The sequence below is a fragment of the Haemaphysalis longicornis genome, unplaced genomic scaffold, assembly GCF_048455015.1.
Source record: "Haemaphysalis longicornis isolate Haplotype H1 unplaced genomic scaffold, Haemaphysalis longicornis Haplotype H1 scaffold_9, whole genome shotgun sequence".
Taxonomy (NCBI): domain Eukaryota; kingdom Metazoa; phylum Arthropoda; class Arachnida; order Ixodida; family Ixodidae; genus Haemaphysalis; species Haemaphysalis longicornis.
The window spans coordinates 134,449,893-134,738,250 of record NW_027526460.1 but is presented as its reverse complement, the minus strand read 5'-3'; the positions used below and the strand labels follow the sequence as shown (position 1 = coordinate 134,738,250).

The 288,358-nt window shown below is 47.5% G+C and overlaps 4 protein-coding genes and 2 long non-coding RNA genes across 9 annotated transcripts; 2 read left to right on the top strand and 4 right to left on the bottom strand.

Moving 5' to 3' along the window:
• Positions 1 to 2,025: 2,025 nt before the first annotated feature.
• Positions 2,026 to 19,516, top strand: Rpn7 (regulatory particle non-ATPase 7). The gene is made up of 8 exons (XM_077685416.1): positions 2,026 to 2,232; positions 4,619 to 4,824; positions 7,688 to 7,833; positions 8,709 to 8,928; positions 9,846 to 9,954; positions 12,250 to 12,418; positions 15,894 to 15,999; positions 19,320 to 19,516. Exons 1-8 carry the CDS (start codon positions 2,091 to 2,093, stop codon positions 19,386 to 19,388), a joined length of 1,167 nt encoding a protein of 388 aa, XP_077541542.1. The 5' UTR covers positions 2,026 to 2,090; the 3' UTR covers positions 19,389 to 19,516.
• Positions 19,517 to 23,137: 3,621 nt separating this feature from the next.
• On the bottom strand, positions 23,138 to 23,643 carry LOC144152356 (uncharacterized). Its single transcript, XR_013319149.1, has 3 exons — positions 23,605 to 23,643; positions 23,463 to 23,549; positions 23,138 to 23,392 (listed from the first exon to the last, which is right to left on the bottom strand). It is a non-coding gene; the product is annotated as an uncharacterized LOC144152356 (long non-coding RNA).
• Positions 23,644 to 110,374: 86,731 nt separating this feature from the next.
• Positions 110,375 to 118,535, bottom strand: LOC144151608 (uncharacterized). 2 transcript variants are annotated; one of them, XM_077682719.1, is made up of 4 exons: positions 118,364 to 118,535; positions 117,526 to 117,645; positions 111,266 to 111,362; positions 110,394 to 110,479 (listed from the first exon to the last, which is right to left on the bottom strand). In XM_077682719.1, exons 1-4 carry the CDS (start codon positions 118,466 to 118,468, stop codon positions 110,442 to 110,444), a joined length of 360 nt encoding a protein of 119 aa, XP_077538845.1. In that variant the 5' UTR covers positions 118,469 to 118,535; the 3' UTR covers positions 110,394 to 110,441. The 2 variants fall into 2 exon arrangements, with proteins under 2 accessions (XP_077538847.1, XP_077538845.1); XM_077682721.1 differs by lacking the exon at positions 111,266 to 111,362 and having other exon boundaries at positions 110,375 to 110,479.
• A 423-nt stretch (positions 118,536 to 118,958) lies between these two features.
• LOC144152930 (uncharacterized) lies at positions 118,959 to 119,189 on the bottom strand. The gene is made up of 2 exons (XR_013319251.1): positions 119,101 to 119,189; positions 118,959 to 119,043 (listed from the first exon to the last, which is right to left on the bottom strand). It is a non-coding gene; the product is annotated as an uncharacterized LOC144152930 (long non-coding RNA).
• A 7,159-nt stretch (positions 119,190 to 126,348) lies between these two features.
• LOC144151610 (uncharacterized) lies at positions 126,349 to 127,851 on the top strand. The gene is made up of 2 exons (XM_077682723.1): positions 126,349 to 126,438; positions 127,323 to 127,851. Exon 2 carries the CDS (start codon positions 127,349 to 127,351, stop codon positions 127,841 to 127,843), a length of 495 nt encoding a protein of 164 aa, XP_077538849.1. The 5' UTR covers positions 126,349 to 126,438; positions 127,323 to 127,348; the 3' UTR covers positions 127,844 to 127,851.
• Positions 127,852 to 153,002: 25,151 nt separating this feature from the next.
• Positions 153,003 to 268,500, bottom strand: LOC144152882 (sulfotransferase 1C2-like). Of its 3 annotated transcripts, none has more exons than XM_077684409.1 (4): positions 268,324 to 268,500; positions 170,443 to 170,803; positions 163,780 to 164,028; positions 153,003 to 156,335 (listed from the first exon to the last, which is right to left on the bottom strand). In XM_077684409.1, the coding sequence occupies exons 2-4, from the start codon at positions 170,734 to 170,736 to the stop codon at positions 155,781 to 155,783; spliced, it is 1,098 nt and encodes a 365-aa protein (XP_077540535.1). In that variant the 5' UTR covers positions 170,737 to 170,803; positions 268,324 to 268,500; the 3' UTR covers positions 153,003 to 155,780. The 3 variants fall into 3 exon arrangements, with proteins under 3 accessions (XP_077540535.1, XP_077540534.1, XP_077540537.1); XM_077684408.1 differs by lacking the exon at positions 268,324 to 268,500 and adding an exon at positions 215,833 to 216,184; XM_077684411.1 differs by lacking the exon at positions 268,324 to 268,500 and adding an exon at positions 215,622 to 215,644.
• Positions 268,501 to 288,358: the final 19,858 nt, after the last annotated feature.

Sequence of the window (288,358 nt, the reverse complement as noted above, 5' to 3'; positions counted from 1 at the left end):
TACTTGCCGTTCCAAGTGAAAAGGCTTTTGTGCGCTTGCAAAAATGACTAAGAGCAAAATGAATTACTGACGCGCCCACACAAGCACTGGGTGTCACAAGCATGAATGCTGCTCTTGGGAAATGCCCTGAGGAATTGCCACCAAGTGCGGACAGACTCCCAAGAGTGGCACCCTGACGTTTTCTGTGGGGCATTTTTGCTGTTGTAATAGAGACAGCCTAATGAAAGTAAGGAACCTGACTGACGTGGACAGACTGCGCCAGCCATATTCATCATCATTATCATCCCCCTACTCAGGTCCACTGCAGGACGAAGGTTTCTCCGATTGACCTCCAACGTACCACGATCCTGTCCAGCGGTGCTCAAAAAACTGGGGTTTATGTTGGAGTCGAACAGTGGAGAAGAGAGGGGACAAATTTCAAGCTGGTTGCACCGCCACTCTTGGATTTGACTTGTACGATTGCAAACAATTGATTGGTCCTAAGTGATGTCATGAAACAACTTAGCGGTAACTGCGCGTTTTGCACCGCTTGAAAAACTTTGGGGCATTTTGTGTGCCGTTATTAACTGAAATAAACTGGTAAAAACAGGCACGTATTTGTGGCACTTTATGAATACATGTCCTGTGTGTGTCCAGTGCATGTACATGCACCGCAGGTGTAGGGAAGGCAAGATAAAATGGTTGATTAGCCCCCCCGCCCCCCCTTTTTGTAACATCAGAGCTGTTGAATGTCGAGCCTTTTTGTTTGTCTGCTGTATAGGTCGTGCGTCATGCAGGGGTGAGAGTAGGTTACCAGACCAACCAGCAGCCTCATTTGGTGGGTGGTGGTGGTAACAAGCATTTATTTTATGTACAAGGGATACAAAGACGCCATGTTACGCTTTAGCAAATTTTGGTGTCTAGGGGATCGATTAGGTATATAATGGGTTGGGGAAAAAGTATGATGCATCTAATGGTACATCCAATTGAGTATGAACTTAAAGGGAATGGTACGTGAAGGCCAGAGGTCTTGACGAAGTTTCGTAGAGCGGCGAGCAGCCGCCGTTCTTCGCTCTGATTGGAACGGCTTGGATAAAGCCAATCATTAAGGCTCGGTGGGATTGCCAATCCTACGGTTTTGAAGGCTTTTGTTGTCGACAGTTGGTAAAGCAAGGGCATCCCACAGGATGTGTGCAATGTCATTATTGGCTGAGCACTGCAGCGAACACTCGGGATCATCTAGGCTACCGTATCTTGTGGCACAAAAGTGTGGGGTTCTTGCAGATCTAGTTCTAATCCTGTGAACGACCGTGTGCCATTTTCTGGGCCAATGCTGAGGTATGACTGGACGCTTCACTCCTAGAGCTGCTCGTAGTTGCAACTTTTTTGGGAATCGCCGGCGGGGTGGCTTCAAGATCCACCGACAGAGGGTACAGTGGTCTCGCAGGGGTGGGATAGGGGAGGACGGAGCCTCGCGCGCCTGCTGACGTTTATCTGCCGATTCTTCTGCGCAAACCATAGAATTTGCGCGGCGGCGGCGCTGCAGTTCTCGGGCGAGCACCCGTTTGCGCTGGAGCAGATTTCTAGTGGGTGGAACTGGGTTTAAATTTTTTATGCCTTTTTTTATTTCTCACCGAGAGAGTTGGCGGCCTCACCATCGTTCATGGCTTTATAGCTACAACCTTTTCCTCCTCAATCAACCTTCACTTAGGGCGTTCATAGGCGTTCACAAGTTGTGGTATTCAGGAACTTTGCGATTGCATGTTATTGAAGTCCCAGCGCCGATCAAGGGACTTTAGGGCTACAGTTGCTATGAAGAAATTAACAGCATTCGAAACGGCCGCCTCGCAAGTGTCGTCACGCGTTTGCAGTGTCGTCACGCAGTTCTCCTCCATGGTGATGACTACAAATTCTAAATATTTTGTCTAACTTTTAGTAGCAAAGTGTTTTATTACAAAAACAACTATTTTTTTGTAGGTTGCACTATTTACTACACCTAAAGAAGTGGCGAGGACGCATTTTACGAGATGCATCATCAACATCATCATCATCATCATTTTCAGTGTTTCGAGGTGTTGTGTGCCGTCGTGCGGGTTCGATTTTGATTCATCATGCCGCTTGAAAATTTGGAAGAGGAAAGCCTGGAGAAGAATCCCAACCTCGAGCTGGCGCAGATAAAGTTCGTGCTGGCACACCATGAGCCCAACAACGACAAACTCAAGCAGGACCTCATGAGTGCCATCACCGAGCACAGTAAGCCGGAGACGGTGTTTGGCAGGGGCCACCACTGCCCGTCTCATTCCGTCTCTTACCATTTCTTTTCTAAAATGTTTGTGAGAAGCGCGGACTGAGTGTTCACCTGCTTGTCTGCTTTTCAGCGCGAGTAGCACGGGACGCGTTTACTTCGGAAGTACTACGAAATCTCGCAGTTAGAGCAGCTAATGTTCTTTTATTATGAGCGCCTTGCATTATCAGAAACAAAGAACCAACAACCTAGAAATTGGCAGACTTGAGCATAGCGTATCACGCAACTGCGAGTTGAAAATGACGTATTTACGTCTCCCGATTTTCAGCTGATTGCAGCTGAGCGGCAGTGACTCAGCAAGAAACCCCTCCACCGCTGTCTACAACTGTTTTTTTTTTTTTTTTTTCTCTGTTTTGTTTTCACGCTCATCTAGCTTCCGAAACTGATTCAAATATTCCAGCCTAGGTAGACCTCCAGGCCGTGTCGTTCGACTGTTAGCAGAGTGCGTTGCCTTCGTGGGAAGCGAACAGCGCATCCCTTGGTTTACTTGAGAGTTCGAGCGAAGCGATTGTGGTTTGGCGGTAGTCTCGTTGCGCTGTTTTATGCGTCGTATTTCCACTGGAGCCTCGTGCAATACTCAATTACCCTTCGGCCAAGGTTCGTACAGGTCCTTGAAAACCCTTGAAATTGAAAATTCATTTTTCGTGAGCGTTGAAAGCCTTGAATTTTTCCTTCTGCTTTAAAAGCCTTAAATTATTTGGGCAATGAAGAAGAGGCCCGAATATGTGACCTGCTTTTCATGACTTATCGGTGTGGCCCTGCATTAAACACGTTTTTGCCATTTAAAGCCAGCGTGGGAGTACAGGCATGCTGTGTCATGTGGAATAAAATACCGGCATCAGACGGTGCAGAAATTAGTATTTGGCCCCTTCCATATCTCGTACTGCTTTCTGCATTGCCGCTTCCTGTTAGTCATTTTGCATATCTCTCTGTTGTTGTGGCCCACAATAGCTATGCCGCTCTACATATTGAAAACAAATGGTGCTGACACTCCAGGATTGCATAAAAATAAGCACAGAAAAGCAAGACTCCGAATGTGAGAACACGGTGCATCTAGCTCATACGCTTTATAGGAATATTTTATTTTGAAGGCTGTGATGGTAGGCAGAGTCAGAAGAACGGTCAATACCCTTTCCCATTGATGAACACTGAAATTTAGGGCAGGAGAGTGGCGGGAGGTATTAATTTGTGTTCCTCGCTATGCGAAGCTGTGTAATAAGAGCATTTGCAGAGCTCGAAAAAGTTCAACATGGCATGGCTTTTGAAAAGTTCCTCGGTATTATTGTGGTTGGCATTAAGCTTGACCACTTCCAAGTGGTGGAGTTGCTCTAAGGAGATATTTATCAGACACTTTTTCGTAAAGTTCCTCAGTACTATTGTGGGTGGCACTAAACTTAACCACTTTAAAATAGTGGAGTTCCTCCAAGGAGGTTTTTCTCAGTCATTTTAGAGGCGAAGCATCTGGTCACGGTACTAAAACACCAGGACATTTGTTTTCCAACACCTTGGGGTAGAATGTAACGCGTACCAAACGAACACACCGGAAAACTCATTTTCCAACGCTTTGCACTAGAACTTTCTATCTCCATAGGCAAAAACGCACACGAAAAGAACGCACTGGGACACTCATTTTCCAGCGCCTCGCGCTATACTCTGTTACAACTCAAGAACGGCACCACCTCATGTAGTGTATCACTCCGCCAAAGCGCCGGACCCGTGACGTCAGTGTGCGCGTGTTTTGAAAGGAGTTTGCTATGAATGCGTGATATCGTCTGCCTTGTCTCACACAGTTTGTTTGTTGTCACTGGAGTCGTTTATAAGCATATTAAGTCCAAAAATCACGGTAACGGCTCACACCATGTTCAAAATATTCCCAGTAACGCCCTACTTGCGCCGCGCGGAGAAACATCTGGCTACGGTGATAAGGCACAGCGGCCACTTCTGGTGCCGTTCTTAAGTTGTCACCGAGTATAGAACGCATCGTGCTTCAAAGAGACAGCACTGTTACAGCAAAGATGTATACCTGTACCCCCAACGGCTTCATCATTTTGGGAAAAAACGCCAAAATCTAAGAAGCGGAGTGCTCAGCTTTGAAACCGCATTATACACTTAAGCATAACTTCGAAACCACATCATACACTTCCCTCCCCAGGTTTCACGGGTGTGCAGATGGCTTGTTTCTTTTTTTGAAACTTAAAGAAGCAAATGTTTATCGTGTGGGCAGTAACATCAGGGAAAAGCTGGTGCACGTTCTCCTCTGCACCATTGAAAATGCTTTGAAAGGGCCTGGAATATCCTCGAATTCTTGTCTCTGAATCCTGTACGAACGTGCAGACATGGCGCCGTTCTACGAGGAGACGTGTGCGGAGCTGCGGTGGCCCGTGGACCAGCGGCTGCTGGCCAACATGAAGAAGGCCAACGAGGAGGAGGTGGCCAGGCTGGACTCGGCCATCGAGGACGCCGAGAAGAACCTGAGCGAGATGGAGGTGCGCGAGGCACACCTCGCCAAGGCCGAGTACCTCAGCCGCATCGGAAACAAGGTGCCGCTCTCACTCTGCTCCTCTTCTTTCCCGGTTCAGACGGGGGGGTGGGAGAAAACACAAAAGAACTTATCCTTGAAGAAAATCTGGCTTGCAGGAACCCTCTTAAAAAAAAGGCCATGCAGACAGAATACAAGTTTGGTTTATTCGAAAGGTTTCGTGTTTCCTCCAGCACTTTTCTGGCGGCAGAAATTCATCACCTTTGGTTAAAATTTCTATTTTCCCACCCAATCGTGTGTTTTGGTGACGTCTGCATGAAGTATCAAGGGTAGGTATCCAAACGAATTTCCAGTGCGTCATTAGGCTCTGCAGCCTTGCTTGACGTCAGTCCTCCCAGATGGCGCTACCATAGTCAGCTACGGACCGTTGTCTGCCGTTGCATGGCTTTTGACTGTATTTGCACATGGCCTGCTTTTGTTACGGTAGAAAGCAATCGTTTCCTGAAACATGGGGTATGCTCGACAAACAGGGTCCCGTAAGACTTCAATCTGCCAGATTGTGTGAAAAAACTCCAAAGCAGTGGACTGCTGTGCAGCTAAAACAAGCGTAGTGTGCCCAGTAACAACAGCAGTGGGCATTGTTACTTTTATGTTTACGTGTACTTTTGTAACTTTCATTATTTGCCCCACCATTCTTACTGCTGTAAAATGAATATGCATAACTTTTAGGTGCAAATAGCTCGTTCAGCAAGCTTATAAGCCCGGCCTGATTTGCATTTGCTTTTGCCGGGTCAGCCAGTCGCATAGCTGGCACATATGCCATCATAGGTTCTGTTGCGGGAAATGAGCTAGTGGGTCGCATGGCTATTCCCTTTTTTCCTAATTATATAGCTTATTTGGGCGGAGTGTGCGTTAAAAGTAGTGTCAGTACGATTCTAATGAGGCGATCTTTCGAATGAACCAAACTTGTATTTTGTCTGCATGGCCCCTTTAAAGGGGTTTGATTTATTATAGAGATAGGTTTGTCCCGATAACTGCAATACCATTATTATCACAAACTTCTAACAAGTGATGCAGATGTTGAGGAAAACGGATGAAGCGGTCGCAACTCCCCAGCCAGTTTCTAGTGAGGTCTCTTTGAGCTCACCGAACTTGTTGCTGCAGACCTAACCCATCACCTAGAGACACGACAGGGGGATTGTAATGGGGCGTCTAGCTCCATTCGGTCGTATCTCTCAAATGCCCTCATGCAGTGAACACACTGGAAAAGACGTTTGTAGTGCTGGCCTGCAGTAAATCACTTCCAGCCGGATTGCGTCACTGTGGCGGGAAATTCGAAATTTCCTTAATATTTCCTGCTCTTTCTCGGTGAAAGAAAATCCTCTTTTAGTGGCTGTAGTGGAGCTGAGGGAGTTACCCATTAGGGCTGGTTATTTTAAATCGAACAGGTTTGTATCGTTTCTTCGTGGCCCCTTCAACAAAACTTTGTAGGGCGAAATAGAGCTAGTCAGGCCTTGTGATGGTGGGGAGCACAGACGGGGCAGATGCACGGGGCCGCTGACTAAGTGAATATCGGGGAGTGGGAAAGATGAGGCGGGGTTTGCTTGACGCTTGATGGTTGTTGGATCACAGTGGACAGTGAGAAAGAACTGGCCGCAAAATCTGCCTTGGAGAGCTCGTGTCATTGCAGGGCATGCTCGTTACTGCAGGCGTGGAACGACTGTGCCAAGCAGTGCCGGGGCAGAAATGCTGCTGCATGTTGCTCTAAGTGAGCATTAAAACAACACCGAAATGGAGCTTGGGCAGGTTAGGAAGAAAAGTGAAAAAAGATGAACATCTTTTAAGATGACCATAAGACGTTACAAGACTTGGCACGTCCCCCTCCATCCCCCTTGCTTTTGCTAGCTTTCACTGTTCAAAGGTGGCCTGCACCTGTCAGCAGGGAGCTTGAAAGTCAGCATGAAGTAAACGCAGTCATTGCAGGGTAGAGGGAATGCTGCTTTTTTAACTGTCGCCTTGCCTCCTCCTGCATTGGAGCCGAATGTGAGTGCGTACTTACTTGCCAGGAGCAAAGGACACCGTTGATCTTTGTCCTGGTTGTAGGTCATAAAGAATTTTTCAGATCACAAATTTCTTCCCTTTTGAAGCAGAAAGGAGCTACTTCAGTGGTTACATTTGTCAGCTTACTTCGGTTTGTGCCGGAACAATACTGCCATTCCACATGACGAAGAGTGGTTAGAAGTGTGGCTACCGTTTTGCTTGTTCTTATCAGAAATTCTTTTGCGTCGCAGGCGTTCACTTCAAATGTTGTTAGTGAAATGCATTGCATAGTACTTGCTAGAAGCTTCTCTGGATTGCTTCTCCTCCTGAGGTCATACTGACCTGCTCGGGTGTGGGCTCTATGAACCCTTGTAGCTGCCCTAAACTAGATTTTTTTGCGGTGGGCTTCAAAAGGCTAATGCGCTTGAAACAGAGAAAAGGGTGAGTTGTACACTCAAATGCTTGTTGTTTGACTTGCAGTGCACAGGTTGTCACTTTCACTGAGAGTTCACCAGGCTTTGCGCATTGACAGAACATGGTGCCAAGACAGGGACAACTAGAGGAAACATTTTCTTGCACGAGGCAGTGAAAACTAAAGACAAGCAATGATGTCAGTGGAATAAAGAAACTAAGGGAACACAAAAACAGAAGCCAATGGGGCGAAGTGGTGGGGTATGGTAACAGTGCCATTTTATCGCGGGATATGAGTTGGTGCGTGTGTTTATCAGTCTTTCATCGTCCCCGTCTCCGTGCTGTTTTTCACAAGTGTTGCAAGCAAACCAGCCAGCCTTACTTGAGACATTTGGATTCGCTCGTCTCGTTCCCCGTGAAAGCTCTGTGCACATGTGGCTGGTCTCACCTGCTTTTCCTCTTCACCTTTGCAGGAGGCAGCGCTGACCCAGCTGCGCAAGACGTACGACAAGACGGTGTCCCTGGGCCACCGCCTGGACCTGCTGTTCCACCTGATCCGGCTGGGTCTCTTCTACCTTGACCACGACCTCATCACCCGAAACATCGACAAGGCCAAGAGGCAAGGCTCCATTGCGCTGATGGCCGTGAAGAAGAGAGAGAGAGAAACGTTCATTAGGAGGAAAAAAAGGAGGTGTCACGATTGTCCTAGGGGTGGTGCCCTCCTTCCAGGACTGCAGACTCTTCTGCTCCTCTCCAGGGTTGAAGAATTAAGTCCTTCTGATTCCCATAGTCGGAGCTGGCCAGAGCTGCCTCCCATAGTGCGACCGTATTTGTGGTGGTGTTTCCTGAAGGCCAGATGATAGGGCAGGCCCAGGTTGCATGAAATATGTTTAAGGGTTCCCGCATTTATTGCATGTGTCTGTGTGTGTTTGAGGGAACATTTTGGATAGCCAGGATTTGTTAGGGTGAGTGTTTGTCTGGATTTGCCTGGGTGTTTGAGCTTCCGCGCCAGAAAGGGACTTGTCCAGGTTGGGGAAAAGGGCTCATTGACCTCTATGTACGGTGAGGCATTCGCCAAAGCCGCTTGGTAGGGGCTGCGGAAGGCTACAACTGTTAGCCGCGCAATTTGTGAGATCTTGAAGGGTCGTAGGCGCGACATGCTCTGCCACACATACGCGAATAGTCGGGGGAATGGCGTGTGGTGGCAAATCCGCAGCTGTGTTTTCATTACTGCATGCCAGTGTACCAGTCAATAGAAAAGCATATTTGTGCCTAAAAAAATAATGAGCCTAAATTTTTTATTTTTCTGTACAGCTGGAGTGGGAGGTTAAAAAAGTTGTTTGCTTTCCCGCGTATTAGTTCTAGGCATTTTCTGGCATGTGCAGCGCATACCAATGTTTGCAGACACTGCACGCTTTTTAGCCAAAAGCGCAGTGGAGCTGTTATTATGCACGCTGTGCCATCATTGCGTCCTTCCCATGCCCGGTATTGCAGCCTGATCGAGGAGGGGGGCGACTGGGACCGGCGGAACCGGCTGAAGGTGTACCAGGGGCTGTACAGCCTGGCGGTGCGAGACTTCAAGGGGGCCGCCTCGTCCTTCCTGGACACGGTGTCCACCTTCACCTGCTACGAGCTCATGGACTACCAGCGCTTCGTCACCTACACCGTGCTCGCCTCCATCATCGCCCTGCCCCGAGTCGAGCTGCGCGAGAAGGTAGCATCTCTCTCTCTCTCTCTCTCTCTCTCTCTCTCTGTCTGTTGTGAGAGCAGTCGGGCGTTTTCTAAAAGCACAGTGTGCGCGGCTCGTGTCCATCCTTTGCCAATCCCCCCTTGCACACATTGCGCACCCAAGTGGTGTCATCAGACTACTTAATGCAGAAGCATGTCAGCGTTCAAATTCCGGCAAACCTCTTTCCTTTCTTCTCTAGTGAAGAGCTCTCTCTCTCTCCCACACACACAGTGTTTGCAGATGACACATGGCTTTCCTCTCCTCTGGTACACATTACCGATGAACCGTGGCTCTAGGCTCCCACAAAGTGTCATATAATGGATTCCACGGTTTAAAACCACACCATGCAACCCCACATCAGATGCGGACTACTACGCTTCGCTGTCCGTCTAACATGCGAACCTCCATTCGAAACGAAGGGGCTTTTTGCTACGTTGCCGCTCTCAGTGCATGGCGGCAGATGCCCGCTTCCGCGTGTGGCAGGTGCTCGCAGCCCTTAGTGGGCTCCACCAAGTAGTGATGTGTGCTTAGAGGGCAGTGTGCGGTGCTTTTTGGTGGTGTCAGTGAGATCTTGTTCAGGCCATCCTACAGAACACCATTTCATGACTTTCCTCGCGTTAGCTCTGTCCCAGCTCTGTCCCTGTGGTGGAAAGCTTTGTCCCTAATAGCTTTTTCCCCCATAGAGTGGTGCTGTACATTACAAATGATCACTGAGTCAGACTGCTGCTCTGGAGTGCATCCAGCCCCAGAATTCTTCAAATGAATACTGCGAGAATAGGCAAAATCAGGCCAGTTGCAAGGCAGGTCGTGCACACCTCACTTGTAAAGTTTTTAAGCTGCACAGGGACTGCTCGCCCTGCGCCCGTAGTGGCCTCTCCTCTCTCAACGCCCCTTCCCTGCAGGTGGTCAAGGGCTCCGAGATCCTGGAGGTCCTCCACCGGGTGCCCGACATCAGCGAGTACCTGTTCTCCCTGTACAAGTGCCAGTATGCCACCTTCTTCCGAAAGCTGGGTACGGGTCGCTCTCTCTGTCAGATGTGTGCTGGTCGCATTGCTTGGTTGGCGGTTGCGATGAAGGTACAGAGGGCAACACACTTGTCTATATACTTATAGCCTTATCTTGCCTCGGCCAAAAAGCATTTGAAGAAAACTATTGTGTCACTCTGAAGTCTTAACCATATATTTTCACCTCAAGGTTTTCGTGAAAAGTTTAAGTCCGCAGTTTTGAGAGGTAACTAGTTGAAGTTTAAGTGAGTGTATAGACAAGGGTGTTGCGCAGCGTACTCGGTGGACGTACGGCATCAGGGAAGGCGAATTTATTGCTTTTGGGGATGGACCACCAGGTCGGGATGTGGGGACAGCTTTATCTTGCTCGGAGCCTTCCTTACTTGTTTTTTTCTTGTACACAAATACAAGTGCTGACTTGGAGATAGCACATTTTATGCAAATGACAAAATTGAGAGCCCTGGGTGCTTCCTACATCAGGATTTTTTCCCTGCTGCAGCAAATGGGGCCCTGTTTTTTGGTTGCGTTTGTTGAGCTCAGTGCAGGTGTCTCCCTACTGGGGCATGGATTTTTCTGAATGAATCTATCGATTGTTAATGTTGCAGTTGCTTGGTGTTGCTTGGTGTTGTTGAATTTGTTCTGACGCAGTCATTGATTCATACCAACCCGCCCGATATTTCACTTTCCCTAGAGCATTGCAGCAAACACAATTTGCACATGGGTGTGCATTCTACTTTCCAATATACTTGGAACCACTGAAGTGTTATAATCATTTGAAGGTTGAAATTTTTCTGTAAAGGTGGGCCCTTGCGGTTAAAGCTGCTGTTGTGTATATCACTTCTGGAAAGATCACTAAAACATAATGACTGCAGTAAAATCTATCACGCTTAAAATGTGTTGCGAATTGTGGCACATGGCATAAACAAACAGAGATCAAAAGAGCAAACGACAAATCTCTGAAACTTTTAGGGCGCTAAATTTACCGAGCTGAGGTCAAGGCCACATAAGAAATTAGCTCTTACAAGGGCCAAAATGTGGAGCCAGGTTAAAACAAGGCGCACTTTGTCTCGGTCAGAACCGTGCAGCATAAATGGCAGGGAAATTTAAACCCTCGGTTGGCAGGGTAATGTTACGGCAGCTACCAGGCCATCGGCATTCCAGTCGTGCTTTGTGTCTGTCAGCCGTACTGAACTGATTCATCTCGAAAACAGGCGCGGAAAGACGTAGACTAAGAAAAGTAATACACAGGACGACGCGCTTACTAGCAACTGGCAACGTTTATTAGAAAACAGAAATATATAGGGAGACCAACCGACATAATTCACTGATTAAGGCTTATACATAATTCACTGATTAAGACCTATACATAAATTATCAAACAAAAGTTTCCCCCGACATAAAAGTGCAACCCATGATATGCTATTACCGTACGTGTCGTTCCAGAAACGCCAATTCTGCTTCCTGCAGACTGACTGAAGATTTACTCACGCACATTGACCCCTCCCGGCTGATATTCCATGCTTCCATTATTTCCCTTTCTGTCTTGCCCCTGTGCCTAAACAACACGGTTGTTTTTTCGAACATGGGTTTGCACCCCCCCTGTGCCTTGCACTCTTTACAGTGCGAAGCCAGGTGTGTGTAGGGCCTGCCCACCAGCGAACTGTGGTGCTCCCGCAGTCTTATGTTCAGGCATCTGCCTGTTTGCACCCAATCAGTGGTGTATCGACTGCCGCTACCTTGTGGCAAGGCCTACATCGGGCAAACAGGCAGATAAGACTGCCTGAACATAAGACTGCGGGAGCACCACAGTTCGCTGGTGGGCAGGCCCTACACACACCTGGCTTCGCACTGTAAAGAGTGCAAGGCACAGGGGCAAGACAGAAAGGGAAATAATGGAAGCATGGAATATCAGCCGGGAGGGGTCAATGTGCGTGAGTAAATCTTCAGTCAGTCTGCAGGAAGCAGAATTGGCGTTTCTGGAACGACACGTGCGGTAATAGCATATCATGGGTTGCACTTTTATGTCGGGGGAAACTTTTGTTTGATAATTTATGTATAGGTCTTAATCAGTGAATTATGTACAAGCCTTAATCAGTGAATTATGTCGGTTGGTCTCCCTATATATTTCTGTTTTCTAATAAACGTTGCCAGTTGCTAGTAAGCGCGTCGTCCTGTGTATTACTTTTCTTAGTCTACGTCTTTCCGCGCCTGTTTTCGAGATGAATCAGCACCAACTCGCCCAACTTGCCATCCTGTTGTACTGAACTGAACTGGTCCGATCCTGTTGCGTCTATTGGTGCAGCGTACGTGGAGCAGCAGCTTCAGCGGGACCGGCTGTGGGCGCCGCACGCGCGCTTCTACGTGCGGGAGATGCGCATCCTGGCCTACAGCCAGCTGCTGGAGTCCTACCGCAGCCTCACCCTGCAGTACATGGCCGACGCCTTCGGGGTCACCGTGGCCTTCATCGACCAGTGCGTAGCGCTGCTCTGGGGCTGCACTGCTCTCTCTCGCTCTGTCTCCTCCCTTTCTTGTCCGGAGTGTCCTCATTCTGTGGTGTAAACAACAAAAGAGAAAAGAAGTGGCATTGGTAGGAGTTGGATGTGAAGGCGCCAGAAGGTGTGCCACCGTGCCTAGAAGCTTGTACAGTGATAACCAGTACAACGTGTAAATCGGCACCAAATGCTTCTTTTAGTTTATGTAAGGCCATACACCGAATGGAATGCATCGCAGGGCGGCCAATTGGGCGAGTTGGTGTGCTTGCACATTGTAGAACAGTACGAAACAACGGGGAGTACAGGGTGTTGCAACGATAATTGGAACACTTTAAAAATTTTTCCTGAGCGAACCGCTGCTCTGTTCGCGCTCAAACTTGCCACGAAGGTCACAATTTGTGGTTTATTTTGTTTGATACCGGGAACAACGACAGTACTTACCTGTTTATCCTGAAAATAAATAAAAGTGATCTTCGCCTTTGGGAAAATGGCAGCGATTTGGACGTGCGAGCCAGCGCAAGTTGATGTTGAAACGACGGAACCACCTGCAGAGTGAAACGCATGTTTGGGATTCACCTACGGAGCCAAATGGTGCAGCAGACAATCAGAAAACCCGGTTTTTGGGCTTGCACATCCAAATCGCCGCCATTTTCCCATAGGCGAAAATCGTTTTTATTTATTTTCAGGATAAACAGGTAAGTACCGTCGTTGTTCCCGGTATCAAACAAAATAGACCACAAATTGCGACCTTTGTGGCAAGTTTGAGCGCGAACAGAGCAGCGGTTCGCTCAGGAAAAATTTTTAAGTGTTCCAACTACCGTTGCAACACACTGTAGAGAATGCATACAAAAGCAAACAGGACAAGCACTTGTCCCTTTTTTTCGTTCCATTGTTTTGCTCAGGATCCCACCCGTGGAACCCCGTGGGTAGTATTTCAAAGCCATTACTCAGCCTCCACTCCAGGGAGGCTCTGGTCCCTGGACGCACGGCACAAGCTAGATTGCCCATGTGTTGAAGGGTGGGGCCACATATCTCCTACAAAAATATTCTGGGTTTTTCGCTTATTTTTTCTTGCAACCCCTGCTATTTTTCAGCCATAACATTAGCTTTAGTAACCAAAAAGCTTCTTAACAAAGTTTGGTTAATTAAATTTGTTGTAATTGCTGACCTCTTTTTATGTAATGTCCACCTGGCCGTTGTATAAATCATAGGCAAAATTAAAATTGCTCTAGTTCCTTTAAAAATGCAGCATATCTTCTCCATCTCTTTTCCCTGCTGGAAACTTCCTTTACAGAGATTGAACTGGCAATGTTTAAGAGCAGTTGTTGCTGGTCGTGTTGGTTGTGGTCTGCCAACATGGTTATTAGCACAGAGTGAACAGAACATAAGAAAGGGGACGCGAATGGGTGCTACCTCTATTTATTCGAAATCACCAGTGGCACACATTTATACCGATGTCCAGACTTGCGCAATGAAACATCTTCTTTCACGTGGCAACATCAGGGGTGAGACAGCCCAAACAGATTTGGGAGCAGTTTTCGGAGCAGCAAAATTTCGGTTTTGGAGCAGAAGAATCTTGATTTGGAGCAGTTAGGGACATTTATTACATCCTCTTGTGAGCTTAAAAAAATCATTATTTCAGCAATTTGCAGGGTCAAGTGCACATTTCAATCAGTTTTGAATACACAGAACACTGAAACAGCCTTACCTGAAGGAGTTTTTAAGAGTATCACAAAGTACTAACTGCACTACCTTTTTCCTAACTGTTGACATTGTGTTGCGGCTGCATGCAACACTGACAACAAAACTGCCGTTAACATTAGAGAGTTTTAGCAGTCCGTCTGTTATGTTGGTTACTTTGTTACCGGGTTTACCGGGACCGGCCTGCGCCTGCACGCGCGGAAGGGCTAGGAGGCGTGGACAAGGCGAAGGCAGGCCCGCGGAACTAATCCCCCTACCGCTACGAATGCCCAAGGGCCCAGACGAGTCCCGGTCAGCACGGTAACTAACACGACGGAACAGACGGACTGCTAAAACTCTTATCAAATTTAAGGGCTCCGCAATCGTGGCGTTTTTTTGCCGTTTTAATGCTAAAATTATTATTTTTGTAATCCCAGGCTGCGTTGTACGAATGACTGTAGTCACGGCAACAGTTGAGCAACTTCGAGCTAACGGTCGCATAGCCCAACCAGCCTACCCGTTTCAGTCCCCGGGGCGCCGGTTCACCCTATGGTCATTTGAGTAGCGTTACTGCTTAGCCACCTAGATTTTGGCATTAAATTTACTTTGCATACATCAAGTGTTACAGTCGCGTTCTATGGCAACAGTGTAGTCCTGTAGCTATTGGGCGCTGCCTGAACAGGTCGCGGCGCCGCAGCACAGCCCGCAACTTTCGTGTCGACCGTTCCATCCCCGAGGCTCGTGATCGCGCTTCGAAGCACAGCAACACCTCAGCATTTTAGAACACCACAACGAGCCAAACAATTCACTTCACGAACCCGATTATAGACGCGCGCACCGCGTTTCGCAACTCAAGGACAAACCACGCCGAAGTCGTAGGCCCCACATTTCAATTAACTTTTTTTCGAGCTGCGCAACTTCCCGTAATCTGGCACCAATCTCAAACCATATCCCCGCGTTAACGTCACTGTTCCGAGCCACAACAGATAGAATGAATAGACTGGAACCCAGCTGATAGCGTAACACAAACCAGGGAAAATATCGGCGATGCGCACTGAGCGCGTTGGAAGCAGCCAGATAAGGCGGCGGCCATGTTTGTTGCCACAGCGATGCATAATCGAAAGCCGTTTCAGCGAACTCGGACGGAAAGCGAATCGAGTTTTAGAAGCTATCGCTGCTTCGTTTCAGTCTTTCTATTTGTGCCATTTCTGTGTTTGCGATTGACCGACGATACCGGGATGCGGGAGGCTTTCATTCCCGCCGAAACTGACATGAGCATCAAAATCCGTGTCGTTGAGGCTCTTCTGGAGCAGTTTGGCGCAATTTTCGCCATTTTCGTGCTTTTGTAGCAGCTTGGCGCAGGGAAATGGAATTGTATCAAAAAGGCGCAATATGCGCAGCTGTCTCACCCCTGCAACATGCTTCATCGAAGGAATTTATCTAAGAACTGCAGCTCAGCGTTGAATAATACTTACACAGCCACTCCCCTTCAGTCTTATGCGATCTGCTTCTGTTTTTTTGCGCTCATAAGAATGTTTTTTGACAGTGCACCGTTGCGGTTTTTCAAACAAGCCTACAGTGAGGATGCAAAGGAGCAGTGATGTTTTCGTGAGCCTGTGTTGTCTCTTGTAACAGTGCCTCATCTATTGGGGAACTTGCGTTAGGCCACGTGACTCTTCTGCTGGGGCTGTTGCATTCACAACGACTGGGGTGTACACAGTGCAACAGTGCAGGGAAATGAGCTGTTGCTCTTCTCTCTGCTCGCCTTGTGTAGGGAGCTGGCGCGGTTCATAGCGGCCGGCCGCCTCCACTGCAAGATCGACAAAGTGGGGGACGTGGTGGAGACCAACCGCCCGGACAGCAAGAACTACCAGTACCAGGTCAGTAGGAGGACGGGGGAAGGCTCGGTCGGTTCTCACTGCTGGGCTGCCGTGGACAGAAGTGCCTGTTTTGCACGTGCGCAGCTGGTGCAAATACCCACATTGCAACAGACGAGCATGTGCCGACACTTTGGGGGACCAGTGTTGGGTTGCTCATTAGTCGCACAGTGTTACTGCAGGCGTCAATGCTACCTGTTTTGGAGAGACATGCTGCGAAGCCCTTAGTTGCTTGCCCAACCATTTTGGGGTCAACTGCGTTGCGTGATTGCAGGCATCAACAGCAGTGTACCAGGGAATGAGAGGAGTTCAGATATGTGGTGTGGATTGGTGATGCATACTGGTCAAAATGGGCAAAGATTAAACACAATTAACAAAAGTTGGCGCTGCTTTGTTATCCTGCTTATGTACTTTCGTGTTTTGCGCTGTAAGCATTTTGAACTGCTAACTATGTGTTGTCCTTTTAGTTTGTAGGTCTAGGTGCTAGATCGTAGTTGCTGCTAGGAAGTGGCAGTAATATTTTCAGGAGGGTGTACGTAGGGTGCCTGCTTTTACATGACCACAGCACGATGCTCCCTCTCGCTTGAGTTTACAGTTTTGTGAAGATAGGCATTGACGCCTATTCCTTGCCAGGTACTATCAGCAAGCAGGGTTATGTTTTGTTATGTTTTTGCCACAATTGTACGGGGCACACTGCAGGAAAGCCTCGACCCCTGCATCAGAGGGGTTGAGTAAACGCCATCGGAGTTTAGCATGTCTGAGTTGATAAGAGTGCAGTGAATTAAAAGGCAATGTAGATGGCTGAAGCAGAGGGACATGTTGTAAGTGCGTTATAAGAAATGGGCTGTAAAAATGATCTTAGTTAGAAACTGGGCCAGCTTGACCGGCAGCACCATGAAGTGGGTGTTGTAACAAAAACAAGCTGAAATTTTGTGTGTGCTCGTGGCATTCAGAGCAAGCGTAAAACTCTCTTGCTGAACTTTTGTTTTAGTCTCGGGAGCATTGTGATCAGGGGTGTGGCTGCCACCAATACTTGTGAAAAGCAGCCCGACCAGTTTCACTAGTCAGGGTTCGCACAGGTCCTTGAAAACCTTGAAAACCCTTGAATTTAGAAGTGTCAATTTCAAGGCCTGGAAAGTCCTGGAATTTTTAAATGGTCCTTGAAAACCCTTGATTTTTCTGGAGAGAACCAATGACCCTGTCTTTTCACAAGAATTTAAAGTGTTTGTCATGGATTTTAGGCATTAAAAATGTAAAGAAACATTCTAACAATCACGTTTCAGTGTATTGCATGAAATTACGAGTTTGGTGGATTGTCATTCTTACGAGGCAACATTAGGAGCAGCATTCCTCAATAGAATCCATGTCACGATACAATCCAGTGAAAGCCGGCTTCTCTTCTCTATCTTGCATATTCCATTTAGTCTGCGGACGGTCGCTCATTGCATGTTTGCTGTGCCTCATACGCTCCATCTGCGTTTGCTTTTATGTGCAAATGGTAGATGTGTACATAGTTCATCCTGCCTTGCAGCAGCACTTGATTTATTTTAAGCTCATACTCCTGCTGACAAAGTAGAAGATGCAGGCAAAATTATGAAGTTTTGAAATCAAACAGCCTCAGCAAAACACCAAGAAAAAAAAGACCTCTAAATGCCTACTGTGAAATAAAAAATAAAGCTGGGGGAGCATTCATGAACCAGTTAGCGCCTATCTAAATGTGCACTAATGTGCTTAGGAATTGGGCAATAACGAAATTTTGCATTGTGTTGAAAAAGTTATAAATAATCCCATATAAAACATTAGATGGGGGCCTTGAAAACGTGTTTTCTGGTCCTTGAAAGTCCTTGAAAACCCTTGAATTTTTGCTTTTGAAGCCTGTACGAACCCTGCTAGTGGTCTGCTGTGAATCTGGCCAAAGGAGAAGCAAGGGCTCCCTCCCTCACCACCCAAGTGCGGGCCTCTTTGTTTTGTGCCCTGCTTCTCCACCTCAGTCGTAGCACACTGGTACTATAGTTGCTATTCGTTGAAAAGTTTAGCGGTCAATTTCTTCGCGTGGCAACACTGGAAACGGCCACAGACATGGCCGATGCGCCAAGGACACGGTGCGGCTTGGGCCACTGCGCCCGCATACTGAAGAAACACTGGCGTGCGTCATCTGCTCCGTTCCAATCCGATTCTAAACGGTGGCGTCGACAGATATGTTATTAATCGCATTCACATTGAACTCGAGGCAATACTTTGCGTTCGGTGAGGTAGAGTTTGTAACGTGAAACAGTCATGTGTTTCACAGTCGTGCTTAGCATGAGCAAGTACCGCCATCCCGCGGAGCCCGGCGTAACGAGTGACTGCGGTGTAACGAGTGACAAAAGTTTGTAGCCCACAAACTTTTGAGAGACCTACGGAAACCACAAGAACAGGAGCTCCACCAAGAGAGAAAAGGAAGGTAGCCGTAATACCCTACATCCATGGTGTGAGCCACAAGCTCAAGAAAATAGTAGGGCGGTCGGGTGTAGACCTTGTTTTCTCTGCTCCCGACAAATTGAGCAGCCTTTGTCGGAAAGTAAACAGCGATTGCCCAGCGGTCAACAGGTGAACGAAGAAACATGCAAAGCCCTTCGTTCAGTGCCGGCAAGAAGTTATCTATGAGATACCATTGTCATGTAAAAGGTCGTACATGGGTCAAACGGGGCGCTGCCTAAATGATCGGCTTCGAGAGCACGCGTGTGATGTAAAAAATGCAAAAAAAGCAAAAGATGCAACAGGGAGCACGCTCGCTGCGCACATTGTAAAATTGCTCAGGTTGCTCGCCTTCGTTTGAGCAGTGCCACGTGGTGGCCGGGTATCAGGACAGGCTACGGCGGGAGATCAGAGAAGCATGGGAAATATACAACCGTAAGAAGGATTGCATCAGCACACCCTCCGTCGCCCTTACTGGGAAAGAAATCGAATTTCTTGGTAGCGAGGCGAGATTGTGTGGAAGCTGCGATATAAATTTTGCTGGTTGCTGCAAGTATAGCAGTAGTACAGATCACTGCACCACAGCAGATATTGTCGTCTTTGTATATTGTTTGCATCTCTTGTATTTGTAATTCCTAGATTTGTATATCACGTGTTTTCTGTCTTTTCCTATTTATTGCCTGTACGCGACAATAAACCTCAGTTGTTAGTCAGCGCCCTGTTTGTGTGATCTTCCTTTCGTCTCCTTCCTGCGCTGTTTGTGACTCAGTTATGTACCAACTGGCCCGCCTACAATCTGTGTTGCAGTCAATTTGCACAAACAAGTTTACAAGAGCTGCGTGCCTTCCTTCTTTCTCTCGGTGCAGGCCTGTATCAAGCAGGGCGACATCTTGCTGAACAGAATACAGAAGCTGAGTCGAGTGATCAACATCTGAGCCAGCCTGCTGCTGCTGCACGCACCGACGACGCCAGCAAGCTCTCGCCACTTGCAGTGAGGCTTAGCACGACAACCTGCGGCCTTGCTGTTCTTATTTGGAATAAAGTGGACTGTTCTTCATACGAAGAGAGTGATGCTTGGCGGTCTTGTTGGGTTCTTGCTGAAGTCTGGGGTGCTGCTAATTTGTGCAGTGCTTACAGGTCTATGGCAAAGGCAAATCTTCACAAACGAGTAAAGGGGGCGTCACTCCAGGCCGACAGTGCACCGGCGATCTGTTGGCAGGCATGTCACATCGCGCCAACAGCAGCTGTTGGCCGGCCATTGGCAAGAAGTTTGCAGTGGAGCAATGTCTGCATGGAGTTGATGGAGTGGGAACAACCAATGCCGCCGAAATGTGCTGAGGAAACACCTGCACCGAAAGTGTGCCAGCTTCATCATCTGCATACCGAAGTGGTAAATGTAAAACAGCCCTTTCGGGAAAAAAAACTACAGTTTGCATTTTTATTTTACGAAGCAACACTTTTTTTGTTCTGGTAATTGCTTGGAGTAACAATCTGCGTGCTTCTTGGTGGAAGGCCTAGAAGGTACAGCAGCCTTGCAGTCTGGGTGGTGGCAAAATGTGCCACCAGCCTCGAGTAAAGCAGTCTCTTATCAGTTAACCTTATGGACTAGAAGGTGGCTAAGTGTTGACCAAATGGTGCACAGCTCAGCTGCTATAAAAAAAAAAGTTCCTGCACTTTTGCAGCCGCCCCTTTCCATAGGGGTGATTTCCTGTGCAAGCCGGGTGAACTTCCCAAGCGTTGTAGTCCCACACAAGGGCCAAGCGCCAGGCCAGGGAATCGCTTGTACCTATTTTACCGGTTGGGGCCCGGTGCCACCAATGCACACTAATGCACATGGTGCCTTCCACAGCCACGGTGGACACTCAACTCGCAACTGCCTGTGGCAGGACATGCCGCCAGACTCACCCCGGCAATGGCGCAACGCGGCATGATGGCCGGGGCCCCCCCCCCCAGATGGACAAGGGTCAGGGGCCCCTCGCAAGGGTAAAGGTAGCTTTCCAGGCGTGGATTCCCCTTTCAAGGGTCTGCGCTCAACCAGGGACGCTTGTACCCATTAAAGAAACCAGTGGGTGCCCGGCAGGACGCGGATTCAAACCCAGTACCTCCCGCATACGAGGCAAGTGCTGTATCTCTGAGCCATCGCTGCCGTCCATGCTGAAATCGAGTGGTTAGGTTCTGTGATGAAAGTTTCCTTTCTTCATTCTTTTTTCTGATACTGGTGCAAGGGTCGTCGTCCACTGCTTTGTCGTCATTGGTGACCCCTGTATGCTACACTTCCCTTGCTGTAAAAGCAAAGTAGTGCCCTAATCTCACTTAAAATGTTTTGTTAGCTGTAATTGCGTTGTACTCTCCCTGGTGGCTGGCCGTGAAGTGGTTGCATGAAGTTAGGCTGCATCTTCGTCAGAGCAGGAGGCAATGGTCGGAAAAAGAATCGGGCTGAGGTTACTAGTCGTATTTCTGGTAAGCTTACTGTGGGAGTTCGCCAGAGGTGAAGAAGGTGTCCAGTGCAGTGTTAGGGGGACCCGAATATAGGACAGAAGTGGGCTTTGAGGTGGCAGGGCCGTACCCAGAGGGGGGGTTTGGGGGTTCGAACCCCTCCCGAAATCTTTTCAGGCAGCACGTAAACAATACTTACTGTTGCTTTCAGCAAAACTACCCCCTTCCCAAAATTCATAACCCCCCCCGAAAAAAATTTCTGGGTACGGCCCTGTGAGGTGGGTTGTAGGGCCGGTGCCCAAAGAGATGGTCGTGGGGAAAGTGGAGGAATTTTTGGGGCGGTAGATCGCTGTTTCGGGTGAGGCGATTGATTTGGCAGGTGGTGGTGCGTGTAGGCTTGTCTTATCGATAAGCTTGCGAAAGCTTTGTTAGGTCCGCTTCGAGGGTGCCTTTTGATTGATCGCAGAAGGAGTTCCAATTTATGTGTGCATACTGCCTGAGTAATGTTGGCGATACGTTTTTTGAGCGTTCTGTTGTGTCTTTGTTTCTGGCATTTTCAGGCATTTATCAGGCATTTATCAATGACTTGCACCGCTGTGTGTTGTGTTTCTGGACGAGGACTTCCAGGGCTGCAGCCCAATCTTCAAGATTATCTGTGACGGAGGGAAGTGTGGTTATGGGTCCTTACTGCGGAGTTTGGGCCAATTTGTTCCAGGGCTGTAGTCCAATCTTCAAGGTTATCTGTGACGGAGGGAAGTGTGGTTGTGACCTTGCGGAGTTTGTTTTCGTGATCCTGGCGTTCCCCAATGAACGTGTCATTGTAGTGATCACTGCCCAGGGTTTCTTGGGTTTATTGCCATTTCGAGTGGGTAACGTTTGCAAAGGCGAAGTCCAGGGAGGTATCACGGGAGGTGCTCGTACCAGGGCCGTACCCAGAGGGGGGGTTTGGGGGTTCAAACCCCTCCCGAAATTTTTTTCAGGCAGCACGTAAACAATACTTACTGTTGCTTTCAGCAAAACTACCCCATTCCCAAAATTGATAACCCCCCCCGAAAAAAATTTCTGGGTACGGCCCTGGCTCGTACCCAGCCGAGTGAAGCACCTAGAATTAGTTACTTGAAAAAATCAAAAGGTCCTCTGTATAACCACTACAATGGTTGAAACACGAAACTTCCTTGCATGCAAATGAAATGGCGAAGTGCCAAAGTCCAAGCGTCAACGATCACAGTGCAAACGGCAGTGACGTCTGAGTCAGAACTCAGACGACAGCAAACGAATCCCTCACGAGAAACCCACCCTAGTAGCACAGAATGTTGCCCGAACATTTCCACAACGTTTCCCCTTAACGTTGCCGAAACGTGGCTAATGTCCGCTTTTTTTAACGTTAGTGCAATGTTTCCCAGAAACATTGCTTCAACATGATTTTAGCATTGCTCCAACATGGGGGCAACGTTTTAAGGGTGTTGTTTTAATGTTTGGATAACGTTGTTTCTGACGTTCGTCAACGTTGCTACACTCTTGGAGCAACCTTCCAGCCACGTGCGGGACACATTTGAACAACGTTATGAGACGTTTTCTGATGACATTGCAGCAACTTTTCAGCTACATTTTCGCAACGTGCATACCACATTTAAGCATATCCCTGTACCATTCGGATGTTGTGATAACATTGCTACAATCTTGCAGCAACTTTAGATCCACACTTTTAACATGAAGTTAGCATACAAAGAACGTTGCTGCAACGTTCAAGCAATGTTTTTATGAAGTTGCAATAACATTCCTACAATTTTGCGGTAACTTGCCAGCTATATTTTTCCAACGTGCGGGTAACATTTAGAAAACGTCGCTATCATGTTCAAGCGATGCTTCCTACAACGTTACCGCGACTTTACAGATACGTTTTTTCCCCACGAGGGCCGCATCCGCGCACTGTTGATATGACGTTCAAGCAATGTTTCTCTTACGAAGCGATGATATTGCAGCAATGTACAGGTAACTTACAGTTACATGTATCTAATATACATGCAACAATAACTAGATGAAAATATTATAAGTTAACTTTTTCCTAGACAGACGATTGTTGACTGCATGATAAGCGAGCACTTCAAACGTCGTCCTCATAAACTCCTGAAAGGTATAAACTGGCATTTTAGACTGCATGTTTATACATTTGATCCCTACACTGACCAACACACACAATTAAGGCAGTCCGGCAAAATAACAAACTAAGAAATAGCGGAATTTTAAAGCAAGGAACATGCCAGCTAGCGTAAATAACAACACTGACACTCTTTAAGATGAAAGAACATGTGCGTTTTATTTTACCATTAACAATCGATCCGAATACGTATTGTGTTAAAGCAATTGAATTTCGCAAGTACGCTGTTTCAGCCGTTGTCTTCGTTTTTCTACTCCTGGGCTTGCTTGTTCTTCTGCCTTCACAGTTTGATGACATACTTGACGGCCATGAACCCAGTAACATGGGGTTGTTACTGCCACGCTTCTGCGAAATGAAAAAAAAACTGTAGTTTAGGAGAAGTTGCAAAGTTGTTACAGCATAGACAATGTCTCACCTCTCAGAACACCAGGACTTTTGGCATACAATATGGCCTCATCAATTTTCTTGTACTGGCACTTCAAATGAGGTTTGACTGCCATTCCTGGAAAACAAACAAAATGGCATTGCTCTAGCACACAGGGTGCTCAGAAGCTCACCTGCAGTTTGGATGACGCTTGCTGCGGTGCTGGTAAATCATAAGGTATTTCTGAAACAAAACAGAGTGTATAGAAGTGGTTCAGAAAACTGAAGTGAAGCAAATTTTAGCTAATAGAGAAAACCTTACCTTCAGGAAGGAATATTATAGCAAAACAGGCCTCTTCACTTTTCACTTTGTCTTGCTTGTTTAACTTTTTCTAATGCCCGTGCCAACTTTATGACGCACATCGCTTGAGTTGGTTTCTCAAGCATCCCTGGAAAACAGAAAAGGACAATTTTATATACTGAATTATATAAAATACCTTACAGCTTTCTTTCCAGGCCATTGAGTAATTAAGTGAAAAGACTTCGATCAGACAGCTTGCCAGAGAATTTTCAATTAACAAGAGAAGCCGACCAACTGATGACGACGTGGTACGTCGGCAATCATTGAAAGAGGACGATAATTACCTCAATGGCCATAAACATAAAAACGCAACGAACAAAAATTAGTAAACAGGCAAATGTAAAGAAGGGAAACATTACATGTACAACTAGATGAAATTACAACCGTGTATTTTCTTGGTTGCCTAATTTTACCTTTTGCTCTCGAAAAATGTGCTAAAAACTGGCTTGAGCTGTTTTATTTTCTTATTTTTATTTATTTTTGATCATTTTATTTATTTATTTTTATTTGTCATTTATTTTCTTTATAGTTATAAGCATCCGACGTAGACCAGCCTTTCACATGGAAAATATGTGAATACTACAAAGACGTCAGGCGTTGTTTTACATCGTAAGATGGTTCGCATAAGCAGCTGATAACATATGACTGAACTGCAACGCTAAATTGTGTTCCGTTACAGCATGCCGCCGAAACTCGTGTGAAATTAAACATAACAAAGTTATATTTATTAGTTGTATTTTTCGCGTTCGTGAGCAGCTGCGGCGAGAAGTAAATTAAAAGCCAATCGTACATATCAAGGTTCTTGCAGAACATATATACACTCGATTTCAGCATCATAACAAAAAATCTACTACTGAGCGCCCACCTGATTTCTCATTATACTCTTTCCATAAAATTTAAGTGAATACGTGTTCCCCTTTTACAACCGTACGCATTCACAAAAGCAAGGATATGCTTAGAAGTTAGAAACGGGAGGGCAATCCTGTTCCCGCTCTTTTACGAAGTAAACTGCATTCGAAAGAACGAGGCGAGCTCAGAAAATCGAGCGCTTACCTTCACTGGTCGGTTGCTATGAACTTTCCGGCCCGCAAATATTCGCCGTAACATGCGGCCACACAACAATATTTCGTATGACATGGTTCCTTCTCCATTCCGTTTGATTGTCACTATGGCTGCTCCTTTCTGAAAAAAGCGCGCGCATTTCGTCTACTCTTCCCAACCCACCGCCGGCTGCCAGTCGCAAAGGAGCATGAGGGGAGGACCCCTCTGCGAGGGGCGCGCACGTGTGCGCGTGTGAGAGGAGGGTAGGACGCTGGCCAAGGACGAAAGCGTTTTCTTTCTGTCTTTTTTTTTTTTTTTTTCGGCCATCCCCAACTCGCGCTCGGCTGCTGAAACTTCCTTCGCGACACACAGAAGGGACGGGACGGGACGGAGCGTCGACGAAAACAAAAAATAAGGCATGCAGGAAGAAAGGAATGCGCGAGACAGCGTGCCTGATTCCCAGCTGAAGCCTCGGAAAAAGGCGGGGTTCCGAGAATGCCTGGCGCCCTGCTGTATTTCGTTTCGCGCCAAGCAGAACGCGACAAGTGTTCGATGCATTGGAACCTCTTACGAATAAAAATTACACCAGGAAAAATCTGAAGATAGTGTGTGCAATGCTATTGGAAGGGAACAAGAGCAAAAATTTTCAGGTTACTTGGAAGGTTCGTTTGTATAATGAGAAAAGATCCTTGAAATAGGCCAATGAGCTTTCGTACAGGCAGTATCTCCTGGAAAATGGGTGTCACACCAGGGTTAGGTCTTTGTTTTGTTTTATTGTTTCATATATGTTACAATATCATGGTGCTCTGACTTTGGCGCTCGAGGTAGGTGAAATGTCTATGGGGAAGTTGAAATATAAAACAGCCCACTTCATGTTGTCTATTACAAACAAAGGTGCAAGGTGTGGACTAGTTGGAACGTTCGCTGATCAGAGGGGCTATAGCAGTGACTAAATGTCACAAGAAGGGGGCAATTTAAAGTACATGAACTTTGGGCTTGAATCTATTTCATAAATCAACCGTAATTACTGCGGCAATGTATATATGAAGGGAAAACACACGATTGTAATTAGCTGGCGACATGTATACGGCTCGCACACCCATATGATGCACAGAAATTTATATAGCTTGCATATAAAATTTCTCCAGTAAATTAATTTTTTCGAGCAATTATGAGGATCCAGCAACAAGGCAATGTTTGAGCCTTCTATCTAGATTATTTTTGTTTAAGGATATACAGGCGGCAACATAAAACAACCCGGCCATGCATGCTTTAAAGGGGCCATAAATAGGCTTCTTAAGGTCGCCATTGTAATCGCGCAATCGCTAGAATACCCATTCACGGCAACATTTACCAAATATTACACCTATTACACCTAACGAATAAAAGCATGAAGCAAAAATTTGGTGTCAGTACTCCTTTAAGAGAGAAAATTAACAGTGCGAGTCGCTTGTGAAAACTTAGCAAAATGGAACTGGAAATTTTCCTTGTCGATGCACGATTACCTTTTTATAATGCAACCGTTTACTGCCAAAGGAAGGCGCGCAATGTTTTAACAATAGGAAAGGAAAGTTGGGAAGTCATTTCTGGATGCTGTTTTCAGGCAGTTATGAAAGAAATGTGCGCGAACTTCTTAAAGATACGGCCAACACGTCGAATGAAAAACACGGCGTATACCCGATCACTTTGTCTTTCCATATGGTGCACGTTTCCCAAAAGAACACATCTCCATTGTAAAGAGGCCGCGTTAAGTTTCGGTATGATGTCATGGTGAAGTGAGCGGCTATGGAACGTAAATGAAGCCAAGTCGGAGTAGATACCATTTGACGATGGCATAAAAAGCTATTTTCTTGTTGAAATTCCAGTTTGTTTATTTATTCATCAAATAATGATTGCAAGATAACACACGGCAATGAAACCCAAGTTCTCATTCGTGCCTCACGACGTCGAAATGCTGCGCCGTCCGTTTCACGCGCGCGTTGGGTTAATTAGCAGGCGCTGTGCATTTGGTCAGTTTCCTGGATATATGCGGCATGCACATGGACAAAAACGCACCCGAGTGGCATTTGTAAAAGACTCACGAAAACAGCCCGATAGTTGGCCATACGTGACAACGCACAGTTGAGGGTGAAAGCTGCGCGGCTTTATCGGTGCTCAGCAGCTGTGTTTTGCTCTTTAAGTTTAATGATGTGTTAAAATCGCCCTAAAATATCTGATTTGACTGATTATGAGGTTTCATGCGCCGACGCTACACAGGCGATGAGGCGCACCGTAGTAGAGAGCTCCGGATTAATTTTGACTACCTGGGGATCTAATTAACGTGCACCGAAATCCCGAACACACGGGCATTTCCGCTTCTCGCCTCCACACACACACACACACACAAAAAGCGGCTGCCGCGGCCTGCAATCGAGCCCGCGTCCTCGGGCTCAATCCTTGGACTCAGCGCTAGCACAACAGCCACTGTGGTGGGTTTCTAGAATAACTAAATCACACTATAAGATGAGACAATCGGTATACCAATTGCATGAGCGACACGGCCTGCAGGGGCTGGTGCGAACCGTTGAGCGCACGGATGTTCCAATAAGAGCGCATTCGCAAAATGGAAAAGTTGGTTTCGTACATCAGTGAAATTCTGCTTAAAACACGTCATTATTTGGGTGTCATTTACACGGATCTAAGTTGATTTACACTGCAGGTATTGATTTTTCAGAGCGTGACTGTCGTGCCTAATTGATTGGCTTTTTACTAGGTGTGGCACAGCGACGCTTCATTGCACACGTTCACAAATTTCGCGGGGACTGGACTTCACGGAAACGCGTCCATAGCCAACAAAAGCGGCCGCTTAGAGTTATTGTAAGTCCAATCTGTCCTCAAGAAACTCATGTGTCAGATGCACGCCGCCAAGAAATTTTTGCGTGTATACGTCGTATGCGTATATACCTTTAGGAAAAGTGAATGAAAAAAAAAACGGGTATAGAAATAAGGTGCTTCGTTGTTGAGTCATATCTTCAAATTATTGTGGGCACCTCACCGTAAAAAAGTAAAAATTTGTTCATCAACTCCCTAAGAAAAGTGCGACTAGCACGACGAGTATAGAAAAGTCATGATTGCTTTTGAAAGTGACGGTTTTTGAGCGATATTACGAAGGCTGAAGTTCAAATGGGACATATAAATGGAGCAGGGATAAGCAACAAGTAGGGGGCGAGGGGGAACACAAACTTCTTGTTATTGCATGTTTACTGATGAAAACAAATAACGCGCTGCAAAGATTGGCTTAAACTGAGCTTGCTATTCCGTAAAACTAAGAGGAAACATGTAGAATACAGATACAGTAATCCCTCGTTATAGCGAAGTCAGCAAGACGGCGAAAAATTTCGTTATAAGCGGTATATTGATATAAGCAACCACTCGAGAAAAGCTAAACCAGTTTAGCTTATTATACGCCACAGCTGCGAGGAATCAAACCATAATGTATTCACTGAAGCAAAACGTTATTCAGAATAAGCTGTGGTGGCTGTTTCATGTTCTTGCCGGGCGAGAGCAACCCCTGCTACAATTTGACCATTTGACCAAGCAATGCAGGAGGCTATGGTCGCCGCCCACAAAAATTGGCAGCGGCAGTGCCCCTTTTATAGGGGGGCGTGCGGGCGTCACGAAAAGCTATACGAGAGTTTTGCGCTGAAAAGCGCCGCAGATGCCGTGGCTCGAGACGGAGGTTGTTTGTTGAGCTCAAAAAATAAATAAATAGTAATAATAAAAAGATTAACCGCTAATTGGGCGTACAAAGCACAATCATGAAAACTGATCGGTTTCGCATTAGGGGCATTGCATGATCACTGGGAATTGTTTTCCCGAGTTGTGCAGCCGTGAAGTTTGCAACACAAGAGTTCTTCGGCGCCTCGTTGTCGGCGACACTGCCAATTCTACGGTTCGATTGCCAGTGTTCGCGCACCGTCGTGTCCACGCCCTTGACCAATGTGTTGCGACGAAGTTCAATGACCCTACCACGCATTTGGACCGTTTGCCCAAAATGGGGATCACCCGAATCGAGCATGACCGGCTCGAGAAAACCGCCGGCGAAGTACCAGCTTGTGTTGACCTGCCATGTTGACAGCCTGACTCGCCACTGGGTCACCGCGGCACGGCAACGCCTCCGCTCGCCACTTAACCCACACCCGCCATGTTGGAATTAGCTCTTCTGGCGCTTCGAGTAATGCGGCCTAAAATGCATCCGTTTGGGTTGGGACCAGAATAAATTTCGAATGAAGCGATATTTCGAATAAAGCGATTTCGTTATAACGAGTGACTACTGTATTTATATTTATTGGACGTAGTTTTTCGATGATTATAATAATTACGCCTGCGTGACTAATAATAGAAGTTCGATTTCTTACACGTGGAGGAAATCGCCGCGGGCCCATGTGCAACACAAAGAAATGCCACTGCCAACACGATCATTGCGGGGGAATTTGCGGATGACGCGAGCTCACGCACGACACTGATAACTTACTGAGGCTAGAAAGTATTGGCTATGATCGGGAATCTGCCTGCCTGACCTGTTAAAATTCTGTTCTCCAACGTAAACGAAGCCTGTTAGTGTATTTTTTTAGCTTTACAAAATGATACAGCAATAAATGAGTGTTTTTGTAAGTTTTTCCTGAACAAAAAAATATTTTGTTCGCGCTCAACCTTCAATCGAAGGTGCCATATTTGTGGTATATTTTCATTAACACCAAGAACGGCGATGAGATTTACCCGCTTACTAAAAAAATGAAATAAAAACGAATTTCATTCATGGAACAGCCGGCGGCCATCTTGAAAAAAATGACCGTCTTAGAACGGTGCACCACCTGGCTTGTAACACACGACGCGCGGAATGGCGGTATTATTTTATTCGAGGCTGCATCCACTCTAAGATAATATTGTGTGATCATCCAACAAATGAGGGACTAAAATAAACGGATCTGCCGCCGAGTTTGGCTACGCCATCCGTCGGACCGGCACCACGCGTTTCTTTCGTTTTGAGAAACGTTCAAACGTTCACGGTTCCTTTAAGATTTCATGGGGGAATCTACACGCTCAGCGTGACACTTCTCCACATGCATTTTTGCAGTTTTTCGAGAGCTGTGTTTCTAAATGATCACACATCGATGTAGGGTTTTTGCGGTCTGCCTCTGAACCCAGCAAACCACGAAAGTCCATAGGATATCCACAAATGGTCACAATATCCAATGTCATTTCAGGACATTCATGTGATGTCCATTGTTTGGTTCTTGCGCGATGGAGTGGCGGGCCTCGTCCAGTCTTGTAACGTCGGGGGAGATGAGGGTGACGGCCGAGTAATTTTGCAGCGTTTTACTGCATCGTGAATAGCCTCGTGGCGTAAGCGGTCGAAGGCTTTGCGAATGTTCAAAAGGACGACAAAGGCCACGGTTTTTGGTAGCCTTCGCGTTTTCTAGTGCAGAGACAAGGTCGGCAATTGAATCCAATGGCACTGCGCTGGCGAGGAAAACCCGTCTGCGGCCCAGGGTTCAAGTTGCAGATTCGAGATTCGATGCACGAATCTGCAACTTGAACCCTGGGCCGCAGACGGGTTTTCCTCGCCAGCGCAGTGCCATTGGATTCAATTGCCGACGTAATTCGAGGCGTGCGAGCGCCATGGATTCGAGAATTTTGGAGGCAACGCTCGTGAATGAAATAGGACAAAAAGAGGAGAAAAGTTTGGGAGATTTGTTCTTTTTTTAGGATGGGAGGGACAAGTTGGAGGCCAAATTGAGCAGGGAGGGTGCCGGAAGACAAGTGGAAGTTGCAAAGTCAAGAAGGCGTGAGTGCTGCCTCTCGGCTACGGGCGCACTTTTCCTTTTTGCATTTTGAATGACCCGCACCAGCTCGGCCGCCATGAAAGGAGCTTCAAAAGCCGTGCTCAGGGCGAAGGAGGGAGCCGGCGCGGGGGCGTCAGATTCTTCGTTTTGGGCTGCGGCAGGGTTTGCGCGAGAAGAGAAAGCTCGGCCACGTTTTTTCCCCTTGCGATGGAGCGGGCGAGGAGGGAGGGGGGAGGTTGTATGTCGGGGCAGGTCGGGGTCGCGGAGATGGCGCGAAGCAAGTGCCGTGCAAGGAGGAAAGAATACTTTTCTTTCCTGCATGGGTGAGGCCCTCGTCCTGCAGTAGACAGGCTGACGATGGGGATTTCATTTATGTGCGTGCGTGTGCGTGTAAGTGCCGTATTATATGCAGCTAAAGTACAGTAATTAAAGTACACGAGGCGATGGTACAGTGAACCAACATTTTCTAAACCAACCTAATCTAAAAACGTTGCAGTGAACTGTGGCTAAGACGTCCATTGGGCATTACCATTTGAACTTTTATAGGCGACGTAATTTCTCCAAAACATGGGTTAGTGTAGTGTTTCACATAATAAATAAATGGAAAGCTGCTATACGCCTCGAGATTCGCGATCGCTGCGCCGCCTGCCGCCGCTTCTCCGCGGCGTTTGCGGGATTAGCGCTGCGTGGCTGATAGGTGGTCATGCAGTGTTCTGGTTCTCTTTCGCTTCTCTTTGCCTTTCCGCGCTCTAAACAACTTGTTATGGTGACGTCTGTAAGCTAACTGCACGTTTAGGGCACCTAAAAAAAACAGCTGCGTCTTGGTAGAGCGCTCTAACGCCAACAAGAGCTACCCGGGGAGGCGGTTCTGCGCGCTTCTTGGCCGCTCTTGCGGGCGTCGGCGATGGCAGCAGCATATCACCGCTGTCACCTTCGAACACGTCAGCACAAGTGAATTATATTTATTGTCGCCTCGCTTAGACCTGATATTGGCACTGTAAGTGGTTGGTTCGTTTTGCAGCGCAGACAACAAATGCGTCTTTGCTTCGAATATGTACGTCGTAGAAAAATATGTTTCGGGGACGTGATAACCCAATAGCTGACAAAAACTTGTGCCTTTTATGGGAATATAAGCCACGCGAAAATGTTAAGTAGACTCAAAGGCTGTGCATTGTCAGATATGTGCCCACTCATGCCTTATAGTAAGAACCAAGGTATATGTTAATGAAACCACGGGAAAATGAATGGTCTGCAAGTAAGGAATAAATAGAATAGTCGTACGGGAATGAAAAAAAAAAAAACGAGTGCAGCTTCTGAAATGCTAAAGACGTTTGTTCGAGCAAGGTAGTATTCACCAGACCAACTAGATGCGAAATGCACTGATATTTCGCTAGACATGGGGGGGGGGGGGGGGGTGAGGAGGAGGACGCTTAACTATCGTTGTTTACAAATGCGGAGCGGAATCAACGAATGAACGTTTTAGTAATCGCACACACAAGATGCGTGTTCACTTTTCATTTGTTTTTAGCCTTGAAAAACGGCTGGTCACTCGGCGGACTCATTTTTTGAAGAATACAGGATAGGCAGTTCACAAGCGATACGAGGTGTCGTTGGAAGAGTTGATTGATTGATTGATTGATTGCAGGGTTTAACGCGCCGACGCAACGGAGACGATGAGGCACGCCGTAGTGGAGGGCTCCGGATTAATTTTGACCACCTGGAGAGCCTTAACGTGCGCCAAAATCTCGTATACACGGGCTCGTTGGAAGAGTGTCGTATCTGATAAGGGCCTCTGATTTCGGTTTATGCTAGATTCTGCAGTCTCCCTGTGTCATGACTCTTACGACGATGTTTCGAATAAGAGTTTGGTCACGGACGCGGATTACTCTATAAGCCCATCTTCGCGCTTCTCGTGGAGGATAAATGTAACAGATGAATCTTTGGGAGCGCTCACCTCGGGACAAGACGACCCAGCATTAAATTTGTCGTCGTGTGCTAACTCCGGAGTGTAATTTTGCATTATCCGTCGTACTTCTTTGGTACAATGTTTGTGAAATTTATGCCGCATTGGCTTGTTCATGGTACTGATCAATATCTGATATGTGATATTGGCAGGCGTAACTTGCGTGCTGTCAGGTATGAGTGCTCCGCTAGATTTTGTAAGTGCACAAAGTCGATTTACATCATAGTGTGTATGGCCGCAACATGACCATCGGAGGAAACACTGCTTACGGAGACACTGTCACTAAATTTCAGGGCAGCGGAATTGCAATCAGCTGCATGCAAATGCTGGCTTCGGGACGCCGGACTGTGACACACGCCCGGCGCTCATATAGATCTCACTAAGATCGCGTCATAAACGTTTATACTCTCGTGAACATGCCACGCTTGCAAACAGAGTGCCTGCCCCACGTTATTCGGTATTTCGAACGCGGACAAACGATAAATCGCTGTCTTGAACGAGCCCCAAAAGCAACGGCGACAGGGGGGAGCGGGCCGGGGACTCCCGTGCCTGCTTTCGAAACGGGCCGCTAGGGGGATTTCAGTGGCGCCCCTACAGGCCGCGCTCGAGGCGTATACATTCAACATTCCTCAATATTGCGGCAACCTAGATAAACATGTACACAGACAATGTTAATTTGAAGGTTTTTCGTGAGCATTGCTAAATATGTAGAAACTGTACGTACGCGTTGATCACTTTTGACCACACTCCCGAAGTATCCTGTAACTATATCGCAAACATTCAAGTGTGCTGTACGGGATCATTTGAATTTTTAGGCAGCTTATGTAACTCCACGTGAAATCGTTTATCATCATAAATATGACATTTGCCAACATTCGGCAACATTGCTGCAACGCGAAAAAAGCGTGTAAATGGCAGTTTATGCGTTGTTTTTAAACGTTACATGAATGTATCCAACGTTGGCCCACATTTGGCAACATTGCTGCAACGCAAGAAAATGTGCATGTGGGCAACATTGCCTATGCGTTAAACGTTGCGTGAATGTTGTTGGATGCGTCCTATTCTAGTTCACTCTAGTCCAACACTGATTTTACGTTGGCCCACATTTGGCAACATTGCTGGAACGTGAAAACACGTGCATACGGGCAACGTTGCCCATCTGTTGTTTGTAAACGTTGCATGAATGTTTTTGAATGGGTCCAACGTTGGCCCACATTTGGCAACATTGCTGTAACGTGAAAAAAATGTGCATACGGGCAACATTGCCTATACGTTGTTTGTAAACGTTGCGTGCATGTTGTTGAATGTCTCCAACGTTGGCCCACATGCATTTGGCAACATTGCTGCAACGTGAAAAATGTGCATACGGGCAACGTTGCCTATACGTTGTTTGTAAACGTTGCGGGAATGTTGCTGAATGTGTCCAATGTTGGCCCACATTCGGCAACATTGTCACCACGTTGTGTAACGTTGCCTAACGTTACACAACATTGGCAACACGGCAGAAACGTTGCGGCAACAATTTGTGCTACTAGGGCAAGTGCCCCCTCCTTTGCTTTTATCATCATCACCATCCAAAAAATCCAATGCCTGACATGAGTTCAACTAAGCCAAAGTTTGAACCAGTGCCACGAAACCAAAGAAAATGAGCATGCTCATTTTCTTTGGTTTCGTGGCACAAGTTTTGCTCATGCACAGAGCATGCTCATTTCTTTGGTTTCGTGGCCGGTGCACCGGCCATCATCGCATTCGGCCGGTGCACCGGCCGAATGCGATGATGGTTGAATCGGGCAGACGTAGGCTTCAAAACGGGAGAGACCCAGGGTTGATTCCAACCATGGGAAGCGTTTTCTTGTTTCGTCCCACCTGACCTCCCTATGTAAAGTTGGCTATCCTGCACTGAGTCTGGGTTACGACACCGCTAGCAGCGAGACGAAGAAAGCTTCGCTTTAAAAATCGGCCATTAATTGCACCCTGGAAAGAGGCAAGTCCAGCGAAGCTGGAGGTCTGGCTCGATTTCGGTATGTTGGGGTTTAGCTGTACGTATTGGGGATTTGCTATGTCGAATTATATGAACAGTGACCTGATCTCTACGTCACAGGCTAAATTAAGACATGCGCACCATAATTGGGCACAGACAACGTCGTTTCAATATATCGCAGCTACGCCAATCACAGCGCAGGCAAGAGTGCGCCGCACAGGTCGCCGCCGTGGAGCTCGCGCATTGCGCAATATGGCAGGAGAAAGGCGGACGCCGCGCCGCCCGCGCGCTAGGGCAAATGCTGTGAGAAAGACTACAGGGGCGCTGCTCTGTCGAGCGACGCAAGGAGTGACTTTTTTTAGATGCGACGCATCTCTATGATCGGGTATGTCCCTCCGTTGTCGCGGCGTCCGCACGCTCACTGCACATGTGCAACTCTCCTCCGTTCTTCTCTCCGACAGCTGTGCGCAGCGCTCTCTCTCCGTCTCATTATCATAACAACAGCAGGTGTGCGCGCGCTTCGCCTACGTTCGCGTCTGCTCCCGCGCGCAAGCGTGCGCATGCACGCGACTCTCCCCCGGCTCCTCTCCTTTCAAAAGCGGGAATATAAGCGGGGGAGCGCACGGCGCCGGATCAGTCAATCGCTCGCTCTCGCCCTTGACTTGTCTTTGCTTGACGATACCTTGAAGAAGATCTTCCGATGAAGACGTGATGGAGGCGACAGTCCCTTCAGCGAGTGGACTGACGCAATCCAATACCAGCGTCAGTCCAAACGCTCAAGGCAACGTTACTTCTCCAACTGAACCAGCAGTGTACTCTCTCATGTCGCGTATGCATGTGCATGAAAAGTAAAATTACGCCCATCTTCCCGCGTATGAGAACACCCGCATGTGATGGAAATGCATCATATACGCGTTCACAACACGTTTCACGCGATTTAGAGAATCAACCCAATGGAAACGCCAAATGAACCCCCCCGATGCGTCGCATCACATCAGGGTTCCCTCGCGGGAAGATGGGCGTAATTTTTTTCCTTTTTCCTTTTCCCTTTTTATTAGGTTTTCCTTTTTTTTGGGGGGGGGGGGGTCTTGGTTGAGCGTTGAGCAGCGACAGCCCGTTTCAAAGGGCGCAGCCACCATCACCACCACCACCGCTTATTGGCGAGTCGTCTACACGACTCGGGAAAGAGGCGGCGGGGGTGGCGAGGAGCATAAAGTGGGGCTGTAACCATATCCCCTCCGCAAATCGCCCTGCTTCACTGCGCAACCCGAAATGTGGGAAAGCCATGCTTAGCTAATGTTCTTCAAGTCGGCTTCCCCTCTAAACACAAATGCCTTGCCGGGAGGACATCTCTTTAAGGGCACTATAAGACATCAAAACATTAAGCCCTAAAGCCTGTTATTATTCATGCGTTTTAATTTCTATACGCCGAACTCGCGCCGCTTAGTGAAGTACACAACACCGCGAGAACCTGGGGTATTAGACAAATATTCTACATTTGCCTGCAGTGGAGGCAGCAAACTGCAGTGCACTTGGCCCTTCAGTGTCTCCTGTAGCCGTGCAAGAATGTTACCTGGGAGTACAAGAACAGCCCTCCGTCATGTCGAGGTAGTGTGGTAGGTGAGCGGCTTGTAAGGCCCCGAGCGGCTTGCAGGGGAGTCGCCTCCGTTTCGACGATGAAGAGCCAAAGGCCAAGCTGTTTAATGTATGCATGGTGAGTAGAGAACAGCGAAGATACAGGTAGCAACCACACCCGCGTCCTTACAACGTAACTACAATAACGGTCAGACTCAGATAAACGTTATTCGCAACGTCCCAGGACGCACGGGTCTTTGCTAGCGAAGGGCGAGAATATAATCCCCAGAATTCCAAACCGCAAACAGGCGTTTGGCCTGTTGCGCACGGCACCAAAAAGTGCATGTACACACTTACACCTTCCATAGGTCATTAAAGCATCCTGACGGGCTAGTTGGTCTGACATAATGGAAATAAACTTCGCGCTACAAGGACGGGGCGATAGAAGAGGACACAGCGCAGACTAACAAACTGTGTTGATTCCACGTGCATATGTACTACTATCACGTAGACATGCGGAAACTAAAAAAGTTTAAAATACAAAAAAATAACAAACAAAAATAAAAAAACCCACACCTTTACCATGACACATGCCGTCTCAACCAGATTATACACCATCAAGAAACGCGATTTCCTTGCCCAACAGCGATATTGAAGCAACACCAATGCAACTATCCCCCGCGCGCACAATTTCCCGCGCCTCCATTATCTCCCGCGTGAGCGCGTCATGGCTCCTTGCAAGCACCTTTGTTTTTTCAAAAAAATGGAACACACCTGCAGTCAGGGCAATGAGTGCCAATTAAGATGCCCGCTTATCGCGTTACTAACATGTACTCACGGAGCCTACTCACGGAGCCGTCGGGACCTGATGCGGATCACGCAACAGTTCAAACTCAGTAACTCATATCAGAAGCAATTAATGAATGACCATTGGAATGAACTTGTGCTCGTCACTTCGCAAGGAACGTGGCCTCTCCAAGCTGTGGCGAATTTAAAGAGGCTTCACCGGAAAATAGTAAAAAAAACACCAACCCACTGTCGTCCACCGTTGCACTGACGGACGATCCGGCCGCCGAGCACCAACTTATCACCACCTTGTTCAACACGGCGTCACTCACCCAGGCCCCCGCACTACCGGTAATCCATGTCCCTGATTCACGCGAGAACCTAGACTCTACGTTCACACTGGCAGAGGTCCGGGCGGTCATAATGCAGGGAAAACGACGTTCTGCACCTGGCCATGACGGCATTACCTGGCAACATACTCGAAACGTGGACGATTTTGCCCTGACTGGACTACTAGCCCACGTGAACAAGCTATGGCAGATGAGCGAGGCCCCTGATTACCTGAAACTCACCCTCGTCCATCCCATTCCCAACCAAATAAAGATTCAAATGTTATCACAACTTCAAGCTTCAGCTTGAACGAAAGAACTCATGACGTAGGAAGAAAACACGGACACGTATGCTGGCGATAGAGGCCTACGTCCTGTTTTTTTCGTCCAAGCTGAAGTTTTAAGTTGATATGAACCAACTCGCCCAAACCCACGCAAAGTTATCACAAACTTGCGGCCAGTGGCGGTACACACGACTGCGTATTGCTTCTTCGACGTGTTATCCTCGGTAAGGAGTCGTGGCTTGCCAGACTACGTTTGAGCCGTCGATATCCGCGAGGAATTCGACCGAGTCAGCCAATCAGCCATTCTAAAGGAATTAGCCCAAGCGTATCCCAGCCAAAAACTCAAGACTGGGTGCGCCACTTTATCCGGGCTGGTTGCTCAGTACGTACTTTCTAGGCAGAGGGGTGCCTCAAGGGTATATTCTCGACCAGTCCTTTTTGATCTGGTGATGGCCCGTGTGGCTCGTCAACTCAAGTAAGACACATCAGCCCTTTTCGCCATGTACACAGATCATATTACGATATGGGCAGAAAGCTATGACTTTGACAATACGGACAGTATGATTACTGAACCTCAGGCGGCTGTCGCCTCAACCGTCTGCCTCAACTAGGGCTTGAGATGGCGCCTGAAAAAACCGAGCTCCTTCTCGTCAACAGTACCATGTCTTCGCCTTCAACAGAACCGGCCACCCGTCACAACGCAAATAGCCCTATCCTTTCCACTTGTGGATCTTTAAGGCTTCTTGGCATCCCGCTGGGCAGTCACAACAGCCCAAAGATCTGGATAACCGAGTAAAAAAAGCAATTCAAACCGATGCTACACCTCATTAAACGCCTCCCTAACAAGTACGGCGGTGCACAGCAAACTTCAGGCGTTGCTATATGGCTCGTGCTGGGTCCATAGGAGCCCTCGCATACGGCGTATGACTTCAGCAAGACTAACCCCAGGCTCCTCCACACCTTTCAAAGAGCCACACTCCGAACCATCCCCGGCCTACCTCGGCATACAAGAATTACGGCACTGGAACAAGCCGCTCCACTTCCCCCATCGATTTGATAATGAAAGAGACTCGAGCGCGAGCGCACTTCCAGCGGACTCCTACCCTACAAGGGCTGGCCCACTCAGATTGGGACAACCAACGGCCCATCCGGGGGCCCAATTTGCTACGCCCAATAGCTCCGTATGCTCTCCCGGACGTCGCCCCGCGCAGAGAAAAAAAAAAAAAAAACATGGCCCCATATCAGCTCACTTCGTTGCAAATGTCGACGAAAGACGATAGTCTGGCGCCCCTGCCGAGTAAATTCCCTTTCCCGCTCACCTCTCACAATGTTCCTCTCCCGGCTCGCTTTTACCAAGATAAACACGCAGAGGTCCCCGCGTAAGGCTGCGATGCAGACGTCGCAGCCTTATTCATTTTTGATGTATTTATCATTGAAATACCTACATTAACACAACGGCATCTAAAAGCGAAGATATAGTATCTTCGCTGAGGCCGTTAATTGTGCGCCAATACGCCCTGCAGGAAAGCCAACTTTCTCTCACAATGATGATCCGCCGCGGTGGCTCAGTGGCTAAGGCGTTGTGCTGCTAAGCACGAGGGCGCGGGTTCGATTCCAGGCCGCGGCGGCAGCTTTTATCATGGAGGCGAAAAGCAAAAACGCCCGTGTGTACGAGATTTCGGCGCACGTTAAAGGTCCCCAGGTGGTCAAAATTAATCCGGAGCCCTCCGCTACGGTACGCCTCATCGCCTGCGTTGCGTCGGTGCATTAAACCCTACAATCTATCAATCAATCTTACAATGATGATGAATGATCATGGGTGAAATGAAAGAAAAAAAAAAACTCTATCCGTGGCCGGAATTGAACCCCAGTGCTTCGCGTAATGAAGCCGGCCTCTATCCGATTGCTTCATTTCGGCAGGGTAGAAGCGAGCGCCAGCAGCAGGTGCTGCCGTACACGCGAAACCCAAGCGTTAGGCCTACGAAGTGCACGCCGAGAGTTGCTGTGGGTTTTTTAGAAAAGTGGTGCGTGACTCCAGAGTAGCACATACTTGCAATGTAGGATTAGCCAACCAAAAAATCCATCACGAGAAAGCATCTCGTTCAACCATTGTCGTCGTTAGACGGAGATGTGCATGATTTTTTTCGGAGGGGGGGTGAGGGGGTTTGTGTTATACGCGAATATTCTGAAACACGACATAAGAATAAAGAAGTAAAAAATACAATGCTTGGCGTGACCACCAGCGTACACGACTAGCAGCGAAAGCAGCATGTTACAGCCGCACACGCAATGGAAGCAGATACACAAGTCGTGTTGCACACGGTACGCAAGTGCTGCCAGAGCGCAGCGGAAAACATTTCATAAGGGGCGGGAACAGCAATCGCGTAGGGCATTCCTATCTCTAACAGGTTTTAGAAAAAGACGTTCGGAATGCGGATGCGCTCCAAGATTCTCCACAAATTTTTATGCCGTTATTCCTTCGTCTGGCTGCATACGGGGGTGGTGGGACGGCTTTGCTAAATCCTTCCATGCAACCTTTTTTTAAAATAAACGGAGCTTCAGAGTGCTCCATGAGACAGAGCGTCTTAAACTTGTAACGATAATATCACACCTACAAGATTTACTGACAAGGCGCACAGATGAATTTAGAATTGCCTCGAATTTATTCATTTGTTCGTGTCCCAGATAAAGGCGGCATACTCAAGAATTGAGCGTACGCGCGCAGCACACTGGTTTTCTGGAAGCAGGGAGTGTTCGCACCTAACTATGGTATAGTTCACCGCAATGGGGCACCCCAAAACAAGCAGGATTATTCGTCTACGACAGCGTCTCCATCAAACCTGGGTGCCAATTTGAGAACTGCCGGCATGCAGTTTCTGGGGACCACGGGGGAAACGAGTGTCATTGGCAGCTGCGCCATCAAAAGGAATAGACGGCAAGGAGGGCGTCGGTGTTCTCAGATATTTCCGTGTGCAGTTAGGCCATCGAAGGACACTTTTAAAAAATAATAAAAATCCCCGCACCTCCCCGAGGGGGATTGTGAGGATGCAGAAATGCATTGGGTGCACCGATGAGTGTGATGCGATTAATGGTGAAGAGAGAGGTGAGAGTGTGAGCGTAATCATTTATTTTTTTCTTTTCCCACACCCGTCATTTCCGCTTCGTTATAGAGAAGCGTCTTCGAGACCGCGTTGAGCGCAACCGCCAACTGCAGAGGATCGTTCACGTCAAAGTCGTCGGGAATCGTTTCGAACTCACCGTCAGCATCATCGACGTCGTCTTCCTGCGGTTCCTCTCGTTCGCCGCCGCCGTCATCGAAGTGATCGATCTGACTCCAATCGACCCGAGCGTTGATGGCGCGATACAGCGGGGTGTGTTCCAGGTGCTTGAGCCAAGCCAGGATGTTGCCGCGCTTCACCAACCCGCGCTTGTACGTTGCCGGACTCATCAGCCTCCGCTTGATGTGAACATCGAACGCAACGTCCTCGGGTACCATGCGAGGAAGGCACCGCACAACCTTCGATACGTCGATGGGCACGTTCACCGGTCCCTTGATTCCAAACTGCCCGTCGCCTCGAGTCAGCCGCCTGATGCTCATGAAGGGGAGTCGAGGCGCGATGAGCCGCTCTTCGACCGGGTTCACAGATCGGGAAGATGCGCCGGCCGAGGAGGATAACGGTAGCCAAAACTCACGCAGCCCTCCTCTTAGCAGCTTTGTCTTCTTCTCCTTCTTCTTCTTCAGCGGTTCCCCTACGGAAAGGGGACGATGGTGGTTGAACGCGAAGCTATTTCGTGATGGATTGTTTGGTTGGCCAATCCCTAGGAGCATCATGCCACAATCATCATCAGACGCGCTGCGCACGCCGGCCAAGGGACGCACTTTCGAAAACCCCCGACTATAATGCATTTCTGCATAAAAACCATTAAATCTTTTCTGAAATAATTTCACATTATCACGGCTGCTAACACTTACTTCGTTGCATACGTCTCACTTATTCTTGCGCGCAAACGACGCACTTCATGATGAAGCAATAGTTTCTTCCTGACCGGTTACGGAGCTGAACCCGAACGGAACTTCTCCCTCACTGGTATATTCCTCTTCCAACTACCACCGGCCACGAATCCCTCAACGGTGAAATTCTCCCCAGTGCTTGTCTACCGTAACTTCTGTCTCCTTACACGCAGTCGTTGTCACAACCTTATTTTGGATTTATTAGGGTGGGGGACGGCCAATCCCCCATTCCAAAAATTCCGCCCCACAACCGCAGCGGCGGCTGCCGCTGCGGTTTCATGCGGGGTTTTAGCGGACCACGGTACCAGGTCCGGAGGGAGCCGAGCAGCGATCCCACACGGGCAGCGCTGCGCAAGGCAGACCGCCTCGGTGGAATTTCACCACAAGGTCACTCCGAGGTCATGGTAACAGCTGCTCAGCTACACATTCCTAACCTGTTGGCTACACCCGAGGTTTGCTTTGTTGTACGTTTGGGGCGTGCAGGGTGTGTTGAGGCCCCCCCAACCCGACCGAAGCCGGACTGGAAGCGCCCCGGGAATAATTCAACACGGCAGCCGCAAACACCCCATTCATTTAGTCTTTTCTTTATGACCCGGTGAATCCGCAACAAAAGACCATAACTCATAACTAAATTTTCCGAAACAATTACACTGGCTTTTTGATAAAATTTGCAGCAAGTATTTCCATTGATATATTAACCAGAAACAATATTTCAAAGCGTTTAAACTGCAAAGAAACGAAATAAAAGAGAAAATTACTTCGTCTGGCGCATCGCGTCGTGAGTTTTGTGCGGCGCTCTCCAGAGAGGGCGTCACATGTGGTGACATTGACGGACGTGTGTTCCCAGCGCAGCGACGACGGCCCAGACGGCGAATGCGATAAAGCGGGGGATACATCGGCGGAGAGGGACGCGTCTGTGCACGCGATTCCCCGCTCCGGCTACCGGAACGGCCCCCGCCTGGCACCCAAAACCGGCTCTCCGCGTGCGTCAAACGCTACCGGAACGGCCCCCGCCTGGCACCCAAAACCGGCTCTCCGTATGCGTCAAGGGCCAGACACATGTCCGTCTTTGCAGCCGGTTTTCGGCGCCGGTAAACGTTCTGGAAACCGCTCCCCACCGCCGTTTGGTGGAATTGGAGACACATGGTGCGCGGACGCCGTCGACGTGTCGGGCCGCTTAGCTCCGCCCCGTTCCGTCGTGCGTGCACGCAGCCTTTGGCAGCCCGCGCAAGGGTCGCATTGACGCTTGACGGAGTTCTCCTGATTGCCCCGCGATGCTCGTGATTTCCTCTCCTAGGAGATTGTTGCTTTAAGTATTTGGGGCCAATTATATCTATTAATAGCGTAAATGGATATAATTGGCCAAGCGGAGTTTTGAAAACCTAAAATGCACTACAAAAATAGAAAAAAAAATAATCACAACAGTGAACATACTGAAAATATGTCTTACATGTGCCCGAAAACGAAGACGTAACTTAAAAAGCCAACAAAAGAATATTGGAATTACAAAAAAAAAAAGAAAAAAATTGAGGAGACGAGCCAGTTGTGAACGCCCTGCGCAGTTCCACAAAAATGCGTAACTGGCGGAAGTAACACAGTTAATCGTTGTAATAGCGTAATGAAGGTAAATGGTCAAGCAGAATATCCCTTCCCCCAAATACACAGCATAACCATTTCGCAAAAATGGGGACGAACTTTAAAAAATGCATCTTTACATATATTCCGGAAACCGAAGACTCAACTAAACCGGAAAACAACGACGGAAACACGAATAAATAATCGCGCAAACGGACGAAACCAGCCCTACGCCTGTCATCAAGTGAATGCGCTTAATCAGTATAATGGTGCAATTTAGATCATTGGCGAAAAGTGTTAGTTGTGTAATAAACGGCCACCGGATGGTGCCACGTGTACTGCAGCGCGCATGCTTGCTCAAGCGACCCCGTGACTCACCGCAGAGTGCGCGCACCATCCTGCGCTTTTGTGGCTTTTGTTTTTCCGTTTGTACGGGCGTATTGTCTTACTCCCGCGCGCCGCGCGCTCGCGCGTATTACGTTTCAATAAAGAAGATGGCAGCTTGACGGCCGCTCGTCGTTTCTTTCGGCTCCTCGCGAAGCTGCCGCATTCTGTACTCTTCGCATTGTGGTCATGCTGCACACACCACAAAAACTAACAAAAAGAAACAAAATAAAAAATCAAAATAAAATAACCCAATGTATTAGGCTACTCATAGCCAAATCTCGCTCAAAAAAACTCAATGAATACTAGTTGCGTAAGAATGCTAGGCATTATTGATAATTATCTGGATTTCTACAAATGCTTTTCTCATTCAGCGTGGCAACAATATAGTTTCGGTGGTTGTTCTTTTCACATGAACTTTAATAAAGCCACCGCATCAATCACGATAAAGGAAGCCTTCACTGACTACACGGAGAAAAAAAAAACACTGCAATGCCGACACTTCTCAGAGGTGTTGCTCTTACTTTTACAGTATGCAGCGTGGTCTTTTGCAGTTACAAGGCAAGCGGAAGCGATACGCAGTTGTTTTTTGATCCCATATATTTGCTTCTGCTCGTACCAGAGACATCAGCAGATCGTTTTCGGCGATGCGGTCCTCCCTGAGCTGCTCATGGCTGCGGCGCAGGAGAAAGCCACCTCGCGAAATCCAGAAGCGGAGGACACACCGAATACAGCCTCCACTTTGAAACCCGCGAGAAACGCCATGAATGCCGCTTCCGCGCCTCGTGCTGTTATTGGCTGACGCCCCCTGCCAGTTAATTGCCCACACGTTTGACGCGTGGCAGCGGCGGAAAATATCTAGCAGGTTTGACGCATGCGGACAGCCGGTTTTGGGTGCCGGGCGGGGGCCGTTCCGGCTACCGGAACGGAGAATCGCGTGCACAGACGCGTCCCTCTCCGTCTATGTGTCCCCCGCTTCAAACCTGCTAGATATTTTCCGCCGCTGCCGCGCGTCAAACGTGTGGGCAATTAAAGGCCAACTGCACTCAAAATTTCGACCTCTTGAAAACCCTATTTTCGTATAGTCTGCTTGAAAAGAAGGCGACACGCAAAATACAACAGCTGAAATACGCGCGTGGACGCCGCAAGCGGCCTGCAAAAATCAGCGATTTTGAAACCGAAACCGAGGAGAGCGCGGCCATTGTAGTGACGTTGCAGCCGTCCAGCGAGCGGCCGGACGGTCACCAGCTCGGGGGAATGTCTGCGCGCAAGCTCTACGCGCGCACGGGCAGCACATGGGTGAAGCGCGCGCAGCAGAGCTCGACCGGTTCTTGAGCTGCGTGGCTGGCCAGAGGAAGAAGCCCCCGTCGGCTGGAACGTCACAGGCGCGTCATGGCTGTTTACGCGATCCGCCGGTAGGTGCAGCGTGGTCTGCGGCGGAGGTTTTTTAAACGCTTCTCACTGATTAACAAGGCGTGTTACGGGGCTACCACTTGTGTCCCAGCTGATTTGAGGGTACTTACTACGCATTAAACATAAATTTGGTCCACGTAAAATTTGAGTGCAGTTGGCCTTTAACTGGCAGAGGGTGGCAGCCAATAACAGCACGAGGCGCGGAAGCGTCATTCATGACGTTTCGCCCGGGTGGAGCCTCTGTTCGGTGTGTCCTCCGCTCCTTGATTTCGCGAGGTGGCTTTCTCCTGCGCCGCAGCCATGAGCAGCTCAAGGGTGGCCTGCTTTGCCGAAAACGATCTGCTGGTATCTCTGGTACTACGAGCAGACCCAAATATATGGGATCAAAAAACATCTTTACTCATTTGTTCTTTCCCCACAGTTGGAAGAGATTTGCCTTATAACTGCAAAAGACCACGCTGCATACAGTGAAATTAAGGGCAACATCTCTGAGAAGTTTTGGCATTGCAGTGTTTTTTTTCTCCGTGTAGACAGTGAGGGCTTCCTTTATCGTGGTTGATTCGGTGGTTTTATTAAAGTTCATGTGAAAAGAACAACCACCGAAACCATATTCTTGCCACACTGAATGAGAAAAGCATTTGCAGAATGCCAGATACAGTCTAATTCACTTATAACAATATCCAAGTGCCAAGGAAATCCCATCGTTATAACCGGGTTGCGAAATAAAACGACGGAACAGAGCTCAAAACATTTTATTGGCATGCCAGCAAGGTCGTACTACTACTAATTTGCGGAAAAGAAGCCACAATCAGTCACCTTTGTTTGCTGCGTGTGAAGCTAGCGCAAATCTTTTCCGAGAGCATCTATAGGTGCTTCACCTAGCTGAGGTAAATGTCCTTGGCGGAAACAAAGTCCCCGAAGAACTGTGTCACGCATAGGGCCTCCTACGAAGAAACTACCGGAGTAGGCTGCGGAACCGCGTCGTTAGATTCATCACTGTTGCACTTTTGGTGCACAGTATAACCAGATTCAATCGTTATATCCGATATCGTGGCACCTTAGCATTGTAATAAGCAGTTTATTTTACCATGAAAAGAATACAAAAGTTGCCGGTGCCATAGCTGTTCATCGTTATATCCGATATATTGTTATAAACGGTATCATTATAAGTGGACTCGAATGTAATTGTCAATAATGCCTAGCATTCTTACGCCGCTAGTGTTCGTTCAGTTTTTTAGAGCCCGATTTGGCTGAGTAACCTAATACGTTGGGGCATTTTATGTTGATTTTGTATTTTGTTTCTTTTCGCCAATGATCTAAATTACACCATTACACTGATTAAGCGCGTTTACGTGGCCAATAGTGTGTTTTTCCTCAGATGACAGGCGTAGGGCTGGTTTTGTCCGTTTGCGGGATTATTTATTCGTGTTGTCTTCGTTCTTCTCCGGGCTTTCGCTTTTGAGTGCGCAAAAGCGCAGCTTTCTTCTTCAAAAGCAACAACCTTTTACGAGAGGAAATCACGAGCATCGCGGGGCACCCAGGGGAACTCCGTCAAGCGTCAATGCGACCCTTGTGCGGGCTGCCAAAGGCTGCATGCACGCACGATGGAACGGGGCGGAGCAAGCGGCCCGACGCGTCGACGGCGCCCGCGCACCATGTGTCTCCAATTCCACCAAGCGGCGGCGGGGAGCGGTTTCCGGAACGTTTTCCGGCGCCGAAAACCGGCTGCAAAGACGGACATGTGTCTGGCCCTTCTTTGTTTTGTTTTTCTCTTTGGGAGGCAATGCTGTAGAGCAAATAGAAGTAACGTTTAGTTAGTGTTAGTAGTGAGTGTTTCGTTGTGGGTTCTTGTATAGAACACCGGACTTCGGTTATATGGGGTTAACTGGGTTTATTATAAAGCAGGAAGAGAAAGCGTATACAAGTGACTACATTGCTGCAGCGCAGAAGAGAAAAGTGGAAGTGGCGGACAGGGCGCGGGCGTAACTCGATGCCGTCGTCTGCTCAAGGTTCACCGCGCTCCGCCGCTGGGAGGTAGAGAGGAGTCAAACTCGTGGGGCCTCGTGTTGGGGGCTGTTCCCGCCGGCGGCTTTCATACACCGTGGGTTGGGTCCCGTGGCGCCATCTGTTAGTTCCTCACGTAACAGTGAGTTTAAGCACCTTTTTAACAGTGCACCAACAAAAGAAGATGGTGTAGGCAAGCATCGCACAGTGTTTGTCCTTTCTTTTCGAGCGTAGCACATACGGGAGAAAGCGGCAGTACTAACTTTGTGGACGGCAGTTAGGTAGCTCCGAAACATGCCGGCGAAGAAGCCGGGCGTTGCGTGCATGAGGGGCAAGCGGGAGTATCCACTTGAGGATACAAGGTTCGAGACAGCTGAGGATGCGGAAGGGCAGGACTTCATGTGTAGAATGTGTGCAATGGAGTCGCACCTGGACCGACTAGAACAGGAGAAGGAGCAACTGAAGGTACAGGTTGACGGATTAGTGGAGGAGCTGAAAGCCGAAAGGCAACAGCGGGAGGTGCTGGAAGGGAAGCTAGCCCAGGTAGAAAACGCGTGTGCGCCGAGGGATGCCATTCCGGAAAGCAATGGCGTACGCCACGGGGCAAGCGCACCGAGTGTGCCTGGCTCCGAGGCGGGAAGACGAGGGGAGGCCAGGGCCGCCGAGCATGAGGCAGCGGGCGGACATAACAGCGGTGGTCACGAAGAGGGGCCTAACGCTGTCGTGGAAGAAGGGAAGGGGTCGCCGCCGGGCAAGAGCTACTCGGAGGCAATCAGCGTGAAAGCCTCGGCGGCAAAAACACCTGCGCAGCCAAAAGAACCAAGGGAGCGGCGAGTCACCATTGTGGGCGACTCGAACATCCGTAGGGCAGAGCAGGTGATCACAAAGAGGGTAGGGGAGGACAAGAGAGTTAAGGCTAGCACGCTCCCGGGAAAGATGGTTAGCGTGGTGATGGAGAAGGCCAAAGAGCAGGTGTGGGACACAATGACAGACAAGTACTTGGTGGTGATATTGGGGGATTAAACGACGTGCTTCAGGGAAGTGGACGAGGCATAGCGAAGCAGGTGGCGAAGGGGGGTCAGTGAACTCCGGGCGATTTCGGACGACGTCTAGATCGCGGTCTGCACGGTGCCGGAAGTTGAGGGCAGAGGAGGCCACGTAGCAAAAGCTGGGTACAAGCCAACAGGGAAGTTTGGACGCTCGCTAAAGCAATGAATTTTGAAGTGGTTGACCTCAACCGGGAAGTGCACCGTGCGGGCCGGGGCGGGGCGTTTGTTAGGGACGGAGTACATTTTACTGAGGGCGTAGCGGAGCCGGTGGGGAGGCGACTGGCTGCGCGGGCGGTAGCTTTTTTAGGGGGGCCAAGATCATCCCGGAAGCTGGAGTAAATAACAGGCACAGTGAAAATGCGGCAGGGACAAGCGATTGCGATCGAGGTCGAATGTACAGCGCAAAGGAAAGTACCAAAGTTAGCACACAGGGCGCACAAAAGCTTAGAATGGGGCATGAGGTAGCAATGCAGGCGAGCGAGGAGGCAAGCGACGTCCCCCCGGTGACCGACGCTTATCCCAAACATCGGAAAAGAATTAACCGAAAGAAAAAGTGGGGGCTGACTAAGATTAACTACATAGACATGCACGGTGGCAGATCACGGGAAAAATGGTTAGAGGTTCGCGGTCAACTAGAAAGAGAAAAAAACTGAAGTATGTGCCTTTACAGAAACTTTTCTTCGAGATTTAGAAGAGCCCCCAGCAATGAATGAATATATATGGCAAGGCTGTAACAGAATCGTAGGTACTAGAAAAGGGGGAGGGGTCGGCATGCTTATTCAACAGGGAGCCAATTGGCACATAGTAAACGAAAACTGCGAAGAACACATGTGGGTTAAGGGCACGATAGCGGGAAGAGAAACGCTGTTGGGAGTCGCCTATTTGTGGTCAGGTGATGACAGGGAGGTTACAGAAAAGAATGAAAAACTGGTAGGCTGCATTAAGTGGGACCTCGATCAGTTAAGACAATCGGGAGAAGTGATTCTAGTGGGAGACATGAATGCCCACATTGAGGACCTGGACGGATACACAGACCTCAACGGCAAACTAGTACTAGATATGTGTGAAGAACATAATCTCATTGTAGTAAACCGAGAGAATAAATGTGAGGGGCAAATTACTTGGGAACGAGGGGAAAAGCAGTCCAGTATAGACTACAGCCTCCTTTCAGGAGTGTATGAAAGGTTGACTCTAATGGAAATAGATGAAATAAATGCCCACAGCTTAGGAAGTGACCATAAACGGATAACTTTGACTTTTGGAAAAATGGAAGGTCAAAACCGGAAAACGGTGGTACACGACTTGAAATTAAACGATCAGCAAATGGCTAATATTGCCAAAAGCCTGGAGACGGAAATCGAGAGACAACCTATGAAAGATTGGGAATACAGCGAACTGATTGGTTTCATTCAAGGAAGGATAAGGAACGCGAAAGAGCGCAACTATTGGAAAGGAAAAAGAAAACCTAGAAGCTAGCTGGTGGAACAAGGAAATCAAGGAAGCTATATCACAAAGGCAGCAGGCATCGAGAGAGCACAGGGAGGCCAAGCGAGTGGGAATGCAAACAGAGGAAATAACTTTGAAGTGGAATTGGTACCGTCTTAAGAAGCTGGAAGTACGAAAACTTGTACAGCAAAAACTTAAACGAGAAAGTGAGCGATGGGTCTCGAATATACGGGCAAAGTATAAAGGCGCGCCGAGAAAGTTTTGTAATCATGTAAAGGAGCTAAGGAAAAAGACCGAGGAAGTACATCGCCATGTCATAAACGCTGAAAGCCAGGTACTAAAAGGGGAAGAAGCGGTATTTCCCATACGCTCAATGATACAAGAGAAGTTCAGAAGAACGGAGAGAGGACTACAGCATTTAGAGAGTGGGGCAACTGAGAGCTAAAGTTGGAGAATCTCAACTGGAAAAAAGCCGAAGAAAATGTTCCAGCTAATACGGCAACAGGGACGGATGAAATTCCTATACGGCTGGTCAACCTACTGGGTCCAAAAAGCAACGCACAACTGATTCGAGCAATCGAAAAAGTGATAAAAACTAAGCAAGTATCGAACAATTGGCGTAAAAGCAGGATGAAGATTATATGTAAAAGGTAAAGGAGACAGGGCTGATGCCAATTCGTACAGGCCTATTACAGTTACCTCAGCATACAGTCTGGCAATGCAAGCCATAAAATCAGAACTACAGGCGTGGATAGAGGGGAACAGCATACTGGGAGAACTACAAAATGGTTTCAGACGAGACAGACGCTTAGAGGACAATTTATTTGTTCTAACGCAATGCATAGATGAGTCAATGGCTCAGGAGGGACCACTATGGATAGCATTTCTCGATATAAAGGGAGCCTACGACAACGTAGATAGAGAACTTCAATGGAGCATACTTGAGCGGGAGGGATTAGGCCAGGACTTTATACAGCTGTTACAGGGAATTTACAATGAGAGCGAGGTGCAAATTACCTGGGAGGACCAAAAGTGCACGGAACCGGTAGTCACAAATACAGGTATAAAGCAGGGTTGTCCTCTGTCGCAATTGCTGTTCATGCTGTACATGGCTAGACTAGAAATAAAGCTTGAAGGCAGTAAAATGGGTTTCATTCTATACCCGAAAGGACAGGAAGTGGAACAACATATCCCGGGACTGATATATGCAGATTGCATATTACTACTAGCAGATAGCAAACAGTGTCTGCAACAGCTCACAGATATCTGCGGGGAAGAAGCCACTGAACTTGGGTTATAGTTAAGCACAGCAAAGTCGGGTGTTCTAGTTTTTGATGACAACGCCCTTAACGAATCGGTATTCGTTCAGAAAGCAGCAATACCGTGGGTAACGGAATACAAATATCTGGGCATATGGTTAAACGAGGGTCAGGCGTATCTAAAAACTCATGAGGAGCATTTAAGAATGAAAGGCAGAAGAAACGCCTCTATCATGAAGCACAGATCACTGTGGGGATATAACAGATATGAAGTAGTGAGAGGAATCTGGAAGGAAGTAATGGTACCAGCACTTACCTTTTCAAACGCAGTAGTGTGTGTCAAATCAGAGATTTAATCAGGGCCAGAAGTAAATCAGAGGGCCGTAGGTCGATTGGAATTAGAAGCACCCAGTAAAACAACAAATGAGGCAGTGCAGGGAGACATGGGATGGGCATCCTTATAAGTGACAGAAGCACAGAGCAAAATAGGTTTTGAAGAACGACTTAGAAATATGGATGATCAGAGGTGGGCGGCCAAAGTGTTACGGTATCTTTACATGAAAAGCGTGAACACACAGTGGAGGAAAAGAACTAGAAGGCTCAAGACAAAGTATATGAAACCTGGAAGTGCAGGGGAAACGGCCAAGGCAATAAAAAATGAAGTGAAAGAAACAGAGACAACGACCTGGAAAAAGAGGATGGATGCGAAGAAGCCCTTAGATATCACAGGATCGGGAAGCAGGAGATCACAAGGAAAAATGATTCGATAATACCAAAGGGAGTGCATTGCTTTTTGAAGCCCGAGCGGGTTGCTTGCGGACAAAAACGCTTATTCGCGAGCCGGTACAGGAAGAACTATGCGCAGGCTGCGGAAATGAGCCAGAAACCATGCGACATATTGTAACGGAGTGCAAAAGTATCCGTCCAGTCCTCAGTGATGGAGCAATCCAGCTTCCGGAAGCCCTTGGCTTTAAGGTTAGCGGAAAAGTGAATTGGACAGCAGTACAGATTAGTAAAAGTAGGTTAGAATATTGGTGGGAAAAGAGCAGAGAACAATCTGGGAAGACATGTGAACAAAGAAGTCAGAATGGCACAAAAATTTCGTAAAAGTATTTCCTTTTTATTTTGATATTATTATTATTTATTTCTTTTGTTTGTAATTTTTGGCGAGGTGATTGTACAGCGGCGCTGCGACTAAGGCCGCTGTGCAACGCCACCCCGTTGCAAAGGGGAAGCCACTAAGCATCATCATCATCATAATCATCATCATCATTGACATAGGCGTTGCACAGCGGCCTTAGTCGCAACGCCGCTGTGCAACGCCACCCCGTTACAAAGGGAAAGCCACTAAGCATCATCATCATCATCATCATCATTGACATAGAGTTATAACTATTGTATGAAACTCTATGTACGTTGAACGGAAGCATAGAGGGTTGGTAGCGATATCAGCGATTCCCCACATACTCTGCAATCATTGGCGTAAAACCTTTGCCAAGCGAGATTTATGAAATGGACGTGTTTGTAGTTCTCGCAGCATTGGGGCTTCAGTTGCCGTAAGTTCATGATGTAGGGTTTCATATGTAGCCCGCTGTTTTCTGGCGTTGCGGGTATCGTAGAGCATCGGTTGCAGAGGGGCGGTGCAAAAAGTAGCCCGCTTGCTTGTTCGCCGCCTCCAACGTTGGTCGCCTCGTTACCCGCCATTCCCTCGTGTCCGGGGTCTAAGTAGTAGTATTAACTCTATGGTCCAAGTAATGCTGCGGGCTTTCTCCACGAAATCCGGAAGTACGCTTCGTAAAGCTTCCTGCCGCGAGAATTCGCACTTCCACTAGGGGAATCGGTGATGTTGAGGCCGCGGCCGTTTCATTCTGAGGAGGGCTCCGGTCTCCGCGTGCTTTGTGGTGGTGTCCTCTTCACGGGTGGTCACTGTTACGTGTGAACTAACAGATGGCGCCATGCAGTCAAGCCCAGAGCTCTTCGATGTAGGCAGTTGCGAAACTCCGCCTCGAAAAACGACGACCAAGCCCCGCTTGAGTGAAATGAAAATGCCCGGACGCTCGTTCACGAAAGGGAGAAAATGAGGAGTGCGAGTGGAAAAGGCGAAGGGCGCTTGGCTTTTCCGCCGTTGTACACACTCCCCGCGCTCTGGGACTCGCCGGATAAGTGTGCTTTCTGCGCTAGCTTCTGCTCATGTTACGTGAAGTATTTCAATCGGCATGTTGTATTTCGCTTTCTGCGACGGCCGCGCTGTGCATCGAACGCTTAATCCTTCATATTCTAGCGAAGTTACGAGTGCTTCAACCGTGCCTGTGTTGGATATTTCGCGTTTTCAGGAGTTGCCCGCCCATGTGCCCGCCGCTTATGCACTTACGTGAAGCGGCAAGTGTTTGGATATGCAGTGTGCGCTCCACCGTTTCCTCTCCTCGTGCTCTTACGTGAATTGCTTCAACCGTTCCTGTGTGGGATTTCGCGTTCTCAGGCGAAGTGCCTCAACCGTTCGCCAATCGCCGCGCATATGAACCGGCTGTTTCTCGAGCGTGTACCTACACCATTCACCGTGTGATCGACCGCCGCTATAAAGTTATAAAGTCAACCTTTATTGTCAGGTGTTCCCACCGCTGTGGATTTCGAAGTGCCTCAACCGTTCGCTAATCGCCGCGTGGTTGGAACGGCTGTTTGTCAAACGTGGATCTGCACCGTTTACCCTACATGGAATCGGCTTACCCTTTAGCCCAAAAATTGCATTTGTGCCCTGATTGTTTCTGCGACAGTGCAGACAACCGTGTTGCTTCAGAAGTATTTTTTTCCAGCGTTCCGTGCTGACAAGACGGCAGTTGGAACTCCCTAAAGTTTCGTCAGGCGGAATGATAACTGGCCAGAGTCCTTCAGTGATTAACTATTGCACGGATGCGTCGCATTGCCTGCATCAGGCGGGATGACCTTTAATTGTGTTGTTGGGCTAGTTGGTATGAAGAGACGAGGAAACGTAGAGCGCTGAAGTTTACAAGACGACCACAGAATAAAGGAACAAACGAAGTGCACCAACCCTTTTGTTTGTCCCTTTATTCTGTGGTCGCCTTGTAAACTTCAGCGCTCTACGCTTTCTGATGCCTTCATTGTGGCCTTTGGTATGCGCTTCCGTTTCTAAATGTGTAGTCTGGTGAAATCAAATTTGGTCCCCCGTTTTTTTTAAAATGCGGAGCATTTCTTAGGCTCGCCTGGTCCTCCGTCGTTGATGGCGGCGCCGTCCACACGCCCACTGCGCATGCGCAACTCTCCTCCTTACACCCACAGCTCCGCGATACTACACTATAAAAAAAGAAATAGTTAGCGGCGCCAGGTTTCGATCCCACGACTCTCTGGCCGCAACGGGAGGTACGCGGTGCTCTTCCCACTACGCTACAAATCCGGGACAGGAGCAAGTGCTACGAACGCGCCTTATGTCCTTGACTCATTCAAACTACGTCAAGAAGCTACTGATACAACGAAGGCACGCGAAGCTGGACGTCAACGGAAATGACGAACTGAAAACTTTAGAGGGGGATGCTGAATTTCCCCTGGGAAAGCTGTGGCGGGAAGCGCCACGTCCCTTGCAGCTCAACCAGCCCCGTCCGCAGCGCCTCTGATGCTGATTGTGGCACGATGCCCCTAGGGATTGGCCAACCAAAGAATCCATCACGAGATAGGTTCGCGTTCAACCACCGTCGTCATCTTCCCGTAGGGGAGCCGCCGAAGCGTTGAAAATAATAAAAAATTCAAATTCAATTCAATTCAAACTTTACTGCGATAATTTCGTTTCTGGTAAGTATATTTCCAGCTCCGCATGTGCATGCGCTGTTTTCGTGCGTGCCGAGCGAGCGCGCTGGCACTGTGTCGAGCGTCTCACTTTGCTTCTTGGGTGCGATCTCGCTGGACCTGAAAACAACACAAAAATGAAATGAACGATGCCGTCTGGTCTTAATGTTGCGTGTGCGCGCTAATAGGTTTGAGTTGCGTGATAGAAGGGTAGGAAGTTCGCATAATCGTTACTGCGCACGACGCGCACAAACAATGCGCAGCGACAATCGTCGAGCTTAGGTGCTCGCAGTCGTGCAATCAACAGCAAATTCATCTGACAGTACGTGTCCCCCTGACCGTAATCACCTGCCTTATCACCCGGGTTTTTTTCCACGGGGAAAGTGCGAGGCGATAGCAGCTTGAATGTTCTATGAAAAAGCTCGAAACGTACGGTGTTATGTTCCCACATATGCACCGTACGGCTCGGCGCTGATTACATAAAACCCCTCGATGTTCCCATTGTTTCCTCTTATCGCCGCCAACAATTCTGCATCTGCTTGCATTTTGCAGGGAAACTAGGCTGCCTGATAGATGACACCAACTCAACGCTGGGCTCTAAGACTTAACCTAAGTTACGTCAAAGCTGCTTCGATTGAGGTATTGGCTCACTCTTTGCAACACAAGTTGGACACATGGTGTCCTGATTGTCATGCCTAGTGGTTATGAGACACGTGCAGTACATAGTGAGGTGCATCTTCTACCTTGTGTTTTATTACATCCACCAGTTTATTTGCAACGGCAGTACTGACAGCAGAAAGCCGACGTTGTGCCCTAATTACACTGTGGGGCATTGTTCTGAATGCTGCACTGTTATGTTTACGTGCATGAAAATGTGTGCTGTTGTGCCATGGATATTTTCATTGCCATCGCATAATATGCAAGGCGAGGAATTCTCGTACAATTGTTGCAAGCATAAATGACGGTCCATGAGAGCCGACAAAAAGAAGCACGATGAAGTTGCAGGCCCTAGCTCAGTACTGCAACCTTCCAGCACAAATTGTCCAAATAATGACAGTGTGAATGGATGTGTTGACATCGGTGACACAGCTAGAGGTCGTAATTTATTACACTCAAGTTTTCATGTTTCTTTTTTTTTTACTGGCTGCCCTTTTGTTTACAGGGCCCCGAGTCAGAACTACAATGCTTGTGAAAGATGTACACACATAACAGGACGTTCAAAACAAAATGGTGTAGCTTGTAGTTGCATTTGAAGACAAGACGTGCAACTATGCCACTATTTACACAACCCCTTTCCTTCTCTGCAGATCAGTCAAGCGACTCGGAGAAGGATTGAGGAACGCCGGGGGCTCAGTGTTGTGTATGTGCACCTGTTTACATTGCAAAGGGGCCAGAACAAGGATACCTATGGCACACCGTGCCCACGTGCTTCAAACAGGCATTTGGAACTTTGGTAGCAGTTGTAGCATGGGTTTCGAAGTGTTACAGGCCACCTTTCATGCAAAGACGTCGTCTAGCTACAAGAATCGCAATACTGCCACGTTTCTATTTGGGATTGCCTGAGAGCGAGTCATGACTTTTATTTGTGAAGGCTGGAGAGGCAGCAACAGGAAGGTGACAGAGTGACAGCTTGCCACCAGGTAATAGTGTATTATTGGCAATTGTGGGTGGTTCAAATGTAACATGAGCTCGACTGCTTTAGGAATCAGAGACTGACAATCTCGTCTCTCTGAGACGTGTGCATACATTTGCTCTTCTGTACATAGAAATTCACGTATGTAATAAACGTCTCCCCTCTCATAGGCCATTCTGTGGCTAAGTGGTTCTCATAAATATTCAAACAATCAAATTTTACACAAGTAAATAGACACAAAACAAGAGGGCAATTGAGATTAAAAACGAAATGCACACTTGCATACCCACATTTGCAAACATTAAGCGATGATAGCGAACAAAGAACGACGAGACACATTTGGAGTACAACTTTCATTTCAACCTCGCCAGCGGCAGGAGGAATAAACTTTTTATTGCGCACACCACGATGTGCTCAGCCTCCCAAGTCCAGGATGCCGCGAGTCCGAGCTGCGTGCAGAGCTCGTTGCACCAGGGCTTGCTGTCGCTCTGGTGCTGAGCTGGTCAGCTCGGCCTCCCACTGCTCAGGGTTGGGGATGGGATGGGGTTAGGGTGGTGAGGACAAGAGAAAACAAGGTGGTAAGTGGTATGTGACAGTGCGGGCAGTTGTAGGAGAAAAGGGACGTCGAGATGTGGTGTTGGATGGGGTGACTATAGAAGGTTGAAGTTTGCCGGCGGAGGGCAACTCCGGGAGAAATGCTGCGACTGCCTCCATACAAGAAAAGATCCTAAGCAATGTGCTCTCAACATGGTGCTTACACTAAGCAACTACTAATTGATACATCGTTACACACAGACGTCGACAAAGAATAAGCATTGAAGTGAGTCGGACACATTGAGCCTCTACATCCATTCAGCAGCAGCCATGGCCCCAGTGGCTCTGTTGACTGGGCCTAGGAGTTGTTCACCTGCGAATGTAAACAGCGTGGTGAAAGGGTGATGAAGTATGTATTGGGCACAGTGCAAACAAATGCCAACACTCCTTGTAGCCATCAATAACAAAGCTTGTGTAAAAGTTACTGCAGTCAATCGTTATGACATGGACTAATGAACTGAAACAGCGGGGCATAAGCATCCGTGAGCAAATGAGGAAAAGTTAAAGGGACCCAGAAAAGCTTTGTGAAGGTGGCAATCAAATGCATTCAGGTGGTAGAATACATAACGGGGGATTTTTGAGCCAAGTGTGAGCCCCATACGTTGTACGGGTAATTTGCAAACAATTTTTGAAGATCGCCTTTCTCAGCCGATGAGCGCGCCGCCGCAGCGAGCCGACCGCGGCTGACGCAACGGCGAGGCGCCCCCCCCTGGTTCGGCCGATCGTCGGTCGCCGGCAACGTCACTGCCATTGGCTTCCGGTTGCTCTTCCTCCTTACTGCGCGATCCCGAGGCAAAGGTGGGCCTGCAGCGATTGACGCGTGCCTAGTCGCAGGAATGTAGCTAGCGGAGAACGGAAGTCGAGCGTCGCGATGTCACATGGCTATTCCCAGTGTTTCCAGTTGCTTTGAAAGAAGTAGAGAGGGAGGAGGAATCGATCGGCAAGGGGGGAGAGGTGCACATAATTGCTTCTGGCGCAGCTAATACTGAATGCAGATCAATAATTCCAACGGCATTGGATCGCTATATTGGTACTACGCTACAATAAAGGTCTTTTGTAACTTTTACTAAAGGCTTTTCTGGGTCCCTTTAAGTATGAGCAAAATAATGCTTACGAGGTGCTCAACAAAAACTAGGCCAGGGCAAACAACTGATTTACCTGGCTGCCCTCTCCGTGCAGTTTTTTTTCGCAACGCGGTTGTAATTGTCCACGAAAAGCATTGCCCTGTCGGGGACCGGGTTGTGAGCGTTCCCGTTTCATTGCTGCGCTCGAGCGCTGCCGAGATCTGCCGAGCACGAAATACGCTGTACGAACACCGGCTTTTGCTCATTCGAGTATTTTTAGCCGCTAGCTGGAGAGCGCCCGAGTGTGAGCTTATCATTATGAAACAGAGCTAATAACGTATGAAACAGAGCGAAAACGTAGCGAAACAAACGAGACAAGACTAGCGCGCCGTTGTATCTCGCTTCCTCGCCTCGCCCCGTCCTTGCGCATTCTAGCAAGTTGCTGCAAGTGCGATCGCTAGCTTCCAGCACCGGTGTTTCTGTCGTACGAAATTATAAACACGGTCACTGCCGCTAATCCAAAGTGATACGGGCAAGGTCTGCTTAAAACGTTGCGAAAAGTGCTTACCTTTCCGCGCACAGTCACGCCGCCGCCAACTTGCTTCAGTTGTGGCCGCTGAACGATCAGCCACTAGCCGAACGGTTGTGGTCACCTAGTGACTTAAAGGGAAGGTGAAGCGGTTTTAGAAATAAAAGAGAAGTTGACTAGCAGCAAGTACACATTGAATAGTTCCCGTGTACGAAATATTTTCGCAATACATCGAATAGAAGCGGCGCAATGCGCAAACAAAAGTGGCCCGATGCCCCGCCCCCATATCGCCGCGCGATGCCGGAAGACCGAAGAGCACGGGCGAAAGCCGGCTGAAAAAAAAATTCCCCCGCATTTCCCCGAGGGGGAGAATGTGAAAGTCCGAATGCACGGTTGTCGGCCCGCTTGCGGCGCTTGCGCTCGTCCCCCGCAGCCCACCGCCTCGCCGCCTTCTCTTCCATCTCTTCCATCGGGTTTGTAGTATCACGTGTACACCACGCAGTTATCAAGCCGCTATAACGCCGCTGAGTCGCCAACGCACGCCGCTGACGACGTAGTTTGAATGCGTTAAAGATATAAGGCGCGTTACTCACACTGATATCATCGTGGCGTCCGTGGCTTAGTCGGTAGAGCGTCGCGCTGCGGCCGCAAAGTCCTCGGATCGAAACCTGGCGCCGGATGCTGTTTCTTTTTTAAATATAGAGGAGCACTGCGGACGCCGCCGCCGCCGGCGGTGGATGGTTTGGGGTCGCTTATAAAGTGCATTCGCACTTAAAACGTCATACCTGAACTTCTGGCCGGATCAGCCGCCTCTGCCATGCTCGTTTCGCCGTGTTTCCTTGTGAATAATACTTGTCGTGGTTGGGGTTGATAGCACTTATATATACAATTTTCGTGTTCAAAAAGTATGCACGAACGCCAAACGAGGCATACGTTACCATGCCGTATTCCTAAGCAGGATAATGCACGCCGGGATGTTTGTTAACATACGGAAGCGATAACCGAGATGGCTGTGTTTGATGACAGAGAATATACTACAGTACGTTAGATACTTTGTAAAACGATCCAATGCGTTCTTCTTTTTCCTCTTTTTTTTTGGTGCGACGGACGTGAATGTTCACATTAGATTCTAGATTTAGGAAGGATGGGGAATACTGCTGTACTTTGACCGGGGGTGTTTCGTACCGTTCCAGAAACAAAGTCACATTTGTTCAGGAAATACTTGTTTCGTTAAACGCGTCGGTTTTCTTTCCGTGTGGGCTTGCAACAGTGTTCAAAAACCCAATTTCTGGCGAAACTAAAACAAGGGGCCAATCCTGATAAACGTTCTCTCCAGGTTAAGAGGTAAAATGTATTCCTACAAATTAACAGAACCACACATTACTTATTTTGCAAGTACACATGCCACGATAAGGAAATATTTGTCTGGAGTGAAAAAACACCGCTCTGAACCACCACCGTGGGATAATTTGTGTTGACTGCGGGGGCCTAATGCTTTTCCCAAGATTCCGTGTACCTGCATATTATAACCTGGCAAGCACCTGGTCTTTCAAATCTTTCAGTGCGCCGCCGCATCACCAGCCTTTGTTTGCTACACAAGTTTTTCTACAGCCCTCTTAATCAAGCACCCTACATCGTACCACCGACGCGCATATCTCACCGCACTGCCCACCCGTATCAAATTGCGCGTCCACATGCTCGCACTACTACTTTTTCTGCCTCTTTTTTCCCCCGTGTAGCAGTGGACTGGAATGGCCTTCCCTGTGACGTTCCGGCCATCACGTGTTCATCAACATTTAAAGAGAAGGTCACCACGCACATTTCCATTTGACGACCTGTGAACATTTATCTGTAACCCACCCCTTATGTAATACCCCCTACAGGGGGTCTTTAAGGTATTAAAGTGATGTGATGTGATGTGACTTGTTGCCGCTGAACCTCAAATGTGCGCCAATAATAGTCGTTGATATATATTACGACGAGACTAAAAAAAATAGGAGCGAAGAGTAAATATATACGTCCATTGTCCGACTAGCGCGGTAAATGCTTAAATCTAGAAATGCTGAAGCAGGCCAACGATTCATTATCACAAACGTTTGGTGATTGTTACCTAAAGTAACGTAACTACAACGTAACTGCCTTGTCCGATTCGTCTATTAATTATAACGAGGGGGGCGCAATATTGTAGCAGAATGCGCAACGCACACGCAAAAATCAAGCCCTACTAGAGCCGATAATGCTACGGAGGCACCAGTATGCTACAGTGCTTTCAGAATAAATGCATGTCAAGCGGTAAGACGCCAATCATCGAAGTGCAGCTAGCGATTGCGGAGGCGCCTTAGCGCCGCTGCCCAAATGACGCGCGCGCGCGCGCGCGCGTGTGGGTTTCTGTATGGGGATGAGTAACGGGGCTGGGGTGGGCGACAACGAACAAAGGAAATTCGGAAGCAGAGTCCGCTTGTTGGTTTATGCGTGTACCGGCAACATATGTCTCGCATATACACATATATCTCGCATATACACATATACATATGTCTCGCAGTGTACACGTACGTGCTTTTCGCTGGTAGATTGTTTATAAAACGCCGCTTAATCTTAAGCATAAATGGTTTCGTATATAGGAGCAAACAGTTCAGGCAGTACCTAATATTAACATAAGAAATAGAAATCCCCTATGATGGTTGCCTAATTCATAAATATTTTTACGGAACCCTCTAGCCGACGCCACAGTCACTGCTTTGGGATTCTCAGTCGTGTAAAGCAAATTTAAGCTCCAAGATAATTGAACCAACAGCACGGGAAGTTATAAAATAAACTTGCAGTCATGTGCGAACATGAAACTGCAATCTAAATTGCCGAAAAGGGAAGCGCCGTTGCCGTGCGATCGTTCCCAATGCTTCCGACAAGCCGCGCAGCCGAAGGGTGTCCTCCTTTGACGTCATGATGGGCGCAACCAATCAGGGGCGTCAAAAGACGAAAAGCGCGCGTCTTTCAGACGGGACCGCGCGTTTTGCATGATAAATGCCGGTTGGACTCATGCACGCTAAAATTCAATGTGATATTCGGAGTCAGCGCGCAAGATACTATATAAACGTGCCTCTAACTCATTTTTTTTTGGAAAGCGCTTCAGCTTCCATTTAATGGCTTCAAAGGGTTGATGCGTTACGGAACTAATCGTGTGAAGAAGGTAATATTCAATGTCCGAGCCTTCCACTGTAAGCAGAAGCACAGAGTAGGTTTTCGAGGTTCCCGAGCAGCGACGGATCGACCCACTACCACCGCTTCTTTTTCTTCATTTAACTTTTAAGCGCCTGCACCCAAATTGCAGCATAAGTGTTCAAACACAACCAAACAACCACCACTGGTAGGATCACTGTCAACGCCGTGCACGATAACAACATTAACGTAACGACACCGCCTCCCAGTTCGCCCAAGCAAGTTTGATCGCCGCCACCGTTATGGCCGCCGCCTGCACGGCCCAGGTTGCCAGAATACTTTTGCGTTGCGGTGACGTCACTCCTTATAGTAAGTTTCTTTTAGCATATTCTTTCGACGTAGGCGCATTCTCGCCGATCGCTTAACCGCGGTATTTTGACATTCACTTCGCCAAGGGAACTCTATATAGTATAGCGATTTTCTCTTTTCCTTCAACAGTACTGACGATTGCACGCAAACAAACCACCCAGAACTATTTTTTAACAAAACAACAGAGCACGTACGCCTTCAGGGTAAAATGGGTTACAATCATAACTTTCGCACTGCTTGGGAAAAACAAAAAAAAAAAGACATTTCCCGCACGTAAGCTGTTGCTGACTGGAAGAACGAAATGATGAGTTAAACAGGACAGACGCACAAATAAGCCCACACACACGTAAGCATAGGTGCGACACGTTACCGCCTAACTTCCACAGAAAATAAAGAGCTTGTAAAGTATTGCACCAGCGCATCACCGGCATCACCTGCGCCACGCTTCCTTCGTGCGCACACTGCGCACACGTGATGAAACAAATGGACGCGCAACACAAACACGTAATGGAACACAAACGCTGCTCGCCGAGCATGCGCCGAAATCCCAGCCACAACACCAACTTACGCTGCTTTCCGTAAAAAAAAAAGCAAAATTTTATGGCGTTTACCCGTTTTTTTTGTTTATGACGTCACGAGCTTTCGTGGCTCCGCCCATTAAAAGCGGATTTTATTTTTTATTTATGACGCCACGGGTCTTCGTGTCTCCGCCCATTCACTAAGCAGCAGGATCAAGTGCTTCCCGCCATGGAGGAAAGAAAAGGTTAGGAGAGGCCCTGACGTCACATTTGTGAAGCCGAGTCCCGCCAAAGCACGGGCTCAAGCGCTAAACACCACCCTCGGTGGGGATCATGCAGTTATCTACACAGACGCCTCCAAATGAGGGCAGCAATACGCCATCATCGTGGCTACCTCCAGAACCAACCTCATTGCGTGTACCTCGCTTAGCACCCAAGAAATGACGGCACCAGAAGAGGCAGCCATCACCTTGGCTCTCGCACAACCAGGGGCTCGGAGGGTAGTCATCGATTCCCAGCAAGCCTACTGGAATTACCAGTAGGGTTGGGTGTCCTGACCTGCACTGCGCGTGCTAAAAAACCACTCCCCAAACGGTTCCATTCAGCTCATCTGGACACCCCTTCACGCTTCAATGGAGGGCAACAAATACACCCACCCAACAACCCTGCGCTTTTACCTCCCGTGCTATGGAGCTGCACGAGGACAGTCACCCGCTTGTCACGTTCACGGAGATAACCCAGCATTATCGCCTTCTGAGACAGACCGTACCTTCGTCTTACCATGACATTTCCAGAGAACATCAAACTACCCTACGGCTCATACAATCCGGGCTCCTTCCCACAGCCTACGCGTCTTCACTTAATGTATCCGAATCGCTACGACGCTGAATGTAAATTTTGCTCAGAAGTAGGAACACTGCGCCCCGTAATTGGGGTGTGCGACTTTAGCCCTGAGCACCCTCCTGTCTTTCCGCCAACTACCTAACAAAACAAGAGCAATGGGAGATGCTGCTGTCCAGGCCCTCTCTACCTACCCCGCTTCAGCGGGTGGACAGAACACAGGTCGCGCGGACTACATATCGGCCCCACAGAAGAAGGAATCACTCCCCAGGGCTGCACTCTGGGCCGATCAGAAATCTGAACAGAAGTATTTCTTCCTCCTCCTCCTTCTCTGTCTCAAATCTCGTCGCCTCCGTCCGCCGCGCAGAGACGGAGAAGACCGATCCTCTAACACCGGGTTGGAGCTTACTTTAATGTTATAAAAAAGTTTCCACTCTTGTGCTACACGAATACAACACAACCAAACACCGTTCATGCTTCATGCATTGATTTAACCTTAACAAGAATATCTCTCTGAAGTAATAAATGGTGTGGTTAGGTGCATTTCAGTTCTCTGTGGTTTTGCTATTTGTAGAGCGATGTGAGTGAATTTAAGTGACGTCGCATGGGTATTCGTTATGGGTGCCGTTTACAGCTTTGCTTTCCAACCACATTCACGGGGTGGATTGGCGCGATTTTTTTCTAAGCAAAGGGAGCATCTTTAGTTTTGGTCGCCAGGAGTCTGGGAGTATGTCAAGCGGAGTGACATTCTGGGCTGCCCAGCCAATCTGGTGAAGCGTGCGGCTACCCATCGCAGTTCTCAGTCGGACCTTCTGGTTAGAAAGATGTCCTTCTATCAGCTCTTCCACCGTGCTGTGGAGCCCCGTGCTAAGCAGCCTCTGTGTGGACGCACTCATGAGAATACCAATGGCCTGCTCGACCACCTTTCTAAACATTATATAAAGCATCTCTATGTCTTCCTTGTCGAGAAGAAGACAGGGGGTTGACGTAAGTAACTCTCGAGAGGACAAAAGCTTCAATTAATCGAAAGGTACCGGATTCCTTTAGGCCTCGCTTCTTGGTGGAAACTCGCCTGATCATGTGTATGATTTGATTAATGCTGTTTTTGAGGCGCTGCAAGGAGACGTAACTCTTGGTGTTAGCCTCGAGACGTAGGCCTAGGATCTTGATGTTGGAGCTTGGAGTGATGGCCTGGCCATCAAGGAGTATTTGAATGTATTCCTTGGTTTGGCGTGAGGGCGGACGACAAGGAGCTATGATTGTTTACGTGAACACTGGAGGCCACAGGCTTTAGCACATTGGCGTACTAGAAGTGAGATGCCATGCGTTGGTGTGAGCTTACTTTAATTTTTGTAACTCTTAGCACATGAGCAAGGTGCGCACAGGGCCGCTAGACGGGCGTGAGTGGTCGCGTGACGCTTTCACGTGACATTCAGCGAGAACGCAGGGGGTAAACCCGTATATGTGCTTGGTGAATACACCACCTGTCTTCCCAGTCTTCGCGTGGGCTCGTAGCTAAATCGGTAAGACAACGGGCTCTCGCTTTGTTAGTCTATTAGTTACAGGTTCGATTCCCGGCGGTGCTGGTAAATTCTTTTATTTGTTCGCTGGAGTTTTCTGGTGACACCAACGGTAGCGAAAGAACCCTTGGGGGGTAGAGGTAAAAAGCTTTGCTTTAAAATACGTTCCAAGATTCAGTATCACGTCATCGGCGCAAAGCGCGTGGTTTACGACCGGCGGTAAACGCTGCATCAATAAGAAAAAAATTCCCCGCATTTCCCCGAGGGGAAGAATGTGAAAGTGCGAATGCAGGAGTTGAATTTGCGCGGTTCGGTAATGTTCGCGAAAGAGAGATCACACACACACACACAACTACAAAGAAAGAAAGACGCATTTATTCACAGACACCTATTTGTGTTGTCGTTGTACTTGATTGCTAGAGCGGATCTCAGCTTTGAAATTTCGTGTCAGTACTCCTTTAAGCGGGTGCATTAGCCCTTCTCACGCCCGATTCCTGGCCAATCCCCCACGTGGGTATGTGCCATGTCAGCGGCCAGGCAGCGCGCGCCCATCTCCCCCCGTTGCCAAGGAAGACAGACACCTATTTGTGTTGTCGTTGTACTTGATTGCTAGAGCGGATCTCAGCTTTGAAATTTCGTGTCAGTACTCCTTTAAGCGGGTGCATTAGCCCTTCTCACGCCCGATTCCTGGCCAATCCCCCACGTGGGTATGTGCCATGTCAGCGGCCAGGCAGCGCGCGCCCATCTCCCCCCGTTGCCAAGGAAGACGAGGAGATTCCTGGCCAATCCCCCACGTGGGTATGTGCCATGTCAGCGGCCAGGCAGCGCGCGCCCATCTCCCCCCGTTGCCAAGGAAGACGAGGAGCGCGCGCACCCGCAGCTGTTGCTCTGTGGACGGACGGCGGTCACCGGAAATCAGGGTCGCTTATAAAGTGCATTCGCACTTAAAAGCGACTTTATTCCAAGGCCAGACGATCTCATTCAGCCGATGACTGGAAGCGCTACAAAGAACACAGTAAACTGTGCAAAGCAGAAATCGAGGCAGCCAAGGAAAAATTTTTCAACAACGATATAAGAAACCTACTGCAGACCAACACGAGAAAATTTTGGAAAGTGATAAACCCAAAGTACTCATCATCATCGTCCATATCATTGTCTAAAAACGGTACAGACCTTTCCTCATCAGAGGCTGCACAGGAATTCAATTCTGTTTTTTGCTCTGTGTTTACGAATGAAAGCCCATTACCAGCCACTCTTAATATACAGTCGTTAGATTCAACAATGGATGACTTGCTTTTTAATCAACATGGTTTTTTGAGAGGCCGTTCTTGTGAAACTCAGTTATTCGAATTAATTACTGATCTCCATAATGCAGTACATTCGTCCTCACAAATAGATGTATATTCATAGATTTCGCCAAGGCCTTCGACAAGGTCCCTCACATCCGCCTAATGGAAAAACTTACTGCTCTTAATATCAACACTAAGGTTAACAGGTGGAATAAAAACTTCCTAACCCATTGGTTTCAGTCAGTAACCATTAATGACCATTCCTCCCCTTTAGCTCAAGTAACTTCCGGTGTCCCACAGGGCTCAGTCTTGGGTCCTATCTTATTTTTATAAAATATCAACGACATTAACACTAATATCTGTTCTACTATCCGATTATTTGCGGATGACTGCGTCATTAATAAGCAAATTAAAACCCCCCAAGATTTCTTATCCTTCCAAGCAGACCTTCATCAACTGACGAAATGGTGTAGGGATTGGCAGATGGAAGTAAATGTGCTCAAAATTAACGCCATAACATTTACCAAAACTAGCGTGTCTGAGCCCCGTCACTATTTTCTCAATAGTATGCCTGTACAAACCGTAACCATGGTAAAATACTTGGGGGTCCACATCACGTCTGATCAATACTGGAATCATCATATCGATACAATAACCAGCAAAGCTTCTAAATCACTCGGATTCATTAGGCGCAATCTGCATTCAGCTAACACATCCACAAAGCTTCTGGCCTACCAAACACTTGTTCGATCAAAGATTGAATATGCAGCGCTAATCTGGAACCCCCATCAGTCGTATCTCGTATCAGTCGTATCCCATCAGTCGTATCTCTACTATCCGATTATTTGCGGATGACTGCGTCATTAATAAGCAAATTAAAAAACCCCAAGATTTCTTATCCTTCCAAGCAGACCTTCATCAACTGACGAAATGGTGTAGGGATTGGCAGATGGAAGTAAATGTGCTCAAAATTAACGCCATAACATTTACCAAATCTAGCGTGTCTGAGCCTCGTCACTATTTTCTCAATAGTATGCCTGTACAAACCGTAACCATGGTAAAATACTTGGGGGTCCACATAACGTCTGATCAAAACTGGAATCATCATATCGATACAATGACCAGCAAAGCTTCTAAATCACTCGGATTCATTAGGCGCAATCTGCATTCAGCTAACACATCCACAAAGCTTCTGGCCTACCAAACACTTGTTCGATCAAAGATTGAATATGCAGCGCTAATCTGTAACCCCCATCAGTCGTATCTCGTAAATAAACTTGAAGCACTCCAAAATAAAGCTGCCCGATTCAATCTCAGGAACTACTCACGAACATCAAGCATAACAGAAATGAAACAATCCCTGAACTTACCACCTCTACAACAACGCCGGCTTCATAGTCTTTAATTGGTTTTTCAAAGGATATACCACAGCCAGTCTTCCTTCGCTGCCTCGCACATAAGACCCACTGGTCGCGTTTTTTCCCGTTTAGAGAGAGATATAGAATAGCTTTGATGAACACCAGCGATGTTAGCCGAGCCGTCGGGCTGGCTTGCTACGCTCGATGAGAGAAGAAAAACAAAAAGAAAAAAAAGAGAAAACTGAAAACGAAAAGATGTCATTTGATACGGCCAAAATTTTCAGTCACAAAACTCTGTCCAGTTCTGTGCTCCGACGAAACTCCAAAAGAGCTTTCATTGCACGTGCAGCATGACTGGGACCCGAGCATGACTGGGATTGCATTTAGCTGAAGCTAAATGAAATCTTCGTAAAGACAGCCCACAGCTCCTTTGTTTCAGCAGATTTCACAATGGCTTGGACTTGGTTTAATTTTTTAGATGCAAAGCATCTCTCGCTCGGGGCTATGTCCGGCGTCCGTCCGTTGTCCGCGACCTCTTCCCCTACACTATAAAAAAAGAAATAGCGGCGCCTGGTTTCGATCCCACGACTCTCTGGCCCCAACGGGAGGTACGCGGCGCTCTCCCCACTGCGCTACAAAACCGAGACAGCAGCAAGTGCTACGAACGCGCCTTATGTCCTTGACTCATTCAAACTACGTCAAGAAGCTACTGATACAACGAAGACACGCGAAGCTGAACGTCAATAGAAACGAAGAACTGAAAACTTTAGAGGAGGATGTTAGCGTCTCTTGCTCGGAAGGATGTCCCGCGTCCGTGCCCCGTCCGCAGCGCCTCTGATGATGATTGTGGCAGGATGCCCCTAGAGACTGGCCAACCAAAGAATCCATCGCGAGATAGCTTCGCGTTCAACCACCGTCGTCATCTTCCCGTAGGGGAACCGTTGAAGACGAAGAAGGAGAAGAAGACAAAGATGCGAAGAGGAGGGTAGAGTGAACTAGAATATTGTTCTAGTTCACTGTAAGGAGGGCGTGTACGTTGCTCTCGCCCCGTCCGCAGCGCTTCTGATGATGATTTTGGCAGGTTGCCCCTAGGGATTGGCCAACCAAAGAATCCATCACGAGATAGCTTCACTTTCAACCCCCGTCGTCATCTTCCCGTAGGGGAACCGCTGAAGAAGAAGAAGGAGAAGAAGAAGAAGACCCCTGAGATGATCAAGGAAGCTGACGTGTCTGTCAGCGTGGTCGCTTGCTTCTAAGCTGCTTGGTTTTTCGCTCTCCTGGTTCAGGAGATCAGCCAACCTTCAGGCGGATTAGCGGCTGTTTCCCGTCATTCTTTTGGTCTTTTATTTTCTTCCAGGTTGCTGGTTTTCGCGCCTGGATGTCTTTTGAGTCTCCTGGCCGGGGGAGTTCCCCCTGGGCGGCCTCTATTCGTCCGTAGGACGTGCAATTGGAAGCCCTAAAGCGCAGTGGGGTGGGCAGCATCCCCATGGCCCTGGTGCCAGTAAGTGGCGGATTCATCCGGCTGAAAACCCGCGGGCTGTACAGGCGGCACTTCGAGCGGCTACTGAGAAGTTCGAGCACATTACGGTGGTTCGCCCGTTTGGCAAAGGTGGCGTCTTGTGCCGATCGTCAGACGAGACCTGTGCCGCTGACCTCTTGAAATGTACAATGTTTACCTCTGTTCAGGTGAGTGCATTTATCCCCCTCACCTTGCTTGCGTGAAGGGCATCGTTCGAGGTGTTGATGTTCAGATGACAGCTCAGGAGGTACTAGAGCAGTTTTCGGTAGCGGGAGTAACCTCAGTTTACCGTTGCAGCCGAGTTGTAGAGAAAAACATGGTGCCAACAGAATCTGTCATTGCTAGATGTGTTGGGACGCAATGTCCACCGGAGATTAAAGTATGGCCACTCATTTACCGTGTGGAACCTCTCTCTCCCAGGCCTCTTCAGTGCCACAGCTGTTGGCGTTTCGGCCACACATCCAAGGCATGTAAATCGTCTCCCCGGTGTCGCGCATGCGGTGAGAGCCATTCTGTCGAGCTATGCACTGCCCAAGATGCCAAATGTTGTTTGTGTGGAGCGGCACACCCAACTGACTATTCTAATTGCCCTGTGAGAGCTCAAGAAGTCCAAGTTGTCGAGGTCATGGGTAAGCGTCGCTGCTCGCGCGGGGATGCTGTTACTATTGTCAAAGAAATGACACATGGTTACGCTGGAGTTACGGCCAAACACTCTCCATCACTCGCTGATGCAGCCGTAGTGAGTACCATTGTTGCAGCGGTTGAACAAGCCGTTGCCAAGCTCCAACAGCCTTCCCTCGCTGACCCAGCTTTTGCTTCCGTTGTAGCAGCGGCTGTTGAGAAGGGTGTCTCTTCAGAAATCACCCAGTTAACTTCCACCATAATCGAGTGCGTGTCTCGCACAGTGTTGACTCAGCTGCCGCGATATGTGCAGCCCGCTCCCCTTTTGTGTACCTCCTCTCCCCAAGTGATCCAGCATGTTTCATTCGCCCCTGAAGGTCCGCTGCTCTCAGCAGCTAATCTTGCCTCGGATTCTGTTAAAATCTCGTCTACTCTCGCTACTTCGGTGCGTGGATCGGAACATCCTACTTACGCTGGGCTGGTACTTCGTCTGTTCGTGGTCCTACGGCCGACACAGAGTATTTGCCTCCCCTTTCGCCTTCTTCATACTCGGACATGGAGCTTCAGGCTTGGCCTATGGAGACTGTTCTTCAGTCTAGTAAACGTTCCGGATCACCTAGTACCGAAAGTGCAGCCAAAAGCAAAATCCAAGAAAGGTAAATCTGTTTCAAAGCCCAAGGATCAGATATTACAGGCTGCAGTTTCTGCAGCCGGTCTCTCAGAATCATAGGGGTTCTAAAAGTAATTCAGTGGAATTGTAGCTCTTTTTCGGCAGGCTTTGCGGATTTACTTTGTTTGTGCTCCCAATTTTCCCCAGACGTAATTTTGCTACAGGAAACCTGGCTTAGTAGCAACCAAAAATTTGGTCTTTATACTTACCACACCTTTCGACTAGACAGGCCAACCCGAGGTGGCGGTCTGTTAAGTTTGATATCAACAAAGTTTGCCCACACCACGAAGGTGTCCTTCCAACCTGAACGCCCAGACTGTGAAATTTTAGTGCTGGAATTAAAGCTACCTGGTTGCCTCCCCTTCTCATTGGTCAACGTGTACTTTCCTAGTGGCGTCATTGATTCCGAACCACTTGATTTGGCTACTGCTTCGGCTGTACCTCCCGTTATCTTTGCAGGAGACTTTAATTCCCACCACGTTACTTGGGGCTTCCGGGCGGATTCTTGCGGTAATCGCTTGTTGGATTGGATTACAGATAACAACTTAACATGCATAAATTCGGATTCTCCAACCTACCATAAGGGACAAACGCAATCTGTTTTGGATTTAACTATATCTTCTCGAGGTGTTTCAGTGCCTTCTTGGTCGACCGTTGACGGCGGGTCGAGTAGTGACCACATCCCGATAGTTTTTGACATCGGGTATCCCATCCATTTAGTTAACCGCCAGAGCCGTTCTTTTGTTAACTATAAAAGGTTTCAAACCTCTCTGAAGGAGTCCCTGTCCTCTCTGGTCCCACAAAATGAAGCTGAATGTGCGACAGGCCTTTGTTCCGCCCTTTCCACTTCAGCTCAGTCGTCATTATTTGAAGTGATGTCGAAGAAGTCAGTATTGCCTAGTCCCTGGTGGGACGAAAAATGTTCGCGCAGCTTTAGACGTAGAAAGGCGGCCTGGAAGAAACTTTGCCAGAACCTATCCCCGCTTAACTGGTTCAACTACAAATATTTTTCAGCGGTATTCAAACGCGCTGTTTCTAATGCTAAGCAGACTCATGACACAGATCGACCTTTGTGTTTCTTCAAGCCTAACAATAAGCGTGCGCTTTGTCGCTTTCTTCGATCGCGGAAAGCTGTACCCTCTCCAGATAATACGGACTCTGTGGTGCTATCTTCACGTGAACTCTCAGATCCTTAGAGTCGATAGCTGATGGGCTTCAAGCTCGTTTTTCATCCTTCTTAGCGATGTCATTTACTCCGCCAGACGTGGTAGACGACTTCATAGAGGTAACGCTCGCCGAGCTCGCTGACGTCATGACTAAATTGACTGCTGCAGCTCCTGGCCCAGATGGCATTACAACTGAAATGCTGAAATTACTATTTGACGAAGCTCCCAATCATTGACTTCACATGATCAATTATTATATTAGACATGCATGGATTCCCGATGTCTGGCGTCTCGCCAAAATACTTCCGGTACTTAAGAATGCTGGTCAGGGCCTCTTGATTGAAAACGTCGGGCCTATTGCGTTGACATCTAACGTGGTTAAATTAATCGAGCGGATTTTGCAGCAGCGCATATTGCAATTGGTGTCCAGTTCTAGAATCTTTAGCCCAAGACAAATTGGTTTCCGCCCTGGGTGTTCGATTTGGAGTGCGCATATGGACCTTGAAAGCCGGATTAAACTAGCCTGTCGCACTAACCAGTTTTCGGCCCTAGTAACCCTAGATGCAGCAAAAGCTTTTGATAGCGTCGAATACCCTGTGTTGTTGTCCCGGTTACAAGTTTTAAACTTCCCAAGGTACATCATAGCTTGGATTTGTGAATTTCTGAGAGACAGGCAGTTCAGTTGTGTAAAATTTAATGTTGCCTCCTCACAGCGGCCACAGTCTAGGGGCGTACCGCAAGGGGCGGTCCTTTCCCCTGTTCTTTTTAACATCCTTGTAAGCGCTATTCTGGTGGTTTCTGGTGTCTCTACATATGTATATGCCAACGATATTGCGTTTTTTGCATCAGCACCTGACATTCATTCTCTTTACGAATTAATGCAGTCTTATCTGAACATTATTGGCTCCTGGTTGGACAGTATTTCTCTCTATGAATGTGAACAAATGTTCCTTATTAGTTTTTCCGATCTCAGGTCCTGTTAACATAACTCTCAGTTACCGACAGTGCATAATTCCTCAGGTTCCTTCTTTAAAGTACCTCGTGATTATTTACACCAGTGAACTTGACTGGACCCCGCATATAGCCCTCATTGAGGCCAAAGGTGCACGTGCTGTTGGGATGTTGAAAAGTCTCAGTCATAGAAAGAAGGGCATGCGCAGAGAGACCCTTCTTATGATATACAGAATGTACGTTCGCCCCATTTTAGAATTTGGGTGCGTGCTATTCTCTGGGTGCGCCGCGTATAAGCTTCATCGTCTGGTTATTCTGGAGTGCCAGGCTCTTCGCTGCTGCTTAGGGTTGCCTAAGAATGCAGCAAATGCAGTAGTTTACTTGGAAGCGCGCGTTCCTCCTCTGCTTAATAGGTTCCGGATGCTGACTGTTGAAACTTTTCTGAGAGCTTATAGCTCTGAGGTGAACAGGGAGCAGTTTATCTTTATTGCAGAACCAAGTGCGTTTATGGTGCACCAATGGCCCAGGTCCTTATGTCCACAAAGCACTTTGCTACAGAGCTTCCTTTCTCCATTGGGTGTAGCAATAAATCAGATTATTCCATGTACTGAGAGGAGTTCACCTCTTTCTATCAATTTTCGGAACATTTTCCCCAAAAATGCTAAACATTTACCAGCCCGGCTGCTCAATCGTATTCTCGAAGATTATTTGGCCTCCATGCAGCCAGGTGCTATAATATATACAGATGCCTTTCAACGAGAAGAAAAATCCGGTATCGGAATATTTTCCCTTTTCTTTAACTGGACCTTTTTGGTTCGTCTGGGTGATTTTATCCCCATATTCTTCGCAGAATTCCTGGCAATTGTCCTGGCGCTACGTAAGCTGGATGTATCAATTACATCTCCAATGATAATTTCCGATTATTTTTCTGTATGCTTAGCCCTTTCTTCCTCTAAAGACACTCCCCTTCTGCGGACGTTTCGGTCACTCGTGCCACTCCACTTCACTGAAATTTACCTTCTTTGGGTTCTTGGTAATGCAGGGATCACATTCAAAGAGACTGCCGACTCTCTAGCAAGGATAGCACTTTCTGGGCCTGTAGTAGACGTCGTAGAGCCGACACCTTTAATAACAGCAGCTAGGTACCGTAGGATGCTGAAACTCCAAGTACAGCAAGAATCGGTTTTATTATCATTAAGAGATTTTAATCATCTTAAATTCTCATGGAAACCTGCATGGTGCCCTTCACGCAACTTAGAGGTGGCTATTACAGCCTTAAAGGGACACTGAAGTGAATTTGTCAAGCTCCCGTTTTTGCTTGCACTGCGTAGACTGGCTCAAATTAGCACACTTTTCATCGTTTATACGGTTGACAAATCGGTAATTATTTTACAAAGCGCGAAAGAAGAAAAACTACCATGCGCGGTTTGCGGCGGCCGCACCAACTAAGGCTGTGACGTTGAGAGGAGGGGCGCCGTGATTGGACGATGCCCAAGGTTAGCAATCACACAAGATTCGGTTTCGGTTTCGGTTCTGTAAAACATAACCAATGGCTTTGTTGGATGGGCATTCTCAATATCTCAGTAATCATCGTACCGCGCTTCTGCCATGTTGTCGGCTGTAAAATGCACAAGATAAGCCTCCCAGGACGGCTTGTAGTCGTAGCATTCACTAGCCGAGACCTACGCAGTGCATGAACGCCCTCCGCGTACCCGTAGACGCCCAAATGTCATGCGCTTTTCCCCCATATTTGGAGCTTGCCTCCCTCATGCCTGTATCGTAAAAAGCGTGTTCGCACCAGGCCAAGGGTCTGTTCATTCTGGCCTGTGCCCACTGCCTGCAAGCAGTCGGTGCTTATGGCAACAGCACGCCAACGAGAACTCGCTAGCGCGCCAGTGCCAGCCTGCGCGCGTTTTGTGAACTAGTTCGTGTAGCCATGAACGTTGCGGCCCCAAAAAAGGTGAACTCAATATAGAAAACATCGGTGGAAAACAAAAAAGTTAACCTAAAAAAAAAAAAGCACGTACCCGCGGGGATTCGAACTCGTCACTCGCAAAACATTCGCCGTGTATTCCTAGCGCCTCAGACTGCTAGGCCACGGAGCGGCACGCAAATGCCTTGCTAATATAGGGTATATATTGTACAACCGGTTTACACTTTTATTTAGTTTTGGCATTTCTAGCCGCTTAGGTGACTATTTGTTGTACTGCAATCGTGCAGTAAGCGTCGCCCGAGTTTCCACAGTAGCTCACGTCTAGCAATTGCATTTCGTAGACGGAAAAGCGTTCGCAGATGCGTAGTCGTGCTGCTGACCGCTGTGCTTGTTCGCCCAGCGCAAAAACGTGCTTCCCGCGCCCTAGTTTTACGCTGTACGGTAAAAATATCAGTTGATTTTATTTGCTTAGCACCTATATTGACTTCGCTGACTCTTGTCCCGCCTTCAAGAGGCCTTATATTTTCCTACTGGCGTACCAGTCAGCGAAGCGTCGCATGTGCAGCGCTTGTGTGAAGCGACCTTGACTTGGAGCTATTAGATACAGTGTACAAACAAACCAAGTAAAGAAAGGCACATTCTTCCATTCACAAACGTGTCCTGGCTTCGTTTCAACTAAGCGAACGAATTGCGACCAAGCAATTTTTTTTAACCTCCTTGATTGCGACGACCCGCCGGCGGCCGGCGGACGAAGCGCTGGGCCGACTGTCGGCCGGGGAGCCGTGCAGTAGCGCAGCCGTGGCGCAGCCAATTGCCAGCTCATCCCCTCCTGACGTCACACGAAAACGCCACAGAAAATGGGCGAGCGTAAAGAGAGGAGGACAGCGTTTTCGAATTAGTTTTTCTACTAAATAAAATCGCGTAAACGCGCCTAGAGTGGTCGAAACATGGCCTGGGGACTCCGGACTACAATTTGCGCAAGTAATCCCGCAATGTTTACATATCACTTCAGTGTCCCTTTAAGTTGTCGAGTACCCAAGTTAAATAGGTATTTACACAAGTCTCGTCTGGCGCCAACAGCTCTGTGCAGCTATTGCAACGAAGACGAGTCTGTCGATCACTACCTTTTGACATGCCGACGTTTTTCCCGACTGAGACGTCAGTCCCTGCAGTTTGGGGATATCCCTAACATTGCCGGCTATTCTATCGTTCGGGGCATCCGAAACGGGGTTCTGCCGCCGGGATGTATGCTCTGCTCTCCTGCGCTACATTGAAAATTCAAAACGATTCTTTATGATTGCGATTGGTCACCCTCGCTTTGATTTTTCAGGATTTTTATTTTTATTCTTTTTCCCCTTTTTTCTCAAAACTTTTTCCAACCAGTCTAAATTATCTTTCCTAAACGTCTCGTGATTAGATAAGAATTCCATTCTTTTTAATCATCCTCTGTTGATTGGCCGATCCCCTGATTGGGTATGTGCCATACCTAAAGGCGCAACAACAACAACAACAACAAAGCTGCGAAGACGAGGGCGTGTATGTTGCTCTCAGCCGGTGCACCAACGTCAACAACCTTTACCTCACCAACGCTGACGGAGACTACCGATTATACCACAGAGACGACAGCATCGTCAAGAACATGATAGACGAGTTTCGGCGCCTCGAGCACCACCTCCTACTCACCGTAACACAACAGTACTTGCGTGCCTTTGCCACCGGTGTGGACCCGGACATGGAATTCCCTCTGGCGCGACTAAACACCACATCACTCAACATAACGGCAACACGGCAGCTGCGCAATAAGCGCGCATGCGCGTCTCCTCTTTCATCTCCTCCTCTCCACTCCATCTGCTCTATATAATAAACCCGGTCCGCGCACCGCTTCCTCAGTTGCTGCTTCGGTTCAGACACGCTGCACCGTCCAATGAGCTGAATGGACGCCAACAATTCTGCTTTGCATCACCACATAGTTCCCTTAGGGGAGATGGTGTAATTTTTTTTTCTTCGTACCTGAGGACTGTTCTCTCGTTTTTAACGCGAGAGCGTTAAACGTTTAACGCGATAGCGTTAACGCGACAGCTCATTTTTAGATTTTCCTGTGGATACTATAGCCATCTGGTATCTTCCGTGGTCATCAACCGTCCGCGGAAATGCGTCATCGCTGCCATTCGGAAGCTACGACGAGGCAGCCCGATGCGAGGGCTCGGATGAATCTGGAATATGACGCAGTGGCAACTGAACTGTTGAAAGGAGGGCAATTATACTTAGGCGGAGGCGAAAGAAAGGATACCCATTTTCAAGTGGTGTAGCGCCTGTGCAGTGAAGTTCTTTCTACGCCCAGTCGGTGGTAGTATATATGCTCTGCAGACACGGTCACTAGCCGTGCCTGCAACTGACGCCAATACACAAAAGCGCTTCCCTGCCGGAAGTAAAAACAATTACATGTTCGGTAATTTGCGTGCAAAACCACGCTCGGGCTTTGAGGCGCGCTGTGGTGGAGGGCTCCGGATTGATCACGACTGCCTGGCCATGTGCAGAAATCTTAACACACGGAAGCTTTTGTTTCCTGCTTCCACCAGGAAAACGGGCGCCGCGGCCGGGATTCGAAACTTCATTGGGCACAGCAGCGTAACGCCTTACTTACGGAGCCACTGTGTCGTGTTTTCCGCGGGAACTGACGCCGGCCTTAACGTTGGGTCACCTAACTAAAGCGGGGGCAGGTAGTTAACGCCAGTAAGTATCTCAAAAATTAAGGAAGGCATATATTATGAGCAGAAACAAACTGAAATAAAACAATATTTTCCGTGTAATTACAAGAATTTTAAAACTACTTTTCGATATTCCTGCTTTACTGTCTCCGCCACGAGCTCTGGCAAACGACGGATAGCGCCACGCGCCGAAGTTAAAAATAACCGTAAAAAAGCACGGATGTCATCGCAGAGAATATTCGGCATGGCTCTAGAGTCAGTGGCAGAGCCGATGTCACAATCGCGAAATAAGAGAAATATTTAAACCTTTTTCCCGCATTATCAGACGCCTAACCAAGAGAACATACGGGCCTCCGCGGTACGCGGTTCCCAAGAACCAATGCGCGCGCCTTGCTCTAGCGGTGGCAAATCGGGCAGTTGTCTCCGCGCTCTCGGAATCTGCTCAGGGAAAAACAAATGTCCTCTCAACCGGTCGCAGCAAGAGAACGGGCGCATCTAAGGTGCGATTCAAAAAGGAGAAAACTCGAGTCGCAGCTCTCAGCGCGAGAAGTGGCCTCTAGACGCCTGACTTTCTCAATCGCCTTGTTTTTCCCGAAGCAGGTCTCGCCCGTTAGTATTTAATTTCTTTTTGTGTTGGACATTTCCATTGACGCGAAAGGTCACCCTTTCAGATTTGTGCGTGTGGCTAAGACATTGCTGGGTTAAAATGTAACTTACTGTAGTTAGTTGCTTGGTTTTGTCGCAACTAAAAGCGTGGTAAAGCTACAGTGTAGGATTGTCTACGCGCTTGCCGGTGATGCGGTTGTGTTTTCGGTGGTGTTCTGTCGCTTGCGGGACCAAGCCAGATACGTTTCCGGGGAACAACATTTCGTCCAGTGACCAACCCGGTATGCTCCAGCGCGGTGTCTTAAGCGGAACCACCGGTGACTGGAACAGCGTTGTTCGGCCCAAGCCTGGTGCCGAGCCCCTGCCGAGAACTTCCCTTCAAGCGCATCCCTCCCGACAGCGGTTGTAAACTTATCCATCGGTATCGCCAACCTCCTGCTCAGAAACACCGCTACCCATAGCGAGCATGGTACAAGTTTGGTGTAGTGCGGTGAAGTTGTCGTGTGTTTGGCGGCAAGGCCCGCTCTCCTCAAACATGTTTCGACAAGCCGGAGTGCGTCCGCCGCGCGGGCTCACGCTGGTCATGAATCGCCCACGCGGCAATTGCAAAACAAACTGTTCTACCGGGGATCCTGCTGCGACTTGACTCTACGAACAGACTCCGCCCGCCGAGATCTTTCCGTCCCTCTCTCACTCTCAATGTGCGCCGGCTGCTACCAGATCTGGAAGGAGTGTTCGCGTGTCTGTACTTTGTCCGGGTCATGGGAAAAGCACTGCGAAGGTGGTTGAGCCGTTGGCGCTTCTGTGTATAAATTCAGCAGTTTCAGTGACCGATCACAGACTGCTGCGGGCTTCCGTAAGGAGCGCTAATTTGTTCGAGCCATGCTGTATCATCGCTGTCCATCACTCACCATGAGGTAAACTAGTTAAGCTTGCTCTCGGCTATCTGTCGTCAACGTCAAGGCAGCTGTTGTGCTCGCCGCTTGTTCACCACGCTACCATTACATGACGGAGGCGACGGAGCTCGGTACGGGGGCGCATTCGCCAATGTAACACTGCATGACCCTCCTACATACAGGAACGAAGAAGCGGGAGTTGGAGCCATCCTGTTGAAAATCCAAGTATGGAATTGACGCGTAAACTTCATTACAGACTCTGAACGGGCATTAGACTGTCGGCTGCCGGCAGGATACCTAAACGCTTCGGTAAGATACTCCTATCCACAGTGAAGAAAGTTAACCTCACGTTGACACCCGGACACTGGGGTGCGGAAAGGGACGAGGCACCGACCAAGAGGCGCCTGCACTCTCTGCTCTTTGCGACCACGACTAAAGTCCTCAGCTCTCCGAAAAACGTGAGGAAGTTCTCATCCTACTCCTAGGAACACGATCCTTCCCCGTGCCACAAGGGGATCTCAGTGATGTACAATCACAAACTTTGTGGAGGATAAACGAAAACAAGTACCTAGAAATCTATGTGGACGAAGATGTTCGGTGAGAGCACCAGACGGTAACTACATATTTGGGAAACCACAGAGGGGACGAGGGACGGAGATGCTGCGTCCGGCGCCCTAGACTTCAGGTTCCACCCTTGAGCTCCCTACCATCTCTTTACACCCGTTTCCCAAAGCCAAATTCATCACCAGCCTGTCTACGCCCACTGCAGGGCAAAGGCCTCTCCCATTATTCTCCAATTACCTCGGTCCTGTGCCAACTGTGGCCAATTTGTCCCCGCAAATTTCTTGATCTCATCTGCCCATCTAACTTTCTGCCGCCCCCTGCAGCGCTTGCCTTCTCTAGGGATCCACTCTGTTACGCTTAATGACCAGCGGTTATCTTGCCTTCGCATTATATGCCCTGCCCAATTCCATTTCTTCTTCTTAATTTCTACTAATATGTCTTTAACACCAGTTTGCTCCCTGACCCACTCCGCTCTCTTCTTGTCCCTTAATGTTACACCTATCATTTTCCGCTCCATTGCCCGCTGAGTCGTTCTCAATTTAAGTTGAACCCTCTTAGTGAGCCTCCAAGTTTCTGCCCCGTAGGTGAGTACCGGTAAGATGCAGCTGTCATACACTTTCTTCTTCAACGACAATGGTAGGCTGCTATTCATTATCTGATAATGTCTGCCATATGCACCCCACCCCATTATGATCCTTCTAATTATCTCTGCCTCATGGTTGGGATCTGGGGTCACAACTTGGCCTTGAAAGCCAAATTACTTCTTCCTTAACAAAACTCCCCACCCTATATATCTCTCTATGCATAAACGCAAGAAGGTTCAGTTCGGCCAAGACATTAGAAAAAAATGGCAGCATCTCCACTCCGTGGATGATGGCGAGGGTACGGAGCACGGGGACTTGAAATAACATCCAAGTTGCGCCCCGAGTGACATCCGATTTACGCCCCAACCGTCATTCGATTTGAGCCGTGAGTTGCACCTTGATTATTCAAGGTGCAATTGCAGTTTCAAGGTTCAATTGCAGTGAGTTGCAGTTTCAAATGAAACTGCAACTCACAGCTCAAATCGAATTTCGCTTGATTTTCGTTTGATGGTGGTGTGCGTACGGATAGACGCGGACGGACATTTCAAAGCTGAGATAACTATGTAAAATGCTTCCTTTTTATCAGGAGATACCTCCCAGCAAGTTTCAACGGCAACCGTTGGGCGTAACGAGGGGCGTAGCCAGGAATTTTTTTCGGTGGGGGCCCGCGGTCGACCAAAAGGTGGGAGGGGGAAATATGTAGCCAAAGCTTCTTGCGCGTTTTTTTTCAAACGAAGCTTGAAATAAGTGCCTTCAACATGCGATTTGTGTATGCTGAACGCTACCAGTAAAGCACACCTTAAGGAGGTTTGATGATGATGATGATGATGACCCAAATTCCCGTTCGCCGGTCTATGGGTAGGCAGCGGGTGAGGCGTTCGTCCGTTATGCGGGCACGCGCTCGTGAGCGTGATCATGAGTGTGCTCGTGATGGCAGGCGGTCCCCGAAGTTCGTCAGGCGGAAGTGGAGGCCAACACTGGCTGTTTACTATCAAGATTCGCGTGTTTTAGATTTTCCTTTAGGAAAGGGAATAATAAGTTTTCTTATCAGCTATGAAGCACAGTCGAGCAGATTTGAAGGCTATCGCGCCAGCATCGAGCGGCCAAGCGTGGCAAGATTGCGAAATGTTGATTTTCATGGTTCTGAAACGAAACCGTATATGGCTACCTACGGTATCGTTTCGGAACCATGAAAATCAAGATTTCGCACTTTTCTCTCCCTTGTTGGCTGTTCCATGCTGCAACAATGGCCCGCAAGACTGACTTGCCTTTCTTTGGGTTTGAAGCTTTGAAGCTTTACATTCGCTGTTATTAAGCACAGACTTGGTTACCTTTTATCTACGCCGACGATAATGAAACTGGCACGTAAGCTTTGCCAAAGCTGGCATTCGGTCAGCTTCATTTGAAAGAGTAGCTTTCCCGCGATAACCTTTGAATCGCACTTGACTGTACGTGCGGCGCATTCGTATATTATGGCGGTGAAGCTAGCAAACGTGCGTCATCGTCTTAAGTAATCGCCTTTTAAATGCAGAGCATTTCAGTAACTTACGATGTCACCCACGTTGACGTCCGTAGTCGTAGTCCGCACCCCTCCCCCTGCACTGTATAAAAGAAAATACTATCCGGCGCCAGGTTTCGATCCCTCGACCCTGCGGGCGGAACGCAATGTACATGGTGCTCTACCCACTGCGCCCCAAAGCCGACACAGAATGGGACGCTACGAACGCACCTTATATCGTTGACTCATTCAAATTACTGCTGACGAGCGCTCTGTCGTCAGCAGTTGCCACAAGTGCAACAACATTAACGTAACGCAAACTACTTAACGTCGTGCGCCCCCGGGAATGCTCTGCATTTGATCGTGCCCCTCGCGAGGGGGATGTTTCGCACTTGATCGTACTTCCACTGCTCTCTGCGCATGCGCCCCGTCGCTATAGCAACGGAGGCGCGTCGTCTGCTTCCAGGACGCTGCGGCGCCAAATTGAAACGGGTGGTGAGCGGTGGTGCCGCACGCCGCTCGTCGAAACGCGCCGTCGGAAGAAGCGAGAAGCGAGAAACGTCGTCGCCACATCTACGATCGAGATAAATAAATGCAAACGTAAAGCGCCAGACATTCGGCGCATTTACCTCATCCTAGCCACGAACAGCTGATCCGACAATTCGTGTCTCAATATGCGCTGGCTTTGGCTAGGCTAATCGGCGCTAGCATATGAGTTTTTTATGTGTGTGGCCAATTTTGGCCAATTTTTCTAAGTGGGTATGTTTGGCTTGACGAACGTGTGCTCGAGGGAGGCGTACACAAGCGCAACGCTTTTTCCTGTACTGCTGCGGTTTTTCTTTCATTCGGAAACGGTATCTAGCCGCACCAATTCAACGTTCGAGCACAACGAACGTGTGCTCGAGGTAGGAGTGCACAATCGCAACGCTTTTTCCTTTATTCTGCGGGTTTTCTTTCATTCGGAAACGGTATCTAGCCGCACCAATTCAACGTTCGAGCACAACGAACGTGTGCTCGAGGTAGGAGTGCACAATCGCAACGCTTTTTCCTTTATTCTGCGGGTTTTCTTTCATTCGGAAACGGTATCTAGCCGCACCAATTCAACGTTCGAGCACAACGAACGTGTGTTCGAGGTAGGAGTGCACAATCGCAACGCTTATTCCTTTATTCTGCGGTTTTTCTTTCATTCGGAAACGGTATCTAGCCGCACCAATTCAACGTTCGAGTACAACGAACGCGTGCTCGAGGTAGGAGTGCACAATCGCAACGCTTTTTCCTTTATTCTGCGGTTTTTCTTTCATTCGGAAACGGTATCTAGCCGCACCAATTCAACGTTCGAGCACAACGAACGTGTGCTCGAGGTGGGAGTGCACAATCGCAACGCTTTTTCCTTTATTCTGCGGGTTTTCTTTCATTCGGAAACGGTATCTAGCCGCACCAATTCAACGTTCGAGCACAACGAACGTGTGCTCGAGGCAGGAGTGCACAATCGCAACGCTTTTTGTTATTTTTTGTGCTATTAACGCAAAATTTAAACTTACGATTGGCGGAACACCTTATTGCACTGCTGTTGTATGTTGAGCTTGTTGCAAGTTTCTTAAATTTCATTCTATTTGTAGTCATTAAATCGAACAGACATGGCTTCAGTAAAATTCCGGTTAAGCAAATCCAGAATGCTGATTCTAACCAAGAGGGAAGTCAATGAAAGAATGGAATACTGCCAAAAAGACAAAGCTCCGCAATAAAGAAAATTGCACAGTTTTGATGATGTGGAGGAAATACATGGGCAGAGCAATGCTTTTCATATAGCAGAAATTATGGAACTGCAATAGTGAATGAAATACAATGTCGGTAGGAAAATAAACATATCAAGGATTTATAGTTGACTGAACAAAATACAGTGACATGCTCTGTCTTGTTATTACACTTTATACCAGTGAAAGACAAAGAATGACATTAAAGTCCAGACCACATGTATGCCTATATGAAGCTTTTCCTGCTGTTCCGCCATTTCCTGGCCGTGCTGTTCCACCGGCGAAACAGCGGGACTGCCTTGATCGGTTCGCGGCAGGTTCCCGGTGCAGCTCAGGGTATCCAGCGCGAAATTCAGCGGGGCTGTTTATGTTGACATGTACAGCATCTAGAGCGGGCACAGGAATGAGACGTTGACGAAGCCCTTGTTTTCAGCTTTATACGAACAACAATGTCCTTAACACTGGAGGTTCCGCGCCTGCAGGCACGAAACATTTAATTGGGGGCACGGGCCCGGTGTGCCCCCCCCCTCCCCCGGCTACGCCCCTGGGCGTAACATATTTTAAATTCATTTTAATCTTCACCCGCAAGAGAAAGCCCAGAGCGGGCCGACATGACATCATCTGCTACTTGCCCCAAACTTCCGACGTCGGGGCTCCCGTGACGAAGCCGACGCGCTGGCTGTGGTTGGCGCGCGCTGTTCCTGCGTGTGTATACGTCATGCTTTTGGGACTTACGTCATGCTGCCCGGGCGCGTGGGGACGGGGAAGTCTTCCGTCTCCAAAACGCTGTAGTGCGAAAACTTCCGGTGACGTCACACAAAAATAAAAAAAAAACAAAAAGAAACAAATGCGCAGAAGCCGTTTATGCATTAAGTAGTAATAAAGATAATCATAAAAAGTAAAAATATTGCTGCGCGTGTATGCATTTGCATCGAAACGTTTCACGCAATAACGAAAGTGGGGCGGATGCGCCACGAGCGCCTACTAGTGGTAGCAGCAGTTATCAAAAAAATAATAATAATAAACAGCGGGCGAGCGCGGTCATCGTACAGGAGGCGATGGCGCGCTGCTTGTGTTTACATTCTCGAGTGACAATGGTTGTGATGGTTGTGATCGCATTGTTTTTCAGCAGTATGCCAAGCTTTTCACATGGACCATTTCAGTGCGGTTGCTTGCCCCGAGGCCCGTCGCCGAAGCTGTAATTATCGATGTAATTATTAAGGGTATTTACTAATTAACAGTCAGCGGTAGCGGCATGGTAAAAAATGCCTTCACTGCGAGTTGTGAGCCGGGAACGCTGTTTGGCATTCCGTCCGCTGGACGGAACGATATAAACAAGGGCTTTCTCGAAATCCCCGTCACCTTATCTACGCTTGATAATAAGAGCGCATCCTGCACCTGTAGTAACTATTTTTAGTCAAGTTCACGAACAAACACACAGCCTCCGAAAAAGTCGTAGTTCTGTGTGTTGTATTTCTGAAATTCAAGGGCGGAAAGTACATTGCACGATTTCTTTCTCAGCCAGATAACAAACGGTGATATAATCGCAGGAATAATATTGGAATAATACTGCAGCATCTGAGTTGGGACCATTTTTGCAGGGGCCGTGCTCACATTTCTCGAAATTTCTATTTCTCCAGAACGCGTATGTGTCGAAATTGGAAGGTTAGCAGCAAAAGTAGATAAAGAGAGCGTTAAAATTAAGCTGCACCTGTTGACTGTCATTGGCGAATGGTTTTGTTTATTGTCCATACCATCTAACAGTGGTTCAGAGACCAGAGTCACGTCACTGTGTTGGTACAGTGTAGTGTAGCACCATTCCCTAGTAGGCTGCATTGCAGGTGCTTAAAATATAAATTATAGCCTACATGTGAGAATGTAATTCCCAAAACCTGTGTCACCGACAGCATGCAGGTGCCATTGACAAAACGTTTTTCACTTATTCTCTACAACTCCAATGCCGATATCTACCACCAGCTCAGCTCCAATTTCTAAAATTTATTTAATTAGCGACAGTGCCAGTGTTTCAGTAAAATGTACTTTATTGCCGCTTGCCAGTTTTCGCTACAATTTGCGTAGACTTTTTGTCCCATTAATTGCAATTTTTGAGGTGAAGATGTGTGCTAGCAGTCCCTTTTTCTTATATTGATTTGATCAATCGTATGGGGGCACAAACCAAAAAAAATTGCACTTTCCAGCCACCTCATTGCATAGAGGTGATTTCCTGTACAAGCTGGGTCAACTTTTGAAGTGTAGTCACACGCCAGGAGCATCTTCTTGTGGTAACAAGGGCCGAGCACCAGGCTTGTACCTATTTTCTCATTAGGTGCCCGGCACCACCAAGGCACACGAATGCACATGGTGACTTCCACAGCTACGCTGCACACTCTACTCAGTAACCGCCTGTGGTAGGACATGCCGCCAGACTCTTCCTCCCTTCGGCAATGCGGTGTTGTAGAAGGCCGGGGCCCCACCCGATTGACAAAGGTCGGAAGCCCCTCGCAAGGGTAAAGGCAGCTTTCCAGGCGTGAGTTATCCTTTCAAAGGTCCGCACTCGACCAGGGGCACCTGGTGCTCGGTGGTGCGCAGATTCGAACCCAGTACTTCCCCCATATGAGGCGAGTGCAGTACCTCTGAGCCATCGCTGATGAGGCATAGCCACATTACGTTTCTGCACTGCACTGCAGAAAAGTTGTGTCCACGTAATCCAGGAATACACTGACCGCCAGACTCATAGGGTTTTGTGCAGATGGTTTTCTGACACCAGTACTTAAGGCGGTTGCAGACTGCCTCCGTATCAAGTTTAAAAGGCAAAACGAAAGTGCAGAGGCCCGATGAAAAGAAGGTGAAAGTGATGCCGTATCTTCATAAGCCGTCGCACAACATAAAGAAAATATTTCATGGTGCAGTGTTCGAGTAGCGTTTTCCACACCATGAGAGCTGTCCAGGCTGTGCACGCACATTGAAAACGCCAATACTGGGAGAGCTGGCAAAGGTGATGGCGGAGGTGTGGGTGCTATACAAAAATTACACTGTTGTGTTCATGAGAAGCACCAACCTCACAGGCTGAAGGCCTGGCATGTTCTCTCACCACGGCTTCATGGCTGTAAACAAGAGGTGTGCTTGAGAAGCAGCGGCTTTACAGCCCGAGGGCCTCACATGAATCCATTCCAGCGTACTACATAAGTCTGCAATTCTTGCCGTAGCCTTCTAGTCAGAAGCAACAGCCCACCTCTGCAAAGGAGCAACATTAGCACCTCGAAGGACTGACATCAAGCCATTGCAACCTGCTGGGCAACTGGTTCCTATTCTTACTGCAGCTGTACAGCCAGAATATTCTTGAAATGCAGCAACATGAAGCGCTAAGGTCCTGAACTATTCTGATATGCCACATCATTTTCTATTCTTACCGCAGCTGCATAATCAGATGCAACTGTGCATGCTTGAAAATCAGTGACACAGCACTCTGAAGCCACTCCAACTTGTCATAGTTGCTAGAACAATAATAACTTCCAAGTGTATGGAAGAGGTGTTGAATCTAAACAAACTAAAGATTTATGGGAAGTCTGAAAAAATTGTCCCACTCTATCGTTGTAAGGGGACGCTGGAGACCTGACTGTTTGCCAATACACTTTGTAAACTCCTTTGGAAAAAATTTATACTCTACTGTTAAACTGCACAAGCACCAAAACGTAATCATGAAACTCCAGCCATCACTATGAAGCACAATTTCAAAAGCACATTTTTATTGCTCACGAAGGTCATTCTACAAACTCTGAAGAAAAATAAAGGAAAGATAAATTGCTGGGTTCATTCCTCAGAAATGCACTGCACAATTCCAAAATAACTTTAATAGCTGACGACACTTCAGACAGAATCCAACACTGCCAACAAAATAACGGCAATTTAGATCAGTACACCCTTGGTCGGCCCCTTTGATGCCACCTTCATTAGCAACGGGAACAATGAACCAGCAGCGTAGAGACATAATAAAACACTCCGTGTAAGTAGATTTTTAAAATCAATTTATCAAAAACACGTGAAGTAATGCCGCGGGGCCACATACTTTCAGCTTTCTTCAATGACGGGGTCCAAATTCAGCAATGTCTTTGGTTCATTTTTCATAACTTGTAAAGAATACTACTGTAGTGTCCTATGTAGTGGCGCTGTCATCCCGTACTCCAGAAACACAGCCGCGTGTGGAAATTGCTGCGCACAAAACTGACAACTGTCTACCTCCGTAGCCCGCGGTTGAACCTGCTTCACGTGTGGCCGCCTCGAGGTCACTTTCAACACTACTGTCGAAGTTTGCGTCGTGGGCGTGGAAGGCGCCCGGCCCGAGTCACCGAAATTGTTCCAGAGGAAGACGCTGAGAGTGTCATGAACATTCTTACTGTTCACACTGATAATTAAGCGTACGGGTGTCTACTTTGATGTCGGGGTTGAACCTGTTTCTTTGGCATCACCCCGGCGCATCATAAAATTTTTAGTGGACACTGGCTCAGCTGTATCGATAATGGGAGAACAAAGCTTTCAAAACGTATTCAGAGACCAAGTTGAGCTGAAAAAATCGCAGCCAACATTACCGGATTTTTCACGTCGAACAATTCCTGTGCGTGGACAGTTCCCTTCCCTCACTGTGCACAAATGGGAAACAGCTGTAGTGACCTTCCACATTACCCAAGGTGGAACATCACTTCTGGGTATTGATGCCGTACAAGCTTTTGGTTTCCAGATAGTGGACACAGAACTACACTGCCTTACTATGGTCAGACATTGACACAAACCAAGTAAAACGTTGACACAAGGTCCCAAAATGCTACGCCCCGAAATGCATCCACAGCACTCAAACAAGTTGTCACCGCCAACCACGAAACCACGCGAGTCTGAAGAAATAGTGTCTCTGGTGACGTCTGTACATCAAGATGAACTGAGACAAGCGACAGTGGAGGATAACACTGTCCGAGAAGTTTCCCGTTACTTGCAGACATCGTGGCCGCGCCGCAAGAATCGGGCACCTAAGCCGACTTCATACTATGAAGTCGGAAAGGAGTTGACAGCAGTTGATAAACGACTTCATATAGCCAACGACTTCAGATAGCCAAAGTTATCGTTCTTCATAAGGGCGGTGATAAAAACAGTCTAAAAAATTATAGGCCAATTTCAATACTACCAGTTTTTTCAAAGGGTTTAGAAAAAATACTGCATAACCGCATGTCCTCCTTTTTACACAGACATCAATTAATTACAAGTTCTCAGTTTGGGTTTACTAGGGGCTTAGCAACTGAATCCGCTCTCTTAGCACAGAAGGAAATTATTCTAGACTCCTTTGAACAGCAGCAGTTAACCCTAGGCATATTTATAGATTATACGAAGGCCTTTGACCTAATTAACCACTCAACACTTTTAAAAAAATTGTGCCACTATGGCTTCCGAGGCCCCTTTCTAAATTTACTTGAATCATACCTTCAGCACCGGAGGCAGTCAGTCCATATAAATCAACACAACTCAGATCTGAAAACAGTTAGTGTCGGGGTGCCTCAGGGAAGCATTCTTGGGCCTTTGCTTTTCTGCATTTACATAAATGACGTACTAAACATTGACATCACAGCCAAATTCGTTATATATGCTGATGATACGACGATCCTTCTGAGCGGATCATGTTCAAGTCGCTTATTTTCTCACGCAAACAACATTCTGAGGAGTCTGTCATCATGGAGTAGTGCTAATTCGCTTAAAATAAATGCAAATAAAACTAAAGCTGTCCTTTTTAGGGCAAAAAATAAGAGAGTTGAAATACCTTTTGCCCTACGGGTAGACAATAGAGACATCGAGCTCGTACCTGTTTTTAAATGCCTGGGTGTACATTTTGAAGAACATATGTCATGGAATTTTCAGGTAGATTCAGTTATTACTAAGCTCTCTAGAGTTACCGGTATTCTGTCTAGACTGAGATTTTGTTTACCCAAAAGTGTTAAACTTCTTATTTATGACTCGTTATTTTTATCTTACGTCAACTATTGTCATCTGGTATGGGGCACAACTACGCAATCTAATATCACTAAACTTCATGTATTGCAAAAAAAGGCAGCCCGAATAATTGTAAACGCAGCATATGATAGCCACAGCTACCCTATTTTTAAAGATATGAATTTAGTTCCAATGCCTGAGTATTACAGAACCACACTAATCAAACGATATAAAAATGGACTAAGAAAAAGTAACAATTTTCTGCCGCATACTTCAAAACTAACTGCAAAGCAGTACCAGCGTAACTTCCGTACTTTTATACGCTGGGAAATGCCGCGGGGCCGCACGAACTACGGCACACAAATGCTACGTCACCTTCTTCCCTTTTATCTAAACAAGCTTTGACACTGAATAGTCTTTGAAAAATCAATGCTTTTTTTTTTACAGTGCTGTTCAATTGACACCCACTTCTTGTCTAGTGATTGTATACCTATATGCGTCATGTAATCTTTTTTCTTCTCCTTCCTCTTCTTTTATCTTAGACAATTTCGGTTACGTTTAGCTTCGTCGTGTTGTGATAGTTTGTTGCTATGCATACGCATATCTTGCGATGGCATTTTGTGTTTTTAATATCCATGCATTGTAACTTTGTATGTGTTAAAGTATGTGCATGCTTATATTAGCAGCAAGTCGCTGCTGCCGTTTCGCCTTGTACACGGGGCCGTGGACCCTGTCAAGCCCGTTTGGTGGCTTTTTGTTCACGGTCCCCAACACACATGCTGTTGAAATAAAAAGATTGATTGATTGATTGATGGCATGCTCTTCCGTACTAAGCGCATCGTAGTTCCTGTCAAGCTCACAGCGACTTTTGTCCAGCTGGCTCACAAATCCCACCCTCGTATCGTGAAAACCAAACAATGCCTACGAGAGAAGTATGATGGCCAGGGTTAGGCAAACATGATGAAACAGCTATCCGCAGTTCCATTTGTCAGCACGCGTACAAAAGTGCCAAGATCTCACCCACACCACTTCAGCCACTTCCTCTGCCTGACAAACCTTGGGACAAGATAGCTATTGACGTTGTTGCTCCTTTTCAGCGCGCACCTGGAGACTACCGATTTGCCATTTGAGTAGTTGATTATTTTTCAAAATGGCCAGATGTGGCTTTTTGCACTGACGTTACCACTCACACAGTGACGAAGTTGCTTCTAGCACTCTTCGTACGTGAGGGTTACCCTACCGAAATAGTGTCTGTTCACGGTCGACTTCACATCAAGGAAATTTGAGTACTTTCTTGAAGACCGTGGAATCAACCACATCTTTTCTGCCGTGTACAACCCACAGGCAAGTGGTCTCGTTGAGATTTGGTCGTGTACTGAAGTCATACATTCAACTGGCTCTGCTGGAGCAGCGTCCAGTGAAGAAAACTGTGACTGAGTACTTGGGAGTATACAGAGCCACCCCTCGCAGCACCACCGGTCTCTCCCCGGCCGTTCTTCTACATGGCCTACACATGAGAACTTCTTTGGATGTCATTGGTCAGCCAACAGCTGACTTCAGCACAAATCCTTCACGGGAGATGAGTCCGGTCGGAAAAAGAGTCGCAGAGTGTGAACGAAAAAGTAAGGCATACGCTGAGCAACAGCGAGCTGCAAGAGTCCCCAAGTTCCAAGTTGGCACCTACATACGAGTGAAGAAACCAGTTCCTGTCTCCAAGTTATGGACCACTATTAAAAATCCTCAAAAAATTGGACGCTGGTCCTTCTATCTGGAAGACGGTCGAACTTGGAACGCTTCACAGCTATTAGCGCTTCACGCGCTGTACCACCACATGTGCCACCGAGCCCACCACAGCCGCAAGGTTCGCAGCCACAAAGTCTGGCTCCAGGCTCTGGCACTGAGGAGTGCAGTGTACTGGTACAGGGTAATGGGCTCAATGCCAGGGCCACCACCTGACTGGCCCAGAAGACATCTCCGACCTCCAGTGCACTTCCAAGATTACGTGCAGTGATTTGACAGCTGTCAGGGCTCATACAGACAGTGACTGTATTGGTGATTTCTGCACACAGACAGTGACCGTATTGGTGATTTGTGCAGACAGGACTGTTTAGTCTAATGATTGTGTGTTCCCCGGGAGGGAAAGATGTAGTGGCCCGCAGAACACACACACACACACACACACACACACACACACACACACACACACACACGCGCGCGCGCGCGCGCACACACACACACGCACACGCAAGCACGCACGCACACACGCACACACACACGATGTGTGCAGTGCAGTGCATCTGTACGGCCGACATAACTACTTATGCTTACGAACAACCATAGTCCATAGCAGTCATGAAACACTTTATATAATGCCAGCGCATTTGATTACCTGAGCAATATTCGCGCTCGTTCATACTGCTTTGTTTGTAAGATACGCAGTCTCAGACGATTGTGTACAGGATAAAAACACGTCGTTGCTCCGATTGTACTACCTCCCAGAGCAACCTGCGAAACCACTCCGTAAAGGATACCTTCCGTTGTCAGTAGAGTGAACTAGAATGTGAGTTGTAACACCAGCTACGTAGGCCTCACGTTTAACGTCGGATGAGCCCGTGTTCACAGCCAGAAAAAGATTCCTTGTAGCTTGTCACCACTGCTGTCGTAGAACAAAGCCACTCAAATTCCATCAGGGAGATTTTACACAGACACACATCACACCAGCAACAAATAAAGCCAGGACGTTCTCGGCAGGAGGTGGGTGACGACGCTGCGAGTAAAAACAGCCCACCACGACTTCCTCACGTACAAATGACGACTTGGCAACACACACACGGCGCAGACGACTTTAGAGCCTTATGATGCACTACATTCGTAACAGTTCCTACAAACTTCGTGGACAAATCGCACACATCAGAAGACGCCATTGTTTCTTTTTTAAGTGCGATGCACTTTATAAGCGACCCCAAACCATCCACCGCCGGCGGCGGCGGCGTCCGCAGCCCTGCTCTCCCTAGCAACGGCGCAGAGCGGAGAGGAGCGTCGGTAGCAACGGCGCAGTGACGTCACTCACCACGTGACGCCACGCCCTCACCGCTCCCTCGCGGCGCGGCGGTGTGCGCCGCGCGCATCCCTCTCCTCACCCGCGCCGTGACGTCACGCACCACCTCCTCTCCCGGCAGCTGCCGTGCGCCGCTGCGCGCGTCCCCCTCCCCCTTCGCTCGCTCCTCCTCTCTCCTCGCTGGCTGCAGCTGCGCGCGCACCCCTCTCTCTCGCGCGCCCGCCTTCTCTCTCAGCCAGACCTCCGTGGCTGAGAGAGAACCGCCAGACCTCCGTGGGTCGGCTCGCGCGCGCTCTCTCGCTAGTCTCCTGCTCGCTCTGCTCCAGTTTAGACCGTTCGCTGGCTGGGCGCCTCTCAAGGCGATGTCAGAATTACTACGCCGTGTACTCTCGGCGCAAGAAATGCATTCGCACTTCCTCACGATTCCCTTCGGGGAGGTGGGGGCATTTTTTTACGGGTGCTTTCTACCACTAGTAGGCGCTCGTGGCGCATCCGCCTCACTTTCGTTAATGCGTAAAACGTTTTGATGCAATGCTTACACGCGCAGCAATATTTTTACTTTTTATGGTGATCCTTATTACTACCTAATGCATAAACGGCTTCTGCGTATTTGTTCTTTGTTTTTTATTTTTGTGTGACGTCACCGGAAGTTTTCGCAATACAGCATTTTGGAGACAGAAACACGCGAAGACTTCAGCCGGTGTGGGCGCGCGCGTGCGCTGGCTCGCGCGCGTATCCGGAGCGGCAGCGGTACAGCAAGAATGATGACGGCACGTGGTACCTCCTGTCATGGCGACCACTCGGCGTTCGTTTTGTCGAAACCGAAACTGACACAAACAAACGACGCCGTAAATGAATGTTTACGCTGCGTTCGACCGTTTAATGTGCCATTCTATGATTAGTGAGCTGGTAGGCACGCATAGCAGCGAAAAAAACGTAACACGAAAATTTTGTGTCAGTACTCCTTTAAGGCACTCCGCACCGTTACAGGCGAGCTAGTAAGCCGTTTGACTCTCGGGTACTAACTCGCGGTCGTAGTCCAATGGGTAAGACGACTGACACTAACTATGTCTGGTCTACCAGACCCAGGCTCCTGCCGGTGCCTGTGGGATTTTTTGCGATTGTAAATGCTATGCGCACGGACGCGGACGGACATTGTGCGGTCCTAAGGTACTCCGCACCTAATAAACATTTTAATACACTGACACTGCCGCCTTGTCGTTCAAACTCACAACACCCGGTAGCCGCCGCCTGTCACGCCAAGATTTTAAGCCACAGAAGCGCAAAGGGCCTCAACCGGGCCACAGCGATAAAAAACCCTTGCTGCTTGTCTTTCTCTCTTCTTTGACCTTCAGTTCTCGTGACGCGTAGTTCGTGAATACAACTCCGTTCCAAAACGCTCCCAAGGGCTTTCCAAGTAATGCTATCGCGTCGTACATCTAAGACCCAAACATAGATGTCATCTGCCACTTTTTTTCCATGATGTATTTTGGTTCTGGCATGGAAATAACGTGTGCGCCGAATTCTGTCGGAGAGGGGACCTCTAGTGCAAAGAAAGCGGGGCGTATTCACTGCTTCGCTGCTGGCTGTTATACACCAGGCTATGCGTCGTCAATGACATGGGGGCAATCAGCGCGTGTCTCTTCTCTGTGCAAAAAATTCACGCATCTCCACGAAGTGAATCATGACGAGTGGGTGAAGCTCTAGGGATCGTTCTTACTGTAAATCACCCGTGAGAGTGCTTGCTGCTCCTAAGACGATTTCCAATCCAATCCAATCCAATTCATTTTAATCTAATCCAATACAATCGAATACATTTCAATCCAGTCTAATCCAAATCCAATTCAATCCCATCCAGTCCAATGCTCCTCGCGTATGCACAGCACGGCTATAGTGCCTAGAATATACTACATAGCACGGTTCCCCAGGAGCACTCTCTCTCGCTCTCTCTCTCTAACCTTTTGCGAACCTTTTGTTCACAGACGTTTCGATTTAAACGGTGCTACGCCGAACTCCGGACAAGCCTCAGCCTTAAGGTGCTTCCCCCCTAAAATACCCTACACCACGAAGGAAAGCAGAGGTCGTATTAATTGGCATGAGGCGCGTGCCGGCAATCATGTGTGTCGCCATAGCAACCGGGACGCGCACACAATCATGGCGGTACACGCATCAGGCCGTCCCACTGAGTTGAAAAGCATTACGTTGTGGAGTAACATGGGTGTATTCCTTTCATACTAACCGACATACAACTGCTCCTCTCCGTGTCGGAATGCGGCCTCAGCTCTCATGGAAGCAGATACACAAGTCGTGTTGCACTCGTACGCAAGTGCTGCCAGAGCGCAGCTGAAAACATTTCATATGGGGCGGGAACAGCAATCGTGCAGGGCATTCCTATCTCTAACAGATTTCAGAGAAAGACGTTTGGAATGCGGATGCGCTCGAAGATTCTTCACAAATTTTTATGCTGTTGTTCCTTCGTTTGTCTGGCTGGATACGGGGATGGTGGGACGGCTGAAGGCACTGATGTTGGTCCTTTGCCACTTCCTTCAATGCAATCTGTTCGAAAAATAAACGGAGCTTCAGAGTGCTCCATGAGACAGAGCGTCTTAAACTTGTAACGATAATATCACATCTACAAAATTTAGTAGCAAGGCGCACAGACGAATTCTGAATTACCTCAAATTTTTTCATTGGAATTGTTCGGGTCCCAGACAAAGGCGGCATACTCAAAAACTGAGCTCGCGCGCGCGCAGCACACCGGTTTTCTCGAAGCTTGGAGTGATCGCACCTAACAATTGTTATAGTTCACCCCAATGGGACGCTCCAAAACAAACAGCGCTTGAGGATTATTCGTCTACGACTTTGTCTAAGCCAAACCTGGGTTGGAATCAGTGTTGTACGGAACGGCGTTCCTGCAACTAGTTCCTTTTTGGAGGAACGGAGGAACGCCACCGTTCCATTAAGGGTCGGTGGAACTGTAACGGTAACTCGTTATGTCTTTGAAGGAACGGCAGGAACGGCGTTTCTGCCGTTACATCGCTAGGATTTGGCTGTTTTGATGCCAAGGCTCGAGTACAAAAATCCCCAAAGCGCTTCTGCGTTTCTCTTCGTATAAGATGGTCAGTCTGTTGCCCTTCAGCCGTACGTGCATCCTCGAAAGTCAAAGGCAGAAGAATAACCACGCAGCAGGCCGCAGCTTCTGCTTGCTTTCATGCTGGTTGCTTACGCGGCGCTCAACGAGGGAATAGCGTAGCCGCGAGAATGCTTTTCACCCTTCAACGTTTGTCTGGGGAGGCCAGAAAGTGCGTCTGGCCGATAGAATTGTTCCCTGGCGGGGAAAGAACAGAGAGTTTTAGCAGTCCGTCCGTTCTGTCGTATGCGTTGTTACTGGGTTGACCGGGACCCGGCTGGGCACTTGGACATTCATCAAGGTAGGGGGATTAGTTCCGCGGGCCTGCCTTCTCCATGTCCGTTCCTCCACATCCTTTCTAGTCGCCCTTCCACGCGCTCAGGAGCAGACCGGTTCCGGTAAACCCGGTAACAACGTAGCCAACGAAACGGACGGACTGCTAAACGCGATCCGGACTTTTCGGTGTCGGACATTTCGGTCCAGGACGTTTCGGTGTGGAAATTTCTGTGCACGGACATTTTGGGGCACGACGTCTTGGGCCAGACATTTTGAGTGAGGGGATGTCCCAGGCATTCTTTGAACATTTTAGCTTTAATATTGTAATTTCGTGGCTTAATATGATTTTACGTTCGAGACTTGTCCTTGCGCCGCCGTTCGTGGAAACGAACGGCGGAGCATTGCCACCCTGGCGGAGCATTGCCACGTGAAACCCAATTTCTGTAGCAGATAGTAAAAATTAACGTTGTTAATTTGAATCCGTTCAACATTGTTTATTATTTTAACATTCATGTGAACAACCCTAATACTTTAAGTGTTACCAAAGCGCTTTCCTTTCACTTCACCCAACGGTGCAAGACGCTGCTTCTTTTAGTCTATTCCTCCCCCCCCCCCCCAGCAAAACTTCCGCGAAAAAACAACAGAAAAACGAGGTCGATTAGGCGCGTGGGCATTTCGTTTTAATTATTCTCTCAATCAATCTCGCCTTCGTTGCATTCTGTGTCAGTTCTACTTAAAACTAATAAAGCAACGATCTCACTTACGGTGGCGTTACTTAGGGTAGGGGAAAGCTGAGCCCCGCCGGCAATCATCCCCCTAAGTAGAGAGAGAGGGGTGTCACTTCTGCTTTACCATTGCGTCGACTGGACTTCGAAAATCTAAAGACGACTGTTGCCGCTCTCGTCAAACTAACCTATTATTTTTTTTTGCTCCTTATAATGGGAGGAAGCGATGTATACCTGGGGTGTCCATGATATGCGCGACTTGATGAGTTAATTCCCAAGGGGGCGACTGAAGGCGCAGAAAGAGCGATTCCTGGAGGGGCCAGCAAACGATAGTGGCCATTGTGTTCTCAGCGGCTTTTTGGGTGTCTTTTTGTGTCACATTATAGCGGTTTCGTGCGCCCATGGTGAATGTAAAGCTTTTTCTCTGTTTCAAACGCGAAGTGTGCTATGTCATTGTTCTGAATGTATCACCCAATTCCTGCAAAAGCCTCCACTAAGAGGCTAGCAGTATGCTTTAAATAAAAAATAAAAAATCACTGTGGTGACGCTTCGGAGACCGTGAACTCCACAACGCCAGTGGGATTTTCAGGGGAAACCGAAAATAATATGGCTGAAAAAGAAATCTGGTCGAGTTTCGAGCGTACAGGCGGGATGTGGGAGGGGGTGGGGGCGCTAGAACAAAGAATTAAAATGTGGTACCTCACGATAAGCGGAAATAACCCACGATAAGCGGAAATAAAAATATAACGGGCAAGCACCGGATTATTTGGTCGCCGAAATGTCCGTACACCGAAACGCCCGTACACCGATATGTCCGTACACCGATATGTCCGCACCGAGATATCCTGCACCGAAATGTACTCGAGCCGTCTGGAGTTTGTCCGGTGCTCCCTGAAAAAATTCGCCTAGGAGCGTTTCTTTTTATTATCTTTATCTCCAGATGATCTGCTGCCGGTGGTGTTAATATTCGTATAATATACGTAGTTCGATGTGATTTTTAAATGCCTCACTTAATTTCGACCCAAGATTATCCGACACTATATTTTAATTTAAAAACCTAATTGTAACGTTAATGTAACGACACGTTCCAATTTTCGAAGTGGAACTGGAACGCGTTCTTTTCGCAATAAAGGAACTTGTAACGGGAACTCGTTTCAAAATTGGCAAGGAACGAGGAACGGGCTTTCGTTCCTATTTTGGAGGAACGTGTACAACACTGGTGGAAATTTGGAAACTGCTGGCGTGCAGTTTCTAGGGACAAGTGCCATTGGCAGCTGCGTCATCAAAAGGAATACGGCAGGGAGGGCGTAGGTGTTCTCAGATATTTTTATGTGCAGTTCAGCATCAACACTTTAAAAAATTCAGAGCCCTTCCACCCCGTGAAGAGGGATGGCCAGCAAAGCTGCGGTGCCGAGCCTCAACGTGAGGTTTGACTGGGTCGTAGTCCAAGGGGTGCACGAAGCAAAACACGTTTGTTTGTAATTTGCGATTGAGCATTGTTCGTGGTTATTAACTGAAAGTCCAGTCCTGTCCAGTCACTGCTCCTCGAGCATGTTCAGCACGGCTCCTCACGAGCCACGTGAAACGGCTTTTAAGCGGCTCCGACGCAGCGTCACACTTGGCTACTGCGACATTGAGGCGCACACCTGGGCACGCGCCGGCGCCAGTGCGTCTGCCGCGGCTATGACGCAACACAATCCACTTTAATCCAAATCCAATCCAAATCCAAATCCAATCCAAGCCAAGCCAAGCCAAGCCAAGCCAAGCCAAGTCAATCGCATCGAATCTAATGCCCCTCGCTCTTGCGCAGAACGGCCCTTCACGGCACACGCTAAACTGCTCGACTTCGGCCAGTGTAACTTACGCTACAAAACACACAGGAATCGTGGGAGAAATTTATTATAGCGCGGGTATGGTAATCACGGCGCATGCTCTATGAAGGCCCTAGGACCTTTTTATTTTGTATGATTTTTTCCATGCCCCTGGGGTGTGGCGCGCAGTTTTACGATTCCGGGGGTTTGAGTGGGCTCGGCAACGTGGCGCTACGCTCGCTAGCGATTCCTGTCTATACATCGCTCTGGGACCGGAGACGATCTGCTGGATCCTAGCCATTTGCAGCTTTGCTGTAAAAAAATAATGAGTCCCATTTCTTCTTCCCAATTAACAAGGTTTCTAAAACTTGATTTCATACGTCTCCTTTGTGCTTGCGCGCTAACACGAACCACAATTACGAGCCATTATTTTTTGGTAGTGGCTGAACCATAACGGAACTCTCAATGACAGAACGAAACCACAGAACAGGGAGGATTTTAGAGAAGCAAAGGTCTAGCTTTGCCTGTAGTGCCAGAAAAAGCGTAGTGGCGGCGTCGTGAACTACCGAGAAAGCCCGCTTGATGGCGCTGTAATCAAGGCTTTGTAAACATGGCGGATGCTTTTTGCACAGGCCGCTTGAGCTCCTTAATAACATGGCTGCCCTCGCACGGCGGGCGCCGGCTCGCTGCTATAGCGCCGCGCTAGTGAAGTGATGTTACGCCAGGTGACCAGATGGCCTCGACTGGCACAGACCACAGTGAGCAGCAAGTGAGAACAAATCGTTTATTGACATCCGCAAGTTTACAGAGGCCAGGACATCATTTCATTTCGATCGCTGCAATTGTACGTCGCTTTCGTGACATTTTTTTTTTGCCATAACAACTCGTTTACTTGCGCTAAGGTTTCGAAGGAAGGGCACACATTGCTTCCAATATTCTGCGGCCCGTATGTTTTTTTTTTCTTTTTGGACGTCGCAACAAGTTACGAAGGACACAGACGCTTGGAAATTCTCTCGGATTAAAGCGATAGTTATTGCGAACTCCATCGCTTACTGCGAACCGTCTACATTTGAACGTAGCAATGGAACTAAAATCCGTGAGCGAGTGTTTGAGGCACGGCGTTTTTTTCTCTATCTCTTTTGGGGGGTGCGACAGGCCCCAAGCACGCACTAAGCAGTATCACAAGTCTAAAGAAAAAGAAAAAAAAACACCTATACGGCGTTAAAAATATTTATCTGACTTTCTTTACCAACACTGAAATTTTTAAAAGTACCCCGATATACCCTGTTGCGGGAAAATTTCTAAGTAGTTAATTGCTAACTAGTTTAATTAGAGTAATGCTTTTTGCATGCCCCATTATTATACTTGATGCTGGCATAAACAGTAGCTTTACCGTTCAACAAAAGGATGTACATAACGGTGGTAACAGCTGTTTATTACGCTCTTTGGTGGTTACGAATCATGTGCGGTAATTAATACTCATGAATGAGATATTTCACTTGCTGATGACATATAGAATGTAATTAAATATGCTCGGTCTAAATAATTTTATCTTCATATTTACACAGTAAAAATGCGACATGAAATTTAATTTCCATAAGCAAGAGAGGATAAATATTATTTCAGAACCCAGCTGCACAATAACATATTACGCACCCTGTGTTGACTCGCACTTGCACGTCGAAGAGCCACATTGTTAGTTACATTACCCTGATTAACACCGTTTGCTGCAAGTTGAATTTCACCTCGTTAATCTTGTATTCTTTTTGTTCTCATCGTCTTATTTTTTAGTATGCGTTGCAACGCTGACTATACTTCGGCCAAGAGCCCCCCCCCCCCCTCTCCCCTTATGTAATGCCCTTTCAGGTGTAAATAAATGAACTGAAATGTTGAATTTTGCCAGTAGTAATGTGGATGGCCTGATACTGTATTTATGCTTCACTTTTTATGCTTCCGTGATTGATAAATGTGAAAAAACCATGCACATCAGTAAGCAAGACTTACAAATACGATTTGACGCTGCAATGCATGGACTGCACTGCACAGTTCGGTACACGACTTAAAGTTCTTAGTCTCCTTGTAGGTTCAACCAATAGTATCTACTATCTCCCATTCCTTACAATTTAGAACAAGACCTGCCTGCGTGCACTATTTTTGGGAGTGACATCATGGTGCATTGATTGAATAGTTTTCACCCACTTACAATTTGCAGTCGGTGGCTACATGTAAAATTGCGCCCTGGAGCGAACTGGAATTTTCACACGCTTACTAACTGAGTGTAGCAGTGGCCTCCCTTGTTATATTCGATACAAAAATCCCTTGCGAGGTATTCGCAGGCAACCCATCCAACTCGCTAAAGCAATCTGCACTTGAGGTACAAAGCACCACACCTCCTCATTCTTCACTTTTGCCACAAGCTTATCCCTGTTTCTAGATGACCCGGGCTACTACATCTCCAGACATCCATGACAAACTCTGACCCCTCACATTTCTTTGTGTACAAAGGTTTAAAGGCCACCTGCAAGGTCCACACAGCGCTATTAACAAAGGAGACACCTACTCGATCACCAGAGCATAGAATCATAGTGTCTATCAGAAATGAGCTGCTCGAATAAAGCTTACTTCCTCTCAGCTTCTTGCACGAACTTGCTTTAGGCTAACAGGAGCTGTACAGTTGGTCTTACAGCAATTTTTATGTGCGAAGTGTTGTAAATGTACATAGAAAGTAAAGTACTCTTGAGCAGCAGTAAAAGGGAATGGAAGAAAGTAAACTAGAACCCGCATTTGCTTCCTTACGTTTGCCAATGTGTACACATTGTGATTTATTAATATACGTTGAATTTCGGGGCTAAAGTGAGCTTAGTGGCTAGCTATGTAACAAAATCACATCGCACATTTTGATGCGTCTCAATATTTGCAGTATACCGAATACTCGCCCGAAGTTAAATATTTTTAGACACCGAATATCGTGTTCTTGAATTGAACAACTATTCCATTCATACTCAGAAATATGCACATCACATGTATGAACGCATTGATATATGCTGACCTTCTTTTTAACATTTGGTGAAAATACCTGGCACTTTGTAACATTTATCTACAGGCAACTTAATACATTTGCTCGAGCTGAGAACTTGATCTGGTCGCCTTCCGGTGTGTGCTTCCTTGTTCTTTCGTTGTATCTGCAAAAAAAAAACAAGGAATAAATGAAAAATGTAAATTAAATTGGAAGAACGAATAGTTAAGAGAATCATGTCACACAAATTCAGAGAAACAAATATACGTGGAAGTTAAATATACATAAACACACCAGTCGGGCGCATGGCTGTCATATCAGGCAAGCACGAAGAGTTGAAATGGGCTGCCAGTCCTTGGTGCAGTTGTTGCGTGCGCCGACAATGTTGAAGGTTCAGCCAGAATGTCTAAATGAACACCGACCTCTGAAAAAAAAAATAACGCAGTATTTTTGAGTTCACGCGTATTAACCATGACGCAAGCATCATCTGTCACAAGGCATGCTATGAAGGCAAACTTTAGTTGTAGCAGCAAAGCGCTGTTGACTACATGCTCACTAACGCGTCAAAGCAGAAAGGCAACAGTTACGTAAAGCTCGGGGGAATTACTGTCTTTTGGTAGCCTCAAAAGTTCCATCCGAAATAATGCCACACCTGTTGAGGCAAATGCGCCCACAACTTTTCGGGTTCTAGATAGTCAGAAATGTTCGAGAGGGGCCAGGACAGTTGAGAGTAATAAGACAATATTCCAGCGGAAGTCATGCACAAATGAGGTATTGACGACGACAACGGTTTTGTTTGCACCGTCTTTCTAGCGGAGTGCATAACACTCACCTTCTGTTGGAAGAATCGAATATTCTGGCCTCGACAGCTGTCTTCCGATGCAGAATTTCCCACAGTTGTCACTCCACAAGCACTCAATTCCCGTGTTTTGCCAGTCCTCTCAACAACTGATGGACGCAAAAGCACATAACAGCAATAACAGTCACGAAACCAGTGCTCCGCGCACATAGAAACGGTGGGCCGTTGCAGCGGTTTCAATTTGAATTGTCGGCTATGTGGTTGCGAATTCAGAAGCGAGGTGGTGCACCAGTCGGCTGTTCGGAAAAAGTTGCGTACATTTTTGCTCAACGGATGTTTGATGCGGAACTTGTTAATATTTTTAAACAACACATTGTAAGCGAACTGTGTTGGCTCTTTGAGTCACGGAATGAATGTTTTGTATTCTATACCAAAAGTAACCTTTCGCTTGCGCCGTCTGGTGCACTTGATGGTCGAAAAGTGCCACCTGCCCTTCAGGGGCGGTATTCTCGTAACTGTCCCTTTTGAAAACGTCCCTTTTGCGCCCCTTTCATCGTGACGTACTTCCGGTTAAGAATTGGACGTTGGCAGCATGGAGGAAGATTGGCAATAGGTTTGCCTCGCTTGCGTTACGTCACTTCCGGTTGTTTGCTTTTAGCCAATCAGGGCTTGCCAAAAGGGACACTTTTGAAAGGGACGCAAAAGGGACAAAACTCGAGAATACCGCCCCAGGAGAGGAATTTACCAACCTTCTGGGCGGGTGAGGAGCATCGCTAGGCGGATGTGACGTCACGTTTGCTCGCAGCGTTCCCGCGCGGCATGTTTACATTTTTCCGAGTGCTGCCTACACGGCGTACGTGCCGTAGCGATTCAAGTAGTCGCGTTCGACAACGCAAGAATTCATAAACTGGCGATGGTTGTCGCCCTGTCAGTCGTCGTTCAACAGCTCCAGCATCTTCTGGCACAACAGCTTTGCAGTTATCTGTTACCATCGGCCAGTTACCATCGGCCAACCAGGTGAGTGCTTTTTGGCGGGTTTGCAATCAGTTCGCATATCTCCTACTGCAAAGCGTGCTTTCTGTTTGCGGCAGTTATATTAGCGACGTTTACGAAATTGTTAACGGCGCGTTCTCACCGTCTTGCATTATTGTTGCTGTTTATGCTGCTCTGTTCGCGTCTGTCGGCGATCGCAAGCTGTTGGCGGTTTGTTGCACGGCGCGGAAACCCGTCTCGCCCGTGGCGCTTCTTTGTCTCTTCTTCAATGTGGCGTCATTAACATCGCTTGTTATCCTATACGATTTTTCTAAGCAACGTGCCTTGTGCTAACCTCTCTTAATGTTGTAACGAAAATGAACTTGCTGTGCGATCTATACGTGAAGTTAGAGCGTGACAGAACGCTGTTGGCAAGGTTTTCGTGTGCGCGTGTGGTTCGTGAGGGCGTTGTAACACGCTGCTTTAGCCTCTTGCACCTCTTTCCTGCATCTAGTACTCTTGCTTGCCAGGAGTGCCTGCCAAGGGATGGTTACTTCGTTATGTGTTTTCATATTTAATAGTGAACCACTCAGCGTTCTATAACTGATGCAAATGCAGGCGGAACGACCCCGATAACTACGCAGGGCAGGGGCAGTGCTTGTGTGGTCTTCTCTGTCGTTTGCCCTTCTTTTCAGTCGTCGTAGATTATTTAGTGTTGCGTGAACGTTGTTTGATTCTTCACGTTTCATTTTTCTCTTGCAGCATCTCCTGACTGCAGTCACGGTGCCCCTAGCCTGCGTGCAGCACTCATCCTGCCATTCTAGTGGGAACTGTTGTTCGCAGGCCACTTGTCACGACCTAACGGGTTCCCGCCCTTGCCTGGCTTATAATTGATGGTATACTTCAGATACACTGCTGCGTTTTCTCTCTGCATACATTTAAAGCGAGTGTTTACACTAACACAGCATTGGATAGCCATGAAGACAGCAGCGTGTGTACTGGTAATGCCAGTGAAAACAAAACCAAACGATCTACAGATCTATGCCAGCTTGACCATTACAAATCTTTCAGCGAGTGTCAAAGCAATGGACAGCTGGGGATATCTCGTGCGCTAAATTGTGTTCTTCTTTCTGTTTGTTTTCTATTTGCTGGTATAAATTTACGAATTGATAATATGAGTAAAGTAGACAGAGAACAAAGTGATTGCGTTGCTCTTAGAAATGCCTTACACGAAATAAAACTGCTTCCTGCGAGTTCGCACTGCTCAGTGCGGGGAAAAAAGGTTCCGTATAACAAATAATTTGGTGCACCCAAACCCATGTGTGGTGAACATATGTCATGCATGGATTATTTAAGGGCATTTTATTAGCTTTGGAAAAACAAGAAAGTGACCTCTTTCTTGTGCAGAAAACTAGTTTAGTTGTGATTTTGGCTCTTATCTGTCCAGTGTCAACAGGAATAGTAGCCTTGATGCGCGACTTTGCGGACACTTTCCTGTCACCTTCCTTCAATGTCAACACAGTGGTGGTGAAGACTCCTGGGCAGTCGAAATCGCATGATGACAGGCAGTTATATTCTACCACGAGAAGCACCCTCCATAAGCCGTGAGGCCTTGCTCTGTTTTCAGTTGGGGCTCCTTTTGTTGCCAAGTGCCTTGGTCTTTTTGGGTAAAGCTCCCAAAACAAGGTGGTCTTGTCCCTGTTGGAATTGTCATGTTGATCATACCTTTCACCCACAGCTTTCCAGTTCATTTCACTTTTCTAACCCAATTCTAATGTTATTAGTGTAGGGAAATCTGGTGTCCAGCAGCTTGCGTTTCAAAGGGAATAGATGTAGCAACTACATCAAGCACTAGCTGATTCTGATGCTTAGTGGACTTTGCTGTGAGCCGTCCAAAGCACCACAAGGGGAAGCAGTGCTGGTCTTATGTAGTTTAGTACTTTGGAGCTGCAAAATTACAATGCACCTTTTATTACAATGCACCTTTTTTACCTCAATTTTTTTATGCTGCAGTGGAAATCATGCGAATGCATGTTTGTAAATGTCCATTCCACCAACAAATTCACGGCATGCCTTGACAGTAGGTGCAGTTTTATGCATCTAGATAATCACCTGTACCCATTTATCACAGGCCTGCAATTTGCACATGGTCGGATTTAAGCACCCTAAATGTGGCAAGTGTAACCGACCGTAACACACAATCTTGAAAACTGTACCTTATCAACGCGAAAGCAATAAGTGGCCCATTGACTAAGAAGCCACTATCCGCTGTCTGTACTAGCACAACAGCTCCTAAATCGGCCGGCAGTGCAAAGAGAGCAAAGAGTGGATTGAGTTCAAAACTTTGGGAAGAGTTCAAACCACATGGGAATCAAACCCAGGACATCCCTAGTGCAAGTCCAGCACCACATCCTTGACACCACTATAGCTCAGTGGGTCTAGCTGACTAAAGGTGGACCCAGGGAGCGCATTATGCCCTTAAACTGAAAAAATTCCACAGGTACAAGCAACCCGACATACAGTGAGTTTTAAATTTCTTGGCAATTCATTCCGTGGATATGGCGTGATTTTTTTTCCACCAGAATAACTGCCGGAGTGGCGATTCTTGGCATTGCGAGTAAAAAAGTGGACCCTGATTTACAAAGCTACCTGCTTCTACGATATCGAAAAGTAGCTTTCGTTAGCCGGCGCCTCGGAAATCACATCGCTCAGTTTGAAGAGAACAAACTGCAAGCAGGCGGAGATCAATCACTATTTCTACAATACATTAGGTACAAACAGCTTCGTGAATATCGGCCCAGTATTTTTCACCTTGCTGCACATCGAGAATCGAATTTAAGAAGTGGTCTGAAACTATAAGCCAGCTTCCACATCTAAATGATGTACTAAAACACAAAAAAGTTTCCTATATGTGGCACTGTTTTCTACTTTCACCAGAGGCATGTGCTGCTGAAAACACTTTACTTTCAAGTGAACTATATATAACGCTCTACCACTAGTAAATACTTCCCTTGAGAACTGAACAAAAAATCTAGTTTATTGTTTAGGAGAAAAGCAGTTTCGTTAGCTTTCGCACTCCACGAGGAGGACGGCCGATATTTGTGCGGATGTATTTGTTACTATGAGAAAGGCTGATTTTGGTTCACTTAGCGAGTGAGGCAAAAGACGCCAAAATGTTTATACCTGCGTGTACAGCAACTCTAGTTAGGTCGTGAAACTTTTGGAAAGGTCTAAAAGGTGGCGTTGGGGCAGCCCAAATATGGCCGATATTGGACGGGGAAGTGCAAATGGTCAAGAATTTATAATATCTCTTTCTGTGGTAGGTGCAAAAGAAGTGACAAATGTAGGGCAACTGCTCGTTTTGCGCTTTGTTTTCCCTTGAGTAAAAATATTATTTTCAAGTAAAAATAGTTTGTAGGCTTCTAACCTCTTTCATTTCAGTGAAAAAAAAAGGCGGATATTGCTACCTATGCGGTTAGTTTTAAACATGTGATGATGACGGCAGTACAGCGTGCTGGTGTAGCAGAGAAATCCCGGCCGAACGCATCCCTGCAGCCGGCGCAGCGCCATGCAAGTCGCCAGAGAAGCGCGAGCTTCACGGACAGGTTCCCCAACCTCCGTCACAAGGCCGCTCGGAACTGGTTTCGGCGACTCTCCGCCAGGTGCATACGTCGTCTGCTCGGGGGTGCTTTGAACGAAGGTACCTGGCGTGCTCTGTAATACCGGAGCTAAGGATTTCGCCATGGTGACTTCAAGAGCATAGACTACTTATCTGGATTAAATTTGGACAAACAAAAATTTGAGTGCAGTTGGCCTTTAAGCTACAGCACATAGCCGTAACATCCCCACTCAGGTGAATTGGCCAGTCACGATGATAGCTGCTGTCAGAAGCTTATGGCTATTTCACCAATTTCCGTTTGTCTTAAAACAATGCTGCTTAAATTACACACTGGCCAACTGCACCTCATCGAGTATATTTTACGCTCCTAGCATTCTGCAGTAGCCTTGTTTAGTGTTAAAGAACTACGTATTTGATCACATGTGAAGACTGCGATTTCTGTTAAAGCATTTTGTGCTTTCAACCTGAATTGGTTGACGCTCGTCAATTCAACACTGGCTGCAAACTGATTGTGGTGTAATAAACATAAAACCTGGATAGAGTAAAAATACTGAAGAATAAATTATGCTAGGCTTATACATTGCACAGCGTAGCTGTAAGCATCAAAATTCAACTTTTTAGGTTTCACGAGGAAAAGCTCAGCATAACTTGGGCCAGCTATGAAGGTTAACTGCAGTGGAGGGCTATAGGTTAAGTCAGGCCACCTATAAATCTTTGACATGCTTCGAAATCTTGGCGCACAGGCATTTTTTTTTCTGTTCTACCTAAACCAATGCTTCGGACTTTGGCCAAATGTTTTGTACGGGTTAAACTGCACAATGCAATTCCAAATAAGAATTGAACAAACGTACTGTTGTGTCCATTCGAGAATCCAGTGCTTGCCCAATATCGAAAATTGCCTCCAGCAATCGATTCAAGAAATGTACTTGTATGTCCAAGAGACAAGCTCAAATAAAAAGTTACCCTACTTCAACTGCATTCCTTGCATATTTATTTATTTGAAAATATTTAGCACGAAAACAACAGAATGGTACAAACAGGCAGTGCTGTCGCTTTTTGTGCTCTCTCTCTCGTGCTGTGTTGTTTTTCCACCGTTTATTAATTTTAAAAATATGCCACATTTGCAATTTTAGTTGTTTTTATTTGTTTTGATGTTATGCTGTGTTGCCAACGAAACTTTGTAAATGTCTTCCCAAGAAAAAATATGAATACCTAGCATTTGTAAGTGTATGCTTCTTGATGGATAGCAACTCTCACTATATGAAAGTGAAGCCAAGAAAACACCAAAGTCATCACAAACACTGAAGAATGTTTATTGACATGGCATCACATCACTTGCTGGACAAGCAACAAGGCACCATAATGCTGCTCACACAAGAGTGCGAAGCATGCTCCGCGGCTAAAACCACTTGATAAAAATACAAGCAGGCGCTTATCTGCCCCAAGGTGACCCTGAATGAAAATGTGACATGCGCAACACTGGAAATCAACAAAAGTTATTGGGTCAGACATAAGTGAAAAGTGCGGGCAAAAGTCGAGGGCACTTTCATGTGTTGGATGACGAGACTGCTGGCACAAGACGGGAAGGATCGAAGGGTGGTAACTCAGTATTGTATGGTTACAAATACATGCAGATTGCTACTCACTGGACCAAAAGTGCTTGAAGACCCTGATTTTAAAGCAAAACTTTCTATGACTCACCAGTGGAATATGCCATGCCAAAAAGGCATTGCAGAAAAGCCAACTTTTTCTGACAATGATAATGATCGTGGGTAAAGAAGTGCTGAAAGAAAAAAACGCTTCCTGCAGTCAGAAACAAATCAGGACCCTCGCGGTGTGAAACCAACATCTATTCCGTGACACCATTGCAACATGGTCAAAGTAGCTTGAATCTGGATAGCGGTGCATCGAGATGCAAAATTAGACAAAAATGGTGCACCTCACATTCTAATGACGACGACAGTTGAACACGAAGCTTTCGTCAAGCAAAATCAAGCGGCGAAGTTTCAAAGCCACTGCGATCAAAAGTCCAAACAGCATGCAAGTAAAAGTGATAGCTCAAACAGGCAACGTCCAAGCTCAGCTGACAATCAAGCAAGGAATCCCTTACGAGAAAACTGAGTTAAACTGAAAGGCAGGTTCTCCTAGACACCCTTCCCACTAACTTATAACCAAATTCCTTAAATGATCTCTTGCGTCCCTCGTACCCACCTAATTTAGCGGAGGCAGTGTGGGACACACTCCTGCATTTCATATACCGACCCACTATTTTTCCCTTGCTATTTCCCACCCATACCCGTCGTGAACTTTAACTAATCGCTACTTCTAAGGGGGTCTGATGCACTAGCAAGAGGCCCCCGGGTGTTTTTTTTTACATTTCAATAAACGTTAATAAAAAAAAGCCATTATTGTCGTAAGACAAAAGCGTGCACGTTTTTTTTTCCTTGCAATTACAGCAACTAATGAACACATGACAGAACAAGTAACAGAGAGCAATGATGAAAGTGACAACCACAGATTTGCACATAACTGTGGAGAGGAACTCTCTGGATAGAAGACTGAGCAATAGAAGAGCACAGCAGCTGCGGCTGAACCTTCCCACGCAGCTGAACAGAGACGAAGAATACGGCAAATGGACAAAATTAAGGGTTGGGAGTCTTAGTAGCCACTGTGCTTTCTTATCAACCAGGCGTATGGCTGGATGGTATAGATGAACAGCAACGTGGGAGCTAGAGGACTGCTTGCTGGCGACACTACTACCACCCAGTTGTCTGTACTCCACAGTACACAGTAGGAGGAAACAAACTGGAAGTGGGACTGCGAATTGCCATGATGTTACAAATGAAAAAAGTGCTGCATGGCTGTCACAAGTCAAGGTCAATCACCCTTAAGGGGAGGTGCCAAAACCCCTTAGAGAGGGGATGAAGACTTAGAGAGAGGATGAAGACATGACATTTGAATCTAGTGGCTAAAAATGAACCATTCATGTAGCACCCCACCGCAAAAGGGGATTGATCTTCACTCATTTCCTGAAATAAAGTTTAAAAGCAATTCATCCAGGGCAGTTGCCACCAGCACCCTAGAGTAGTATGGTGGAAACACACCACAATCTTTGCTTTTGGGGTCTTTTACCGGGCTGTCTACCAAAAAACTCAAATTCTTTTTTTCTAAGGGGGCACCCTGGTCTTAAACAAAAAAAACATGGTTTTTACAGTTAGGACGATAAAAATTGGGTGATGCATGTGGTTTTTCATTGAAATTGTAGATATGAAGTTGTAGATATGTAGATATGAAAAACTGCTTGAGGGATGCAGCTGAACAAGGTACCGGTGAACTGTGCACAAATCAAGGACTGACTGCCATAAGACTAACATTATCATTATATATGGTCTGTAGCAGAAATGACAGCTGTTTGAAGTTTGGGCCTGGATGGCAACACCAGTTTTCCTGGTTCCCATTTTCTAGGCCCAAACTTCACATGGCTGTAACTTCTGCTACAGACCAGATAGAATGATAATGCTAGTATTATTGCACTCCTTGATTTGTGCACAGTTAACTGGTACTTTATTCAGCAGCGCCCCTCCAGCAGTTTTTTTATAAAGGCTGTCTTAACATCAAACATACAAATCCAAATAAATGTGAATAGAGTCGTATTACACAGAAACAAATTTCATATCTACAGTTTCAATGAAAAACCACATGCATCCCCCGATTCTTATCATCATAACTGTAAAAATAAAGTTTTTGATCAAAAACTGATGTTCCTTTTTAACTCGAAGCTTTCTGGCCAGCTCCGGCCTCAAAGGTCAGCTGCGCCTGATCAAAAGGACTGTCAACGCGGCTTGAGCTCAAGGCATCCTGGAATGAGGACACCTCTCTGAAGCATTTTGCGCATTTAATTAAAGTTTATTCTCTCTCTCTCTCTTGCGACTTGAGCCAAAGTCCAAAATCTAAACTGCTTCGACCGTATCAGAAGGGTGCAGTCTGACAGACAATGGTTTCATAATGCAAGGGACACTGGTTCCATTATGACCATGGAAAGCGTTTTTTCTTGAGGTGCTTGATGTGCTTTTGCTTATCCTCATCGCTTTGTGAAACTCACTGTGTAAAGTTAGCTTTCCTGCAGTGCATTATGTAGCCACATTGAATGTAATCAGTGAGGTCCGGAAAGCTTCACTTTAACAACAGGAGTTACGTGCTTGTCAAGACCCTCGTCTCACAGCAAACTTCTCTTCACCAGCAGGCACAGGCTAGAGCCCAGTCAGCAGGTGCTGCAAAGACATGATGAGAGTATTTAAGCACGAACCTCAAGATGGAAAGGAGGTGGAGCAAAGAGCAAGAAAAATGCATCAGGAGGAGACTGCAAGCTCTGGGATGAGCAAGCTAGGTGTGGTGCTGTCAGGACACTGATGTCATAACCCAAGCCTGGGAACAAGCGGAGCAATAGCGCAGTTGTTCCAGCCTCCTCTGGAACAGCGATTCAGCTTCTCATGACTACCATCTTAGCGACCATGACTGCTCTAAAAAATTTGACACAATAGCAGAGAACCTTTCAGAAATACTGGACTGCAACCCAATAGATGGTATTCACTGAAAATTTCAGAGGGAGATTTCTTCACCCGACAACACTGGAAACCACCACGTCTGTGCCTGCGCATTGTGCCCACACCTCGCAGAAAAAAGAAAACCTCGGTGCATATCGTCTGCACCACTTCAACCTGATTGTCGGCCTTAGTATTAAGAGAAGACCTATTAATTGCACTCAAATTACGTGGTGGTGCTCTCCTTGCCCTCAAGAACTTTGCATCACTGTAGAGTGAAACTGCGGCTATGAACGAAAGCGACACGGCATGCCAGAGGCAACGCTGCAGTTGCCTGCGACTACCGATGTTGACACAAGTGCCATTTAATGAACAGTTGAAAACAAAAACCAAATATTGCTTTCGAAGAAATGCTTTATGCACACGCCGGTTTATATTTATGTTCTATATTTATATTAAATGAAGCCAGTGCACGTGATGCCATCTCCCGAGTTGTGCCATGCTTGCACCGCTCACCCCCTTGCTGGTAGCCATGTGCTCGTACCGTGGTCAACCTCAAGTCTTCACCCCTTTCCTTTGAAATCCTTTGTGTACACGCACAACTCACCACATGCTATCGAAAAAGAAGAAATAAAAACGTGCATCACTAGAAAGCATAGCTGCTACCCCAGCAACAAGTGGAGGGGGCACCCTTTTGTTTGTTTTGCCCGAGACGACTGCCTAGAATGGCGGATTACCAGCCCGCGCATGTGCAGATTGGTAATAGAAAAAAGTCCATTAGTGCAATCTCATGGAGTCTGACGTATCACAGACGCTGCGGCACATACATGGCGGCGCACACACAGGGTCGCCCACTTGTGGGCCACACCAGTGAATACAACCTATGAAGTGCTATACCCACCACCGATATAGCATTATCTAGGTGCAGTCAGAAACACTTTTTTATATGTTTACACGTACTTTCAAGCGTTCGGAGGGTCAACATGGCTGCTTGTCACTGCTTCTGACCGATCATCCATGGGTCGATCCCACCAATCTGGCTGCCACAAATCACGGTAATAACGCGGAAGTCTTCAATTGTGGGCCGGACTGACACACACGATTCGCGCCAGGGCTGTCAAGCTGGTGTGGCAACTTTCTGATCGCGGCGTTAACACGCCACAGTGGTTCGAACACTTTCCCAGTATGAAGGTAGCTATTTCTGTCGTCGTTGGTTTGTCGCATAATGCATGCTTTATTGATGTTTAAGTTCAAGACCTGGCAAGCTTCTCTAGCTCGCCCAGAATTTCTCGATACGCAACTCTGAACTGACGTGTGAGCACGTCTGTTTGTCGTGTGGTTCCTTGTTAATGAGCCAGACCATGCAACTGAACGGTGCGAATGCAGATTTGATGCTTTCAGCACGTTTCACTTTTTTCTTCGATCAACAAGAGAGAAACTGTCAGTAATGCTCGTAGAAAGACGGGGCGAGTCAGAAATGCTGCTTGGACACTTCCTAGTACCATATAAATAGTGTACTTAATCTTCCCGAGAGCCAAAGCATCATTTTAGGTTGTAGTGAAACAGACCAGAAAACACCCCTGCCCTTTTTCTTGTCCGTTCTCTTTGAAGCACTCCTTTGTTTATGTATTGAAAACCAATTTGTGCAGCAGCACACTTCATTAGTTATTTGTGTATATGGCTAATTTTTCACATTTTAACATTTATATGTTCTCATTGTAGTATGATACTAATCTTGATCAGTGCATTTTTGAAGCAGAGGTGTTTTCTTCAGGTGGCAGTTCCTTTTCTCTACAAAAAAGTGCTTGCTGTAAACAGCATCAAACAACAAAAAAGGAAATCTGTTTTAAGTAAGGAGGAAAAAGGTTTCACGTCAATTTATAAGGCTGAGACAAAGATTATGGCACTCACTACACGTTTTGCGGTTCCCGTAGGGCTAACAAGCAATTTGCAAAAAACTGGACAACACTTCCCATGGTGCGGAAACCGAAGATGTACTCCTGCAATTAAAACACGGAATTATCGCTGCCCCTTCAAAGGTAGATAATTGAACCATTTTGGCACTTGATCTTTAGAAAGCTTTGATCGCGTATCACACCAGGCTATTTTGTGTAACGTTGCCACTTTCACTCCGGGTCGTTGCACATACAACTATATCCGTAACTTCCTTTCGGACCACACGGCTGTTATTCAGCTCGGTGACCTACAATCCGACACTATCCATTTCCCAACCATTGGCACGCCTCAAGGCGCAGTATTATCCCCACTCCTATTTAACATTGCCCTAATCCACCTTCCCAGTAAGCTCGCCGCGATCCCTCGCTTACTCCACAGCATATACGCCGATAATATTACGCTGTGGACCACCAGAGGCAGCGACTTTCAAATCGAGGAGGTTCTCTAACAGGGAGCTGACTTAGTTACCGCCGCCGCGCAAGTTGGGCTTGGATGCTCACCTGAAAAATCTGAGCTTTTAATCCTCCCTGCCAAATCAACCGGCAACCCAGCCCAGACACCCACCATTGAGGTCCGGATTGATGGTAGAGATGTTCCCCAAGTGGTAGTCCTGAAAATACTTGGGCTCTGCATACAGCGCAATTGTGCAAACATTAAGTACCTAGCACAGCTGACGTCTCAGGTGAATCAGACGATCGCCCTCATCCGCAGGATTGCTGCCCGCTACAAGGGGTTCAAAGAAACGGAGCGTATCCGGCTGATACAGGCATTTGGGCTCAGCCTTCTCACTTACTCTCTCCCGTATCTCTTGCCCTCGCGTACCGAACTCTCTAAAGTCAACTGCCTCATTCGAAAGACCTAAAAAACGGCGCTACAAATCCCTCAGAGCACTACCACTGCCAGACTCGAGAAACTCGGCATTTACAATACTGCGGAAGAACTCATTGAAGCCCACCTTATCGGTCAGCTAAATAGGCTCTCATCCACCCCCACCGGTCACACTCTCCTTGTTACTCTTAACCTTAAAGCCCCTATCCTCTGCGATGACAGGCTCCCGGTACCAGCCGACATTCATGGCTCCCTCACTATTTACCCTTTACCGCGCAATATCACCCTGTTTTCAACAAGCAGCGTAGGGAACTACGAGCACAAGCACTTACAGAGAAATACCCCGTCCACCCCACTACAGTTTACGTGGACGCAGCTTGCTATCGATGGCAGGATGCATACGCTGTCGCAGTAGTAATCAACTATCCCAACACTCCTCCTCTTAAATCCCAAACAGACCGCACCAACTGACCCGCTGAGGCGGAAGAGGCGGCAATAGGTGACCGGTAAAAAGCGCAAATGCTCATGGGTGCATTGTCTGCTCCCGCGGAGTTCTGTTACTTCCGGTTCGAGAGCTCTCCTGGCCTCCCATACGCCGACGGCTTTCACGCGTGCTTGTGCTTGTTGTTTATCTGTTTCCACTGAAAAAAAAAAAAAAACCGCTCATGCTTCGCACATTCAAGGTGTAACAACAATGAATTCTACTAGGGGCTTCTCTGAAAGGTTAGCACTCTGTGATAAATAAACAACACGCACACACGCACGTGAAAGCCGCCGGCGTACGGGAGACCAGGCGAGATCTCGAACCGGAAGTGGCTGGAGCAGACAACGTACCCATGAGCCTTTGCGCTTTTTATCGGTCACCTATTGCGCTAGCCCTTACACATAGGCCGCCCCCTATCACTATCGTCTCGGATTCGAAAACGGCCATTCGAAATTACGCCAGAGGCATGATCTCGCCCCTGGCGCTCGGAATTCTCAAAAATCCTCCTACCATACAAATAAAGCTGATCTGGACTCCGGCCCACATGGGTGTGGGGGGAAATGAGGCAGCACATAGGGCCGCTCGAGAGCTCACCGTCCGAGCAGGCCCTAGCCTCGAACCCTTTCACGGAGCCCTATCAGCTCGGGACAGTCTCTTGACCTTCCAAGACATTACGGCACATTACCGCCTCTCACGCCGCCAGCTCCCCCCCCACACACCCGGATTTATCCAACAGGGAAGAACGGCTATGGCGACTGGTGCAAACCCATACCCTCCCATGTCGCTACCACCTGCACCATATTTATCCTTCCGTCTACCCCTCCACCAACTGCACGGCCTGTGGAGCAGTGGAAACACTGGATCATCATCTTTGGAACTGTCCCCACAACCCCTATCCTCTCTTAGCAGACGGTGGGCACTGGGCTGAGGCACTGGGCAGCTCCGACCTGTCTACCCAACGGGTGGTCACGGCGAGGGCTGCTGCGGACACCGGTACGCCGGTCACCACGTCCCCTAAGGGGCCTTTAAAAGCTCAATAAAATGTTTGTCCTCCTCCTCCCATGGTGCGGTCACATGCGGTTCTGCACAGATGGCATCTGGCCCCATTTTGTCTGACTGGCAATGAAAACTGCCTGCTTCAAAATAACAAAGACATTTTTAAGCCACATTTATATTCAGGCAAAAAGTGTTGTGCAGCCATTGCATGTAATGTTGACTAGTATGAAAAATTGTGCTCAATAGGTTTCTGAGGAAAGCTGGTTTCGAGAATTGCATTGTGACATAGGACAAAACAAAATTAACTATAAATGAAAAACAACACAACAAAAGTCCTGAGTTTTACCATGCATATTTTTGTGCTCCTTTTCTATCATGTTTACAACCAACATAGCCATACTGTTAATTACATTGCACCTTTGGTCTCATAGGTCACCCAGAAAGGAAATCAACTGAAGTCGAGGAAGTAGTGTAAGGAAAATTCACTTTATATTGTAAAACAACAACAGTATTAATGTATTCTTGAAAGCGTAAGAAACAACAGCCTCGCCTGGACCTTTTTCAAATGTAAAATAGTTTCTTCTTGTCTTCTTTTTATTTTATGGTGAAGGAATGGGGCTGCTTCTTTTCCTGCAGCTTGTTAAGTTGGCCATTTTTTATGTGATCAGGTATTTAAGCATTCAGGAGTAGACGTGTCCTGATCAGGTATATCTTGAGTCCAACTGAGTAAAGCGTATTCTGATTTTTATCATGCTAAGGGTCATATTCCGAATGCTCCCCATGAGCACAAACGAGTTGCAGTGAATGAATGAAGATAGCACGGAATTCTTTTATCAACACGTAAATGCCTAAGACTAGTTCACATACTTGAACAAATCACAAGCACACCATAAACTTAATGCGGTTGCCCAGCAGTTGGGCAACACGCCACTATTTAAACTAAATGCATATGTTACTCGATAGTTTCCCTCCAGCTTAGAGACTGCCTTTTCCATGTATTTTCTAGTTCATAAATATACCATAGAATGCTTGGCTGCAGCAGCTCTCATAAATTACAAAATGACAAGAATAAGATGGGCATTGCTTCCACAGATGATCCCTTTGTATCATTCCTGACATGAAATAGCCAAGTGAATCTTTTGACCTTGGTAACAAATTGTTTCAAAGCACAGTGCAAACCGTGATGAACAAACAGCATTGCGTCAGGTGCATAGCCTGCGACACTGTCCAGCTGAAAAAAATATCTAATGTCTTTCTGCTTCATTTTCCCGTGTCTACATATGCAAAGTGCCTTTATTAACAATAAAAGCAGGGCGGTAGGAGGGGTGTAAAACGTTTAAAGAGCGCACTGCAAAATAATGTGACACGGTTTTTTTAAACATTATGTATGAGCTGCCTCACGTAAGAGGCATTTCTTACAACATTCTTAGCCCTGTATGGCTTTCTCACACAGCTTAGATGTCGTGCGAAAAAGGCAACTTAGTCTAACAGCTCAAGGCGAGGTAGGTGCACGTTCTCCCGTTTGCACTCAAGAGTTTACATGAAAAGGCATTAAGTAATTGCATCATAATCGAGTAAACTGAGGTCACTTCACACTATGAGGCACAGGGCAGTGTGGTAGAACTCTCACTCAAGGATCTTTAGCGTAAACCAAGACATCGTGTACAGAAGGTTAATTTTTTTGGCTTTATAAATTCAATGCAGCCCCGGCAGCCAAGAATCGAACCCAAGACATTGTACATCCCTGCAGCCATAGGAAACAATGTGAGATCTGAGCAATCTGGCACCTGAGAAATCTCATTAAGACGAATAAAGCTACCGTGCGATATTACTTAGTGTTTACAAAAACCAAGGATAGACAGCATAGGGGCACTAGATACATCCTTGCTTACACAAAACTCAAGAGTAAAATTAAAAAATATATATATGACGCGGGCATCCGAGGCACGGTATATCTATGGTGTTGACTAACACCATGTACTGTGCCCTGGCCGACCACATAATTTATGTTCCTGCCTCCACTGGAAGCTGGAAAGCACTGTAAACGGCCGTGTGGTCAGCCATAACCCATTACACGCCCAAAACTACAGTGCAAACTGTTGTGACGGAAACCACGTACGGTGCTGTTTGCACGAAGGTCACGCCAGCCCACCTCATAGATTGTGCTATATCGGTAGTGCATATAACAATTTCTGGTGGGACTTCACTACGTGGTACATATAGCATCATCCATAAATTTTCAACAGTAAAAAAATGAAGGTAGTAATTAAGCAGTGCATGAGCTATCCCTACCTCTTCATTGTTTCACTAGTTACTGAAAGACTTGTATTTGAAAATGTCAGGCTGGAATGGATGCATAGACCAGGTTGGTTTTTTGACATTGGCATAAATAACTAAACTTGATTTTTAGTACACACGCTGCTGTCTTCATGGCTATCAACTACCGTGTTACTGTAAACCCTCGCTTGAAATGTACACGGAGTGAGAACGCACTGGTGGATCTAAAGTATACCATCAAATAGAAGCCAGGAAAAGTCGGGAACCCGTTTGGTTGTGACAAGTGGCCTGCACTAGAATGGCAGGATGAGTGCTGCAGGCAGGCTAGGGGCACCGTGACTGCAGTCAGGAGATGCTGCAAGAGAAATAAATGGAACATGAGGAATGAAGCACCGTTGAGGCAGCAGTAAGTAAACAATCTAGGATGACTAAAAAAAGGGCAAACGAAAGCGAAGACCACACAAGCAGTGCTCTTGCCCGCCCTGCGTTATCCAGGTCGTTCCCGCTGAATTTCCATCGGTTATTGAACGCCGATTGGCCCCACTATTAAAGATGAAAACACATAACGACGTAAGCATCCCTTGGCAGGCACTCCGGGCAGCAAAAGTGCTGGATGCAGCAACGAGTGCAACAGGCTAAAGTAGCGTGTTACAACGCCCTCACGAACAACACGCACACACGAAAACCTTGCCAACAGGGACCTGTCACGCTCCTAACTTCACCAACAGATCGTACTGCAAGTTCATTTTTGTTACAATATTAAGATCGGTTAGCACAAGGCACGTTGTCTAGAAAAAGCTTCGAGGAAAACAAGTGATGTTAATGACGCCACATTAAAGAGACAAGGAAACGTCATGGGCGAGACGGGTTTGCAATGCGGGCGAGTTCCCGCGCCGTGCAACAAACCGTCAACAGCTCGCGATCGCCGACAGACGCGAACAGAGAATGCAAGACGGTGAGAACGCGCCGTTAAGAATTTCGTAAACGACGCTAATATAACTGCCGCGAGCAGAAAGCAAGCTTCGCAGTAGGAGATATGCGAACTGATTGCAAACCCGCCAAAAAACACTCACCTGGTCGGCCGATGGTGGACAGTTGAACGCCCACAGATAACTGCAAAGCTGTAGTGCCAGAAGACGCTGGAGCTGTTGAACGACGACTGACAGGGCGACAACCATCGCCAGTTTATGAATTCTTGCGTTGTGAACGCGACTACTTGAATCGCTACGGCACGTACGCCGTGTAGGCAGCACTCAGAAATATGTAAACATACCGCGCGGGAACGCTGCGAGCAAACGTGACGTCACATCCGCCTAGCAATGCTCCTCACCCGCCCAAAAGGTCGGTTAATTCCTCTCCTGAAGGGCAGGTAAAAGTGCCCTAGGTTGGTCACGTGTGGCGTCGATTTTTACGCCGCCTATAGGGAAGACAGGGAACGTCCGAGCTTGAGAGGCCTACGAAACAGAAACCGCACCGAATGTCATTTCACTCCGGCAACGACATTCCCTTCGAATAACTTCGGAAATAATTCGCCTACGGTATATCTAATTAGCAAGGCCTCTCGTGCTGGATGCTATCTGTTATCATCTTATTTTGGGTTTGATAGGTGGGGGATGGCCAGTCCCCCTCTCCAAAAATTCTGCCCCTCAACCTCGGCAGCCGCTGAGGTTCAAGGGGGTCCGAGCGTCGCTACGGCACCCAGAGGCCGTTAAAGCCGGGCAAGGTTCTGCAGCGCCAGCATCAGACTATGAGCCTTCCGGCTTAGGGTTTTTGTCGCTACGGCACCCAGAGGCAGCATCAGACTATGAGCCTTCCGGCTTAGGGTTTTTGTTTGTTTGTTTGTTTTTGAGGACATATCAGAGCCCCTCCGTCCCTGTTCAAGGACGGGACAGAGGAGCTCCAAGAGTAAATGTTCAATTGTTGCCGCAAACACCTCATTCATTTAGTCTTTTCTTTATGACCCGGTGATTCCGCAACAAAAGAGCATATTTCGGAACTAAAATTCAGGGAACAATTGCATTGACTTTCCGAAACAATTTTCAGCAAGTGTCTCCATCGGTATATTAACCAGAAACAGCTTTTTACAGCGTTTAAGCTGCAAAGGAACGAAATAAAAGAGAAAATTAATTTGTCTGGCGCGCCGTGTTGCGGGTATTGTACGGCGCTCTCCAGAGAGGGCGCCACATGTGGTGACGTTGACATCGAGTTTCAAATCCTCACTGTTCTGTGGTTTCATACAGTTATTGTATGAAACTCTATGGACGTTGAACGGGAGTCGATTCCCCACCCACTCTGCAGTCTATAGCGTAAAACCTTCGCCAAGAGAGATTTATGAAATGGAGGTGTTTGTAGTTTTCGTAGCATTGGGGCTTCATTTGCCGTAAGTTCACGGTGTAGGGTTTCATATGTAGCCCGCTGTTTTCTGGCGTTGCGGGGGTATTCACCGTACGTGGTGGTTTACGGTATCGTAGAGCATCGGTTAAGTACGCTTCGTAAAGCAAGCGGTATTCTTCTGCCACGAGAATTCGCACTTCCTCTTGCGAATCGTGGTGTTGAGGTCGCGGCCGTTTCGTTCTGAGGAGGGCTTCGGTCTCCGCGTGCTTTGTCGTGGTGTGTCGCATGGTGTTGCACTCGAGGATGCCCTCTTCACGGGTGGTCACTGTTTCCTGTGGAACTAAAAGATGGCGCCACGCAGTCAAGCCCACTGCGTAGACGGTGGGACCCACCCACGGTGTATGAAATCCGCCGGCGAGGCCCCACGAGTTTGATTATTCTCTACCGCCTTTTGGCGGAGCGCGGTGAACCTTGAGCAGACGACGGCATCGAGTTACGTCTGCGGCCTGTCGGCCACTTCACTTTCTCTTCTGTGCTGCAGCCATGTGATCGCTTGTATTCGCTATCTCTTCTTAAGTTCCTACGTTATAATAAACCCAGTTAACCCAGTATTATAAACGAAGTCCAGTGTCCAAAACAGAACTCAGAAGGAAACAGTCACCACTAATGCCGCCGTTTCTTCATCATACTTGGCTGCATCGACGTACACCGCATTGTCGTGGTGTTCGAATTTCCTCTGCAGGAAAGTCACTCTGGCTTTCCTTCTTTTTGTGTGGAAGGAAGGGTGCATGTTTTTGGGAAGCGGCAGCCGGTTGCGCAGGGTTCAAATCTGTTTCCTGCTCCTGGGGACCGCTAGGGCCCGCTCGGATTGTAAGCCCTTGAGCGACGACGTGGGCTGCCTGATTTCCCGCGAGGCCGGCATGGGCCGGCGTCCAAATTATAAGTTCTACCGGGAAGGTTGGGGAATTCCGAGCTAGACTGTTGAGTGCGAGTGGCGAAATAAGGCGACGGGCGAAATTTCGCACGGCCGTTTTAGAATCTCAGTTTATAATCGCGGGGGTAGGTGAAAGAAAGATACCCATTTTCAAGGGGTGTAACGCCTGTGCAATGAAGTTTGTTCTACGCCCAGTCGGTGGTAGTATGCAGAGACGGTTCCCAGCCGTGCCCGAAACTGACGCAAATACACTAGAGCGGTTCTCTAGGGGAAGTTAAAATAATGACATGTTCGGTAATTTACGCGCAAAACTACACTGGGGCTTTGATGCACGGTGTGGTGGAGGGCTCCGGATTAATCACGACTACCTGAGCATGTTCAGAAATCTCTACACAGGGACGCTTTTGTTTCCTGCTTCCACCAGGAAAACGGCCGCCGCGGCCGGGATTGGAAACAACTTCATTGGGCTCAGCAGCGCAACGCCTTACTTACGGAACCACTGTGTCGTGTTTTCCGCGGGAACTGATGCCGGCCTTAACATTGGGTTAGCTAACTAAATCGTGGCAGATAGTTCACGCCAGTATCTCAAGAATTACTTAAGGCATAGATTAAGCAGAAACAAACTGAAATGAAACTTGATATATACCGTCTAATTACACGAATTTTAAAACTACTTTTAGATATTCCCGCTTCACCGTCTCCGCCGCGAGCTCTGGGAAGCATGGTCATCGAGATGTTCGGAACAGCTGGAGGCAAAGGAGAGGTCAACGAACATCGCGACAGGGCATCTGCGTCGAGATGTTTCTTCTCCTGATTTGTAAGTTACTGTAAAGTTATACTGTTCGAGGCGCAGAATACACCGGCCCAGTCACGTTTTTGATACAGGACAGCCAGGAAAGGGCATGGTGGTAAGTTACCACGGTAAAGTGACGACCGTGCAGGTACGGGCGAAACTTCTGCACAGCCCAAACAACGGCAAGGCACTCCTGTTCAGTGATCGTGTAATATCTCTCGGCCGGTGTCATTGAACCGCTTGAATAAGCAACAGCCCTATTCTTCTACGCTGAATCTCTCTGAAGTAGAACGGCGCCAATGCCATGCCCACTTGCGTCGATGTATACAATGATGGGCTTTGTCTCGTCAAAATGGGTGAGCACTGGGCCAGATTTGAGGGCAAGTTTCAGCGCTTCGAAAGCATGCTGACACTCACCGGACCAGACGTAAGGCGTGCCAGACTGCAGGAGCCGGTTGAGAGGAGACGCAATCGCAGCAAAATTCCGCACAAAACGGCGAAAGTACGACGCGACACCAAGGAAACTGCGTAGCTCTTTTACTTAAAGTGGCCGAGGAAAGTTGGCTACCACCGATATCTTCTCGCGGTCGGGCCGTTTGCCTTCTTTGTTAACAACGTGGCCTAGTACTTTGATGGTTTTGCTGGCAAAATGGAATTTTTTCTAGTTGAGCTGGAGACACGTTTGTTAGACACGTGAGGACTTCATCCAGACGCTTGAGGTGTTCATGAAACGTCGACGAGAAAACAACAACGTCGTCCAGATAACAGAAACAAGTCTTCCATTTGAGTCCCCGGAGCACAGTTTCCATCATCCGCTCGAAAGTTGCGGGAGCGTTGGAGAGCCCAAACGGCATAACGTTGAATTCATATAGCCCGTCGGGAGTCGCAAACACTGTCTTCTCCTTGTCCGACTCATGCATAGGGATTTGCCAGTAGCCGTAACGGAGGTCAAGACTGGAGAAGTATTCGGCTCCTTGTAGGCAGTCGAGCGCGTCATCGAACCGTGGCATTGGACATACATCCATGCGGGTAATTTTGTTAAGTTACCGATAATCAACGCAAAAGCGCAAAGAGCGATCCTTTTTTTCAACCACTACCACTGGCGAGGACCATGGACATGACGACGGACGAACGACATTCCTTTTTAACATATCGGCCACATTTTCCTCGATGATTTTCCTTTCTGAAGAAGAGACGCGATAAGGGTGGCAACGAACAATGGTATCACCATAAGTTCGAACATGGTGCATGGCAGCGGTCGTTTGAGAGAAAATTATGGAATGGGTATCAAATGAAACACGCGGTTTTTGTTTAACACTTCCAGTACCAATAGTCTCTGCTCAGACGTAAGATCAGAGCTGATGGTGAGTTCGAAAGAATACTGAGGTGCGGTTGTGTTTGGGGAGTTGCAGGTGGGAGTTGAAGCGTAGCTGGCGGGGAGGAGTGTGATGTCTGTGCCCGACACAGAAGCAAGAGTAGAGCATCGCGGGAGGAGGACACGTTCAGTTGTGGTGTTGTGTACAGGGATTAGGGCACGTCCTTGAGAAAACCGGATAGGGCACGAAGGACCGGCGATTCTTCACGAAAGGAGATGGCCGAAGGGGCGACTAGCATGTCTCCGTCAAGAACTGGTCCTGCCGAAACAGAAAGAATGGGCTCGTGAAGAGGCAGTACAACATAGTCTTCAGTTAATACCAGGGGCAGGGACTCGGAGAAGTACTGAATGTTCAGTGTCCATGAGGCTGATTGCGGGTCTGCGGCAACAAATAACAGCAGACGCCGAAGAGAGAAAATCCCAGCCGAGGATAAGCATGTAAGGGCACGGAGACAATTGAATGTAGTGACATAGTCCATCGATTGGAACATGAACTGTACAGTGTGCCATTATCCGAGTGGAAGTCTTGTCAGCGCCATGCAAAGAAGGACCATCCTACGGAGTTTTCACTTTGCGAAGTCGAGTGCACAAATCTTCATGAATAATCGCAATACTTGCCTCGGTGTCCACCAATGATTTAACAAAAATGCCCTCAACTGATACTGAAAACACGTTAGATGCATGCTTTGGAGGAATTGTTCTCGTCCCAATCGATGCAGTTTCCCCCCAAAAAACTGCATGGCCTAGTTTTCCGAGGGCTGGTTGGTATCGTGAACCACAGGGCGGTGAGGTAAAACAGTACGGTGGAACGGGGACGGAGAACGGCGTCGGTATTCGCAGGAGTTGAGGGGAACATCAGCGGAATCCGCCGCAGGTTGAGGTCTACGCGTTGGGGACTGGTAGGCTCGTTGGCGGCAGCTGTAACGGAGTTGCAGGTCGTCACGCTTGTCAGGGGTATAGCCGCGTCGTTCATCCTGCTGGCGCCTCCCACAAAAGCGGGCGATGTGGCCACGGATCCCACGATAATAACACACAGGTCGATAGGTCGGAGGCTTAGTACGAGGTGATTGCCACCCTGTGTGGTAATTGGCCGCGGCACCGGAGGAGGAGGGCACGCGGCGACATAACCGGGTTGGGGTAGACAAGTTATCGGTGCCAGCGGGATGGATGCTCGTCCAGCAACTTCAGAGTACGGCGGCGCAGACAAAGGAGCAGCGTGATCAGAGATGCCTGGATCGGCCATCGACGCCAGCTAATGATGTCCCGTAGGCCTGGTGTGTAGGCGGGTTGGGAACAGGTCGGTGCGCATTCAGCGGAGTGGTAGTTGAGCTCTTCACGAATTATCGTTCGTATAAGCGTGCGAAGATTTTCGTCACCAAGATTCCAAGCGGGTGTCGCCGGCTGAAGACGCATAGACTGAAGGTCGTCCAAGCGTTGACAGGTAGCCCTCACTTCAGAAACGGTTGTCGGAATTTGGACGGCGAAGGCGTTGAACGCGAACTGCACTATCCCTTTCAAGATGTGACGCACACGATCCGCCTCCGACATATCCTTGTTCACCCGCCGGCACCAAGTTTTTTCTTTGCAGCGTTAGAACGAGCTGTCGAAGACCTGAAAATCAGGTGCAGCCGAAGGGTGAAGTGCGCCCAGTCAGTGATCGAAGCCGCGTTGTTTAAAAACCACCTCTCTGCCACTTTCGTCAGGTAAAAAGAGACATTCCAGAGCTTTTGAGTGTAGTCCCAATGGTTGAACGCACTCACCCTGGCATAGCTATCCAGCCAGTCCTCGCCATCCTCTCTAAAAAGGCCGGCGAACTTCGGGGGATCGCGCTGCCTGGTGGTGACGATGCAGTGTGCCGGTGCGCCTCATGTTGCGCGGCGCTAGACGACGACCTGAACGAAGCTCTAGGGGTGGGACCGGAGAGCTACACAGCGGTATCAAGACGCACCATCCACCACTTGACAGACCGGGGTCCGACGTGACGTTTATTGCAGGAGCTCAGACGCTAGAATGTCTCGCACACCATGATGATGATTATGTACAGGAGTGAAGATGAGGAAGAGCAGGCATAAGAAGTAGTGCTGATAATTATGATTATGAGGGAGAAATTGGGGGAAGAGGACATGTATGAGAGAGATAGACGGCCGGCAAGGGAAATGGAACGAGTGCGAAGGAGAATGCCAGAAGGGAGGAGAGAATAGAAGGGGGCAGGGAAAAGGAGCAGTTGAGGGCGTGCAAAGGGGAGAAGTGTCGTTACAGTGAACGAGAAGAATGGTTTGTCGTTGAAGGATCGCAGCAAGAAGAAGGAAAGAGGACGGGGCAGGTAAGATTGAGTCGCGGATGTTCAGCTAAGGAGAGTGGTAGGACAGAGAGAAGGGGAACTGGAGGAGTGAAGGGGGAATAGAGTGAAAGAGGTCGGAGGAAGGATGGGGCATTTGATTACAGGGGTGGTTAAAGGCCTATCGCCTTTCGGCGATAGCTCTCTTAGATAGCTCTCTGGACGTAATCAGCAGCCAAACAGGCAGACACGGGACCATTTTCTACAACAACAGTGTCTGAAGTGCCTGTCGCACTGTGGGCCTCCTGAGAAGCATGACTTGAGCGCCGCCCGGCAGCAGTTGGGCTGATGAAGGCTGAACTGGCCTGGTACTGGGCTCAAGGATTTCACTAACGCTCTTTCGGCCAATGGTGGTGGTGGTGGCAGCAAAGATATGGTCCACACCAAGTGAGGGTGATTGTCCACGAAGAAGTCGCTCGGCGAGAGGAATGGTACTGGGCACAAAAAGAGACAAAAACTGGAAATTAGGAAAACATCTAAACGAAAAATCAGACATCAAATTTACTGCAAGAACTAAGGCTCAATCAGAGCTGTTGGTCGCAACGCACAAATAAATATCACCATCGTTGTCACCAGAACCTTCCAGGTGAGTGGCTCAGGAAACGGCTGACTGTTAGCCAGCGTACTGGCAACCCTCGTGCTCGTCGTGCCATGGACATTCAACAGACAAAACAACCAGCACCATTGCCGTAGCTGCCTACGAAAACCAATGGGAATATGAAAACTATCATCAGTGTAGTCGTTGTGGTCGTCGAGAAAGGAGATCGCCGAGAAACATTATGTGAACCAAAATAATTGTCGCCGTAATCTTTGTCGACGCCTGGACAGTCAGTTACGTTGCCTAGATTCCGCTCGGTTCCTTAATTAAGCGTGCTTTCGACGGTTCCAGGCAATTCAGTTTATGCCATTCTCTTAAAAGTAACCATTGTGTTTGGACGCCTTGTGGGTATGCGTCATGCTTTTTTGTGGGAACCGTTTCATCCTTCTTTACCTTCTCCGTTTCACTCAGCTCATTAAAACCTTGAAACTTAGCCCTGCAACTTTTATTACCACCTGGCCAAAACAACATGCTGTTTTCTCGGGGGTGGTAATAATAGGTGAATCAATTTACGCCTATTTTCTATTAGTCCGGCCGACACGTATTTGGAGAACTGAAATAGTCTACGAAGAAGAAGAAACCGGTGGTTGCCGCTGGTGCGGTGCGGTCGGTCGATCCAATCAAGCAGGCGTCAGCTATGACGGCAGGAAAGCTACCATCTGGTTTCGCCGTACGTACACGTACTCGCGCATTGACTCCAACTTCGAAGTCCCGCCGGAGGATCCTTGCAGCAACCATTGGCGTAGCCATCGGCACCAGCTGCTTGCTTTTAATAGGTAGGCCTTACGCATTCATCGCACTATGCAGGAAGAAAAAGGGCATGTTTTGCTCAATGCGTCATGGAAACGCCAGAAGTCAAGTAGACCAGAATGAAAACCCACGTGGGACATTGATAGCGACTTATCGATATTTGTGGTTGATGAACTAGTACTGTATTGACTGTTGCATCTATTCCTGGTTACGAAGTATGATGCCATTTGCGGACCGGATTATACGACGTGTAAACAGTTAAAAAATGCGCCTCAGAAGGCTAAGCGTCTTAGAAATATAGAGGTTGCTGCTTACACGGCTCGATATGCCTCATATACCTTGATTGATTGCAATGATTAACGCGTCGACGCAACGCAGACGGTGAGGCGCGCCGTAGTGGAGGGCTCCAGATTAATTTGTACCACCGGGGGTCTTCAACGTGCACCGAAATCTCGTACACACGGGCTTTTTGGCTTTTAGCCTCCACCGTAAAAGCGGCCGCCGCGGCCGGGAATCGAACCCGCGACCTTGCGATCAGCAGCGCAACGCCTTAGCCACTGACCCACCGTGGCGAATGCCCCATATGCCCCAATGCGTAGATAACTATATATGGGCAGGGTTATGCGCCAGCATGTGGGGCATACGCCCTTGCTTCTGCTGCCACGACATTCTCATTGCGCTCCAGCGGACCTCGTAGCGTGTACGCGACACTGGCATAATGCTCGAAAGCAACTCTTACGCCTCCTTCACCAAACGGTTGCTGGACGCCAAATAACAAGGAATATAATACAGAATAAGGATGATAAATACAATAAGGCATACGGCACTTTGTTGCAGAAAACTAGCAAGAGGATACATCACGTGATAACGTTTAAAGTAGGCACAGGCTTGACGTGACGTTTCTTTGCAGGCATCCTTGCAAGCCTGGACGTCTTCATGCCCAGCAGCAGCATCAACCGCAAATTGAACCACACGATGATTGGCGTGCTCAAGACCTTGATTGTAGCCGTCCTCAAAAGAGCCCATTCGGGCTACTTCATGGACAGGAAGCCCGTCATAGGTGCCACGGGAGGTGTAGGCCTCGCAGACAGCGCCACCCTCGACGGACACCACGAATTTCTCAACGACACGACGCACTCGGACCCTCATGCAGCCAAGAACTTGTCTTCGCCCTTTAGCGCCCGCAAGGGTAACCACCGGCAGTACCCCGTTCCCAATGATGACGGTCGGCCCGTTCCCAAAGATGGGAACGGCCCATCTTTCAAAATTGGAGCTAGAAGCGATGCGGGCCTGGCTTTCGGTGGCGAAGTTTTTCGTAGGGATAATTCTGGGGTGAATGAGATGGGACAGTCCTCCCCTGTGCCTAACAACGTATCTCAGTCCATAAACGAATCGTACGATGACCGAGCGGCGTTGTTCGCGCGAACGTGAGAAATATACCTCAGCTGATTATTCGGTCAAATGTCTTGCTGTCTTCGTCATTCCTTTATGTGTGGCCCTGGCAGGCGTTTCCCTATTGTTGTAGTGAAAAAATTGTAGGGGCGCCCATGTGCATGTATTTATTACTCCGTGACCAACCTATTTGCCATTTTTAATAGGCGGTGTAACGATGGGGCTTCTAAAGACGGAGCAAGGAGTACGCGTCGGTCGAGCCGCGGGTTTTCCAAGCAGAGGAATGATATGATAATGCATTCTTAAAAGTCCACGAATGGATCTTTTAGTACTTTTTGTTGGTTTCCCGAGTTAGGTAGTCCGAGGTGAGAATGCAGGACTCGTGGACGCACTGATACAACACAAAGGAAAGTAATTTATTAAGAACTAGCCGGAAGGTGACCGGCGTCGTCCATGCTTGGGCGTGAACTGCGGGTCAGGCCCGCGCAATCTAAGTCACGTGAGTAACTATTGTAGTGGGCCCCACCAGGTGGCGGTACTTGTCCGCTGTACAGCACATCGTAATTACCCAAGGAAATGGCGAGCTCGCGCACGTCAGCGCGTGCCTCGCGGCGACCTTTCGGCAGTGAACAAAATCAAGAAAATGCCCAGTGCTCATGTGTGCGTGCCTCGCGACGACCGCCCAGCGTCCTCGGCGCGTATTTGTCAAGCGAAGCATACCCACTTACGGAGACTACCAAAGATGGGCGAAAAACGACTTTAGCGTTCCCTGTTACCGTGGCAACATTTGCGCGGAACAAGAAAGACGTGATAGCGTACGTCCCTCTGAGTGAGGTTGATGTCCAATGATTATCCCTTCAAGAAAAATGAAGGAAACTCACACTTATAGCAACAATTATGGAGTATAGGTCGTTGCGGCAGCGAAGAAGAGGCAAATCGGCTGCAATCGTGGACTTTTTTTAGCGTTTATTTTGCCACAAAGTATAGATAAGGGGTATGGGTTGATGATGAGGAAAGTTTGTCAGATCAACATGAGAATGTTCGCTTCGCTTATAAAGTCTAGGAGGGAACGATGATGGGGCCCATATATCCATGTGTTGTATGCGGATGCGTCGTCTACGCGGAGGCCCGTCGCCGCGAGATGTCGCAGTCTCGTAGGACGCAAAGCGAGGTAAGACCACAGCAAGTGGTGTATGTCGGGTATTGCATCGCTGCGGTGGCAAACTGGGCAATCAGGGTCTGTAAAACAATCTTTTAAGTGAGGCCATTGGCGGGTCACGGCATGAGTTAAGGCAACCCCCACCCGGATCCTCCTAAGCCCAACCTCCTCGGCATGGGTAAGACCCGGGGGAGGGTGGCAGCACACGGTGGAATTAAAGCACGTGTGCGGCGCCGGAGGTGTTCTTTTCTAGTCAGCAGGAGAGTCGCATCATCCAGCTCTAACGGGGAAAACCACCGAGATGGTCGTGATCAGTTGCGTACTGCTTCGCTACCTTCAAGTACGTCTTACGCGTTAGTGTCAGCTTCCTTCATTCTTTTCTGAAGCTTTTTTGCCGTAGTCATTAATACAAACCTGAAGATATTTTTGATAGGTCTGTGTAAGACATCAAAAGTATTTTTCCATATTTAGCTCAGTTTTAAGATAACCGGCAAGAATGTGCCCGTCAACAGGCGTCCTACAACATTTTGATTTACTGAGTTTATGTTGGTGTATATAAACCATCTGATGCCGTAGGTGCCGCGTAACACTTTAGTTCTCGTTCAACTTGTTTTGAGATGATACCATTGAGGATGGAACGCTGATTATGTCGCCTTCTGAAGTGTTTAGGTGAAGCGTTACGCTGCTCCGGCGAATGGTCTGCACAGGGATTGACTCTCATGTACACCACTGAGATATAGCGAGGTTATGGGAGTGAAAGTGGAAGTTAGGCAACTGTTGCTTTTCTCATATGTAACAGCAAAACGCATGCCAGCAGAGTACGTGCTGTCCAGAGCTAAACAACTTTTTTAGACTAACACTGCAAGAACCTTTATTAGTATTCTATTGGGGTAGGTCTGATGGAAGAGAAATTAGTCATGTGCAGCTCTACAGTAAACGAAGGGTCGATCAGAAAGTCAGCATAAGTACACGGAAAAACGCGGCATCTTTTGTTGGCAAACAGTTCTTATAACCCGCTTCGAAACTAAAGCATCTCACTGAGTTTACGCTTATCATCCCACGGCTATAATCTGATATAAATTCGAATCGCTGTGAGTGTCCCTCGCACATCTCGACCTAATAGTAGGGTAAATGAACGGAAGTCGAGCGAAGACAGGGACGTTATCATGCAGAGTATCGCCAAAACAAAGGTAACATATTCCTTCAATGTAGTTGTGACCATGAGGGTAAAAATATCAGACCGCTAAATACGTAGCAATTGTTTGTAAGCTGCTACTGAAAAGGTAAGTCACAATTGTAGTTATTCAAAACATCGCAAAAAGCGTTCGAGGGTGTCTTCACGAGAAGTGGGACAGGCGTGTCTGGTTGTCATCTTTAATTCTGACGAAATTTTAAATTCTGATTTTATTTTTTGTAATCAAAATATAGAAATCCTATTAAAAAATCAAAATTTTATATTTTATACTTTGACGAAATTTAATATTATATATTCTCCGAAGCTAAACAAGCAAAGTAGCTCAAATTTCTTTTTCTTATTTGTCTATCTTTTAATAAAAATTCTCAAATTCGGAATATTTTTGAAAATTGCCAAAATGTGGGACTTTCTTTTCTCTGAATATAAAAAAAATTGAGTAGCTCAAATTTTTTAGTGTTTTTTTTCTATCCTTGTTCAATCTTCGTGCCATTTCTAGTTTATGTGGTCAAGACGGTACAAATTGAAAAAAAGCACTGTACGCATTTTGAAAAACCCATTTTGGTATATTTTGAAAGCAAATTAAAAAAAGTAAATCTTCGACTTTTTTCAAACTTTCACACAATTAAAATCCAGGTTGCTCTCTGTCACCTACATGATGATGATGATGATTGCTATTGGTTTATCCTTTGTAGCGGGGTGATGACATGTCATCTTACCAAAAATGACTAATATACCCATGTTTTATACTCCTGGTTTAGCGCTGCTTAGGGCAGGCACAAAAGCTTATTAGGCGCAAAATACCTTTTTTCTGTTACAGGGGGTAACTGCCCTATACAATATTCCCCTCTCTGTTTTTCGTCCACGAGCATTCTAATCTTCTTTTCGTCCCCTGGACAGCCGTTAAGTTAACTTCCTCTGTGATAACCTTAAATCCTAGGGCTTCTGGAAGCCGAATATTCTCTTCATGTAAATTTGGATGGATACCCTCACATTCTAACACTATGTGCCGCATAGTTTCTGTTTCTTTTCCGCAGACCACACATACCCCATCATGGCAACCTGCTCTAGCCTCAAAAAGCAAAGCACTGCCCTGGGAATTATCGTAGAAATTTTCCTTCCTGATGTTCATTTTGTCAGCCCTGTACATCTCTAACGACGTTTTAGCTTCCATTTTTTCCCTCCATTTATTCCTTTCAATCTGCCTTGCCTCTTTTTTGGTTACCTTGGCTCTTTTGGATTCTCCCCTGTTCTTTCCGTATTTCATCGTTAGCCTTCTAGTCTTTCTTAACCACTGCATGTCTACGCTTTTCAAGTATAGGTACCTATAAACCTTAGCTGCCCACCTTCGTTTATCCATTCCTCTCAACCTCATCTCAAAACATATTTTACTCTGTGCTTTTCTAACTTCAAACGACGCCCAGCCAATATCTCTCTGTACTGCTTCGGTAGTTGTTTCTACATGCGCGCCTAAGACAAAACGTCTTACCGTTCTCTTGTTTACTTCAAGGCCTGATAGAACGTCTGATTTTAAGCAGAGTAGAGCATTCGCAAATGTCAGACCCGGAACCATTACTCCTTTCTACATTCCTCTCACTACTTCATATTTGTTATACCCCCACAGAGCTCTATGCTTCATTATAGCTGCATTTCGCTTACCCTTAACCTTAAGTTGCTCCTCGTGAGTTCTTAAGTAGATATCCCCTTCGTTTATCCACACTCCCAAATTATTATATTCCTTCACTCTGGGTAATTCGCATTGCTGGATAGACACTGCGTCAGTGGTAGCGTCATTGAAAACCATTATTCCCGATTTTTCTGCCCTAAAATTTAACCCGAGGTGGGTGGCTTCCTGCCGCTAATATTTATTAGCCGTTGCATATCGGTCTGGTTATCAGCTAAAAGAACAATGTCGTCTGCGTATAACATTCCCGGAATACGCTGTTGTACCACTTTGCCTTGCAGCATATGGGTTAGGCTAAACCCTACTTGACTTTCTTCCAGTTTCTTTTCTAACGCTGCCATGTATAGCATGAACAGTATTTGGCTCAAATGGCATCCCTGTTTTAGTCCCCGATGGATGTTGACCTGATGGGTGCATTTCTGTCCTTCCCATGTAAGGTGCACTCTATTGTCTTTATAGATTGCTATAAGGAACTGTATTAACTCGTCATCTAATACCTGGAGTTTCAGCATTCTCCACAGCCGTTCTCTGTTTAAGTTGTCATATGCCCCTTTAATGTCCAAGAACGTAATCCGTAATGGTCTTTTCTGTGCTTTCGCAATTTCAATGCATTGCGTTATCACGAGCAAATTGTCATCCAATCGCCTGTTTTGTCTAAATCCATTCTGAAGTTCCCCAAGTATTTCATTTTCTGTCGTGCTTGCTTGAATTTCTGATTTTATCGCCTGCATTACGAATCTATACACCACTGACGTTACTGTGAGTGGTCTGTATGAATCAATACTGGCTTTGTCTCCTCTGCCTTTATATATTAAATTCATCCTACTTTCTAGCCAGTCCTCTGGTATTTGTTTGGTTTCTATCACCTTATCTATTGCCGTCATAAACGATTCTTTACTTCTAGGTCCAAGCAGGTTTATCAGTTGCATTGGTACTCCGTCCGGGGCCACTGCTGTCGGGGGAAAACCTCTTTCTCTGCTTTTTTCCAATCAAGGTTGCTCAAACTTATTTCCTTTTCCGCACTCTTCTGTGGCACTGATGTTATCGGTGCAGGCTTCCCTACATCTATTGCCCTAAACCTCTAAATAATCACTCGATGAATATTCGCCAACACGTGCTCTCCTTCTAAATGTTTCCCCTCCTCATCAATCAAGAATTTTTGATGCATATCGTTTTTTGAGCTTAGTAATGTTACATGGTTCCAAAACCTCTTGGATGCTCTTTTGTCCTTCTTCCGTATTTCTGCCATCCATTGTTCGTTTTTCTGCTTGATCTTCGCTTGCACAATTTTCTGCACTTCTAGTTTTTGCGCCGGTAGATATCCCATTTCTCCTTCACTACTTCCGGCACCATGCCACTTCTTTTTGCTTCTCTATGTTCTCTCGACGTCTTTCTTCGCTGGTCAATAGCCTCTTTTATGTCCTTTTTCCACGGGCTTCTCAGCTTTTTCTTCCCTTTCCATCGGTTTCGTTGCTTTGCTTCATTCATCTTACCCTTTATGAACGCAATCATTTCGTCGTAATCCCAATTTTCGTTTGGGTATTTATTGATGTCTTCTTCCATTCTATCAGCGATGATCTTTAGCTGCTCATTGTTCAAATTAGTTCCTCCTATTCTACCTATTTCTAAATTTGTCCGGGTTGCCTAGGTAAGCCCCTTGTGGCGCTTCCTAAGCTATCTGTTCCATTTTCATCCATCCTCATTTCCCGCAACCTTTCGTATACTTTCTCGGATACTAAACTGTAGTCTATGCTGGACTGACTGCTACCGCTTTCCTTCGTTATTTGTCCGTCACACACGGTTTCCGTGCTATCACTAGAGCACCGTTGTGGTCTGTGTATCCATCCAAACCTTCTATATGGGCATTCATATATCTAACTAAGATTATTTCACCCGAATCTTTGAACTCGTTTATATCTCTTCTCAAACATTTTGCCATTTCCTCACTTTCCTCTCTCGCACTACTTCCGGTCCACAGATACACCACTCCTAACCATGTATTTTTCCCCTCTTTACAGCTTTCATGCACTCTCTGCCAGTCGGTCCCTTGTTTAATGAGCACGCCAATACCTCCGCCTCCCTTCATTCTTGTGGTCCTGTTGCAACCTTCCCAGACATAGTTGTCTATGACAGGTGGGGCTTCTAGGTCTCGGAGGTGAGTCTCGGCTAAAGCGTACACGTTTATTTCTTCCCGTTAAAGTTAGTTTTGAATGTCCACCCACTTATCAGGCTTTCTACCTCCCTGCACGTTAATGTAGCTGATTAAATATTTATTGCGATTGTTTTCCTCTTTCCGCTTACAGGGTATATTTTTGTGTTTTATAAAATTGTTTGCTCCATTGTTTCCACTTAAATAGCTTCTGTCAACATTCTCAGTTACGTCTGTAGGTCTTCCGTTTAACTCTAGGCCTGGCTGTCTCCCAGAGGTGAGTGTGCATGTGTCCCTCGCTTCCCCAAATTTCATCCACGCGTCTCTGTCACCTACATCAAAAACATGTTGCACTATTTTTTTTAGCTAGAAAGCGCCAAGTATGACCTTGTTAGCAATATTGCAGTGACATACTAAAAGGGTTTGTAACACGCTTCAGACGGCAATTTAGGGCGAGAAATGGCTGTTAGAAAGAGAAAATTATTTTAAAAAATTGCTTTGTTGAAATTGGATGTGGTTACAGTACATTACACCCAAATATCATGTTGGAGTTCTGGCTTCCGAGCCCATGTTTGGCCGTATGTATAAAAATCGACTGGTCGCGTTTCAACCGCGCTATTCGAGACTGTGGGGACCCTTGTTTCCCTACGCCTCGTATGGTGGTGGTGGAGAAACATTTATTCAAGCGAAAGAGGTTCGCGCTTGAAAGCGGGAGAAGCCGTCAGTCCAGGGCCCCTGCGGCGGCGGCGGTTCTGCGTGCCCGGTCCACCAACTGTCGCTGGTCCTCAGGGTCCGAACTGCACAGCGCGGCCTCCCACTGCTCGAAGGTGGGTGTGCGAATAATGGGGGCTGCTGGTGTGTTTTGGCAAGCCAACGTGGTGTGGTACAGTGTGGGATGTTCACTGCAGTGTGGGCATGTTGGTGGATACATTGTGGGGTGTATGATGTGCAGGAAGCTAAGGTGGGGGTATGTGTTTGTCTGTAGTTGCCGCCAGGCTACAGCCTCCTCTCGGGTGAGCTTCTGGTGCGGTGGTGGGTAGGCACATCTGGCAAGGCGGTGGTGTCGCAGAAGTGTACGGTACTGCTGCTGGACAGGCTCTGGGTCACGGAGGGACTGGTGCGGTGCCCGGAGGGTGCATGCTCAGGCTGTAGCGTGTGCTCGCTCATTTCCGTCAAGCCCTGCGTGACCTGGCGTCCATATTAGTACAGTTGGGTTTAGGGTGTCCTTGTGCTTTTTTAGAAGTCGCACATGTATTGGCGGGCTGGTAGCCGCCTTTTTGGGTAGCCGGCGCGTCACGTAGGTCGTGTCCTCTTCATGACCCCGCGCGACGGGCCGAACTGGCTCGCCGCGAACGTGTGCGCGAGGGCGCGAGGCAAGGCGTGTTTCCGTCTCCAAAACGCTGTAGTGGCAAAACTTCCGGTGACGTCACACAAAAATAAAAAACAAAGAACAAATACGCGAAGCCGTTTATGCTATAAGTAGTAATAAGGGTAATCATAAACAGTAAAATATTGCTGCGCGTGTAAGCATTTGCATCGTAACGTTTCACGCATTAACGAAAGTGGGGCGGATGCGCCACGAGCGGGGCATCAAATTGAAGGTTCCGATGAGGGAAATCACGTGGGACAAAAATGCGATATGGCTATATCATGAGATATTCTTGGTTAGTCATTGATTGGTTTAACATTCAAATTGATTCCACTAGGATGTGATGGGTATCAAATTAATGGCCTTGATGAGCGGAATCACGTGGGAGAAATACAAAAATACTTCCTGGTTATAACAATGAGATAGTCATGGCGAGTCTTATATTGGGTTAAAATTCGAAGTGACCCCGCTAGCGCGTGTAGGGTATCAAATTTACGGTCTTGACGAGGGGAATCCTGTGGTACAAATAAAAAAGGCTTCGTGGTTCTAATCATGAGATAGTCATTATGAGTCATAGATCGGGTTGAATTCAAGGTGAGGCCGCTAAAGCATGTAGGGTGTCAAATTGAATGTTTCAGTTAGGGGAATCACGTCGGACATTTAAATAATGCGTCCTGGTTACAGTCATGAGAGTCATGGTTAGTTTGACTGGTATGAATTCCATATGATCCTGCTAGGGTGTGTCGGGTATCAAATTAAAGGTCTCGTCGAGGGGGATCACGTGGGACAAATATAAAAATGCTTTCTGATTATAGTTATGAGGATATATCAAATGGTATCTTTCTTTATTTGCTGGGTGGGGTTTAACCAAAATTATCTGCCAACCCGTAAGGAAGTTGTGCTGTATACATGCGAGGGCTTGTCCAGAGATGTCCATCAATGCAGTATATAGTAGTAAAAATATGGGCGTCTAATTGCTGAATCATTGAGGCAGGATGGCATGGGGTAAGAACAAAAGTCATGCCAAGCTCTCGAACTTAAATCACCAGACTGAAAAACTCTCTGCTAATAGCTGCCATTCAAACGTTACTTCCTCCATTTCCCTGTGTCCCAACAAACAAATCCTTCGACACATATGGTGTTGTGGAAATTGTGGACGACCATAGGTAAGAGGGGGCATCAGAGCTCATCAGAAAGGCGAATTTCACATTTGTTTATGAATAAGCCTTGCGGCCACGTTTCGCGTCCGTAATTTCCTTCCCACAGTGTACTACGTGCACTCGAATCCAGAATTGGCCAATTGCATGTGAGACATTAACTCCTTGCTAGAGTGTAGGAGATAGAGAGGCAACAGAGCCACCAAGACATAAACAGACTTTGCGACAGGAGGAAAACACTTAAGAAAAATAAGCAAGCGCAGTTTGAGTTTGCGTTCTAACTAATTTTATTACAATGAGAAATCAGCGCAAGATATCAAAACGAGCACATGATGACAATGCAAAGGAAAATAATTAACTCGGGCTCTGCAGTTCTCCAACAACTACATCTGAAACACAATAAAAGAACAGATGACTGACGCAACACACACACACACACACGCAGCGCACACACACAGATACACACGCACACGCACACACGCACGGACGCACGCACACGCGCACGCACGCACACGCACGCACACGCGCACGCACACGCGCACGCACACGCACACGCGCACGCACACGCGCACGCACACGCACACGCGCACACGCACGCACACGCACACACCCACACACACGTGCGCGCACGCACACACACACGCACACGCGCACGCGCATACGCACACGCACACACGCACGCACACGCACACACGCGCGCGCACACGCACGCGCATACACACACGCACGAACGCACGCACACGCACGCACGCACACACGCACGCACGCACACGCACACACACGCACGCGCACGCACGCGCACATTCGCGCACACACGAAAACGCACGCGCACACGCACACGCACACACACACGCACACGCACACGCACGCACGCACGCACACACACCCACCCACATGCGCACGCACGCACGTGCACGCACACGCACGCACGCACACAAACGCACACGCACGAACACGCACGCACGCACACGCACGCGCACGCGCACACACACGCACACTGACGCACGCACACGCACACGCACGCACACGCACGCACGCACGCACACACACACGCGCGCACACGCACACAGGCGCACGCGCACGCGCATACACGCGCACACTCGCAAACGCACGCGCACTCGCACTCGCACACGCGTGCATGCTGGAAATTAACAGCTGGGTACGGTGGCTGTAATTGCTTCCAACGATAGCGTGGTGCTGAGCCGAGCTACGAGAGCTCATCCCACCTAGCAAATGCTAATAAAAACTAATACAAGTGCCTCAGCAAACAACGCGGCACTTTTCTGTTTGTCCCACGTGATTTCCCTCCTCGAGACCCTCAATTTGATACCCCACATTCTTTAGCGCCACATATCTCTGAATTTTAACCGAATCTGAGACTATCCATGACTCCTGTGTTACACGGTTCGCCATTTTGGATATTTTTTCTTACTATTTGTTTTTTTTTTAATTTTTAACATTTAATTTGATCAATTGTCCACACTTACGCTTTTTTAATTATTACAGGTTGAACTTCCGTGATATCTGCATTTTTGTGTAAATGCGGGGCGTTACACGATCCTGGTGGGGGTAGGGAGAGGGGGGTACTCGGCAAAGAATGCTACCCATTAAAAAGCAAAGGCATATCCATGAACGCCTCGCGCTTCAGAGATTCGCGGGGACAGTTCGCTTTAACGCAAGGGGTTTTTTCAGGATGCAGAGCAAGAATGCACGAAACCGTAACCCTAAACAGCTTCGACATAAATGAACGGAGCAGTGAGCGGACATCCCCTCGCCCAGTCTTGCTTGTTTCGACCCAGGGACCCAGCACACCATCGAGTCTGGACCGCCCCTGTCATAAACACGAACACGGAGCCTACATCAAGAGTTTGGTATCCAATATATCCGTACAATTGCTTGCAACCAGCGCTAGTCATCATGGTCAGCAGGTATAGCTGTATTAAATCTGCAACGAAAATTGTTTCCGACCTCACAGGAGCTACGGTGTCATGTCGTGCCGAATGCAAGAGTTTTAGCTCACGAATTTGCACCCGTAATATTTTCACCACGCGTGAATTTGACAACACTGAATGCTAATAAAATCGGAGTCCATCTGATCCACAGTAAATTCCTAGCACGAGAGAGTTGTGAGGCCATTTGAGTTCTGAATTCATTTTGAGTTCTCAGCCCATTTCGAGTACTGAGTTCATTTTGAGTTTTGAGTACATTTTGAGTTTTGAGTCCATTTTGAGTTTGAGTACATTTTGAGTTTGAGTACATTTTGAGTTTGAGTCCATTTTGAGTTCTGAGTACATTTTGAGTTTGAGTCCATTTTGAGTTCTGAGTACATTTTGAGTTTGAGTCCATTTTGAGTTCTGAGTACATTTTGAGTTTTGAGTCCGAGTGAGTTCTGAGTTTTGAGCTCAATGTGAGTTTGAGTTTGAGTGAGCGCAGATGTGCTGCTCAGCATTGAGTCTGAGTTTGAGTGAGTGGTGATTCGAAAAAAAAATTGTGAGTGAGTTTGAGTGAGCCGCGCCAACTATGCCGAGGTGTATGCCCTTCAGTATATGTTTGATGGTGTCTTGCTCAGGCATGGAAGGATCCACGCGCCTGCAAAGGTCGACCACATCCTCGATGTAGCTGGTAAAGTTCTCGCCAGCCGCTTGAGCTCGCTCTCTCAAACACTGCTCCGCGCGAAGCTTGAGAACCGCTGGCCGGTCAAATACCGCCTAAAGTTCGTTTTGAATGCGGTCCAGGTTGCGTGATCCTCTGGGTGGTTGTGATACCATTTTTCGGCAAGTCCCCTCAAAGAGAAGCTCACGTTATTTAGCTTCATAGCATCGTCCCACTTATTGTGCGCGCTTACCCTCTCGTAAGCCGAAAGCCAATTTTCAACGTCCTGGTCGTCTGCGCCAGTGAACATCGCCGGGTCACGCTCGCGGATCACCCCGGAGCAGATGACAACCGATGGTGAAGGCGATGTCGTGTTTCGGGCGTCGCTAGGCATGGCTGACTCAGCGGTAGAAGGCAAGGTGCGACTCCGGAGTTCCAGGCTTGCGGGTACACGGGGTGAAGCTACCGAGCAGGGCGAGGATGGAATCCGCACACTCCACCAAAATTATGGCGAGGTTTATTGGCAGGACGGCAGCAAGGCGTTGGAACGCAAAGAGGCTCAGCTGAGTCCGAAGGGGTTCTGCCGTGCGCGATCAGCTCTCGTGACAACAGTCTTGCCATGATGGTGATGCAGGTCGCATGAGGTAATACGCTCCGCTGGCTGTTCTTCCAACTTCACCACTGTGTAGCTGCGCTGGTTGCGTTACGTCGATGGTGGCAAATCTTCCTCGTTACAATATATATATATATATATATATATATATATATATATATATATATATATATATATATATATATATATATATATATATATATATATATATATATATATAAGAGAAGAAAAACTTCGAACAAGGTAAAAGCACGATTGTGGCCTACGTTTCAGCAAAGAGAACTTGCTTTCCTCAGGGCAATCTCTCGCCTGGCAGGCAGGGTTTATATAGGGGTAGGACCCCAGGTGAAAGGAGAGGGAAAGATGGAAGGGAAATTGAGCAAGCTGATTGGTTTCGGAGTGTGTCGGGGGAGAGATTGAGGGGCCAAGAAGGTTGTCTAGTTTAAGCCGCGAAGTAGGTCACACGGAAGTCAGCTGGTGGCTGATATTCGTGGAATTTTTGGACAGAAAGGATGAGAGGGTGCTTATTGACCCGCCGCGGGGTATAGGGAAAGGATCTCAGAACCGCCGGAAGCAGACCAGGCGGTGAGGGTGGGGTCCTTATCAGAAACTATCTGGAAGCCTCAGGTCAAAAGAAAAGAATGAGACGGGGGAAAACTAACTAGGTCAAGAAAAAAGAAAAAAAAGGAGAAAAAAAAACAGGGAGGGAAACCACATAAACCCACACACAAAAGAAAAAGCAATGACCGGGCAACTGAAATGGCACGTGTCACCCACGGCAACATTCCAGGAACAGGCCTGTCCTGAAACTCAAAAACAAAAAGATAAAGTTAGAGTGACGTACGGGGCACAAGTCCACGCGGAGTAAAAAAAAAATAAAAAAAGGAGAAATTAAATAAATAAAATTGAATTCCAAAAGCAAGGTTGGAGGCATGAGGGCGAGTATTAGGCTAGACGCTAAGGAATGAAAAAAAAGAAAAAGAAATTAGGTGACCAGGTACAGAGCAGAGTGAACGGTCATAGTCTTTGGATGAGGTATATGTACGAAAATGCCTAATGCTGTATTCCCGGTGAATATCGCAAGGATTCCAAGTTTCCCTTAGACGCATTAATTCCAGCAGGTTCCATGGAGTTGAATTTGTGAATTAAGTAGGATTCTCGGTATTTCCTGTCCCTAAGAGACTTAAAATTTGACTGAAGTATATATAACTTAAGGTCGTCAAAATTGTGGCCTGGTTGGTTGAAATGCTGCGCTACAGCTATGGAGGATTTGCTAAGAGTATCTGCCCGGTGACCATTAAGCCGTAGGCTCATAGGTTGGCTCGTTTCGCCTATATACTGTTTGTGGCACATTGAGCATTCCAACATATACACAATGTTCGATGAAGTGCACGTAAAACTTGAATTAATCTTGTGGACATAATTACTGGCTGTACTTTTTACAACGCAGTCTGTTTGCAGGTGCCTACAAGTCTTGCATCTGGGGCGGGAGCAGCTGGCTATGACTGGTTGCTTTGAAGGCCCTGTTTTAGCATGCACTAAAATATCTTTTAGATTCCTGTTTCTCCGGTAGTTAACCCTTGGTTCTTCCGGGAAAGTCTTTTTAAGTCGGTCGTTACTGGCTAAAATGGGGTAGTACTTCCGCAGTATATTGTTTACGTTGGGGAGGGCGTTTGAAAATTTAGTTATTAGGGCAGGTGGCCTGACGCTTTCGTTTTGCCGCTGTTTCTTGAGAACGTCATCCCTTTTGAGATTAGACACACGTTGGTACGCCTGATCGAGCGAGCTTTTGGGGTGGTTCCTGTTCATAAGGGTGGCCTTGAGTTCGTCTAGGTGCTCTACGTAGTTACTGTCATCACTGCATACTCTTCTAAGCCTGGTGGCTTGTCCTACAAAGATCCCTTTTTTGCAGTGTCTGGGGTGATGGCTTTTATAATCTAGGTACTGCTGCCTGTCTGTTGGCTTTCTAAAAAGCGTGGTTTTAAGTTTACCGTTGTCTAGAATGACGGTAGTATCTAGGAAGTTCACTTCTTTTTCAGAATGCTGGCAGGAGAATTTAATGGTCGGATGCGAAGAATTGAGATGGGATATAAACGTTTCTAGAGTCGCGCGACCGTGTTCCCAAATCATAAAGATGTCGACCTGGTGCTTCTAGGGGCCACTACATCTTTCCCTCCCTGGGAACCTGTCTGCACAAAACAATCACCAATGCAGTCACTGTCTGTACGCAGAAATCACCAGTAAACACACTGTTTGTTTGAGCCCTGACAGCTGTCAAATCACTGCACGTAATCTTGAAAGCGCACTGGAGGTCTGCGATTTCTCCTGGGCCGGTCAGGGGGTGGCCCCGGCATCCAGTCCATTTCCCTCTACCGGTACACTGCACTCCTCAGTGCCAGAGCTTGGGGCCAGACTTTGTGGCTGCGAACCTTGCGGCTGTGGTGGGATCGGTGGCACATGTGGTGGTACAGCGCGGGAAGGCTCATGTTGATCTGCGGATGAACTCCCAGATTGCGTTTGTGGCGTACCCCCAGGTGCAGTGATCCAAGTCTTCGATGGTGCAGCTTTACTTTGGTAGTCCGTCGACGGGAGCATGTTGTGTGTGCAAGAGTTGTCCTTGTTAGTTTTTTGCCCTGGTGATGCCTCTTTTGGTACCGCTGATAGCTGTGAAGCGTTCCAAGTTCGACCGTTTTCCAGATAGAAGGGCCGGCGGCCAATTTTTTTGGGGGGGTGTAATAGTGGTCTATAACTTGTAGTGCCATATGGTTCAGGAACTGGTTTCTTCACTTGTATGTAGGTGCCAACTTGGAACTTGGGACCCTTGCAGCTCGCTGTTGCTCAGCGTATGCCTTACTTTTACGTTAACACTCTGCGACTTTTTCCGAGCGGACTCAACTCCCGTGAAGGGTTTGTGCTGAAGTCAGCTGTCGGCTGATCAATGACTTCTAAAGAAGTTCTCATGTGTCGGCCATGTAGAAGAACGGCTGGAGAGAGACCGGTGGTGTTGTGAAGGGTGGCTCTGTATACTCCCAAGTACTCAGTCACAGTTTGCTTCACTGGACGCTGCTCCAGCAGAGCCAGTTGAATGTATGACTTCAGTACACGGGTAAATCTCTCATGAGACAATTTGCCTGTGAGTGGTACATGGCAGAAAATATGTGGTTGATTCCATGGTCTTCAAGGAAGGACTCAAATTTCCTTGATGTGAAGTCGACCGTGGTCAGACACTATTTCGGTAGGGTAACCCTCACGTGCGAAGAATGCTAGAAGCAACTTCGTCACCGTGTGAGTGGTAAAGTCAGTGCAAAAAGCCACTTCTGGCCATTTTGACAAATCAACTACTGAAATGGCAAATCGATAGTGATGAGGTCAGGGGCCAAAAGCCCGGGCAGCGCGTTAGAACCCGCCACTCTGTCTGGTGGCTCAGCACGGTGGACTCTACGCTGCAGCCGTCACCAATTCGTCACGGCGCGCACGGGAGACGGATTGCCTGGCCCACCGCATACCACAGGGATAATCCCCCATTGAGAAAGCAGACGCCGCCGCCGGATTGTGGTAACCGTGGATGAGACGCGCGGAGGTGGCGGGATTACCGGTGTCGAAGCGCGCTCCGCGCGAGACACCATTGTTAACGCGTCCCGGCCGGCACAGTGCACCGTCGCCGCCTTTCGCTCTCACCCCGCGGGGTCGCGCGCACCTGCTCGTCTGCGAGCGTGCCGTTGACCCAAAGATGGCGGCGCCTCATTGAATATTCCGTAGTGTGCTCAGTGATAGCTGTCTACGTGAATTTGGGCACTCCCTTAAGCGCGTACGAAAACTACAGGGTCATTCCCGAGAGAGCGTGAGCTCGAGGTGTTATAAGGCCGAACTTGGCCGTTAGAAATCGTTCTTGTCTGAGCGCTGAGCTGGGCAGTTCCCGGCGGAACAAGTAGTCTCGACCTTTAAAGCTAGGTTGGGATTTGTGAGCCCCCTAGGTTAGAGGTTAAGATCGCGTCGGACGTTTAGGGTACAGCGTCGTACCGGGCAACTTGACGGATCTTGCGGCGAGACAGAGTCTCGGCCGTCGTTTCTCGAGCGGTTTGTGTACGCTCCGAGGATAGGAGAGTTAGACGAAGTTAAGGAGCTCGAGTGATTTATGCGCACTTGGAGCTAGCGTCTAGCTGAAGTTTGAAGTTTTTCTTTTCATTACTCATATACCCAGTTTTCCTACTGTAAATAGCTCTATATTGCCGCGAACCATGTACGGGTTTGTTTATTTATTGTTTGTTTTTAATGCCCGGCCGCGCCCGGCTCTGTTATATGTGTCCCATGCGAAGCGCGTGTTCCATTTTTTATTTTTATGCCGCACGGGCTATCTCATTCAGATAAGCAGAGTGTTTCGCCCTAACGCCGCCAGCCCAGAATAATCTTCTGTGATCTACAATGTTCTGGATGTGAATCGACGGTTCCAGAAACTCTGCGCCGAAAGATAAAAGCCTGCACAGCAGACGCCGTGGCATTCGATAGTGCGACGCTCGCCGACGCAAGTCACTTTGTTGACCGCTGCTTCGCCGCCTCTGTATTCTGTTGAGTTGTTAGGGGAGCACAAGTTCGCTCCAACAAACTTGTTTCTCCTTCAAGACAACTGCGTCGTCCTTGTCTTCGTGACATCTGGTAGAGGTGCGAGGTATTAACCCTTTATGCTCCCTACGACATCTGGAAGCCGCCAAGCCAGTCCAACCAGAGAAAGCCGCCGACTGCAAGGATTGCTACCCGAGTTCGGTCTTATGCCAGAAGGGCCCAAGAGAAGAAAAACTCCCCCCACCTCCCCGAAGGGGATCGTGCGGAAATGCGAATGCATTGGGTGCACCGACGAGTGCGCTGCGGCAAGCAGTAACGAAGAGAGGCGTGCGCTCCACTGCATTTATATACATTTTCCGAGCGCAGCGAGCGGAGAGAGGGTACGCGGAGAGGAGAGAGAGACCCGCGCAACACGCCCGCCCCGCGCGCGAGCTCTCTCTCCCGCCGAGCTCCGCGATGCGAGCGCCCTCACACGCCCGAGCGCGCTCCTCCTCTCCACTCACTCTCCGCTACTACGCCCGAGCTCCGCGATGCGAGCGCCCTCACACGCCCGAACACGCTCCTCCTCTCCCCTTGCCCTCCGCTACTCCCGCCCGAACTACCACCTGCTCCGGTTCTTCTGTGATCTGCAATGTTCTGGATGTGAATCGACGGTTCCATAAACTCTCGCGCCGAAAGATAAAAGCTTGCACAGCAGACGCCGTGGCATTCGATTCTGCGACGCTCGCCGACGCAAGTCACTTTGTTGACCGCTGCTTCACCGCCTCTGTATTCTGTTGAGTTGTTAGGGGAGCACAAGTTCGCTCCAATAAACTTGTTTCTCCTTCAAGATAACTGCGTCGTCCTTGTCTTCGTGACAATATAAACTCTTCGTTTCACTTAATCAACCCCAACGCCTCGAGTTCGTCAATTCAAGCGCCGTCTCCAAGAACTTCAACACCATTGCCCTGCGAGCCCCCTGTCAAATCAACCGGAGCCCGGGTGATTGGGTTCCTGGTCGACACCGGACTTCGGGGAAACGAACCACAACCATCTTTACTGGTAGTCTGCAGGTGCACGCCCAAAAGGAGCAACAACGTCAATAGCTATCTTGTCCCAAGGTTTGTCAGGAAGAGGAATTTGCTTAAGTAGTGTGGGTGAGATCTGGGCACTTTGTCCGCGTGCTGACAAATGGAAGTGCGGATAGCTGTTTCATCATGTTTGCCTAACCCTGGCCATCATACTTCTCTCGTAGGCATTGTTTGGTTTTCAAGATACGAGGGTGGGATTTGTGAGCCAGCGGGACAAAAGTCGCTGTGAGGTTGGCAGGAACTACGATGGGCTTAATACGGAAGAGCATGCCATCAACAACTGTCAGCTCCTTTCGGACTTCATCTCATGGATTCAGCTTATAGGTTCCAATTCTCGCGGGGCGGCCACGATGTCTGTACGTAGCGGGAAACTTCTCGGGGAGTGTTATCCTCCACTGTCGCCCGTCTCAGTTCATGTTGATGTACAGACATCACCAAAGACACTATTTCTTCCGACTTGGGTGCTTTAGTGGTGGGTGGTGACAATTTGTTTGAGTGCTGTGGATGCATTTCGGGGCATAGCATTTTGGGGCCTTGTGCCAACGTTTTACTTGGTTTGTGTGAATGTTTGGCCATAGTAAGGAAGCGTAATTTTGTGCCCACAATCTTGAGACCAAAAGCTTGTTTGGCATCAATACCCAGAAGTGATGTTCCACCTTGGGTAATGTGGAAGGTGACTACTGCTGTTTCCGATTTGTGCACAGTGTGGGCAGGGAACTGTCCATGCACAGAAAGTTTTCGACGTGAAAAATCCAGCAATGTGTTTTGCGATTTTTTCAGCTCAACTTGACCTCTGAACAGGTTTTGAAAGCTTTGTTCTCCCATTATCGATACAGCTGAGCCAGTGTCCACTAAAAATGTTATGATGCGCCGGGGTGATGCCAGAGAAACAGGTTGAACCACGACATCAAAATAGACACCCGTACGCTTAAGTGTCAGTCTGAACACTAAGAATGTTCATGACACTCTCAGCGTCTTCCTCTGGAACAATTTCGGCGACTCGGGCCAGGCGTCTTCCATGCCCGTGACGCAAACTTCGACAGTACTGTTGAAAGTGCACCTCGAGGCGGCCACACGTGAAGCAGGTTCAATCGCGGGGTATAGAGACAGACAGTTGGCAGTTTTGTGCGCCACAATTTCCACACGCGGCTGTGTTTCCGGAGCACGGGACAACAGCGCTACTACACAGGACGCTACAGTAGTATTCTTTACAAGTTATGAGAAAGGTACCAAAGACATTGCTGGATTTGGACCCCGTCATTGCAGAAAGCTGAAAGTATGTGGCCCTGCGGCATTACTTCACGTGTTTTTGATAAATTGGTTTTAAAAATCTACATACACGCCGTCTTTTATTATGCCTGCTACGCTGCTGGTTCGTTGTTCCCGTCGCTAATGAAGGTGGCATCAAAGGGGCCGACTAATGGTGTACTGATCTCAAATTGCCGTTCTTTTGTTGGCAGTGTTGGGTTCTGTCTGAAGTGTTGTCAGCTATTAAAGTCATTTTGGAATTGTGCAGTGCATTTCTGAGCAATGAACAAAGCAAGTTATCTTTCCTTTATTTTTCTTCAGAGTTTGTAGAATGGTCTTCGTGAGCACTAAAAATGTGTTTTTTGAAATTGTGCTTTACAGTGATGGCTGAAGTTTCATGATTACATTTTGGTGCTTGTGCAGTTTAACAGTAGAGTATAAATTTTTCCAAAGGAGTTTACAAAGTGTATTGGCAAACAGGTGTCCAGCGTCCCCTTGCAATGATAGAGCCGTTATTCTACCAAGTGGGACAATTGTTTCAGAGACTTCCCATAAGTCTTTAGTTTGTTTAGATTCAACACCTCTTCCACACACTTGGAAGTTATTATTGTTCTAGCAACTATGACAAGTTGGAGTGGCTTCACAGTGCTGTGTCACTGATTTTCAAGCATGCACAGTTGCATCTTATTATGCAGCTGCGGTGAGAATAGAAAATGATGCGGCATATCAGAATAGTTCAGGACCTTAGCGCTTTATGTCGCTGCTTTTCAAGAATATTCTGGCTGTACAGCTGCAGTAAGAATAGGAACCAGTTGCCCAGCAGGTTGCAATGGCTTGATGTCAATCCTTCGACTTGCTAATGTTGCTTCTTTGCAGAGGTGGGCTGTTGCTTCTGACTAGAAGGCTACGGCAAGAATTGCAGACTTATGCAGTACGCTGGAATGGATTCATGTGAGGCCCTCGGGCTGTAAAGCCGCTGCTTCTCAAGCACACCTCTTGTTTACAGCCATCAAGCCGTGGTGAGAGTTGAAGATGATTATGTAATGCAGTACAATGTATTCATGCCAGGCCTTCAGACTCTGAAGTTGGTGCTTCTCATGAACACACCAGTGTTATTTTTGTACAGGACCCACACCTCGGCCATCACCTTTGCCAGCTCTTCCAGTATTGGCATTTTCAATGTGCGTGCACAGCCTGGACAGCTTTCATGGCGCGGGAAACACTACTCGAACACCGTGCCATGAAACAATTTTCTTTATGTTGTGCGACGGCTTATGAAGATACGGCATCACTTTAATTTTGTTTTCATTGAGCCTCTGCACTTTGGTTTTGCCTTTTAAACTTGATACGGAGGCAGTCTGCCACCGCCTTAAGCACTCGTGTCAAAATACCCTCTGCAGTTAACCTATGAGCCTGGCGGTCAGTGTGTTCCTAGATTACGTGGACACAACTTTTCTGCAGCACACTGCAGAAACGTAATGTGGCTATGCCTCATCAGCGATGGCTCAGAGGTACTGCACTTGCCTTGTATGGGGGAAGTACTGGATTCGAATCTGTGCACCTCCAGGCACCCACTAGTTTCTTTATTGGGTACAGGTGTCCCTGGTCAAGTGCGGACCTTTGAAAGAATAACTCACGCCTGGAAAGCTGCCTTTACCCTTGCGAGGGGCTTCCGACCTTGGTCAATCGGTTACTGAGTAGAGTGTGCAGCGTAGCTGTGGAAGTCACCATGTGCATTCGTGTGCCTTGGTGGTACCGGGCACCTAATGAGAAAATAGGTACAAGACGGTGATCGGCCCTTGTTACCACTAGAAGATGCTCCTGGCGTGTGACTACACTTGAAAAGTTGACCCAGCTTGTACAGGAAATCACCTCTATGCAATGAGGTGGCTGGAAAGTGCAATTTTTTTTGTTTGTGTCCCCACACGATTGACCAAATCAATATAAGAAAAAGGGACTGCTATCACACATCTTTCCTCCAAAAATGCAATTAATGGGACGAAAAGTCGACGCAATTAGTAGCGAAATCTGGAAAGCGGCAATAAAGCACATAAGTAGTTTATTGCCGCTTCCTGCAGCACCACTGCAGGAAGCGAGAAAATTAGCGTGCCTGCGAGCAAAAAAGGACGCGCATGCGCGCCGCGCCGGTCTCGACAACAGGCGCCAGGCCTCCAGAGGGCGCATCGGTGGCTTTTGCCACGCGCTCGCGTGGTCCCGATTATTAAGTCCCCGCCTGTACATGCTGGTTGGTCGGCTGAACAGGATCTTTTGTTCCCGTGTCGAGATCTTTCCCGCTATGGAAGTTCCTTCTTTAAAAACTTCTTATCTTATCCCCCTAAATGATCAGCACAAAGCACGCGCTCTTCCCTACTCTTGGGCCATTGAGCCTCCTTGGGCTCGGCGATGTGCGTGAATCACCCGATGGCAGAAAGTGTTGCTAGCTGGGGCTGTTCATTTCAAGCCGCCTCCGGTTATCGCTCAAGTCGGCTAAAGTCATGGTCATATGGTTCGTTTGATACTTTTAGTTTTGCTTGAAAGCAATAGGTCATATCTTACTGAAACTAGGCAGGAAAGTTAGCCGCCATCGATCCTTCAGCACTTATTTCGCCGGAACGCTTCCCCCGACGCTACAAGTTAGGCTCAGCTCGAGCATAGCCTGTGCTCCTCGGTCGTTCCCGAAAGGTCCGGACCTGGTCTTAGCAACTCTATATATGCTAGTGGGCCTAACAGCACGCACATAACATAGCAGCATATATGAAGAGATACATCCGGAGGAGCGTATGCGCTAGCTTTAAAGATCCATCTGGGGAGATTTTCTACAAAGTGTTAAAATACTGGGTACTTTATTCACACTTAATTTCAACAAAGCATGCTCCCTGCTATGTTTCTTCAATAATTCCCTCTTTGTAACGGCCATTTCTCGCCTGACATTGCGGTCATAAGCTTCTTACAAACCACTTGAGTATGTCACCGCAATTTCGCTAACAAGGTCATATTCGCGCTTTGTAGCTTCGAAACAACAGAAATAGTGCTAGTTATTTTATGTAATTGATAGATATCAACGTCGGTTTTAATTTGGGAAAGCTTGGAAAAAAATCGAAAATGGACTTTCAAATTATAACAAACTGCGTTACCTAGCTGCCGTACTGTGCTTTTTTTAAAATTAAACCGCCTTGACCATGTAACATATTATAGGCACGAACATTGAACAAGGATAAAAGAATAACATTAAAAAATTTGAACTACCTAGCTCGTTTAGATAGAGAAAAAAGGCCCCACATTTGGGCAATTTTCAAAAATTGTCCAAACTTGGGAATTCTTATTAAAAGATTCTCTGCAAGCCAAACAAGAATATGTTAAATCATTTGATGGTATGCGAAGTTTTTGCACAGAAAGAACTAGGGGGAGAGGTGCTGTAGTTTATGGTTTACCGCGGTAGAAATTTCAAATTTTCCTCGACCTGCACAACGCGCCATTGACCCGAGCCGGCTTTTGTAATTTTTTTGAGAAAGGAAAAAAATGTTTGTCCACAAAATAAATTCACATGTTTTCCCACGCATGTGCACAAAGAGCTAAACATGAGATTATCGTCAAAATTAAGGGCGTCGACCGGACACGCCTGTTCCATCTCTCGTGAAAACAACCCCTCGAGATCCCTTGTTGCACGTGCATACCCGGATATTTGATGCTCTCCTGAAACTTTTACGACACAACGATGGTTCCTAGGGATGGAAGGACTTGTTCATGTCCAACCAATCTTCATGATTTCGAGAATGCGTGCGTGCGTGCGGGTGCGAATGCAGGGGTACTAAAAGCGTTGAATCTCGACTCGTTAGCCATACTGGTATGTCCTAAACGCCAGAGGTTTGTTTGCTGTGGGTTAGCCCAAAAGGAGCCTCTTTGAAGCATCGACTTGACCGAAATTTCTTGCTTTGTTTTCTGAACGATTCCTTCTTTTTCACCTGCTTCAGAAGGTCGTCTTTGACGGTTTGCCTAGGAAGCGAGAGAGCTGAGGATTAGTCGTGATAGTGAGGGGTAAATTAAGCGTAGGGCTAAATTTGACCTTGCCTGACCGGGTATTTCAGCTCAGTTCAGTTGTTCTATTTTTCACCCAAAGTACACAGGTTCAACAAAACGGCTACCGGAAAAAAAGCTGCGTTGTCTGCGCTCTGGCCACCTCCGGCCGTAGCCTGCGGCGCCTACTGTAGCAGGTCGCAATCTATAAAGCAGGTGTTAAACAATACACTGAAATTCCTCAGTAGAAAGGGTGCATATTTTTTCCATGCAGCTGGCATTAAATTCTGGATGGGGTGATCTAAATGCAAGCTTCGCCTTACGTCGACTCCCAACTATGCGTGGGATTTCCCAACTTTTCGTTTTGCCGATGAGAGCAATATCATGAATGCTTGCTTTGCAGGGGCAGCTACGAAAGTGTGTGTAGAGAGAGAGAGAGATATATAATGTCTCTAATAAAAAGCCTTGACTGAGTACAATTGGTTCCATCCTACAAGGGCATGCAGTTTCCTGTGCCCCCCATTCTGGCCCTAAGGACATGCTTCCGAACCCCACGGTCGCAGCTCGCCAGAGCTGCCTCCCATAGGTCTATACGTCGATGGTGTTGTTTACCGAGGGCCATATAATCGGACAACCCCGGGATGCATGAAACGGTGAAACGGGGCGGATGTTTCACTGCACTTGACGCCTACGTTTCAGAGTTTCTCGGGAAACATCTTGGATAATGTTAGTACGTTGGGAGAGGCATCCGTCTGTATTTGTCTGAGAGATCGAATCTCTCCAGGTGATAAGCTTTAATAGATAGGAGAGCTCCGGCGTTCCTTTGAATGTTGAGGCGCTCGCCGAAGTTATTGGGGAGAGAGGGGAAGAAGGCAGGGCTACTGGTCGGGTGGTTAGCATGTTCTCGCGCAGCTTGTTCTGCTCTCTCGATGCTCTCGCGTCGTGATACTGAGTGGTAAAACATTTCTGGGATTCTTTGGAAGATGGCCATTTTTTATGTTCTGTAGAGCTTTCTTGGAGTCCATAATTGCTTGACGGCTTTTTCCTTGACATTCTCGATATGTTAGGGCCAATAGAAGGGCGCCCGTTTCGGTATCCTCTATGCTGGGATTTGTTAAGGTAAAGCGGCCTGAAAGGTGGCCAGACACAGTTGCTGGAAGACAGGCTGGGCCCTCTCGTTTCGTGTCGCGAAAGTACTCACCAGTTTGGCCGATGTTAACACACTCGCATGCCAAAGGGATCCGGTGAACCACATCAAGGAGGCATTCAATGCATCTACTGGAGTGATTCTTGTTGCGAACGGGCAGCCCTGCTTTATTGTTTCCGTGCCAGCACATGGCGTAGGCCTTTTTGGGCGCTGAAAACACAACCGTGGCGCCGTGTTTGTCCACCGAAAACAGATGGTGAAGACGATAAAACGACGTTAAACGCCAGCCCATTGCTTGGGAACAAGAGAAGGACTCGAACAGCAACGACGAACGACCATTACTCGCGATTGTCTTATTATCGTCATGACATCGGCCCATTGCTCCTGGTTGGTACCCGGGGCTCCAGTTCTCTCGGACAAAGTTGCTCATCCTCACCGCCGCCACAGCCGCCATCATCGTCATCATCATCATCAAACAAAGCCACTCCAGCTATTCCCATGTGGTCGTCCTCCAAGGCCAACAAGCGCAACAAACGTGCATTTGTAATACGGAATAGCAAATCACCTATTTTGGGGGCTCGGGCTGTCGGAGTCTCCTGTTGTCGTCGTCATACCTCGTCTCATGTAGTCACGGTACTAAAACACCGGGACACTCGTTTTCCAACACCGCGCGGTAGAACATAACGCGTACTAAAGGAGCACACCAGGACACTCGTTTTCCAATGCCTCGCGCTAAAACGTTTCGTGCTTCAAAGACACCAGACTTACAGCCTCTACCCTCGAATAGTTGCACCTCCGTGGGCAAAAACGCCAAGGCGCCAAGAATACACTGATGCACTCCATGCTTTGTTCATCCGCAGGTTTCACATTAGTGTAGATAGGGCGCCAAGAATACACTGCATGCTTCGCTCCTCCGCAGGTTTCAGGTTAGTTGAGATGGCCCGGGATTTTTATAATCGTGAGATCGGCCGCTTGCTCCTGGTATCCGGGGCTCGAGTTCTCTGAGTCAAAGTTGCTCATCATCATCATCGTCATCGTCATCAATTTCATCATCATCGCACCGTGCCACTCCAACTATTCCCATGTAGTTGTCATTCAACACCAACAAGCGCAACAAACGTGTATTTCTACAACGGGATAGTAAATCACCTTTTTTCTTTCTGCAAAAAAGTAGCGTATATTGGTCCTGTGCTTTTTTTTAATGGCACTGCATTCGAAACGGCGTTGAAACAAAGCGGGTCAACTCGGCTTTTATGCGCTTTATTGAACAGTAACAACGTGTGAATGATGCAAGCTGGCTTTGATCAACACTGATGAGAAATGAATGCACATGCATGTAAGAGACAAAGGCGAGGGACAAAGCGCCGAGTAACGTTCGCGGCATAGTGTAAGTCACACTTTGTTGACGGAGCAGGCACATCGGGAGCTACGGACATGAGGAAGAGCGCTTCCCGCAATTTGATTGGCCAAGGCGTCAGGTGACGTCACTGTTCAGGAATATGACTATAGCGACAACAGTGCGCACGTGACGTTACTCGTCGCTTTGTCCGTCGTTTTTGTGCGAAGTTGTATTGATAATGCACCCACAGCCAACTCACCCAAACGTGTACATTTAAAAGAAGGAAACGAATTGGAACGCAGAAGCAACACAAGACAATAGTTTTCTACAAAAAATGTGCCGTACAGGTGTGTCAAACCAAAGTACTGGCAAGGGCAGGAAGCCATAATCGAATGCCCGAGGGAATATCGTTTTTCGCTTCTTCTTTCATGAGTAACTCGTCTCTATGGCACAACGGGTAATCATCGCAAGCCCATAGCCAACCCACTCGATTTGTTTCTCTGTGTCGAAACGTGACGGGAGGGACAAGGGCTGTTCGGGTGTAATCATAATCGTCTGACTTTAGCGTCTTAAACTAATTTTCCCCTTGGTTGTCGACAACGAAGGCCTCAAAAAAGAAAAAAAAGAACGGTTCCTTCTTGAGTCTTCAAAGGATTGGCGCAAATGTGCTTTGTATTTCGGTGATTTTAACCTGGCACAAAGCTATTCGGTCAGGTTGGGCATGCTCTGTGTGAATGTTCGTCTCATGACAAAATTTGACTGACTATCCTAAATTAGTTTGCGTATTTGTAGCTTGTTCTGCGTTCTGCGCACCCATTTTTGAAAAGTGCGCTTATAGCGAAATTAGAAAGGAAAGCTGCGTTTTGTGGAAACGCTGGGCCTCTTCGATTATCAGTCCCGGATCGTCCGCCGACTACCCGAGACGCGATACGGCGCTCGATTTTCCCATGTATTCCTATGGGTCTTCCGGTCGGAAGGCAGTCCTCGTTCTGCCCGCGGACCATCCAGGACTGGTAAATCGAGGATCCCCACTGTAGTCAGAAGATAGCAAAACCGCTGATGTCACGGAAACAAAGCTGTCCGCGCTTCAAGCCAATGCTTGGTCTGAAGTTGTACTAATATTGATTGAACGTCTAATTCCCCAAAACACAGTGCACTTCCGTCATGCCGCAGGTAACGCAGCAATCAAAGGGGCTACAAATAGAGACACGGGTGGCGTCCTACTCGGCCTTTTCAAACGAGGATTCTGCACCGTTACGTCAATAGGCTTTCCTAACAAAACGTTTTCGCCACAAAGAATCTACCCACGTCCTTTGGACACGCAGAAACAAAAGGGTCTCATCCGCACTGGCTTGGCCCAAAAAGCACTCGTTACCAGTCGGAAAATATATCTCATGTACAGTTTTATTGCATGAGCCATGTCGTCGTGCCCTTTATGTTGTGCGTACGAGGCATGACTAAGCGCCGTGAATATGTAAGTTCTGTTTAGTTTCTCGCTTTACGACTTTGAAATGCAGCTTCACAGTGAGTGAATTTATGAGTGTAGCCTTAATTTATTATTTTTATGTTTTTTGTCGCTAATGAATTCACAGTAATTAGTTTAACTAAGTTCATGCTCTTCGTTGTCGCTACACCTTCGCCCCGCTTGCCGGGGTTGCATGATGGAACAAGTATTCAAGCTAGGCACCACTCGCACGACTTGTTTTATTTTACGTTGTAGAAATTTGCGGGAAAGTGTTCCGAGTGGCGAAATATCTATATTGAGCGAATACGTTTCTCTTCAGCTCAAGCCTCAGTAGTAAAGGCTTGTTAGTCGACAGCACCGTGTCTACTTCAACCATCTCAGTTTCTGTAACGCACTCCAAGTACTGGTATGCAAATAGCCCTGTTTTACTTAGCCCCCATATGGGCACCAAACGTCCGAATGGGGACCTTAGCTGCAGGCCGAGCAAGAGAAATACTCCGACACTGGGAAACCTCAGCGGGTCTAGCCTTCACTACAAAACTAAAGTACGGCTCTTTCTATGGTGTCTCACTTGTGAAGAGAGCGTGAGCGAATGCAAGGCGCCCGATATTTTCTTTAGGAGCTAGTCGTATAATCGTGGATGCTACCGCAGCTGCAGTACTTCTCTTGCATGCTCGATATTGTTTGTCTACAGACATTGCGCATTGCTTGCACCTGTGATGCCACAGACAAGCTCTGCACGACCTTTTTTTGAGATCGCGATTGTGGCTGGAAGAAAGAATGGAATTAAAACATGCAGTAATGCCTGGGGCTGACGTTTTCTCTTCCTCACAATCACTCCTGACCCCGGATTTTTAACGCGTACGAGCATACTGTTCCCACTGAACAACACCTCACCAGATGACATTGTTGCACTTCGCTTGCCAGCGAATCCTCTGCCTATATCCGCTACAATGACTAATGCCCTATTCACGAATAAGTCGTGTAAGGTCGCACAACAACTGTGAAGACTGGCAAGTTTGCTACAAAAAAGCCGCAAGTTTTCGCACTCGTGTTGTGTCTTCAAAGTTCCTAAGAATACTCTGTACGACTAGGCAAATAAAAAACTTTCTCGCGGCCGTATTCCCGTGGTCGCGTTCCGGCAGGCTCGCAGTTGAGCCTCTACAACCACCCCAGCAAGGCAGCGCTAGAAACGGCCCTTCGATGGCGTTCGTCTCGTCAGAAGTCACTGTCGTCCTCTTCGTCGAGGTCCAGCCACAGCTTCCAGAGGCCCGTGTCCTTGGAGCGGTCTCTGAGCAGCCGTTCCAACTGACGCTCCTGCGCTGCGTTCAGCGTGGATCTCCAGTCGCCCACGGTTCCGCGCCGTGCAAACGTCCTCGCGCGCATGGCGGGGGCCTCGACGAAGAGCGGCGGCGGGGCTTCCTGTTCCTCCTCGTCGTTGTCGTCATCGTCGTTGTCCTTGCCGCCTCCCTCGTCGTTGCCCTCGTCCTCTTCTTCCTCTTCCTCGAAGCGGCGCACCGTGCGCGTGGCGTGCTCCTTCATGAAGTCGAAGGAGCTGTGGTGGACGATCTTGTCCAGCGTGCTCTCGTCCAGCGCCACGGACTCCAGCCACTCGTCGCCCAGGAAGGCGGCCAGCTTTTCGATCACCTCGTGCGGCGCACGCTTGATGTCCTCGTACAGCACAAACAGCACGTTCGGCTCATCCCGGCGCGCGTACCAGCCGCACACGTGGGCGAAGTAGTCGCCCCAAATCATGTCGCCGCTCACGAACTCCTGCGCAACGAAAGGAGAAGGGCGAGGGAACTAAATAAAGATGCTCACTAACAACTATAATCACAAAAGATTGCTGTGCTGTGGCATAGCGGCTGGAAGTTGCGCGTGTAGTTCTGCATGTTTCAGTTACCTTAGCCTTTGTAAGTACAGCCTTAATGTTGTTTCGTTCAAAAATTGTGCAGGTGATCACGTAACAATTGTGTCCGCAGATACACAGATGTCTAGGATTTGTATTCCGATTCCACCCACCGGTTCTTTAGGGCTGCTTTGTGCATTATACTCCTTTGGTTCAGTAAATTAAGAGAAATTTCCTTTAAAAGGGACATGCAGACAAAACACAACCTTGGTTCATTCGAAAGATTGCCTCGTTAGAATCATACTCACATCACTTTTAATGTAAACTTCGTTCAAATAAGCTTCATATTTGAGAAAAAAACGCAGTGGTCATGCAACTCACTGGCTCATTTCCTGCAACAGAACCTATGATGTCATAACGCCCAGCTGTACGAATGGCTGAGGCCGGCAAAAGCAAATGGAAGTTATGCAGCGCTTATAATCTCCCAGCACGAGATATTTTCTCTTAAATGTAATGCATATAATAATTTATAGAAGTAAGAATGGTGGGATAAGCATGCAAGTTACGAAAGCACACGTAAACATTGAAGTACTAGAGCGTACACTTCGCTTTCGGGTTGTCTGACACGACACAGGCCGATTGGCGTAAGCGACATTGTCTTACGTGACCCTGCATGTCGAGTATACCCCATGTTGCACAAGACGAGTACTTTCTACCGTAATAAAAACAAGCCAGGCGCAAACACGGTCAAAAACAAAGCAAAGGCGGGTAAAGGTCCGCCACGGTATGGTGGCGCCATCTGGGAGGACTGACGGTAAACAAGGCTCTGTAGTTCATTCAATGCCTAGTGCCGCGTTCGCATTCACTCCAAGGCCTGCTTTTATGACGTCATAGCAGACGACCTCACGAAACACAGGATTTGGCAGGAGAACCAAACTTTTACTTATATTGATAAAGTTTTTAGTGAATAAAGCATCGTTTGCTTCTGGACAAGCGCTGGGGGTGCTATAAAACACCAAACCTTACGAATAAAACAAACATGCACTTTGTCTGCATGGCCCCTTTAAACTGGGCGTGTTACACGTCTATAGGTACACGTGGGTCGCGACACACGTCCTAGCATGTTCGGATTTATTTTGACCATTCTGGGACTCTTAACACGCGCCGAAATCTCGACACTTAAGAGTTTTCGTTTTTCGCGTCCAACAGAGAAATGGCGGCAGGGCTCTAACCCGCGTCCTTGGACTGACCAGCACGACGCCTTAGCCACTGAGCCGCAGCGGCGGCTAGTAGGTTGACAGGTAGCGAAAGTAAGCGTACGAGTGAAAGTGTGCAGGCTGCTTTTTTCGCAGAGTAATTTACTAGAGAAAATAGAAAATAAGAACTACAATAGCACAAGAGCAAGGCTTGGAGGTGGGCTAGTTGGTGTTTTAACATCTTGAAGTGCAGAGGTGCGCTGCCTGACACGGAAACGTAGAACAGGGTGCCTCACCTTGTCTGTTTTTGTGTTATTCACCCTGTTCTACGTTTTCGTGTCAGGCAGCGCGCCTCTGCACTTCAAGATGTTAGCACAAGAGCACCCTTAACTCACAATTCCGGGAAATTTATGGTGGGTGTGCGCTATAAGGAAATGCAGCCTCAAGGAATGGCGATGGCTGCTAAAGTTGCCCATGCGTTAACAGAACTTTTTGAGTTCACGAACAAAATGTAAATGCAGGGAACACCTTAAGTACTTCCGCTTGCACATCCGCAAACTTGTTGCTTCACGTAACAGTACTGGTCGCACGCGCGATACAACAAGCAATAAATTGTGCAAAAAACAATGCGTGGACAAATGCGTGGACGTACGCATAGAAGTAGTTCAGTAACTGCGGCATATTTAGGTTGCAACTGACGTCGCAACACAACGTTAACTGACGCTTCTACTCTTTTTCCGCTATACGAAATGGAACGTTTTGACTACCTGCATGGTATATACGTTTCTGCTCTAGTTTAATGTAGTAGTATAACAATTTTATGTGAAGGAAAGTTTGACATCCACCTAAATGCAGCCAACTTTCCTTCACAGAAACTTACTCCACCTTGGGGATCTCCCCTAAACCTGGTCGATAACAATTTTATACAGACGCGAATTCCGTAGTTAAGCACTGCGACGGGACTCTTATTTATTTTTCTGAATAGGACACGAATTGTCTAGCAGCGGGTGACACGCCTGTTCCGCACTGCCCTGACAGCCTGGAGTTCGCCTCCGTTATGGCATTGCCTAATCTCAATGTAAGTTCCGCCGTTAAAAAAATACCTTGCCTAAGAACGGGAAAACATGGAGCCCTTTTTACACGGACAGTTTTGCAAAGTACAATTTTCTCGGAGAAGTCTCCAAGAAAATTTATTAATCGCCGATACAAAGACCCGCTGTGCTAAATACTACACGGGTCGCCTAAACCATACACACTGCATGTATCACTTCACTTACTACACCACTCACTACACACACAGTTCACTCCACAGTTCTCCATAGTTCACTAGTACACACACTATTAGAAGCACAATTACTCTGAAAGATCACTGTAGATCACATCCTCGAAAGTTCACGACAATACGCCAAGATCAATACAACAGTCAATAGGGTAGAATAGACACTTCTATTAGTTTGTTTACCACACGGGTAAACCGAGTGGACCACCACTGAAGGAACTGCTCTTCCCCCAGCGCGGCGAGCTCAGCCTCCAGGTGATCGAATAGACGCGAGCGCATTTTCCGAAGCATTGGAAACATGTACTTTTGCGGCCGCGCTCTGAGAGCCGCAAAGCCGCGCCTTTTCCAGATGATCTGGGCACCAACGCACAGTAAAAACAGAACAAATGCGTCGCGCGACTTTGTGCGTGCGTCGAGTTTGTGTCCAAACATCCGAGCTAACAATTTCCAGTAGGTCTTTGCAACCTTGCAATCGAAAATCGCGTGCTGCAGGGTTTCACGCTGCCCGCACTGTGGGCACCTGTTGGAGGGTGCCACACCCCATTTTGCGATGCGGTCTGCCGTGGGCAGGACCCCCCAGCCGCGTTGCCAGCTGAAATCTCTGACGTCGGCCGGTAAAAATGAGGCCGTCAGCTGCTTCCACCTTACCGCCCTGCTCTTTCGGAGCTGGTCCTGAGTGAGCTGCGTCACTGCGAGGGTTTCGCAAATTTTACTCGGCGGTGTGTTGAATACGTCAATGTCAGGGAGTTGCGTTCTCAAATTTCTGAACGACTTTATGACGTGCTTATAAAACGGGGGTGGCTGCTCGGCTGAGGGTCCTACCCGCACACCATCGAAAACCAATGCTCGGTCAGTGCCAAGGAAGAACTCACAGAGCTTTCGCCCCGGGTATTCCTCATCACTAGCTAGGTTGAGCAAGTTCCTTATTGCGAGGAGACTACTCATTGTTTCTAAACAGGGGATACTGAAACCGCCCATGCTGCTTGGAAGTCGCAAGCAAGTGCGGGCCACTTTTTCAGTTTTCCCACCTCAGAATAAGGAGCCGAGCATAGTTCCCAGTTTCCTGAGTACATGCCGTGGTGGCCGCGCCACCCTCGCTACGTAGTAGTAGGCTGCCGACACACAGGCTTTTATCACATAGCTGCGCTCCTGCAAACAAAGGTCGAAGGATGCAGCTACTGCTAGCCGCGCCTCCGCCTTTCCTTTCAACTGCCTCCATGTCTCATTCGCCACTTCGCCCGACGCGCGAAAGACAACCCCCAACACTTTCACTCGGGCAACCCATTCAATGCCGCCAGGCAGGTCCGACGCGAACGCGCCAAAGCGGAGCGCCTTGCTTTTCCCCCTGTTCAGCTGAGCACCAGACAACTCGCTGTACTCCGTGAAAAGCCGTAAAAACGCTGCGTAACTGTCTTCGTCTCGTAATAACAGGGAAACGTCGTCCGCGTACGCCGAGACCTTGACCTGGCCCTGGCCAGGCAACGGGAAGCCGCGTATCGAAGGGGAGTCAATTATTCGACGCAAAAGCGGATCAAGGCATAGGGCGAAGAGGAGGGGCGACAGCGGGCAACCCTGTCTTATTCCACGAGTCACGGGGAAGGGTTCAGTGAGCTGCCCGTTCACAAAAAGCTGCGATGTCACGTCCGTGTACAGTGCCCCCAACCTTGCCTCGCAGTCCCGAGGAAAGCCGAAGTTTTCCAGGACGGCGAGCAAGTACTGGTGCTCGACCCGATCGAAGGCTTTCGCCTGATCGACCGAGACAAAACAGCCGGAGATGCCCGTCCGCGTGGCGAAGGTGAAAAGGTCTCTAGTTAGTGTCAGTGCCGAGAATATAGTGCGGCCGGGGACGCTGCACGTCTGCGCTAAGCTAACTATTTCCGGGAGCGCCATGCCGATGCGTTTAACCAGCACAGACGCTACCAACTTGTAGTCCGCATTCAGCAGAGTTATCGTCCGGTAGGCATGCGGTTCTGAAGGATCACCGCCGGGCTTAGCTATTAGAACTACCCTCCCCGCGCGAAACGAGTCGGGTTTCCTTCCTTCGGCCAAGAATGCGTTCACCATTCCTAGCATCTGCTCTTTGAGGACCGGGAAAAACACTTTGTAAAACCCCGCCGGGATTCCGTCAGGACCAGGAGCGGAGGAGTCACGCATATCTTTCAGTACTTTCCATAGCTCCTCCGCCGTGACAGGGGCACAGAGACGCTCGTGCCAGTGGCTAGGGACGCTGGGCAGTGCCCCGCAAAAGTTCCGTACGGGATTTTTGAAGCTGTTTTCATCAAGGTAAGCCTTCTCTGAACTGAAAAATTCTTGGAAGTACTGGGCAAACGTCCTGCAGATATGCTCATTATTCGTACTCCGTTCACCATTCGGTGATTGTACGTATGGTACTTGAACACGCGATGCCTGATCTATTGAGCCTGCTTTAACGTGCCTTAAGACAGACGGATCTGAAACTGGGCGCCCCAAAACGAATGCTTTGCTTGCTGCACGTGACGATTGCCGCAAAAGGCGCTCGTATCGCGCTTTTAGCAGATCCATGTAGTCTCGCATAGCAAACGTTACAGTATCCGCGCTCTTAACTATTCGTAACCTCCTGAGGGTTTCGTTTAGATCACGCGTGATGCGAACCTTGCGCTCACGCCCTGCTTGGGTAAGAAGTGTACGCCATCCAGCTTTCAAGCAGTCCCACCCGGCTTCCCCTTGATGCGTGTCCCTTTCCTCCACTAGAGAAGCCCTAATTCCTGCCACGCTAACGGCATCAGTAAGCAAGCATTGATCCATTCGCCACAAATTGGGGTTAGGATCACCTGTGTGGGTTTTAGTTTCACCGAAACTGGCACGTGATCTGAAATTCTGGGCACCTACTCGGGGAAGGACAACACTTCGCAACTCTCTACCAAGCCACTTAACTCGGGCGGAAAAAGAAATTTGTCTAAACGACTGGCCGATCGACCCCCAGACCATGTTGCAACAAACACGTCTCCGTGTAGATGAACCCACGCATCGCAGAGGCGAAACTTATCCATCAGGTCGCGCAACGCGCTCGCACCTCTATACGGCCTTCCTCGGCCTGGCCCTCTAACATCTCGCTCGGGGTCAACAACACAGTTAAAATCGCCCACTAGAAAAGTTGGGTAGGCATCCAACAAAAACATGTCTAGCGAACGAAAGAAACTGGCGGAAAGATGGCGCGGTGCAGGCGCATACAAATTAACTGCCCTCACCCGGCGTGAGAACAGGTAAAAATCAATGGCAATTACCCGGCCGTCAAAGCCAAAAGTTACATGTGCTTTGTCGCGAAGGTAAGCACTCAAAAAGATAACACCAACGCCTGAGGCCATAGAGTCGTTTAGCGAAAAAAAGGCGTGAACTGAAAAACGCTGTTTGAATAATTTAACATCATGCGGGGTGCGAAAATTGCACTCTTGCAAAAAAAGAATATCAACTTTCATTGCTCGCGCAAAATGCATGATCTCTCTCTGCTTGTCAAGGCTGCGGAAGCCTTGAGCATTTAAAGAAAGTAAATGCACTTGCATTAAATGATTTAGTAAAATTGGGGCCTTTTTCGTTGTCAATCCCTTACTCCTCCTCAGAAATCAGCGACGCGGTTCACGAGCTCAGCTGGCCTCGTTATACCTTTAAAGGAAGGCGAAGCATACGGCATCGTGAGGCGCAGCCTTCCTGCGTCTCGCGTGCCCAACGCTAAACAAGCTCCTGGCGTGGGGCGAGCCCACGACATGCACGTGATGCCGGAACGGAGCAACCGAGGGAGCTGGCAGAGGCTGTGTGCAAAAAAGAACGCTGTCACATGATGTGCGTACTGAGGAGGAAAGGCGACCAAAATGGCCGTCGAACCCAAAACAAAATCGAACATCAAAATGTAATTTAGCGGTGAATTTCTGGTCATTGCGGTTCCTTCAGGCACCACATATGCGTTTGTACAGACGGCAGATGGCTCTTATTCTTAGGTGATCGTTGGAGTTACAGTTACAAATGTTCACGTCACCTACGATGCTGCGTACAATGGATAACCAAAATGACAGGTCGTACCATTGGTGCACCGGAACCTAACGAAGTATTGATGGAAAGCTAGCTCAGTGGCGCAGATTACTTAAAGTCCACGCTCTGGGATCACTTCTGGTTTTAGAGTCCCAACTGTCGCCGAAGGGGATTGACGTTGTTTTGTCGGCATGTTTAAAGGCCGAAGCCCCTTAGGGGCTGGGGCTGTTGGTATCTCCTGTCGTCGTCGTCGTAACCATTGTCTCATGTAGTCATGGTACTAAAACACCGGGAAACTCATTCACGCATCAAGCTGGAACGTAACGCGTACTAAAAAAAAACACCGGGACACTCGCTTACGCCTCGCGCTAGAGAGCGTCGTGCTTCAAAGACAAGAGACTTTTACAGCGAAGTTGTATACCTCTACCCCCCAACAGTTTCATCTCCGTTGGCTAAAACACCAAGACGCCAAGAATACACTTTTACACTGCATGCTTCGCCACCCCTCCCTCCCTCCCCCGGTTTCACGTTAGTGGAGACGGCCTGTGATTTTTTTGACAAAGCTGAAACATTGTTTCAATCGCCTGCCCACTGGCTGGTTCACATCGCTCAGTACGAGAACTAAACGAGAGTGCTTACTACAGGCACGGCTGCCTTGCCAAAGTTATGTTGTATGTTAGCATCATGATGTTACACCGTAATTCTTGCGGTTCGTAAGTCTAGCGGTCGCGCAACCATGACCAGGCTAGTGCCCTATCGGGGCGCTAGAAATTATCGCGAAGACTCAAAAATAATTCCTTTTTTTATTAGTATCGCATCAAACTCGCAGGAAAACTCAATTTCTATAATCGTATTAACGATTGAGAGACAGAAAAAAAGAAATCCCCTAACTTGGAAGGCAGCGTCCATGGACTTCTGCTTGAGGAAGAGCTGCCGGTTGAGGAATATGGAGACGAAGCAGTCCTTTGGGTTCCGCGCCACGTAAATGTACTTTGCGTTGGGCGACCACGGCATCAGCTCGACGGGCAGGTGAGACTTGATGGCGTTGGGGCGGGGCATGCGGCGCACTGCTTCAGCGCCTACCAGCTCCAGGTACGGGGTGGCTAGGGACCACTTGACGTAGTCTCCGCTGGGCTGCCCCTGCGCGCGTACACCACGCACAAGCTTGGCGACCTTTCAAAGCAGTGCAAACGTCCATGGCGTCATGGCGCTCGCTATGTTTTCGTAAGCTCATTTGACGGTTGCAACAAAGTCGCGAAATAAAGGCCGTTCTCTATCTGCCACGAGAGAGAAAACGTTTTCTATTACACCCATGCTCATTAGCAAGAGCGTATTAGAAAACTTTTGCTGTTCCCGGAATGGTGCACAGTGTTTGCAGATAGAGTCCCCTCGAGTAGTTATCAGTAATAAGGACATCTTTATAGCGCACCTAAAACGCTTGCCAACCGGTTAACAAGAACCGGCATTGGCTTCAAGCTAGTTTAAAAGATAGCCAGTAGATCTGAGCAACAGTTTTGTGTCATTTTTTTGTCATTAATTAGCCAGCTCTCGCTTCTTATAACATGGCGACGGTAACCCCGAATACGGAGAACGCCACTGGTGTGCTAAAACGCATTCGTGCCGCTAAACCACGATGATGACGCAAAGGCGTAAAGTGTTAACACGATAAGGGTATGCTGAAACTGTCTATTGAATGCTTTTGCACGCACCGTTTCTGTTGGGCCCATAGCTTCATCTCGTACGCACTCTGCATGCTCCCTGAAGCGAGCCGCAGCGTCTAACTACGCCAAAGAACACAGCTCCCTTTTTATTAATACGAAAATTTGCTTGGTACCTGACTAATTTCAAACGTACACAATGAAGGAATAACCAGTGCTTAGTTAAGCAGAAACGCTCACATTATTTCGATATCTTGCTTTCTCACGAAATCCAAATGTTCAGACAACTGACAAGTCAGCAAGAACATGGTAGCTTGGTTCAAGATCTCGAATTTGGAAAGCGTGCTATTTACAACGTACCATACTGCAACAAGGGCTCCTTGTAAGAGTAGGTTGCAACTGATTAGCGTAACTGCCTGTAATATACAAGCATGTCTACTCCTCTCTACAAATCTAACATCTACCAAAAACCTCCCATTCGGTATTTTAAAAGCTCATCCCGAGCTGATGATTACCGCTTGACATGGAAACGGCATTTGCTGATTTCGAAGAAGGCGCAGTAAACACGTGTGCTCTGGGATAAACTTCTTCCACGTGCGGTTGCTGCACGAAAAAATTCAAACAAACGCACTAAAATGTACAAGAATACAATCTATTGCATGTAAGATATATATTTGAAGAGAAAGACGTAACGGCTTGAAAAGTGCATCGCGCAGCGCAGTGTTATTCAAGAAGCAGCAAGGAAACCAACCCTGCACAAGCGATGCAACTCTCAAAACTTCTGCTTAAAACGGTAATTCCCAATTTTAAAATGAATTACCTCTGAATACTGTGAAATTCTCTTAGCAATAGCGAGAAAACAACTTTAAGATATAATTTATAGGTAGCGTGTTTGCGATTGTAGCAATATTGCAAATGATCTTTCCGCGTGTTTATTGCTTATTATTTTATTTCAATTACGGGCAGTTCATTTATTTTCTTATTCTGGTTTCGTTTGCATGGGTGTATACGTAAAAGCGAAAAAATCCTGCGGTCCTGACTATATTTTCAATGCGTTTTTCCCAAGTTATGAAAAATTAGTCGGCAAATTCCTTTTTAATAATTTTTATGCTTCCTTGTTACAGAAACTTTGCGGGGTGGTTGGAAGATAGCTCGAACAATTTCCATGTTCAAAAAAGGGGACAGCGTGTTGTCGTCTAATTAGAGGCCGATATTTTTAATGTTAGCGTGCTGAGAATTAATAAAATCTGTTATAGCTCATCGGATCACAGAAGCTTTTGACAAACACTTCATACTAATTAGTTTTCAGCACGGTTTTATGAAGAACTGTTCTACCGTGACGCAGCTCGTCCCCGTTCCCGAAGTTAAAAAACAGTGCAAGAAAAACAGAACAACAGGAGGAAAAACGCCGCAGAGCGCTAAACTCGCGACTGTTACTCATGACTTTGTTAACGCTATTAGTTGCAAGCGCAAAAAAAAGATATACATAATTTTCATTCTTTAGCAATGCGTTTTACAAAATTTATCGTAAAAAAATATGCTCAAATTTCTAAAAATGCAGTCTCCCGAAAGAGTAGATCACACCAGTAGCTTCAGCAAAAGCACTGTACGACGCGCAGCAAAGGATATTCATTGGCTGTGCTTTGCGTATTTATCTGGCGTATTTGTTGAATGTTGGCGTTAAAATAGGCATCATTGTTCATATGACAAAGGCGTGTTGTGGATAAACCAAAATATTGTTTTCTTTTTATGATCCCTTTGAACTGCAGAGCTTAATACTTTTCGCTCTTATTATTTCAACTTATCGAAGCGGTCCGGTGGGTCATTTTTCTGAACTCATCCGGAACAAAATTACCGCCTCTTTTAACGCTCGTTCCACTGGCGGCTGCACTGAAACTTAAGTTGCCAAGTGATCAATACGCACTTCCTGAGCCTAGACCTGCCCAGGCTGTCTTCTCCTCAAATGTTTTTAAAGACGATAGTCTTTCTTGGGCTACTTAAACGCAGAAATTTCGGTCTGTCTGTCTGTCTGTCTGTCTGTCTGTCTGTCTGTTTGTCTGTCTGTCTGTATGTAACTAGTGCTCAAATAAAGTTTTCTCTCTCTCTGTAACACTGTCTGTCTGTCTGTCTGTCTGTCTGTCTGTCTGTCTGTCTGTCTGTCTGTCTGTCTGTCTGTCTGTCTGTCTAACTGTCTGTCTGCAACTAGAGCTCAAATAAAGTTTTCTCTCTCTGTGTAACTCGATTCGGCCACACGGCCAAAGCGAAGCGGAATCTGCTCAATAGACTTATATACTCACAGCCAAATCTAATGTTCATACTTGTCAACATTTTTGAACAAGAACAAAACGTTGCGAGGCAGAAAATCAATACATGAGTGGTAGTATTTGCAGTATTTCGTTATTAAAAAATTCATGGATGCTTGATTTATGCGCAAATGAAATACTAAATCCGCTGCAGAAAAAAAAGTACTTTGTCGCCTGATGTTGTCCACACCGCTATAGCTCGTGGTGGCATTTGAAGAAATCAAACGGCAACAGTAACGAAAAGTTCCACTAGATAGGTTCCGCGATCCGCTTGGAACGCACGTGGAGTAGGGAAAGGTAGTTCTATAAACGTTGGAGTAGGGTGCTTCGATTCACGGGCTTCTCCGCCGCACCGCAGCGCTGGTGTCGAGGCACCTGGCCTGGAGCAGTTGAACGCGATAAATTTAAACTGACTTCAGCAAGCCTCTAGCGTGTTTATCTTGGGAGGAGCGAAACGGGAGAGGAACAGCACGACAGATGAGCGGAAAACACACGGGAGGCATTTACTTGGCAAGGGCGCCCTACGACTATCATTTTTTGTTGATATTTGCAATGAAGTGAAGCCGATAGGCGACCATTTTTTTCTCTATGATTTCGAGGTGTTTTTAACACAGGTTGGCTTTATTTACTTTGCAGCTCACAAATGCGCGTCAAACTGTTTTTCGAAACAGTATCTCTTCGCTACTTCCGTTCTCAAAAGAAGAAAAAAACCTGTTATCTGTGCCTGGCGTCACTAAAAAACAAAAAAAGAAGGGTCAGTTAGCATATTTTTTGAATATTGGAACAGCAGGCTGGGTGTTTCGATATGTGCATGTTTCACATCGAGCCACGGCTAACAGAGATAGAGAGAGAGACTTCATTTGATACCCAGCTTGGTTCTGAAAGTCTTGGACCGTCTCCCTCTCTCAGCCGTCAGCGAGGATTCCTTGAATCCTAGCGGGGGCTTCGGCTATCCGGACTGCTGAGTTTTGGCTTCGCTGCGGCGCTGAGAAGAACAGTCTCCGAATGTTTTATTGCCGTTATATCGCAATTTCTGAACGCCTTTACATCTCTATTGCTATCGTTGGCGGTTGCTCCTTTTTTTCAGCTCACGGCAAGAGCACAGCATGCGAAGCAGTTCCGCTTTGCTGTTGCACATAATGCAAAGGTTTCAAGGAAGATCCCGATAGTAACAGGTGGTGGAAACAGGACTCGGAAATCTGTTTGTCTGCAATCGTGGTCACGTCACTGCCGCTTGTCTGGTAGGGGTATGGTGGGCCGGAGATATTTACATCTGACTAACTTGTAGTGTTTTGTATCTCTGTATGTAACTAGCATGTGTTTGTGCGATCTAGTAATGTGTGATTGCAATTTTTTTCGCCGCTGTGGTCTTACTATTGGGAAGAAGAGTGCCTAGAGGGCGAAAAAAATTGGTGTTATAGACGCGATAAACTAAACACAAGATTTAAGCAACGAAAGTACAGAGAGGATACAAAAACCATGAGAAATTATAGGGATACACAGTCGTTTCAGAGACGTGAAAGTCAGAAATGGTTTTGGTGAATGAAGCCGCAGCAAATGGAGAACGCCTTATTTCGGTCCCCACATGAGAAAAGCAAAAAACCTCAAATGTAGCAATAGTAGTGCAGTCAAACCCGGCTATAACGAACCCGGATAGAGCGAATTATGCTATATATCGAACAAAAAAAAATTCTCCTGCACCTCCCCGAAGGGAATCGTGCAGAAATGCGAATGCATTGGGTGCACCGATGAGTGTGTTGCGAGTAATGGCGTAATTAATGACGAGAGTGTGAACGTAATCATTTATTCATCAGCACCTGTTTGTGTTATCGTTGTACCTGACGGCCAAAATCACTGCCTTGTGATCGCTAAAGTGTACGGTCAAAGGGTCTTTGAGAAGCATACGCACGTCACAGTTTCGCGTAAAGACCAGATCAATGAACTCCCGTGAATGGTAGTGGGGCACGTGTCGAAGCCGGCAGAGAGACAATGCATAGAGTGCCTCTGCATGTACTCGACCAGCCACTCGCCACTCTTCTTGCGCACGTCAACGTTGAAGTCGCCAACCAAGACTATGGAGTCAGAGGGTTTGGAGCGCACGCGCACACTTTCCATAGCCGCGTCCAGCTGCGCGGCAACGGCGTCTCGGGCGAGGTTGGGCGCGAGGTACACGGTCACCACAAAGACTCCGTCTCCGGTGTAGGCAAGGGTGTGCAAGTCCTTGTACGGAGACGTGTCTCGAACGGGAGACGTGGCAACGGCGTGCGATATCAAGTTCCCATACACGTTAGACACGAGACTAACACCGCAGTACTCGCCGTCCTTGCCGCTTCGAGCAAACTAGTACAGCTCGCTTCAAGCGCATGCGTTCGGCATTGAGCGCGGAGAGATAACACCTGCGGGCGCACGCCGACGGAGCACGACAACCCCCGACTAAGAAATGCATTCGCATTTACGACGACGACGACGACGACGAAGGCAGAACTACGAGGCGCGCGCTCACGTGCGCTCGCGCTGGAGGAATACAGGCGCACGCCGCTCGATGGACGCAAGACAACCCCCGACTAATAAATGCATTCGCATTTAAAATACTTCAGTTACGGAAATACATGGGAAACATATTCCTTATAACGAAGTTCACATCCGATATATCGAACTCTGCACGCCTAGAATGGCCGCCGAAATGCCTGGTATCGGAGCGGCCATTGAGATGTGGATTTGCCGTGATCACGGAGCAAGAGTTGCGACTTAGACACTGCGCCTCGCACGGAGCGACATGACCCCCGACACTTTCCATAACTGTTTCCGACGCGCGCGACTCACGACGGAACCCGCGCCGTCAGCGAGTCCGGACCAAGACAGCAGCATCGGTGAACTTTGGGAGGAGCTCCCCCACATTCCCGATGATGTCGCGAGTGAAAGCAGTCCGACGCTTATAATAAAGCGCTCAATGTGTTCCGCCAGTGCTTCTTAGATTTTGGAGGATGCGGACTCGAAGTGGTGCAAATAATGTTTCGTGTAGAGAATGCTATGCTAGTTGAAGCCGCCAAAACGAAAGTGAAAGCAAAAATCACCGCTTTTTTCTTTGCAAAGTAGGCAGTTCAGTCGGAAAGTAGCTTTAATACTTGCAATAAATGGATTATTTTGGGTATGGTAACGGCTACTTTACTGCGTTCGTTTTTGCATGCGGGGATAGTGGAGTTGAGGAGGCGGAGGGGGGCTCCCGCGGATTGCGAACTTGTAACGATAAGTTCGTTATAGGCGGGTTCGGCTATATCGAACCTTTGGATATATCGAACTAATCGCGGTGCATATTGCAATTCGCTATAAACGGGTTTGACTGTAGTAGCACCTTGAATATAAAGCAGGAGGACCCGTGGTCCAAGTAGGGGGATGGGTGATTAGAAACGGGGTCGAAGATCAACTCGGCCACAAGAATATTAGCTGCCACCTGTCTTGGAAGTCGTAGTGATGGATGCAATACGGACATACCATTCCCAGAACCGGTTTTAGGCCTCTTTTAAGTGAATAAATGGGTATTTTATGAAGTGTGGAGATCTATGTAGGAATAGGCGGAGTAAATATGGGGTTACCTTGTTAAATATGAGGTGCACTATATGCTGGACGAATGCAGCCCCGCACTTTGAGTAGGAGACGACGAAGACGTCGTCGTCGCGAGGCTCGTAGTCCAGCGCCGACTCGACCAGCTCGCGCGTGAACTCGGGGGGCAGCTTGAGTCCACGCACCCAGATGTTCTCGTCGTCCCCTTCGCCGCCGCTCCGGGGCGAGTCGTCGCCCGCCGTGGCGGCCGTCCTCATGTTGCGGACGACAGCGGACGCCGTCATCTGCGGCGTCAGCGACAGGGATCGGCGGTCCGGGTGCGGCATCTCCGGAAGGCGTGCTGGGCCCCGGTGGTCAGCCCGGCCGGCTCCCACGAGGAAGGCGGCCCTTCACCTGCGCGGCAAACGTCACGAAGGATGCTCTGCGTGAACATGGCGGTCATGTAGCTCACACGTTGATTTGCTCTATGTTGTTCAAGCGGGCATGAAGGCAAGATTCCACTTGGTTAGATTTTAGAGATCGAAATTTTGGTAACTCACTCAGATCTAATACAGAAACGAAAAAGCTCTTTACCCCCCCCCCCCCCCGCCCCCCCCCAAAAAAACGCGAGACATTGAAAAACTTTCAAATTTACCATAATCTGCTTTGCCGAGTTTGTATCAAAACAAATCAATGTCATTGGACTGCCCAAACATCTGTGGGAAGTTTTATATCAGCAGGTATCATGAATAACTGTCAGTCGCGGTTTGAAAAAAAAGTAACATCGAGCCACTGATCCCAAGCACAAAGCCGCCTTGAAACGGGCATCAATATGTTTGTCTGCCCGGTAAACCGGTAGTTTTTCCAAGCTACTGAATTACGATAGTTCAGATAAATGCTAATCTGCAAATTAGAGACATTCGTGTTATGTTCCGTGCACTGGTTGGGCGTGTGCCCCGGTTAGTACGCTCGTAAATAAAGCATTATTTAAATTAAGATTAAAAGCGCACCTGTAAGATTATTTGCAATACCATTTTTATTGGTATTTCAACAGCTTCGCTGTCCAATCATGTGAGTAGGGCTGAGTGTCAACCATGTTTATGTAGAAGCCAAGGTATCTCTAGGAGCGATGGCAGAACGGCGTCGGCGGAAAGAGTAATCCCATTTTGCTGCGAACGCGGGTATGTACCCGCCTGACGTCGCTGTTGGCTGGGACGCGTCATGTGGTTTCAAAGAAACGGAGCTATTGGCTGCGAATGCGGGCATGTGCCAGCCTTTCTTGCAAGACTTCCTTGCAAAGATATTAGACCTCCAACAACCTGTTTTCGATCCATGATGATACGTTATCCCCCTCCTTTTTTCTGATACCATATACTTCCCAGCTGAAGCACATCAATACTGGTGTTTTTTAATCACCTTCTCCGCCCAGTAATTCATTTATGTCTGTTGTGAATTTTCGATGACCGTAGATGCCCTTGGTTCTTAACTGTTGTCTACAAACTTTAGCATTTCATAATATTGCTCCTTCTAACCATTGGCCGCCTGCGAGTGGGGACGAGATATGTAAGGCCAGATTCTTTGAACGCGCACTACAGAAAAGACTAGGAGGAACTATAGTTACCGTTGCTTGCTTGCTATAAGTACTAGCAAACGCGACAGGTAATCACCGAGGCTGTTTGCGCAGAATCGGTGTAACATAACATCCCTAATTTTCTGAGTTTGAGGCCCAGAGTGCCTAAACCCAGGTTTCCTACAATCTGCCGCAATCGGCGGTAGGCAGAGGGCAAGGGTATCCGTTTCGATCAAGCTGATCAACAGCATGAAGGTTTCAGGGAATAGTTTTCGACACTTGTGAGCCGAGTGTACCTTCAAACCAGGAAAACGGAAATCTGAATAGAATACATTCACTGAATAAAGCTTTCCCGCTGAAGTTTGTATTGGCATCTTCTGCACCACTTATAATAGAGGATGGGCAGGCTCTGTTAAAATAATCCTCATACTTTATTGTCAGCACCGATAAAGAAAACGCAGGCTTTCCGGCTTGCGCTTAATGAGGCAAAGGATCCAGCTTATATTGCAGAGCAATTCCTCACAACGTCCATGGGGATTTTATTCCAACTCTGCTACCATGAATCTACTTCGCTAAGAGCTGCCTTGCACGTGGGCTCTGAACGTGATGGGAAAGGGAGGGGGGTGTGTAGTAGAATGTGCTCCCTGTGACATCAGACCACTTTCTATCTGAGGCCCTTAGCGTGACTTATCTGTACCATCCAACATTCTACAACCATGATCTGCTGATCACCCTTTCTTCACCCTTGTGCATACACTTGAAAACCGCTCCGCCATCACGTCTTAAGTCCACCTCCTCAATAAAAAATTGCACCTCCGTGAACACTACGTTCAAATGATTTTTGCACATTTCTGAACACTAGCATAATGCTTTTACTTGATGCATTTTTTATGTTGTGCAGAAGTTTGGTCGGGTGAATTAGGTCTAGCATTCAACGCATATATAAATAATATAAAACCCAGCCGCAATGCGCCATATGCCCCATAAAAACGCCCGTCGCTTTCGGAAACGGAACTTTGGCACCGCAAAAACACTGATTTAGAAGGGAGACAACAAACACAGGGAAGACGGAACCACACCTACAGCGACCATTTAGGGTCCTCAGTTTTTATTTCTCACAATTTGGAGTGTCTTTTATAAGACTCCACGCATTGTTAGAAAAACTTAACCTGGCAAGGAAAAATACTGACAATAGAAGGTGACAGGACACACGCGGTCCCATCTGCTTCCTGTCGCTTCTATTGTCGGGGTTGTTTGTCTTCGCAGGTTCAATATTCATTATAAAATGTACACTACCAGCCATCCCCGCATATGCCTCACGCCGAAGTTTCGGACAAAATGTGCTCATAACAGGAACCAGGCGAAACTATTTAGGTAACTCGAGGTTCGATACCACTACTTCGAAATAAAACTGCCGGATATTTCTGAACATCGATGAATTGTCAAACGCTCTGTTCATAAGCAGGAATCGCGTCGTTCAGTTCGAAATATGTGTTTCCTGTGGTGTTCCTTAGGGGCCCCTGCTGGGCCCCTTTTATGTTTTTTTTTTCGAATTTATATACATTATATGCAGTTATTTATATTTCCTCATTAACTGGCCTATTCGCCTGCGATTGCGTAATTTACAGAGAAATGGTTACAGGTGACGTTACCGCACTCAAGCTCAATTTCTCAGCGTTAACTGAATGGTGAAAACGATGGCAAATGGAATTAAAAGCAGAACAAAACTGAAACCCCTGCGATTTTCTTCGGCATCAAGGTCAAAAACGTCTGTAGATAAATCAAAAATAATTCCAAAATTCGCACAGTTTCCTCCTTTAAATATCTTCGATTCAATTTCACCTCTGACTTAAACTGGGCTCCTCATACAGAGCAAAAACACATCGAAAACGTTTAAAAAACTTGGTTTGTTTTAGGCGTCCCCTTCATCTTACTAATTCTGAAACGGAGCTTCCCGCGTACGATACTCTCATTCGTCCTGCTTTAGATTATGTGCAAAGAATATGGGCCTCCTCATCAAATTGGTCTTATCAACGCAGTTGAAGCAGTACTAAGCAAGGCCGCTCGATTTATACTGTCCTAATTCACCCGAAACCAAAGCGTATCTGCCCCTACAGGATCATTGAACTGAGATTTAATTATGCTCCAACCAATGCGTAGACAAAAACCCGACGTTTCGAAGCCCGCTCGGCTTCTTCTTCAGGGGTGAAAACGTCGGGTTTCGAAACGTCGCGGGTTTTTGTCTATGTATTGGTTGGAGCATAATTAAATCCTCAGTTCAGTAACTTCCCAACCAGACAGAGGTCTGTCAGAATGTTCACCTTCAGGATCATTGAATCTTCTTACTCTCACTCAGCGCAGGCAATTTTCAAGGTTATCTTTTTTTTTATGCCGCTCTGCATATTCCATCGGCCTTCCCTCGCAAATTTATCTTTCCGGCACCGTATACGTCTGCATAAAGTTAATTCAATTTTTGCTGGATCAAACAAATATCGGTATTGTCCTCTTGTACTAGATATAAACAAATGGAATTCTTTACCTTCACACTTTGTGACGTTAACAGGTGCTTCGGCTTCGCAAAGAGGGCTTCATGTCTTGCCAAACTAGAACATTTTTAGTTTGTTTTGCACGTGTTTCTTTCTCGTTTTTTCAGATTGTAACAATTGCGGTTCTCGTCGGTGCCAACCACCGCCTGGTATTGGTAATTTCATACAGTTTTGTATTTCTCAGCTGTGTGCTGTACTTTGCGATTGCAAGTGTAATTCCTGTTCAGTTATTAAATTTTCATTCTGTTCTGTTCCTTGGGTGTATTTGTGAAATTGTGTTTTTAGTAGGTTTTACCTATGACCCCCCCCCCCCCCCCCCCCAGCCCCCGTCGACCCCCCTATGCAATGCCCGCTCGGAACCTTAGGGCACTTTAATAAATCATATAAAATATGTCTGTGCGTCTGAGGATGCTACGCTAATTTAAGCGTACCAGAAGATGGGCAGGCCCCGCAGAGTCCTGTTTCCACTGTTTTTTGTGGTTGGCGGGAGAGGAAAAGGAAAGGAAAGGCACTGGGGACATTTTGAGCTCGGCAGGGAGCTCACCTGCATACAACCCAGTGCAGGCGAAGGGAAGTAGAGGGGGAGTGATAGGATAAAGTGGAGAGAGAGAGAGAGAGAGAGAGAGAGAGAGAGAGAGAGAGAGAGAGAGAGAGAGAGAGAGAGAGAGAGAGAGAGAGAGAGAGAGAGAGAGAGAGAGAGAGAGAGACGGGGGGGGGGTACATATAGTCCTAGAGTCGGTCAGTCAGCCCTAGAAAGAGACTGTCCTAGAAAGCTCTCAGTCCGGGAACATCAGTTGGGGCACTGCACTCCGTGCTACAGCCGCTGCGTGAGGCCGGTCATCTCCTGGTAATGGAGCAGATGGGCGAAGACTTCCCGTTGGGTTCCTGTTTCCACTCAAGCCACGACGGTAGGAGGCCGCAGCTAACGACGCAGTGATGCGCCAGGTGCGCGCAAGCTAAGAAAATAGGCGATGTCAGCTAGCATATGTGCGTGATGCAGGTGTTTGGCGCACGGCTGTCACAGCAGCGCTCCAATGAGAGGTCGAAGCTTTCGGCGGTAAAAATATGCGCGTGGAAGCGGAGTAGATCAAATATTTGTGTTGGACTGAGAATAGGCGTTCATTGTTTCTGCCATAGAGCTCGCGTAGTGAATAATTATACATTACGCGTTCTATTGGAAGAGACCATTTTGAATATCGCATAATTCTTTATGCGGTACCGGCGGATGGCTTGTAAAATGCAGTGGCATACCCGCTGCGCTGGCGCGCCCGCCATTCGGAAAGTGTGGAGCCGAACCGAGCGCTACGTTATCCCCATGAGAGCTGTATTCGAAACCATCTTGATGTGCGCTACTGGAGCAGAGTGTAGAGCCGTAGGTTTACTTTTTGGGGACCCAGATCCGAACAGTGGTGTGTGTAGATGCTTTAAAATTTGGTTAAGAAATTAACTCTACCAATATTACGAAAAGGATTGCTATTGCAATATTTTTAGAGTTGAAAGATGTTTGGTACCACGTGGGTACTGTTGAACACGAAATATAATGTAAATATGTGTGAAGTCTCACCAAATCCAGAGGGAAGCTATGGAAGCGCGCTATTACTCTAAGAAGGAGGAGGTGAAGGCAAAGGGGCAGTGGCCGCATTCGAAGGTTTTGGGCTCTGTAAATCTGGGGGGATGTGGGCGAGGCCAGTGAACCTTCTTAATTTCCAATAACGACTAGCAATCAGTATTTTCCTGTTCCAAGCGATGAACCAAGCTTCTACAGCCTCGGCACCTGCACTCACCACGATGAAGAGCCATTTCGCAATGTCCTTGAAGAAACGCAGAAATTAATAAAGAACATGAAGGTTACGTGCAGTACGCCCTCTGCGTCCGAAAGTTTATTCTTTAAATTTCGTGATTGATTCCATCCAATTTTTCGATTCATGTTTATTTCATATCGTAATGTTTTTTTCGTGCTTCCACCCTCCACCCCTTCTTGAAATGAAATTATGCCTGCGTCACTGGTCGTAAGCGCTGCAGTTTATCAATTTTCCTTTTGGCCCATACCTAAGGACTGTTATTTCTGTTGTGAAGGCTTGGGTCTACCTGGCCCATTTATTCGTTTCCTACCTTCGTGCCCACTCTCACGAACTCACCTAGAGTGAGCGATTGACGTCAGAGGCTGCTTCCGAACTCTGCAGGGAGAACTGGATGAAGCTCGGCGTCGACTTCCAACTCCTCAAAAAAGATATCGACCAACTCGATGGTATAATCAGAAAAGCTACCAAACTGGGCCTGTGCATCCCCGCCCATTCCTCCAACGAAAACACGCTGGGCATGGCCAAGCACAACACCGTCCGCGAACTACCAGAGGCCCATCTCTCCAACCAACGAATCTGACTCAGCCAGACCCCAGCGAGACGAGCCGTCCTAGCCAAAATCGGATGGCAGGTAGCCTTCCTCCAAGACAAAGGACCCATACCCACTATATGGGCCCCCCTCATCGAAAGTAAACCAGTCCCCGAAAATATAAATCCCGATCGCAACAAAGGTCGCCGAAAGGCCAGGGCCAAGCTCCTCGACAGAAGCGGCGGAATCCTCTACACAGACAACAGGGGCAGCGCGTGAGAGGTGGGCGAAAAGAGAAGAGAGGCGTTTACGTGGTAGCGGCGGCAGAAGACGACGATATCTGCAGCGAAGTGAGCGGATACGCGGTCAATTTTCTTGTACGAACACATAAACGCTCAAGCTGTAAATCAAGAGGTTGTTTTATTGACAGTATTTTTATTTTTCATTTTTATTTTTATTGACCGTATTTTTATTTTTGTTTTTCTATTTACTGGCGGTATTTTTAGTTTCTTATTGGCAGTATTTGAGTATTTAAACAAACAGTACCCAGAAGCTGTGAAATGCTCGTTTAGATACATCCCTAGGGCTAGTGGCAGGCCCAGTAAATTAAATGCACTTACTATTATGCAGCATGTAATCAAGTCAGACACAGTCAGACATACTTTTATACAAACCGTGACAAAAGAATGGCAAAGCAATTTGAATTCACCTATTAGTAATACTGCTGCTTTAATTAAACACCGATAAAAGTTTTTAGAGACACCTCGAATGTAAATATTCGTCATATAAATATATGCTTAGAAGTCCTGGTTACAGCGCCGCGTGCAGCGTCTTCCGCCCATGTACGATTGGACATGCACATAAATTGGGCAACTGATTTGTTGCTGCTCTCATATTTGCAGCTAGAAGTGTGAACATCCATAATGGAAGTGGACTATTATATTTACGTCTGCTGTAATCATTCAAGCAAAATGGCAGGACACACACTGACTGAAACAAGTGGTTAACAGCTGTAGGTTATATTTGAGGAGTTGGTTACAAGTGATGGCCGTTTGTTTAACAGGCTAATACACTCTGAATACGTTTTTTATGTGCTAGCCCCCCGGGTTCTACACAAAAATTGAAGTGGTTGTACCCAAACGCAAGATAAGGTATCGGAAAAATTGACGAATCGAATATTGACGCACTTTCTTAAAGTGTGGCAACGGTTAAAGGAGCCATGAAGACAAAATACAAGTTGGGTTTATTAGAAAGACTGCTTAGTCCCGACAACAATGATACCAATATCATCGCAATCTTCGAACAAATAACGGAGATATTATAGAAAACGTGTGAAGCAGTCGCGACCCCCTAGCCAATTTCCCGCAACTTTTCTATGACGTCACGGAACCTTGTTTGTGCGATTGGCGGCCGCCTAACTGACCTGTCGCGACGAAACATGACTGGACGTCTGTAATACGGCCTCTAGTTCCATTTGACCGCATCACTTGAATGCTAACGTGCAGTTAACGCACTGAAAATTATGTTTTATTGTTGGCCCGTATGACGTCATTCTTGCTCATAAGACGTCACTGTGGCGCAAAATTTGAAAGTTTTTAAATACTTCTTGCTTTTTTTCGTTAAAAAAAACATCTTTTGTGGCTCTAATGGAGCTGAGTGAGATACTGAATCCTAGTTCTTTCAAATTAAACGAAGTTGTATTTTCTCTTCATGGCTCCTTTAAGTTCTTTCCGGGATATGGCTTACCCAACTCATATCGGAATAGGGAGTGGCACCTAAGTACGTGTAGGGTAAGAGAGACGTGTTGGAGGCGTACGTTATAGAAACTTAGGACTTAAGCTTCTCAGTTTACATTTTCATCGTCTGGAGTGAGATATGCAACGTTAATCGCTACCCGGCAAGTCATGAACCATCAATTAAACTGTGTTAATGTCTCATGGATATTTTCCAATAGTGCATGCGCTTAATGTTTACCTGTATAGTCCGCATCCATTACTAACCCAGAACGCGTAACTACATGTGCAAGATCACTGATATAATCAACAAAGATGGTGGTCTCTAGGAAGAATGATTCGCGAACCGCTGTTGTCACGGCTCGGAACAAGGTAGGAATGTTAGTCATTACCACCCGTTGCTGTCTGTATGATAGACTGCTTGTCAGAAAATAGAAAAGGGTATGTTTAAGCGTCAAAATTTTCTATTGATTAACGTACGGTAATAGAAATTAAATGCATCCATTCACTCTTCGTTGCCAGGATTTCAACTTCACCATCATGTTTGTAAACTAATATGCTCGGGATTTTTGCAAACGGCGTTGCGGTGGCGTGTGCTCGGCCGCCTCAATTTGACATTCTTTCTCCGACGGGAAAAGCGAAACCAATACATTCCCCGGCCAAAGTTTTTCAGGTTCTAAAAAGTCTTAGTTGACTCTCAACCAACTTTCTTCTACTAATTGGAAACTTGTTACATAGAAGCTGTTAATGCAATGGTGGTTCGGTCGGCAGTATTCACGGGAATATTATTTGTTGGCTACTTTTACACATAGCATGGAGTCGTGATTACGAATTCCAGGCGAAGAAATCTCATAGTCTTTCATAAAAGACCAGTGAACAGCTTTATCTTTTTAATGGCCGAATATAAAAAGGAATAAATATAGGGCAAAAATCAAAGCTTTTGCACTCAACTTCAAAGCTGTTGGAAGCGCAGAGTAGTGATTCGGCACACGGGCTCTGCCGCCGTCCTTCGATGTTTTCTACCACCCTTCACGCTCTTCCCCTCTCTCTGTCTCACTCAGCTCTTGATTAAGTGAACACAGGTTAGTCCAATGCAATTCCATTTTCCCGCCTTCGCTGAGCTCTCCCGCCTTCTCCTCGAGCAGCTCCCATCCTTTTCTTGTATTTCTTGTTCTGCCTGCAACGGCCCAAGAGGGAGTTCTGGTCTATTTGTGCTCGCTTTCATCTCGCACGTGCCTTTATGCGCCCTTTTGAAAGCGGCGCTGTTTTTTCCTCGGAGGCCACATTTTTTCGCTTAAAAAAAACAACCCAATGAGCGTTCGTAACTAAATGGACGCGGAGACTGGCAGTTAAGTACATATATTTAGCCTGAATGTATGTGAAATTTTCTTTGCGATAAATAATTGGGGCATGCATCATAAGTTCCAGCGGTTCCAGGAGTTTCGAACGGTTATGCGTATACAGTCAAAACTCGATGTAACGAAACCCGATCTTACGAATTTCCCAATCCAAAGAACAAATTCGCATTCCCCCGCAGGTGCCTATACGACTCAGTGCTTTTATGAACTCGAACTATCGAAATATATTCAGCTGCATGCCCGAGTTAGAGAAGTATTTTGAGAAACAGCCAAATTAAAAAAGGAGGAATTTCGAATGTATTTTTTATTAGGGCTGGGCGTTGGTTAAAAATTTTAATCGCGTTAATCGGTTAATTATTCGACAACTCGGCTGGGTTTATTTAAAAAGAAAAATGATAAAATATTTCAAATAATCATACAAATATATTAATAAATATTATCAATATTTATTTAATGCGCTTTTAATCACTAGTCCTGTTCATAACTTTTTGTAGTGGTTTGAGGGGAAAGAAAAGGAAAGAAAGTGCACAGTGGATAATACTGAGTTGGGTAGGGAGCTCACCTGCATACTACTACCCAGTGCGGGGAGGGGGAATAGAGGGGGAATGAAAGGATAGCGCAGAGAGAAGTATAAAAAAGAGGGCTAAGTCAGGCTAACAACAGACATCCAAGATGAGCTGTGCAAATTATCATCATGGCCCTGATGCGGGCGGGACTCTTATGAATCACCGCGTTCGTCACTCGCACTATTTCTAGGATCAAGAACATTGGCACGCGCCTTAACTGCCAGGGACGTCGATTAATCGGGGTTTACTTATGCCGTGGTTGGCTTATATAACGGCACAACGGTGGGAGGGCCTGCACGCCGCCTTTTGTACTCTGTATCGTAGTATTTAGAGTAGCTATTTCCCGCCTGTCTTGGATATCAGCTTACGGTTTTAATCAGTATACCCTCTCTGAGCATACTTGTATCGTATTATTTCTTTTTTTGCGGCAAAGCGGGTTATTTGAACAGGAATATAATCCTCCACATGCTTGCGCACAATTTAACCATGACACCCTCGTTTAATTTCGCTAACGCTACTTGAACCGATTAACAGATTACAAAATAATCCCGACTGAATCATTAATCGATTAATCAGAAAGTTAATCGATCAATTGCCCACCAGAAAAACACACGAGGCATCTAGATTCGTTTTTGCGGTGCTCTAGCCGATAAACTCAGCAGTCGAGAAATCGTTTCCGATTTCTCGGACTGCTGAGAAACGAAAGTTTCCTGCCACAAGAGGTATCAGAGGATGCTGGCAACGCAGAAATTGCTGAAGCTCCTGAGACGTTCCAGGCTAGGTTGATTGACTTGCCCGGGCGCTTCGATGGGGCCTACGAAGGAACCGAGAGCACCAAACCGAGAGCACCCAATACTAACGAAGCGCACGCAGGCGGAAATCAGACGCTCTTTTTTTTTTGCCATGAAATATGTTCGTTTCCCGCAGAAGTCCTAGCATTTTATTGGTATTGTTTTCACCGCGGCCTTTATTTCGCGCATTGCTCAAATATCGGCAGGCGAGCGCCACGGCCGCGTCATGGTATATCTGCTGGAATGCGCCTACCTTTTGACATCAAATTTATGGAATCAAGTGCTTGTAAAATGACATTCCCGATTTTACGAAGTTCTCGATTTAGCGAAATAATTTGCGGCTCCCGATGGCTTGGTTAGATCGGGTTTTAACTGTGTAAACCTTTTGTTCAAATACCCTCTCAACTCTTGGTGGGAAGGCTGAACCGAGGTGAAAGAGGGTATCTTTTCGAAGCCTCTGTTTGGGTGCGTGATGCCGCGTGACTGCGGCGGATGGATGGCGTGACCGCGGACGAACTGCGACGACAAGCGGGGCCCCTAAAGTGCTCTGCACTTAAGAGGTAGAAGTGGCCAGTGCAAACGTAATATCATAATTATAACCATCATCATAATCGTCATTATAATCATCAGCTTACTTTGTTTCACTGCTGATGAAGGCCTGTCCCATCGACTTCGACTGCTCCTATCCGGCCCTTTCCGAAACCATCTTTTGCCACCAAATATACAGGACTGTTAGCAGCGACCAACCATACGAAGATTCACGCGCATTCAACCGTAGCGAACAGCCATTTATTTCCTGAATGGGAAAGGAAACCATACAGAGTACCTTCGCCAGTCGGACCACACCAATCAACTGCGTCGCACATATCGACATAGACGGGACCAAGCCTGCCATTCCGCCCATCAGCCGGCACTCCGACCTTCCATTACAGAAGAACGGGCCGAAAGTTACTGTTCTGATAAAAGCTTTACACTGCCTCCTTCGAGTAGGCTTGCTCCGCCGACGTGGAGACAAAACAGCAAAATCTTCGGACGTAGCAGGACGAACTTGTGTCTCAAACTTGAGACGGTAGAGCAAATTCTCTTGTAGCGCATCCTCGTCTCGGTAGACCTCCACTTCTTCGTCAGCTGGTCCGATGGCCGTTCCGCATGTGGATTCTGAAGGGGTGGCTTGGGAGATTTGTCTTCATCGTCTTTGGCACGGCGGACCTGTGGCGCACCGGTCGCTACACAACGACGACGACGAAGGCGGGAGCTCATCACGTGGCGGCAGCCCACGCGCAAGCCTGGACGACGCCGGGCGGTCGCCGCGAGGCACGCGCTCATGTGCGCTCGGGGTTTTCTGTCTTCTGAGGGATTTGTGTTTGCCTAAATATCCAGGTATTAACATTCTAAAATTTCACACTTCGGCTAGCAACTACCCGCTTTTTTGGTGTGCCTGTTCTCTAGCTAATATGAAAACAAGTGTTTTTTATAGTTGGGTAACAACAATATATTGCCAGATTTAATTGATGGAAATCATTTTATAATGTTAGTAAACTTTCTGAAATCTGAAAGGTGGCGACATGCGGTGTCTAACCGTGACACTACCGTTTGCATACAAACAGCTCCGTCGGGTTCAATGCGTGATTCAAAAAATTGGCTGGCGATTGCGATACTCCCCAATGGGATATTTGGGCGCAGCAGCAGTGCGCTGAGGCAGCACTGATCACTCGTGGGTTCTCTCGACGGCAGCGATGATGAGCGTCTGCGTGGGCGGCGCGAAGTGCGTCTCAGGAAGGGACCGCGAAGTGCGTCTTAAAGGGACACTGAAGTGAATTTGTCAAGCTCCCGTTTTTGCTTGCACTGTGTAGACTGGCTCAAATTAACACACTATTCTTTGTTTATCCGGTTGACAAATAGGTAATTATTTTACAAAGCGCGAAAGAAGAAAAACTACTATGCGCGGTTTGCGGCGGCCGCACCAACTAAAGGCTGTGACGTCAGGAGGGGGGGGGGGCACCGTGATTGGACGACGCCCAAGGTTAGCAATCAAACAAATTTTGGTTTCGGTTTCGGTTCTGTAAAACAACATGCTTGACATCTGATGGCGTTGTTGGATGGGCATTCTCGACATCTCAGTTATCGCCGTAGCGCGCTTCTGCCATGTTGTCGGCTGTCAAATGTCTAAGATAATCCTCCCAGGGCGGCTTGGAATCGTAGAAATCACTAGACGAGGCCTACGCAGTGGATGAATGCCCTCCGCGTCACCGCAGACTCTCAAATGCCATGCGCTTTTCCCGCATATTCGGAGCTTGCCTCACTCATGACTGTTCGTAAAAAGCTAGTTCGCACCAGGCCAAGGGTGTGCTGATTCAGGCCTGGGCCCACTGCCCGCAAGCAGTCGGTGCTTGTGGCAACTTCCACAATATCTCACGTCTAGCAATTGCATTTCTTTAACAGAAAAGCGTTCGCAGATGTGCGGTACCGCTGTGCTTGTTTACCCAGCGCAAAAAGTGCTTCCTGCTCCCTAGTTTTGCGCTGTACGGTAAAAGTTTCAGTTGATTTTATTTTCTTAGTACCTATATTGACTTCGCTAACTCTTCTCCCGCCTTCAATTGGCCTTAGATTTTCCTACTAGCGTAAAGTCAGCGAAGCGTCGCATGTGCACTTGTGCAGCGCTTGTGTGGAGCGACCCGGACTCTGAGTTTGACACAGTGTACAAACTAACAAAGTAAGGAAAGGCACATTCTTTCATTCACAAAGGTGTTGTGGCTTAGTTTAAATTGAGCGAGCGAATAGCGACGACCCGTCGGCGGCCGGCGGACGGAACGCTGGGCCGACCGACTCGATCGGTACGTCGGCTGGTCGGCGAACCGTGCAGTAGCGCAGCCATTTTCCAGCTCATCTCCTGCTGACGTCACACGAAAACGCCACAGAAAATGGGCGAGCGTAAAGAGAGGAGGACAGAATTTTCGAATTGATTTTTCTACTATATAAGTTCGCGTAAACGCGGCCAGAGTGGTCGAAACAATGCCTACGGACTCCGAACTACAATTTGCGCTAGTAATCCCGCAATGTTTACAAATCACTTCAGTGTCCCTTTGCGCGAACGCACATCTTTGTCACGCGCACGCCCCCCTCCCGTTTTCGCCAAGGGTCGCGCCGTCGAGCGCCTCATGCGGGGACAGCATACTGCCCCCTGGCTCACGGCGAGCCCTATTGAGCCCTGGTTCGCCGTGGCTCACGCCGCCACGGTGAACCGCCCTCCCCTCCCAATTTCGCGACACTCTCCTCTTTCACTTTCTTTCACTCGTCGGTCTTCCCATCGTTCGCTCAGTCACGGCAACGGCGAGGCGGCTCAGACGGGCAACAAAGGGCTGCGCCCTCAAACACCATAAAGGAATAAGAACGATTGCATTTTAACAGCGGGGCCATTAGGGGCTCGCGACGTCCGTTGATGCTCGTCACGCCAGGCGAAGGTACCCCGCTGGGGCAACAGATGGCGCCACCTCCTAGACGGCCGGTCTCTGCTGCCGTCCCATATGTATGCACCGATAAACTACCAGACTTTCATGGGTGAGCTTCGAATACGTACACAACGCAGCGAGTGGCGTTGTGAGCGACCCCACCTCTGCGGGAGGCGGTCGCCAGCCTGACGAAGTCAGCTCCGCTGTTTCAGAAGATTTCACAGGCACCCGCCGCGGTGGCTCAGTGGCTAGGCGTCGCGCTGCTGAGCACGATGTCGCGGGTTCGATTCCCGGCCGCGGCGGCCGCTTTTCTGATGGAGGCGAAAAGCAAAAACGCCCGTGTGTACGAGATTTCGGCGCACGATAAAGATCCCCAGGTGGTCAAAATTAATCCGGAGCCCTCCACTACGGCGCGCCTCATCGCCTGCGTTGCGTCGGCGCGTTAAACCCCACAATCATCAGCATCATCAGATTTCACAGGCGCGGAACTTGCTTTATTTCTATTATTGTTTTATGTGCAGAGACAATTCGTACTCAACCAGCTCCGTTTATTTTAATGCTGGAGTAGGAAAGGCTGCATTTGGTGATTGTTTTAGCTTTTAGCTGAGAACAAGTTTTTAAATGCATTTTTCGTCTAAAAGCAGTTAAACGTAATTGCCGCGCGGATTTCTTTCATGGTTGCCAGCATTCGTTCTGGCAGCATACGTAAGGCTTTTAGATCTGGAAATTCCGCTTTCAAGCATTCCAGGGCACTATCAGGAAAACCGTTCGGTTCAAGCGATGTCCTTTCGTATGAGATAGAGAGCATTTACTCCACAAAAATCATTTGGCTGTCTTATTAAGAGTTCACACGAGTGTCCTCGACATTTTTAGACTCTCATCTCGGTTAAGGTAGATGTACGCTACCCTACTTGTTTCTTCGGCTCGGTCCTCGCTTCGAAAGCGGCAGACAGCGGTTCCGTCAAGCTCGAGGCGGTGCGCGCTCCCACACTTCTGCCTGGTGGTCGTCTTCCTTGAGGGCTTCGCAACGCTCGGTTGCGTAGATACGTCGGGGCGTAATGCAGCGCGTGCGTGTGGTTAACGCTTAATGAACCCCGTTTACCCGTTGGTATTGTTCTCGACCAGTGCAGTTAGACACGTCCGCTGAAGCCTTGGGGTAAACGAAGGACTCGCACATTCCACCATGTTTTTTCTTGCGGCCATTGTTTAGTGTTGGCGTTTTCCGCAAGGCCAAGCCTCTGTTCCTGCCTGACATTGAGCCACTGGAAGTATAGTAATATGCTTTTGCGGCTTACTTTTACGTTGCGCTTAAGGCCTTCTGGGCCCTTCATTGGCACACAGTGGCTTAATATTCTTTCTAAGATAAGATGTATGAACAGGAACCTAAGAGTTTTGCTAGTGAAGGAATCAATATGATTTAGTTTCCAGAGAACACGCAACAACACGACCTTTTAAGAGGCTTCGCCTTCTAGCGCTTTGTCCCGTGGAGTCTCGCATTTCAGGCCGGTATTTGTTCGGTATAATATACTGCGAAACCAGTTGCCAAATCTCGGTAATTCGCTTCTATATTATTTTTCCCAGTATCATAACTTGTCTCATCTCTTGCACCGCTTTCTGCGAATGCTTGACAGCTTTTAGAGCAGCAGAGAGTTTAAGTGCGGGTGCAATGCGGACGTTTATTAGAAGAGAAGGAACGTTTTGAAGAGCTTCGGTATCTAGTGGTATGTAGTAAACTGTACAGGTTCAGAATCCTGAAGAGGCTCTGCTATAAAGTAATACCAGGTAAGGGATAGTTACGAGTTATGCGAGATATATATGCTCATGAAACAATAAAATTGTCTCTCCCATTTCTTTGTTTTGCGTATGCGAATGCAGTGGGACGATAAAATGTTTTAATTTCGTTTTGTTGTAAAGGTTTCTTGATGTGTCTTAGGATTTGTTGAAACAGGTAAAACACGCATTCCGTTCACATTAGTATTTCCAGCTTTATTTGCCTGCTAGAACATCGCATTCGAATGGTGTCGTTGAAATCTGTGCAGGTACACACAGGCACGGGCTCGCACAAGAACCAAGGGTGGTTGGGTGCCTCGGTAAGGTCTTTTGTGCCTTATAGGAAAACTGAGCTATTAATAGTGCCTTGGCCGTAAGATTCGCTGTTCCTCTTTGACGTGAACAGAAAGAAAAATGGAGGCTCACGCCCCTTGGAGCCGGTGCGGTGTACCTTGTCGTTATTTTTGGGACTGAAGCGAAAATGAAGCAAATTGGAAATGAACGACTTGTTTCATAAGGTTCCAGAGAACCCTATAGTTAGTAGTTCTGGTTGATATTTGGTAGCCCAAACTACCCGATGTTTGTTGAACACCACCGACCTTGTGAAAACACTTTGCTCAGAATGACAGCTAATTCACTAAGAAGGGCATCACTCCCAATTAGCGTTGAGTAGGTGTCAACCGTTTGAGACTCCATTTTAGAAGCAAGTGCTACACAGCCGTTAGACAATCGTCTTTTGCTTCGCTTGTATATTTGTTAGCAAGGTGCATTTCTTTGTCATTTGAATTGGAGATGTATCGCTTCTAATGCACGCCTTGTTCTGCCAAAAATAAAATGAATGAATAAACGAGTCCCATAAAGATAGATATCTGAAACACCGAAAAATATACCTGGCACCAGAAATAACAGCACAAATGGAAACATTCCGAAATACTCAGACAGGTGCGTCATTCGGCACTTTGCAACAGCCCAATTTGGCCATTTGGTTCAGAGGTTTGGTGCAATAAATTGATGATCGTGAGTTCCCGGATGAAGCCATTTGCCGCACGAACACGCTCCCTCCCGCATTCGCATAACGAACATTTGCCCATAATGGCCCAATTCGGCTCTCTAAAGCTAAAACGAGATGGTGTCTCAACGCGGTTTGATTGCAGTATACCTGCAGTTTTTTGCACACATATGTTGTCCACACGTTGGTGGTGTACAACGTTTATTGGTTTATTGCAAAAAGCTACCGTCTACTGCACTAAAAATGACGGCGTCCGCGAAGGTGGTACGAACATTGTAATTGTTGAAAAGACGCCTGGATTTCTACCAGAATTATCTTGAGAATTTAGAGTGCTAGTGGAATGTTGTGTTACTTGAACGTGCAAACGACATATGGTGCAGTTATCTCTGTACGTGATTTCCTAAGCTATTCAGCAATTCACCAAACACTGTCTCTATAACAGACATGCATGTTAGTAGGCTGCGAACTCAGTAGTTTGCGTTTGGAATCGCTACCCGGTAGCCTTTTTCGCGCAGACATTTTGTTACGACTTTCGGTGTTTGCTAAAATGGTATATTCTACTGTTTCTCGCCATCTAGTAATTTTAAAGACGATAATCTTTCTTGGTCTACTTAAATCCAGAAATTTTGGTGTCTGTCTGTCTGTCTGTCTGTCTGTCTGTCTGTCTGTCTGTCTGTCTGTCTGTCTGTCTGTCTGTCTGTCTGTCTGTCTGTCTGTCTGTCTGTCTGTCTGTCTGTCTGTCTGTCTGTCTGTCTGTCTGTCTGTCTGTCTGTCTGTCTGTCTGTCCGCAACTCTATTCAGCCACCCCGCCAAAGTGAAACGAAATCTGCGAAATAGTCTTATATAGTCACAGCCAAGTCTAAACGTCCAAGTCTTGTATTAACGCTCATACTTCTCAACACTGTGGAACAAGAACAAGACATTACGCAAATACATCTGCAGTGTTCCTATACGAAAAAATTCATGAATGCTTGGTTTTTGATATGGCAAATGAAATACTACCTCAATTTCAGAAAACCGTCGCCTGCTGTTGCCAGCGCTCCTATAGCTCCTGGCGGTATTTAAGAAATCAAACGGCAACAGCAATGAAACGTTCTACTAGGTAGGTTCCACGTTCCGCGTGGAACGCACGTGGAGAAGGGCAAAATGGTTCTATAAACGTTGTATTAACGCGACTCAATTCCGGCGTGTCTCGGCCGTACGGCAGCGCTGGCCTCGAGGCACCCGGCCTGGAGCAGTAGAACGCGGTAAATTTAAATTGACTTGAGCAAACGTTTTGTGCGTTTACCTTTGGAGGAGCACCACGGAAGAGGAACGACATGAGAGGTGAGCGGGAGAGCAAAGGGAGGAATTCGCTTGACAACTGTCGACAAAGACTATCGTCCTTTGTCGACATTTGCAGCAAAAGGAGCAGCTACGCGGCCAATATTTTTTTTTTCGTTGAGCTTCGCCAGGAATAAATTTTCTTGTGGCCAAGGACAACCAAGTAAAGCTCTTCTGAATATTCTTCATTCGTCACTTCCTGCCCACATTGTTTTCGCCTGTCTCAAGTTTTTCGCAGCCAAAGCGATGCTGAACTCATCCAGCGCACGTTCTCAACTTTCATTCAGACCAATTTTAACGTGGGCTGTAAGAGATTGAGCAGAAAGTGCCATCTTGGTCGCTAAAGTTTTTTCGCCTCCGGCCTCACGTGACTAATACCTGTGCTACACGGCCGGGTCAAAGGCCTTGCGAAGGCTTTGGAACCAATTGTCTATCGAGTGCTCCGTTGTAAATACATAGGGCGCACTTTTAAGTGAGCGTTCAACTGTCAATCGAAATTTGCCGTATAGCACAGGTACAAGTGTGTTTCAATAGCAAGCAGAAATAAGCGAATAAGCAAACCGGCAAGCGTACTTAATCTAATGAAAAAAAAAACGTATTAGGGGAGGCAAAGGACCTGCAAAATAGTTAGCAACGCACGAGAATTTCTTCTAGGTGTCTGTGTCTGTCAAATTCGGGTAAAAAAATTAAGCGCCTATGACTGTTTCGAATTCCCGAAACTTGCGCTTTTCAGCGTGCATGTGGTTCTTTGAACCTCAAGGCCTAACAAAAGGTCGACATGTATTTATGCTAAAGGGAAGGCGCTCTGTAGCGCTCACGAGATCCTAATACAGTACTCCCGCGTTATAACGAAATCGCTTTACTCGAAATATCGCTTTATTCGAAATTTCTTCTGGTCCCAACCCAAACGCATGCATTTTAGGCCGCATTACTCGAAGCGCATGAAGAGCTAGGCCTGCTTAGAGCGAAGTGGCTAGCGGAGGCGTCTCCGAGCGGCGGCGACCCAGCGGCGAGTAAGGCGGTCAACATGGCGAGTTAACAAGCTGGTGTTTCCCTGGCGATTTTCTCGAGCCGGTCATGCTCGATTCGCGCCATCCGACTTTACACAAATGGCCCAAAATCGTGGTAGAGTGATTAAATTTTGTTCTTAGACATTGGTCCGCGAACGCTGACAGTCGAAGCATAGAATTAGCAGTGTCATCGACACCGGGGCGCCGAAAAGCTCTAGTGTATCGAACTTCGCGGTTGCACACCTAGGGGGAAAATTACCCAGTGATCATGCAAAACCCTAGTGAAAAATCGGCCAGTTTTCATGATTGCGCCGTGTACGCAGAATAGCGGTTAATCGTTGTTTTTTGAGCCTAACATAAATAACCTCGGACCCAAGCCATGGAATTAACGACTGTTTCCAGCGCGAAGCTCTCGTAGTGTTCCGTGGCGCTTGAGCCAACCCCCCACCCTATAAAAGTGGCCAGTGCCTTTTCCTCCTCATTCGCTGTGCAGTCTGCGAGGCGTTCGGACGCCAGTCACTGCTTGGTCAAATTGGAGAAGGGGCTGCTCGCGCCCTCCAAGAACATGAAACAGCCAGATCTCACTGCCTGTTTTGCACCTGGATAAAGTTTTGCTTCACTTAATACACTGTGTTTTTATTCCTCGTAGTTGTGGCGCAATTAAAGTTTAACAACTTTAGCTTTTCTCGAGTGGTTCCTTATATCAAAATACCGCTTATAACGAAATTTTTCGCCGTCCCGCTGACTTCGTTATAACGAGGGATTACTGTATTTACAGTAGCGGCAAGAAAAGCGTCGGCGGCTGTACGCTTCAAATCACAGGCATTCGATAGCAGAACAGGCAGAAAGTCTTCGGCTACTTAAGCCTGCTTGCGTGGTTTGAAGGCGAAAGCTTATAGCGATTATCAGAGTACTTTACTGTTACATCGTGTTTGCGTCTCTTCCCTATTTAAAAGACGATAGTCTTTCTTGGGCCACTTAAATACAGAAATTTTGATCTGTCTCTGTGTCGGTCTATCTGTCACTCGATTCAGCCCCCTGGCCCAAGTGAAACAGAAGCTGCGCAATAGGTTCATATACCCATAGCCAAATCTAAACGTCCAAGTCCGGTAAATGTTCATACTTGTCAACATTGTTGAACAAGAAAAAGAAGTTACGCAAAAATAAGGCAGAAAATCAATAAATAAGTGATATTTGCAGTGTTCCTTCATTACAAAAATTCACGAATGCTTGGTTTTTTCAAAGCAAATGAAATACTACATCATCTACAAAAAACCGTCGCCTGCTGTTACCCGCGCTACCTGGCGGCATTTAAGAAATAAATCAAACGGCAACAGTAACAAAAGGTTTCACTAGACAGGCTCCACGTTCCGCTTGGAACACTTGTGGAGTAGGGCAAAGTGGTTCTCTAAACGTTGCAGTAAGATGCCTCCATTAACGCGCGTCTACGCCGTACGGCAGCGCTCGCATCGAGGCGCCCGACTTAGAGCAGTGGAACGCGGTAAATTTAAATTGACTCGAGCAAACCCCTAGCGTGTTATCTTGGGAGGAACGAGACGAGAGAGGAATAGCATGAGAGGTGAGCACGAAAGCGAAGGGAGGCATTTACTTGCAAGGTGCACCGGTCTACTATCGTCTTTCAACGACATTTGCAACGAAAGGAGCAGGTACGCGGCCATTTTTTTTCATCTTTCGACGTGAATTATTCCCACATGTAGATCGACCGCACATCCACGCTGTAGCTTTTTAACAGTCAGAACTCTTATCCGCTTGCACCCGTTATACTAACGCGCCGCCATGGGCACCTGTCGCTGCGTAAGCATTGGGCTTACTCTTGTTCTTTATTCTGACAGTTTGCCGGGTGGGCGCTGCTGCTTGGGAACTTGGCTAGTGCTCTAGCGACCCGGTTTCGAATTTCACACGAATACAATTTTATTTTCTTTGCAGCGGTGGCCATTTTGGTACCTTTGGCGTAGACGCCGACGATAACTGCGGTGGGTGTTTGTGTTTGGTGGTACCCCTGAAACTTTAGGCTTGACAGCAAGAGAAAAAAAAAATCCCGGGTCATCTCCAGTTACGTGAAACCTGGGGAGAGGCGAAGCATGCAGTGTACAAGGGTATTTTTGGCGCCTTGGCATTCTCGCCCATGGAGATGAAACCATTGGGAGGTAGAGGTATACGTAAAAATCTCTTGTCTTTGCAGCACCAAGCTCTCTAGCGCGAGGAGTAAACGACTTTCCAGTGCTTTAGTACCGTGACTACATGAGACGAACGACAATTACGACGACGACGACGACAGGATACGCCAACAGCCCCAGCCCCTAGGGGACTTCACCCCTAAAAGTGTGACTTAGGGACTAGCGATCAATTTGACCAGGTTGCAGACCGTGCGTCCGGTCTCTTCTACTTTCTTGCAGTGCGTGTAGCACGGGACTGTTCGAGTCTGGCGGCCTTGATTGCTGTGGCGGAAGCGGAAATCGTCGAGCGCCGTCGCTGCATTCTATCGCTGCGCGGAAGGCCCTTCTTCCGCCCTGATAGCGAATGTGTGCTTCACGTCTGGGTGCATCCCTAAGGCCGCTTCGTCTATTCTCACTCGTGACACGTGCAGAAGCACTTGCCAGGAAGCGCGAAATCCTGAAAGTTTTTTTTCCTTTCTCGCTATGAAACTTGCTGTCGTACTTAATGTCCAAGAAGCCTTTATTGACAGCGACAGAGCCTCACTGACTGACTGGGGTCACTCACCGGCAACGTATGAACGGGTTCAACGGGACGGAGCCAATAGTACATCTCGCTTCTTGTTAACGCGTCAAGAGCTCTATAGGAAAAGGGGGTAACGTAACAAGGTTGGGCTGAAGTCTTGTGCTCGTCCTTAAACACAATGCTTGGATGGTTGCAGGCTGTGTTTGTTACGGCGCCCTTCTCGAACGGGAAACATGGGCTGCCTTCCTGAACCCGCTTGAACATGCTAGCTGTTCCCGGGGTGTCGCCCTTCGCTTCGCGGAAACGCCTTCCGCGCTGTGTTCAATTTTCTTAAAGGGCACGGGACTTCAGGAACGGTTATGGTGCTGCCACGGGTGCAATCGCTGAGTGGGATATATTCCATCGTATTACAGCGTAGCTGTGAGCCCCTCGTTTGTCGGAAAATTTCGGGTCGTAAACGAAGAACCCAGGCAGAACCCAGGATTTCTCGCCCAAGAAGCCGAGCGCATGCGTCAGGCTAATCAGATGTGCAGCATAGAGCTCAGTATACGTGTATAGAAAAAAGCACAAAACAGTCATCGAAACCGCATGACGGATGATAAGGCGGCGGTGAAAAATAGAAACACCCCCATGTGCACTGGTTAAGATTAGTTTTGCAGCTGCTCTCGAAAGGGGAGGGCAGTTGACGTAATTGCGCGTGCGGCAGGCTAGGCAGGACCCAGCACTTCTCGCCCAAGACGCCGAGTGCAAGCGACAAGCCCGCCGAGTGAACGAGGAACAGTTCATACCCTAGCCCGTCAGCATGTGTAGGGGTTGACAACAGCTGCGCTGGACATCCACTTTCGCAGGGCGGCATGGTGTCCATTTTTCTTCTTGGGTGTACTGGGCCCGCTCAAGATGCTCACACGCTCGGGGGAGGTGGTAGCTAATAAAATTTACGCTAACACGGCCCTAACCCCTCATGTACTACACAAATGGACCCACGGAGCCAGCTTGCACATCCAACGCTGACCGTATTGCGACGAGAAGTGCATCCCTAACCTGTATCATTTGATATGCGAGCCACTATTGGACCTCCGTTCTCCACCCGGAGATGAAGAAGCAAGTTATTGAATACGCACTAACCAGTGGTCTCTACAAGTTGGTGTAATAACCTGGACCGATACCTATAAAAGTCGTCGCACCTATCTCTTCACTATTTTTACGAACTATATGTTCACGGACTTTAAAATGCTATCCACCATTTCAGGTGATTGATCCTTGAACAGTGTTCTTTTTTCGATTATTCCCTCCCTTCCTTCGTGCCCCTGTCCTTTCACAAAAGGGCATTCATGCCCCCTCTGATAATAAAGGCATTCCTCCTTCTCTTCTTCCTTTATATTATTTCTACCTCCCTCCTCCTTGACTCAGCCTTGATTGAGGTGCCCTCAACACGAAGAGAGATAGAGAGGATAAACATCTTTAATTTGGAGCTTAATGGTGCAGGATGGTGAGAGCATCACCGGTGGGGGGCGTCCGCTAGTCCGGGATGCCCTGGTCCTTGCTGGCTGCTCATGCCCTCTCTATCAGCATGCGCTGGGTCGAGAGGTCCGAGCTGGACAGCCGGTCCACCCACTACTCGTACGTGGGACGGGGATTGGGTGTGAGGGATGGGGATTGTTGGCAGTCCCAGACCAGATGGTACAGGGTGCCTGGTTGGGGGCAAAAGTTGCAGGTACTATAATACTGGGTGGGGTAGATATGGTGGAGGAGGGTGCAGTGCGGGTAGGAGTTGGGTGGAGGGAACTGCTGGCGCTCGTGTCTGAAGTGAGCGAGAATGTCCGCGTAGCCATTCAGTGTGTGGGGGGCCTTCTCCGTGTCTTGGCTCTCTTCGGAAATGGCCCGGAGGGTGTGTACGCGGGCAGCGGCGTGTGCCGCCTCATTTCCGTCGAGAGACTCGTGTCCAGGGGCCCAAACGATATGAATGTCGGGTAGCTGCGGGATGGCATTCAGGATCTTGAGGGCGAAGGGTGATATGCGGCCGAGCTGGTAGTTGCGGCATGCTACTTGCGAGTCCGTAATGACTGTAACGTATTCGCTATGTGTTGTCGGAACAGTTGTCGGAAAGGTGTTGTTCTTCTATCTTTCAGTAACGCGACACACAAACACACGCACCGAACTAAATTAGTAGTGCTGGACTGCTCGTTTTTGTGGTGCACAGGCAAGTCCTGACGGAGGTATCGATTTGCATTGCGTGTACAGACGAGGTTGAAAAGAACAATTGCACATGTTGAGGAAGCTCTTGTTTCCCACGCCTCACCTGTCCGCCTACACTCTGCATTCAAGGCGGATGAATATTGGTGTCTGCGAAAAAACGTACCCGTACAGAGCATATGCTGGCAAGAAGAAACTGACAGACGAGTGGTAAAACAGCAAGAAAAACAAATAATTCAACGAATATATTAGAGACCAAACTGTAACATTCAACCAGCAATAAAATGCAATCAATCAATCAATCAATCAATCAATCAATCTTAGTGAAGCGATGGTTTAGTCAGTAATGACCTCAGCTGGTACTGAAATCATAATTACTCGTGTATGGTCACCCCCAATTTTTTTATTGCGAGGTACAGCAGCCGGTAAAAACGGGTGTGGGCGTATTAGAATGAAGTAGGACCACTGGGTGCCTTGAGCGCAAGTCTGAGAAAGTCGTTCTACATTCATATAGGTACTACGACGTTGCCGCAATCCTAGCGTTCCGTATGGGAACAACAACTTCGATGTCAATCAGCTCGAATAAAAGCGATCACAAAGGAAGAGGGAGATATACGACACAATGCTCTTCCTTTGTGTTTGTTTTTATTCAAGCTGATTCCCATCGAAGATGTACCAACTAGCACAGACCAGGGTAATTCCGGGAACGACAAATACTTTTGTAAATACTGAATGATTTAGAGTTTTATTTGAGCTATTAGCACCACAAGGTTATAAATGCATTACAAAAGGAAGTTATAAATACACTGAGCCTGCTCAGCGTATGAGCATACTAATGACATGAAGGGAATTGAACGTAACAAGCGAAATAATAGTAAACCGCTAGGAGGCGGAAGAACTTCTGTATGTAAGTATTCACAAATTTTTTTGGAACCACGCAAGATCAGCGATTTAGGTGTGCTTTGAGCACAAAATCTCAAGTTTGCCAGTGCCTTTTAGTCGGCTTCAAAGACCGGAGAGAAAGGTCCAAATTGTATGGACGCCGGCACACTCATCTCTTCCCTGTAACGAGAACGCTCACGACGCGGCTCGAGGTTTAGCTGACCGAGCCGATCCCGTCGAGGAAACATCTGAGCACTTCTCGCGCGCGGGGATGGGGAGGGACCGCATGGCTTCGTACAGATATAATTAATCATTACAGATTGGAACGGGTTAAGTATCTTCCCCCTCACTGTACTCTCAACAAATGGCGCCTCTTACAGACAAATACATTCCCCATTGCGGTCATGTACAGTCACTGTTACCCGGGGGTCTACACGAGTGAATGTAAGCTAAGTATGGGCAGGGCAGACCTACGTCATATTATTGGGGAATGTCCCCAGAAGAAGAATTCATTAGCTGCTTCTATATTAATTAAGACTGAGGAGCAGTGGGAGACCGTTCTGCGCAGCTCCGACCCGGACGTACAGATCCGGGCTGTCCAAATGGCCGAAGAAGCCGCCGGAGCCAAAGGACTTCTGGCCGCCGTCTGAGGGGGTGAAGAAGCTCCGCATCCTTTGCTTCAAAACCATGTTGGACAAATAAATTTTGTCTCTCTCTCTCTCTCTCTCTCTCTCTCTCTCTCTCTCTCTCTCTCTCTCTCTCTCTCTCTCTCTCTCAAGTGTTCCAACTATGAAATAAATGGAAGGGAAAAAGAGGAAAACAAACTAGCCATAAAGCTGGAAGACTCCCGTCTTTCTGCAATGTATGCTTTGGGGTACTACGAATGAATACGTAGGTAAAGATGTAAACCATTCCCGATCTATGAATACAGGTAAAAGCAACCCGGTCTTCGGTTCTTCACCACCATACCCGCCGCGGTGGCTCAGTGGCTAAGGCGTTACGCTGCTGAGCACGAGGTCGCGGGTTCGATTCCCGGCCGCGGCGGCCGCTTTTCTGATGGAGGCGAAAAGCAAAAACGCCCGTGTGTACGAGATTCCGGCGCACGATAAAGATCCCCAGGTGGTCAAAATTAATCCGGAGCCCTCCACTACGGCGCGCCTCATTGCCTGCGTTGCGTCGGCGCGTTAAACCCCACAATCAATCAATCAATCTTCACCACCATGTACACTCCAGCCCTGAAGATGACAGAACATGTCCGGGTGACTTTTAAACACGTGTTCACAATGTAGTGTACCACCTCAGATAGCAATCTAACGTTAAACGTTTAATCGTTTCAACCGGCCTGGGCGTATATCATTGCGCCGTCGACAGGAAAGGATTGTTCGAGCGACGAAGCATGCGCTACTGGACCCGACGTCATGATTTCAACACATAGCCGAACGTGTATTCTTAATTAAGTGAACGCTCCTACCATCGGTTACGTCGTGACATATTGCCACAAAATATTCCGGAGGTTTCCTTTTTGCAGTGAATAATGGGGACGTGTATGAGCCTTGCCAGAACCTGTGGTAGTCTGGAGCGGTGTACACTTCGTCTTCAAGCAGACTTTCACTTCAGACAGACAGACAGACAGACAGACAGACAGACAAAAACAAGCCTCTAAAGGAAACAATGCGAATCTATTCATACCGTGCAAAAAATAATGAAATTTCCTTATCTGTGAAACTTCCATAAATTCAACCATTTATATGCAAATATTTACCTTCGCACGGAGGTGGTTCCCTGCATTTCGAAGGCGCGAATGTTGCCAATGCTATAGATTCTGTAAATTGCCACACGCTTCCAGTATTTGTGTTAAAAATTACACGCGTATAGCGTTGCCACCCTATATCTGATATGCGTTCAATAATATCACGTATCAGAGAACGACGCCAGGTTCGTGCAGTAATCCAATCCTATTGAAGAAGCGCACTTGCGCGCCGCAATTAATTATGAGAAAGCTGAAGCTGTCAAAAAGCAGTAAAACGGAGCGCCCTTGCAGAGTTGCGAGTCATCAAATCGAATGCCGGAGCGTTGGGCCTGCGTGGGTTTATCTTGAAACACAATCCTTCCCAAAAGGTTGAAGCATTTCCACTCAGCGTGAAAGCTGTAAAGTGTGGAGCAGTGATTCGCCAGAGGGGATTTGGCTCCGTTCCCCGCTCTTTGCTTCCACGTGCCTCGCACGCTCTTCCCCTCTTTGTCTCATTCCTCCCTTGATGAATTGAACAGAGGACTGTTCAATGCATTTAAATTTTCCCGCCTTCACAGTGCTCGCGCACCTTCTCCTGGGACAGCTCACATCCTTTTCTTGATCAGTTGTTTCGTGTTCTGCCTGGAACAGCACGAGCCAGAGTTCTGTTCTTTTAAAAACGATAGTCTTTCTTGGGCTACTTAAACCCAGAAATTTTCGTCTGTCTGTATGTCTGTCCGTCTGTCTGTCTGTGACTCGATTCAGCCACCCGGCCAAAGTAAAACAATGCCTGCGCAATAGTTTTATATAGTCACAGCTAAATCTACCCATCTAAGCCCGGTTTAATGTTCATACTTGTCAACATTGTTGAAGAAGAACAAGACATTACACAAATATAAGACAACAGATTAATACAGAAGTGATATTTGCAGTGTTCCTGTATAAAAAAATCGTACATGCTTGACTTTTGCGAAATTAAATACTTCGTCCACTGCAGAAAAAAATTCACTCCGCCGTCGCCTGCTGTCGCCCGCGCCACTATAGCCTCTGGCGCCATTTTAAAAAATCAACCGGCAACATTTACGAAAGGTTCCACTAGATAGGTTCCACGTTATTCTTGCAACGCACGTGGAGTAGGGAAACGTGGTTCTATGAACTTTGAAGTAGGGCACCTCGATTCACGCGAGTGCCGTACGGCAGCGTTGGCATCGAGACACCCGGCCTGGAGCAATGGAACGCGGTAAATTTAAAATGATTTAAGCAAACCTTTGGCGTCTTTACCTTGGGAGGAGCGCGACGCAAGAGGAACAAAATGACAGGTGAGCGGCAAGGCGAAAGGAGGCATTTACTCGGCAAAAGTCGATAAAGACTATCGTCTTTTGTCGACATTTGCAACGAAAAAAGCAGATACGCGGCCAATTTTTTGTGCTTTCTTTCATCTCGCATGAGCTGGAGCCTTTCTGCGCCATTTTGAACGAATCGTTTTTTTTTCTTCCGCGGCCACTTTGATTCGCTTACAATGGTAAAAACTAACCCAACGAGCATTCCTAACTAAATGAACGCGCGGACTGCTAGTTAAGTACAATAGACTCTCGATAAACGGAACGGAACGGAACAGGAGTTCCGTTAACTGCGAGAGATGTGCTATAGTGCAAATGTATGTGCGTAGACACTCTTAATACCATTTCACAGAACTCTAAGCACTAGAAGGTAAATGTAGCAGATAGTTTTTCAGAGAACAAGAAATCTACGATAGATTTAGGCACAACATTCCCAAAGTTTATTGGGCAACAATTAGTCACTATGCACTAAAAAATGCATCAATTTTTTTTTTGTTTGAGTCCTTGCAACTGCATATTCAGGATCAGGATCATTAGCAGCCTATGGCCATTGCAATGTGCCTGACAAGAACTTCCATTTTCGCTTCCATTTACACGGTGACGCGGAAATTTCAGTTCCGATTACCGAAAGCTTTTTAGATTGTCTGAATACAAAATCAATCAACTTATAGGCTAGTGTTTCGTTTAACCGGCAATTCCGTTTAAGCGATTTACGTTTATCGAGATTCTACTGTACATACATTTTGCCTCAAATGTACCTACAGTTTTTTTTCGCTAAATAATGGGGACATGTAGGACAAGTGCCAGCGGTTCCAAGGGTTTTGAACGGTTCTGCCTATATAAACCATTGTTCAAGGATCCTCTAATTAACTTTTGGCCGGAAGGCTGAATAGAGGGACAAGCGTATATCTCTTCGAATCCTCTGTTTGGGTGCGTGGCGCCACGTGACTGCGGTAGCGCCGCGGACGAGCTACTACGACAAGCCGGGCCCCTAAAGTGCTCAGCACTTAAAACAACCTACCCTCCTAGAGTGACGAACGTGTACCTACGGGTTACCGAATGAGATGGCCGAGGGCGGCATGACAAGGTCTTATCCACTTGTGCACAGTCTTATCTAGTGGATAAGTGGATAAGACCTTATCCCCTTGAAACATAGGATAAGATTTACGGGCGAGACAACGCGGTAGCTACAACACATAAACAAATGAGCCACAAGGCGTACCTCGCGGCTATACACAACTAAAGCGGTCTTCTTAGCCGTTTGGGCATTATTAGAAACCAATCAAAGGGCCTAGTAACGCATAGCTTAATGCAGGAAAATGGCTAATTTGGTCAAGGATCCCGGGCCGTACTCCGCGGTTGGATCAGCCAGATCATGTATCATTTTAATGTGCAGTGATAAGGGCTCCATTGAAAGTTTACTGAATATTATTGATGAAATATTATTGATTCTGACAAATGGTTGCCAAAAGAGGAAGTATGAGTGTTCCAAAGTCTAAATTGCACCGGGACCCTTGGCGCAGAATAGCCGGCGCGGTCGGTGGTGTTGACCGTGAGCGAAAAATCTCGAGCGCCACCTTGCGGCACCCACTGAAACTCCTCAGATTGTGAAGCGCTGCCGTAACAGATAGCGTGCGAGCCGGGGCAAAAAGTTATGACCGCTCGTGGGCGCCGCTAGGGGTTCAATGACGTCGGCACTAGGGTGTAAAAAACAGTACCCGCGCGGAGCCCGAAGACGACGGGCCGAGCTCTCCTGCGCCCGGACCGCGTCTCTTTGTCTTCATTTTCCATTCCTCTCGCCGCTGAGGGCCGCGGAAGAAGGAACAACCTTGGACGACCAAATGCGAGAAATGAACATCCCCCTCGCGAGGGGCACGATCAAATGCAGAGCATTTCCGGGGGCACACGACGTTAAGTAGTTTGCGTTACGTTAATGATGTTGCACTTGTGGCAACTGCTGACGAGAGAGCGCTCGTCAGCAGTAATTTGATTGAGTCAACGATATAAGGCGCGTTCGTAGCGTCCCATTCTGTGTCGGCTTTGTGGCGCAGTGGGTAGAGAACCATGTACATTGCGTTCCGCCCGCAGGGTCGAGGGATCGAAACCGGGCGCCGGATAGTATTTTCTTTTATATAGTGTAGGGGGAGGGGTGCGGACAACGACGGTGCGGACTACGACGGGACAACGCGGGTGACATCGTGAGTTACTGAAATGCTCTGCATTTAAAAGGCCTTAAGTAGTCTAACGTAACGCCGCAACGTTGCGTCAGCGAAAGTGCTGCACCATAGAATCCGGCGCCTCGGCGTGTTTGACGTCCGGCGGCACGCCCCGGCGGCAGACGGCGCGAGATGCGGCATGCTGCATTTCGCACCGGCGACGCTAGCCTCGACACCCAGAGAGAGCTGCGTCCGCACCTCCACACTGTTCTTCTCCCGCTGCAGGCGGCGGCTAGCTCACATTTTCGTGTCATGCAAAGAAAAAAAAAACTATTTTGTGCATGCGTCAAGGCAATGCGATACGGCGCGTTGCGTCGAATGCGCTAATCACCAATGGATCGTCAGTTTTTGTGCCAACGGGATGTAGACCCGCCGCGGTGGTTCAGTAGCTAAGGCGTTGTGCTGCTGAGCCCAAAAACACGGGTAACCTGGCCGTGCTAGCTGCTTTTCTGATAGAGTCGAAAAGCGAAAACGCAAGTGTGTCGAGATTTCGGCGCACGTTATAGATCCCCAGGTGATCGAGAGTAATCCGGAGCCCTCCACTACGGCGCACTTTATGGCCCAAATGTAACGTCGGCGCGAAGCACCACAATTAATCAACGTGATGCGACAACGTGTTACTTTTCTGTCTGATAGCGCTACTTTACACGATAACTTAATTTTCCATAACACGGGAACACTGGCAAATAAAATCTGCTCGCACAAATATTTCGGTCTCCACACTGTATCGTACACGTTGCCCTTAGCGCTAAACAAATAAGATTTCGACGATTTATCTATTCGCTCTACGTCTTACAGTACCCTCCGGAATGGGTTTTTACAATACGGCATAAGCGCACCGATTTGATGTAATTGGTTTAAAGGAGTATTTTATTGCGCTTCCGTTCTGCATTTCATTTTGTTGTTGTTGGTTTGCTTTTTGTTGGCTTGCATTTTGTATTTTGTATTTTTTTCCTGCCTCGTCCCCGCTGATTGTGTCGTGAGGAGGGAGCTCCGCCAAGACGCGAGTACAGCGGCTTTTTTTTTCGCTCCTCAGCCATTGTACTTGACTGAAACAAACAACTTCAACTTCAACTTCAATTTCAACTTCAAACTTGACGTCGCCGACCTCGACCGCCACTGCCCGGCGCGCGCTGAATGGGACTTCCAAGCAGGCTTAACACCGTAGCGTGCCCTCGGTTGTGACGCACTTGTGATGGATGCGCTGCCGTGAATCTTTGCCAGGCCCACTACAGTGTTCCTCATCACCGAGTACGATAACGCTGTCGCATTCCACGCTTAAAGGCGAAGGTTAAGCGTCCCCCAAATTTTTCTAATACTCTTGATGAAACAACTTGTGCGCGCACTGCATGGAATACTGTACTTGAGGTATCACCGCAATCACAGCCGTACGTCAAGAGCTGTCGCGGTAGGTTAGTGTCCGCGGTTAGTGTCCGTCCGCATAGTTTAGTTTCCGCCGCGATAATCCGCGGATGTTTTAGGGGTGAAACTCCTCTTGCTCGGGCCCTCTCTCGTCCCTCGTTGCTGCTGTATACGTCACGGCACATTAATGATGATTGTGGCAGGATCCCCCTAGGGATTGGCCAACCAAAGATTGGGCGAAGAGGTCAAAACGTTCAACGCGTTCGTTGCTACCCAACAAGGAGGAGAGGAAGAAGAAGAGGTTGTCGTTCGTCGCCTGCGAGCTCAAGACACGTACCGGGGGTACACGACACAAGACGCTCTGCAGAAGGCGACGGCCAAGGTGGCTAAAATGTCGCACACCGAATTCGCCAACTTACCCATGGAGATTCTCATCGTCCAAAACAACCCCTACATAACCACCACAAACATCGACGTCGTCGACGGGCTTGTCAACGGAGCGGTGGAAAGCTTGACGTGTCGAGTCTTTATATGATGTGCGAGCGAATGTTTCACGGTTTTACCGATAAGCATTTTTGCTTCGCCCCTCTCATCATCATTTACTTCGTGGAGATGGCGGAATTATTTTAAAGTGAAGCTTTCAATTCCTCACTTGCGCAGTATATCGTACCACCAAAATGCACTGCACAAAAGCCAACTTCCCACAATGGGTTTCCACAAAGATCACACGATGATGATGGTGATGATGATGATGATGAAGAAGATGATGAAACGCTATGAGCCTAAAGGAAAAGAAACTTTCCCCGTGGTCGGAATCGAACGTGAGTCCTCCGATTATAAAGCCGACGACGTCTATCAGATTGCGCCATTCCCACACGGCCGAAGCAGCTTGGATTTGACTTCGGATTTGACTTTGATTTCACTACGGTTGAATAGGAGACAGCTTCGCGTTTTAACCATCTTTCTTTTAAGAGGGGGTCTTTAATTTTGACTTAGGGGCACTTGCTCGCGAAATTTACAGCGGCTGTCACGTAACCCGCACAGAGCAGCAAACACAAGAACCTAACTGATGCTTAACGAATGCCTAACCGAGATGAAAAACATGAAAACAACAAAAGCACCTAATGCTTTGGTCAGCCGTCAGCTCAAGCTTTCACTGTTGGGTGCTTGTTGGGTTCTCTCGCGCTTATTTGAGTGGCGCCGTCACCGTTGCGTTACTAACTTTCGGAAAGAAACGAGAAAAAACTTTCGCAAATAGTTTCGTGTAACAGATAAAAGGTAAGTGTGTCAGGACATTCTAAAGTTTGGTTGTGACGATTTGCAGTTTTTGATGGGATATTTCTACTTGTTGATTATTCGTACTTGATTGTACTCCTGGTCGAGAAGGCTATCCCAATTGTGCAAGGTGGGGTTCAAATAAAGGTCCCTCAAGTATGATCTTAGCCTTTGGAAGCAACTCCGTATAACTTGGAAATCTTTATTTGTATTGTTTCATTATAGACATAAAGAAAGTTTCTGACAATTAGTGGTTCGCTACAAATATTTCGAACCATGCAGGTGAAGCCCTGCAAACTTCTGTTCATTTTGGGCGGTCTCGCTTTCAACTGTCAGGCGTGCAGTTCATATTGGCTCCTTTAACGATAGGAAAAGCATCCTGCAATAACCAAGGCACAAGAATGGCTCTTCTGATGTGAGGAAGGGACTAATGCAGCCTTTTTCACGATTCCGGTTTCCATGTTTTGAAGATTGTTAGAGGGAACCCAGTAGTTTCATCAACACCAAGCAAGTGCAATTCAATTGAAGAGGCGTCACGGAAGTTACCTTCCTGCGATGCACAGTCCATTGCAATTCTCGGTGATTACGCGACACATGTCGAGAGCTTGTTTCACTCGAATAGCCTGGCGAAAATCCCTGCCCGCGCTCTTTGTGCTTCACGAGGCGTCTTCCTAACGACCGGCTTAATTGTGAAAATTGCCAGTGGCTTCCGCACTATGCAGAAAAACATGGCAATAAATCTTCTCATTCCCAGTCGAAAAACACAACAGGAATTTCTGTCGCACAACAGAAATTTCTGTCGCACGACAGAAAGTTCTGTCGCACGACAGGGATTTTTGTTGGAACTACAGGATGGTCTGTCGTGCGACAGGAAGTTCTGTAGTACAACTACAGAAAATCTGTCGTACGACAGGCATTTCTGTCGCACAACAGGAATTTCTGTTCGGACTACAGGGTGGCCTGTCGTGCGATAGAAATTTCTGTAGTACAACTACAGAAAATCTGTCGTACGACAGGCATTTCTGTCGCACAACAGGAATTTCTGTTGGGAATGCAGGATGGTCTGTTGTGAGACAGGAATCTCTGCAGAATGATGACAGAATGTCTGTCGTACGACAGAAATTTATGTAGTACAACAGACATATCTATATAGCGACCGACATTCTGCAGTCCCCACTACAAAAACCTTTGTAATAGAACTGCAAAATTTCTGTCGCATGAGACCTTTCTGTTGTACTACAGTTATTGTGCAACACCCTGTAGGCACCACACAAACTTCTGTTGGCCCACAGACTGTCCTTCAGCCACAACATTCAGCATTCGGTAATTACCATTATTATCTGCCATGCGCATAGGCGTGCGCACAGGGGGGGCAGGGGGGGCGGCCGCCCCCCCTAATCATCGGAAGGGGGCGCCAAATTTGCCCCATGCCTTGCCGATGTAACACATGAAAGTAAAATTTCTGCTCAGAAATATTTTGTGTGTGTTGCAATTCCATCACATTGAAATAAAAATTTTATAACCATCCCTCTTTGCACTGCGTTCGCACCGCAAGGCCTTCAGTGAGAAGAGGTCGGGAGTTGCTCTGGGGGGGGGGGGGGCGCAGCGGTAAGACTTTGCCCCCCCAAATTGAGAACTCTGCGCACGCCTATGGCCATGCGACAGATCATTTTGTAGTCCCTGCAGATTTTTATAGAGTGAAAGACAAGTTTAGATCCATTGCGAAAGCGTCACATGACAGACCGTTCAGTATTGCTACAAAATCTCTTGCTTACCCTGTCGGAAAACCCCGCGTTTTCCGGCATTAGGAGAGCGATGGAATAGCCCGGAAAGAACGGAATACACAGGAAAACGCTGCGCTGAACGACAGCAACGCGGGGAGGTTGCTGGAGAGCATCGAATAACATGGGGACATTGCCTTTGGGGACAGGGCTTCAGCCAATGCGAAGGGGATATCACGAACGGGATAGTCCGGGACGGTATGGTGCCGCTGCTTGGCTGGACACGGGAATGCCGCGCGCCGCGATCGACGCAGATGCTCCGAAACTTGGTGTTTGCGGCCCGTGCGGTGCCGCAAAATCCCACTTTTTTAGCGTGCGCTGCACGGAAACAATGCTGCGTGCGAGTGACGGTCATCTCGTTCAATTGCATTGCAAGCGTCTGTTGTAATGAACGTTTGTTGCATTGCGGCCATTAGCATTCCGGCCGTGTTGGAAAAAACCTTCGCTACAAATTTGCAATTAACAACACAACTTAGCACAAATCAGACTAATGTTGGAGCATCTAAGCGTAGCCCCATAATAAAAAAAAATGGATACATAGAGAACTTCGAAAATTCCTTGGGTTCTTTGAGTGAATTAAAATTGCGTATATTGTACTGTGGACAATGTTTGATAAAAGAATCAGACAACAAGCGTAGCCCCTCGGCAAAACGGACGCATAAAAAACAAGCAAGATGTGCTTTGTGAAGACGTGGTGTAATAATTGCAGTGCACATTCTGTCATGTATTTCTGGGTGTCTTTGAGAGCCCCATTGTTTCAATCTGCGTGCTGTTGTTTTATTTCTTTAGCGAGCATTTTTTTTATTTTAACGCGAAACATGTGTCCAATCAAGCCGAAATAGTTAAAATAAGATTTTAAAAACAGTGAACCAGTTGCCGCTACCTGTGTGAAAAAAAAAAGAAACGGCGCCAGTGAACTCGCTGCATTACCGAGATGTGTTAAAGAAATAAATGTAGAAAGAAACAAAACGCGCGCCTTCCCTCTAGCCCGGCCCTTCCGAAGAAGTTCGGGGAAGCATCGTCACCACTGAAGGCATGTCGCGGCGCGGCAGAACTCGCGGGACGGGGAGACCAGAATACGAAGAATCGAGAGGGGTGTGGAGGGGTCGCGAAACAACTTCTCGTGATCGGCCGGTTCCCTCCTTACCCTTCCTTTGTTCCCTCCTGCTTTTCGTCTCCCGGTCAAAATTTGCGGTGGCTGCGTGGCCCAGTGGCTCGTTCACATTTCACATCGGCGCTTTGCCTAGTTTAAGGTAGGCTTAACTTTTTTGTAAAAACGTGCATCTTATGTCCCCGCGGAGTGTCAGCAGCAACATTTGAAGCTTCGGAAGCTGTGGTAAAAGCAAGATCAGTGGTCCGGATTTCAAGCATCTCGATGTGAGGACTCCTCCAGCGACGACTAACCGGGGTGCTTGGGATAATTGGCACTTTAATGTGAGTGAATGCGACGAATCTCGCAGGCAGCGTGATTTGGAATACGTGCGATGTGCTTCGACAATCGACTGAACTTGCCACGATCCCTGCGTGACTTCGGCAGGTATCGTGCGTGCATACTCTTCAAGGTAGTGCAGCACCACAGAGACGTGCGCTTTTCGCCACAGGATATCCTTCCACCCCTTGCTGTGCGAATGCAACGGAACAAGGTTCACAAAGGCAAGCATTCCAGCTAAAGATTGACTTTCCATTTTAATTTTCTCACGTTCTCTCACGTTTTGCAGTGTAAAAAATATTTGTTCACTTGTGTTTTAATGCCCTAACTAATATAAGGAACGAATTTTCGAATGGTTATTGTCGATGCTCGTTTAATAAAAATTATTTGTTTGGTGTAACAGCAACATAAGAGGGCAGTAAAAGCCTCTCCATGACAAAAAGTGAAGCCGCGGTAGTGCCCAGGAACAGTGTTGTAAAAAGAGGAAAATAAAATGAATAAGCACCGCAAACTGCTTTTTTTTTTCGGACTGTGATCAGGCATGTGCAGTCTGCGTAACATCAAACTTTTGTATTGCATGCATGAATGTACCGCTAGTTGCATTGCTTAAATGCCTTTTGGTTCAGCTTTCTGAAATCAGTTATTCACTGAAAACAATTTCAAGCTTGTACCAGAAAGGCAAGAATGACCCCAAATGCTTATGTTTGTTGGTCATATTTTTATGGAAATTGTTATTAAAATTTTGAAATTGAAATTGAATGAAATTTTATCGAAATCCTGCATACTTCAGGTACTTAATAGAAAAAACATCACGGGAAGTAAATTTCTTATGCCAAACAAGTTGAAATTGGAGACATGACAGGATTTACTACGAAAACAGACATGACAGGATTTACTACAGACTACAGAACAGCATTTACTACAGACTACAGGGCAGGATTTACTACAGACTACAGGACAGGATTTACGACAGACTACAGGACAGGATTAACTACAGACTACAGGACAGGATTTACTACAGAATACAGGACAGGATTTACTACAGACTACAGGACAGGATTTACTACAGACTACAGGATAGGGTTTACTACAGACTACAGGATGTCCCATTCCCTCACAGGATCATTCTGTCGTATTTTTCTGTTGTGTTTTTCGACTGGGTTACTCGGAATGGAGTTTCCTGCAACGTGCTTGGAGCTTTGGCGCTTTGGCGCCCACCCTGTACACCCGTTGGGACTAAATGTCTAAAAAGAGCGGCCGCTTGCTGGTTTCGTCGATTTAGGAAGCGGTTATCTAACCACGGCTTGGCTCTTTTAAAGAAGGTCTTGCCTCACCGAAACTATTCCCCTCGTGTGGTGTTTTCTTTACGTTGTGTATACGTACACTCACGGACAAATGAAATGAGAACACGAAAACACGAGCCAGAACACGCAAAATCAAAGAATCTAGATAGTGGAGATAAAATAATGGCTCGCTAGGGGTATATTGGAAAGTCACATTTTCAATCTTGGTTACCGTTGTAAAACCATGCGACATATTCACTTGCACGGGAAGAAATAGCGCTATTTGTGTGTTCTGGCTCATATGTTCGTGTTTTCGTTACATTTGTTCATGATTATACATAAAAAAAATGTTGGTACCAGGGGCTCCACAAGGGGGGGGGGGGGGGGTTAGAGGGGTTTAGCCTCCTCTTTCCTTTTTTACAAGATGGAAGGGCTCATCCTCCCTGGTCTTGGCACGAGTGAACAAACCATGGCTCGAAAACAAACAGGAAAAACTGACCATTTATCCAGAGCGTACGATCCGTGTGCCAATGCTATTCGTTGCCTAATTCCTAATTCACCTTGCCTCTCTCCTTCTTATAATTTGTTACTGGCACATTACTACCATTAGAGCTTTGCTGTTTCTGCAAAGACGTGTAAATTGATTGATTGAAAAAACTTTTATTCACGATGTTAACTACGGCTTTTATTCATGACATCGGTTCTACCACGCATGATGTCGCTTGCAAGAGCAATTTGAGTGCCACGCAGAGGGTACGATTGTTCTTTTCTAACCAAAAAAATAATATCCTTAATTGTTATATCTGTAGGATGTTTGAAGGGGTCGAAGTGTTGCTACCCAGAATAATTGGGGTTTGAGTCAATATTCAGCTGGAAAATCAAGTGCCGACCTCCCTGAAAAAGCTATCCATTTTAGAAGCTGGAAACAACGCACTTTTCTAGAACACCAAAAATAAAAACCCCGATCCATCATCGTCGTCGTCATCGTTGTCATCATCGTCATCATAACCGTCATCGATGGGCTTGCCCTCCCCCAAACTTGAAAACACTTCCGAAGTCTTAGGTGGGTGTATCTTGGAGACACCGAATAGCCTCTCGATGGAGCAAAAGAAATATTTTCACGACAAGAAAAAGAAGAGAGCTGTGGGAGCAACTTCGGTGAAGAAGAAGCTGTGAGCGGCGTGCCACATTCGCGGACTCTCTCATGGCCGAGATCGCGTAAATAGTGTAAAATACATCGCACACCGCGTCCATGCTTCGCCGCGATATTCCAGGCTGCGACGTAATATGTTAGGTGTTTGTCTTTTTTGATTGCTTGTTCGCGCTATTTGTATCTGTTAGAAATTTATACGCTGTTACTATGAATTGCACTTTCATAGCTATTTGAATTTGCTGGTATCCCCTCTTACACCCCCCAGTGGGCCTATAAGGGTATATGTAAGGGTAAGGGTATGTAACGGAAAAAGGTAAGCGTAAGATGATTGCCTTAGAGTATAGGCGCGATCACAGTTAGAGCCACGCGGCCACGACGGGCGCCATATTCCAGAGGCGTCCGTCGTGGCGCTCCGCTGTTACCTTAAACAGTGGCCCTGCCTGTACATGTTCCATAAAAATAGGCCACAGTAAACTGTTACACCAGTGTCGAAGATAGTCATTTGGGAAAGCGGATTTTCGAAACGGTAGTTCAAGGAAGGAGCTCTGAAAGAAACCAGGTCAGATATTCTCGGTCAGATATTCTCGGCAGGCGGGAACCCGCATTGCATAAGAGGTCGTGCATTGACCTTTTACTAAGACGGAACCAGAAATGAATTTTCAAGGTAAATTCAAGCACTGAAAAGAGACAGGGCACCTAAGCTTTCAATAGTGACGCGAGAATGCGTGAACTTAACTCCTCACGCAGTTGTGAAAGCGATTGTGTGCAGTGTATACTGACGTAACTGCCAATAAAAAGGAAGGAAGGAACTAACATTAGACAGGAATATGTCCTGGCTGTTGTCTAGCTTGCTGTCCTTCACGTGGGGGTGGAAAACATGGGTATCAATGAGTAAGCAAAAAAGAAGGTGAACGTATGCCCAGCGTAAGTGCACTGAACGTTCAAGTACAGTGATTGTCACTGCAGGCCTTCGTTCCACAGTCCTTTGTTCAAGTTCGTTGCTCCTAAGGCAGGTCTAAGCGCCCCAGTCGCTTTGTGGGCCGATGACAATGAAGGCTGATGGCGTAAGATCTCCTCACAAAACGGCCGCCGAGGGCTCAAGTTACGCAGAGTTGTCAAAAGCTTCCTTCCTTTAGGTGAATAACGATTGGCACTCAGATAAAACGTGACGTGCTTTCTCTAGCGTTCCGCAGATTTCATAGTTCTTATTTCCTACGAAATAGGAATTATTATTCTTGGATTGTAACCCCAGTGCGAGACAGCAAAGAAAGGCAGCGTCAGATGCTGGGAGGCTAAGTGGAGGGGAACGTTCAAGGTGCAGGTCGAGCGCTCCAATACGTGGAGTAGTGAATTCTTCGGCAGGCCATTCAAACAATGGTGTTTCTGAAGCAAGTATACGAGAGCCCAATCATTCTTTTTAGATAATGTAATGTGCACGGTCGCCGTCCACTGATGAGCCGAATGGGTGGCACAGTCACAACTTTTGTTGTCGACAATGCCGCAATGCAGAGGAGCCACTGAAACCGAATGTCATGATCCACTTTGACAGCACGGTGGTACGATATTCTTGTTTCGGTCAGTGGCTGAAGTTCACGTCACAGGGTTGACTAGAGTGACTGAAGTGTAGGCCTTGAATCGCAGAAGAATGCCCTTTTCTCGATGGTGCGAAGTTACCTCGCCAAGGATGGCCCTACTTTCTTAGCAGTGAAAGTGGTTAGGTAGGCAGAGATATTCGGCGTATAAAAACAGCGCCGGCTGAGCAAAAGCGTTGTTACCGAGCCATCGCTGTAAATCGGTCGTTTTATGCCTCGCGAAGACATAAAAGTTAGGTGCTGCAGTACCGGTGTTGGGAGGTTGCGTTTCGGTGCTTAAGGAATATAAAAGCACATTATAGGCTGCATCGTACGTCAAAGCGGGAATAGCAGCCTCGTCGCTGGCAGGCATGCCATCCGCCTAGGATGGCATGCCTGGAATGTGGGCAGCAGCTACCCGTGTGAACGACGCAGGGGCTAGAGTACCCGCAAGGTCGGGCAGCTGTGAGGAGCATACTATGCGCACTGAATGTGAAAATTGTCATGTAAGTCGACAAAGGGTGATCTCGAGCCACAGCAGCGATCCCAGCTGTTGACGTGCGCCGTGCAAGCACGGCAGGTTCGTAGGACCTGTACTTGTGTGCCTTGAAGTGCTTAAATAATTGTGCAACACGTACCTGAAAGGATAGCCAAGCTGTACAGCAGAAAGCCCAAAAGAAGTGCGTCGTAGAGTGGCAATATCGACTTCATGGGCATTTCCTACTTCTTGTCGTCGACGAAACTGGGAGCATGGGCTACCGCAGAGAGCTTCTTCAAAAAAAAACTTACGTGGGCGTCCCGAGAATGATCTCTGTCAACAACATTGTCGACAAACTTCTGACTTCCACATAGGAAACTTTTTTTCGAATAAAGGACGAAGAGTTCGCCTACTTAGATATTCGTGCAAACAAACCGGAGCATATGCACTGCGCATACGCTGCTGGAAATGTGCAGCCCCTCCCTATGCAGACGAGTTGGTCAAGTCTGAGGACATTGGAAGCCGTGCGTTCCTGCGCAGGCAAGTCACGCCACCTGTCCGAGCGTATATATCGTCGGCGCGTATATCGGCAGGTGGGTCGTTCTTGGAAAGCAGTTTTCCAGGCCGATTAGTGTGCGTTTCAACAGCGTGGGGCTTAAGACGTCTCCTTGTGGGACACCACGGTTTATATAGCGTACGAATATTGAGATATTTTAGGCCATTACAAGGAATGATTTCCTTGAAAAGTAGTTTGGTGTTCACTTGTAGAAGCGGCCTTAAAATCGCACAACCTGTAGTATGTTAGGAATGGAGCCATACCTCGCGTTGTCATAAGATCTTTTTACACCCAGGTGCAATGCAGCAGGTACGCGCTTGACACTTTTTCGCCGCTGCTCAAAAGTCGCCGGGCAATGGCGCCATGAGCAGACGACATCAACGACGACACAACAGAAACGAGCCATAACATCAAGGCAGCGTTTGTAGTTCTCTAGAGATCACTCTAGACGCGCAAGGGTAACTCGTTCCATGAGCTTTTGAATGCAACTGGAAAGTGTCATGAGTCGCTATGCCGTCAAGGTCCAGTATAGGTTTTCCGGGCTTCAGGAGCTAAGCAAGGCGGCTTGGTTTCATTCTTTGACGACTCGTATAGTCTCCGCTCCATAATTCATTGAAATATCTCAAAAAGGCTGGCCGGACACCCTCTCCCAGGTGGACTGGCGGTAGGTGCAGGTACCTTCAAAAGTAATTACCATGGTTCCTGAATAAATAGCTATTCCAGCAGCAGTTCCTTAAATAACAAAACTGTTAAGCTTTCATACGCTTACAAGTACACGGACTGTAACCTGTACTCCGACCTGACATGGAATCACAGTATCAACGTAATTCTTTCGAGCGGTAACTCCTCGTTGGGTTTTTTAAAGCACAGACTTAAACATATCCATCACACCTTCGCAAGCTTGCCTACACAACAGTTACCAGGCTTATAAGTGAATATGCATCTGCCATTTGGTACCCTGACAAAGCGTGTATAGTTGACGAAATGGAATCCTTTCAAAGCCATGCCGGTCGTTTAATTTTTCAGGGTTATATTACGTCATACCAGGCATCACGGCTCTCAAACGTCGCGGATGCTTACCAGTCTTATCACTTCGGCGTAAGCTTTCACGTTTATCATTTTTTCATAAACTTACCATTAGTCTTCACTTGATGCAGGTTTCTTTTCTTCGTTACCTGTCATCTCCCCTCAAAATGACCTTGCTGCAAAGTTAACGCGTCTAAAGGGCCACAATTTGTCACTAATCCCGATCATTCATATCTCGCTGACTATTTTTCCCTGCCACATCATATCGCATCTGTCACATACACTATCAAATTTCGATAACTAATGCGCATTGACTTTGCATTTCACTTGAATAATAAGTGGTTGAGGTGTGTATGGGTGTCTTTCTCAGCTTTCAGTTGTACTTGCTGTGCGTTATTTTTATTTCTGTCGTGCACCAACTTGTATTTACATTTTTGCCTAAAACCCGGTGGCTCCTCTCTTTGGCATTGTCCTTTCGTTCAGTGCCTTTCCAGTGAAAGCCTTTAGGTTGTATTCTGAATAAAAAAAAACAAAATACTGGAAGCTCCATACTTCAAATGCACGCACACATTGGGAGAGAAGGCACCACGTGATTTTAAATTTCGATTAATTTTGTGAGCTCCTGTTTACATTACTTCCCAGAAAACTTGTACTTTTTCTGCCGAAAAACCAATTAAGATCGAAAGCATTACGTTTTCTGCCTCTTCTCCTCAGAATTTTTTGTGAGTGAGTGACACGATTTAATAAAACGAGAGGTCATAAGGCCCTAGGGTAATGTAAGGATTTGAGAGGGGGGAGAGAGTCACAATACACACAATAGGACAACTTCATAAGCCTATTATCTGTTTTGTAACCAGCTCATACGCGATGCAATTAGAAGCTCGAGGTTGTATGATTACCCGAGGCTGTCCTTTTAATTAGGTCAACCGATGTGCTTTCACGATTTGTGACGTTATAAACCTAGGAAAATGACCGGTGGGGGCGGCACCAGTTATTGCGGATTTTCATCCCTTATCGAAACCCCGTTTTCGCCGAGTGCGGTAAATCCACAAACGAGGCATTGGCAAATAATATAGCGGAACTCATTTCTAAATTAAAGTGCTCTACATTAAAGTGCTGAGTGAACTTCCCGTTTGATCCCACGTCGTAGAGCGCAAAATGGCGTGCGGATGTACGCAATGTCGCGATGTTTCGGATGCTCTTCGCGTCTTCGTAATGCTTATCGCCCGAAGGTGGACATGTCGGATAGAAGCATTGCCTTCAGTGCGCTACACCACCATTTTGAGTTTAAAAACACACCGATGTGCACAGATGTGTTTTTTTTTTGGAAGTGGGGGGGGGGGGGAGAGAGAGAGAGAGAGTCTGAATATTGGTTTAAGCTATTTTTTTATGCTCTGACGATACGGCTAAGTGGGACCCTCATTTGGGGCATTACTGCCAAACGCAGCGTGGCCCGCATTTGCATTTTGCATAACAGTCGCCTTCGATTCCGGCAGATCCTAAGTGGGGTGGCCATACACTTTCAAATTTTTGTGAAATTATCATGCCTAAAATAGAAAATATTTACCGCCAACGCTTAGCTCGTACCGTGTCGTCTGTCTCGATAACTTTAGGTGAGAAAAATGTCTTACAAATTCCAAAAATATTAAATGACTATCCTGAAATGACTAGAGTTTCTTAACGTTCCTTTTTGGTCGGCTCATTGAGTAGGAAAATGCACAAAGACATTTTGTTGAAACATAGCAACTGAATGTAGAGGCTCATGAGTGAATACGTTGTATATCTTTTGCCGTCACAAAGGGTAGTGCTATGGCGTTTTTATGTATTGTGGTTCCCCTTACAAAAACCTGCGCAGCCGCTACAATTAGCACTCCCCCTCTCCAGCACCCCCCCCCCCTCTAAAAAAGAAAACGAGCTGTAAGTTTGGTTTGGTTTAAAATACTTGGCGTCTGCCTGAATGATTTCTTCCTTACCTATAGCATGTGGTTTTTAACGCATTCACAATTAGGTTATCATTCTAGGTGCCTTAATTTTGTACAACATTGCTATATTTATGTTAATTACTTCACCTATGCTGCCGCTTATGTCACAAACATGTCAAAATCCCATTCACTGACGTTGAATGCCCATTGTTCAATTGGTGATGCCGCCGTTTTACAATTTGAGAAACGGGGCCTCTGCAGGCATCTCAAACGCCTTTTGACCCGTTTACTTTGGCGGGAGGGTCAACTATGAAATTCTGCGTATGATGCACGTTGCAGAGACAAATAAAGCAAGCAAACAAGCCACACGCGCCCACATTTCTGCAGAATAAAGAGTTCCTTTCATTCGTCTACATGGTTATGTTCGCATGGGAGTTAGGTACATCTAGATAGTGCTGTTTAGATACCACTGTTTGAGGCAAACACGAAAAAAACTAAGTGAAGAAACAGCACAAACAAAACATTTCTCTGACCTTAATTAGTGTTGTGTAAGAGGCCAACCTTCGCGCACAAATAAAACGAAACTAGAGCGTCACTGCTTGCAGCAAAATTAGGGTCACAGTGCTTTAAGTTCAGCCTGTGGTTGTGCAGAATTTTTTTGTCGAGATCCCTTGGCGCCTTCGGTTATGGTGGGTAATGTGACCTTGCGCACAAGAAGTGGCTACACCTGTGCGTGTATATTTTTCGCCTCCTAAATTGCGCTGTTTTCACACGATGAAAAACAACAAGGGAAAGGCAAGTTGGCATCGGACGCCTAAGGCGTGCTGTAAGCAGGAGTAACTCTAAGTATGCACAAAATCATGCAAAATCAGATGCACACTTAGCCAGCGCATAGCAGGCCGCCCATGAGTTGTGACGCACGGTGCAGAACCAACATCTGTTGCGTCGTTGGGAGTAGAACTCACAAACCCCACAGGTGCGCACTTAGCGCTCGATCCGCTTTCGTTTGGCGAAATGCGGAAAATAATATCGCGCCGCTGGCCGCTGCCACAAAACCGCTCGCTAAAAATAATTGCTGAAAAAACACGTACGCGCGCAGTTGGACCTCAAGGGCACCGCCGCCGTCAAGGGGAGGTCAGCTGACTCTACGTAGCCGACGTGGACAGTGGACTCGCGGTGGTGGCCTCGCACCCTTTGGCGCCCTCTCAACGAACCAGCGGATCACAAATGGACACGGAACACGCAGCACGGGGGAGCAAACGCGACCGCCGGAGTCACAGCCGCTCTGGCAAGGCCCGCCGCTTCGCCACGGACGCCGGCGGCGGGCGCGACAGGCGCGACGCTCAACGCGCGCCACGGTAACAACGGCGGAGTCGCCAGCCATTGTCTTCTTCCGCGGATCTGACAGAGCCGTTCGTCGGCCGATGCCGACGGACGGACGCGCACTTGCCCGCTTGTTGCTCGCGCGCGTGGTCGCGACGCGGGAGTCGGCCGTGGTGATTAATGCGTCACCTTGGCTGCTGTTCTTGGCGCATCTTTTTTTTTTTTTGCTCTTTTTCCTCCTCCGTCTAGGAGAGTGGTTTGCCGAAGCCCGTGCCAGGCTTAGCTCATTAGCCGCCGTTGAGCAGAGAGGGAAAAGCTGGAGACGTTTGTCGAAGTTCCTGATTGACGGCACCTTCTTGTAGTGCGTACGGCCAAGTCGTGGAGCCGCCGCCGCGAGCAGGGCTTGAGGGAGGCAAAGAATACGCGAGCAGGAGAGTCATGTGGTTTGTTCAGGGAAATAAGTGATTGCCTCGAACGCGTTACGGCAATGTGGCAGAGGGAACTTGTTCGCGGGTGTTTGGCTGGAACGTAAATAAATTTCCACAGCCGTGCGGCAACATGCGGCTGGCTTCAACAGATGGCAGGCGTGACTGTTGCAGCCGCGCTGGTGAACATGTGTTTGTAAGGGCAGGTACAGATGAATGCTGCAATCCACATTATGTTCCACGGTGAATGTGCCTCGGAAGCACAAAAGGAGAATAACGAAGGAAAATTTTGTTTTACAAATCTGCAGTATTCAGAACCCTGTTCATGATTGCTCGCACTTCACTGGCAAAATTAATTCAAAGAAGACGTTGCAAGAGGAAAATTTGACATCCACGTGAAATACAGCCACACGGGCAAAAACACTTCCCAGAAAGTTCGCAGTTGAACACGAATTCGCCCAGGTGAGAGAAAGTGCATAAACACCACCTATTTTAATTTTTTCCTAGAGGGGTGACTATGGCATCATGCTGTTTATAACAGCAAGCGCAAGCCATAGTATTTGTAAGAAAAGCAGCAGCTTGTGAAAAAGCACTACAAAGTGGCTCGTTTTAACGGCGCTATGGGATAACATATAGTGAATGCGATGTGATGTGAAGCGACAGTGCTTGTAGTATCAGTATTCCCAGAATATAAATTAAGAGGGACTCGTTAAAGAACCTTGCACAGAATTTGCGAGCATCTGAGACGTTTGCCAACTTTTTAGGTAAGCGAGTGAATGCATTATATTAGCTGTGTCACCCCCCTGCTACCCCCCTCCCCTCAATGCCCGCCACGCAGAAAAAAATTGACCGCGTAGCTACTCACTTCCTTGAAAATGTCGTCGAAAGGCCTTCTGTCAGCTGTGCTATACGTAAACGCATTTCTTATCTCCCCCTCCAACCTGTCATGCTCTTCTCCTGCCGTCTAGCTCCTCCCACAATAAGCACGGGGGAGCTTCGCTAAAGCGAATTTAATTTTCCCGCGTTTCATTTCTCGTGCCATCCAGTGGAACCTTTTGTTACTGTTGAATTGTAAATATTAAGCACGTTCGTTGCATGTGACACAAAGGGTGGAACACAATATTTTATTGAAAGCTTTGAGAAATTTGAAAGCTACACAAGATATAACTGTACGAGCGTACAAAAACTTAAGAAAACACGTTCAGAACATGACAGCATTTATGTAACAGCGAAATGCAGCTACACAACCAACAAGAATTTCACACCGGGATTGTTACCAAATTTCAACCGTAAAACTGAAAATGAAGAGTACCGCCAGAAAGGGAGAAAACAAAATTTTACTCTCGGGAAATTGTTTTACTTCTGCTTCGATTAGACGTCTACTTCTTGTACATTAATGCTGTTCAGGAAACGGGGCAATGTTCTGGAAATTCTCTGTAGCAGTGATTGATTTGGAGTGTACGAACGTTTCAGGCTTCAGTATTCCAGCTTTCATTTGTAGGGATTTATAATATGCGAAAGGCTAGGGACGTTCTACATGTGCTGTTGGTACTATTTTCTCATTCTTTTTTCATGACTGGCATTTAACCAGGCACCGTAAAGGTAAAATGTTTTAATGAAATAGCTTTTGCGCAACAATTTACTCACAAGAGATATGTGGGGATAATGGCAAATCGTCCAAACGAACATTTTTACTAGAGCTTAATTGTTATTTGTATTGGCAACAGCGGTTGTTTAACGAATAAAATGAGCGGAACTCAAATGCGACATAAAATAAGAGGCATAAAGCCGTAGCTATTTTTGGTTAAGATGAACTATCGGTGCTTGCGTTTAGTCCTATACTATATCAGGCAGCTTGCTAGTTAGTGCGTTTACATGACTTATCCAGCGTAAGGTGGACTTTTAACCCTCTTGTGTTATCGACTCGATCTCTCTTATCAAAACCAACCAGAACATTGAAAGGAAGCACTACTTTTTTGGTGCTTAGACTAAATAAAAGTGGCTTGGACTAACTGGCATTGAAAATTAACGCAGAAACCACCCTCGGCCGGTAAAATGCAGGGCAGCTTGGTGTATGATTTCTTGAGAGTAAATCAAAAAGGAACAACAATGCTTCGTTATCGGCATATGAAATCATTTTCCCTATTCACATAAAGTCACAGTATTACTGGCGAATAGGTCACAAAGCGTTGGGCGCAGAATTCCGCGCTCAGGAATGCCAGCTGCTATCTGTCTCACTGAAGATTGATGATTTTGTTTGCTAGCGTACTGCGCACAACGAGTAAAATACAAAGCAAGCAAAATTCCCCCAAGGGCAGTTATTTTTAAGTTTTCTCAAAATTCACCTATGATTATACGGATCGAAAGCCAGCGCAAACTTAATAAATATCATTAAAACGAAGTGCCCTACTGCTGACTGACTGACTCAATGACTTATTCATGAACGCTCAGGCGAAACTGCCGTACAGAGAGACTCAAAATTGTACATTTATTTCATTCCCGCCGCGCTGGCTCAGTGGGTATACATAAGGCGTTATGCTGCTGAGCACGAGGACGCGGGTTCGATTCCCGGCCGCAGCGGCCGCTTTTCTGATGGAGGCAGAAAGCAAAAACGCCCGTCTGTTCGAGATTTCGGCGCACGTTAAAGATACCCAGGTGGTCAAAATTAATCCGGAGCTCTCCACTACGGCGCGCCTCATCACCTGCGCGTCGGCGCGTTAAACCCCGCAATCAACAAATCAACATTTCTTTCATGGGTTAGGGGCTGACATTGCTGGGTTTTCGGAAATTCCGCCAATAAAAATAGAAAAGAAGGAAATTGGGTTTTCAAAATTTCTGATTATCCCGCTTGCCTGTCGAGATATCGAAGTGGTTTTTGCTGATGTGCGTTGTCCGTATAAATGACTGACTGCTATGGGGTGAATACGAATTGAGAATAAATTAAGTGCTTATACCGATTTCTCAACATATGCCCCTTCGATATACCGAGTTGTTTTGGCTGACGAAGGTTACCCGGGGAATTGCGCAAAAAGGAATGAAAAACATTTGTCCTAAGGCAATTGTAAAAGGCGAGACGTACCCTTAACAAAGTGATAAGGACTAATAGATGATTTTATCGTCAAACCAAACTGCTGGTTGTAGAGCTTGAAATTTCGGAAACACGTTTTTATAGCTTTTTAGGAGCTCAATATGGCTTCCAAGAGAGTGAAAGAGGATAATTTTTTTTTTTCAGAAAGTCTTTAATATATCGCGGCCCGCTCTGATTTTTGCTGGTTTTTTGCTGGTTCAGGCAAACCATACGAGTGTCCGAAAGCTGTTTTACAGCGTTCTGCTCTAACCTACCCCTAGTGGGCCCAATATAGATTGGGAGCAAATTACCTGTCTTTACGGATGTCTTTACGTGAAACTGGTTTTTGCTCATATCTGTAGCCAATTTAAGGGTTTGTCCGACACAATTCCTAATTCAGGGCATCTGGATTTCTGGCAAATTACGCGCTCTACTGTTTGCTCAATGCACGCTAAACCCTTTGTTACAGTGGCGCGCCCGAATGTCACGGGGTGCTACCGCCGGCATGTGCACAACCGGAAGATGTGCAAAGGAGCACGAAAGCTATGCAAAAGAAAAACGATAAATCCCTAAAACTATCATTTAGGCACATGAGAAAATTGACAGCTAAGTAATTAACACAACCACTCCATAAATTGAACACTCGGCATGGTAAATGCAGAGCAATATTGAATAATTATGTAATGCAAGTAAATACACAAAAAGAACGAAACAGTTACCCACGACATCAATTAAAAAGGTAGGTAAGACACCTGAAACCACTACATCTCTGGAGTAATAAATACTAATGAAACCGAGTGTGATTAATCCAAACACATGATATGGGACTTCAACGCTTGTTTTCTGGATACAAGGTATTCAAAGCTTTCATGAATATCGGTAGAGAGTTCGAAATATTAGATAATGAAAAATGGACAATACGGCGGAATCAGTTCGGGCTTCGGTAAAAATAATGTGTTGCTTAACTGAGCATCTGGAGTTATTATGATTGATAACACAAAAAGGTGTGCGAATCACCAAGGCAATGTCGTTACTGACCGCACTAAAAAGTAAAATGCCGAGTGTATATTTCACAACCTCTGGGGCAGAAATGATGGCGATAATTTCTAAGAAGGACTCGGCGATAATTTAATATAAGCGGGTGAGATAATTCGAATTGGTTTACATTGTACGATTTTGAACAGGGGTTAACTTTCTTATGACCGGCAACAAAGCGCTGATGGAGTCGTTTCACATAGAAAGAAACTGAGACAGTGTATCAGTCATGCGTTTGTGACGCTGCATGAGAAGGAAGTTGTTTTACTATCAAAAGCGATTACGGAGGTTGCTGCGGGTTTCTCTCTGTGCGAGAGTATCTTTATCTGCTGTATAGCACACCACAATTTCGAGGGCACGTGTTTGTTGTGATAACGTATGTTCGTGTTTATGGCTCATAAATCCTGGTTGCGAGTAAGCGCCTCGTTTGTCCCCTCTTCTATTGTCCATGTCCTCAAGCACTGCTCAACGATGTAAATGACCTTTAAAGCAAGGCTTTACTATTTTCATCCAGTGGTTTCACCGCGAATGCGCATGTTCACCTTTTGACCGGAGACACACACCCTGCGACACACCCCTGGAAGCGCATCGCGTGATTCGCCGGGCCCGCTTTCGGAGCTGCGCACAATGCCCCGCTTTCAGCCGTTGGGCTCAACGATGAGCGGCGGAGGCTGCGGCGGTTGCAGCCGACCAGCTGATCGGCAGCCGACCACCTCCGCAGCGTCCCACGCATGCGCCGCTGGGTTGTCCCGGACTACGTGAGTCGTACGGCGCCGCTTTCACAGTGAAAGAGGAACGCCGCGTTCGCCGTGAATGAAGGCGAAGCCGGGCCTCCTCCTGTGAGCGTTGTGCGACACCGAATGGATTTGAGCCGTACGTGGTCAGCAAAATAGCTATATCAAAGGTTATCCAAGCGAAACGAAGACTCAACCAGACTAAGCCAAGCTTTTGCTTTGCATATCCATTGTTATCTGGGCTAAGCCGCAGCCATTTTTTCTATATTTTGGGGCCTTCGACATGGAAGCGCGACTAAAAGGCATCTATCGAAGCTAGCAGGCGGAGTTAAAAGGGCCACGAAGACAAAATAAAAGTTTGCTCAATTTGAAAAAACTCGCGTTTGGTAACTCACTTAGCTCTATTTTATCCATGAAGAACGTTTTTTTTAATAAAAAACGATGCAAGTAAGTTAAAAACTTTCAAACTTTGCACTGCGGTGACGTGATATGGGCACAAGTGACGTAGCGGCGGAGCACTAAAAGACATGGTTATCAGCGTGTTACTGAAAGTTAGCTTTCAAATGATGCGATCAAAGGAAACTAGATGCCCTACTACAAACGTCCAGTCATGTTTCTTAGCGGGAGCTTTGGCGGCGGCCTCCAATCGCACAAACAAGTATTTGTGACGTCATAGAGAAATTTCCAGAAAGTGGCGGGGGAGTCGCTACTGGCTCCTATGTTTTATTTTATATCTGTAATATTTGTTTCAAGGTCGCGATGAAATTTGTATCGTGGTTATCTGGACAAGGCAGTCTGTTTTCCGCAATAAACACGTTTGCCCTCTCCCTCTATTTAATGAACCAAACTTGTGTTTTGTCTCTATGGCTTCTTTAAGACTGCTAATTACAGACGTAGCAAAGCATGTACACAGTAATAATGGACACTCATGGATAAATAAAACGCGAACGCGAAAATATTAAACTTAACACTCAAAATTAAAAAATACTGCTTGTGGAGGTCCAATAGTGCCGCGCTATTGGTTGGAAAACCACATTCTCCAACCTTTCTTTTGTAATTTGAATTAGATAAAAAGAAATCGCGCCATTCTTGTGTTCTACTTGATATGTTCGCGTTCGCATTTCATTTGTGCATGACTGTACGTGTAGGCTAACAGCGGCAATCGGCGAGGCCTCCCAATCAAAGCAAAACGAAAATAAAATGACACCGGTGGGAAATGATCATTGCGATGGTAACGAAGGGACACCACTGAACTACTAGAAACGGTTTTGCTGCCTTTCCTGTCTCTACTTGGATGAACTCTGAAGCGTCTACGGCAGGGGCCGCAATGAAACGAGGTCGCCCATTAAAGTACGTCTCAGAAGAACATGTAAGTGAACATAAAAATGCCACATGACCAGCAAAGAGGCAGCTAGAACCACCCCCAACTCTCATCACGGCAACCATTACGACGCGGATATTACACGCCAGACATACCGTATTTGCACTTTTCTAACGCTCACATTTTCTTTCTTTTTTTGCTTAAGTCGTCTTCAAACTTGTGATCGCGTTATAATTTGGCTCAAAGCCGAAATCGGCTTCAAAGCGGCCAGAAGCATTTTCATGTACACGAGGGCCTCCAAAAATACAATTAAATCTAATCAAAACTAACTTCATTTTTTAAATTTCGTAAGTAAAACTTCCTGCGCGTTTCAATCGGGGGCGCGTTAGAATTGTGCAAATACGGTATATTACTCACATAACGAAGACCTCCTCACAATGCAAGATGAGGTATCATGAGAGACCTGCCAATAAGCATACCGGATACCGCATCTTGAAATAAAATGTAATGATTTGTGCACGCGAGCAACCTTTAGTGTCTCTGAATATTTTGCACAGAACCTGAGCGATGTGGAGCGGTTCTCAAACATTTCAGGCCAGGAAGATACAGGCGTGAAAGAAATGTTAGTACAGAAAAATCAAGTGCAATGCCTTTCAACGTAAATAGCAGAGTGCGTCAATTCAACGGGCAGAACCTAGAGTGACATTTAAGATATATTTTAACGCCTTTAAATTGAAGAAAAAACGCGTAAAGCATATCAAAACACAATACTATAAATTAACGTGGCAGGCGCGTGTAATCAAACATTAAGCACTAGGATTTACATGAAAGGCTCTTTATATCGCATCAGGCGAGCGAAAGAGCGTAACGTTAACATGTCGGGAAGGCCCGGTAAGCCGCCACGGTATAGGAAATAACCGGAACCTTCACCGGTTCCAAACACAGAAAGTTCATGTCAACTGTATTACAAATATTTTGACTATGCTCCGCAGAGATGGGTGGTTTTACGGCACTTAGCTAGGTGTTTATAATCTATTGTGTTAATTTTCGTTGCCTATATGTCGTTTGCTGGAGCGTTGCTCGTCCCTCTCGAAATGGTACCGCGTACGACAACAACCGTTTTCTGAGAAACCAGTGTCGCTTGTGTCCGCAGTGTTGTGGCAAGCTCGCAGCGACGTTTTTCCTCAGTCATTTTGGATCGTTCGCGTCTCATCTGAAACGCCGTTGACGAGCCTCTTCCGTGTGGTCGCGCTGTCGCCCGTTCGCAAATGGCGTTTCTTTCGCGTCGCATTTCGCTTACCGTTGCCCCATGTCCACAATTACCTCCGGAGCGCATCCTTTCCCTTTCGAGTCTTAGTTACGGCCCCCTATCAGCTACCGCATGAGCGATCTTCCTTTCTCTGGTGCAACTCCCTTACGCGTGGACCATATTGCACGGCGTACAGGGGGCACAATTCCACTGAAAGCTCGTCCCTTGATGTTGTACGCTACTCCACCTATAGGCTGCTATCGGAAACATGCGTTTCGAACGCCCTTTATAGGATCCCGCACGAAACTAGGAACGTGGGGAGCGCAACCACGTTAAGGTACACACACGAGTTTCTGCGCTACCACAGGTGCCACCGTGAATGTTCGAACTGGCTAGCTCACGTTGCTACACGATGCGACTTTATATTTAAGAAGTGCTGCTTAAATTACACATTAATGCAACCAATTTGTGATATACTGTAGCCCATGTACCACAATCAATAAAGGATAAATTTCGCTCTATACTATGCATCCAAATAGGCAGAGTTTTTTACGACCTAACGAGCCTTTCCGTCGTTACAGAAGGACCAGCATGGCCGAAGTTTGGGAATCGCTTATGAACTTGCAAACCTGGTGATAGCGCCGCTTGGTTGTTCCTTTTCCTGTATCATTGTCTCCGCTGTGGAGTCTTGGTACCGAAATCGCGACATGGAAAAGTCATTACTGCGTAAATAGCCCTAAGGAAGCTGGGATGCCTGGCGCAGTGATCTGAGCGGTGTGCAAAAATTTAGAGCGCGTCTACGACAACAACAAAAGACGACAAACACAAGCTCTCACTCGCAACTGGGTTTTAGTAGAGGCATCGTCTCATATATATACATATCTCTTCACCGGAAGCATGCGCACAAGAAAACCACAGAAACACTGGTAAGATAGCTACAACCAGAGTGTGGCTTCCGAAAAATTGAATTCACTAGCACGCGGAAGCACCGATGTGTCACAGACGCACTGGTCTCCTTGTCTCTTAATATGAAAGGCTTAGCGGAGGGTACACGCCGTGCTGAGGAAGAAAATTGTATTTACCATGAATTATGGGAGAATGAACTTCCTCATCGCATTATTCCAGGGACTAGCAAGGTGGCACCGAAAGGCTCCACGAGAAATAACTTCAGAATATGTAAGATCACTTACGAGATTAACGCAGAAAACGCCCAATGCGGCAAATATAAAGCAAGTGGGTGCGTCAACAATTCGGTGCTTCTATTTTGCAGTCAGAAATGCACCAGGCTTGCATGATCAGCCTCGTCGTTCACGGAAGGCAGCTTTTCTGCAGTCCCTTCCCGATGCTATGCCCATCTTCTGCCCCTCTCCTTCTCATCTTCTCCTCTCCCCTACTTCCCCTGCTTTCACCTCTCCGGGTCACGTGACGGCTCAGTGAGTGACGTGTGATGGGTATGTTACTAGTGGCTCACCGACGGGTCTCTGGTAGTATGTGGGCCCCAGATTACTGGTCGGTGAGTTACACGCGAATCACGTGACTTACGGATAACCCACAGGAGTCCCCCGGAGGGCTGTCTGATTGACCTCCCCCCCCCCCCCCCCTGTGGGTAACCAGAGAGAAAGAGAGAATAAATAGATAGATAGATGTAACTTTATTAAGGAAAGGGCTGGCTCAGAGGCCTATAAGAATGGTAGAGAGAATAAACTTTGATTAAATCAAGGAAATGCTTCAGAGAGGCGTCCTCATTCCAGGATGCCATAAGCTCGGGCCGCGTGGACAGCCCTTTCGATCAGGCGCAGCTGATCTTCGAGGCCGGAGCTGCCAAGGCTCTCTCCCAAAGCTCCGTGGAAAGGTGGATGTTAGGGGGGTCTAGGGTAGGCTAGTGAGGCACCGATTGCCAATGAGGCACTGATCCAACAGCGAGCAGATTCACCAGGAACGTTTCCGGCTGACTTAGGGCGGCCGGGAAACCAAAGGTTTCACATTTATCTAGCCGAAGAAAGATTCTTGTTTTGAGAATCACTGAGGAAGTCGTTGGGGGCGCAAAACTTCAATATTCACTTCCCAACAATGAACCATCGACAATCAAGTGGGTGTGCAAGCTTGCAAACGAGATGTGGTTGAAGGCGCGTTCCGAAACGACAAGGCGCCGCAGGAACAGACAACCTGACAGCTGCCGTGCCTCATCTTCATGGTAGCTCGAGATTAATACAAAAGTCGGGAGAAGCATTCACTCTCGAACGTTCGGGATGATGTAGACGTCATTCTGCTGCAACCGCAAAGTGCACAGGCAAAGTGCAAGTGCTTGAGTGCACAGGCGTCAGTTGGATTCCCAGCACAAGACGCAGTTGCCCACCTAGGAGTTGATCATTGGGTAATAACACAACGTGCTGTCTGAAATCTACCGGTCAAGGCATGTTTTAGAGCATAACGTGCTTAATCAGCCAGATTTCTCAGTGACACGCCCAGATTTGAGGCATAGTCGTCACGGAAGACACGCCGGCCCTCTCAGCTGTGACAGAAGGCGTCACGGAAGAGAGAATTGTCGCCATGGATGAGTGGAAGGCTTAACCTTCACGCGCAGTTCATCGCCGCAGACTGAAAGAATCATTGGTAATGGGATTCACACCTGCTGTTTCTGTGGGCCCTAGACGAGTGCGCTAATGAGGTGTTTTCTGAGAATTTATAAAAGAACGACGAAAGACATTATACTGGTAAAGTAGGATTGCGCTATTGCATGTGTGCATGCTTGTCGCGTATCCTCCTAAAATTGTAGGTCAAGAAGTTAATCACACCATCTGAAAAGTTCCACTGGGAGGCCTGCAGGCGAAAGATCTGCTCAAGACAAGAGTACGAAGGCTGAAACGACTCATCGATCTGGACAGAGACACAAAGTCCTCAAAGAGCAACAAAATTTCATACACAGCGATCAGATTGGGGTCTACCAGTGAACCAAAATCGTGCTCTTATAGAAAGCCTAACAGAAGCCACAAAAAGAAACTCACATGCCGCCAGGTTAAGCAAGACAATAACGGGCCTTGCAATAGTGTGCAAGCAGACAATGGGAACAATTGTATAAACGGTGCAAGCGTACGAGCGAATGCGTTGTGAGCAGCCTCTGCACATTCATTTCAATGTCATGTCCGTTTGTGATACTGATGCCATTGTACCACAAAAAAAGTGATCATGGAAGGAACGGAAACCGCCTGGAGATAGTACACGCTTCCCAGCACATTTTATTGGCAAGAACGACGGGACACGGGCAGGCATTTCGTAACATTTTCCGGTATGTTTTGCAGCCATGAATCGTAGCACGCACGTTGCATGTAAGAGGAGCCGCTATTGTGCAGGAGCGACGTCTGTTACAAGTCGTATGATGGGCATTCAAAAAAGTGATACGTGACAAAACTGTCTCTCAAAGGTAGTGCAAATGCAACTTTAGACAATGCCATGGCACCCAGTCATATTTTAACTTTGTATAGAACAAAGGAACACCGAAAAAAAATATTTCAATTTTCACCGCAAAGAAAGCATTGTATTTTTTTAATAGCGGAGCTGTTTAGCAAATCGCAATTTTTCGTGTCCACAACTAGAAATCGCCGAACGTACGCGCGGGAGCGCGGGCCTTGCGGCGACCGCCCGGCAGTTAACAAAACCAATAAAATGCCTAGCGTTCGAGTGTGCGTGCATCGCGACGACCGCCCACCGTCCCCCGCACACGCTTCTTAAGCCAAGCATACCCACTTAGGGATATTGGCCAAGATTGGCAAAAAAAAAGACATCCAGCGATCGCCGTAATCGTGGCAACACTCGCTCGGAACGAGAAAGACTCCAGCGTTCGCCATAATTGTAGCAACACTTGCTCGGAACGAGAAAGACACGTCATAGCGTACACCCCTTCAAGGTGATGTCCAAATATTATCACTTAAAAAAATCAAAGAAGCTAACACTTATAGCAACCAATCGGCTGCAGTCGTGGACTTAAACCTTCGTGGTAATCGCGAAGGTTGAGTACAGCTTCGCTACGTGCAAGTCTTACGCGCTAGTGTTAGCTTCCTTAATTTTTTTTGTAAAAAAAAGCATCTTAATCTAGAGCGGTCTCGTCTAGTGAGAGATTCATTGTACAAATGCACAGTTAGAAAGATTTGCACACACTAAAGCACACATAGAAAAATTTTCTGAAGATGAATCGGTCGATCTTATCAGTACTGCGTGACCATCTAGTACCTCGCCATCTCAAACTTGGCGCTCTGCTCGATTCGTACGCCTTTCTCCAGCTTCCGAAGTCCGCCGCGCCGCGTTTCTCCCACGTACTCGTGCACCGAGCCAACCGCGCTTAGCACGCAAACTGTGACAGGGGCAGCATTTTCTCTCTTTAGCAGTGGCATTGGCTGCCGGCCGCTACTTTCATTGTACGCCTGCAGCATCGGCACTTCGTCGCACCCGCCGCGGCGGCTCAGTGGCTATGGCGATGGGCTGCTGAGCGCAAGGTCACGGGTTCGATTTCGGCCGCGGTGGCCGCTACTCTGGTTCAGGCGAAATGCGAAAACGCCCGTGCGTTAAGATTTCGGCGCACGTACGTTAAAGGTCCCCAGGTGGTCAAAATTAATCCGGAGCCCTCCACTACGGCGCGCCTTATAGCCCAGGTGTAGCTTCGGCGCGTTGAGCATCCCCCATTTGAACATCTGATCGCCATCATTCCAGTTTTTTCCTGTTTTTCCGCCCTGCACTTACTGCAGACTCCATTGCAGAACGCGTACACAGTGGTGGGAGTCACGGACCAGTCGATGTGGCGTAAAGCCAGGCGGCGAACCGCACTTTCACTTTCATCCTGGCAACGTCGCTAGTGTTGCGAAGTCAGCTCACTCCTTTCTCGAAACCAGTTCTCCCCACGCGCTCTCTCCACTCTCTCATTCTGTGCTCATCCATCACTCGCTCTGTTGACGGGCCGAAGCGGGTCAGTTGACAAAGAAACGCGAAAATTTTTCCGGCATGTCCCATATATTGCTCGATCAATACTAAAACAGGCTCAGTAAACGAGAATGGTGAAACGCAATATTATGAGCTGACCTACCCTCTAATCGCCAATTTACTATTTCTCCAACATTATGTATGACGAGGTATTTTGTTTGATATTCTTGCTCCAGTGAATGAAATGAAGTGTTGCTCTGGCCCTTACTCTACCGGACAAGACCAAGGTGGTCCCGGATTCCCAGCAAGCCTACAGAAGCTTCCAGTATGGCTGGGTGTCCCGGTTGGCTCTCCGAGTGCTCAAAGAGAAAACCCTCCGAAGGAAACAGTAGAACTAGTGTGGGTACCGGCCCATTCTGCGGTGGAGGGTAACTAGTTTGCCCACTAGCAGGCCCGAGCACTGACTTAACGAACCACGTCCGCAGTAGAGGTGAAAAATCAACCATTGCTTACCTACACGGACATAATCACTTATTTGAGGTTGGGACACAGTCTGGGACCCCTGCCGCGATAATCTAATTACTGCTCTTGAAATGGTACAAAACTCTGTTTGCAAAACTTTGTTTGCTTCATTCACTCCAACTATAACCGTACTGAAAGCATCTCGTCCATGAAATTCATTATCGGGCTTCCATCGTTAGCTTCCCGTCGAACCACTTTTCTTCTCACATTGTTTCACAAACTATACCATCATCCCACCCTACGCAACCAACTCATTAATCAACCGCAATACATTTCTCGCCAACGCGATCACGCTCACAAAGTTGGCATCGGACATAGCAGCACACGACATTTTTCCGAATCATTCATCCTGAGAACATGATGACCCACGATGACCCACGGGAGAGACATTAGTATGTTGAGAGGGGGTTATAAAAACTGTAGGACAATGGGGTTCCGGAAAATACAGTCTTGGACAAAATGGTGCTGGACAGCATGGTCCCAAGAGCAAACCTGGACAAAATGATCTCAAGTCAATCCTTTGACATCGTAAAAAGTCGTCGATATCTGTAACGATCAAGTTTGGGGGGTGACGGAAATAGCGGTGTGTTGCATTGTTTCTGAAGTTTCAAGGTGTTCATTGAAGCTGCTAAAAAAAGATCGCAAGGCATTCATCGTGCACATACCGCATGTTTTCATGCGGGCGTAGGCCCGTTCGTCACATGGCGTTTTGTCATGGGCCGATTTGCGAAATATGTTATCTGGTCACATCGGATGATTCATCATAGCGCAGTTCGCCACATAAAACACTTTGTCGTAGGGCCGCGATAACGTTTTTTTTATTTCCTGTTTATTTATATTTGTTTCAGAAGACGGAATATAGTCTTCAGTGACATACAATGAGCCGCGATCTGACACAGCTCATACTCGGTTACACTGTGCTGCAATGTACTGCTGCTGCAGAAAATATATTCTATTAATAACTGCTATTGCAGTCGTGCTAATTAATGTGAACACCTCTCGTAAACGAACGCGGAGCGTCTCATGATTGCACGTAAGGCAATGTTTATTAGTCAGAACTGTAACTTTCACCTTGCAAATTTACCTTTGCCTGCAGGCTAAATGCGGCGTCTATTGGTTAACCCTGATGCGATGTAAGAATATCCGTAGTGCAAAAGCATAGTACCGGCTCTGTTGGTGGTTGCTAACTAGAAGTCAAAACTATGAGTAAAGTCATACACCAAAATCACTTCCTTTGTATACAGCGCAGACCTTTGTCATGCCAAGGTAAAGTCAGAGTTCCGGTCATTACCAACCGCCCTATTCCTAAACGCCATGTGACGAGGGGTCTTACCCTGTCAGTGCGACTAGCTTTGAAAAAAATTAAATATTATTAATGATAACAGTACTAAATAAATAAATATACGAAAATATACAAGAACCACGGGCAGGTTCATACCTAGTAGGCCACAACCGACCACTAGTTACCCAGAAATTTAGTCACTTCGGGACCCCTTAGCCAGCATAGCCATCATTGCCGCCCCGAGTAACTTCTGAAATTTCATTTCTGGCGTATTTAGGGGACAGACAGACAGACAGACAGACAGACAGACAGACAGACAGACCCAGATTCCCATGTCTGAAAGGCTAAATGCATTGAGCGCTGACTCGCCTGGTAAATTCTGGAAGTGACGATGACACACTCTCGGTGTTCAGGCCGAATGTGACTCATTTAGCTGCATTAAAACAGAGCGCTTCTTCACGGATCGATTTGCTTCAAATAGGCTAGGAAAACATGCAAATACGGTCTAAAATCGAAAGGCGAGACACGCATTTTCCTCCAAGGTGCAAAAAGACACGCTCTACGACGAGCAATTGAAATTGAAAGTGAGCACAAATTCATTTAGTTTCAGCTTGACACAACGCTCCTGGTCTTTCAGAGTAGTGTCATGGTTGCTTGACATCCTTCGCTCTTGTGTTCAATGAAAGAGCACCGCCTCTCCGCCGAGGCGAAACCAACAAGCCCAAATGGATATGCATTTTCCCTCGTGGAAATTTAACATCCTATAAAAATGCCTCTGAAAACAAGGATGTCGTAGCTGGAAATAAACTGACTGCACTTTATACTTCCCTCTCTAGGAAAATTAAAGCCAGTGCTAGACGCCCCCTTGGAGATTTAAAATCCCACAAATACCACTCTGGAAACATGGATGTCGCAACTCAAAATAAACTGACTTTTCACTCTATACTTCACTCGCAAGGAACAATAAAGCCCGGGCTAGACTTGCAGTCACCAGTAGCAATAACGTTAATTAACATCCAGACTGAAAATATGAAGGCACACACAGAACGAAATAACAAAAGTTGAAGATGGGTTGGGCACCACCAAAGTTGCCTTGGTGAGACCAACAGCCGCCAGGTAGCACCTAAGGCAACGAACAACCCGTTGGGCGTAGCCACAACCTATTGTCGGCGCCTCGGCACGTCGACATCTTTTTAGGTTTTGTGTCTGGTGGGTAACATCAGTTTTCTTTCTCCATGGTAAAATTGCAACACTAACCCATGCAACACGAATGCGGTCGCGACATCATGGCTGGTCATTTGCATGTCTTCCCGTCCGCTCATCATCGGAGCATGTCAAGGTTAGTTCCCAAACCACTCCTTTTCTCCGATGGCAAAATCACGCTTTCGTTTACCCAACGCCGTGGCCTTACTGCGGCGAGTATGTACACGCAGAACCGAGCAAGTTTTCGTAAGTGGATATCACGTTGGGCACGTAGTGCTTGTTAGTCAATCCTTTGAAACTCCGTGGTGTCCCAAGAATAAAAACGGTCACGTGTGGCATTTAGGTTCACTGCACGTGCCGCGCTTCTTTATTACACGAGTGGTTTTACTTCTCGCAACATTGGGAACGGAAGAGATAGACTCTTCTAAACAAAGGAGCGTCATGCGGCCGTTGCTAAAACTTCGAAACAACTCATCCACCGAACTGGACTGGAAATACATTTATTTATAAGACTTTTAACAGCGGAGCTGTTGTACAAGCCGTAAGTTCGCCGTAGCAGGAAGAAATACCAAGCGAATGCCGAGCACTCATGAGCGCGTGCCTAGCGGCAACCGCCCAGCTCGCGCAGTGGCTTTAGCAAAAAAGAAAAAAAAAACTCCAGCTCTGTCGCCAAGTGCTACCGCGCATGTAAATAAAACTCCGGCGCTAATGCTAAAGACGGAAAGAAACCTTCTTGGGAGCGGTCACCGCGGCCGCCGCATTCTCTAGAAGCCTTTATGGATAATTGGAGACATGGCTACGAGTGGGCCAATCCTTCCCGAGACGACTTGCAGATCCCGCCACCGCTGCCTCGAGCCGATAACGGACTACAGACTACAGTGCTACAGTGCTACAGGCAGACTACAGTGCTGAGGATGACTTTGCATCCACCACTCGCCGCAAAGAAGACGACAACCTCTTCGATGCATATGAGGACGATTACTAGCACCGCAACTATGCAAATAACCAATGATACTGAAACTTAACTGTGTCCGGCAATGCTCGCCTATACAACCGCTTCACCATTTAAGTCTTGCGCGTGAGTGCGAGCATCCCTGAGTTTTTTTTTTTTTTTTTTTACGTGCTTTGGAGGCGGCACTCCAACGGGGTCTTGTTCCGTGTGCTACAGCTTCCGACGGGGTTCAGCCGGAGTGGTCTCTCTGGTCCTGGGCTCTAACGGCCTCTGCTGCCTTGAGTTCCCGCTGAACCAGAACGTTTTGGTATTCGCAGCGGTCGCTGCGCAGCAGTGCCTTCATTGCTACGCATTAGCGTTATTGAACTCGGGGACAGCCGCTGTGTTTCGGCGTTCGCATTTGCTGTGGTACAGGGCGGGTTTTTTATTGTACCATGGCCACGCGTCCGCACATTGAGTCGGGTAAATTTGGCTCTTGGCCATATTCTCTGGCTTCCTTTTTCTGATTCTGATTATGATTCTGACTCGGCTGTGTGGAGGATGTTGCCTCTACATGTAAAGATCGTTTTCAAGGATCTCCTCGACTGGAGGTTCGAGTGGAGGAGAGATTGAGAATGCATGGTCTGCATGTTTAAGTTAGTCAACGTGCCTGTCCGCAGCTGCCTCAAGTCGCTTGTTTCTGCCCTCGTCAGAGATTCATATGGTGGAGGGTATGTCTTTCTGCAACTACGGTAGTACGCCAATGTGGGCGAATATTCCGAAGGGGACTGCCATGAGTTATTCGAGGTCGGAATGGCCTGCGAGCAGCTGTCCTGTCGGTCCGGGTAGACATGAGCTTGAGGGGGCTCTGGAGTAATGGCTGAGAGGAGTTCTGCGAAAAATACGCCAGGCGCACGATAGCCGGTAGACCGCAGCCTTTTTATTTGTGTGCTGAAGCTTGCAAAAACTGTGGGGTCGCACACTAGGGGGATTGTTCAGGGTGCTTTCCGAACGTGTTCTTGCTGGTGAAAGCTGTACCTCTGCCTGTGGTGATTGTGCATGCGCTCATTGTGCTTGTCTTGCCACCGAATCAAATGCACACGTGGCTGTAGCAAGAGTATGTCCCCACGCCCACAGCTGATCAACCGACTTCTAGGTGGGAAAAGGGGGCCGTTGCCAATCTGTGCAAGGATGTTAAATCAGCAAGGATTAAGGCGAACATGAAGTACTGGATTGCACACGTAGGAGAGCAAAACATTGGAGAACGAGCAGCGAGAACGTTTGCAGTAGTCAGTCGCCCAAGGTACGCACCAAAGGTGTTAACAGCAAAATACAACCTGAAAACAATCTGTACTTATTTGCGCAATCAGAATAATTGGAAATCGGTTGACAGAAAAATAATATTGATTCCTCATCCTGAGTTTCAATGCGTGTGGGGAGCCCTAGGCAGGCGAGGGACGTGTCGCCAGGGATCTCGCCGGAACGGGTGCCTGATTTTCCTCTCTAGAATTGGTGAGCCGGACGCGTATTTGATAAACCTGGCCGCATAGACGCACCCAAAGTTCTTTTTGCATCGTGCTAGAAGGGTCGAGCAACTCATATACGTGTCGGCTGGCTAAACCAACCTAACAGATCAGTTTCAACAAGAATGCGTTGAATTGACCGAAGGAAACATGCTGCAGCCAAAACAATATGCCAGCCTTGCGAAAAAAAAATCACTGGTGATCGAACCCAGGAAGTTAGCGTGAAAACCCGTAGAGCTATACCCTAGGCCCTGAGGCCAAACAGCGACACCTGTTCAGCAGTTGTTCAAAAGAACAGAAAAAGTGTTCTGAGCGAACAAGTAAATGGCGCTAGTGGGAGTGCGTCTAGCGGCCAGGTTTGTCAGATACGACACCCGCACGTGGTGGGCGCCGCCGTGGTGTAGAATTGTCTTTTCTCCTATGCCGCAGTCTCCTTATCCAGTTAAAGTGGCCACGAGGACCAAATGCAAGTTTCATTCAATAAAACTATGATAATGGTGATATGAATTTTATCGCAAACTTAAAACAAATAATCGAGAACTGTCACGGGGCATACGGGGCACGGGGCCATCGACCTGGTGGGCAGTTTGCGTGGGGCCCGTTATGGCCGCTTGCAAATGGATCGTTCTCATCTTGTAAATACATCGCTTCATCATCAACTATAGTTCCTCTCATATGTTCTGGCGTCGCGTAACAATATTGAAAAATAAACCCATGAAGCCTTGACGACTCCCTGGCCATTTTGGGGCGATTTCTCAATGACGTCATAGAATCCGCCAAGAAACATGACTGGGCGATATCTAGTGGAGCTTCTAGTTCCATGGAACCGCATCCTTAAGTTTTGAATGCTAACGTGCCGTTAACACGCTGATAACCATGTTATTTTTTATTGCTGGCCCATATTACGTCACTCCTGACCATATTCGTTACTATACGCCTCGAGCGCGGCCTGTAGGGGCGCCACTGAAATCCCCCTAGCGGCCCGTTTCGAAAGCAGGCGCGGGAGTCCGCGTCCCGCTCCCCAGTGCCGCCGCTGCTTTTGCGGCACTTCACGACTGAGATTTACCGTTTGTGGGCGTTTTAAATCCGTGTTTGTGTGGAGCAGTCACTCTGTTCGCCAATGGGGTGTGTTTACGAGAGTGTAAATGTTTCAGACGCGATCGTAGTGTGGTATTTTCGGTCTGTATAAGCGCCAGGTGTGTGTCACAGGCCAGCGTCGCGGAACCGGCGTATGATGGAGCCGATTGTAGTTACACTGACCTGAATTTACTAGCCGTGTCTCCGTAACCACCGGTTCCTCAGATGTTCATGCTACGGCTATACACTACGATTTAAATCGGTTTTGTGCGCTTACATAATCAGCGGAGCACCCATACCTGACAGCACACCAGTTACGTTTGCCAATATTATACCTCAGATATTGATCACCACCATTTACAAGCCAGTCTGTGTTAATTTCGGGAATATTCAACAAAAGTAGGATGGACAATGCATAGGGGATCAACACACGACAGAGTCGTCTTGTCGTGAGGTGAGCGCCCGCAAACATTTATCTGCTACATATACCCTCTGCGAGCAGCGCGGAGACGGGCTTACAATATAATTCGCGTCCGCGACTAAATGCTTCTTCGAAATATCGTCATATGGCACAGGGAGCCTGCACAATAAACCAGAAACTGAAATTAGAGGGCCTTATCACATACCACACTCTTCTAACGACACCTTTAATCGCTTGTTGAACAGCCTACCCTGTATACTTACAAAAATGCGTCCGCCGTACGATCAGCTCTTCGTTGAAGTAGAAAAACAAAAGGAAAGTGAACGCGAGATATATGTGTGGGATTACTAAAACGCTCATTGCTTGATTCCGCTTCGCATTTGTACACGGCGTCCCCCTCCCCCTCCCACCCCCCCTCCCTCACCGATGTCTCGCGAAATAGCAGTGCATTTCGCGTATAGTTGGTCTTGTGAAACCTACCTGGCCTAAGTTTAAACGAACGTCTTTAGCATGTCAGAAGCTGCACTGTTTTTTTTTTTTCATTTCCGTTAGAGCTATATTATGTTTCTAAATTCCGCATTGGCACAGCATTTATTTTTCCGTGGTTTCATTTCCTTGGTTCTTGCTTTATGGCGTGTGTGGGCACATATTTAACGACGCACAGGCTTGGAATATACTTTACATTTTCGCATGGTTTATATTCTTATAAAATGCATAAGTTATTGTCCGGGATTGGGTTAATCACATCCCCGAAACATATTTTTTGCGGCGTATATATGCGAAACGAAGCCGCATTCGTTGTCCACGCTGCGAAATGAAGCCAACGTCTCATTGTGCCAGTATCAGGTCTAAACGAGGCGTCAGTAGAATTCATTTGTGCCTGATGTTTTGGAGGTGGCATGGGTGATATGTTGCTGCCGTCGCCGAGTGGAGTAAAAACTTTATTAGAGCACCCAAGAGCGAGTCAAGGGGAGGCTACCCTGTTAGGGGCGCCAGTGAGAGCGACCAGTGCTCAGCCCTCCAGTGAGGGGGATGTCGTTGTCCCAGGCACTGTCAAACCCAAGTACCGGTGGTTTCCGGTATTATCCTGGGCGGTGCCATGGGTAATCCCCTCTGGACGGCGAGCCGGCCTCTGTTGGTCTAGTGCATTGTTGAGTAGTCTAGTGGCCCGGGCTTGTGTATCGTAGTCTTCGCTTCTCATTGCAGCTTCAAACTGCGGTGGGAACGTCGTAGTGTTGCTAGTAGGAGGCTGGCAGTTCCATAGTAGATGTACCAGGGTAGCTCGTGCTCCTTGGCATAGACAACAGATGTCCGTGGCGTACACCTCGGGGCAAACGTACCGGGCAAGGGCTGGGGTAAGAACAGAGTGAGTTTGCAGTTGACGAAAGAGGACCGCCTCCGTACGGGTTAGACCAGGGTGTGGGGGAGGCATAGATCTTCTACTGTTGCGGTACCATTGTAAAATTTCACTGTAGGCTAACAGGGGTTCCGTGCCCATGTCGTATGACTCCGAGGCGTCAGTGCAGTCGTTCCCTGCCGTGCGGCAAGCTAGATCTCGCACTGCAGAGTGGACTGTCTCATTATGATTAGGGTTGCCCTTCCCCGAGATATCAAGTCCCATGTGGGCAGGGAACCATTTGATGTAGATGGCACGATCACTGGCTCGCACACCGCGAAGGATACGAGCAGCTTCCGCACACACTGTGTTTCTGGCGTAGTGGAGGATTGCAGTCTTGGAGTCGCTGAGGACCGTTGTACACCGGGGATCTGTGATGGCCAGGGCGATGGCGACTTCTTCTGCCTGGGCGATTGTAGATACTCGGACGCCGGCTGCTGATTGAAGTACTGCCGTAGTGGCAGGCATCGTTGCGGCAACGTACATATTGTGCTGCAGATGGGTTGCATCGACATACACTGCTCCGTTGTCCCGTGCATGGAGGTCGATCAAGGTTTTCGCCCTCGCGAGCCGTCGTTCCCGATTATGCTCAGGATGCATGTTGCGGGGTAGTGGTGATACGACGAGGTGCTGTCGAAGTGTATCTGGTAGACTTTTGTTCTTGAGCTCTGGGTCGCTTGAAGGTGTAAGGCCGGCTCTTTGTAGTATGTAACGTCCCGTTCGTGTTGCAGACAGTCGTTCAAGTTGAGCGACACGTTGTGCTTCAGCTATTTCATCTAGGGTATTGTGTACCCCTAGAGCAAGAAGCCTTTCGGTGCTCGCACTTTGTAGGAGACCCAATGCGATCTTGTAGACTTTACGGATAGTAGCATTGATGCGGTCTTGCTCTTGTTTGCGCCAGTTGTGAAAGGCAGCAACATAGGCGATATGGCTGATAGCAAAGGATTGAATGAGGCGTAGGAGACTCTTCTCCTTCATGCCTGCCCTTCTATTAGAAACACGCCGGATCAGTTGTGACGCTGAGACTGCCTTGGCCGCAATCTTGGTCACTGTTGCTCCGTTGCCACAACCTCGTTCAAGGAGCATTCCTAGTATCCTGATCTTGGACACTTCAGGAATAAGTTGCCCTTCTTTCGTATGCACTTGGATGTTGTGTGCATAGTCCCTTTTACGTCGGCCGGAAGGCGGAATGATCAGTAGCTCAGACTTGGACGGGGAGCATTTGAGGCCCGTACCGGCCAGCTGCTCCTCTATCACATTGACAGCTTCCTGTAGCGTTTCTTCAATGTGGCCATCACTACCTCCTGTCACCCACAGGGTAACATCGTCAGCGTATATGGTGTGCCGGACGTCTTTCACTTGTTCTAGGCGGTTGGCTACGCCGATCATAACTAGATTAAAGAGTAGCGGAGAGATAACGGAGCCTTGCGGTGTTCCCACACTGCCCAGTTGTTTCTCCGGTAACTCTAGTTGGCCTGCACAGATCTGGGTGTATCTTCCCGTGAGGAAATCTCTTATGTAGTTGTAGGATCGCTGACCCATGTTGAGGCGCAGAATAGCGTCCCCGGGTAGCTCTTGCAGGCGATCGCGTACTCTACGAAGACGCAGCTGCTTTTTAAGTGACCTAAACGTACTCTTTGCCTATAGTCATCACCATAACAAGTTCTTTTAGGGCGCGGAGAGGCGAAAAGAAGCGAAATAGAACCTAAACACTGCACGAGCCCCTATCAGTCCCGCAGCGCAAATCCCGTCAACGCCGCGGAGAAGCGGCGGCAGGCGGCGCAGCGATCGCAAAGCTCGAGGCGTATAGCGCGAAACTTGAAAATATTTTCATATTTCAGTTCTTAACTGAACTTAACGCGAAACATTAAAATATTTTCATATTTCAGTTCTTTGAAACTGAACAATGTGATATTTTGTGTTCACGGCTCCTTTATTGAGAAAGCTCCTTCAATGAAGCGATGGATTTTAATAACGTTCTCTAGCGAAAAGCGAGAGCGCCCGTGTGTCCAGATTTTCAGCGCAGGTTATAAAGATTCCCGGGTGGTAAAAATTAATCCGGATCCCTCCACTGCGGCACGCCTCATAGCCTGAGTGGCTTCAGCGCGTTAAACCTCACAATCAATCAATCAATCAATTAATCAATCAATCAACCGAGCGTTTTCTACAACAGTAAACAAAATTGGCGGCAAAACGTTTGCCTTGATGCGCCCAGTATTTCGTGTAGGAGTGGCTTACAGTGGTATGGTTGACGTACAATAGCAGGATGCGTTGTTTCAGGAAACCGCGCTGCACCGATAGCTCGAATAAGTGTCTGGTTAAAACGATACAACATACTCATCCACGCCGATGTTAAAGAACCAATGAATGTACGGGCGGAAATAACTAAGCGGTAGTAAACAGAATAGGAGCAAATAAAACGGAAATGAACTGAATCATTTTCCAAGGTCTTACATGCATTTCGCAAGAGATACCATGTCTACAGGACCTGGTCTGTCCACTATATTATTTTCAGAAATAAAGCAAACCATTGATGACTTTACATGACTTAATTCTCATAATTTAATTGTATCTGGTTCAGGCTACCGAAAACAAAAGACAAAGTTACCCTTGAATTACAAGCAACGCTGCTGAACGAAACATGTTAATGAATAAAGTTTTTCGCCATTATTCATTAAAATATTGCACCTAGATAACCAATAAATATTCCACCAAGATAACCAAGTCTAATAAATAAACGTAAATGACTGAAAACATGTTTCTCTATAATTAACTCGCTGCAGAAGCAAAATATTGTTCATTTAGATGGGACAAAAAAATTTTGACAGTAATTTACATATCACCGGAAGATTGTACCTGAGCGGTGACGCAACATGCATATCCTGCTGGGTAGTTGTACGACGCACCTGCAAAGTAGTTGCGCTCTAGTCTTCACTAGAGTACGAACGGAATGCTGCTTCTTTTATCTCTATCTTCGATAGTCAGAGTTAAACCTAAATCAAGCGCGTACAGATAAACATTCGAGCAGTCAATTTACAGGAATCGACAATTTTCTCCATCATCTTTTGCAGAGCCCTTTTAGAACTTTTTTGAAACTTCCCTCTTTCATCATCTAGGTTCTTCTTTAAAGGAGCCATGAAGAGAAAACAAAAGTTTGTTTTATTCGAAAGATTAGGTGTTTCATAGTACCCCAAGCGCTTTCCCGGAAGCAAATGATGCTTTATTCACTGAGAAATAAGGCAATTTAAGCCAAAATTTTAAATCTCCCGCTAAAACTGCACATTTCGTCACGTGAACAATGGCGTCATACGAGCCGGTCCATGAAACAGATACTTAGTATGTCGACTCAATATAGCACCCACACGCGGGAGTCGACCGAGACGGCGGCCATTTTAAAAATACTAGTAAAACCTAGTGCACCCGCAGCCCGTCATGGAATCGCCTGATCCGGAGAACAAAACTCTCGCCGAGGAGCTCGGGCTCGCATTTAACAACCTCACAACACTTGAACGCTCAATGCTTCTAAGTGCACGAGCGGCAAGAGTTGTGGGATACGCGGTGGACGGGAAAGCGACCATTGCGCGATAGCCACAACAGACGACCGCCCAGCCGTAGGCACCGCTGCCTCGTCAGCCCCGTCGCGATGGACGAATACAGACTGGTACGTATGTGCCGTATTTTCAATTTCAGTAGCAGTATCGCTTATGCCAGTTGGCCGGTGTCGTGTATGGAAAGCCGTTCGCTCGAGCTCTCCGACCAGAAAGATTCGAGCGTCAATGCGCGGTGTGTACGGCATTTTTTCCCCAAGGTCAGAGCGCTTTGAAAGGCGATTTGACGAAGTCGGCGACGAGCGCCAGCATGTCCGGGTCCCTGCCATAATCACTTCCTCGGAAATGAAGCGAGCACACTCGTACTTCCTTTAGCTCTCTTTCTCCTCCGTTTACAAAGTTCACAAAACGTAGCCACTTGCTTCGCCGAGGTTCGTCGTTGGGCAGCACATGAAAGGAGATCTCACCGGCGGGGATGTCGCACTCCCTCGACGATTTGCCCGTACTATATGGGCATTTCAAAACACAGCAACGAAATTTCATTGTAAAGTACTCGAACAAACTGAAGTTTTCAGTGGTTGTAAACTGTAAACGAGCTCGTAACGACAGAAGCAAGCCAACACGACCTCCATACCGAAACCTGTGCGACGAGTGGCAGTATCTCGTTGCTGCTCTGTGTTCCTTACTCCCCTTGTTTCTATTTTTACCTTTGCTGGTTGGCGATATGACGGCCAACCTCCTAAGGGATTACGATACCAAGCAAGGTCGCGGCTGTGCGTGCTGGGACGGTTCGTTGGCCCGGAAGAGCCTTGAACCCGAAAATTCGTCTGCGCGACAGTGGCGACGGCGAGATGTCGAGTTCGGCTGGCGGTAGTTTCGTACGCATTGGCATACACGCTTGCGTGTTCGTTCGGAACTTCAACCGTTTACTCCAACGTTCTTTGTCATAAAAAGAATGTGCAGTATGTTTCACGGGCATTTAGCTGGCTATGCAAACTGTAAGCCCTGCCTAACATGCGTTTGCTTTTGCCGGCCTCCGCCAATCGCAGAGCATTCTCGAGTGACATCATAGGTTCTGTTGCGGAAAATGAGCTGGTGGGTCGCGGGGTCATTTCCTTTTTTCCTAATTATTTAGCTTATTTGAGCGAAGTTTGCGTTATAAGTGGTGTCGTTATGGTTCCAAACTTGTGTTTTCTCTTCATGGCTCCTTTAAATGTCAGATCGTAAATGCCCAAAAAGGGTTCTACGAAGGACGAGTCGTAGAACGTAATTTAATGACATTTTTTAGGGACGACAAGCCACCATATTAAAAATCGTGGTCAGGTCAGGTTGATGTCCTGTACTCTGATCTGTCCAAAGCGTCTGACTTAGTACACCATCAAAGACTGTCTGCAAAGTTACAACCCTTGGGCATGTGCAATTACCTTCATACTTTCATTATGGAGTATTTGTTTGGTAGATGTAATCATATGTAAACGGTAGATGTTAGATGTAAACGGGGTACTGTTTGAGCCCTTTATTTTTACGACTGGTGTTCCGCGGGGATCTATTTTTGGTCCTCTCCTGTTTAATGTTTAATTAATGGTACTTGTGTAAAAAATACCCGCACCTTTTGTATGCACAGCACATCAAACTGTTTCAAGAAATTAGCACGCGCGTAGACTTCGTCCTACTACAGTCTGGCATTTCAAATATACTAAACTTGTGTGCGGGAACTACTCACTTGTGTGTGAGTAGTGTTAACAAAACATACGTAATGACTGTCACTAGAAAATTGCTGCTGTGTTACATGATAACGGGTTAAAGAAAGCCGTGATCATGGGATTCTTGTAGATTCAGCATTGCATTTTCGCTCACATGTTGACTCTGTTGTAAACAAGGCCTGAAGCCTATTAGGTATTATGTCGCGAATTACATGGGCATTTCTAATCCCCAGTGCTTGTGCGACTGTTTGTAACTATGGTGATCCTAAATCTGCATTTTGTGTCTGTTGTATGTGACAGACTGGCTATAAGAGATAGTGCTGAGCCCTGAAAATGTACAAAGATATTTTATTACAATTGTATACGACAGGCATTTCGATCGCAGAGTTTAAAATATGCTGGAAAAATTGCACTTGGCTAAATTTTCTAAAAATAGGTTGAATGCGGATTTACTTTTCTTGTTCGAGTCCTTACAAAGCATCATTGATTTTGAAAGACTTGCTTAAATAATTGAAATGAGGGTTCGCTGTAAATCATTCCACGGCTTTCTTTTATTTGTAATTCGTTGTACTTGTTCTGTTATGCAAAGATTGTGCAAATTGTACAATGAGAAGGCAAGTCACCTTGACATTTTTTACAATAATTTGCATTTATTAACCTCGCTTTCACTTCCACTTTTCACTTTCTATTTATTTGTTGGCATTTCAGGATATATATCAATTGTTTGTGTTTGCTCTATATTTTGTATGTTTCATCCTCTGCACCACCCATTAAGGCCATGTGCTGCTGGCGGGCACGCACCAATAAAGACGATGATGATTATTATGATCTCAGCAGTCCCTCTCAAGGCCAAATGACTGCTGTGTGGGGTCCCAGACCATTAAAAGAGACGCAGCATGGTCGTTGGTTCATAGCTATATATTCACAAGTGAATGAGCAAAGCCTCTACATGTGTTTTCAGTAGCTCTCTAGGTAATTTCTTTCAGAGAGCTTCGGTAACTTTTTTTGCTGCCTGGGAGGCCTATTCGGGCAAGCCAGTGCGCTCTGTAGAGGCGCTGGAATTTGTCAGTGCGTAGCAGTTTTGGGCAGTAAACTGGAGATTGGGAAAGTTCAAAGGAAGACAGACAGACAGAGAGACAGACCGACCGACAGACAGACAGACAGACAGACCAAAATTTTCTTGTTCAAGTAGCCCTAATAAGGCTATCGTCTATACGCCTCGAGCGCGGCCTGTAGGGGCGCCACTGAAATCCCCCTAGCGGCCCGTTTCGAAAGCAGGCGCGGGAGTCCCTGGCCCGCTCCCCCCTGTCGCCGTTGCTTTTGGGGCTCGTTCAAGACAGCGATTTACCATTTGTCCGCGTTCGAAATACCGAATAACGTGGAGCAGGCACTCTGTTTGCAAGCCTGGTGTGTTCACGAGAGTATAAACGTTTATGACGCGATCTTAGAAAGATCTATATGAGCGCCGGGCGTGTGTCACAGGCCGGCGTCCCAAAGCCAGCATTTGCATGCAGCTGATTGCAATTCCGCTGCCCTGAAATTTAGTGGCAGTGTCTCCGTAAGCAGTGTTTCCTCCGATGGTCATGTTGCGGCCATACACACTATGATGTAAATCGACTTTGTGCACTATGAAATCCAGCGGAGCACTCATACCTGACAGCACGCAAGTTATGCCTGCCAATATCACAGTATCACATATCAGATATTGGTCAGTACCCTGAACAAGCCAATGCGGCATAAATTTCGCAAACATTGTACCAAAGAAGTACGATGGATAATGCAAAAGTACACTCCGGAGTCAGCACACGGCGACAAATTTAATGCTGGGTCGTCTTGTCCCGAGGTGAGCGCTCGCTATATGGTTCATCTCTTACATTTATCCTCCACGAGAAGCGCGAAGATGGGCTTATAGAGTAATCCGCGTCCGCGACCAAACCCTTCTTCGAAACATCGTCGTATGACACAGGGAGACTGCAGAATCTAGCATAAACCGAAATCAGATACCCTTATCAGATACGACACTCTTCCAACGAGCCCGTGTGTACGAGATTTCGGCGTACCTTAAGGATCTCCAGGTGGTCAAAATTAATCCGGAGCCCTCCACTACGGCGTGCCTCATCGTCTCCGTTGCGTGGGCGCGTTAAACCCTGCAATCAATCAATCAACTCCTTCAACGACACCTCGTATTTCTTGTGAACTGCTTACCCTGTATTCTTCAAAAAAATGCGTCCGCCGAATGATCAGCCGTTCGTTGAAGGCAAAAAACAAACAAAACGTGAACACGCAGCTTGTGTGTGTGATTAATAAAACGTTCATTCGTTGATTTCGCTCCGCATTTGTAAACAACGACAGTTGAGTGTCCTCCTCCTCCTCCCCCCCCCCCCCCCCCCCGCCCCATGTCTAGCGAAATATCAGTGCATTTCGCATCTAGTTGGTCTGGTGAATACTACCTCGCTCAAACAAACGTTTTTAGCATTTCAGAAGCTGGACTCGGTTGTTTTTTTTATTCCCGTACGACTATTCTATTTATTCCTGACTTGCAGACCATTCATTTTCCCATGGTTTCATTAACATATATCTTGGTTCATGCATAAGGCATGAGTGGGCACATATCTGACAACGCATAGCCTTTGAGTGTACTTAACATTTTCGCGTGGTTTATATTCCCATAAAAGGCACGAGTTTTTGTACGCTATTGGGTTATCACATCCCCGAAACATATTTTTCTACGACGTACATATTCGAAGCAAAGCGGCATGTGTTGTCTGCGCTGCAAAACGAACCAACCTAGCTCTTACAGTGCCAATATCAAGTCTAAACGAGGTGACAATAAATAGAATTCACTTGTGCTGACGTGTTCGAAGGTGACAGCGGTGATATGCTGCTGCCGTCGTCGACGCCCGCAAGAGCGGCCAAGAAGCGCGCAGAACCGCCTCCCCGGGTAGCTCTTACTGGCGTTCGAGCGCTCTACCAAGACGCAGCTGTTTTTTTTAAGCGTCCTAAACGTGCAGTTAGCTTACAGACGTCACCTTAACAAGTTGTTTAGTGCGCGGAAAGGCAAAGAGAAGCGAAAGAGAACCAAAACACTACATGACCGCCTATCAGTCGCGCAGCGCTAATCCCGCAAACGCCGCGGAGAAGCGGCGGCAGGCGGCACAGCGATCGCGAATCTCGAGGCGTATAAAAGGGCTTGGAGAAGCAGCGAGATAAAAGCATAAGACCATTCTTCGCTCTGTGTCGTATGTCTAGCGGCATTCAGCCCAAAAAAACAATGCTTAGAAAGCATAAAAAGCCAACAACTGTGCTCGGCTGGTTTAAACCGCTTAGATCCGGAAAACTCCGCCCGATCGCACGCAAAGAAAGCGCGAAGGACGCTATTCAACTATGAATGCTGCACAACATATGGCAATTCAACAATGGAGCATTTAGGGCCTTTTTTTTTCATGGCGTGGAAGTGACGGAGCCACGGGAGCTTGTAAACACGACGCTGGACAGACAAAAGGCACGTACATGTGGAAACTGGCTTGGCTAGGAGAATTTAAATGAGGCACGGAACCCTTCCCTCAGACTCATTTCCCTCGCAGCATGAGCTGCAGACTGATCGCAAAAAGCGGTTGTTGACTCTTATATGAGGATGAGTGCAGTAAATTGGTGGTAACTTGGTTTATTTAAAGTAGGCAATTTGCACATACTTCCTGCCTTCATCGCGTTCTGAATTTTCATGCCGCACACATTGAAATGGTTCGGGCACACGTGACTGAAGTGTGAACTACGGGCACCGTGCTTTACCTGTTAAATCCCGAACAGCGAGATTTGTAGCCCTCGATTTGTAATGAAACCTTGTAATCAAAACACGCACTTGTCACCAGTTTTCAGTCATGTTAGCTGTTGTAGTTCCACAAAAGTGAGAGCATTTTCTTCCGTTCTCCGGCTGCTGTAACGAAGTTTCGGAAATGCAAAACTGCTATGTGGACTGCACACGTTTAACATAAATAAAGCAGAAATAAAAAGTCTGGGCATTACCATATGCGAATTCCGGGTATCTTTACACCCTTCAAGTCCAAATGAAGTTAAAGTGACTACTGGAAAATTACGCTTGGGAATTTACAACCATACTTAAAGGCTGCCGCAGGAATTGTTAAGGTAACCTGTCTTGATTCCTTGTGAATAAACAATTCCAGATTTCGCAAACTTACTACAACGGAATTAGGCGGTAAACTAAATAAAAACAGTAAACAAGAAAACAAAGGGCATAATTATAATATGGCTTTCCCAATCTAAGAGTCTGACCATCTTCGCCTTTAAAAATGCTACCTTAGCGCAATTACTCCACAAATAATGCTTCCCGGACGATATATCCAGCACGATTCATCATTATTGTCGACCGATGAAGGCGATTTTTTATTGGGTTGCTGTGAATTGAAAATTTAAATACGTACTCCTTTGCTGACCTTGATGATATTTGCTCTAAGAATATTACATTAATTGAAGTTGATAATCTGCAATTATCACGTTAATATTTGATCGTTGCTTGCAGTGCACGTGTTTTCCTCACGAATAAACAGCAAGGAAAAGTAGTTTCCCACTTTAAATCCCGAAACCTGCACTGTTCTGAAAAAGAACAGGCCATGGCACCAACGAGAATTTCTTCCACATTACTACAGCACATCATTTCCTCCACAATATTGATGCCCTGAGACTGACCCCCTTTTTCATTTCCAGCAACGTGGCTTTCTGGAACATTTGTTTCATAAAACAAAAACTAGTACCTTTTACTAGCGATACATTGACAGATACTGACGAAGGCTATTTTATCGTTTCCATCTTCCTGCATTTCGGAAAAGGATTTGATAGCTTATAACATCAACGACTTCTGTATTAACTATACAAATTAAAAGTGACCTATACCTTTTCGTACAATTTTTTTTTATTTTTGTAAACTTCCTTCTCTAAAATCAGGTGTTCCTCAGAGGTCTGGTTTAGGACGCCTACTATTCCTAATTTTCAATAATTGCGTTGTTTTTTACTAATTTATTACTTGCAGATCACTATGTACTGCATAACAGCATCCCTGTATATTTCTATTCAGAGAGCCTGCAAGACGACCCTCAACCGCGCGTTTGTAGTAGCGGTAGCGCTGCAGTTGGCGCATGCAACTTAATGCTAATAAATGCACAAACATTCTTGTGTCCCTCTTTAAACCACTGACATTCGAATGTATCTTCCTAAAAACACCGCATTATTTTCACCGGTTAAATCAAGCAAGTAACTCCGTCTCAAGATTTCTCCTCACCTCTTCTGGCGAACTTACGCTTCAATTCGCAACTAATAATGCTATTAGCATTCTCCGTACACCACGCCGCAACTTAACATTTTGCTAAACTGTGGCTTCATAAAGGGCTAGTTACACGTAAACTAGATTGCGCATGCGCCATTCGGGACCCGGGTCATGTTACAATCGCCCTAGACCTTGAAGCCATTCACAATCCGGCAGCACGTGTTATATGTACTTCCAAATTGAGCACGTTCTGCAAGCATTGCAGCCATGAAGAACACTCTTAACTTACCTACGCCATCAATCCACCGCAAATGTATTCGCCTTTCTCGTTTTTATACCATTTATCACTGTAATGCTTACGTACTTGATGAGCATTTAGAATAAAGGCTCTACCCGCCGCAGTGGCTCAGTGGCTAAGGCGTTGCGCTGTTGAGCACGAGGTCGCGGGCTCGATTCCCGGCCGTGACGGCCGCTTTTCTGATGGAGGCTAAAAGCTAAAACGCCAGTGTGTACGAGATTTCGGCGCACGTTAAACATCCCCAGGTGGTCGAAATTAACCCGGAGCCCTCCACTACGGGGCGCCTCATCACCTGCGTTGCGTCGGCGCGTTAAACCCTACAATCAATCAATCAGAATAAAGGCTCTATCACTCCAATTGGTACAAAACCCGAAGAAATCTTCTAGCGTCAATCTCAACTTCAAGCTCAGCCAAGTTCAAGCCAGCGCCTCATGCGCTTGCGGGAATAGAGAGCGTCTTATCGCTCGTTCGTGCTAAGGGTAGGGGTGCGGAGAGAGGGTAGGGGGAAAAGTTGAATGGCGCGTGCCACCGGAAAATGATACAAGGAGGTGCACGCTGCATTTAAGTTACCTGCGCGTTCGCTCCTACAATGGTGCGGTGTCTGCGCAAATCAGAGTCTATTGCAACCGCTCCTCACATTCGCCGATATCACCCAACATTACCGACTAGCGAGGCAACTCTATCCACGAGTCACCGATCAGTCCACGAAAGAACAGGAAGCCATCCTGAGACAACTGCAAACAAATACGTACCCACACGCAACAAGACTACATGCCATCCATCCTACTCTCTATTGCCAAGGCCCAGGCCAAGGCCCTATTGCCAAAGCCCAGGCACACTCTACCATATTGTCTGGGAATGCCAACTAAACCCAGGTCTTCCCCCCATACCCAACCCATCACGCGAGCAGTGGGAAAGTACGCTGGCCAGCTCCTGCCCTGAAAAGCAGCTTTTGCTAGCGGAAAGGGCGAAGACAGCCGGCCGTACCAACGCAGTCTTGGACTGAGGACCCCGACCACAAATATGGTCACTTCAACTGTGGTTAAAGTTTCTCTCTCTCTCTCTCTCTCTCTCTCTCTCTCTCTCTCTCTCTCTCTCTCTCTCTCTCTCTCTCTCTCTCTCTCTCTCTCTCTCTCTCTCTCTTTCTCTATTAAAGAGAAGCTTTAGCGTCCTCGCTGATGCCGGTGCACGTCAATGCGACCTGCAGGAAAGCCAACTTTCTCTGACGATAATGATGAATGAACTTGGGTGAAGTAAAAGAAAAAAAAAGAACGTTTCCCGCGGCCGGAGTTGAACCTGGGTCCCTCGCGTTATGAAGCCGGCGCCTACCCGATTGATTGCTCCATTTCGACATTTTTTTCTTTAATATTTTGTTAAACAAAACACGAAACGTTGTTTTAGGGCAACCCGTTTCGCAATTTGAAGCTGTCAATATGACAATTTATTTGGCTGGCCGCACGTGCCCTGGGTTAACTCCAGTGAGGATGGCCCCACGTCCAAGAGAGGAACGTCTCAACCATCTCCATTTCAGCTTAATATGAAGCGTTTTTACCACCACCATCACTTTGGATAGCAAATACCATCAAAGTGACGTTGGAGCGAAACAGCGGCTGCTGAGAATTCATGAAAAATTTACGGTCCGGAAGACTCGCCAATTGTTGCGGCCCGTTTTGAGTAATGACGACAAACAAGGGCTTCCAGAAAAGTAACACCACTTGACATGATCCGCTTGAAGCGCAGTTGCTCACGCGTGACAAAATCTTTCCCGGGAAAAGTTTAAAATACGTCACAACGTTGCAGCCTATCCCAAAGAGAGCGTGGCCTTCACATGCTACCCACACGGCATTCTGCTGGAAGAGCAATGGAAAAGTACGTCGTCCTTTTCGCTACCTTTAGCCAAGTTTTCCAACTTCAGCCGTGCATGTGACACAACGGGATGCCAAAAAATACGTGTATTTTACAACTGATGTATTTAAACGTCGCAGAAAGTCAAAATAGTGCTTGCACAAGCAGGCATTTCGTGAGCCTGAAGCACGTGACGGAAGTGAGAGCCTATCAGGAAACGCTTTCGCACAAGATGGCTGCAGGGAAAATTCACGAAGTTGAGAATTCGTCCTCATCCCTTGCCTATACATTCTAATTCCTTCTGTCTTGTCTTGATGTGTTCCTAGGCTATGTAGAAAAGTGTACTGCGTGAGGACTACCTTGTCACGATGCCAGTCTGGCTCTGCGGGACGGCGTACGAGAACGCGTGTCATGGTTACACGTGATGGATGGCGAACGAAGGCGGCAGGAGGCGGCTGCTGAGACGCGCGTCTCTCTTTTTTTGTAATTTTTTTAAACGAACAGCACGCAAGAGAACAAAGGCCGATGAAAACAACTGCGCACTGCGGGAGCGAAAATCCAGGCCTTTCTCGTACAAAGGCACACTAAAAAACGGGTTCCTAGGGTTGCTTTCTCGACGGCAAGCACGGGGAACACCTCAGAGCGTCGGCCTTGTCTTGGAAGCGTCAGGCTGACAGTCGCCTGTGCGCTGAGGGCACAGACAAGGTCCCAACCTTGTCACGGCCACTTCCGCACCACTGGGCGTGTTCTCTCGCTCGTGCACGAAAGTACCCGCAGCTTCTCAGGCCGTTTTGAAAGTACCTGGGTCGGCAGTCGCTTCCTGCCTTCATCAGTCCATACAGTGATCAATCTGTTTGCACGTCAACGAGGGTAGTAGCGGTCTTCGCTATTCTAAACCGAAAGGGGAACTAGGAAAGAATTAAAGAGCCTTAATTTATTGTAGCGTGAGTTACGCTGGCCGAGGTTGAGCAGTTTCGCGTGGCTCCTGGAGAGCCGTGCTGCGCATGCGCGAGGAGCAGTGACGTCTCACGGCGAACAGCTGGCGCGCCGGAGCCGCCACCGCGACTACATTGGATTGGATTGGATTGGATTGGATTGGAAATCATTTTAGCAGCAGTAAGCATGATAATCAGCTAATCCTACACAATCAGGAAACCTAAGAATAACCAGCTGAACCTTAGCTCACGCTACGCATATCCTAACATATATAACGGAGCTAAGCCCCTGCTAATTTTTTTTTTTTTGCCTGGTTGAGGTGAAAAAAAAAACGTGAAGCAACTCTGCTCTGTCGCGCACGCTAGCCTACCCCAAAACAAAAACTCGGACTTCTGCTGAGTTCCAAGTGACCGCTGACAAGTGGGAATGCACACAAAGTGCTTACTGTCGGTGCACCTTGTCGACGGCGCGACGCAAGGGAACCGAAGCAGGAGTGCTGTGGTCTCCCACGGCAGTGCCGTGCATGTTGCGGACCAATGTGAAGTTCTGAGAAGGGCCTAACACGTCCCTTAGCGTTAGTCCTCTAGAAATCGGCTGGCCCAAGGACAGTAAAAGGAACGTCCTAGCTGCTGTTTTACGAGCACATTCACATAAAACGTGATTCAAGTCCTGACGCACGTCACAAAGAGTGCAGAAGGGGGAAGCAGCCTTTCTCATCTTCAAGCGAAAATAACTTGTGCAAGCGACATTTAGCCGCACGCGGTGAAGAACCGCTGTGTAGTGCTTGGACCATCCGTGAGGCATCCTAAAGTTCCCGTGCAGCTGTATGGAGTGAAGCGGCGCGTAATATTGCTCCGCAACAGCCCACGTAGATCGATCGCTGAAAACTCCAGGCAAACTTAGACGCAAGTGCAGAAGCATCTCGTCTGCAGAACGATATAGATAACACTGACTCGTGTAGGTCAATCGCGATCGATGCCGCAGTGTCCGCCTTGGCATTGCCAGTTGCCGCAGTGGGCAGGAATCCACTGCAGCTCTACACGATGGTGTGCCTTTAGAGCTTGTAAGCGCAAGGCATTAATGTCGAAAACAAGCTGATATTTGGGGTATGGTGTTAAGCACTGAAGCACCGCCCGAGAATACGTGAAGGTTGCCCATTGACAGGGTGGTTGCTCGATGATGTAGGCGAAAGCAGCACGCCGAGCGGCAAGTTCGGTAACCGTGGATGTTGCCCTGTGGCTAAGCGTTGCGCTGAAGAAGACGGCACGGGAGGACGAAAACCAGATACCTATAGCAGATAAGATGTCTGCCACAGATCCATTCGTGTATAGTTGGGCGTGTGCCTTGTATTTTTGGGATATCAGTCCTGAGGCCAAGACCTTTAAGGCGGGGGTTGGGGATATGCTGTTTGCAAGTAATGCCGGGCACTCCAGTTGCTATGTGAAGAGGCGGGAACATTCAAGGCGGTTATAGAGACGGAACAGGGTGCTGGTAATGCAGAGGCAGAAGGTCTCGCAATTCAGTGGCTCAGCTGACTGCTAAGGGGTGACCTTGCTGCCGCGCTAGAAATCGCAAGTGCGCGCCAAGAGCAAGTGGTGCCAGACGTCGACACTCCGCCAGAGTTCCCATTAAGGATGTGGTCTTCGGAACTCCAATGCACACTCTCAGGACTTGTGCTTGCATGCTTTTCCAAAACTCTCGCATTTTCTTTTGAGGGGGGGACAAGTACAGGAAGGCTGTAGCGTAACAATCCAACGCACATGACATCATAAAGGCGAAGAAGAGACGGGACTGTGCATCCGCCGGCGTTACTAGATAGCATGCTGAAGATGTTGGTGAAGGAAGCAAAGTAATCTTTTACGTGGCGGACGTGTCTTGAACAAGCCAGAGGCCTGTCAAATATCACACTTAAAAACTTGTGGCACGCAACATATTAGGATCATTCACTCAGCAAATCGCAAACTTAAGGTGATGGTCACGTCCGTGGGTTTCCTGCACTTGTTTGGTCATACTGCAATTGGTTTCGAAACTGCGAGTAGTGTATTTCATCTGCAGTAATGGTGAGAAAAAACTCTGAATGGGTACACGGTTTTCACAGTCGCCGAACGCGGCATATTATGATTTATTTAGTAAGTGCATTATAGCGTAGTCTCGCTATTTCACGAGTCCAAGCTACACTAACAGAATCCCATGTAGTGAAACGTTGATAGAAAACGAGAAATTTCAACGCTTACTGTACCTAGCTGTTCCTCACAAGATATTAAACTTGGCAACAATTTAGAGCAGTTTTAGAAAACAAACGTGGTGTAAATTACGTTATAATCGAAGTCGAGTTATACTTTCTACTTCGCGTTTTGCAGGTGGGAGGAGACCGCCATCTAGCCGCCGATGTCCCAACAAAGGTGATGACCACACAAATAATAAAAGGGGACTTACCTGATCACATTAATATAGTACTTACAAAATTCATGACCCGTAGGCTTAAAAACCATCGGGCAACAATACGAAAATTTTACAGACCAAAAATATTGAACTAGCGGCCTAGTTTGCTTAGGTAAGAAATATATCACCTTTGTACTAAAATAAAAAACAACTTAACAACAAATGCATTTTACTTAGCTAGTTTACACAAATGGCGCTGGATTTCTCGCTTGGGTGAGCTTCTTTTATATCAGTAATGAAGAGGTATCTTTCTAAAGTAAGCAAACTGTGCCGTTAGGAACATTTCAATGAGTCTGTAAAAGTTTTTGCATTGGAGCACGATGGTTGTTAAGCGCTTGGGCGATGAGTTAGTAAGAACCATAGGAATGTGATGAGGTGAGTCCACGTAACGCCGTTTTTAGATAACCATTAATTACAAAGACGTAAAACTACTTGCCGTTGGGGGGGGCGCAAAATTAATTTTTCCACTCTTCGCAAAATGCACCCCAAGAAAGCCAGAGTACATTAGCCAAGATCTATTTTATGTATAATTTAGCGTTGACAAGTGCAAATGAATTCAAGATTTAAAAAAAAAATATGTCTATGTAAAGTGCGTCACCTTCAAGGCGTCAAGACTGTCTTAGAGTGCTTTTGATGCGTTATCACGTCCCGTCCGGCTTGTAATTAGAGGCCCGAAAAAAGCATCAAATGCCCTAAGGGCGTTTGTTGTCTATCACGCACGACACAAACATTTTGAATATTCTGACAACATGCGCATCTACAGCCGCACCACACTTATATTCTCAAATGATTTTTCAAAGCAGTTATCCCCAAACAGCCTTTGGAATTTAATCTCCTCTCCCATTCAGCCACGCGACGTATGCAAGATGAGAAAAGTGTTGCAAAAGCGCGGAGTTAGCAAACGAAAGGATAGAACGCAAATAAGTTTGGTTCACGACATAAGTTAACCCGGCTTCTTCTGTCCCAGTTAGTGGTTGAAAACATAATTTATGAACCACGTAATAGCCTAGGATAAAAAAACATCGCCACTGAGATGGCATTGAAGGGGACTTACCTGATCAAAATCCTTGGGGATCACTAATTTACGATCCACCGGCTTAAAAACCATCGTGCTTCAATACAAGGAGTTGTACTGTTTTATGAAACTGTTTCTAACGACCTAGTACGCTCATTTTGCAAATATATAATTTCTGTGTTGAAAGAGAGAAATATACTCTGCAGTGCCAGACAGCGCGCGCCATCTATTGCACACTAGCTCAACTAAAACTTGTTTCTTGCGTATTTCATTTCAATGAAGACGTGGTGCATTTTTAAAAAGAGGTCACTAGGCCTTTGGAGAAATTCCCATATATTTCTCAAACCTTTCGTAATGGCGCACGAGGGCTTCTAAGCCCGTGGGTCATAAATTTGTAAGTCCCACATGACTGCTATCAGGTTAGTCTTCCTTAAACTGCAGCGTTAGCACCTGTGTGTCATTTACATTGTTGATGGGCTGCCTTCCCTTCTGAGAGGCGGAAGGTCTCGTGGTACTATCTTTTAAATATGCTATTACTTTGTATTCGGGCATGCACCAATAAAAACTGAGCTAGGCAACCCAATGCAGCCAAATAGTCACTCGTGGGGCCCGGCCAGTTCTATTAATCTTGGTATGATGACAACACATAGTAGAGGCGAAAATGAAAACACCCGTGTGTCGCCATTTCGGCACTCGTGTAAGATCACAAGGTCGTGGCAATTACCGTATTAGCGCAACTCTATAGCCCGCACCCTTTTACGCTAAAAGTAACCTTACAATTTACGAGCTCGTTACAATCGGGCTCGAAACCGAAATCTTCTTTCAATGTTCCACGCTTTAGTTTTAATGACAGCAGGAGCTGGATAAGCAAGTTTATGAAGCACAAAGGATTCCCATTGCCACTGTTGCGTGCGTCATATATAATGTCTTCTGCCAAAAACGTGGTGCCATGTCTTTTACATCTGCGCGGTAGGTTCGTCTTTAAATTATTCTTTAGAATTTTTCATAAGGAAACAGACCTACGCATTACAGTAGGAGGCGCGTTAGAATCGTGCAAATACGGTAATCCGCAGTCCACCACTTTGGAACGCCTCATAAACCAGGTGTGGCTTCGACGCGTAAAACCCCCATAGTTATATAACAGTGAGCATCTTTGCACCGAATGCTGTGAATCAGAAGGGAGTTTTCCAGAATCTACACGTCGGGGTCACCATCCGCCCGCCCATCCGCAAGAAGTTGATTGATTGATTGTAGGGCTTAACGCGCCGACGCAACGCAGGCGATGAGGCGCGCCGTAGTGGAGGGCTCCGGATTAATTTTGACCACCCGGGGATCTTTAACGTGCGCCGGAATCTCGTACACACGGGCGTTTATGCTTTTCGATTCCATCAGAAAAGCGGCCGCCGCGGCCGGGAATCGAACCCGCGACCTCATGCTCAGCAGCGCAACGCCTTAACCACTGAGCCACCGCAGCGGGTCATGCCTGAAGTAATAGGGCGGCCGCTCTGGGCCGGACGAAGCGGTGCGAAATGAGTCTGCACTTATTCTTGCTCCCTGCCTTCGGTACTCGTCAAAGTGCCTCCGGAGCTGTAGGGGGTTCGTACATTTATTCAATTTTCTGTGGATTGTCATTGAGAAGATAGCGGGGACCAAACTTTCTATTTTCAGCTACTTTGTTAAAGGGACCAAGAAAACACAATGCGACTTGGTTTAATTCGAAACAACTAGCCTTTGTTAACCCACTCCGCGCCATTCCAGCGACGAGAGACGTCTTTTTATTCGATCAAACGAAAAAAAAATACCGAAAAGCATCAAATGTTTTCCCACAGTGACGTAATATGGGCCAGGAGGAGGAGGAGAAGGAGGAGGAGAGAAACGTTTATTGGAGCGGAAAGTGCTGTTGTGGGTGGTCTTCCTAGTTCGGATAGCCGCGAGTCGTGGCAGCTGCTCTTGCCCGAGACACGAGGTAGTGCCAGGAATAAAAAGATGTTTACCGGCGTGTTAACTGAATAAGTGATGTGACAAAACGGAACAGGGACCCCCCGCCGCAGTGGCTCATTTGCTAAGGCGTGGACCTGTTGAGCCCAAGGACGCGGGTTAGGTTCCCAGTCGCTGCGGCCGCTTTTCTGATGGAGGCGAAAGGCACAAACGCCCGTGTGTTCGAGATGTCGGCGCACGTTAAAGATCCCCAGGCGGTCAAATTTAATCCGGAGCCCTCCACTACGGCGCGCCTCATCGCATATCTTGCATCGGCGCGTTAAGCTGCATAATCCGAACAAAGGCCCTACTACAACCGTCATGTTTCATGGCGATAGCTCACGTCGGCGACCACCAATCGCACCAACAAGATTCTGTGACGTCATACAAAATCGACGGAATGTGTTCGGGGAGTCAGCACTGCTTCTTTAATCTCTACATTATTTTTTGAAGCTCGCGGCGAAATTGGTATTATTGCAATCGGAACAAAGCAGTCTTTGTAATGAACCATATTTGTATTTTGCTTTCGTGGTTCCTTTAAAAATGGCGCTGGAACAAGGGGCTAGGTTTGAAGTCCCATTTGCATCTCTTGAGGGTCACTCATCCAAGGTGTAACTCCGCGAGCTTTCCCAATGAAGGCGTCAGCGCAGAATGAAGCCAGCGAGTACGATTTTGGCGGCAGTTTGAACTTTGGCCTGAGCTCCAAAGCGAACGGCACAGGAACATAGCTGCGCGATTACCCGCGGGACGCGCAAGACTCTCGGTCACGTTCACATGGGGCAGCGGTCCGCTCCCGTGGCTGCGCGTCGCGAATCGCTGCATGCACGAACCGCAGCAGCTGGCAGCGTAAGGACGCGGCCAAACTATACTCGGCGCGTAAACATGCCTCCTCCTTTGTTTCTTTTTGTTCATTCTCCTCCCCAGGCCACGAGGCAAGCGCCCGCTTCTAATACACCCAGCAACAGCTGTTCAAACTCGTTCAGGGACGCCTTCCCAGTGGGAGGCTGCGGCAACCGCATCGGCACGCCTCCCTCTCTATCCCCAGCAATTTCATAAAGAGTCCGCCAGCGGTGAACGTCACTCAAAATGACGGCACGGAAATAACAGCTAAGTAGCTTGGTTAGCTGTTATTTCACTTTACCGAGGCGAGTTTGTCACGAGCTGCCACAACGAAATTTTCATTTGGGCCGCAATGGCAGAATAACGAGACCTTTCTAAACTATATTTCAACTAACTTATTGAATGTACTCGCAATGCTAGTGTCATTCCAACGCGTTGGAAGGCAGAGGGGGGAGCATGCACGTGCTTATAAAACAAACGGTTCTCGACGCGGCTTTTTACAGCAGCGCTGAATAATATCAGTGACATGCATGAATTGTCGTTAAACAAAAAAAAAAAAAGTCCGGGACATTTAGCAACTATTACGAGCAGACGATAACAAATTCCCAACAACACAGGACAGGCGCGACAGCTCCAACCTATTCCACTTTTTATTCTTAGTTGCAAAATATATTTTTAAAGCTTGTATTAATCTTTGCGGCCTATTTAGTCATATTCAGACATACAATCTCGCCTTGTGTTGTTTATTTCTACCAATGGTGAACGTAGCTTCCGTGACCGCACCTGTTTCTCGAATATATTTGTGCGGTCTAGCAGCGCGGACGTGCGATGCGCTACGTCCTTAACGCCATAACTGCTCGGTTGACAATGCATATTCGTAAACTAGGATGCGAATCTGAGTATTGGAACCATCCTTCGGAAATCAGTTTTTAGGTAGATAGTTGCAGTCTCGTCGTAGCGTGTAATTGTCGTTATTTGTTTCGGTTTACGAACTGGAAATATTGCCTGTTAAAGGCATTATTTTAGCATTAGCGAATAGCATAGTAACCAAGATTGTGCCTTGAGCTCGTAACATAAAAATACCTTGCGCAATTTACAAAAAAGATGCAGAGACCACATGAATTAATTCTAAAAGCTTCAAATCTCAAGAAGCAACCTGCAACGTTCCCTACATCTGAATAGTTACAGCGTTGACCTTAAAGGAGCCATGAAGACAAAATACAACTTGGTTTAATTTGAAAGAACTAGGATTCAGTATGTCACTCCGCTCCATTACAGCCACAAAAGATGTTTTCTAACGAAAAAAAAGCAAGGATTATTTAAAAACTTTCAAATTTTGCGCCACCGTGACGTGTTATGAGCAAGAATGACATCACACGGGCCAACAATAAAACATAATTTTCAGTGCGTTAACTGCTCGTTAGCATTCAAGCGATGCGGTCAAATGGAACTAGAGGCCCCATTACAGACGTCCAGTCATGTGTCGTTGCGACAGGTCAGTTAGGCGGCCGCCAATCGCACAAACAAGGTTCCGTGGCGTCGTAGAAAAGTTGCGGGAAATTGGCTAGGGGGTCGCGACTGCTTCACACGTTTTCATTAATATCTCGGTTATTTGTTCAAGATTGCGATGATATTGGTATCATTGTTATCGGGACTAAGCAGTCTTTCTAATAAACCCAACTTGTATTTTGTCTTCATGGCTCCTTTAAACCGTAACTATCTGGTTTATAGAGGAGAATTTGTAGCAGTAAATGTAATTTACACATTTGATTGAGCTGCAACCACTTTCTTTGAAACCACTGAAACCAACTAGGCTTTCGCCTTCACATTCTTGGAAAATTCTAAGCATCCCCCGTAATATTTGAAGAATTGCACGCGTGAGAAAGTAAAAAGGGTTTAGTATTTGTTTTTCAGTATTTATTCATTATATACCACAGGCTCGTTCAGACGTTGAACTGGTTTTTGCTGATATAGTTGGCCCATACGAACGACTAAGAGGTGCAGAAGGATGGCAAGTTGGACATGGTTGGCTCATAGTGACCATATCGAACAAGCAGCGCAAAAGATACGGGACATAAGAAGGATTAACGACGACACAGCGCTGATATGGTGACTAAGAGCTATCTTTACACGGGTTTCCTCTTCTTATCCATTAATAGAGCTAATCAGGATTTGATATTCGTTGATGCACGCAATTGGTTGTTGCCTATAACAGTTACCCATACAAATGATCAAACATTACCCAGGATTTTATTCTAAATTACCATTGAAATTGCGAGCGGGATTGTTGTGATTACACCCCTACGGTAATGAACAACGGGTAAGATGATATATCAACGCGCAGCCCAAAATGCTGGGCTTGCACTGTTTAAAAAAAGGTGCTTGCACTTATTAACCGAGCATTAACCAGTTATTTGTCGCAGTATCCACCAAACATTAGTAACAAAGGTGGTAAATGTAGCACAGGTATGTTTACTAACTGAAGGAGGTAGTAAAAGCGCCATTACTTTCAGCAGGAGCGTCCTAGTGAATAACACTCCCCTTAGCCACGTGCTTTTACTAACTGGTCATGCATAACCTAGTAAAAAGCAGACCTTAACTCAGCGTGTACACACTAAACGTTCTAACACGAAAGTGTTTTATGCCGGGGTGCACCAAGATCTATCTGACGTCATATCCGTCACGGAAATGACATCGCCAGAAAAAGTTTCCTTGACGCGGCGGCACCGGGATTTGAAACACGAACTTTTTCGCCGCAACGGGAGGTATAAAACGCGCTCCCGACTGCGCTACGAACAGACGCGTGAGTAGGACGACAAACGCGCCTTAAAGGAGCCATGAAGAGAAAATACAACTTCGTTTAATTTGAAAGAACGAGGATTCAGTATCTCACTCAGCTCCATTAGAGCCACAAAAGATGTTTTTTTAACGAAAAAAAAGCAAGAAGTATTTAAAAACTTTCAAATTTTGCGCCACAGTGACGTGTTATGAGCAAGAATGACGTCATACGGGCCAACAATAAAACATAATTTTGAGTGCGTTAACTGCACGTTAGCATTCAAGTGATGTGGTCAAATGGAATTAGAAACCCCATTACAGACGTCCAGTCATGTGTCGTCGCGACAGGTCTCTTAGGCGGCCGCCAATCGCACAAACAAGGTTCCGTGACGTCATAGAAAAGTTGCGGGAAATTGGCTAGGGGGTCGCGACTGCTTCAAACGTTTTCTTTAATATCTCCCTTATTTGTTCGAAGATTGCGATGATATTGGTATCATTGTTATCGGGACTAAGCAGTCTTTCTAATAAACCCAACTTGTAATTTGTCTTCATGGCTCCTTTAAAGCCTTCCTTTCAGATGGTGCTGCCATCTAGGAGAGGCGAAGCAAGTAGTGCATCATGACGCTAATGAGCGCCGACAATTGGCTCCTCGATGCCAGTGCCTACGTGTTGGGGGGACGCGCAGCGTAAGCTGCGGAGAAGCCGACTTGCGGATGTCGCACTCGTGACACGGTCCGCTGCTCCTTTCGCTGCCGCGGACCGTGTGTTCACCAAACGATTCACAGACAACCCGTTTGGTTTCGTTCGCACTGGCGGTTTGCGAGCGCCTGTGGTTTCCGTCGTATTTATGCAATGCTCCGACGAGTGCAATCCAGTGTCTAACGTTGATGCGTCTAACGGTGCCATACCGACGAGATATAAATAGCGACGTGCAAGTTCATATCGATGCACAATAAATATTCAACTGCTCCTGTGAAGGCACATTTCACTTTCGTGTTTTAGTGGTTCCTATGCAAAAGGGAACAACCACATTTTTACACACTTTATGGTAAAAAAGGGCGTAAAATGCTTGTCTCGTGGTAGATACCTTGAAAAGGCGTTTTAAATTGAAAAAAAAAAATGGTGTGCTTGTGAACACCCTAAACTGATTGTGTGGGCAGCACATCTACGCGTGACAATGTGGATCGGCTGAGCGCTCAACCCGACAGAGACACGGGGAGAGCGAGAATAACTTAGTTACCTTCGAATTCCATACGCTCTTCTCGCTTTTATAGCCAGCAGCGAAAGTCCTCTGACAGAGCCGGTGGGCTTGTCGCAAAAATAAAAAGATTTCAGGGATAATTTTGAGATTAGGCATTTTATGTGAGCATATACAAGTCAGCCTGTGGATTAGCAGAAACTTTTTAATCGTAATTTGAAGTGGGAAAAGTGCTCCAGTTATCATGTTCAATGAGTTATATAATTTTGCTGGTATCAATGAATGTTAATATCAAACAAGCAGAGGTTACTAAGTGCACGTTTTAGACTTGTAGCGATAACATTTCGGGTGCATACTTAGTGGCAGAGTCTACCGGCCGTTCTGCGGGGCAGTAAAGTACGTAAGGAGCTAGTAAATAAAGCCGTCACAACCCTTTCACTATCTTGTAGGGTTTCTCAAATTCTGGAAGTACATTACTGATATAGCGTAGGAGCCTAATACAGGAACATTTTAACAAAATTCTTAAAATGCCGAAAAACTGCAAACTTCATTTTGAGCTACAGAGCATTTTCGATAAAACTGGTTTTGTTGAAAAGCATATTCTGCTTACTTTCGACTTCATACGCCGTACACGAGTGAGCTGTTACGGGAAATCAGGAGACTATTTGGCTAAAAATACCGAAATGTTTCTTTTGGGGAATTCCTGATTATAATCTGTGTTTCCTTCATCTAATTTTGATTATCTTTGATGAAATTTGTAGAACTGATTTGTTAAATTGAAATCGTGTTTATTTTTGTTTTTCTCTTACTTATCATTACATCTGTGTTACGTGGTCCGTCCTCCATGCCTTGTAACGGCTTCCTGCGTCTTTGTCAAGCTGCTCGAGCAGCTTTTAGCCAGGAAGTCGTCCAGATGCTTCTGGGAATAAACTGAACTGAACTGAACTGAACTGTTGCAGGTAGGTTCGTATGTCAAGCTGGTTTTTGCAATCATGCGTAACGCTCGCCGATGTCTACAAAGTCACAAGCAATGCCTAGTCTAGTGAATCTTAATTAGAGGCACATTTCGCGATTTAGGGTTGACTCAATGCGTGGTATACTTTATAATGGCCCACCCGGGCATCGCCAATCCTACACCTACTGAATATAAGAACTTGCGCACCCTTACGAGCCCCCTTCAGCCTATATGCGCTGCAAAAGCGATTTTATGCGCCTAAGCTTCCGTGACATGGACGTGACCTTATACGGTTCCGAAGTCTTAATACTGCTGCCCTTGTCGCAGCCTAAACGTAAAGTACATCCGTGCTGAAACTATGAACGAAGTTAAAAACTGAACAAGGCTTTGGACCTTAAACTCATGCAGCAAGTTGGTTTCAAACATAGCCGAAACTGAAATGTTTTGGGCTTTGGAAATATTCGTTTATAACGAAACAATACAAGTGAAATGTAAGCCTTCTTTCGGAACGTGTAACAAAGTACCTTCACAAATCTGACAGTACTCCACGCGAGCACCGAATAAAACAGATGAAGTAACTTCAGCTGGAGCAAAATCTAGCAAGAAACACTTTTCAGGGATATTTGATGACAGAATAAATACGAATTCGTGGGACATGCCACTGAATCAATGAGAAGTAAATACCATGCCGCGTTGCACGCCATGAATCATTATTTAAGTGAAGATCTCGTTTTAACAGCAACGCTCTGTAGGCCGACACAAATTCGTCTGTCGTAGACAGAAAACGTCGGAGCCCCAAGAAAACATGTGCTAAGGGGAGTCTCTGGTATCCAACCCGGCACCTTTACGCCGTGAAACCGGCAACCTAAACCAATGGGCCACGCCAAAGGCCTGAGGGGCACGGGGTGAGCAGCGGCGGGGAACCATAAGGTGCGCAGCTAAGTGGAAAGAAAAAAAAACTCCTTCCGTGACGCCTTCCGTGGTCGCAATCGAACATGGCTTCCTCGCGTTATGAAACCGGCGTCTTTCCGAATGAGCTGTTTTTTTTTCTTTATTTCCGAACGTGTTCCGATGGTACATACACATGCAGTAGTACAAACAAAATAAAGTTGAACTAAACGATAAAATAACTTTGTATAGCGCTAGGAGCTAAACTATTTTCATCTGTGTTAGTTCTTCCACCTGTGACAGCCAGTCTGGTACATCAACCTGTGCCTTTTCCACTTCAATGAAAGAGACCACGGAAACAGTCTCCGACAGTACGCGCACCGATTTCGGAGTACCGGATGGCCATCCGACACCTCCATATACTGTGCAGGCCCAGTAGCATGATTTAATCCAATGGAATACCATGTTCGTTTTGAACGGACAAATACCGAATACCATGCGCGCCGATTGGGAGTTCTTTTTTCAGCGTTCGTTCAGGACATCCCAGAAGAAAACTCCGTCCCAACAATCAATGAAAACATGTTCAATCGTTTCCGGTTTTTAGCACAACCAACAATGTTTCCCCCACGGCATGAATAGACCCTTTTCTTGCATCCATGTCTTAACAAGGAGAGTGCTTGTATGTATACATAGTTTAAAGAAGAATGTTTTAACCACCGGTGCAAGTGGCATTCTTTTAACCCGTTTCAATACATCTCGGCCTGGGCCTGCAGAGTAAATGGTCCTATACAAGTAAATGGTCCTATACAAATGGTCCTATAGTAAATGGTCCCATACAACTGGAAACACAGTGTCACAAAGATCACCATACAGTTTCTTCCTATAGGTACTGCACTCAAATATTCCGACGAAAACCGCCCACTTAGAAAACTAAAAGAACCAAGAAATTTTTTGAAATACTCGCGAAGGCCTCCTGCAAACATGATGTCGTAACTGTAAATTCAGGCAACATCTTGCTTAATCTAAATTGGCAAACGGTGCGCAGAAATGGGTCTTTTACATCTCGCAAGAAAAGAAAACGGTTCACCAACTGTCGCAGAAAACTGTGGTTCATTCCACTGTCATAAGAATTGGTAAAACACGAAAGTGAAATGTGCAGCGAAATCTGCGGCTGAGCATGATTTGCAGGTCGGCGGCTGTCTTCTGGGTGTGCTTGTTGAGCGACGTCCTGCTGGCGGGTCGCTTCGGCAAAGGTGTGCTGGCGTCATTTTCATGGTGGATATGACGCCAGTGAAATCTTGGTGTATCCCGGTACAGAACACGTTCGTGTTAAAATATAAAACCCTCAAACAAACAACCCTAAGTATAACGTACTATTTACTACTGAAGGTTGCTTCTCTGCAAGAAGATCCTGTGTGCTGGGGTGCACTCTTTACAGGCCGCTTTCTTCGTTGAACTGGCCTCATTTCCATGACGGATATGACGTCATTGAAATGTTTGCGTATCCGGGAATAAAACACTTTCGTATTAAAATAGATGCGCTGACCTAACCCCCCTTTCCGTACCCGCCGGAAGAGGTTTCTACGGCTGGTTCGCTCCCAGGATGAACTCCAGATGAATACTGCAAAAATGCTATGCAAATTTCGAACATTTGCCCTCGAACAGTGGAGTACGCGTAACACGTACCACAGTCTGGTCACCATGAAGAGGTTTCACACCGTCGCACGAGCAAAAATGGATAAATTGGTATCCTTCCCCTTTTCTGCCTTATCTCGTATCTCCACTGCATGTCTCCACCAGTAATGAGCTACCATCGCATTTCGAGCGCAGAGCATTTCCCTTGGGTTCGTATCACGGGAGTTGGTGTTGGACTTTGCCGTAGGTTATAGCACGGGCTAACGCAGTCCACATTGGGAGATATGTGAAAGCCTGCGGACGAAACGATCCGGGCCTACCAGCCATGGGGAACTTCCAGCGGCAAGTTTCGAAATAAATCTGAGGTGATGACATACGGAGTGGAGACGTCGCGCCTCACTAAACAACTTTAAGGCAAACTTAGGTCCGCTCAATGGGCCATGGAACGAATAATGATCGGAGTAACACTTACAGACAGGAAAAAAGCCACCTAGATCAGAGAGTAAACTAGAGCAGAAGATATCAGTGTTCGAATAAAGAAAAGAATCAGACTCGGGCGGGCCCCGCAATCAGGCGAAATAACAATCGGTGGACGAGCAGGGTGACAGAATGGACACCGAGGAACGGGTCTAGAAAAAGAGGAAGAACAATTACTCGATGGGGGGAAGAAATGAGGAAATTCGGAGACAAAGAATCGACTCCAGGGGCACGGGCAGGAGCGCTAAGAGGTCGACGGGAGAGGCCTTCTTCGTGCAGTGGACCTAGTGGGCTGCTGCTGCTGCTGATGATGATGATGATGATGATGATGCAACAGCCGGGTTCCCGACGAAGGCAGAGGGACCGCGAGCTCTGCTGTACTCCTGTCTTGTACAACTAGTGCAATCTTAACTAGTTTTTCGCTTGCTATGTTGAAAAGCAGACTTTGTTGTTAATCAACGAGACCACACAGAGTTGAATGTCTTTAATGATACGAAGTGGCACCAAGCTAAGTTATAGCCACAGAAGGGGATAACCATTACTGGAACTTTTTTTTTTATTCGAGGGCGAGAGTTGGGACCTTTTTCCTAACATTTTTCGTCTTTCGCTTATTTTGCTTCCGGAGCAGCTTAAAATTCTCGATGCTTACATAACGCCCACTAGCGTTGCTATAACTGCCACTCTTGCTGATTTCGCGCCAGATATCGAGAGATACGCAGTCATTAGTATCACCAGTGTACTCGCTTTCCATGTGACCTAGAGCGTGACGTCTCAAGCCTTTGGTAGAAACTCCCGTCGGCGATACCGGCAAAAAACACACGCTGATCTCCACCATACCTAATCATGAGTGCTTCACCGGTAGGAAGACTAATTAAGAAACCGGGAGGACTAATTTGAGTATGAAAAGAAAGAAAGAAACAGAGAGGCACATGGAACAACAGCCCCTGCACTACTACCATTTATTTGGCCCCGCTTTCTCCAATTGCTGCGGGCATGGACTGCGCCTCTCTCTTTCGACGGCAAAAAAACCTCGCAAACTTCACCTCTACTCACAAAGCTCACAGTCGAAAAAGCACCCTAGCCAGCCATTTCGCAGATCATCGAGAATGTTCGTAGATAGGCGAGACATGCAACAGTATATAGAAATCAAATTAACGGCTCTGATTAACCTGTACAGTGGAAAAATAATATTGCTTGACGTATCCCCCGTAGGATTTCTTGCTCTTCAAATAATTTTGCCTATTTCCCACTCGTTCTGTCCTTTCAATGTGGTTATCGAAGGTTTTTGGATTCAGTTGCTGTGCTGTACCCCATCCATACAGGGTTGGCAGCGGAAACAATTGCTGCCGTCTTCAGGTTTGCTTCGCCCACACTCTGGAGACTTTTGCTTTGAATGAAACCAGATTCAGTGCGCAGGTAATGGGGAGAAGGTTTCGTAGGCACGTTTTTTTTTTTTAGTGTTCTGACATATTCTGAAGGCATTGACCCCCAATAGACGACGTCTAGTTGCACGGTGTCATTGTTGCATGCCGTCCTCAGAGCTTTTGCAAGGAATGCAGAGGATATATTAATAATCCATCATCATCATCCTCCTCATGAACAGGTGTCCACTGCAGGACGAATCCCCCCACCCCCAAAAAGCACATTCATTCACTTTTATCATGTGTTTGCCGTCTCCCACGAGATTCTAGATTCCATGTGTTCCGGTAGGTCTTCCGTTTAACATCCTGTGGCAGCCATTCCGTTGAATGGATGGTCCACCTGTTGCCCTCATAAAGATCATATCCCCACTTATTTTGCTTAATTTGAACTAGAATGTCTTCCACCTGAGTTCGTTTCCTGACCCATGCCTCTATCTTCATATCTCTGTGTTATCCCTAGCACCTTTAGTTGTAGGTTTTCGAGTGATTATCAGCTTTTTCTCCCTGCCTCCATCATCTTCATGATGAAAAATAAAGGATACATTGAACCTTCCCAAGCCTACAACGTCATTCCCCCATTTCTCCGTAATCTTCTTTTAAATAAGAGAGAGAGAGAGACAGAAAGAGAGAGAGACAAAAAGAGAGAGAGAGAGACAGAAAGAGAGTTCTAATTACTACTGAAAAGGTGAGGACAACTAACTCCGGGGCTTGCTACTTCAGATGAGGTAAATATAGCGAATTGTGCATTCTTTCATCTTTGCGTTCAACGCGCTCATAACATAGAGATGAAGAACGACAGGAAACATGGCACTGGCTCGGAAATGAGGGGGCGAGCATAAGAAGGTGCCACGACCGCTGTGTTAGCGCCCCCGCTACTGTCCTAACTGACGAAGAATGCTCTTATCTGGGCCACTCGTTGCGGAAATAGCGATTTTGAATATCGTGTGATTGTTTTAACGAACTTTCCCCTTGTCTGTTACATGTACCTCCGATTCTATATATCCCCTCGAAGGTCGCTTCCATGCTTTTACCTTGGGCAAAATGAACTCACAACGTGAATTGTAGTGAGTATATATTTGTATGTCTTTTCATTAAACCAGTAGTTGCGAGTTAGCGCCGTGTCGTCTCTCTTTCTTCGTCCCTGTGTTGTGAGCGCGTGGAATACCAACATGAACGGCTACCAACTAGCCCAATTTTCTGTTCTGCTGTGTGCCAGTTATTGACAGAGGTTTTTCTCCTAACTCTTTCAGACGCCGTTCGCTATAGTTAGCCCTGCAAAATGTTTTTTTTTTTTGCTTCTGTGCTGTGTATCTCCCCAAATAAGATGAATTGGCAGGTTACTGACTCCAACGCAATCTTAGTTTTTTTACAGTCGTGTTGAGAATTGTGTACATAGCGTCACACAGGTCAGGTGCATCAAGTAGGGCTGAATATTTCCACATACGCATATATTTGAGTAATATGCAATGTTTCGATATTTTTAGGGCCGCAACTCTTGAGAAAACGAGAAGAAAGAGTTGAAAAAGCTCAGCCACTGAAGCCGTTGCATGCGTCGCCATTTTGTTTAGTTAGGGTAGTAGTATTCTTACCAGCTGCCATGTGGCCCTAAAATTTTCATTGTTAGACGAAGGATGCAAAATTATGCTAAACTAGTGAAAACGTCCGGTTCTGGCGTTTTATTTTTATTTTTTTTTTTGAAACACAAAACGCAGGATTGAAATGTAAACAGTTGTGTTCATAGCGTCTGAAAGGGTTAAGGTTACGGACCCATTTACGAACCCATGCTTGACTATCAGAGTGAATTTGCGACCTATCGGGCCACCGCAGCTCCCAAGAGTACCATAACCTGTCAGAAATTCACAAACAACGGAGCACCAAAGGCCCAGACTACTTTTTCTTTTGTTTGGGGAAGGCCAAAATGTTCTCACCTAGAACGTGCAGCCTGGAAGAGTCACTAATCCAGTGTCGAGTGCCAGAAATGGACGCCACAGATCACAGCCGCCGAAGCGCGGCCCCAAACACGACAGACTCGTCAAAGAGGTGTCCGGAAGCACCGCGCGGGCATCGCGTAGGCCGCGTATTAGCCGGCCGGGGAGTGGCCATGCCTCGCCCGGGAGCACGATCACGACCGCCGCTGGTAGCGCGGACGCTGGCGCGTGTCCCCGCTCCGATGCGCGCCGCTTCCTCATTAACCGCCGTTACGACGACGGGGCGCGGAAAAAGAGCCCACAATACGCGCCACAATGGCCGGCGGCGTGAAAATAAGGAAATAAAAGGCCGCCGCGACGGGAGCCTTTTGTGCGGGCTGTCGAGCAAAGTGGGCTGAGCGCTCTGACGAGGAGGGCCCTTGAGGGTCGACGACGACGGCCAGAACAGCAGACGGCTGAGGTGTTTCCCTGCGCGGGGAGCGATACCTCGGTCTATTGGACGCTCTTGGTGATACATTTTGGTGCAAGCCTTTGTTGCGGCCTCACACATTCGCCATTGGTGCGCTACGCCCCACCGATTGCGTCGTTATTATTTTTCTTTCATTACTGGCTTGAACGCCCTGCAACATTGGGAAGCAGACAATAATACAAGCGGCAATAACGGAAAGAATGCGAGAACTTTTTTCCACCCTTACAGATCATGACGAGGATAAGTGAAGTGTTTGAGGGCGCTTGGCGTATTGGCCGAATAGCGCCCAAGTCTAAAATCACCACAGGAATACCGCAAAAACCTAACAAGAATTCATGTCGTACGACAAACAACTTTGTTGTGAGACCAGAAGTCCTGTTGTTACGACAAAGTTATCTGTTGTTACGACAGACATTTCTGTCGTAACGAGAAAGTTATTTTTCTAAACGACAAACATTGCTGTAGTCACAACAGGACTGCAATTTACGCTGTTCATCACAATGGGCAATAACATCCAAACCAATAGTGCAACTGCTGATGGAACATCAGGATCACGACAAGACAGGAATACAGAACGACGGAACATCAAAATTAGGACAGGAATACGACACCCGACAGAACATCAGAATCACGACACGACAAGAATACGACAAGACGACAGTACGACACGCGAAAATACGACAGACTACAGAATTTTTTTTGTCATTTTCGACTAGGGCCAAGTACATGGTGCTGCGTGGGTAGGATCGAGTAGGGGGTGCAAACATTGTAAGCACCAACAGTTAGTGAAATTGGACCCATGGAAGTAGGAGGTCTTAGTCCAGAATTCCCTAAGCGGTATCTCGTCAGATGGGCCCTTTTGACAAGCGTCATGTAATATTTAAAAAAAAATGCGCATATTCCCATGGAAGTATTAAGTTGTGCGGGTGTAGATGGTTAATCGTGAACAAGGGTAAATCGGTATATCAGAAAACGAGAATTTTTCATGCTGCAAATATATCTAGGTATGTACAGTCAGGACAGCTTAGCGGAGATTTGCTGCAAGGTCAGCAACCACGAGGCTCGCGAGCTCTGAGTAAGAACCCAGAGCGTTGCCCTCACCTCTGAGAGGAAGGTTGGAGTTATGTGCAACAAGAAATTCGTTGAAGCGTTGCCAACTTTTTGTTCCATGAGCTGCAAGCTGCAAACAGAAAAGAGCAGTGGTGGCAGTGGTGACGACAAGAGACGAATGACTCACCAGCGCAACCATTGCCAAAACTACCTACGAGTCAAGAGGCTGAAGAAGTGGCCATAGCGCTGGCTATTACTCAAACCAAGGCAATACGATCATGCTGATGGTGATGGTTGGATTTTTATGGCGCAAGGCCAACTAGGCCAAAGAGCGCCAAATCATCTCCGACTCACAGGAGACCTGCAGAAGATTCATTGCGGAAATTGTGACTTCAACAGCACACCACCTCCTCAGCCCAATCCCCCAAACCGGAAGGTCATGGTAGTATGGGCCCCGGCACACACCTCACTCGCGGGCAACGATTTCGCCCACCCAACGGCTTGCCACTCGCCAACCAGGCCATGGGAGGAGAGCCTGACTCCACCCCAGTTTTGTCCTGCCATTATATTACCCAGCATTACAGGCTAGAACGAAGAAGCTATTCACCACAACACTCCCAATTAAGTAAACACCAAGGATTCAAGCTTCGATTACTATGAACCAACACGACCTCTCATCCGGTTCGACTTCATTTGCAGTACCCTAACCAGCATTCACCTCAATGCAAGTTCTGCGGACAATCAGGCTCACTGCATCACGTATTCTGGGAATTCAGTCAAAATCCTGACTTGCTACCCCCTTTCTGTAGCCCAAACCTCGAGCAGTGGGAGACCGCGCTGCCCATGGCACATCTCGCCGACCAGGTCATGCTGACGGAGATGGCGGAACGTGCGAAGACAGCGTTTCGACTTCTAAACTGAGAATCCACTCCTACGCGCAAAAGAGCTAAATGAAAGTTTCGATCTTTCTCCCTCTCTCTCTACCCACAAGCTGAACATTCCGCTAAGAGGTAGAGAACAGATAGTTCCTTTTGATATACCTGCTGCGGACTGGTCTTTGCCCGCCTATAATAAGATGCGGATATGTCGGATGATTTATTTGATCGTAGGTTTTAACGCGACGAAACTACATCTCCGCTATGGGGCACGCCCTTTCTGAGCGCTCCGGATTAGTTTTGACCACGTGGGGATCCGTAACATGCGCGGAGATCTCGACACACAGGCGTTCTCGCTTTTCGCTTCAATCAAAAAAGCCGCCGCCACGGCTGGGTTCGAACCCGCGTCCTTGGGCGCGAATATGTTGCAAGTGTGTACCTGACTCCCAGCGTACAGATGGCTACTTCGATTTATATTTTTTGTTTCTTCATGGTGTACCTTAATACAGTGGCTTTTACGGGTTCTCGGTTTGTCCCATTTTTCTTGCCACCTACGTCGAAGCTGCAATCTCATCAATGGCTTAATACTTTGGTAAGGAAATTTCTGTACGAAGCTTTCAAGGATGGCAGTGGCAGCACTTCCGTCTGCGGCTTCCGTCGGAGGAATTGTTCAGTGGCCAGGAATCCAGCACACTTAACCTTCAAGTGCTGCTGCGTAGGCTGACATGAGCGCTTGTGCAAGGTAATCAGGGACTGCATTTTGAGAAAGTAGTTTGCATGATGACAATGCAATCCCTACAGCGTAACGAGCCCTTAAAATTGATTGAATAAATTGATTGGTTGCAGGGTTTAACGCGCCGACGCAATGCAGGCTATGAGGCGCGCCGTAGTGGAGGGCTCCGGATTAATTTTGAACACCTGGGGATCTATAACGTGCGCCCAAATCTCGTACACACGGGCGTTTTTGCTTTTCGCCTCCATCAGAAAATCGGCAGCCGCCGCGGCCGGAAATCGAACCCGCGACCTCGTGCTCAGCAGAACAACGCCTTAGCCACTGAGACACCACGGCAAGTAAATTTATCGAATCCTGTATTCAATACTCCGTTATGTGTTTTAGGGCAGAAATATTATACGCCAGTGAAAATATACGCCAGTGAAAATATACGCCAGTGAAAATGCTAGTGTTTTTGTTCACGGTTTTTGAACAGAAAAGGTTGGTTTGAGTACAGCATCAGTGCTGGCCCTGTTTTACTTTCGTCACTCTGACATTCGGCGCACCAGTATTCATGCTGGTGAGATTAAAAATGGTGAACGAGGATCGCTCCGGCAGCTTTTTTTTTTCTTTAGACTCGTAAAACATAATTGGCCAACGACCGGCTGTAGATTCGAGGGTGACAGGGAAATTGGTGAGTGCTGTTTCGTATGTGTGGGTTAAAGAATTGCAGTGCCACATGCTAGTGTAACTGCATATACTGTGTCGGGAATGGCTAGTGATGGTCGTTTAAGAAGGCCACGCGTCAACGCGTTTTGTAAGGAGGATTTCCAGGAAACCCGTGGGAATGATGTTGTTTGCACGGCGTGTGGTAAAGTTTTAAATGCGAATGCATTTCTTAGTCGAGCCATGTCAGGCGCCGTGCGGCGTCCACGCGCCCGCAGGTGTTATCTATCCGCTCTCACCCTCTCTCCCATAGCAACAGCTGCGAGCGCGCGCGCTCCTCCTCTCCCCTAGCAACCGGAGCAGGTGGTGCGGGCGGATCAGCGGCGAGTGAGTGGAGAGGAGGAGCGCGCTCGGGCGTGTGAGGGCGCTCGCATCGCGGGAGCTCGCCGGAGCTCCCGCGTGTGTGGGAGAGTGTAGGCGAGGGTAGGCGCGGTGCTTCGGTGCTTCTCCTCTCGACGCTCGCCCCACTCTCCCGTTCGCTCGGTCGCAAGTATATATAAATGGAATGTCTGCCGGCAACGTTACCTCGAGCAAGAAGTGTAATACAATCCAGTTCGAGCATTACACCTCTCGCTGGAGGTGACGTCACTGTAGTGGCTTCAACGTCATCTTCAACCGGAGGAGAAGAAGAAGCGGAAGACAAGGCTGCGAAGCGAAGAGCGCGTGATGCCGAACGCAAGCGCTTGAAGCGAGCTGCCGACGCCGAACTCCGTGCTCGGGAAGCCGCTGCGAAACGCCAACGCCGAGCCGAAGACCCCGAAATACGTGTTCGACATGTGCATTCGCATTTCCTCACGATTCCCTTCGGGGAGGTGGGGTGAATTTTTTCAAGCACGCTGGGCTTCGGGTATGGCTGCAGTTGAACGCACAATTGGGCTAGTTGGTAACTATTCATCTTGGTGTTGAAAGCGCCCACAAAACAGGGACGAAAATAGAAAAAAGACCACACGGCGCTAACTCGCAACTATTTGTTTAGTCGCAAGTCAACTAGAAAGGCTAAATATGGCTGGATTTTTACAATCTGTCATTCACAAGATAACTCCTAAGGTAATAAAAGGCGCAAAATCAGCCTGGGGGGAAGGGGTAAAATAAAAGAAGTGTAAAAAACCTGTCGTCATTTCGTATACGCACAAGATGTCGCACGGTCTAAAAAATGTCGCTGTGGTTTTTCGGCCCCAAACAACCTCACCAAGTTATGCGGCAAAATAGACAGAATGTTATCTTCTAGTACGAAACCCTCCAAAAAAAAAAAAAGCATGCCAAGCAATGCATACCTCGCCTTTTGTGTGCACGTGTAGTGCAACGTGTGTTGTTTATCTGATACCGTTGTCGTGTGGCCACACTTAAGTAGGCCAAACTGGGTGATACCTACATAGGTCTGTAGACACATAAATACGCTGAAAAATCAAAGCAAGGCTCCCAACCATGGGAACACTGTACCAAGCATGGGTGTTTGCCCATCTTCTGCTACGCGACAGTTTTGTTACGTCATCTTGAAAAACCGCGTCATCTTGAAAAACAGAGCTAATAGAAGTGTTTCACATAAAAAGATCCGGCGATAGATGTGTTAGTGCCACCTCAATTTTTTTAACAGACAAAGAGTAGTTTTATTTGTGCCACTTATTGCAATCGTAGCGATTTTTGATATCTTATGGCTTCTCTTTTTTGCCCTTCCTCTTCCAATTGTCGCCTGTTCCCCGGGAAGTGTATATTCACTGTAAAAGATGGTTTTTAACTTGGGCGAGATGAACGCATGCCACGTGAGACGTTGTCGGTATATTTTGTGTTTCTTTTCAATAAACAAATAGTTGCAAGTATGCGCCATGTCGTCTCTTTCTACCTTCGTTTCTGTTTTGTGAGCTCTTTCAACATCAAGTTAATCACATATTAGCGTCACCTTAGAAGCTTTGTGTTGTACTTGTCTAAACAGCTGAAAAGCATCAGCATTTAGTCGCAGTTCCAGTCGCTACATGGGGTCTAAGGCTATTAAGTAAGCAAGACTTGCAGTTTTTATACAGTTGACGGGATAGAATGCGTAAAAAATTGTTGTTTTCGTGCATTTTGTTTTGGTTATTTAATAAGCAGGTGGTAAGCTAACTTTTTGTCCAATAAAACAACTAAAAATTGTGTTTACTTGGACAAGCTTTCCCCCAAGTAAGGCACGAAGATCGATCGAAAGCCTCGTTTGCATAATAAAACGTATGCGCTCTTCTCTGCACTGCAATTCAAAACGTTTTATTTGGCCCGTTTGGAGAGCTTACTAAAGCCAAGCCGTGTTGCGTCACTCAAATAGGCGAATGACATGAAATAAAGATTATTTGATCGTCATCAACGCAGAGTGACAGACTGACTGAAAGTGAAATGTTCAAAGATAATACTGATTTTACGACAAGAAGGGTGCAGCTTAAGATGAGTATTTTAGGACTACCCTGGAGTGTCTTAAGCACGTTTCAAGCAATTCCGCAATTTTTATCAAGCAGAATATCATGCCATGTTCCAAACGTTTTTCATACCGGCAAACATCGACTTTCAGTGCTGCTGGTGCGCAAAAGCGTACCTTACATCGGCCTCGAATGCGACAAAGCAGACATGTGTTGACCACCCGCATAGAAGAGCTGCTATATTTCATTAAATTCGATTAAGGCGAAGACCAGTTACTCGAGATGGGGGGACGCAGTAAGGAATTTCTGAGGCAAAGAAGGGACTCCGCGGGACAAGAGCGGTTGGAGGTCGATAGGAGAGGTCAATGGGAGGGAGGTGGGAGAGAGAGCCCACTAGATCCACTGTAGCCCTTCGCCCTGCAGTGTATTTATTGGGATGTTGTTGTTGTTGCCGTGGATGGTGGTGATGAGCATTACGGATTTTTTGAATGCGAAAGCTATAACGCCCCACTGCGGGAAAATCCATAGTCCGACGTCGGCGTGACAAGTTTTTTTTTTTTTTTTTGTTCCAGGAATGGCTGACGGATGAAGGAGCATAAAAGAAAAGAAAATTGGAGAACATTGGTAAGATTCCAACCCCGGGCCTACGTAATGCGAGTTCGCCATGCATCCCGCGCATTACAATCGATCTTTGGCCCTCCCTAACTAAAGGTGGATTTAGTGAACGCAATACAGTACTATGGTGGGCCAGCTCGGGACCAGATACTGAACAATATAGAACCACGCACATTTTGACAAAGCATAAACCAGAGATCTACACAACACTTCCTGACTTCCAACTGATCATTTAATTTGCAATTAAGTAATAAAGACCACACACCCACATGAAAAGTCACGCTAACAAAGAAGTGAATATTGTAAATACAACTGCAGACCACATTTAGATTCTCAAAGCTAACGCCTAATCGGTGTTGCCTTAGCCTCCAGAAATGGTATTTCCTTCCGGGAAATTATGAACGATGGCACGCTAACGCCGTTATTGTCCCCTCCTTCTATTTTCGCAGCTTCAACAAGTTCTCACCTGATCTGGTTTTGACATTTTAACATAACGGTCGTTTTATCGAAGTCAGAGAACGTCCATCAAACAGCAGACAGTCACGGACGTTCAGACCCACGTGGCCTTGAGAGAGTCGACGGACGTTGTAATCATGTTCTTTGAACGTGTCATTCAGGCATCTGGGTGCTTAGCCGACATGTGTTCCTTACCACAAGTCATATGGGTCCGGAATAAAATGCATTTTTCCAAATTTACTTTTCTAGAATGCATTTGGAATGGCAATTCAGAAATCTTTGTTTATGCTTTGGGTCCCACTTGTTTTCGCAGCGGGTGGATATTACTTTTAAGTGCAATGCACTTCTTAAGCGACCCTGAACCTGCGTCCACCGGCGATGCCCGCGCACGTGGAGATGGGCGCGCGCTGCCTGGCGGCTGACATGGCACATACCCACGTGGGGGATTGGCCAAGAATCGGGCGTGAGAAAGGCTAATGCACCCGCTTAAAGGAGTACTGACACGAAATTTCAAATCTGAGATCCACTCTAGCAAACAAGTACAACGACAACACAAATAGGTGTTGTTTGAGGGTGGCTGAGGGTGGCGTGGCCTTCGTCAGGCAACTGGTTTGCCTCTAGCCATGCCCCCCAAGGCAATGTTTTGTAATATTGCCTTGAATAAACTTGAACTTGAACTTGTCTGTGAATAAATGCATCTTTCTTTCTTTGTAGTTGTGTGTGTGTGTGTGTGTGATCTCTCTTCCGCGAACATTACCGAACCGCGCAAATTCAACTCGTGCATTCGCACTTTCACATTCTTCCCCTCGGGGAAATGCGGGGAATTTTTCTTAGCTGTGATGCTCTGTTAGGGGCCGAAAACGCTGCGCTTACATCAACTAGCTGACCAATCTTCTTCAGGTTGTGGAAGAACGTCGGGGGCTCCGGAAGAGAGGCGGGTGTAGGGGGTGGGATGTTATAGGTGGGATCTTGGGACCTTCGTGGTGCCGAAAAGCCTTCAAGTGAGACGAACGAGATCTAGTACGTGTTAATCGGTTTATCTTCTCACGATAAATATAAGAAAGAAGTTCAAAATTGAAACAAAGCGCTAATTCCAAAATAAAAGCGTAAAGCTAGTTTTGAGCACACGCGAGAAGGAACCCGTAAAAAAATTGGCCGCGTATCTGCTTACTTCACTGCAAATGTCGTCGAAAGACAATAAATAGTCTGCTGCCACTGCTTCCACGCAAAATTCGGTTCACTCCCCCTTCCCACCCCTCGTGCTCTTCCCCTCCATTTCGATACTCCTACGAGAAAGACGAAGGAGGTTTGCTAAAGTCAATTCGATTTTCCCGCGCTCCACTGGTCGCGCCATCTACTGAAGCATTTTGTTACTGCTGAACTTGAATCACTGCCACGAGGTCCATGCTCGCACGAGCTCCTTTTTGTATTTTCGGATAAGAACATTGTGTTCAACATGTATTTTTTATTTGCTATCAAATATTCAGCACACATTTATTTTCAATTAAAAGAACCCTGCGGGTACCAGTTGTGCTTTGAGGCTTTGCCTCAAATATACCTAAAGTTTTGTTTTTACTGAACAATGTTGACAAGTACCAAGTATGCTTCCAACTTTAGTGGTTCGGGAAAGTTTTGGCTGTATATACTTCCCGTTCAAGAGCTCTCACAGCAAAGCTGCATACCTCTACCACCCAACGGTTTCATCTCAGTGAGAAAAAAGGCCAAGGCGCCAAGAATACACTCACACACTGCACCCTCCCTAGGTTTCCCGTGTTAAAAATATTAGAAGAGGAAGAGGTGGCTATTAGCAGCTGCCCTTAACTATCACCATCATTGTAAAGTCACATCCGCCATTAAAACGAATCACCCACGTCCCGCGGTCCCCGCCTCGGTTCTTCAACAAAATGGTGCCGTGACCAGGATCAAGGGATAATATAGTTGAAGACCTGAGTGCGCACCGCCCCACAGCGATGACGTGAGTGACCACAACGATGGGACTAGATTGTGACCGCTGACTACGGACCGCAGGCCGACGCGACTACCCAAGGATCAATTGAGGCCTCGCCAAGCGACCAACGATCAGACTGCCTCAACAACGCTACGGACTATTAACGGACGGCTGCCGGGACCAACGAAAGAAACGGGTTAGGTTTCTCGCCTACCATGACTCATCTCGGCGACCAACAGATATTAACGACGCCGAGCATCGGCATGGAGGCCCTTCGCGAACGAAGAAACCTAATCCGCAACGACGCCACTACCCTGATCAAGGACAGAAAATCACGGATGAATACCGAGACACCATCAATCGGTGAGCTTATTTCGCTCAAGAAAAGGCTAATGAAAAAACATGTGCTCCTAAAAAAGCTGGACAGCGAGATTGAAGTACTTATCGACTTGGATGATTTAGAGAAAGAATATGAAGCCGCCTATGAATTCGAAGATCTTATCCTGTTGACGAAATTTAGAATGGAGCGATTGTTTCCAGAATTGGAAAAGTATTCTACCGATGACATCGTTACAATAGCCCTGGAAAAGCAGGATGGTATCGTAAACGTCAATGAATCGGCTTTGGAAAACAGTCACCTTATGAACGAAAAGAACAATTTGACGACGCCTCTGAAAGAACTTCATCATCAGCCAGAAGTCAGGGAACAAGCTGTTTCCTTCAAGCAAGGGACTAGTTCAAAGAATAACCAAGTGGAGGCACCCGTTCCTGTTGCTCGCTCAGACAACTGCAACCCCGACGATAAAATTTCTCGATTACCTGCAACAAAAAGGACGAATAATTTGATCAACGAGACGGCTGTGCAGGAACCTGCTGATCGATCTTGTGTACAAGTTTTTAGCGACAAGACGACGACATCAATGTGCAAGAAACGGCCTAATGAAAAAAAGACATCCCCCTCGCGAGGGGCACGATCAAATGCACAGCATTTCCGAGGGGGTGCGCCGGCAAGTCGTATCTCTTGATCGCGGGACCCGTGTCGCCATCTTTTGGAAGCGCGGGACAACTTGTGGCGCTTTCGAAACAAACGAGAAATGAGTGAAGGATATAAGGCGCGTTCGGTGCATTGAAATCTGTGTCGGTTTCGTAGCTCGGTCGGTTGTGCGCCGGGCACCTTGCGTTCCGCCCGCGGCGTCATGGGTTCGAAACCGGGCGCCGAAAAATGTTATTTCTTCCTGGCTGCGGACTACGACAAGGCGCGCCTGCGGACTACGACAGGGCGCGCATGCGGACTACGACAAGGCGCGCATGCGGACTACGACAGCGCACGCCAACGCCGCGTGACATTGTGAGTTACTAAAATGCAATGCATTTAAAACCACAGGTTAACGCAGAAGGACAGCAGAGCTATCGAAGCCAAAGAAGAAACTCAGGCTCACCCATGGAGACGCCGGATAGATGTCGCCTTTTCTGCAGCAAAGGTTTGAAAAGAATTTTACTGGCCCAGGTAAAACGTGGAAATGTGAAGACACCGACTTCCAAACGAAGACCACAAAAACAGCGAAACGCCGGGGCCCCACTATGCACACAGGCAACTAACAGAAGTAAGGTTTCCCCAAAGCAGCTGACCAACTGGCGTCTGATTGAAATAACGAGAAAGGAAAGGTGTGCGATGAACATCCGGACGAAAGGACCCAACCGGCACAGTAGTTCCCCCAACACACGCCAGGCTGTCCGATGCGCATTCAGCAATATGCTTCCGCGGGAATCGCTACGTGATTATCGAGGACGACCGACGCTCCAGACACACCGCTTACGACGGTCTGATTCCACAGAGCGGCTGTGCCACCGACGCTGGAAACAGAGGTGGAGACAGAGTGCAGCTACCACGGACATTACATCGATTTGATTCATGGACTGATTAATGAACTGTAATGAGCTTTGCTGTTCGGTGCAACGAAGGGAGCGACGCTAAATGGCCACTGAAAACTCTAGTTTCAGCACCTCCCTGTGCTAATCGCGTGGCCGGAGGATGTTAAAAATATTAGAAGAGGAAGAGGTGGCTATAAGCAGCTGCCCTTAACTATCACCATCATTGAAAAGTTCCATCCACCATTAAAAGGAATCACCCACGTCCCGCGGTCCCCGCCTCGGTTCTTCAACATCCCGTTAGTGGAGATGGCCCTATGGCGATTGTAAGATCCACTCCGGCTTCTCTCCTTCCCTCATGATGGTCTGGGTGCATATTTTTTGGGAGGCTTGCGACGTAGACATCCCTCGACAAGCGGTATTCCAAAGACTCCACAGTAGCGTACACTGATGCCACCCGATACCATCGTTACGGAGAAGCAGCGGTTGCAGTGGTCACCTCAAGGGATCAACCACTCACCAGTCTCACAATAAAGACCGGTTCTATCCATGAAGCGGAAGAAGTGGCGATTGCCTTGGCTATAACAAAAACCACCGCGATTACGATAATCACCGATTGTCAAGCGGCATGCAGAAGCTACGCGGCTGGTGCAGTTTCTTCAGCAGCACTGCGCCTCCTTCCTATTCCTTCTTATTGCCTATTTCCTTCCTACCCCTTCCTATCGCACGGTCAGTATCGTGTGGACCCCTGCCCTCCGATATCCCGGGCAACGACACAGCCCATGCATTGGCCCGCGCTCTCACCCACCGGGCCTAGGAGGAGCACAGTCCAACGCCGATTGAGACCTTCCAGGAAATAACCCAATAATATAGATTATGTAGAAGGACCTTACCCGCCGCCCAAGGCAGTTTGTCTAAAATGCAGGAAAACACATTAAGACGAATTCAAACAAACACGTTCCCAAATCCAGTACGACTAAATCATCTATTCCCCACACAATGCTCCCCGGAGTGTGCATTTTGCGGCAATTCAGGCACAGCTCTATCACATCGTCTGGGAGTGCAACCGGAACCCCGACCTTCCCCCCATTCCCAACGCTTCCCGTGAGCAGTGGGAGAGCATGTCATACAGCTCGAGCCTCGACGACCAGATGATCTTGGTTGACCGAGCGGCCAGAGCCAGGATTGCCCATGGACTTCCGGACTAGGAAGTCACCCCGCAATTTATTTTTGCTCATTAAAGTTTCTTCCTCCTTCTCCTCTGCTCTTCCGCTTCTCTTCATCATGATTTTAAATGCATAGCATTTTAGTAACTCACAATGTCACGCGGCGTTGGCGTGCCTTGTCGTAGTCCGCATGCGCGCCTTGTCGTAGTCCGCATGCGCGCCTTGTCGTAGTCCGCACGCGCGCCCTGTCGTAGTCCGCAGCCTATGTCCGCAGCCAGGCCACTCACTATAAATGAGATAACAGTTTCCGGCGCCCGGTTTCGAACCCATGACGCCGCGGGCGGAACGCAAGGTGCCCGGCGCACTACCGACCGAGCCACGAAACCGACACAGATTTCGATGCACCGAACGCGCCTTACATCCTTCACTCATTTCTCGTTTGTTTCGAAAGCGCCACAAGTTGTCCCGCGCCTCCAAAAGATGGCGACACGGGTCCCGCGATCGCGAGATACGACTTGCCGGCGCACCCCCTCGGAAATGCTGTGCATTTGATCGTGCCCCTGGCGAGGGGGATGTCTTTTTTTCATTCCGTTAGCGGTGTTCGGCCGGATCACGGCAAGCGAACGGCTGCTGAGTAATTGGCAGCTGGTGTTCAGCTGGAGATCAGCCGACGTAAAGTCTCAAGTTATCCCTCATTCTTTCTGCAAGCGGTTTACAGCCGAAAAATGGCCCGCGTCTGTTCGTCGGTAACTTACTTCTGGAAACTAGAGTTTTAAAAAAAGCCGTTAGGGAGCCGAGCGATTCCGACTTGTTTTTCATCCGCTCGGTGTTTCTACGCTTTCAATGAAGAAATTTGGTTTGTCAAGCAGTAATGAGTGGTACTAGGTGAACCGCCAAGTGTCATGTACTCACTGGGGATTACCAGTTACCATTTTAGGCCATGAAAATAAAATTTATTGCCAAAAGGAGACTGCCGCACCGACTTGTCAGCTAAGCCTCGCCAGTCGCAGCTCTACCACGGTTCGCCCTCCGGCCTCGTCGACGCATGAGCTCGATGGTATTTCTTCATCATGAATGGCTGGCTGTCAGAGCGACATTTTCGCCTGTGTATTTCACGGCTAAGCGCGCGCATATCACCCGTTGCAGGTTCATGCGTGCACGGGTTGGGCGTGGAAGGAGGGGGCATGCACGCCCAGCTAGGCTTCATGCCCGTGCCGGTGACATGCCCGTTGTGCTAGAAGTCTCGGCGGCTCAATGCGACATGTCAGCTGTTCTTCGTGGTCGAACAGTTCGGGTTGGTGTTGGTGTGTTACACAGGCAGTAAGATGCCTGCGACGCGGGAGAGAGATGGACAGCCACATGTTTGTCCTTCCAGGTTCTGACTCGCACTGCACAGACGCATGTCGTTCGCTAGGAGTCGGAAGAGCGGGAACTGAAGGAACGTCGGTTCAAATGGGCACGAAAACAACGGAAAGCCGCTACCGTTGCCGCCGCAAGTTCCAGCTCGTCGAGTAGCTGCGAATCCCTTGCGGAGGAACAGCAATTTGCTCGCTTGGAACGACAAAGTGAGCAATTATTTGTTGTTCAGGTGTTCAGGTTGAAGGGCTTTGAGGGCGTCATCTTAACATTCCTCGCCGAGTACCACCACAGCCAGGACCGTGTAACGCCCTGCATTTCCACAAAAATGCAGATCTCGCGGAAGTTCCGCGTGTAATCGCTATAGTGGCGTAAATGGGGATAACTGGTCGCACGAAATTTTGGAAAAACTAAAAAAATGAAAAAACAAAAATATGGAAAATGGCAAAACGTGTAACGCCCTGTAAATCGAAGACTGTAAATCGAAGAGCCCCGTAAGATGCCTACGACGCTGGAGGGAAACTGGCAACACCATGTTTGTCCGAAAGCTGGAGTCCCTCCAGGGTTCAGTCAGCTGGTTGGCTAGGAAGTATACCCAATCGAAAATTACAAACAAACGTGTTTTGCTTCGTGCGCTCAGTGGACTAGGAGGAGGAATCAACTTTTACTGAGCCCAAAAAGAAATCGGTGATGCACGCTGGCACCAGACGGGATGGTTCCCTAGTTACGGGACCCATATGTTCCCAGCAGCTCCTGGCCCCTGTCTGTCAGTGCGAGCTGAGTCGGCAGGGCGGGGCTGGTCAACAAGGTCTCCCATCGCTCAAGGGGTTGGGGATTGGGGGTGTTGTGGGGAAGGAAAGGAGGGGGGGGGGTCTTGAGTTCTGTACACTCTGCCAAGATGTGCGGCAGGGTGCCCCTCTCTCTTTTGCAAAACGGACAGAGCGTATCGCGTTCCGCAGGGTACATGCGGTTCATCAGTACGGGATGCGCAAGCGATCCCGCCTGCGCTCGACGCAGGATCGTCTGTTGTTGCCGAGTCAGTTTGGGGTGCGGTTCCGGCAGTCTGCACCTCTCCTCTCGGTACATCCGGGTAATATCCCGAAAGCTTGTAACCGGGTGCGGTAGCTCTTCCGGCTCGTGCTCGGCCCGCATTGACATTTCTCGGGTATGGTAGTCGGCGATGGTGTTGCCTGCTACCCGCGAGTGAGCCGGGACCCACACGAGCTCTATGGCTGTTCCCGGTGGCTTGCACTTGGATAGAATGGCTCGGGCCGCGGAGGAGATTACCCCGCTGCGGAAGCTTCCGTACGCTGTCATTGAGTCGGTGACCACGCTGTCCACGCACGGCCGTGCGAGTACCAGGGCCACGGCCACTCCCTCGGCAACTGCGGGGTCTGTTATCTTCAGGGAAGCGCTGTCGATCAGCCGGTCTCTGGACATAACTACCGCCGCTGCACGGTCGCTGTGTTTTCGGAGCGAGGCGTCCGCGTAGAGGACCCTGGGGTTCTCTTCCAGCTTCCGGGCCATTGCTTTTGCCCGCGCGGTGCGCCTCTGAGCAATGATGCCCTTCTCGAAGAACTTAAAAACAAACTAACTGGAACACAGCTCCCAATACCTTTCACCGGAGCGTACAAAGGTAGACCAAATGAGCTCCTGGATAAGGAAATCTCAAAGGAAGAGGTCTACAGTGCAATGTTAGCAGCAAAGAAGAACACGACACCAGGGTTTGATGGCATAACAAACTCAATGATCCGAAATCTCGGCGATCGCCAGGTGGAGGAGCTGACTGAGTACCTGAAGGAGCAATTATGGACAAAGGGCGAAGTCCCGCCGGAATGGAAACATTCGGACGTAGTCAAAATTCCGAAACAAGGAAAACCACCAGGAATTGATGCTCTCAGGCCCATATCCCTTACGTCCTGCTTGGGGAAGGTGTTTGAAAGGATCGTCGCGAACAGACTAGTCAACTATCTAGAAAATAACGACATGATACCGCCTAGCATGCTGGGCTTTAGGACTGGACTTTCCACACAAGACGCCTTCCTAATACTGCGAGAGGAAGTGCTGCAAAACATCCCCAAGGGAGGCGAACACCTCGTTCTAGCCTTAGATCTGAAAGGTGCCTTGGATCATGTCTCACACCAGGCCATCTTGGAGGCACTGAATGAACTGCATTGTGGGGAGCGAGCATACAATTATGTAAAAGCCTTCCTATCGGATCGCACCGCGTCCATAGGAATAGGAGACATTCGATCCAATCCCTTTCCTATGCCCAACAAAGGGACGCCGCAGGGCTCCGTAATCTTTTTTTTTGCGATTTTGATCATGGTATTACCATGATCAAAATCGCAAAAAATACTGCAAACCATTCCCGACACAGGCTTTACCCTTTACGCCGACGATATAACAATCTGGGCTACTAAAGGATCACTGGCTGGGTGGAAAACCTGGCTGCACAAAATGGGTTACAATGCGCACCAGAAAAATCCGAAGTTATCCGAATCCACGGCACCCGCTATGTAAGCCCAGGGACAATAAACATTAAGCTTGGAGATTACACAATACCCGAAAAAGATCAAATACGAGTCCTAGGGATGTTTATACAAAGTAATGGCAAGGGAAACTTCACCATAGAAAGGATAAAGAAGTCAACTGTGCAAATTGCAAGAATAGTGAGAAGAATAACTAAAAAAATCACCCGCATTTCCCCGAAGGGGAGCATGGGGAAGTGCGAATGCACGGGTGATGCTATGAGGGGGAGTTATGTTGAGCTGCGTTGGCATTCGCCCGTTAGTTGCATTTAACACCCCGCGTGATCAAGTGGGGATTCACACACCCCGTTAGTCCCTCTCTGGAAATCTTGGTGAATTAAAGTGTATGTTCGAGAGGGAATGAAATCTCTCTCTCTCTCTCTCACACACACACACACACACACACACACACACACACACACACACACACACACACACACACACACACACACACACACACACGCACACGCACACGCACACGCACGCACACACGCACACACGCACGCACGCACACACGCACACGCACACACGCACACACGCACACACACACACACACACACACACACACACACACACGTAAAGTGCCACAGTATTTAGTTACACATCAGCACCTGCAGGTGTTTTCTATGTACTCGACCGCCACGATCAGTGCTTTATGGTCGCTGAAATGAACCGTTAGAGGTTGTTCTATGACGGCGCGTATCTGACAGTTCCTCGCAAAGGCCAGGAGATTCCTGGCCAATCCCCCACTTGGGTATGCCCCCCCCCCCTCCCCCACGTGGGTATTCCTGGCCTTTGCAGTTCCTCGCAAAGGCCAGGCCGAGAGGAATCCCTTCAAAGGAGATTCCTTGCGAGGAGATTCCTGGCCAATCCCCCACGTGGGTACGTCCATGTCAGCGGCCAGGCAGCGCGCGCCCATCTCCCCCCGTTGCCAAGGAAGACGAGGAGCGCGCGCACCCGCAGCTGTTGCTATGTGGACGGACGGCGGTCAACGGAATTCAGGGTCGCTTATAAAGTGCATTCGCACTTAAAAACAGAGCCGGCCTCAAGGAAGAAGAAACTCTGCGCATTATGCAGGCCTTGGTAGTCAGCCGCCTGGCATATAGCTTGCCTTTCCACTGCCTTAACAGACAAGAGACTGATCAAGCCAATGTCATACTCCGCACGGCTTACAAAGCAGCCCTCAGTCTCCCTAACTATACATCAAATGAAAAGCTGATGAGCTTGGGTGTATCCACCACCTTTGAAGAAATCAGAGAGGCACTCCTCATCTCGCAAAAACAACGCCTGGAAAAAACAAAAGCTGGCAGGGCTATCCTGCAAAGAGTGGGGTCCCCCGCGGACGTACACTCGATTATTGACAAAGTGGACATGAGCAGAGAAGTACGAACACGACTGAAAGTGCTCCCCCTACCTCGAAACACGGACCCCTGCCTGCACAAAGAGAGAATAGCACGAGTAGCCTTCCTACGGAAACAACTTGAAAACAAAAAAAAATGTCATCTACACCGACGCTGCTTTCTACAGCGGGAAAAATGCCTCAATAGTTATAATTGATCACGAAGGAGCCATCAAGGATTGCCTCACGCTAAAAGATACCACTGCCGACGAAGCCGAAACTGGTACGTGCTCTCCTCCTGGCAATAAGGTTGAAGGATCCCCCTTCGAGCATAAAGGGTTCGCGAGCCCCAACCCGCCCGACGAAGTAACGCCGATCCGCATGAGAACAAATCACCGGTTTATTCCGGGAAAACCAAGGTAGGAAAAAACAAACAAAGCAAGTTGAGAGCAATGTAAAAAGAGTACAGCAAGCAATCACGGAAACCGCGTAAAGAAAACAGGGCGGTTGACGCCCTGCTTGTCCAGAAAGTTACAGCGTGGTGCCGTACACTCACGACGACGTCTCCAGTCACTTGGGCCGACGACGGGTAAAGAGCGTCGCCGCAGACGCTGGTTGCTCCTCGCTATCCGGGCGTCATTGCTGTGGCTGGCCGCCCGTCGGTCCCGTCCGCAGCCCGCGGTAGCAGCCGCTCTCGCGTGTGCCCCGGTGCGCACTCCCCCCCGGATCTCCTGTGAGCGCTGCTTTTACGCCACTCCGTTGGTTGTGCGCATGTTCCGGGTTGTATGCGCACTACACGTATTTGTCCCGTCTCACTGTTCATCACACACGCGCGCATGGGCTCATGACGCACTGACGCCACTATCGCTGTTCGACGCGCGCACTTCACCGTAATCACCGTGCGCGGGCGCTCGTAGGGGCTGCGTCCCTACAAGGTATGGGCAGCATAAGAACCAAAGCCTCCAAATAGTCACAGATTCCAAAAAGGCTACGCAAAACCTTATGAATGGAAGAATTTACAAGCGACTTAAAAAATTAGAGCCGAAAATGTCGAATCAATTTCACCGCATTGTCTGGACTCCGGGACACGAGGAGCTGGAGGGAAACGAGAGGGCCGACCAGGCTGCGCGCGATCTTACAAACAGCGCGGCTAACAGTCCTAGCCTTCTGCAGCCCCTCCTAAGTGGCTTTGGCGAACGCCTCACTGTCCAAAGAGGTGAACGAGCCCTTTTCCCCAACCCGGACAAGAACCTCTCTGGCGCAGAAGCTCAAACGCTGAGGCAAATCCAGACGAACACTTATCCTAACACTTAACGGTATCCTAACAAATACCGGCTATCCAAATTGTTCCCTCAAACACACACAGACGCATGCAATAAATGCGGAAACCCTTCCAACTTATTTCACGCAACATGGGCCTGCCCTATTATCATCTGGCCTTCAAGAAACAACCCCACAAATACGGTCGCGCTATGGGAGGCAGCTCTGGCCAGAAGAGTCTGGGGCCCTGGAAGGAGGGAACCACCCCTAAGACAATCGCGCCACCTGCTTTTTTTCCTAATAATAACGTTTCATCTCTCTCTCTCTCTCGTCATCCTTGCCCGGCGTCATGTTCCGGGGAAGGGGTTTGGTCAGAATGCTCATCTTCCAGTCTTCCGGAAGGGCTGCCTTGATGGGTACTGGCTCGATCTGCCAACCTATCTTGCGTAGGACGGCTCGTCCGTGCTCCGTGTGACTGAGCCGGATTCTCTGATTCGAAATGTGGGCTTCGATGAGTTCCTCCACCGTGTTGTGGGTGCCCATGTCTAGCAGTCTTTGCGTGGACGAGTATATGGGAATGCCGAGTGCTTGCTTCGTTGCCTTGCGAAGCATAGTGTTTAGGGTGTCCCTATTCGCCTTCGTCAGCTGGAGATACGGGGCGGAGTAGGTAACCCGCGACACGACGAACGCGCGTACCAGGCGCATGGCATCGTCCTCTTTCAGGCCTCGGTTTCTGTTAGATACCCTCCGAATCATACTGAGTATCTGTTCGAGTGTAGGCTTGATCTTTCTGACGGCGGTGTATGCCTTCCCGTCGCTCTGAAGTAGTAGGCCGAGAATCCGAATCTGCTGAGTTGGCTTGATGGCCGTTCCGTCGATGGTGATGGTCACGTTCGGCAGCGGCTCCTTCTTAGGTTTCCCCGGTTGGATCATGAGCAGCTCAGATTTCTGAGGAAGGCAGCTCAGTCCGCACGACTTGGCGTACTCATGCACGGTCATTGCCGCCCGCTGCAAGGCTTCCTCCATCCAGGCATCGGACCCGGCTCGGGCCGTCCACACCGTAATGTCGTCGGCGTAAAACGCGTGGTCCACGCCTTCGATTTGCTTGAGTAGATCGGGCAGGGGCAGGAGGGCCAGATTGAAGAGCAGGGGCAACATGACGAACCCCTGAGGGGTGCCCCTATCGCCGAGCTCGATAGGGTCCGATTTCATATCCCCTATCCTGATGGTCGCCGTTCGGTTTGACAGAAAATCTTTTATGTAGCCGAATGTCTTGCGGCCG

Coding starts and splice junctions, on each gene's coding strand:
- Rpn7 (XM_077685416.1), top strand. CDS start 2,091: ATGCCGCTTGAAAATTTGGAAGAGGAAAGCCTGGAGAAGAATCCCAAC. Junction 7,834..8,708: donor AACATCGACAAGGCCAAGAG/GCAAGGCTCCAT, acceptor CCGGTATTGCAG/CCTGATCGAGGAGGGGGGCG. Junction 16,000..19,319: donor GCAAGAACTACCAGTACCAG/GTCAGTAGGAGG, acceptor CTCTCGGTGCAG/GCCTGTATCAAGCAGGGCGA.
- LOC144151608 (XM_077682719.1), bottom strand. CDS start 118,468: ATGGTTGTCGCCCTGTCAGTCGTCGTTCAACAGCTCCAGCGTCTTCTG. Junction 117,646..118,363: donor GTCCACCATCGGCCGACCAG/GTGAGTGTTTTT, acceptor TTTCTCTTGCAG/CATCTCCTGACTGCAGTCAC. Junction 110,480..111,265: donor ACATGGCTACCAGCAAGGGG/GTGAGCGGTGCA, acceptor ATGTCTTTGCAG/CACCTGCTGACTGGGCTCTA.
- LOC144151610 (XM_077682723.1), top strand. CDS start 127,349: ATGCCCAGCAGCAGCATCAACCGCAAATTGAACCACACGATGATTGGC.
- LOC144152882 (XM_077684409.1), bottom strand. CDS start 170,736: ATGCCGCACCCGGACCGCCGATCCCTGTCGCTGACGCCGCAGATGACG. Junction 164,029..170,442: donor TGCACCTCATATTTAACAAG/GTAACCCCATAT, acceptor GTACGCGCGCAG/GGGCAGCCCAGCGGAGACTA. Junction 156,336..163,779: donor CCATGGACGCTGCCTTCCAA/GTTAGGGGATTT, acceptor TTCGTTGCGCAG/GAGTTCGTGAGCGGCGACAT.